Here is a 288,358-nt window from a genome sequence, read left to right on the forward strand (position 1 = left end):
TGCTATTATGATAAAATAAGACATCTCATTCATGTATCAAATGAAACATAAATAGCTCATAATAGAACATATGAAAAATCTCCCACCAAGACTATTTATATTCTCCCATTCATGCCTGAGTCACAGTGATTTCCATCTTTAAATTTAAGTCTAAACTAGTCAGATTTTTGAGTATTTCTGTTTAAGGATTTTCAACTTTTTAGTTGGATTTGTTCCTTAAGGATTTATTCTTTTTATTGTACCATCCTTTATTTGATAATTATCTTCTAAGCATACTTCAAGCCAGCTGGTTTCTGACTGGTGAAACAAGTCAGAAGCTCCTGGGGGAACTGAAAATGTATCTTCAACTGAGGGACAAGTCCTCACCAAAAAATTTCATCTGTCTTTTGTCTTTCTTCTCTCTCCATTCTGTTTGCTCACATTTTCTCCTCTCCTCCAATGCAGTAGTTCCCTCCTACCTGGGAGCCTTATAGGGAACATAATATTTATTCTAGCAGGCACAATGGTGGTGGGAATTGAGGATGGTTGAAGGCAGTGCCTTGGGCTAGACCATGCTGGGCATGTGAGGCAGTGGCTGGCTGCCTGCAAGCTCAATTTTTTTAATTCCCAGTAAAATGGTAAATTACACTGAGCTTGGGCAGGAGGAAAATATTACTGCATATCCCTTCCAGTAGGAGCCAAAACAAGCCAGGAACCAAGCTATGAGGAGCTGGGGTGAGGTGAAGGATAAAGAGATTTTTCTCTTTAGTATTTTGAGCAAAGCTGATGATGGTTGCAGAGGGAGTTCAAGGCTAATGTGGCAGCCAGCAAAGGCTAAACTGGAATGTAGGAATTGACAGTCTGGATGGGCTCACAGTTGGTTTTGTTAGAGCTTGAGTTGCAAAGGTTGTCTGCAAGGGGCTGTAACAGGCAGGATCTGGAGCAGAAAAAGCCATGGGGTATACACATATTTGATGAGAGGGAAGGGCTCAAGCACATCACACTCTCTAGAAAGAAGGGGAGTCAGAAGATACAGCTTTGAGAATTGCGGTTTTAAGTGTGTTTTGCCTGTTTACCATCTCCTAAAGATTGATGAAACAAATTCCTTCATTTAATTTCATCTTTTGGATTAATGTGTAATTACAAATGACACATTATTGCTGTATGTATGTTAAAAGGCAAAACAAAGGAAAAACACACAGAAAGGCAAGGTGACTTTTGTTGGTCCTTCATTCCTCACGAGAATTTGTTTGTCTGGCTTGAGACATGGGCCCAGAAAACTGAATAGGTATTTATATTGAAAGAAGAAAAGACTGAGATTTGTGGGCCTGAGCATTATGCTGAGCTGCACACATATTAATTAAAAAGGACTGACCTCAGACTTTGGGCACTTTATTTCCAGTGTATATTTCATGTTCTTTCACTTTTTAAGTGACTAGAAATAATTTGGGGCCCTTTATTTTTGAATGCCAGCTTGACAATTTTTAGGTGAGTCTTTGTGTTTGTTTTTCTCAGCAGAGAAGTGTGTCACTATGAAATAAAATCTAATTTTCTCATTCCTGAGAGAGTGTAAGCCAGAGACACAATCTTCAGCAAGTTCAACAAGGGACAGAACAACATAAAGAGACAGTGAGGGACCAGAAAAAGGTGCATCATTTAACATCCATAAAGTCATGACTGTGAGTGCTGGGTGACGAGGAATGAGCCAGGGAAAGCAGCCAAGCTAGGTGCCCTCTCTGAATTGCCTTCAACTGCTGTTGGCAGAGGTCAGCTATAGCAAACATAGGTTGAACCTACAGCGATTTCTGGGCTGAAGTTACAGAGACTTTAAACTCTTAAGCTGTACTGGGTCAAAGACTCAAAAACCCAAGAGCAGTGATTACCCTTGAAAACCATGATCAATGCAAAGCTGAGGTTGAATGCACAGGATCTGAAGTTGAGTTGTCCATCCACCTCTATGAGCTATCTAGAACAAAGCTAACATGTGTCCTCTTTTGCCCCCTTGCCTCCTCTCCTTGTGTTTAGAAAGAGGAGAGTGTGGTAACTGGAATCAGAGGCTGCAGTTGTGGGTGGTCAATATGCCTTTGAGTTTTGGTTTGTTGTTTTTTTTTTTTTTTTTTTTTTCTGGTAACGCTCTTTGAGAGTAGAGCAACATCTGAACTTAATTGTTCTTTGTTATCTGATAAACATTATTAGATAATTCAGTGGAATATTTTTAAATTGAGATAAGCCTGTTTCACTAGTAAAAATAGAGGGTACAGAAGAAATAATATTTTAATTCCTGGTTAGGTTTTTGTTGTTGTTTGATTTGGAGTTTGGGGGGAATTTTTTTGTTATTTAAAAAACTCCATCAAGAAGCACACACACAGGAAAAGATTAAGATCCACATGCAAATAAAAAACTTGGCAAGTAACATGTTAGTTTGCTTTTCAATGGGAAAAAAAAAAAATGGTTGATTCCGGTGTCTTACATTTTACACATCCTTTTATAAATAAATTAATTTCTCCCTCCTACAGATACAAGCCCTTGCAGAGTTCCTCCACTGGGATATTTACATCCTTTGCCTCTAGTTCAGCTGGATGAAGTCTTTGCTATTGTTTTTGTCACTTTGTTTATTTTGATTCCCCTTTGTTTATCTTCTCCTCTTCTTGGATACTTTTCATAAACACCCATTAGCAATGTGCAATCACAGCCAAACAGCCAATGCTTGTCACTGTTTAAATGTGCAAATGTCAAGGAGGGGAAATGGTATATGGTCCTAGTCCAGGCAGCCAGGAGCACATTTCTAATACTCTGATATTGTCTAGCAATGGAAGATTGCGCATGAAGCTGTAAGTGGAATAGAAAAGGGTTTTGTGGTAAGATCAGAGGATGGAAGAGGATTATGCCAGTGCTTCCTGCAATAAACATTATTGGAAACAGTCTTAAATACATGTCCTTCCTTTGATACCGTAGCTCACCAATATTATGTATTTATTTTTCTAATTGAAGATTAAGAGACCACATCTTGGCTAAAAGTCACCCACTAATTACTTTTGTGAAACCTATATTAATACTTAAATTCCTACAATTATTAGACCCTGAATGGTTCATTTTGGTGTTAATCAAAGCCAGTACTGACAAATGCACTTCTTAAATTGATAAAAATACCATTTCAGTCAACAGGTCTCAATTTTTATTATAGAATATACTTTAGAATATACTGAGTTACAGTAATGTCAATTACTGATGTGAAACCAGTTATGACAGGAGGTAATTAATGCTTGTAAGCTGGAAGGAGGTTGCAATGTCATATAAAGCTGTACAGGGATACCCAGTTGAACTGGTCATGAACAATAATTTCAGTCAAAAATTCAGAGCTTGCTAACTGTATCAGAGCATGACACTACTGTAAGTGCAAGTATTTTAGGATCTAGTCTGGCATTATATTGAGTCACTTGAACATAGAAAGATGCCTCATAGCTGTCCTAGCTGAGAATGTGCTATGAAGCCATAGCCACAGAGATGAAAACAATACCCTGCAAAAGCCTATCATCTTTACTTTGCTGCTATAAAACTCTACTGATGCTTTTTACTACATGAAAAGTAAAGAGCAAAACAAAGCAAATCAGCTCTTAACATTATGCAAGAAATTGAGAACATATCAGTGCATATTAAAAAAAAAAAGAGCATTTTAAGCAGATGTTGCTACTGTAGATATGAAAACATCAAGTAAAATTTAAATGAATTCTAATGTTATGTATGAAGAATCTTAAGCAAGACAAGCACAGGACAGGCCTTTCATTGAAGAGCATTTATCATATGAACGTGGAGGTACTAAATAGAAAAAGATTTATATAACTCAGGCATATTATTCTAAATGGGATTTTATTCCAGTTGAACATATGCTCAAGAGATGGTTTCTCTGTGACTGCTGTATTTCTAGATTCCCTTAGACAACTGCTATGCGCAACTAATAGCTCAGTTTTCTGTTTGCATTAGATAATTTCTTTGGCTTTCACCAGTCTCACTCTCACCAGCATTTGCTATTTGTTAGTTTGTCAGCCAGTCTCTTTATAGAAGATGGATTTGATTACAGCTCCAGCTGGGAGCTATACTGGTGCAAAATATTCTAGATACAGTTGTGCTGAAATCAGATATTAGGAACTGTTCTGTAAATATTGATACCTTCCCTTCCCTTCCCTTCCCTTCCCTTCCCTTCCCTTCCCTTCCCTTCCCTTCCCTTCCCTTCCCTTCCCTTCCCTTCCCTTCCCTTCCCTTCCCTTCCCTTCCCTTCCCTTCCCTTCCCTTCCCTTCCCTTCCCTTCCCTTCCTTCCCTTCCCTTCCCTTCCCTTCCCTTCCCTTCCCTTCCCTTCCCTTCCCTTCCCTTCCCTTCCCTTCCCTTCCCTTCCCACCCCTGCCTCTTCCATTTCTATTTCCATTTCCATTTCCATTTCCATTTCCATTTCCATTTCCATTTCCTGCCTTACCTTGCCTATTCCTATGCCTCTCCCTCAGAATGAGCAGATGTCATAGAGCAGGGAAAGAAGTATTTTTCTGTTTAACATGAGACACCTTTTTTCTAAAGGTATGTATGTTGAGCACAAAGAGACAAGCACACATGCTGTGCTGGTGTGTCACAGGTCTGCATATTAACAGGAAAATCCCACAGCATTCAAGACACAAGGGTGAAAACCCACCCTTGCATACACCATTGCTCTTCATTTGTTGTCATGAAGAGTTGTCACCAGGTGTTCATAGAAAGTCATGAGACAGCTTGCCAACCTGCAAATAGCAGTGTATTAAACTCACTTGTGTGCAGTTTCAATGCCCTAGATTTTTAAACAATATTACCAGAGGCAATTTTTGTTTCCAGTTTTAGGTTAGCACACAACTGAAACTCAGTGATGCTTAGCCAAAACCCGCAACTCTTGCCTGGTTTTGAATCAAAATTCTACAAAACCACAATGTTTATCATGGTTTCTACATGAAGTCATAATTAACCCCAGGTTTGCTCAAAACTTTATCCAAGTTAAAATATTTTGTAAACTGTGGGGAACCTTACTGAAGTATTGGGTAAGTATGAAAACATGAGCAGATATTTGAGTTCAATCTGACCCAACGTTTTGCTGAAAAAGTTTCAAATTACTGTAGCATCAATCTGATTATTTTTTCCCAGGAGGTAGATGTTAATAGAGATTCATTTAACTTCTGAACTCCAGAAATCTGTAAGGATTCAGTGTTATCCAGGACTCCAGATTTATATCAAATGCACTTCAATACACTTTCTCCAAATTATTTCTATTCAGAAAATACTCTTTTTACTCAACCTACTGATTTTCCTAACAAGAAAATCAAATGTGGAGGGGGTGTTGAATTTTTGGTTTTTGGGGTGAGGTTGGAGTGGGGTTGGTATTGCAAGAGATACATGTTCTTAGCCAGCTTAATGTAAATACAGTTATTTCTGTTCTCTGATTTGCTATCCAAAGAATTCTTCTGGGGCATCAGTAGGAAATGTTCACTCATGTATATTTTAAGCCATTCAAAAAGAGAGATGGAGAGACAGTGAAAAACAAAGAAAGTGAGAGAGCACGTCAGAGAGAGGAAAAAAGTCTGTTAGGCCCTTTGTTTGAAAATATGAATAAATTTCTATGGCTGAAGATACTACTGGAAACTGTGTTGCTTTGGCAAAAGATCATTCTAGGGTGAAATCCTGACCTCAGTGTGATCTCTGGAAGTTTTGTTTATCTATGCTATATATAAGCTTCATTGGAAGGAGGGTTTCATCAAGGGTCTCAATGCAGGGGATGTTTATTTTCAGATTATTTTTATTTTCTACAACAGGTTTGGATCTAATTACAGTTTCTGGACTTTGTTGGGATGTCCCACATTGGTAAATGCTTAGCACTGAAGAACATTACGTGAAAGGTCATATCCTCAACTCCCACATGTGAATGTGTAGCTTAATAAATTCAGAGACCAGTAATTTCAAGTAATTAAATGCAATTTGTCCAGGAAATTCTGCTTGGGGAAAAGGTTATAAACCTCAACATTTATGCACTTTTCATGAGTTGTTTCTGTTACAAATGTTTATGAAAATGATTCAAGGGCTATGAACAGCATCAAGCCTAAATCAACACTATTTTTTAGCACTGTATTGTTCTAGAAATGTATTGTCATTAAAGTATAGCAAATGCTAGAAGTGAAGTATTTTATTTCAGTTTGAATTTAAAACTGACAATTTTAGCAGCAAGTGTGCTATATAGTCACAACCTGTCACTTTAAAACTATTGTAGCATTAAGTGCAGACAGAGCATATATATACATGACTTTATTAATAACCATAAAAACCTATGCCTTAATTAATTAAAAATCAGCCGCTATGTAAGATATTGCACTAGCTTAACTCTAGTTTAGTAAAGCAAATTCTCTAAATAGGAACTACATGCCTGCCAGGAGTTCCACTATTTGCATCATTAATTCTGACCCTTTGCTTGCAAGACTCTCTCTCCCAAAAGTAATTCATCTCAGTTATCATATGACAGCAGAACTTCACACCCAGTGCCAGGCTTCCAATGATTTCTCCCCATATGGCAACTTCCTCAGCTCCATTATGCACAGTTACTGTGTGTCAGTCTCAGGCATCACATCTTTTGCATAACCAGCCTCACTAATAAGCTGATTGCTATTTCTGGAAGCAAAACAATCATTCTTTGTTTGTGATGGGAATATATTTAAGTCTAATGTAAGAAAACTATTGTAACTTTAGGAATTCCTTGTTTGATTCTTACAGCTAGCTCTTCTCAAGTTCCCACTTCATTTAGTGGAGAGAACGGCACTACACACATAAAATTCAAAGACTTCAAACAATTTGTGCATTCACAGATTTCTTTCTGCAGATATTAATTTCTCCATATGTTCCCATTCTTTCTAGTGTATGTTAGATCCATAAAAATTAACTCTAGATCCTTAAATAGTCCTGCAACTTATCTATATTTGTTTGCAGAACTGGGAAGTTAGTAGTTCAAAGAGGGAGTAATATTGAGAAAGCCTTCCTTTTTCATCCTAGCAGTCTATCTGTGCTCACAGACTATGGACTGGAAATCTCCACCTTAGGTATTATACACAGAATACGTTTGGCACTGCTCAGCAGAGGCGTCCCTGAGGGAGTGTCTGAAAAAACTTGTCCAGAGAAATTAAATTTCTCTTTTCTCTGTGACAAAGAAGATGGTACATATAAGTTATAGTTCAGATGATGGATTTACACCAAAGGAGCAGGAAAGCAATAATCCTTTGCACTGAGGCAAGTGGAAAATCCTTCACATGAAGAAGTAATCTAATGCACTCATGTAAAATACATTCACAAGATCAGAGACAGAAGATGACCAGACTGCACAAGAGGTAGTACTCACTGCAGCCAAAAATGCTTTACTCCATAGGATTGTTACACCAAGGAAGCCAGCTCTTAATCATTTGTGTTACTGGATATTCAAAATATGTAGATGGGTGCATTATAGAAGGTTTTCAACTAGTCTCTGTCTCACACCTCCTCATTTTCATAAAGCTTATGGACCTACAAGCATCCTTTTGTTAAAGCAAATACATAGAATCATAGAATCACAAAATTACAGAATGTTTTGGGTTGGAAAGAACCTTCAAGAACATTTCATTCCAACTCCCACTGCCATAGGCAGGCACATCTTTCACTAGGCCAGGTTTCTCAAAGTCACATCTAACTTGGTGTTGAAAATTTCAAGGCTGGGGCACCCACAGCTCCTTTGGCCAACCTATTCCAGTGCCCCACCAAACTCTCAGTAACGAATTTCTTCCTTGTAAGTTAAACCTACTCTCTCTGAGTTTAAAGACATTACCCTTTATCCTATCTCTACCTCACCTTGTAAAACACCACTCTCATGTTAAATAATGCTGGCCCCACTATGAATCCCTGAGGAGCACACTTGCTGCTGGTCTCTCCCTGGTCATCAGGCTGTGAACCACAACTCTATGAGTGTGACTATCCAGCCAACTCTTTATCCACTGAGTGATTGAAAAAGTAGGATGCAGGCATCAATACCCCAATCTCTTGTCTGCTGGGGGAGCACTCTACCATTTGAGCTAATTCCCTCTACCTCCAGTGGATGGAGTTACACAGATTGTAGGGCAATGTCTTGAAAACAAGTCAAGGACAATGCTGAGACAAGTGGTAATAATAATAGCATTTTTAATAAAAATTCAAAAAGATATATATATAAGAAAGGAAAAAAAATTATTATAAAGTGAGCAGGTAAATTAGTGGCTGCTCCTTGAATTAATGTCCTGTCAGGGAATGGATCTTATCTTTGGGCATCTTACAGCACAGATCTGGGCCCTGGAGAAAACGATTGGAAAGCCAAACAAGAGTTTCTACTGCATCAGATGACTGAAGCTGGAGCTAAGATTAATGGACATCCTTTCCCATATAACAATAAAATTTGGCATCAAACTTTCAGTTGTGTTCACCCTCTTCCCATAAATCATAGCTGTTGTAAATCATTACTACAACACCCTATCAAATAACAGTAGAAGAATGATTGGGTTTTTCATCATTTTTTTTCCTGTCTTAAATGCTTTTGTTTTGTTTCAACACTGATACAAAGATACCTCTTTCTTGAGCTCCATCTTTAAATTAAAGGTTATGTACCTTCTCTACCTTGTCTGCAGGAAAATGCCCTTAGTAATTCAAATGGCAAGCAAGAGTAACCATGAACAGGAAGAAGAAGGGAGAAGAGGTGCCTGCCTCACACAAACAGAGAGTTTTTTCACCTCTGACTATTCCTTGATTTAACTAATTTTTGGTGGTGCTTTTCCTCCAAGTCCTTCCAGTTACCTTATGTAAAACCTTTAAAAGATTTACTTCTAAAATATTACTTCAAAGAAGCAATTCAGACTCAAAGAGTCACATGGTGACTCAGGTTGGGAGGCACTCAGAGAATCGCTAGTCTACCCTTGTGTTCCATGTAAGGCCATCTGTAAGGGCAGGCCCAATATCTCAGGACTTTTTGCAGCTGGGTCTCCAGTGATGGGGATGACACCTTGCTGGCAGTGGGTTCCAATGCACATTTCTCCTCACAGTGAAACAAATTTTGTCTACATCCATTGCAAACTGCTCCTGTTCCAATGCATGCCCACCAAACTCTGCAAAACACTTAATGACACAAAACTGAAAGAACTGAGATCTTCAACCTTGGCAGCCTTGTAATAAGTATTTAAATCTGAAGGATGCTTTTCTGCATGTACCACAAGTCCTCTTCCATGTTCCCTGAAATATTTTCTGAGGCTGTCCATCAAACTGGAGTGAAAGATGAAAAATCATGGAAGTGCCCTATATCACATGATCCAGAGATATCAATTGTGTCATGTCTTGGTCTCATGCTCATGCAATGTTTTAAAATGTTTTTAGCAGCTCATGTCTTTTTTGAGTTGCAGTGTCATAATTTCCAGGAAAATTGTGTTCTTCCTCAAGATAGTGTTCTCCCAAATCTCTTATTAGTCTGTACATTCATGTGGTTGCCTTTTTCCTTTTGATCTGCCTGTTGGCTAGATGCAAACTAACAAGAAAATTTGCCAAGAAGCCAACACTAGGTAACATTGCCTCAGAATGGCCTGGCCATCTAATATGGGCTTCCTGTAAGCAGCTTAAAACAATATTTCCAGTTAGATGTGCTTTAATGTATTTATTTTGTTCAAAACATAAGAACACAAGTAAGTGTAAGCAGCCACAGTCAACTGTATGGTCACATATATGAGAGACAAAAGCAGAAGTGACAGTAAGAGAGTTTTGACACTCACTGAAGATAGATCTGGTGCTTGGAAGCAGTAAACAAGATTCTTTAACAAACCCACCAAAGTAGTAGCAACCAAACTGAGGAATGAGGGATGCAGACTGCTGGAGCTATACTGCCAAAGCCATACAAATAAAAGCAGTCATGTGCAGCTGGAATGCTCCCCAAGTATCACATCCTGGCTCTCAAATGGAAATGGCTGCCAAGTGTTTACTGAATGATGCTGTAGCCCTGCTTATAGCCTCCATTTATTTTGTGCTCCTAAGGCTGAGGATTATTGATCCTCAGCTGTACAATTTAATGTTTTGTGCCCACACACTTTATTTTATATTAAGATGATCCCAAGTACCTAGTTTCCAGGTTTTCAGCTGCTTTTAACTAGTATTATCCCTCCCTATTCCAGTCACTAGGTGGTCTTAAAGTTGCTGTGCCTGGCCTAAGGGAGATCCTCAGGGTGATTCATGGAAAAAGAAAGATGGACTAATAACATCTGTACCACTTCCCTCCCTATTTATGTTCAGTTCCCCCTTCATGATAAGTACAGTTTGTGAGAAGTGAGAATATTCCCCCTCCATACAGAAATGTAACAGTATCCTCTCGTTAGAGACAGAGATTATTTAAAGCTAATTTAAGGTTCAGTTAAGCCTTCAGAAGGAGATGTATAACTCAGCAGGGAGTGGTAATAAAACTAATGGTGCACAGTGAAGGGAAAGAGAACTCTTTTCCTGACCTGTGAGGTTCATTTCATACCAGGAATTCCTGAAATTCTGCAGAATATTTCACACATAGCTTAGTTTTTCTGAGTTTCAGTTCCGCTTCCAAATGGAAGTGGGAATAAACTTTGGGCAAATTTGTGCAAAACTGCTGTAAAAGGACAGCTGACTATGTGAAGTTGGGCCAAAACATTTAAAGTGCAATTTACAAGGGGAATGGCTAAGGTTTACCTATTTTACAATTTTTACACTTTCAAAATGTTTGTTTGAATACATGGTGGAAAATATGAATTGGTTTAAGTTATCTGAAGTGTTTACTGCCAGCTGATATGCTTCAAGGTGTGCAGTCTCATCTCTAGCTTCCACTTCAGAAAGACACATTTCCCCTATAGTATCCTGAGTGATACCTACCACTCTCACATGGATCTCTGGCTATTTCCAGAAGCTAAAATCCCATGCTGGCCACAGAATTGCCACACAGCAAATGAAGGAACATGTAGGTATTGCACGCAGAGGCATGATCTAGTCCTTTAGATTTCACTTCAGGAAAATTAATGGGCATTTTGTCTGAGGACAGAATCAGAACTTCAGTATATAGAAAACATACATTCAATTCTGCCACTTCAATATTCAGCATCTGAACATTGCTTAGAAATAGCTTGTGTGAACTCCTATATGAACTCCCCAGGTTTCTAATGAAAGATCACAGAATCAAAAAAATGGTTTGGGTTGGAAGTCACCTTCAAGATCATCTAGTTCAAACCCCACCACAGAGAGCGACAACTTCCACTAGACACGGTTGCTCAAAGTCCCATCCAACCTGGCCTTGAACACTTCCAGGGGTGTTCCATCCACAACCTTTCTTAACAACCTGTTCTACTTCCTCACCACCCTAATCTTAAAAAAAATTTCTGCCTTATATCTACTTTCTGCCTTAAACTTTACTGCCTTTACTGCCTTAAACCTACTTTCATTCAGTTTAAAGCTGTTGGCCCTTGTCTGATCAACACTTGTCAAAATTCCCTCTCCAGCTTTCTTGCAGGCCCGCATTAAGTACTGGGAGGTCTCTCCTGAGCCTTCTTTTTGCCAGGCTGAATAACCCCAGTTCTGTCAGTCTGTGGTCGCAGGAGAGGTGCTCCAACCCTCTGGTCATCTTCCTCACCCTCCTCTAGACCCACTCCAAAAGGTCCACATCCCCAGAGCTAGACTCCAGGTGGGGTCTCATGAGAGCAGAGAGGGGTGGAACTACCCTGCTTGCCTCACTTCTGATGCAGCCCAGGGCAGGGTTGGCTTTCTGGGCTGTGAGGGCACATTGCCGGGTCACGTTGAGCTTCTTGTCAACCAACAACTCGAAGTCCTTCTCAGAGCTGCTCTCAATCCATTCTTTGTCCAGACTGTATCTGTGTCTGGGACTGCTTTGCCTCAGGTTCTGGACCTTGCATTTGGTCTTGTTGAATTTCTTGAGGTTCACATGGGCCCACCTCTCAAGCCTGTCCAGGTCCCTCTGGATGGCATCCCTTTGTTCCAGGAAGTTGACTGCATCACAGCTTGGTGTTGTCAGTGAACTTGCTGAGGGTGCACTGGACCCCACTGTCCATGTCACCAGCAAAGATGTTGAACGTCACTGGTCCCAGTGCCAACCCCTGAGCCATGCCACTCATCACCAACCCTCACCTGGAATTATGAGCCATTGACTGCAACACTTTGAGTGCAACAATACAGCCAATTCCTTAGCCCCTGAGTGGTCTATCTGTCAAATTGGCACCTCTCCAGTGTAGAGATAAGGTTGCTGCGTGGGACAGTGTCAAGATATGAGTCTTCAGCATCTTTCCATATCAGAAACTGCCATCGTTTATTTTTACTCAACAAACAAAACTTTTTTTTCTGCAATTTATCACTAAATGATGATTGAATTACACACACAAGTGAAGGGAACCCCTGATTACCTATTAATCATGGATAAATACCAACTCTCAGAGGTTTTTTAAATATCTATAGGTGATTACTACTTTTAAAATTAAAATATTTTAAAAATACCCAGTAGGTCATGCAAAGCCTGATCTGCAGACAGTGAAACTCTGACTAGTTTCCTTGTCGAATCTAGCCCCTAATTCTAATTTAATAGGTCAGTCACATAATTAAATTGTGTTTAAATAATTTATTTAGGATTAAGAAGCATGTGTGTACTGAATATTAAATATATAAGCTTCTAATGACCAGCTGCTATTTAATTTTATTGTCTTTCTTAGCATGAAGTCAAGTGAATGATATCCCAAGCAGCAAATATCTCATACTGAAATTCTTGCAGAGAAACACCAAAATGATCACTAGTTTTTTAACTAGTGTTAAACTAATGTTAAGCTAACTAGCATATTTGGCAAGTGTTTAATTAGGAGATAGATAGATGATAGCTAGCTAGCTAGCTAGCTAGCTAGACATATAGATAGACAGATGGATAGGGAAATCTCAAATATATTCTACAAGCCAGAATTATTTATAAATATGCTATGGTGGAAGGTAATATAAAAGATGGACTGAGAGCATGATTTGAATAAATAATACAATGAAATATAAAATTATCATTGTAGTTCTTCTCTCTGGAAACCATTTATCAGAGTGTGTGTGTGTGTGCACTGAGCTGGAACTCCACTATGTTAGACCTGCCAATAAGTTGGCTTGAGTGGCAAATGACTGAAATAGCCTTATCCTATAGTTCTAATCTCACATATGGATCTAATTTCACATATGGCTACATATACAGCTTTTCTCACAGTCTTTCTTTTTTTTTTTTTTATTTGATACAAGCAAAAGCTTGTTACCCATAGAGGAGATGCTCAACCACATGAGCCAGGGAGGCCACCAGAGCTCTGCCCTCTTATCTAACACTGTTGAATCATCACCAGTTCAGAGAAATACCTGCTGTGGGTGTTTGCTTGAGGTAGCACATTTTTTGTATTAGTACTTCTTCAGTGCTAGTTTGAGGGTTTGTAGAACAGAGGGAAAAAGTGTGTATCCCCAAAATATCTGTCCCTGTGTGGAAAATCGTGTTTGGAACCTGAGTCAGTGGTCTATTTTCTTTTTTCTGTTATATGGAGAAAAAAAACTATTTGAAATCCTTTGAAATGATTCAGAGGAATCATGTTTCTTGTTATCTGAAAATATAATACAGATCTAGGTCTATCTTTCCTATTCTGCAGCTTATCTTTGGTGGAATCTGCTGGGCATACTGACAAATCGTAGTGGTACACACATTTGAAAAAATGCCATTTGTCATCCAAGTTATTGGAACAGACCCCAATAACTGAATGTCAGGAGACCACCGAGTGAATGCCATGAGAAGCACTGAGCATAACAATTTCTGTGTGACTCTGGTACACTTGGCTGCCCTTGTGGAAAAATGCCCATGTTGCTGCAAATATCCAGCTATTTCATTGCTACAAACAACATTTCTCTCTCTGAATATCTATTTATTATTTTACAAGTGAAAGTCACTGGATTTACAGATTAAATTATCACTTCTGATTGCACAATAAATAGGTAGAAATCTGTCTTCCTCACCTCTGAGTGCATCATGAGGCAGAGGCTGGAGATGCACCACAGGCCTCTAATCAACAGTGTTTGCACACCCAGGATTGCTGTCTTTGGGAGCCTGCTGAGAGCAAAAGAAAAATCAGTTAAATGTATTTTCCTTTAACAGAGACTGCAAATTAACTTGCTATGAGACCTACTCTTTGTTTTTCCTACGTAAGACGAATAATATTAGTAGAAGTTGACAGTTTATTTCAGGACAACATGCTAAAATTGCTGTTCCTACAAATGGTTAGTGGTAGCTGTCTATGCTGTTTTGTAACAGCCTGTATCAGGACAGAACAGATGATCCCCGATTCAAAAAAATTCAGTCAACTGTAGGTCATGACACAATAAATAGAACAATAAATTCACAAACAATGAAACTATATTGGCCCATGCCAGTAGCCCTACCATAGCAGAAGTTCTGCTTTACAGTGTATTTTCTCAAGGCTGCTTAGGAGAGGAATGCTTTAATATGGCTTTTAGAGAAAATTAATATCCTTTGCACATACTTGTGGATTGCCTATTGAGTGTAAGGGGCCGTGTAGAAGACAGCAAAGAAATGTTCATTTCAAATTTGAACAAGGAGATGATGAAAGGGCAAGTGCTCAGAGCTGATTAGAATCAAAAACAGGTAGGATGGCAGTAGGCTGAGAGAATCTGAAGAGGAAGACAGAGAAGGCAGCAAGGTAAGGGTTTGCAAAGGAAGGGTTCTGTACTTGGTAAATGGACATCTGATCTGCCTGGTCAATATTAAACATTTGCTAAAGAAAGTTTTATTGAACTGGCTGAGATATGATGATAAGTGATTGTACCGGATAGTTGGTAAGATGTAGGCTCTTAAAGGACAGAGGATGTATATTTTTAATATATCTTTTATAATAAATAGACCATATTTGTTCTGAAATGCTACATAGCGTGCAGCTCAGCTGGGAAGTAAGCTCTTAAGTTTAAATCTAGTTCTAAAAATACTCAGATTTTTAATTCCTAGCAAAATTAAATTGCAATGTGTGTAACCAATAATAAATGAATGCCACAGAGTGATATCAGGAACCAGCTGGAAGTGGGAGCTAACAGACATCGCACTGACTGAGAAAAAAAAGGGAAGTGCTACCTCATGATGAGATTTCAGAGGACAGAGTTAATGTTTGGGGCAGAGAAGAACTGACAAACAGGATTTAACAGCATTGCAGCTAATGAGACTTTGGTGCAACAATGATACTCAGCTAAGATTTTAAAGAACATGTCTTAGGCAGGGGAAGAGATTTGTAGGTCTTCTGTATTGAGAGGATAATTGAATTTATGCTCTGTTGATGAGTGAGAATGGAAGCAAGGACAGGTGCATTTGGGATCCCCACTGAGAGCTAAGGGAAGGCCAGGACATGCTTCTGACAGATATGCTGAAGAAAGTAAGAAGACCAGAGAACACCTGAGTAACAGCTGGTGAGAGGAAGTGCAATTTTAAGAAAAAGACTAGAACGCCCCAACAAAAATGAAGGGCATATCTAAGTATGGAGTATTTTCCTTCAAATTTTGATTAAAAGACATTGTACATTAAGTGTATCTGAAGATGAATGCAAGGAGAAGACATCTTCAATGGGACTGAAATGTGTGACCTGAGATTATTCAGTGAGCTTGGAGATGAAAGGAAGAAAGAAAATAGAACAGTAGCTGAAGGAGCAAGGGGGCATCAAGAGTACTTTTCATATGGGAAACCTTGTAGTAGGAGGGGGGAAAGCACTAAGAAAGTGAACATACTTGATGATAAAAAAAGGGGAAAAAACACTGAGGAGATTGTGACAATGCATGGAACAGAGCTCCTATGGTAGCACAGGTATGAGGAGAAAACAGTAGAAGAGAAACTTAGGATGGGAGGGTGGAAAGAGTTGTTAATAGGAATGGAGGTGAAATGTAAGATGATAATCAGGTTGTATTGCTATTTTTTCTCTTGGTGTTGAGATACTTTATGAAAAGAAGAGCAGTAGTTTTGAGAGACGAATCAAAGATGGCAAAAAAAGAAAGAGGACAAAGATAAGTGTAATTATAGATATGAAAGGAAGCAGAAAGGTATTGCTGACCTGGCAAACAGATTTATCCAAGTTAAAGGAAAGGGAGATCATGTAAAGAACTGAAGAGCTGGTGAAACTGGAGGTAACTGTAAAAGAGGAGAGGAGCTCAGAGGGGAAAGAGGAAAAATAGCAGGAAGACAAATACTTAGGTCAAAGGGCAGGAAAGCCGTGGGCAGAGGACAAGCAGGTTATAAACAGCCTGTGCTATGGACATGTCGTATTGTGCCCCTCATGACCCAGAAACCAAATCTGCCTCTGTGCACATTTCTGTCAGATAATTATAAGGAAGTTTTTGTGTTTCTATATCAAAGCTAACGCGTTGTTGTGATGTTGTCATCCAGATTCTTAAGAAATGTGCTGACACTATTTGTTCTTTTGGCAGGGGCTCAATTGTGCCCTTCTGGCACAACTGGTAAGGGCCACTTTATATCAATGAGAATGAGGTAGCAGTTTGTTTATACAGGATGGTTGTCCAGGGAATAAAGCAAAAAGGCAGGATCTTTTCTCCCATGTTAGGATTAGCTCCACAGCAACAGAGTGACAGAGATTGCAGCTAGAACAGCTTAATTCCTACCAACATAAGGGTCTTTGTTGTTTAAATATTTATGTGGATGGAAAAACTCTTTATTAAATGTAATGCTTCCCATAAAGGGAAAAGTCCTGGCCCTGTATTTTGCCTGTTGCACTTATCTCCCAGTTTGAATTGACAGTGATTTGGAGAGCAAAACAGCAGCAGGTTGCAGAAAGCAGACTTTGCTGTTTGTCCAAAGAACCCTGTTTCAGCAGGGCTTCCACCTACCAGGGATCCCTTACTGTGGCTGATCACATGTTTCTTCTACTCTTCTGTGTAGTTTCAGCCACCTTTATGACATCTCTTTATTCCTAAACTTCCTCAACTGGGACACCAATGATGAAAAGGGGATTGTTCAGGCAGATCCAAGGTAAACAAGGTATCACAGATGTTCAACACTTTCCTAAAGCAGGTAATTTATGTTGGTACTTTTATTCAAGGAGGTGAACTTTAGGAATTTAAAAAAAAATCTGTGTGAAAAAAAATCTGGGTCATGAATGATCACTTGAATAGGTGATACAGACAAGAGAGCAAATCAAGCCCTTCTGCTTACAGAAGAGCATTTAGAGGGTGTTTTGAGTGACAGCAGATATCTTCCATACTTAATGATGAACAGTCAAGGTGTTTTGAGTTGCAAGAAGTTCTCAGGAACATGTTTCTGGAAAAGTATTGCAGGTACTGTAGGAGAGATGTAGAGTTCAAGCACCTTTTAGTCTTTTCTAATGCAAGTAGATGAGCTAACACTGATTCAAAACATTGGCCTTGATCTCTTTGCTTCTCCTGGCTTTAAAAAGAGCATGGTAATGCCCAGTTTCTCTGTACAGGTGAGCCAAATGCTAACTCACTCTGTATTACTTTCTGATGCTAGTGTAGGCTGCTGTTAAGACACAAAATTAGTCTAGACAATTATTTATTTTAAAAAGTATACCTTTGTGTTTCTGTCAATGTGTAGTATAGTATCACTGTTAATGTTTGACCCAAGCAAATTCAGTAAAGGAGTTCTTAACAGCTCTGGATTTTTTTCTCAGAAATAACATATTGCCAAAAGTTATGTGCGCCAGGAGACTTTCAGTGGTGGTCTGAACGCTGGTATAACCTGCATGTTAGGTATTTTTAGGTATGGTGTAAACTCTGCCCCACTCACCTAACCTCTCAGATAGGGAAACTACAAGTATACAGGATGCAGCATGGCCATGCACCCTTAAAATAGTACTTTATGATGAACCAAAGCCATACACATTATTTATGACATTTGTGAAACCAGCTGATGGAAATGTCTAATGAAATATATAAGGTGAAAAGGTGTCATGAGAAGCTTCCTTGATGCCCAGAAAAATGATAATGTACTTTTCATGTTACATTCATGAATTATTTACGATAATAAATCATAATGAATTAGTTGGTAAAACAAACAAAGGTTTCTGATAGTGTGCTACCAAAGTACAGCACAAACCTACTATCATTACACAGATAGGGAGTGCCAAGGCCTTCCCTGGGAACATTTTTTTGATCAGAGGCCACTCTTTTACACTGAAGACCACTCGACAGCATATTAATAAATACTATACCAACAAAATGATCTTTTTTAATCAAGTTTTCTGTCTATATGTTAATTTAGTATATGTTTTATCTTCTGTTTAAAGTTGTTTTCCAAAATTTATAGATGGCAATATTTTAATGTGTTCTGACTTAGAGCAGATCTTCATATCTTTGGTACTGAGTGCATTAAAATACATGTTCCTGGGAGAAACAAATGGAGCTATGTGGATCATTCATATCTGACTTTATTTGCTCTTCCACTTTTTCTGTTCTTACCCTCACCCTTGAGTCTATCTCATACAATCACAGAATCATTCAGGTTGGAAAGGATCTTTAAGATCACTGAACCCAGCAGTTAAACTAGGATTGCCAAGGTCACCATTCAGCCATGTCCCTAAGCACCACGTATACATGATTTTTGAATACCTCCGGGGATAATGACTCAGCCACTTCCCTGGGCAGACTGTTCCAATGCTTGACCACCCTTTCAGTGAAGAATTTTATCCTAATATCCAATCTAAACCTTCCCTGGCAGAGCTACAGACCTGGGAGAAGAAACCAATCCCCACTTCAGTGCAACCTCCTTTCAGGTAGTTGCAGAGAGCAGTAAGATCCTACCTGATCTGAGTCTCCTTTTCTCCAGATAAAACAACCCCAGCTCACCCAGCCACTCCTCATATGACTTGCACTCCAGACTCCTCATCCACTTCACTGCTTTTCTTTGGATGCATTCACTGTGTCTGTGAGCTGTTTGTAGGCTGCCATCTAAAAGGCAGGTAGCACAACAGCCAGACTTCACTCTTGCCTTGAACTTAGTATCACAGAGTATCACCTGGGATTTACATCGGGCTGAATGACTCAGGGGCAGGTGTGCTCAGCTCCAGGACAGAGGCACTGCTGTGCAGCTTCTCCTGGTTTATAAACATCCCCTTTCCCTTGCCTTCAACTGGAGCTCAGACACTCGTTTGATTCTGTGTCATCCTACACTGTCTCCCCACTGGGCAGCTTTCCTCAGATGAAAGACTCATTACATCAATGCTTTCTTGTCCCTTGCTTCTGCAGTCTCTGTCTGATCTCAGAAAAAGTGTTCATCCTGTCCACTGCCTGACTGTGAGGGCAGGTCACTCAGGGTCTCCTTTTAAACAACAGCAGGTCCTGCCCTGCTGAACTTCTCATCAACAGCATGAGCAGCTGCAGCAAGGAAAATGGAAAAAAAAAAAACCCAACTTCTTATAGCCCAGAAGCACACAAGGAGAGCACAGGTGTAGCTCACACCAGGCCATTTGGTTCAGAGTCACTTGGGAAGGGGGGATATTTTTGAAACACTTGCACAGGACCACCAACGTCCTTTATAAGCAATTATGAAGACAAATGACCTCACATTTGTTCCCATTCAGTGTCCTGTGGCTTCTAGATGAAGAGATGTGGATGAACAGTTGGAGCGAGCCTGCGCTGCAGCCAACATCAACGTTTCCAAATAGCTCAATGGGCAAGTGGCAGCTTGAGTGCAAATCAGAACAGCCTGAGGGCAGCCCTAATTTATAGCAATGTAACCAAGCAATGGAAAGAGAAATCCAAGGAAAATGCTGGTAATAATCCCCAGGACTAAAAGATTTAGGTCAAATTCCAAACTACTTAACTAGGCAGAATCTAGTTCATTTTGGTTGCTATGGCAGACCTCTACCTCCTTCTGAATATCTTACTCATTTTTAGTAAACTAGGATAAATGACATAAGATGCAAAATTAAAACAGACACCTGTGAAGGATCCTTGAAAGATATGAAGGATGAATCATGTTGGAGTGGATTCTGAAAGCTAAGATGGATGATGGGAGAAAAATTAAGATGGAAGATGGGGAAGGATGCTTGCTTTCTGACTTGAATATCTTGTGTAAGAGGAAAAATTAAAAATCCAGAAGTAAGAGGAAGTAAGGTAGAATGGAGCCTTGAAATAACATCTTTCAGAGCGGGTATGAATCGGTATGAATAATGCATCACTAATTACAAGGATGTAAGTGCAGCCATGCATCCAGTCTAAGGCATGTCAATTGGAATTTAAAGGGAAATGAGAAATGTGATAATACGTCTATTTCTATCAGAAACCACGTCTATTGCTGCTGTTTTCAGGGAGAGCTTTCTTTCACAGAGATCAGTTCCTTCTCTTTATGTGGCAGTGAAGCCATAAACGCCTGTGGACTGGTAATCTGTTTCCATGGAAATGAATGGGATGTCACAAATGTAGTGCTATGACTCCATTTCAAGATAGAGTACAAGGAGAAGATAGACAGCAAAGGAGGAATATCAGGTTATTTCAGGCTCTTATGACTGCCCACTTTAAACCTCCTTTGTTTGAGCAGACAATGGAGAGGAGGTGGAGGGTTAAACTGGACTGAGTCATCCTTGAGGTTGCTTGGGTGGGAGATGAAGGTTGTGATTATGATTATTCCTTGTTGGAAGGCTATTGTGAAAGAAAAGCAATTGGTTTGTTATTATTTGTGTCTTAGCTACATGTTTTCAATTTGTTGCAAGGGTTACATCCTTGTGTACTAGAATAAAATAAATTGTATTCTTTTTATTCTTATTTATAAGAATAAAATAAGAATAAAATAACTAATTTTGATGAGAAAGTGAAGAAACTAAAAGTAAGAAAGATTTCTTTGTTAGACACTAAAATATTTTTATTTCTTTGTATATACCAGTTTTGCAGATACAAATCATGAAGTGAAAGATCATCCTTTTTCACTCTATTAACTAGCACAAATGTCTGAGCCTTCCTTAGAAAAGCAGTAAGTACTTTACCAGCAAGCCCAATTTCTTACAGGTCATTGTTGTTCAGTTGCACCTTTTCTGCTTTCTTATTAGACTCTCTTTTACCAGGCACTTACATTTGAAGCCTAGATGAGATTCTCAAATCTCTTTCTACTTCAGTGTCCTGTTAATCTGTTGTGTTTACACAGCACATTGGACCATGTTTGCCCTGGCCATTTTTCTTTGGAAAGTTAGAAGTAAGGGGCAGTCAATAACTAAAAAGCTTTTTAAAAGAGAAGGATATTTATTTTGGAAAAAAACTCCCTTTTAAAGTCTGCCAGATTTTTTTTTTTTAACTTTATTTTTAAGATCTTTGGATCCCCAGGCATTTTCCTGTCCTGGCATTGTCTTTTAACAACTGTTAAGTGTTTGTGGAGAAGTGGCTTACCTCAGTCCATTCTTTTCTTTCTGCTTGGTTTTTTTTTTTTTTTTTTTTTTTGTTGTTTTTTTTTTTTTTTCTTTTTCTTTCACGTATTCAGGTAAACTAAGCCACTGCAGTCTCACAGTGAGCAAGGCGAGAACTAGGTCAACACACTTTGTTTGTAAACCCTTACAGAACACTTCTAATTTTGTCACAGACATGGGAAAGGCTTGACATTTACATTCTTCCTCTGTAATTTGTTAAAAGACCAGCTGGAATATTAGAGTGTGACATTAAAATATAAGTTTGTTGAATGTTGTCCTGTTCCAGGTAGTCAGGGCAACAGAGCAAGGCAGGGAGCTTACCTGCCCAGCCACAGCCCTGTTTCAGTAGATAAGAATAAAACTGTGACCTCTTCCTTGATGACTTTGCCCCCCTCAGATCTTTGAGAATAACCAGATCTTTCAAAAAATCTGGCAATTGAGTAACTTGTGCATTGGCAAGGAGAAGCGGCTCTTGATAAGCCTTTTTTCAGTTCTGTGATTGAAAAAAAGCCATGGAGTTGATCAGATGTTCTGCTTTGCCAGTGTTACTGCACTGTGCAAATGTTTTGAAGTACAAATCAGTTGGGCATCAGATGTCAAGTTCTAGAAGTGCCATTGTTTACCTGGACTGAAATCTAGTTACTCTCTGATGCATTCAAGCTTCTTGATGAGAGTTATGTTTCAGAGGGACATTTTGACTGTGTGTTGTTGAAGGAGAACTTAGAACATTAATTATCTTCATTGAAAAGACATTATAATGCTATCAATCACTATATGTAAATGAATAATAGGGAAGATATTTCCCTTTTTTCCTGTGGTTGCCTGGATCATGAGTTTGCTCAACCCAGTAACAATTATTTGCATCATAATTGTCTCAAGAGTAAGTTTTTCTGCCTATGTATAAATATTTCAGATGTATGCAGGATGCTAACGAAAAGAAACAATGAAGCGAATAGATCATCTGGATAGAAATAGATGTTTCAGACTCCAAGGTAATTATTTATACTGCTGGTGAGCCATGTATTATTCACAAATAAGAAAGCAACTGAAAAGACCACAAGCATTACTGAGGAGATTCTAGAACTTCATGAAAACATTTTAAGAGACCCTTGAGGAGTAATTTGAGATAGAAGATTGAATTTCAGAGTATTATTCCCACACAGTCCTTCTGCCAGGCAAATGCTATATACACAATCCCAGCATGTCAGTATAGATGAGGCGCTGCCCTTCCCTTCTGGCACTCTGAGAGTTTGAAGCTCTTAGGTCTCTAAAAGCCTGTATCACCTGTAAGAGCAATTAGAAGGGATGTGGAGTGATGGATGGAGACCATTAGAAATGAGCACATCTGTATTACTCCCCAAACATCCATTTGGTCAACAAATTAAAACCAAAAGCATGGCACTGGCCAAGACATCTATTTTCTATGTGTTCATCTCACAAAGCAGCACCTCAGGCTTCCTGGTCACTGACTCCTACTTTTGTCATTTGTTTTTATTTACTGAATCACCAATTTGTTTGCAGGCCCCATTTTCCTTCCCCTTCAGTTACTTTGTTACTTTTTGACAGAGGGAAATGTCTGCTGTCACACTACATTTGCAATTGAAACCCCTGGTTTGAAAACTGATGAGCTGCTTTTCTTGCATAATTTCTCTCCTATGATCTGTGCTGTAAATAGAAGGAAAAAAAATAGCAATCTCTGTCCCATGGTCATGGGAGTAATTATTTTTCTTTATTTTTGCAGATAAACAGTGGGAAATCTTTTAGCATGTAATCATTTAAAATGACATCAATTTAAATGTGACAGCATTGCTATGTTTTGTTTAACTGCCAACTCCAATTAAACATTGTGCATCTTTTATTACTTGGATTTCTGGGGTTGCAACAATGTATGGAATCTGTCCAGGTTTAGAGAGAACTCTATATTACAAGATTATTATGAATCATCTTGCCCTGTCTGGGATCAATTCTAAATTTGAGTCCACCCCATAGTGAATTTTAATGCTGGCATTAGTCTTAGAACATTCTGATTGCAATTTGCTCCCTAATCAGTTCTTTCTTTTCAGTTTTTAATTCTCCTCAATCTGTGAAAGCATCTCACATCCCTTGATTTAGTGCTTAGCTTGATGTAATGCTTTTTACAGCCTATGAGTATCTTACCCAATTCTCCAGATATCATTTCCATAAACTCAGCTGTTGGGGTAGGTGGCAACTGAAACTTGTGCTAGTGTAAAAAGGGCTTAATCACTTGCCAAAGAACCACAAAAACAGAATAAAATATGAAAGAACTTACTAACAATTCATTGTTATGTAAATATGCCAAAACAACAACTTCCTAAGAGTGAAGACAAAAAAATAAAAAAACGTCTAGATCAGTTTTTGTTCTTTTACATTACTTAGAAAAATGACAATATCCTTAGGAATAACTTATTTGGTAAATTATTCTACAGCCTTTCCCTGATGTCTCTACTTGATGCAGTGATGACCCAGATGCTTTCATGTGTGCAAACTGTCATTTTTCCACTGAAAATAAAGGTAGATTACTGGGCAACAGGACAAGTTTGAATAGGCCATCCATTATCTGATTGAAAAAGTGGTTATAATATTACCCACCCATTACACAGGATACAATTAAAAAAAAAAAATTAATGGACATTGAGAAAGAGAAGAAGTGCATAATCTGAAAGTCCTCATGTTGGGCACATGACTTGCATGCAAAAATTAGGTTATTCTCTATTGGTGACCTTCCAATGCAGTGGAAAGAGAGAGGGTTCATAGAGTGAGTCAGAGTAAACTTGTGACTTTGAAGATTTGAATCCCTTTTAGGAGGAACCAGAAATAGACATATTGACCAAATTAGGTGCCAAATATTCATACTCCCCAGTGAGATTTAAATTGTGTTTGTGGAGCCTAGTCTGTATTCATTTGGCATCAACCTTCTTCAGCACTGAAAGATACAAATCTCTTCACAAGCTTAAAAAGACAACTTCTCGGCTTTTTTATTTAAATAATCCTACAAAACTGTCAGATCAACTCTCCTAGAAACTCTGCATTAATAAGATTTGAGATGCCAAAGAATCTCAGATCTCTCTGAGTTATTTATTCAAACCTTAAACAAAGAAACAATAGTCAACAGCTAGAAGATTCCAAAACTGTTTTTTCCACATATACAACCACATATGCAAAATCCTGATTGCCTGCAGATTTCAATCATTATACATTTCCTTCCTTCCTTCCTTCCTTCCTTCCTTCCTTCCTTCCTTCCTTCCTTCCTTCCTGCCTGCCTGCCTGCCTTCCATTCTCAGGGCATTGAACAATTGCCTTTCCCTACCTTGTGCAATGAAGAATCTCTGTTAAGCAGATATCTTCTACACTACAATGGAAAAAAAAAATCAGATAACTCTTTGTTTTTCTAGGTCTGACTCCATGTTAATAAATTACCTTTAATTTGCATTCTGGGTGAAAAGCTCAGCAGCTCTATCTGCTCCGTGATTTAGAAACCTGATCCAAAGGTAGCCAGGGTGACTGTTGTAGTTGCTCATGATTAAGTAGCTGCTTTTAGATATTAATCTCACTTTGACTTGAATGTGTTAGAGTCAGACTACAATGACAGCAGGATATCTTCCAGGGGAACTGCAGAGTTTTTATTTATTGATCTAGAAGCAGAAACAATCTAGCAGGTCATTTTCTGCTAGTGCTACTTTCTTTCTCAGAGATAGTGGTGACAGACAGGAGACAATCTCTGCAAGATCATTTTCCCTGATTATTGGTGGCTCCTTTGCTGGCATTACTTGCATTACCTCCCTTGTCCTTTTGACTTCTTGTAAGAAAGATGCCACTGGATTCCTCTTTAAAAACTGAAAGCGTGAAGAAGAATAATTTCCGCCCTTCTGGGGTTGGTAGGTTAAATAGGGAAATAGGCCAGAAAGCACATTTTGTGATGCAATAGCCACACTCCTATTACTGTTCAATCTATGCTTGGCCAAGAGCTTTTAGATACTGAAAGGAAACTGTAAGGGTCCTACTGGTTATTTTGAGGCAGTTACTATGTTTGCGTATCTCCTTCCTCATACTCTTAGAAGGAGGAGACTAGTGGCATTTATGTGAACATTCATGACTGCAGTAAAGGCTGTTGGGGGTTAAGACAATGTGGCAGGAGCAACTAGAAATGTAAATGAATCTCCAGGCTGAAGCTGAAGGCATTGAAATCAACACAACCAAAGGGGGACACATAGTTGTGCAAATCTAGTTCCAGAATCTTGAGGTGTTCAGTTATTTCTTTAGACGTCATTATTCTCAAAAGATTAGAAAAAAACTGTAAATGCTGCCAATTCCAAACACCTATAAGCATGAGGCAAATTCTTTGCAACTCTTTTTTTACTTGCTTTCCAGTTTTAAAACTTCAACAATTCAAGCAGCGTTGAGCTTTGAATTCATCTTTAGAAGACCAGACTAGAAATATTTGGTTTTCAAAGAAAGATGAAGGCCTCTTGAATACATGGTTGAATAATCTGGGATTTGATTGGCAGGACTTGCTGTGGAAAACCTGGCTGTGAACCCATGGTGGTTGGCCACAGGAGGTCACAGGAAGAAGCCAGCTCAGCTGTGTAAGTTGTGCTCCCCTTTCCCTTCTGCAAAAAGTGAACATCATTGTCAAGGGCAGCTCTGAAGATTCATCCCCTGGTCTAACAGCATGTATGGTAAATGCTTATATAAGATTTAGGTATAGTTTCTTGCTTTTTGCAGTGGTTGCATTCTATGATGTTCCTTGTGATACAGAAAGAGTATTTGTCCTGGATGCACACATTGGAAAGTAACTTCTAAGTTTGGATAGCAAACTAGACTAATCCAAACAATTGTTCACCCAAACTTTGTTTTCATCAAAGTGTTAACAAATAAAAAGATGCAAAACAAACAAAAAGAAAAAAAAATCAGTCTACTGTATTATTATTGGAAAGCCTATAAGATCATGGATATCCAACATGAACTGGAGTTCCAATGCACATTGAAACAGATGTTCTTTAATGCACTTAGCGTGGCATAAACTATTGGAGCTAAACAGGAATATTTTCATCACCTTTGCTGACCAAGTACATTCTGGTTTAGCGTGACCAAGTACATTCTGGTTTAGTGTGACCAAGTACATTCTGGTTTAGTGTGCATCTCCTCCAATGTGTTGGAGTAAATGAAAAATGACGCTTTCTGCAGCACAAATAACTTATTGTTTGTGATATGTCTTCTTTATATTCTCGGTATTTGCTTTGCATAAACATCTCTCACAGCTCAGCTACCATGAAACACAGAAGATATGGATTTGCTGAAGACATTTATGGCTATATGATGCTGATGAGCTTTTAAATCACATAATAAGAGTCATACAAGAAGCAAGAAACTGGAGCAAAAAAGAAAGAATCTTTGAACAAAAAAATACATATTTTTCATTTTACCAGCTTTATCAAATAGACCGATATAAATATATAGGGTCAAATCCTTTAAGAAATAGAGCTGCCCAGAACTAATATACAAGCCACAGTCATTCCAAACAGGCAAAGAGCCTGTCTCACTGGAGCTAAAGTTTTTGCAAACTGATGTCAACTCAGCAGATAATGATAGCCAAATTGTTTTAGAAGTCAAAGGGTTATGAGCTTTATTAGTAAGTACTGTTATTGGAATACTGCTCAAATATAATTTTTAAACCCAAAGCAAAAAAAAAAGTTGCAAATGTCCAAATGTTTCAGTACATGAGTAATTAGAAAAGATGCCCAGAATTCATGCAGCTCTATAAGCAAGATAAATAAACATGCATAAAGATCATGAACAAATTTTGGAAAAAAATAAACCAAAAACCCATGAGCTTGATATCCTGTAGTGCCACTTGGCCATGATGAAAGACATGTCCTGAACATTCAGTTTTGATAGAAGAGAAGGAAATTGCTCTCATCTTTCTATACCTAAGACTATGAATCTGTGGCTTCATTGTCATACTCACTCCTTTTGCCCTCTGTACTCTCCTGAGAAAAAGCAGCTAGATAGAGCAAAGGCAAGAAGCAGTGATCATGAGGCACATGGGATGTAAGAGCAATTTCGTGTGCTGCTCCTGGAGTTTAAGCTGTTTGTTATGCATCTCATTGACCAGCATAGAAGTTCTGTCCATAACCACTGTCTTGACCTTGGGGAGAACTCCTGAACATCTGAGATATTCCAGGGGCAAAGAAACCTCATCACACCATGCTAAAATTTGTTAGGAATAACTTGATCAAACAAGGTTATTATGGGCCTGCCTCTACTGTCTATGAAGTTAAAGCCCTATTGACATCAAGGGAAAGAGGATCAAATGTTTTATATTCTCTACGGAACGAAGAGCTCCCAACAAAGAGTTTGTGGTGCTGTAGCTAACCAGCAGGAAATTTGCATTTTGTCATAGTTGCCTGGGGGTTCAAGATTCTGCCTTTATCATGTTTAATTTAGCACTTGCAAAAGCAAAACAGATAAAGCTGTGTAGTACCTCTGCAAAAATAAATAACGTTTTCAGTGCCAAGCCTTGAGCTCACTTAATAATATTTCTTCAGAAATGGAGATGGTTATCAACAACAACAGTGTTTATCAGCTCATGGAATTATAACAATCATGCGGCGGTGTGAGCTCTATTGTGCTCTGCAGTTTCCCTTAGGCCTGTAGGACTAACCTTTTCTCAGCTTGGGACCCTGGAGTGAGGAAAATTACTGTTCTGATGGATAGCCTATTATTTTTGCAAATGCCAGTACAGAGCCTGCACTGTCTTCAAAGTCCAAAGTCTGCCTGCAAGGCAAATGTCACTCTGGAGCTTTAGAGGATGTGCAGCAAACACTCATTCCAGACTGAATGGACCCTATACTGTGATCAACTGAAATAAAGCTTTGGTGAATCTAAAATGCATTTTGTTGGGGCAGGGGAAGCAGGTGCGAATTCTATTCTACTTGTTTATAATGATCATAATTTATCTTCAGTTACAATGGCATCTTAGAGATTTTCTTCATCAGCATTAAGAACACAATAGAACTGTTGGCTGTTATTTTTATTAGCAAGACCAGACTGTGTGTGAGATGGAGTGCCAAATACTGTCAGACACATTAGAAAAAGGCAGTGTTATTGTACTACCACTTCAAAGTATCCTTTGGAGAACTCAGGCATGAACTGATTATGGAAAACTAGAACTGAATCAGGAACTGATTTGAAGTCTGCCATAATCCAAGCCAATATATCAAACGAGACCAAGTTGTGCTATCAGAGCTTCTGTGGAAAATGTGCTGGTATGTCAGGTGGAAACAAGACAAAGAAAATGCATGAAAACAACATTTTATTTAATCACATTGATAACAAAATCTGTTACCTGACCATTATTAAACTAGGGGGGCTTGTTTTGCTTTGTTTGTTTTGGGGTGGTTTTCTTACTTGTTTTGTTGGGTTTTTTTTAAATTTTGGATTGTTTATGTCATTTTAATTTGTGTATTTCAAAACAGCTTTTGTTCAAAACATAAGATTAATCTTTAAGCTGTACACCATTGGGTATTATATATCCCACTCAATATCCTTGTGTGCCCACTCTCCCTTGCCTACATTCAGTTTCCAGGTGCTTCCCTTTTCTCTTGTGTGACATTATGCTTCTTAAACCTCCTTTTGTGATCAAGTTGAGAAAAGACTCCTGAGAAACAAAAATCCATAATATGCACTTTCTAATGTGCCAATTGTGCTCTTGTAGATACAGGAGGAGCATCCTTGGACAGTAATGTAAGGGCAAAATATTGCCCAAAATGTCAATGGTTTGACACTGTTTCTTTTTGTCATTTATCTTGGTACAAGACAAATTATTTGTTTTTCAATGTATAAATTTTCAGTTCACTCCAGGTAAAAACCTGTAGGTTTCTGTTAAAAGCATCACACTTTAAAATTATTACCAAAGTCATGCACCACCTCATTGGAATCTATTCACAATTTCTTCATTTGTGAGAACTGCCAACATCCTCAGTCCTTCACACAGCACACTCTGTTCTTGGCCATAGGGTTTCATTCCACAGCATCCCACAACTGCAATCCCCACAGTGTAGGGAATCACACTTCTGCTGCTTCCAATTCAAATAAAGGCAAAATCCAGCAGACAGCTGGATGAAAAGAAAAATCTCATTTTTAAAGAACTTGGGAATCTTGTGTTTAAAAATTCAGCTTGCTCTTCCTCCTTGCTGTGATTATACAGTACTTACCAAACAATTTTCCTGAATATTCTGGCATTCCTTATGAAACCCATGAAGCAGGTACTGGCAGACAGAGATGCTGGCATCCACATAGTGGGGTTAGATGATCAGAGTGAACAGAAGTTTGGTTTCTTCTTTTTCCTGTAGAGTGCATCTCCAACCTTCATCCAGGCCCCTTTACCCAGGCCCCTGTCCCATCCTGGGTTTGGAATAATTGTCTTTTATATTGCTGCAGGAACACAGCACATGGAGACTGAGGAAGTCTTTGAAGTGCTCTCCTGCACAATAAACAAGTCTTAAAAAATAGGAGGAAAACTCGGTACAGTTTATGGGTTGTTTGGATGGTGTTTTCCCAGCAGAAGTGCAGAGAAGACTAGACCACAACAACCCTCAGACAACTTAAAGTATGTATGGCCTGTGTCTCTCTTTTACAGCCTGCCTAAAGGAATCAGTTCTTCTAAAGAAAATCCCACCATTTTCCCTTATCTATAGGGTTTCCACCTCCACTTACAGACTTTTATCATCTGCAGATTGAAAGAGTAAGTTAATGCAGTGAAACCAATGGTTATGGAAATGACACCCTTGAGAGCAGGAAGAATGGTTGAAGTGCTGTCCATGGGCAAGGCAGAGCTGGGATCCAGTGCCTAACAGGTCGGAATTTTTTTCAGGATACATCGCAAAATGGTAAGTGTTGACTTTGACATCTCCCTTGCAAATCCTTCACTATAAAAGCAACAATGATAGAAATTACTTACAAGACAAAATACTATGTTCCAGGGTGGAAAATTTCTCATCTGTATGAACTATCATTTCTACAAGTAGTACCATTCTCATCTGTCACATTACTCTTCAGCTTTGGGGAAAAAAATGTTCTACAGATTGGTCTTTACTAAACAATTTTGGTTCCAGTGAAGAAAAGGCTGGAAAAGATGTGCTTGACTTCCCTGGAAAACGAGCCTTGTATTTTTCGTAGCATTCCACTCATTCATTGAACCACCACTCTCTCTGCACTTCAGCTCCAATGAGCTGCAGGGCTATAATTCCCTTCACAGAACCACAGAAGGGTTCAGGCTGGATGGGACCTCTGGAAGCCATCTGCTCCAATCTCTCTGATCAAGCAGGGGCACCTACAGGCAGTTCCCAGGACCATGTTCATACAGGTTTCAACTATCTCCAAGGTGGAGGTTCCACAGTCTCTCCGGACAACCTATGCCGGTGTTCAGTCACACTCGGAGTGAAAAAGCATTTCCTGACATTCAGAGAGACTCTCCTGAACTTCCATTTGTGCCCATCACCTCTGGTCCTGTACTGGGCACCACTGAGAAGAGTCTGGCTCCATCCTCCTTTCACCCCTTTGTCAGGTATTTACAAACACTGATGAGATCCCCTGAGCTATCTCTTCTCGAGACTGAACACTCCCAAGTCTCCCGGCCTTTCCTCACAAGGGAGATGTTCCAGTCCCTTAAACACCTTTGCAGCCCTTCACTGGATTCTCTCCAGTGTATATCTCTTGTACTGGGGTGCCTAGAGCTGAACACACTTCCATCTGTACACCAAATAAAATATTATTACCTAATAATTAGAAATTTGAATTTTTCCTGTTATCTTTACTGTTTTATTATTATATCTGTACATGTTTTATACTCTCTGATTTATGGTCATATTTCATGGCATTTTCTTGTCAGGAAGAGTGAGGAATACAGCCATTAACTGCTCTTTTTTTAGTGATTATTATGCGAAAAAAATGTAGATATCTTATCTTCTGAGAGGCTGAATCTGTATACAGGCCAGATTGAATCTGGGTTACTTGTATCCTTGTCAACTTAAGTGAATATCTTAACTTCTATTAAACCCTACAGCCTCTTACTTTGTCACAGTTCTATGTTGTGTTTGCATCTAGAACACCATAGGAAACACCCACTGAATTATGTATCTCTAAGGCTTTCTGGGTCAAATATGAGAAAGGAAAGATGCAGAAAAACAGCATACACTGAAGAAATATCATAATTGCATAGAAGTTCCTTAATTTTGTCGAGTTCACTAAATCTTCGAAAATGCTTTCTTTTCTATTATTTTTTAAAAGCAGAAATATTTAATCTCATTTTTTTTCTGCAGAAGCAATTGTTTTCAATGCTGTTTGTTCCACAACATGGTGGAATCTACCCCAGGTTATAACCAAGATTTATGCTGGATAATGGTTGAATAAGGAGTTTTTGAAAACACAGTTCTTCTCTGTTTTAGCTGACTGTGATTCCCACCTTGTACTCCTTCTCTCATAGAGAGCTCCTATGCACAGATCCTCCCCATGGTTCCCAATAAGGAGAACATGGGACATGGCACTTAATTTCCTTCTCTTGCTCCCATTGAGGTCTTGGAGAACTAGAACCTGTTGAGTCAAACAGAGAGTCTGAGGGGAAAGCAGGAGCTCCTTTTGGCTCTTGTAGGCCTATTGACATTATACATATGGGAGATAATGAAATTTCAGTGCTTTTTTTCCCCCCAAGGACCACCCACAACTACAGCAACATAGAAAGAAAGAGACACAGGAAGTCCTTGCTATCTGTCCCCTTTTGAAGCTTTTCATAATGATGAGCCTGTACTTCTGCAGATCTTCATGGTAAATGTTAAAGACCCACCCAGGGTCTTCTTATGCCTGATGCAGAGTAGAAGGCATTGTCCTCAAGGCATTCTTCTGTTACACACTATCATTTGGGACATAGCTCATTTCCTATGGAAGCAGTCCCCGTTTTTCCATAGGAAGGGCAGAAAATGAAATCAGTAACTTTTCTGCAGACATGAATCCCTTAAAGCGCACCCCAAGGGACCAGATCATTTGGGGCCACATCATTAAATAAACACAATGGAGTAAAACCAACAGTTTATTATGTTATCCATTAACAAATGTTTATTATCTTGTTTTCCACTGATGGTAGAATGTTAGAAAAGCTTTCAAGGCAGTAATTGGAAAATAATCTGTAAGGGGAAGAACCAGAAAGAAAACAAAAGTAAGACAATTGTGTAAATATTTTATTCTCAGAATAATTGTGTACTTTACTCAGGTGCAAACTGAGCCCTGGTTGGTCCCTGGGAAGCAGCTCTCCTTTTCATCCCTGCTCCCATGCTTGCTGCAGTGGTGCTGGCCCAAGATCATTGCATGTGGCATCCTTGTAGCCCTAATGCCTTTGCCCTGCTCTCCCGAGGCTCTGCTGAGCTGCTACAACCTCTTTGATGTTGGCAGCCCAGAAAGCATGAAGACTCTTACTGAGCAAGGAAAATAGAGGGTGAATAACCCTCAAATAGCAGAGATGAAGGGAACAACCAGAAAAAGGGTAAAAGAGGGCAAGTAAGGACAAGAATGAAAGGGAAAAAAGGAAAAATTCATTGGTGTTCCTTGCCAGCAGAAGGGAAAAAAAAAACAGTTACCAGAGATGAGATTTTGGCTGTGTATCCTGGTGATTTTAGAACCTTTTGTTCAGTTAATTGGCAAAGTAAATCCAGGAACAAAAAGATTGAAAATCTTTTTCTTAGAAGGGTCACTTCTCGCAGAAAAAAAAAAAAAATAATTGCAAGCCAAAACTTGCAATTTTTTCAGGTTGCAGCCAGCCTTTAACTCTTTACAAAGCATGGGTATGTAAATAGGGAACATTGCAATCTCCATCTTGATAGCTTAGACTAAGAACTTAAAGTCTGTCCTTTTTAATATGAAGAAATTATCTATTTTCCTGAAGACTGTTACTTCTTTAGTCAAAAAAACCCGAACCCCACTGCTCCAGTAATGGACCATCATCTAATTCTACTCTGCAACCTTACCTCTTGTTCTGTTTCTCTTTTTGCTGGACTACAACAGTAGCACAATTCTCAGGTTATTTGAGCAGCCTTAGGAACAGAAATTATGACATTCCAGGGAATTTCTCAGCAAAACGGCAGCAATTCTGGGATTAGGTCACTTTTATAAGAGATACATGCTCACTTCTCTTAAAGATGAGAGAGAATTTAAATTGGTTTCTTTGCACCCTGGGTCAGCAGAAGGTAAAATCAGCTCAGTCTTAATAACTACAAAGATAGTTTGTTCCCTAATCCAATCTTTTCCTAACTAGAGCTACATGAGGAAGCAGAGGGTCTGCTCACAAACACAGAATTTTTCACTTGAAAACTTAATCTGGAATCAATGACATCATTTACCCACATACCCACAATACTAATTAATGCTTCTCTAAACATCTTCTCTTAGTTCATGTTTGTGACATTAATTAAATAAGCCCATACAGAGTTCATTTACTAATCTGAAGTCCTTTGCAAATTCTAGTAAACTGCATTTGGATGTGCAAACTTTCCCCAAGTGACCAAGAAATGTAGAAATGACAAATGACAATTATTTGAATAAAGACTGCAGTATATCACCATCAAGATCAGAGCAGAACAGTTGGTTTCAGCACCCCCCTCATCTCATCTGCCTTGTTCATCCCTCACTTTCCTCATGTGGATCTGGAGATCTGGACCTGGAGAGCAGCTGTGAAGGATGTTATCTGCTCTCCCTTCTCCAGGCAGCAATTCTGCAGCCCCTACCAGCCGGTACTAGGCAAGAGCTGCCTGAGTGTTCATCTGGAGAACCTCTGGACTAAAATTATTGCCATATGCTGGAAGAGCCCTCCCTGGAAGGTCAGAGAAAGGCCTGAGGTGTGTTTGAAGCACTTGAAACATCTCAAATGATATCTGAGACCAGTTTCATGGGGAGGGAGAGAAAAAGAATACTGTAAATATGGAGAAAGAATGTGTTCTGAGTGCTGCACAATACCCAGCTCTAGAGCAACAGCCCGAGGGTCATGGCAAGTATTCTTCAGAGCAGGAGCAGGGTAGCAGTCATCAGTAAGATATATTCCCCAAATCTATTCATTAATGCTGTAAAACATGTTCTCCTCCTGCAGTAGGTTTTTTCATTATCTGCTGGTTTCCTAACAAATTCATTGATTACAAGCAAATAAGCAACAAGTCTTTTAAAGGCTTTTGATAGAAATGGCTTGGAATTTGTTCATTCACTGAAGATCTTGATTAAATAACACAAACTTAGCAGCAATTTTCATAAGAAGCTGTTGCATAGAAATATCCTCCCTTCCCTCATTCGTTATGATGAATCCAGATTACTTCTATCAAAGTCAATAAAATTGATCTGGATTTGTGCCATTGTATCTGAGGAGACAATTTAGCTCACAGTATATATTAAATGATGATGAGTACACTAGATATGCCTTGTATGCAAATGCATTTGATCTCCTACCCATTCTCCCTCTCAATATGATGTTTATTTCCATATTATTATTTAAATCAAATAGACTATTAGCATCAAAGTCACAAAGTTGAGCTCCTCTAAAACAGAAAATGCCAGAAATAAGCTGCCACTTTGTTCGGCTTTTCATGATGCAGTTGAAGCTGGAACTCTATCCCATCCTGTTATCTGCTGGATGCTTTAACAGATTCAGTACTCAGCCTTTATTCACTGTTTAGCTTGTTCTCACAAATTCATTTAGTGGCTGAGTGGTAGAGCAAGAAACAGAAAAACAATCCTTGAGAGCAAAACAACTATGAAAAAGACAAAGTCCTAGGGGAATTACTGGAACAAATACTGTGCTTCTTTCTCTCTCTTCTTTACTGGTATAAAGATGTACAGTCAACTGCTTAATCCTTGTAAGTGCAGCATCTCATGACAAAGCTCTAACTCTTTTTTTTTTTTTTTTTAATTCCCAATTATTTGAAAAAATCCAGAGTCTGTCCCCAAATGCCTTTTACTCTCTGGGCTTTCTCAGTTTTCTTCTCTGTGCTTGTTTGTTGCTTTTTTTTTTCAGTAAGTGGACCAAAGTTTCTGAAAAGTCAGCCAAATAGAGGCTATCATAAGATATGCACACAAAGAGCACTACAGCAGGCTATTAAGATGGAGTGAGGGGACTTGGGGGTATTTCAAGGGCTTTTGGAGTGTACCCAAGAGACTTTAAGCAGTCTTTGCAGAATCCTTGCTAAACTCTGCATGGTTGCCATTTGATTTCACCTTATTTCTTTCTCTGGTTTTTTTTTTTTTTTCACAATACATTGGTCACCATCACAAGAAATTGGAATTTTTAAATATCCTTTATTATGATCGAAAAGGTCATTCAGACATGTGGGCCACAATGTTGTATACCCAATTGTGCTTTGGATTTCAGCGGCTTTTCAAGAGGACAAACTGCTAAATGAGATTGAAGTCCTTAAGCATTTCCATTCAAAGAACAATTCAGCCAGCAAAATATGGTATGAAAGCGGAAGTTGATACAACCCTTCACCACACAATGTATGCAGGCTCTTCTGTTGTTCTGGCTATTTTTCCTTTTAGGAAGCACCACATGATACAAAAAAAGCTCAAGCTAGCATTTTGCCCTCCAGCACACTGGCTGAATGCTGACACACTTACTGGCAGAGATATATAAAAAATAGGACAAATATTTCAAGGGAGGAATGCAGTATAAGGTCTTGTTACCCAGCAACCATGTGTTTAAAAGGACATCTATCAGTCACAGCCAATGAGAACTTGATGGCCTTTTAATTATCCACTGATGGAGAGGTCATCAAGATACCACAAGGTTATAAGGCTTGTAAAGAACTGTGAAAACAGCATTAAAAACATAGGGAAAATTGGATACTTCAAAAGGTTTTTTCTAAAATGTCAAAGTAATTTTGATTTCTGTCCTGAGTTCCATCTAAGACCTCATTGGAAATGAATAGGGTTTTTAAAGGACATTGGTAGAATAAATTCAAAGGAGAAATACCAGCATATGTTCTTATTTGTTCTTACCTTACTTTCAGCCATAGGAGAGAGGGATCCACAATATGCAGGCACATTAATATTTTTAAATGTTTTCATTCAACTTTCCAGCATTAAGGAATAACTTTATGATTGCTGTGCTGTGAAATATTCCAGCTGTAACTACTCATGGCTGCACAGTGTCAGATTCCAAGCTGACATTTGAAGTATAGTACCAGTAAGTCAGCTTTTTGCATTCAAATTCCCTAAAACATGCTGCCTCTTTAAGCAAGGGACAAGAGTCTCATGTCACACAGTCCAAAGGAAGAAGTTCAAATGGAGGCAAATTAAACTTAACATTTTTCACCTTATTCAAATATTTATTCTTTTCTTTATGGTGTGTATGGTAACCTGTTGATTGCTGGGATCACTTCTGGCTTTTAAAAACTGTTTGGTTTTGCATTACAATGATATTTAGATTGTTTCCCAAAGAGAAAAAAGGGTCTGGTAGAGTCTGTCTGGGCAAACACACTGTGAGAGACACATCTTGAGATTATACATCTCAAGAGGTGAAAAAAATGAGGCCAGAGCCTTGCTCCAGGTCATCAAAGTGAGCTTCAAATTTAAGCCTTGAGTCATAGTCTCTGTCAATATTTTATACTCTGGACTGCACCACTTACTCTCTAATTATAAAATAATCATGCTTGCCTCAAGAATTTTAAGACTTGAAAGTTTTCCCCAGGGTATCTGATGGTGGTAATAGCAATAGGTGCCATGCTCAGAACCACTGCAGAAATGCAGCAATAGGAAATGTCTGGGGAGGAGGTGACTTCAACCCCAACCCAATATGAAATTAAAACAAAAGATAATAAAAAACTACTACCCTTGGCCACAAAATGTATGCTGGGCATGAGGTTAAGGAAGAAAGAGGAGAATGGCCTGGAACTTTGGAAATAAACACCATTTCTCCCTGCCCTTCTGCCACCCCAGACTGGTGACCTTCCTGTCAGTAAACTCTTCAGCTGTTTTCAGAAGACCTAGAGACACAACCCAGAGAGTAATACGTGAAGTACTGGGAACACTGTGCATAATCCCATCCAGGTGAGGAGGATTGAGGGCCAGGAAGCTTGGAGTCCAGTGGCAGTGGCTGTCAAGTGCAGGGGCCAGCCAGCAACCACCCAGCTTCACGGCAGGTCAGTGCCCTGTTTGCAGACACTACTGGTGAGTGCCAGGCAAGCATGTGCTCTGATGCCCATGGAGCCTGCTGAAAAGCCAAGGAACAAGCAGTGAGGAAAATCAGCATGAAAACAGACAGTAGGAGCTGCTGAGTTCTCCAGCAAGCACTCTGTCACCAGCCTAGAGCTCCAATCCAGGAGGTGTGAACAGGCTGCTGTTCTGTAGCATCTCTAGGTGCTCTCACCTACTTGGGGAGGTGACAGCTGTTGCCACTGGTGTGAAACAGATTTCTTGCTTTCATTGAGAGACATGCTGTTTCCATCTCCTTCAGCACAAACAAAAAAGAGCCCTGTGATCTTACGGGGATCTTATTTTGTGAGGCATGCTTCTGAACCCATTCCAAACACTTGCTCCTTTTCCATTCAAGTCTACTATGGAAAGGAAAGTGTGGAACATGTAGTAGTGTCTCAGTGTTAGAGATGTGCTGACAGTTTATGCTTGTTCTTCCAAGGTTTGCTTCCTGTGATTTATTTAAGACAGAATTCTGATGAAATATATACTGGACACTTTTAGCTGAATCAGAAATATGTATCTATAAATGCCAAAAATGCAACATCCCATCCTGTGTGTCGAAAGAAACTTTCCTCCCTACAGATCTTCCTTTGGAATAAAAACGGCTCAGCTATTCCTGAAATACTGTTTTATACTACAACAGGACTCCATTGTTCCGCCTTCTGACTAAAGTAGAGGAAGGCTTGGATGTGGAGGAGGACCAGTTTCTCATCTGCTATTCCCATTTGTCCCTTTGGGGAATTCCAGCAGAAGGGAATCTCTGAGGGTGCTAGATCCCCTGCAACTCTTACCTGTGTCTGTCCATGGCCCTCAAGGCTGTGATGACCAGAGTTAGGCTCTGTGACATGGCAGAAGGTTTCTACTGCGGTACTAGAGACAAGGAGATTGCAGAACCAGGAGCTACAGCCCTGCTAAGCCTTCTCCATGGAATGTCAACAACACAAGATTTCCCATCTAGTTTTATATTATTAGCCACATTTCACAGGAGATGGAAGGTTTATACCATCTAGACCTATAATATATAGAATTCTTTGAAATTTTCAGCTGCTGAAACTCACGCCTTCAGCAAGACCCTCAGCAGACTGCTGGGGTCTCAGCAGTGCACAAAATTGTCGTCAAACCCACTCTGCTGGTGTTTTGTCTCTGTAAAAGACCCCAAAAGCCAACAACTTGGGCCACAACATTCAGCTTCCTGGATGGAAACAGAATGAGCTATGTAAATATTTATTGCATAGGATGTACCAAACCCCAGCTCAGCTCTTTTTACTCACAATTCAGATGACCTCTTTTCCACCAACTTATCCATAAATTGGAGAATCACTTTTGTGATTCTTGCAATCACAGGAGAATGGCTCTTGAATTGTCTTATGGGTTTTCACCAAGATGTGAATTTTCAAAGGTAAGGGCCAGTGCCTGCTTACGATCAGTTGGCTCCATAAACACAAAGGCAGGATTGGTGCAAAGCCTTCTCATGACTTTCTGTGCAAAGGCAAGTGCTACCATCTGACTTCTGAGACTAAGAAACAAAGCATTACTTGTTTAGCTTGATTCACAGTGTTAAGTAGCCAATCCAAACCTAATTTTGCTCTGTCAGGTTAAAGGATATGCATATCACTTAATAATCTTGGATTTGGCTTGACATTTGATGCTCAGAAAAGTTCGCAGGAAGACAGCTTGCTTAAAACAAGTGGAAAGAGCTAAGAAAACATTGTCTGGCTATGTTTAGTCCAGATGCAACTCAAAATCCAGTACCTGTAGCTTTTTAATTATATTTTCCTTTTTCTGCCATTCTGTCAGGTCAGAACTGGGGCAAGCAATCTGAATCAGCAGGGACTGCTTCTTACTTACATATTAACCTTTCCAGTATTCCATGCCCTCCCTTTCTACACTGCACAGTAACAGGCTTCTGCCAATACAAACTTGTCTGTTTTGGTAATTGGGCAAGATCTGAGTTCCAGGAGGATCTAGTAAGTGACATTATCTAATATGACCATTGAAAGTGTGCTCCTTAGGAAAGGAAGTGGTTTTAAATGATGGATAATCAAATAACTAATAAAGTCCACCTGGAAATCATATTATTCCAAATTGGCCAATTTCCATTTTGCTCATTTTCCTCAAGACTGGGCTATATATCCCTCTGGTTGCGCAGGAAAATGCTGTATAAACCCCTAAATTTTGGTCACCATCTCACAGTACCATGTGGATTAGTGATCATTAAGTTACTAGCCCACCTCTTTCCTTGGGCCCAGGAGCCCTATTTCAGCTCAGGCTTGGTCTTGCTTTTCACCCAGATTCATGGACAGGCCTTGGATCTGTATAGCAGCCTTGTTTCCAGTCCTTGTCTTCTTCTACTGCTCCTAGCTGGTGTTCCTGGATGGATCCTGAATTTTCACTTATTGGGTGGGGGGAGATGCTATTGATGGACCCTGCACCCAGCTCTGTCTGCTAGAGGACAGTCAGTGAGGACATAGTGTACTTTGGGGCTGGCCTCAGCTTCTGGCTGATCCCTCTGCTGATGGCAAACTGTTCCTTTCCTGCAGGCTAACACCTGTAGCATCTTGAGCCTGGGTCACACCACCAGTGCCACTGACTCCTCTATGTGTGGAGAGCATTTCTAATGCTCTCTGCCTTCCACCTGTACTGCTGCTAGCAATCTTGCTTTTAAAGAATCACTTGCTCCCTTGCTCCCTTTCTGTCTGTTCACATTCCTTACTTACTTTTATTTCTAATGATTTTTTTTTCTGCAAAATTTTTGACTGGAAAGTTGCAGGGGTAGCAGCCCAACCTCACATGCAATCTGTGGGCATGCTGAGGGAAAACAGTGGATGGGTATTGTAATTTATGTGTATAAGCCTCATCCCCTACTCTGCTTTATCTGGGGTTTTCAAAACATGACAGATGGTGGTGCTGAAAGGGTGAAATGCTATGCTAAAACAATGTACTGCTATTCAAAGTAGCATATTCTATGATTTCACTCCCTCCCCCAAAACTATGAACATAAATTATGTTGCTGGTTATATTATCACCACACACTGCAATCAGGCATTCATAAGATTCAAATCCACTGAAGTCATAAGCAGTCCTAGAGTTAATGCATCCAAGAAAGTCCAAAAAGTATTATGCAGTACTTGGTTTTCTGGTTTTGCAGGATAGTTTGGTCCTTTGGAAAATGGGGTCAGGAGAAAGCAAGCTGAATTGAAGATAAAAAAAAATTAGCATATATTAGTATGCTTGAACTGCTTCTACATCTATTTTAACATCATTTTCTACATATTCCCTTGCCATGATTCAAACTTCATCTCCTTTCTCTGATAAAGTCCTTGGTATTCATTCTTAATACAACAGAATGTTACTGTTATGTAATATTTATAGCAAGCCTTCCTAAATCCTCTAAATTAACTAAACTATGCAAAAATTCAAGCTATGCATCAAGGACCAAGCACAACAGCTTTCAGTTGTGGGAAAGAGTGAGAAGTTTAACTCTCAGTTTCCTGGATTTGTCAAACTTAATCCTAACCCAGAACATTTGTTTTAATGCATTTCTCTGTGCTTTGGGAAATAAAGGAGCATTTGCCTCCCTTGCATGTGCACACAAAGCCAATTTCAGTGTTTCCAACTATCATATCTAATATACCAAAAAGATTCATTCACAGTCTGTGTTCTCCTTGTCTGGGCATATCACACTTGTGTAGCAGATGCATGTTCTTCAGATGTTTTAGTCTTTCCCTAGCATATCCCAAGGGTCCCTGATACATACTGATTCAATTTTCTAGTCAGAAATCATTGGACCAGATAAAATAGCTTGAAAATTACCAAAAAGTCAGAAAATGAGCCTGGCAGGAGCCTTAAGAATTCCAGCCTTCTGCAGAAAACAGTAATCCAGGCCCCTCAACATAGTTTCTCTTCTGCTCTATTCTTGAAGACCTTAGTGCTGGCAGTCACATCTCCTCTGTGTGTACATATGTACTTGCTCCCTGCAGACACTTTTCATAGTCTCTGACCTAAATCTTCCTTGATACAATCTGATTTTATTCCCCCTTATCTGATTTATCATGGTTCTAGAGACAATTTACTCCTTTTGTCTTTTCATCTTTACTTGAAAGCTATTATTTTGTCTTCTCCTTAATCTTTTCTTCTTCAGCATATACAAGTTAAAGCCTTTTAATCTTTCCTCATAGGTCATGTTTCCTGGATCTCTGTTGGTCCACTCTGCCATTTCTCCAACTGTTCCACATATCAAATGCTGAACATCTTCACTTACCGTAGACAGGACAGCCCCACTAAAACCTTCTGGCTTTACCCACCCTATGTGCCTAAGTCATGTTAAAGGGGCAGATGGCATCGACCAGAATGTATTTGTTTTTTGCAGATACAGGCTGACAAGGCAATGCTTTTCCTACTGCCAGCGTGCTTGACCTAAAGAGAGATTACAGGAGCAGAAATGCATCAACTCACTTCCTGCCTTGCTGTTTTGATCAACTCTAAGTCATATTTTTGCAGGTCTAATTAAAAATTTTAGGCTTTTTTTTTTTTTTTGCCTATATGTACCTATAAGCATCTCTCTCTCTCTCTCTACATATATATATATATATAATGCATAAAATCACACACACATACACTTATGCCAGTATATGTATGTGCACGTATATGTAGTGTTATATATAAGCACACGCGTATACATCCGGCAAGCAATTCTTCCTTCACTTCCCCTAGTTAAATGTGGAAGGAAGCACAACTTGATTCAACCTAAAAGAGCCTGTGCAGCACAGGGCAGATGCCACTAGTCAGCAGATTGTTTCTGCCTGGAGGAAATTGGAGAAATTTTACACTAAAGGGCAGGGAACTTTACTGAACCTTTTGATGATCCCCTTCTGTAATGTCACAGAATCTTGTTAGCACAAAGACAATAAAGTAGGCTTGTTTAAATAACCCATTACTGTTCGTCTCTTATTCAGACCACATCACCAAATAAATGACTGCTGTGTCTGTTTTTTCATCAATCCCTCTTTGTTTCAGACTGCCACAGAGGTTTTCCGGATTAACTCACAAGTAAATTAACTAGTTCCTGCTGAATGGACCACACTGAACAGCGTACCCACACAGAAAATTGCATACCTGACAGGGACTGAGAATCTGTTTCTTGTTGAGGAGGGCTAAACCCAAGATGCAGACGTGATTATTATTGTTGAAATACATATTAAGTGATTGGAAATTCTGCATGCATAAACTGTTCTTCACTGATATGTGGAGGTGGTGGATGAGTAGGTCTTGAGTGTCAAACAATTTTTCTAAATTTATCTCAATATTTCATGTGAATTGAGCCAAAAGGTGATCAGCTGAGCTGGGCTGAGCTCAGTTGGAAGACTGCTGTTGCTGAGGGGGCCAGGCGCTTCCTCTTCTTCCTTCTCCTCTCCGTTCTCACCTTGCTCTGACCTCGCAGCAAGATGATTCAAATCCCTGAATCAGCAGAAGACTAAGGGAAAAAACAGGGTAGGGTTTTGCTGGCTTAGTGAGCTGCTCTGGGTCACCCTGGGGCCATCCCACTAGAATTGTTCCACTCAGTCCTGCAGGCATCAGCCAGGACTTTCTAGAGCTTTTGTGCACCAACTTATTACATTCCAGAAGCTGACCAAGACATCACCCTAAAGCACATGAATATTAAACAGCTCCCCATTTCCTTATCCATTTGGTAATATTCCTCTGGAAAGTACAGCTGAAATTATCTTGGAATCAGCAGAGGAGGATGGGCTTTTGGGAGAGAGATTCAGAGCAGAAGTCCAACTTTGCCTTCCTCCATCAGCTTTTGGAGAAACATATCTCCCAGGAGGCTCAGGGCTAAGTGCTCACACACAGCACTAAACAAACCCTAGTTATGAGCCCTTCTTCTGCCACCCAAGTGGTATTATCAAAGTCTGGGGAAGATTATTGGATCCAAAATCCTAAAGCAGAAACATTTTATCTAAAATAACCCACAAAAAAAACCCCAACAAAACCAACAACAAATAACCCAACCAAACCAAACACAAACCAAAATGAAGCAAAACATGCAAACAAAAAACAAAATAAGAGAAGACTTTTTTAAAAATTGAATTTTCCATTAGAAGTGCTAATTCATTGATGTGATATGGAAGTGCACTTCCTCAGTTTATGTAATAAATACATAGCAGCTCTAGACATTATACTTTGTTATGAGCTTTCAGTTGTACTATACTAATTCTAAATGGAAAATTTATCTTAAAACTATGATACGGATTAAACCCTGCTGTATACTTCAATAAACAGTGCTGGTAATATTTATTGTAGTTTGCTATTTATTGAAAAAAGTAGAAAATTTAGGACAAATGAAAATATGCATATATTTGCAGAAATAGCAACTGAAATGCACAGAAGATAATCTGGAATATTATTCATTTGTGAAAGCAAACAAATCTTTACTGTTATGTTTAGAGAGGAAGACTAAATCCCCAGTTTGCCACTGGAGGCAGAAAAGCATCTGGAAATTTATTTGTCTGGTTAAGTCACATGTATTTTTCCAGCCTATATGTGGTCTCCTTGGAAAAGTGAGGAACGTATCTCTTGAAATCAGTGAAATTTTTCTGTTAGAAAAGAGACAAAAATTAGACCTGAAACTCTGAAAAACAGGCTAGTAATCTCCTGCTGCCAAGGTCTGGCACTGTAACAGATAGTTTGGAAGTATTTGTGTGTGTCTGTGCATGTGTGTTATCATTTTTTTGCTATTCTGGAGCTTCTATTTCTATGTTTGGTTTTAATATTTGTATCAAAACAATTGAAACTCACATTTGGAAACAGTAGAATCTATTTATGTTAATTTTATATTTACTGTGCCTTTTTGTGGATCTCCAGTCCCTGCTGCAGTGATCCCTTTGAAGTTCAGCTGTATTTTACTCCATATTATTTCACCGTGGTTATTCTTCTGTTAAAAAGACCAAGGCAACAGCAAAAGAGAAAGATGATTCAGCAGACAGCTGCTGATATCAGCAGAATCATAGTTCAAAAATGTGAGGCTGGGCAGCAAAAGTATTTCTCATCTTGCATTCCAGAGAGCAAGTTAATTTTCCTCTTCTCCTCAGTGTATAATCAAACAGCAATGAGCAGAATTGATATTCTGAGCAGCCAGTCCAATATGGATGACCTATCTCGCCTTGCTGAGACACAGCTGCACTGAATCGTGGCTGAGGTTCTGGCAGTCAGATCAGTTCTTTCATTGCACATTTATATTCCGTAGTCCTTGAATTTCTGCATTCAAAACACTAGAACATCAAGTGGGAAAAAAAAAAAAGTAAATACCTTTTCCCCCCACTCTTCATTTTCCAGCATGGAAATGGAAGCAGGGGAGTTAAAAACTTTGCAGGCTTGTCAAAGTGTTCAGGAGATGCCAGATTTCTTTAATTTTTAATGATACACTTAGAAGAGGGATTTTTTCAAGTCTTGAGATTATACATCTGATAATGTCCAGCTAAGATAACATCCTCTTCATGAGGTGTCACGCAGGGCAAAGACAGTCCCTTAAGCACTGGCATCACAGAACTGTTGTAATTTCATCTCTCCAGGTAGATCTGGAATGAATAGAATGTACCCTTAGTGCTTTCCCTACTGCTAAAAACAAACTTTGGTTTATACTTCAGTGAAGTTCATAATGCCTGTTTTGCCACTGGCAGAATATGTTCTGTGTCCACATAGTTCCTCTTGCAGCCTTGCTTTCTGCACAATAGCTCTGCACAAGAAGTAAAATAAGAATGCTTCCTATAGATTTTAAACCAGAGGTATTTTGAGAAAGCATTTTGTATTGCATTGAGGTCTCAGGTCAGGAACTAATAGCATCTTTTTTTAGAAGTGTGCTATGGGAACACTCAGCTAACAGAAATGTGCTCTTAGGACCTGCTGACATGTCTGGAAAGAAGGGGCAGTGTGGCACTTCTGTAGAGTCAGTGAGAGATCACAGCCCTGCACAAAGCTGGCATCAACATACACAGTACTGTCAATCCCTGTGCTGATGTGAAACTTCTTTTCTAGGGATTGGCACTCAGTGCCACTACATTCATGCATAAGGCAAATGTCAAAAGCTTTTCTCCTGGAGCAGCAAGTGCTTACCTAAGGATTGCATTCTTTTCCCCTTTCATATAAACCAGCTTGAAAGCATCAAATTTAAAGAAGAAGAAGGAACAAAACATATTTTCTCAAATTGCCCTGCAGAGGAAAAAAGTGCCATTACGAAACCATACACAAAGTTCATTGTTCAGGGGCAAATGTAATTTTATTCCTAATTGTTACTGCTCTCTCTGGGGCATCTGCCCTTTAGTTTATACCTGTATCTGTCTTAAAGATATGATCCTAACAAATACTGTTCACTCCTACATGCTCTGGATGAAATTCTATTCTTTCTGAAATCAATGACAATACATCCTTCGGTGCAGCCAAATTCTTTTTTTTTTTCTGTAATTATAACTACAGCTTATTCCCTGTCTCAAGTGTAAGTTTCTCTCTGCATGACACTAGCATATCCCTTCCCTCTGGCTCCTATATTAAATTTCCTACTTGTTTTTACAAATGTATAGCCAATAGTTTCCAGAACTTCATTCCCAGATCACCAACTTACACACAATTTGTCAAAACTCAGTTAAAATATTCAGTGTCCCCACTGGCCTGAGGATGATAAATGGGATGTCTGTTCCTCATATTTCTTTCCTTAGGAAGCTCTAGAAACTCCATTTATGTGAACAGAAATCCACTATCAGAGACCAACCAAAGGAAACTTGTCTGGTAAGTGATACCTCTGTGCATTTGCTGATGCAGTCAATTAAAGTAATAACCTAATATCCATGTGTTGGCAATATTTCAAAATACTTCCTTTTCCCATGCACAACTGACTAAGGAATCTGTATGCAACACTGACATGAACATTACAGATGTTTTTTCTACATATCTGGCAGAGATGCATCTAATCATTGCTGATTAAAACTATAAGCCAGCTTATTATTATCTCTAACTGCACCCCAAACATAACAGGATATGTTTCTGACATGCCCCTGCTCCATGTCATGCAGGCACTGAATGGCCTTAGGATTTTGCTCAGTGAGAACAGTTACAAATGTGGACAGCACAATGACTCAACTGCAGCCCTGTGCCTGCTTATGAGCAGCATAGCATGCTTCTAAAAGAATGACATTTGAATGATACTAAAGCAGTAAATAACATTTGCTTTATCTCCATTACAGCCCTGCTATAAATACATTTTAAAAACAAAAAATCATTCTTACAATGCAATTTATTGGATTCAGCCTGGAATTTGGGCCACCGGCTCTCTAGCTTCATTCCTTCATGCTTCATCTGCCCAATTATCAAATCCCCTGTTGTACAAAGACACAATTCAGCTGTTCTGAGGGCTTAACTGTGCCCTCAGATACAGGGATGTGCAGTGCTCTGCATCTTGTAACACCGAAATGCACAGCAGCCAGTTTTCACTGGGTAAATCCCCATCTGAGAACTGAAGTAAACAAGTAAACATGATCTGAAAGATCATTTAGGGAGACAATCATGCATTTAGATGCAACGAACTGCTGACCCTGCCAAACCAGGAACATAAACCAAAACAATACTGAAACATGGATGCTGGGAGAACAGATGCTCTGATTTACTTTTACTCTCCTCTCAGAGTAGGTATTCTGGATGTACAAGTGCACTGTACCCTAGACTTCTATTCAACCTCCTGAATATTTGAAGTTCTATTTTTCATTTTCTTTGCCAGCTATTCCCTTTCCTTTGAAAGATTTATGTCAAGGCCTTACTTCTACATCTACTATCTCCCTGTCAGTTTATCTCTCTGATTATCAGTCACTTCTGAAAAAATCTCTATGGTCTAAGGTATTTTATGTGTGCTTGCAGCTTTATCACATGTTGCAAAGGAGGATTATTTTCTGCAATGGAATGACCAAGAGATTGATGCTGAGAAAATGTTTAAAGAGAAATGCTACAGAAACAGAGGCTACAGGCAAATCTCCATGGCAGAATGATGCACCAAAAGCTGTTTTTGATTATTATGGGACACAGGTTTGTTAATTCTTTCCAGCGGTCCATGGCATACTGCACATTTTTCCATGAAGAATATTAGAGGTATCATTATAATTCAAATCACTTATAGTAACGGGACTGGGACTAATCAAAGGATATTTTCTAGCCATCAGAAAGGAGGGTGCACTGTAAGTTCTACTTTCTGCCATCGCAGAGCCCAAAATAGCATAACCAGTTCTAGCTGGCACCCAAGGCAGTGACATGGATCACTTGACAGCCAAGGGTTGAGTGTCAGCTGAGAAAGTGCAATTGTCTGCCCACATTGGTACCTTTTCCAAGAGAGCCATGCCAGAAAGGAAGAGAAGAACTCATTGCCCTGACATTCTTTCTGTAGGCAGGCATGGGGTTTCCAAAGAAGTGCCCATTTCATGGTGCTGCGGAAAGTTTCTACCGCATCTCCTTTAGGAACTTCCAATTTCAATAAAATGGGAGATGAGCCCCCTCCCCAGGTTCTCATCAAAAGGAGGCAGGAATTGCCAAGGAGCCATCAGAGCACTTAGGTTAGAATTCTGCAATGGCCTGTAAAAGGCGGTCTGTCCCTCTGCCATGTGTGCATATTTCCCTTAATGGAATTGAAGATGGCTAAAACACTCATGAATGGTAAATGTGGGAATATTTGGCTATCAACAAGTAAGGAGAGGTCTTCATTCTTTGTTCAGTTTTTTGAACTACTTCACCCTACAAAGTATTATAATTAAGTCATGAAGTGGAAACCAGCAGGCTCAGGGCTTCCTCACCCTGATGAAACTGCTAGACTTTTGTAGCCTATTTAGCAGGGCATGTTTAGCAGTCTGCATGAGCAGACTGATTTTGTAAAAGCAGCCTTCATTTTTACTGATAAGCTGAGCTGTCAGAATTCATTTCACAAACAGATAAAATCAAAACGCAGATCTCTGCAGGAATAAATACCTATGCAGACAAGGTGTTGCTTTGCTGTGAATACTACTCAAAAATATGCCAGATACAAATTTGAGAAAAGATCCCATTAAAAAGCAAATGAAAAATTATGGACATTTGGCACTGGAACCTTCTTAAAAGATTGCATGAAAGATTGCATTTCAGAAGTGCTGAGTTTTCCCTTGAAGCACAGTGAGAGGTTGCTAGGCTCCTGAGAGAATAAATAAAAAGGAGATGTTCATTTTTCATTCTCAGTAAAATATTGATGAAGAACCTTTGTCAAAATCTATTTGGCAAACTGTTTGGTGTATCTTGAATTACTGCATTGTATGTTTCTGGACATGAAGAACATAATCTTTCAAGATGCTCCAAAATAATAGTTGTAGCGAAAAAAGAATATTGAATTTTGGTTTATTACAGTCCACTAGGTAATAAAACTGTCAGTGTTTCATTTGGACAATTTTACTGAGTGATATAAGCAGTCATAAAGGTCAGTGCTTTTCACAGTGTTTTAAAGGTTCTCACCGACCTTTTTCTGATTTTTCCTCAGTTTTTGCCTTTGTTATGACAAAAATCATCGCCTGGAGAGAACTCAGACTTATAATTACTAGCATGAATTTCTGTTGGGTTTAATAGGACTGACTGGTAGGTTAGTGTTCCAGAAAAAGACTAATTAAACTTTTTAAAAAGAGACTTTGTTGTCCTCAGAGTGGTGCAAGTATACTAATGATTGAACTGTGTCTGAATTTGATGAACACAAGGTGGGTGAGTAGGACAGAGAGGTGAGTCTCCAGGATGAAGGGGAGAAAGCAGAACCAGAACCAGAAAAAAAATCATTTAAGATTCCTGAGATGTGCAGATACAAGGGAATTCCGTTTGTATCCCCATGCAGCACTGCCGCAACATATGTTCATATAAGTATGCATATGAGTAAGGCTGTTTGAAAGGATTGTTGCCCTCATTGTATCTCACTGTTAAAAAGAAGAAAAAGAGCTTCCTACCTTCAGAGCAGCCTTTCCAGGCCCCTGGGGCTGCAGCCCAGCTTAGAGCTTAGGAAACTCTGCAGCTGGCCGAAAGGTTTAGTGAGCCATATTCCTGACAGTCTCAGTCATTTCTGCATTTGTTCTCTCTTTCACTCAAGGTTCAGGAATGGGGAGTCCTGGGGACTTTGGTACCAAAGCCCTTTGTGCAAGTCTCACCTCAGAACTGCTCCCAGGTCCTTGTGAGCAGCCGGCTGTCGACCAGCAGAGTCAGACAGTTTGATTTGGGTCTCTGACTGAGAGGCAAAAGCACTGTGAATAGAAGAATAGCAACGTGCTCCTTCGCAATTAGGTATTTGTATGAAGAAAAACCTCATTTGTGAGAATGATCATGAATAGAGAATAAAAGGAGGTATGAACACGATCACACTGAACAGCTGCTCAGAGCTGGAACAAATGTTGGTGAATACTCATTTGCAGTATTCTTCTAGATCTGGATTTTCTTTTCTCCCTTCAAATATGGTCTCTGCTTGAGTGGCTTAGCAAAATAAAGACAGATGGCAATGGATTATCTCTAACACTTCATTAATTGCAGTGCAGCCATTACAGTATTTCTAAAGCACTCACCAGAGCTTTGCCTGATGATTTCCTTTAACTGAGTCACATGCCACTTAGTGAGTAGGGACCTAATAAGAAATTGTGACTTATTAATTAAGGATGCCTGTGTTAGTCATAACAGCATATAAATACATTAGCAAATTCCATGGCTGAATATATTGTGTATTCAGGATAATTTTTTCAGTGCAAAATAAGAAACCACAAATTCTTGCAAAGGCACGGCTGCCTTGTAGTGCCTTGCAGTCATGGCACAGATAGTGAACGGAATCAAGCCAGATTTTAGAGCCTAATTCACTCTGATGCCATCCAGCTTTCAAAATTAGGAGCCTAATTTGCTTTTTCAAAATTGGCTTAGGAACATACAGCCAAACTGAGAGATGATTCAAAGCCTAAAGATTCAGATAACACACAGTGAAATTACTAATGCTACCAGGTACTTAGATCTAATGACCACAGAGACTATCTGGAAATCTTTTGGTTATGTTTCCTTCTGCTTATAAAAATGTGATTCATTCAGTCCTGGAATAGAAGTAATAGCAGGTTACTTAAGTAACCTGCAGATAAGTGACAGCACATATCTCACTTTTAAAATTCTCTTTTAGATAAGCATTAGCTTGAAATATGTATGAAGAAAATATCTGTTGGACAATTTTGAATACACTTGTTTAAAAATATAGCTGGCATAATGCACAGAAAGTGAAAGGACTATAACCATAAAGGATCTCTCAATTCTGATAGAAAACAGTTTTAGGTACAAACACAGAGGCACATACTTAAAGCACTTTACATATTTTACAACCCTGACATTCACAATTCAGTAGAATTATCAAAGTCCACAGACATTCATCCTATCCCATGCATATCAGGGATTACCCCCAATTATTATTCCTTATTCCAGAAAGAGCAGCAGGTCATTTTTCTGTACTGCTCTGAAGAAATTTACATCCCTTCCTTCCCTTTCCACAGTTGCACCAGTCCAACAAACTCAGCATAGGCTAAAGAGAAAATATTCATCCTGCCAAGTGGTACCTTTGGTTTGATAGGCAGCTAGAGCAGAGAGAGAGGTATTGCCTCTGTGTACAAGGCAATAAATTCTGACACAGGGACAGTTTGGTCCTGGTGTCAAAGAGAAAAGGGCAAACAAAAGGGGGATCAGAAAGAACAGAAATAATTGCTGCTATGGAAAGTCTAACTTAGATACTGAAATCTGAGGTGCTCAGCCTGAATTTGGCTAAGCAGTGATTCAGTTACAGTCTAATAGTGCCAACACAAGAAAAAGATTACTGGCTGTGGCTGTCTCTTTAATTTTGCAAAGAGATAATAAGACAAGAAAGGCAAAACAACAACAACAGCAACAAAAAGCTGAAGTAGGAGCAGAAGCTAAACAAAATCAAACCAGAAATAGCACATTCCCAGCAGCAAGGGTGGATAATTAGCCACTGGAATAGCGTGCCACTGTATGTGGTGAAGACATTAAATCTTCACAGCAAGGTCGGATCTGTCTCCTCTGTCCAAACACAAGTTTTGATCTCTATGCAGAAATGACTGAGGTTTTTCTGACGTGTGTTGTCCTGAACATTGGACCACATGGCTTTTATAATTCCTTCTGTTCTATCACACTATTTATGGACTACATGATCTTTGTATACCGGGTTGGTTAAAGCATGCAAGTGATGCCATGTTGACTCTTTGTTCTACTTTTGTTGCTATTTATTAAGAGGGTTCTCAAAAGTCTGAGTAAGTGCCAGAATGCCCTCAGGCTCTCCACAGCTGAGTTAGAGGGTGAAATGCAGCTGTGCATCTCAGGGGGTGTTGCAATGCCCAGTGCCCCCTGCCTCCTCAGGAGGAATCTGCTGCCCTGGTTTGGACACTGCAGCTCACCCTGCAGTGCACAAGAACTGCCAGCTCAGGTGAGATTCAGAACAGGCAGCACACCAAGTGGGCAGAGACCTACACTTGCTCTTAGAAATTAGTGAAAAACATGTTTATTTTTCCCTCTGTTCAGTCTAGTTTTGAGATGCAAGGGAGTAAGCAGTGCTACCTCTGGACTCACAGAACAAAACCTGCTCTTAATTTAGAAAGCTAGGGTCACCCTGGCTCTTAAACCCAAAGAAACTGTCAGTTCTGCTCACCTTCAGCAATTCCCTGTCAGAGGACTCTTGGCCAAACACAGGTATCCATACCCTGGAACGTGGGTTCAATCCCAGCCTGGTTTAGACAATAGGTAACACTGTGAATGTGAGCATTTTCCAACACTTGCACTGAATACAAGGTGTGAGTAGTCCAGTGGACCATGAAAAGGAAAATAAATTGGAAATATATGAAGTTTGGCTTTGGCTTACAATGGGAGTAGAATTAAAAGAGTAATTTCAAAAGTACATCTATAGAACAAATGCATCTGTCCTTCCTCTCTAATCATCTATCATTTCATGCCTTTTCTTCAGTCTAGGATTTTCACTCATCAGGTGCTCTCTATCACAGTGTGCAAATCACGTCTTTAAAGTCCTGTTTCAAATGGGTCTTTGTGGCTTGTTAACTACAGTTTATTCATATCCCATTAGTTTTAATTGTACATATGCAATTTTTGCAAAATCTTCTCAAGGCAAAGATTTCAAAACACATGTGTTTTGAAAACAATGAGTAACAATCATAAGTACCAATGATTATTTCTACTAATGCTAGGAAAAGGGTGAAGGTTAACAATTTATTCAGAGTAGAGACACAGAAGTGTGTTTTGTAGCAGCACAAGACTACTTTTCTGAGGTCAGCATTCAGGGGTTGGTCTCATGCTGATTTTTTGATGGAAAGATTCTTTTTGATTTATGTCTGAACAAGCACACGTTAAGACTAACTTTTCATAGAAATTCAAAGGAACTCTGAAAAATAAATTTTAGGTGCTTTAGGGGTAAAGTTATGAACAACTATGTTAATGACTCAGTATCATTATTTCCTCTTTAATGTTCAAGCAATATATGAGGAATTGTTACACTAAAAATGCCATCCTCAACCTGTACTCTCAACCTGTGCTCAGCAGATCTTTCAATGTAGGATTTAAGAACTTCTCAGTAAGTGCAAGTGGGTTAGTTGTCCCTCATCATTGTGTCTCCTCCTGATCCAGTAAAAATTAGCCTATGTATGAGATTTTCTAGCTATTTCCAAAAACTGTTGTCATTATTTATAATCACCTTAAAATTATTTTTAAATTCCTGATTCCATTGACATTCTGTTGTAGGGAGTTCCGCTTTGCAGGGCGATTTTTACACCATTCTTCCCTGAACTTGATGTTTTCCTCTCTCCGGTGTTATTTGTATTTGAGATGGGGAGGCACACTTGGTTACAGCATTATACCTTTTGCAGAGTTTATCATCCCATTCTTATCTGTGCAGCATATCCTGTTTTTTATTGACTGCTTTCAGCAGAGCCCTAATGGCGCTGTGGCGAGAACCTGTACTCTCTGCTGGCCTGATAAGGTTAATTGAGAATTCTCTGATGTTTGGGTAGTTCATACTTTTCTCATCCACAGGCACGAAATTCACATACCATCATTCATCTGGGTAACTGAGGTCTGAATTCCTCCTCAGCCCTCTGGTTCTTCTAAGTCACCTTGACTCATCTTTTCCACAGTGATCACCCCTCCTTCAAAATCATATATGAGTGCATATAATAAGCACTACATACCTAAACAAACTGATGTATCATATCCTAATCTTAACCATTCTCTTTATCACAGCTTCTCCACCTGCCTTTCTTGAAAACAGGTCACAGGAGGCTACAGAAGACAACAGCCAACTTTGCTGGGGACCACACCTAGTCACCAGAACTTCACAGACACCTCAACCTCAACACAAGTCAGCCTGAAAGGAGCCAACAATGAGCAACACAGACCAAAAGCAGTGTAAGGTGTTACCTGTTATCAGAATGAGCTACTTTACAGCATCATTATGTCTCCAGTTTACACCATAGGTATTGACAAATAAGCCAAAAAATCCCCAACCACTCCTAAAGATGTCTTCAGATGCTTTGGATAGTCTGAATGTGGGATTGATGTTGATAATATTATATGTTGTCTGCGTCCATCTGATTTGATAAAATGCCAGGAAGTAGTGTAATAGAAACTTTATTTAAATCTCTGCTATGAAAGCTATTTCAACTTTTATCAGGAATTTCATAACAATAAAAAATGCATCATTATTTTTCTCACAGCATTGAAACTTTACTGGTGTTTTGCAAGGCCTGTGGTTTCTGTTCTGTATAAAACAGCTCATATTTTCCGCTTAACTAATGCTGACCTTAAATTGCATCCTGCACTATTGAACAGTAGGAGTGTTTCCTATAAGACTTGGGAAACCTACCTTTAGCTTTTCACATGGAATAAAGCTCCTGGGAATCATAGCAGATAGTTTTACATGGAAATCTAATTGACTAAGGAACAGGCCTCATTTTCCAGAACAAACAGCATTCAGAAATATACCAGCTATGAATCTGATTGAGTTTGTCCAAGATGAAGATAAATCTTTATACAACAGTCAATAATAGAGTTATTGCCGTACTACTTTTATGAAGGATGGGGGGAAAAAGTTTAATAAAAATGTTCTAAGTCATTTGAATATTTAAACATTTTCAGTGTACATCAAAGTTCAGTAAATTCCCTGTTACTTTTAAGCTTTTTACATACATGGTCACTTTCTGCTTTCATCTTATTCTTTTTCCAGATGCATGAATTTTGGAGGATTGCTATGCACAAGAGCTGCAGATTCACAGGAGAAGGGAAATTCATTCTCCCAGGAGTTTCAATCCAATTTTTCACATTAAAGTTCTGATAAAGTACCATTGCATTTAAAAACTACTGGCACTGCATTAATTACAGTGCCTGGGCTGTTGGGTTTGTAATGGATGGTCTGTGCCAGAGATGCAGAAGCTGTTCCTAGTCTGGGTGGCGTTTTGTACTGAGATTTACATCAGAGCAATTGATCCACTCACACTGAGCTTACTCCTGCTTTCTTTGGCAGAGAAGCCCTAATTTTCATCTGAATAACAGCAGCTCAGTTTAGGCACCTTAAGGCAGTGAGTTGAGGAGGCTGGCATGGTCCCTGCTGCAAGGAAGTGAATTTGGGGCAGTCAACATGGGTTCTCACTCTTGCCTTCTCCCTCCTTTGCAGTCTGACACTTGGATCTTTCCAGCATGCCTGGATAGCTGTGCAGTGTCTGAGCTGTGAAATACCCAGTTGGTGTCATGCTGCCTACCCACACCAGCAAACAGTATGAACCTATCAGGGACATCTGAATGCAGAGCATTTTCAAAATACCAAATGACCCATATGAACAGATTGAGTTTATTACAAAATTTTGTTAATACACAAGAATGAAAATGGCCTCTGTGTTCCAGGAAACTGCTGAGGTTTATTTTAAAAGTAATTTTTCTCACCCAAACCAGGTCAAACAGTCAATCAGGAAAATTTTCTCAACTGGTTCACTGTTAAGAATAAGAAAAAAAATGGAAATTATTGAAACCTTTCAGCGCAAAAGTGTTTAATTTTTGTTTGAACATTGTAGAATTCTTTTCTACAAGTTAAATCAGTTTGCTGAAAGAATAGCCATCATAGAATGAACAGACTGCATTCTTTGGTTTGGAAACTGAACTCATTTTTTTGGATTCACAATATTTTTGTGAAACCAAATCCCAAATAAGAAATTCACTAAAATTGGTTCTTTTTCACAAATACACATGAATCTTCAGAGCAAAAGCTTCTGATATAGAACAAATTGAATTCCTCTCTACACTTTAATAAAGAGTAAATTTTACCATTTCTCACATCCTCCTTTTGCAAATATCAGAGAGCTCCAACTTCTATAATAACATGTTTAAATCTGTTATTTTTTATCTGCATAAATATTTCAGCAACTGCTATAGGCTGCAGTGTCAATATTTTCTTCTCAGTAGAGGAACAACTTTTCCTTAAGTAGCGGAACCTCTTTTCCTCATTTTTATAAGCTCGTATAGATGTGCTTAAACCAGACACATTAGGAAATGTGCAGTCAGTGCATTTCATGACCATAGCAGTTTTACTACTATTATATTTCATTAGGCTGCTTTGTTCATTCCAGTTATCTTCTTCAAGGTCAAAAAAAAAAAAAAAATCAGTCCAGCAACAGCTGTTTTCAGAGTGCTTTTCCTGTGTACTAACCCACATCCTCCCAATAACATGAGGTTGAATAAAGTAATTAACTATTCATAAACAAAATGGTGATATATTATAACTACAGCATGGAAAAAAAAAGTTGTTACTTCCTGTAAATGTAAAGAGAGGTGATTTTCAATAAATTGAAGGGGGAAAATGACACCATTCCCAGTTTTTCAAGGCTGTACTTGTAAGGATCCATTTATCACCTTAGTGACAAGTTCTGGAACTCCTGTCATTAATGCTGAAGCAAAACACATTTGAATGTCATGTCAATAAATCATTTGCCAACTAGAGGGTTGAAGGGTTTTACAGTTGTTAATCTGGCTGGTCTGGGAATAGAATTTGCATACAATTTCCTTTCATTACCAGGAACAAAATAAATCCAGATTATTACAATCATGGAATAAAAGAGGGAGCCTCCGTTTCAAAGATTATTAAAAATGCACAACATATACAAAATAACATGATGTGATGTGTTTGTTTTTCTTATTCTGACATACTATGTTACAAAGTGTGTAAAATCCAATTTCCTAATTACTTAACCAAAAACTGATCACATTTTTTTGTACTCAGACTGATTGTACTGCGTTTTGTCAGGAACGAGGCAAAACAAATGGGCACTGAAGCACAATCTGAAAATGAGCTAATCAAAACTATTTTGCACAAATGGCAGGGAAGCACTGCAGACGTGCAAGCCTGTAAGGTCAACATCTGTCAGCAGTTCACCCTGTCCTATGAAATGGAGGTCAAATATCAGCATCTCGCCTGACTGTAACCGTGTCAGTGACTCAAGAAGGGCATATGTGATGGGATCTCTCAAACATCCACATCCTGGCTCTTTAGACATTGCTATATTAGTTTATGCTCCATTTATGTCTTTCAGTGGATATAATACAACTTTGCACAGTGGAAGGTACTATGAGAGCAATGAGGCAGAAGGCAAAATGCTTTTTCAACAAACATTTTTATAACACTTGCATTCTAATAAAAAGTAACAATCACAAAAATCTTCAAAATGTAAGAGATGCAAAATCCTTTCTCACCACTACCTTAACCAAATTAATCTCTTGCATTCTTGGAGTCCGGAAAAGTTTGATCAAAACAGGAGTCGTCCACACAGAATTTTTTTTTTTTTTAATTGAATGTGTTTTTCATTGCCTAAATAAGCCAATAGGCCAACATGGAAGCATGGTGAATAAAGAAAGAAAAATGTGTAAATGCCTGTAGAGCAATGCTAGAGCTGTGTGGTGGTAGTGGTGGTGGTGAGCAACGTAAGCTCAGTTCTGGAGGTGTTACTTGTCATTTACAAATCTCTTGAGCAATCCTACTTTTTTTTCAACCTGTCAAAGCACAAATGGGCACATACTATCCAATGGAGAAAGAGTCAATCTCTGTAGCATAGACACCCCATAAATTCTGGTGTTTACAATCCAGGTGGTAGGGAGGTTCAACACTTTTGTGTCAACCCTCTTCTAAGGTAAAACTTCAACACAAGATATTGATCGTGAAATAAGGTGTGATATAGTAAATGTACAACACACCATGGAGCTGTAGGGTAATATAGAGGAGTGATATATGCCAGCCTTATGAAGAAAAAGATTTGGGAAAAGTGTGGATTCCCCAAAGTTAGCATACTAAACTTGATGATATAGCTCACTTAGTTGAAGAAGACTAAAAATTTGAGTGCATAAATGATTTCTGAATATTTATGAGTACCCTCAATGTTGTAGAAAGGAATAGATTGGGAACCAGAAAAATATCAGAGTACCAACCAAATTCTTATGAGCCCTTCAATTTCACCCAAGGCTGTCACAGAAGGAAAGTGTTCACTCCAGCCAGAGTGATGTGATGTTCAGCAGCTGAACAGGATTCAAGAATAAGCAAGGATTGCTCATCCCCATGAAAGATAGAGGCAGCTGGAAGACACAAAATATAATGTCTCCTAGAGCATCTGGATCTACCGAAGTGCATGGAGAGTTACCACCCCCCTTGGATTGTTCTCTTTGCTCTTCATGGATGTGTGTTCAGCTTTGCTGGCCAAGATGGGGAGCAGCCTTGACATCCCATTTGCCAGTGAAAGGAGAGAATTCTCCCCTTGAAGCAGGCAGCTTCTTAGATTTAGTTTCTCAAGTTCATGAGATGCTGGAAAATTATCAGTACATAATCATAGAATATACTGAGTTGGAAGGGACCCATCAGAATCATCAAATCCAACTCCTGGCTCTGTGTAAGACACACCAAGAATACTACATGTCTGAATTTGTTGTTCAAATTAAAAATTCCAAAAATAAGTCCTCCTTAATTACTAATTCATGAGACCTTCAGAGAGGGGAGTATGTCAGAATGCCTTACTGTAGAGAGAACACCTTATGAATAAACATTTTATTACATATGTTAATTACTTTATTGGTATATTATTTTTATAAAGAGACCATATGAAAGAACAATGACTCTCCAGGGAACAATTAAATGGGAAGTAAGTTGCTAACAGATTTAACAGACTATGTTTAACATACATTTGATAGCAAAAGATTCTTCAGAAATGTAGTGAGTAGTTCTTGCGCCAATTTCTTAGTATTTCTTTTGCCATGGAGATCATTGAAAAGTTCCTGTTGTGATGTAATCAGAGATTAGGCCATACATAATAACCCTAACTGAAACTTCAGTTACACAGATGTGAGATGAAAGGCTATTGTAGAGTTTCAAAAATATAGCAGGAAACAGGTCTGTTCTTCAGCACTAAGCAAAATTAACTTGCAGTACTTGGAAGTATTTAAGAAGCCTAATTCTGGAGAATTAACAGGTTTTTTTCCTAAATTGTACTCAATGAGTACATTCTTGAATAGATTGGCATAAGGTAGATTTCATTGATCTGCCTGAAATTACAGGCAGTTTCACTTTGAATTACATCTTATAGTAATGAAAATTGTGAGGAAAGCTGTCATTTTAAATGTTTACTGCAATTGGTATCCAAGGGGATTTTAATGATTTGAAAAGTGTAAATGCTCATTTTGAGAGAGTAGTTAAGTTCTAAGTTGCATATAAATGCAAGTTTGACTTTTGAGAGAAATTTCACTTCCACTTCTTCCAGATGAAAAGCTGGTGGAGGAGCCCCTGGCACAATTTTTACCTTCAAACCAAGGTCCAGATCCATTAGTTTGACAGTAGGCAAAATAGTCCTCCCAAGAAAAATTCCTTTTAATTTGGGGAAAAATAACAGCATCACCAGTGGTAGTTTAAAATGAACGTAGAATGTATTTCATCATTAGAAGGTACAGTCTTTGGTTTCCCTGTTTCAAGAGCAAAATCCAGTCTCATCACCTCATTTGACTTCTTACTGCATTCACTCTCCTTTAATGCCAGTGCCCAAGCAGTCAGTTCAAGATGCTGGTGGTAGCAGGGGTTGGAAGTGAACTGCTAGTTAAGCAATTAGATCTAGGGAGGGAAGACTTGCTGAGGAGACCTTGCAGAGGAACACAAGGTCTGGGTATATACCACAGAAGTCCGTGAGCCAGATGGTGGATGTGTAGGAAAACTGTGGAAGTGGAGTTAGCTCCTGCTGTTGGCCTTGGGCTTGCCCGAAGGTGCTCCTGCAAGTGGCAAGCAGATTGAAGGCAGGACAGATGCAATGGCAGGCAGCTCTGGAAAAGCACAGAGCATTTTAAAAGGACCCAGATTTAGCTAAAAGCTTTTTGAAAGATAGTGTGATGCCTCTCACCCAGCTGTAATGGCCCTTGGCAGGTCTGTGCTCACTGCTTAGGTTTTCATTTTAGGCTCTCTGTCAAAAAAGAGAGAGAAATATGCAGTCTTAAGCAGCAGCTCATCTGACCTATTTTAATGTGCTGCTGAGGAGGGGTTGAATTGCCCAGAAGTGCATATTTCTGGTCAGATAAATTTGTCAAATGGTCAAATGAAACCTGCTTTTATTCACAGCTTTGGGAAGAAGAGATTTCTGAGGCAGATCCCAGCATGGAAGGAGTGTGGATGGCTGTGGGTTGATTTCATTTTAGTTGCTCTGACCATTATTTAAGCCTGTGCTTTGTATTGCATGAATATCATGCTTAATGATGATAGAAAGTGTCAGGTTCCCCATGTGTGGTGCACAGATGGTCCACAGTGACCCCGATTGTGCATTTAATGTGCACAGAGACCACTTGTACCACACATATGCAGGAGATTTGAAAAACATCAGCCTTGTCACACACATGGTGAAAAGTTGATCCGCACATAGCAGGAACCTGTGATGGAGAAACTATTCCAGCTTGGTCCTTTGTTATCCACAAATCCCAGTCGAATGTATACATTCCTTACGAGCCAAGGGGAGATATGTGGGGGGAACCCAGACACTAGACAGCCTGTCACTAGGAGAAAAAACCTTCAGAGGGATCAGTGAGCTAAGCCACCATGAGGGCAGACACTTGAGCTGTGTCATTGCAGGGGAAGTATTTTGAGGGTCGATTTAATCCAGGCTCCCAACAAAGAACAAACTGAAAATTGTATAGGAATCCTACACACTGAAATTTCACCTCATATTTGTCCCAAAAGCAACTGTATCTTTAGAAAGGTCAGCCAGTATAAATGAGTTTAAATGTATTTTCTGTTAGCTAATCAATTTTTAGTATCTAAAACTGGCTGGTTTTCCTTGGTTCAGCTAATATTTTTCATCAGTTCCGAGAAAAATAAATCAAGGCATGGTATTTTATATACAGTGCTACTATTTTATTCATAGTTCAGAAGAAGGCCTATATTTTTTTGCAAAACGTTACTTTCAAGCAATGTTTCAACCAGCTGTCGTTGATACTGTGCTACCAGAAGATTTTCTGTTTTCTAGAGTTTTGTGCAGTTTGGGCAATGTATAAAGTGATAAATCAGTGTGAAACCCGCAGACACTCTAGACTTGTTCTTCTTTAAATTATACCCAAATCAAGTATTTTGGGCCCTCAGATGCTGTATGGCATGTTAATGCATGACTGTGAGGTATTAATTGGTTCTCCTCTGAAATCCTATGTGCTGTTTTGTCAAAACTCTAGAAGACTAGAGAGTTTTGAAAACAGTTTATTAAATTATAGCAGTGCAAACTTCTTCTTCCTGTAGACAGTTGTACACTTCATTGAATTGTACCCATGTGTATGACTAGATTTAGAAATGAGAAGTAAAGAAATCCTCACTGACCCGCTAATGGGTTGGGATGATTTCTGGACCTGAAAAGCCTGAATCTGATGTTTTCTCCCAGTATAAGGGCACTTCAGGAGGCTGCTTTAACTATTCCACTAGAGAATATGATATGATATGATGTGGGAAGAAAACTTAAAGCTAAGTTAGGTTTTGTGCAAAGTCCTTACAGACTTATTCAAATAAGGCAAAAAACTCTTGTTCAATGAGGGAGGTGGACCTTGGCTTGCCTGAAAAAGAGAGAACAGGAATTAAATTTCTCACTTTATTCTGTATATGGTTCTCAGAGCTATATCTATTTTTCTATTTTTTAGAGAGTGTTAAAATTGCTCTCATTGAAAATGAAGTGTTTTTATTTTGGCTTGCCTTGTTCTTCAGTGTGAAAACAGGGAATAAAATGTTCTGATTTTGGTTAAAACTGTTCATTTTACTCATCTGATTTGAGAATGCCAAATTCTCAAACCAAATTTATTCAAGGAAACCAGAAAAATGAGTTATCCACTCAATCCTCTAGCTGGAAAAGATGAGAGAAAAAAACCCTAGGAATTATTTCATGATGGATCCTGGCAGATTTATGTACAGGATTGTATGATGTGTTTGTGGCAGCAGTAGCCTTGAATGGAACAGTCACGATGAGTCTTTACACTCACGTGTTTCTTTAAGTTTTCTCTTTAGGATTTCTTGCTGCCAGTGTGAATAACAGGAGGAAGCTGCAATTCAACTTGCAGTGTCCAGAGATAAGGGAATGATTTTTTTTTTTTTTTTTTTTTTTTTTTTTTTTTTTTTTAATGAGAGTGGCTGAAAATTCTGTATTGAGTAGAGATTGAGGAGCTGTAGCCATGGGAACCAGGCTGAAGCTGGTATCTTTGTCTAAAGGAATCAAACATCTCAAAACTCCCAGAAGCATCTTTATAAGAGAAACAGTAGCAGAACTGACAACAGGAAGAAAAGCTATTGATGCTATGCCAGTAGAAACAGGGAATGTCAGGGTTAGGGAAGACTGTGACCATGATTTAACAAGAAATAGTACATACATAAGAAAGTTCCACCAAAACCCTCCCAGAACTCTAAAAGCTGCAAAAGACTCGGTGTACCAGCTGTTGGGAGCATGGGTTTGAATGTAGGAGGGAATGACTCAGTCCTCAATTAAGTGAGTTTTGTGGGTATGAGTGTCACCTGCACGTGTATAGATGGAACAGGGGCCCCAGTTCAGAAAACAGAGTCAGCAGCTTTTAACCCTTGCATTGAAAAACTAACTGCATGGTATTGTTTCCCCCTATGTGATAGGAACAGAGAAGAACTTTGGAACCATACACAGCTCTTCTTCAGAAATATGAGCTACTCAAAGCCTGAATACAGTAACATCACAGAAATGTCTACTTTGATGAGAACTGAGAAATTCCAAGCAGCACATTGTTCACCACCACAGCAAGAGGGGAAAATGGTTTCATAACTGTTTCGGAACAAGAGGATCTCTAGGCAGATGGCATTTGGCCAGGGAGCCTGCTCCCAGGAGGCTGATCTCAGAGCACTGTCCTCAGTGCTTTCCCCTGCACTGGGCAGAAAACACACACCAGCAACTCTCCCCACATTTGTGATAAGTCAACATGTTTCCTTAACACTCATCCTCCCAATGCCCAGAGATGCTCCAGAACTGGCAGCAAGCACAGACCAAGATATTTAAAAATGAGAACATAAATCCAAAGTTCCCTGCTAAAAGCTTCAGTGGTCTGACTGGCACAGAGGCTGAACCTCTGATCTCACAGATGAAAGGGACTTTCTCTGCTGCACAGAGCTGTGCTGACTCCCATCCAGCACACTCAGGGTATGCAGAGCTCAGCTCTTTGTGCTCTTCATCAACAGTGCACCACAAGAGAAAATCCCCTGGTTAGCTCCCAGCCCATACCTTATGTAATATTTAAATGTAGCAATAGGATACCTGGAAGAAAAAGATCCAAACTTATATGTGCTCTTCCATAAAACAGACTAAAACCTCAGAAGCTGCTAGCAGTAGCCTGACAGGCACTCACCCAGCCAGACATCTAATAGTTTTTAATGCTAATCAATAGAAAAGATTCTGGGAAGTGACCTTGAGAGCTACTGTCTCAGTGTGATATATATTTTGAAGCAGTGGGTGATTCTGATGCTTTAATGCAGTAATTTCTGGAAAAGGATATGTGGAAGGGCAGTGAAGATCTGAAAGGGTGGCATTTTTTGGAGGAAGGTATCCAAAAAGAGGTAACTTCCGGGAGAAAAAAAAAATTGTTAAAATCCAGAAGACTGAGCCAAGCTGTTTCAGCTGCATTCACAGCCTCTCTGTGAGTTTGTTGAACACTAATTTTATGATCAACTCATGAAACTTCCCTTCCCTGAGGAAGGGATAAGTACTTATCATCACAGAAAAATTTTGAAGGTTTATTCACTATTAGGAGAAATACTGACTTCCAAATGTTTAAAAGAGTAAAAAAGTTGCTTTTAACTCTAAAGAAAAGTTTCTTTCCTTTGTAAGCTTAAAATTTATTATGTGTTATGTAAATATTACTCAGTATTCCAAGTACTCCTCCTGTGCTGTCTGGTATTTTAAGGACATCTCAATTTTTTAGTACCAAACATATATTATGTCTTATTTTCTCTTCTGCATACAGTTGGACCTTTTGGTTTGGCACCAGACACAAAGCAATTAGACTTTGAAGGGTTTGAACCACTGTTAAAGCTATAATAGTTTGCAGCAGTTTCTGTGAAAGAACACAAAGCATTTTTTAATCAATAAATGCTCTGTGACATGTGTCTCTACATTTCAATATCCATTTATCCATATCTTTATTTCTGAGGAAATCAGTATTCCTTAAAAGGAACACACTGTTAAAATGTATCATTATGGTAAGTCATTTTTCATGTGAGGTAGAGAAGAAATTGCAAGAATTTTCATTCCCAGGTGTTAGTATAAGGACATTTCATTTTTTTAACATACTCTTTATTTTATCTGTGAACTTCCATAAAAGTCAGAAGACTAATGTCTCAATCTGTAGAATAAAGTTAATGCCTCAGCTAAAAATATTTTAAAACCTGAAAAATCTGCTTAAATACAGCATCTTGCAAGATATGCTTCTTTAAATTATTTCCTTTGTGTCCTGAAAGCAAAATGAATGTAATAAACCACTAAGCTATCTTAAAGCACAATTTGAGTAGAACAATTGTTTGTCTCCTTAATTGCAATATATGAGGTGTGCAATTCCAGTATCTACAGTGAGGTCACTCACAAGTCTGAACATAAACAAGTGTTTAAGTACTTTGTTGGATCAAGTCTTTAAGAAAATTACTGTTGCAACAGAAAAATTAAAGTCTCACTGTTGGGGTTTGACTGCAGGAAATTTAGGATAGGTAATACCACTTACAGAAACCCTTTGTGGTACCTCATACAACGACAGACAAACAGCAATGTATTTTCTTCTTGCTTTGAAATGCAACAAATGTCTTTCTTGCCCCCCTTTTGACTTGTAAATGTCAGAAGTCAAAAGCATGCTCTGACCAGTTTTGGTGTTGTTTTGGGGTTTTTTGTTCTTAATAGTTGATTCTAATATAAAGTATTTTTTATGTCTTTAGAGGATTGAGGTGAAAAAGGGAATACAACACGAAAGGAAGGAGCAGTAAACTTGCATATAGAGGGAAGAATACCATGAAAAAGAAGGATGAAGAGAAATCTTAAGTATTATCTAGAGAGAGGTGAGGGGAATAGAGGGAATGAGGTATTGTCAGATGAGATATTGTCAGATAGTAGCTGTAAACAATCTTAAAAATGAGGGTAAGGAAGTTTGAATTCTGTGAGCAAGATATGTGTGGGCTGTGGTGCATGAGCCTTAGGTTGGGTAAAGTTTATTTGAAATGGCATCTATTGTAAAGGTTAAAAAAGAAGGGTAATAAGAAGTAGTTAATGCTAACTATGAGAGGATCAGTGTTAGTTATTTTTTATCACATACCCACTAAAAAGGGCTGCTGTTATGAATATTCCAGATTAAGCAAAAAGAATTAGTGAAAGATCAAACCTAATACTGGTGATAGAGCAGTGAGGAAGGCATTTTAGGAAGAAGTAAGAGAAGTTCCATTTTAGAGCTGCTTGACCTTGAGAAACCATGGGAGATCCAAGAGAGAGTACTAGAGAAACAGAGACACAGCATGCTCTGAGAGAAAAAAGGCTTTGGATTTGAGGGTCAGAGGTACTGAGGTGAGAAAGAGAATGAAAATAAGTCATGATACAGGCAAGGCATGGTGAGCAGTACAGGGTGGGAATCTCGAGATGCCCAAGGAGTCACTGAAGACCCCAGAGAGGCTTCATCTTGGAAAATGCAGCCATTGAGTGATCACAGCTGAAAGCATAGGAAGTATATATTTTTATGGAGTGGGGAGGGAGGGGAATGCTGTCAAAATCTCAGTCTTTCTCTCCAGAATGAGACATGCACTGAAGAAAAAATAAAAGAAGCAGGATTTGGGAGAAGCGGGAGACAAGAGAAATAAAGACTGCAAATTATGTCAGGATCAGATGTTAACGAGGAAGAAAATGAGAGAAATGAAAATGAGAGAACTGTAATTTGAGGCCACTGCTATAAAATCTGAAAGGACCAGAAACACTTTCTGGGATGGGCTATTTTAAACTTTCCTCCAAATAATTATACCCTTGCAGAGTCATGGTGTGTTCCTCTAAAATGACGGCTTTTTGTTCCACGTCCGGCATGGTATTCGCGGGTATTCAATGGGATGCGTTGCAGTCCAGCTGCAGGTACAAAGCAAATGATGCATTTCTTTGCTCGAGGCCCTCATTATGCTCTGTAAACAATCAGAATGGAGATTTATTCTCCACTCACTGATTTCCTGCTCTTGGATAAAAGCACGAGGGGCACGTTAGAAAGAAAGCACTAAGACACTGATTATCTGTTTCTCCAAGCCAAATTGGTTTAGGTTTCTCCAGGCCTCCTAGCAACAGCTTTATTATTATAGAGTAATTTCCCCCCAAATACTTCTAAAACAAGTATCAGATTAATGTTTCAGATAAGAAGAAAGTATATTCATTAACTCACAGGGCTTGTCTATTGAAATAAAAACCTCAAATGAAACATGCAAGTATAGTTTCATTATGATATGTTGACTTTTTCTTGGGGCTTTTTTGTTTGTTTTGGGTGGTTTTGTTTTTGTTTTACATTATTTAAGAGTGAATGGTTAATGATGATCAATATACAATATATTCATTACATAGACAAGAAAAAAAATTCCTGTTAGCAAATATTTTCCTGCAGTATTAGCATATTTCATGTTTCGTTTAATATAGCTATAGATATGAATCACTGCATGCACATGCATCACTTTTGTTTACTTACAAACCAGCTATACTGCATATTATGATGGAAGTAAACACATATATGAAGAATTTATTAAGGTCTACAGTAATTGCAGTTTCTGTTGTTTACAACCTTATGGCATTCATATTTCTTATGATATTCCAGGACAACTAAGGTATGTTAAGAGAACTGAACTAATCTCATAAATATGTATTCTTTGTTTCATGGTAAATTTTTCAGAAATTTTTATGTTACTCAGATGCATATCTCCTAATAACCATTTTTTAATCTCCAAGTAAAAAATTTATTAAGTAGTCTTCTTTTCAAAAGTAGCTTAAGCACCAAGAAGCTGGTGAGACTTGGGTTCACATGGCAGCTTCTAAAAAAAAAAAAAATAAAAATTCTTATTTTGAAAGACAATAAATTCTGAGAAGAGTTTACAAAGATACAAAAGATACAAAATTGAGCACTTCTCTCATTCTCTGATTTTTCTGCCATGGTACAATTGTGATTTTTCAGAAGGAAAAATGTATTGTTTTGGTGGTTTCTCTTGCCTTGACCACAAGTGTCACCTTCCCAGTATCTCTGTGGAGGAATGGTGGATGAAAACTCTTTTTTTTCCCCTTTCATTGTTTTTCTTTGTTGTGGGGTGTCACAGCAATAAGATCTCTGGTGGGGTCAGCAGCTGGTTTTGTAGTGTCGCTTTGTTCAACCACACCATGGTTGAAAAGGACTGATGCAAGCAGATTCTTGAGGACACAGGTTTAGCCAGTGCAGATGTGCTCTTCTTCTGGGGGAATATGGGTGGGTTTTCTTAAGGGGCACACTCTTAAGAGAGAGGAAATAAAGAAGAGGAAATCAAAGTATCTACAGTGTTTCTATGGGACTTGACTAAAGAGGTAGAAACTGTTACATCCATATTGCAACACCAGGCTTCCTGGGTAAAATGCAAAATGACAACAATTTCAGCTGTAAAAGTCTTTTTAGCATTAGAAATATTGCTGGTAATTACAGAAGGTGACTCCCTTGAGGGCAGAGTCAGTTTATATCTGATCCACTGTATTTCTAGAGATGTTTGTTCTGTTCCTTTCCTCAAGAAAAACTCGGGTGATATGCCAAGGCAGACCTGGACTTGCGCAGGAAAATGTACTCTGTAGCCCATTTTGGCCAAGTGAGATTTAGCCCCTTCTTATGAGTGCACTTAATTCAGGTGGAGAGAGTTTCCATTACTCCTTCTACTAGTGGCACATGTAATGACAAAGACTTAATATTAGAAATATGGAATATTTAAAGTTAGTGAGCATACTTATACAGCCAATGTTGCAAATAACTTTGAAGTTTTAAAAAATGAAATCTTTCAAAATGTCAAGATTAACACCTGGCAAGGAATTTGAGGGAATACACAAAGGGAATACATGTTTTCATTAAAAGTCACCTGAGGCCTAGGAAGACTGTTGTTTATAATACAAGATTTCTTATTAACAGTAGCAATTTGTAGCATAATGTAGGATAGCCATTCAGACATGAGCAATTCTAAATTGAGACTGTATTTTGAACATCGGGTATTTTTAGCAAGGGTACACATTGAATTTAACATGCTCCATATGTACAATACAATAACAACAACAAAAAAAAAGAAATAATAAAAACTTTAAAAAGAAGAAGTATTAGCTTATTATCCATCTATTAAAATGTGTTTCACGCTTCTTATGAAGGGGATTAAGCACACTATACTCAACAGTTGTACAATCTTTCCTGCCTAGTATATTTAAATTACTTTCAGCGAAAGGAAGTAGATGTTGCTACAAGTCAAGCTCAAGTTTAACAAGTTTAACAAAAAGGCAAAGGACAGCATGTATTGCTCCCTCCATCCTTCACTCTGTGGGTACAAACCAAGTTACCAAGTTGTCCCTGCCTGGTTTAATGACCCTGCACAGCAATGCACAGAATATGAATGAAAGCAGCTTGGCACCTGCAAACCTCATACATGAAAGCCCCAAAAGTACGAGGGATTTTAGAGAGAGATTAGATTTTTTTTTCTTTCTTTCTTTTTTTTTTTTTTTGGTGAAAGAGCAGTTGCTTTACATGGAGATTTTTGTTACCTAAGGACCTAAGCTTGCTTCTGCATTATTGAAAATACATATTAGAGTACAGCAAACAAGCAATGATTTATTATAGAGTCAAGAGGATTAGCAACATGGCTTTGTCACTTTCTTTTATGAATAAAACACATTAATTACAGCTTTGCAAAACCAAGTAAGGGAGAGCATAATATACTGAGGCAGACAATAAATAAAAGTTGGAAACTTTAGTAGACAAGAATATTCATGTATGTTTCTCCTTGAAATCAACTGTATGCAGCCTTCTTAACTATTTTACATATCTCTGAAGAAACTTGTTTAATGTAGAACTGAATCTATTTGAAGCTGAATGTACATCTTGAATATATGTTTAAATTTAAATCTGCATTATTAACAACAAATAAATATTTCTCTAAAGGTTAATAGTGTTCTCTCCATGTTTCTTTAATAGAGTATGAATATTAAATACACCTGGTCAACAATCAGGAAAATGCTTGAGTGGTAGTTGAAGTCTATTACTGAAAATGTTAACTAAGCACAAATTAAGTTGGAGGCATGCCTGAAAAAGGATGGTTTATATTTTTGAACTCAGGTTGTGCTTTTTGTCTTTATTAAACATTGTAAAATCAGGAATTATGATTGCAAGTAACATTCCACCTATAGTTTGTGACAATATACCATTAAATATTGCACAGTGGTTCTCCTGCAGCTGTGAATTGTATTAGGCCTTTTTTAATGCGGTATAAAACACAAGAATCCAATCTTTCTTCACATGCACCAATAGTTCCCATCACTTCATTCACGTAAAATCTCCTTGTTGCTAGTGAAAAATAGCTGATGAGTAAAGTAGGATATATCCCAGTATATGGTACCTTTAATAAAACATCTGCCATTTGAACAACTGGGAATGACTTCAGGAGTAATTTCTGAAATTCTGTAAAAGAAAGACTAAGTAAAATTTTTTTTAATTAAATAAATTTATTTAAAGAATAAGTAACATTTTTATGGGCAAGTTTTTGTTGCAAATTATATTTTCAGATTCTGTAACATAACTATAATGCTATACCATATCTTTGTAGAGTGCAGTTTTCCTCACAAAATACCCCAATCTTTTATATTTATTTTACACACCCTTTTAAAGATAAATTTAGAAGGCATTGCCATTTTTACAAACATCTACAACAGATCTGTGTAGTGTGAAATAAATACCTGCATTGCTGCACTCAGCAATCAAGTAAGCAATATATAAATCTATTAGTTAATCTATTAAATAATAAGGTACTACATGCCTAGCTTTGTGTAGTGCCTTCCAGCCAAGATTTCCTGACAATTTACACACTTGACAATACCTTTTTGCAGAGGGCCTGTGAAATGAGGAAATAAGAAATATTCCTTCAGTTCCTGGAACAGAAGTACAGAAAAATTGTTTTCAAAAATGGCATCTCTGTTCCCAGCCGTGGAAAGGCAAATATTTGGAGGATGTTTAGCACCAGTGGCTGCTCTGGAAGTGGAGCTGAGTGCTGTCCCTACCCTGCTATACCCAGTCTTGGCTCCATCCCTTTTTAAAAGCTTAATGTATGGCTTTTCTGCTGCATCTAAGTCTTATAAACAGTCAAGCACAGAAAAGAGGCAGTTGAGGCTCCACCTCCATAATGCAACATTAAAATCCTGTTGTTATTTTTTTTTTATGTGGATATTCAATGTGTCTCTTCCATGATTTATGCTATTTAAACATGCTGATTTGCATACTTTTCCTGTCATTGTGCTTGGTAAATTGAAAAAGTGTGCTGACTGATGTGAAGTTTTATCTGACAACTCTTCTATGTTAAAATGCTGTTTGGAAGTGATAATGAGACCACCACTGCATGGGAGCTGATACTCTTCAATGGCTTCAGCCATTGACCCGTTCTGGAAGTTCTGCATATCTCTCGCTTCTGTTTTTCTGATGTAAAATATTTTCTTTTGGAAAATACTTCAATGACTTCAAAGATTTCTTCCCTGCTAGATTATACCTGCTCCTGCTTTAGAAGAAGATAATTGGCAGTGCTGAATAAAGAACGCAGGAAAAGTACATACCATCTTATAGCTTATTGGTCTCATTGCCATTTCCAGTCTACAGATAATTATCAAAGAAAAGCAAAAAGCTGAATGAAAAAACAGTAATGGGCTTCACTGGAGTCTATGAAAGAGCCCCACAAGTTCATTCAACTGTCTTCCCTGGAATAAGTAATTTCTTGCTGAAAAAATACATTATTCTTACAGGGGTTAATCATAATATTTGTTTTATGGTGACTTCATCACCCTCCAAATTGCTTCTACACTACACATACCCATGATCCCTCCTGATCCTGCAGTACATTTTAAATACCTTTACAGAATCTTTTTTTACTTGCAAACTAGTGTCTCACAATCAGTGGGACTTCATTACATATCTGTTTTACAAAAACCACATTTATTTAATAGGGTGCTGAAGTCATTATTGTCTGTGTATAGGAATTCAGAGTTTATAAAAACTTTCTTCTTTTTTTCTGACCTGTTACACTGTGATTCCTTTCATCTTCAATTTTTTCTCTTCCTTTTTCAGAAATTTTATATTACTTTTGATCCATTTGTATGTCTATATTCTCTCTTTTAATAATCCCACTCCTTTTTATCTTTATCAGCTTATTTCTGCTTGCTTTTTCTCCTTGTCATGGTTATTCATTTATCTCCTCTGTATATGCACTCATTCCCTTTCCTTCTTTTCAAGCTAACAAATGTAGACTGTATTTACAGACTGGATTTTTTAAAGAATAACATATCAAAGTCAGACTACAAATATTATTTATGCCTGATGTCAGTCATTCACTGCTTGTCACTTCCAATGTACACATCACCAAAGAGCCTCCACTGACACTCTGGCCCAAAGTATAAAACCTCTACCATTACATTTCAAAAAATAACAAATCTTTTCATGCCTGAGCTGTCAAAAGAAGCTCTTGGAATAGCCAGCATAGCCACAGTCATTATCCCCACACACAATATAAGTATGATCAAATACCTACTAGCAGCAAGAGCTGATAACTCTGGGGGCTGGCAGCCCTTTCTGAGCAGCTCCAATGCAGAAACATGGATTGATTTTTTTTTTCTTTTTTTTTTTCCCCAGTCTGCCCTTGCCAGGGTATTTCATGCATTCTTCAAAGCAGGGCCTGGGAGTAGCAGTGCTTGGGATGCAGCTGCAGCTCCACTGGAGGAACACTGCAGGTGAGTGCCAGAGTGGCGTTGCACATTTGAGGTTAGACAGTGTATAAGGCCATGTTGAGCTGCCTGTTGTGCTGCTTGCTGAAGCCACAAGAGAAAGAACAAGCAAAACTTGAAAAGTGGGGTAGTTTCATGTTCTGCAGAGCTGCTTTAAAAAACCTCTCTCTGACACTACACCATAGAGGGACATTGATGCAACTCCACCTGTGCCCTGGTAGGATCCAACACCAGCTGAGGTGCAGAGGTAGGGAGAGAACTTTGCTGCCAGCTCTAAGCCAAAGGAGAAGTGAAACCTCTCATGCAACTTAAAACCATCAGTCTTCTGGATGCCTCTTGATGAAGACTGGGAAAAAAGTGGGAAAGAGCTGGTTCAGGGAAGCAATTCTTGCAGCTTCAGCTCTTGCGGTTCTTCAGAAAGAGGCGTCTGTTCCTTCCAGCAAAGAGCTTTACTGAAGAGGAGAAAAAAAATGAACATAACAGTAAAGGCATACATGGTCCCATGTGCTAACCTTATATTTCAGACTTCAGCTAAGTTTTTTGTTTGTCACATTAGTGTGTTAATGTAATTGCAAAGCACTTCAGTACAAGCAGACTGCCCTCATACTTACAAAATTGTACAGATACAATAGATGCCATGAAATAAACATTTTCATTAACTTATCTTTATTTTGATTTATCATAGTTGTTTAAACAAAAAGTTATTAATTTCTACATATAACTCAGTTCATGCTCATCTTTTAATATTCCTTCTTTTTTTCCTTAACTGTTCTCAAGATCCTTGAGCTAACTCCCTTTTCTGAGGAAAACAACAAGTAACTACATCTTTAAAAAAGACTAAATCAAGCTTTCTTCCAAACACCATTTTCTGAATTAATGATTTACCAATCCAAACCCTGTTTAGTTCTTGAGAGCTTGGTGTGTTGTTTTGCCATTTTCCTCTGCTATTCTGAGCCAGTTCTGTACCTCACACAACACTTAAATGATGGAGAGACCCTGAAATCAGACTTCGCTGCTTTTTGGATTTATTCACACTCAAACATCCACACTGCAACTTATCTGGCTTGGATGATACACAGTCACGCTCAGCAATTTTGACCCCTCTCAAATTTTCTAGCTCCTGGGATTTAAGGGAGAAAGCCATGCAACAGGCAGTGGCTCCTGGAATCCCTCTCTGCTAGTGTTTGCTGTGTGCTGTAAGATCTGCTAGATCTTTCTCATCTCCTCTGCTGATCCAGACTTCCCTGATAGCATCACTTGGCTTGATGAGCTGAAGAGAAGAAACGCCTGCACCAGTGTTTGAGAGCTGTGCAACAGCCAGAGTGCTGCAGGCTGATGTGAGCACAGGAGTAGGGTGGGGGCTTTTTCCATGGATGAATTATGATCTGCAGTTTAGTGTCATCACATTTGCTATCTGTTACTGATTCTCTTGTTAGTGCCATTCCCTAATGTGGTCGTGAGTGTGTTCCTACATTCCTCTGGTACAATACTGAGAAATGTGATGCTCTGTGGTTTTAGTTCCTGTAATGAGAATAAGGCAGTTCTCCTCACACACAAAATTTGTAATTATACAAGACTATATCGTGTTACTAGCAACTAATTAAAATTCTCTGTTGAAATGACATTACTTTATTACACATCATTTACATAAAATGTCAAAACTAGCATGATAGTTGCTTTCATACAAAAAATAAGCCTACTTCTGTAAGTGAAAGCAACAAAATTACAGCAATTTTAGTATCAGTATTTTAATATATTATATATTATAGTTTATGTGGTGTGGTCAGAGGTTTTTCCACATAAAAATCACAAAAAGGGAATCCTCCCTTTAAAAAATGTAAGTGACTATCAATTTTGTCCTCTGCATTTATTATGCAGATTAAATAAAATTTAAAAAAACATTAAATGTCAAAGGGTGGGGGGAGGGGGGGTTGAACTTATACTATAAGTTCATATTTTGCTCTATATCTTTAGAGCACAGGGTACACATTATAACTAATTTACTCTCTTCCACCACTGAATAAGTGATGTTATTATCATATTGCATACAGTTAAACTGAGACAAGAAATTGAATTCCTTCTGGCCAGACAGTAAGTAAAAGGCTGGTGCTGGGATGAGGACACAAGACTCTTTGGAGCAGGCTGAATATTGGGATATCACATTTATTTCTCATTTACATGCTAGGTTTGAATATTTCTAAACTAGATAATAAGTAGCTTTTTCATCAGGGATCTGTAGAAGACATTGGTGAAATCAAGCCACATTTGGCAAGGTACCTACCTGTTTCTTGACAATATTATGATTTTGGTAACATAAAACTGATGAGAGGGTAGCATTCCCTTGGCAGCACACTGAATATGCCACAAGACACATAACCAATGAGTATAATTTGCAAATGTGTATGGAGAATCAGTCTTGACAGTTTTGTTTACAAAGGCAGGCAGCTATTTGCTGATAAGAGATATGACATGCTATTCATCTTGCTGCTACTAAGCCAAAGGGATTGTAACTATGATAACAAACTGTTAGATTTGATTGTTAGAATGCTTATGCAATGTGAGTAATAAAGGGTGTTTAAAAGCATATCTCATTTGTTCTTGGGCAATCGTATGGCATTTCTTATAATAATTTTCCTGGGACTCTTAAAAGGACAAGCTAATTAAAGAAAAGATATCTGTCTGGCTCAGCTTTAATGGGTCTGTGTTCTCTAAGTAGGTGTATGTAGGAAACAGGAGCAGACGTGCCTTTATTTCTCTGCTTGCATGGGTTGAGGCAGGATGTAAAGTGACACAGTCATGGCATCACATCTTTCAGGTCCTTCATTTTTTCTGGCATTACCTCCACACACCTTCAAAAACTGGAAAATAAACAGTCCTAAAGATAGGACAAGGGTAATGGCTTTAAACTGAAAGAGGGTAGGTTTAGATTAGATAAGGAAGAAATTCTTCACAGTGAGGGTGATGAAATACTGGAATAGGTTCCTATCCTTGAAAATTTTCAAGGCCAGGTTGGACTGGCTCTGAGCAACCTTGTCTACTAGAAGGTGTCCTTGCTTATGGCAGTGGGGCTGGAACTGGATGACCTTAAGGGTCTCTTTGAACATAAACCATTATATGATTCCAAGTAGTGCTGAGACCTTCAAGAAGCTGAGGAGGAGGTTTCTGGCTTGTTTCTTTCTCTTGCTGAGCACCAGAAGAATGGGTCAGCATGACTAACACCTCTCCTTTGTCATCAGCCCCCTGCTTCAAACAATACTGAAAAAACACTTTTCCCAGCTCTCCTAAATACCTGCACCGTTTATAGCCTGAGTAACATGGTGCTCACATGTTTTCTTACAAAGCTTATGATCAAAGTAAAAAAACCCAAAACTTATATAATATTATCCAGAGCAAATACAGGACTAGAGAACCCAGCCACATTTTTGTGAAATATTGCTCACTGAGCTTTGTTGAATGTGTACATACAACTCAGTAGTGTGCAGACACAGGCTGATCCAGCTGTGATCGCTAAAGTAGTGTTTTGTCTGGCCAGCTCACTCCCACCTCAGCAGGCACAGCTGAGGTGACAGCTGGATAGTCTGAGCAGGCAGACCAGGTTGACCATCAGAGATCATGCACATGCTTCACTAATGGATTTAACTAATGCTGAGTGTACTAAAATACTTGGTGCGGGGGGTGAGGGGTAGCTGCTGCAGGTTACAGCTTGTAACCCGTTGTAACAAGTTGAGCTTGTGGCTGACCCCAGCTCACACCTCCTGGTCAGTAAACTGGAGAGAATATTTACAAGGATAAATATTACACACCCTTACAGGGGTAGGGGCAGCTAGGAAGGCTGCACCACTCAGTACTTGAGTTGCTGTGGCTTATTCAGCCTGAGTGCTGCAGTAATTCAGGCAGCAGTCTGCATTTTTAAATGTATTTGAGCATTACACATAAGTCTACATAAGGAAGACATATCAAAACCCCAAACTTTCCACAGCAGGGATTTTAGAGCTAACAAGTGGAAAATGATTGGCTTTGTTCTCAGTCATTCTTACAGTTACAGGTGACTTTGTGAATAGCATATACTGTGCCAAACTAGAACTGAAATCCTCTTTGAATGCAAGCAGGCCTTAGGTTTAGCAGCAGCTGTGAGATGGAGACTTACTATTAATGGCAGATTCAAGTAGCGTGAACAATAACGAGGCTCTGTTTAAGGTGGACACAGCTTGTCTGCATTAGAACTGGACCTTGAGAACCTGCGTTAATTAACACGATTTTAAGTGGTGTCAGCTGTTTCTGAGTAAACCAGTTGATTAGAGCAAGAAATGTTTTATTCTTGGTCTTACAAGAATATGGATTTAGGAAGAGAATTATGATCAATAGGTGGGGTTTTAATTTTTTTTTATCTCAAAACATTTTGAAAGTTGTGAAATATTTTAATGGACTGAGAGGATTCATGCATTTTTTAATAATCTGTTATTTGGAAAGCACAAAGAAGAAATCAGTCTGGAATGTGATAATTTTATGTTCATTTCCAGGGGTTCTTAACTTAGTTCCAGACAACACAATTTCTTATGGACAATTTTTACTCCTATTTAGCAGCCTTATTGAACAAATTTAATTGGGTACGTGCATGTTTATAAAATTAGTTTATTGTCTTAGGTATGATTTATAAATCTGGGGTTATAGTGTTTTTAAATACAAACATTCGCGTACGAGGACAAAGAGGTGCATTTAATGTACCCTTAAATGTCATCTTAGGGCCAGGTGCTGGTTTCATTAAAAGGATCTGGCACTTTTTGATAAAGTCCATGGGTGTTCATGATGAGCTGCAGCTTGCCTTGCAGTGGGAGGACCTCTCACTACTGCTTCAATGGGTTGGTCATCTGTCTGAGGCTTCTGTCACTAGTCTTGACAGTGAGAAAAAAGATAATTTTTTAGTAGCTATATTAAAATGTGAAGCATTAATTGTATGATTCCATACTTTTTCCCAGATGCAGCAGCTGCACAGTGTGGCATAATTTAATAAAGTTATTCATCATCTGATGCCTGGGTGTGAAAAACTTACCAGGTAGTAGTGTAAGGTAGCGTAAGTAGTAGTGTAAGTAGCATAAGTACCAGGTAGTAGCGTAAGTAGTGTAACTCCATAGTTCTTGTTTTGTCAGAAAGGGCACAACAGAACTGCTATACGTGCACCTAGGCTTTAGCAAACGTCTGCATATTCATCTGAAGTTAAAATATTGATAAGCCTCTGTTTTAACTAGGAATTGGGAAATTTCCTGGCCAGAACAGGTCATCTAATTTCACATTACAGTTGCATTTACTTACTCCTCCCCTTACTACGTACATCCAGCCTAAAGAATGAAGGGCACAATGCACATCCTGTAAAAGTTGGCCGCAAGAGGTGGGATGCCTGTGGATTGGACATGTGACAAATGACTATGCCATTGTGTGGCAGAGGCTCCATTCAGCACACACTGCAGGGCTGATGGTTGGCTTCTGGCCCTAGTGCATAATGCAGCAAGCAGATCTCACCAGCACCTAGGATGTATCTTACACCTCTAGCACACTGGCTTTATTTAAGCCTGACTGATGTCTTAGGCAGGCTTCTTCATGCTTATTACACTGTTTTACATTTTCAGACTTTTTACCCCCAAGCACATAATTTTTTAAGATAAAACAACAAAAAAAAAAATTATTCCCCCCACAACACAGCGACAGGAATAAATGTTCAAATTCACATACCTTTCATTCCCTTTTTCTGATGCAGCTATGCTAACACGTGCAAGAAGCAGAAGGTCCACGTGGTAATGCGGAAGAGCTCACAATGCACAGGTTCCCCTCCTTCCTCACATACCTCATGGACCATGCAGAAAATTTCTAGCTAATTAGCTAGGGGAACTGATAAATCATCTGCTTCTTTAGAGCACAAAAATGCAACATGGCCTAGTACTAAACCTGAGGAGCTGGCTTAACATCTAAAGCCCTGTGCTATTCTGCCCCTCTCAGTCTGGGAAGCAGAACTCTGCATAGTGAGAGCTCCCAGGTGGGATCTTTTAACTGCTGGGGCTTAATGAACATTATGTGAAAAGACCTTTTAAAAAAGGCTGCTTAGAGTTTACTCCTGGTTATAACAACCCTAGGGTAGTCCACTTTTGTTGCTGCCTTCTTAAGAGTCCACTTGTGGATATACAGTGACTGCTTATTCCACCTCTATGCAAACGACTAAAGTCTAACTATCCTTCAGAGAAGGCCTCCTAGAAGGGTATTTTTGTCAGTTTCTTCTAAGTTAGATGCGAATGAGGGGAAATTCTCCCACTTCCATGTTTTGACTGGTGTGACAGGACTGCATGTGTTGACCTCAGGTACCTGACCTGAATGTCTAAATCGGTAAGCTTGGAGAAGATTTATAGGATGAGCACTAAAATACGGTGGAAAAAAAAAAAAAAAAAAAAAAAAAAAGCTTTGAGAAGAGTACTTTAATTGGACATGTAGATCAATATGATTAGCTACGTTTGAAAGATCTGTAACCTACCACAGACAATGGGGCAAAGGTATATCTGAAATTCGTTTTTCAATGCTTCTTGGTTGCTGCCAAGCACAGAATACTAAGATACCAATCTTCGCGATGCCATCTACCCTGAGCAATAAAAAACCCACCCTTAATTTAACAGGAGTCACCAGTCAACTCCTGAGGCATAAACAGGCAGCTGAAGCACCGCGCGTAGGCTGACTTTAGTGCTGGATGCCGAGCAGCGTTTGGCACAGGTGGAGGAGTTTTCATCACAGACTCCGGTGAAGTTGCTCCGCGTCTGCCAGTGCCGGAGGAACAATCTCTGTGTGGGAGAAGCGCCCAGCACGCCGCCCGCCCCTCCCGGCGCCGCTCGGCCGAACAAAGACGGCAGCAGCGAGTCTGCTTTGTGCGGCGCGGGTCGGGCAAGGGGCGAGCCCAGCGCCCGCCCCGGGCTCCCCGCCCCGCCGGCCCGGCACGGCACGGCACGGCACGGCTCGGCTCGGCAGCACTTCGGGAGGAAGCGCCGGCTGCGCGGCGGGCGGGCGGCTGCCAGCGGCCCGGGCTCTCCCCGCCCCCGTCTCCTCCCCTCCGCCGCCGATCCTCCGCCCCCTCCGCCTTCTCCTCGCGGCGGCGGCGGTGGCTTTCTCGGCCCCGGCTCCTGGCGCTTCTCCGCGGCTTCACCTCGCTCCTCTCCGGGGGCTCCCGCGCCGCGCTGGCCAGGACGGTAAGGGCGAAGCGCGGCGCCGGCTCGGGGCCGAACGCGGCTCCGTCCCGCGGCTCCCCCGCTGGCTGGGGGCGGCCCCGGGAGCGGGGGCGGGCGGGACCCCCGCGCTGCCAGCCCGGCGGCTGTCTGGCGAAGGGGCTGCAGCGGGGCTGGGGAGCTGCGCTGCCCCGGAGCCGGGAGGGGGGCTCGCCCCAGCCGGGGGCTGCAGCAGGAGCCGCCCAGCCCTGCCCAGCCCAGCCACGCTGCCGGGGGTCGGCGGGCGGGCGGCTCCCGGCGGGGACGGAGCGCAGCTCCGTGGGGTGGGTGCCGCGGGTGGTGCCCCACCGGCCGAGCCGGCTTCGGCCCCCGCCTCCGGGGCGGCGGCTCCGACCCTCAGCCCGCGAGCGGGTTCGCGGCGGAGCGGGTAGGGCGGTTTGGCTCGTCTGAAATGCCTCGCTAAATGGCAGGGGAAAGCATATGGCCCAGGAGAAAGCCGCTGGAAGCGATAGCTGTTGGACTCCTCCGAGTTATTTCCCCGAGTCGGTGCGTAGTGAGAACTTCCTCCCGGGATGCCCTTTCGGGGGGATGCGGGGCTGAGCACATGGCTGCCTCCCCTGGGTCTGCCCCGCGTCTGTCACAGCACCGCCAGCCAAGGGGCCTGCCGGCGCCTGCTCTCCTTTCGGAGTGCTAATCTGACCTCAAGACAAACTTTAGCTGGGCGAGGGAAGGAGACTGCTCCAGAAGGTAATTTACTTAAACGTGTTGGGTTTTTTCCCTGCTCGTCTTCCTTCCCTCGCTCAGGCCAGGCATCTGTGAAAAGGAGGGAACGCAATGGGATTATCTGTGTCTAAGGGTCCAATACGTATGGCTGCTGATAGTGCAGAGAAAAAGGTTAAAACCTGCAAAGACTTGGCACTGGCAAATTAACATCTCTAGTGAATCGTAGTGTTAACTTTTTAAGGTTGTATTTTATGGTCCTTTGCATGTTGATTGTTCCTTGTGTTTAAAGTCTCTAGATACTCAGATATTTAAGGATGAAACATATTCTTTGTGCTTGCAATGACAATGCTGTTGCATTTTGTAAACATCAGGACAACTTTTATCTTTAATGTAGACCCTTTTATCACCCAGCTGTACTGAGCTGTACTAAATACTTGTACTGTTTGTATATCTGGCCCTAGTTTGTTGGGTGGCTTTGCAAAGGTCACTTCAGTTCATCCAATAGAGGCATTTTTTGTAAAATGCCTGTATTGATTTCATGTGGTACAGGGTCAGACTTGACATTTATAAATTATTTCACATTTGTATTTGTGTGCTATAAGAGCCATGCTTATAAAGCAACTATTCCTTAGTTGTGCCTTAAAGCCCACTGGCAGATCTTGGTGTGTGGTGTACAGGAAGGAGGTATGCAGCTTTATGGGCGTCTGATGTTAAGTGTCCTACTTATTTAAAAATGTTGAGAGCTCTAAAAGGGTCAGTGTAATCCATACCACATGTGTGCTCAACTGACCTAGAATTAACAGGATAAAACACTTTTAAGCACTTCTGGAGTGAAAGGTAGGATGCTGTTTCCTCGTGCATGGCTAACTTGCTTTTTCAAGGTGTCCAGTGCCATGCTCCCCAGCTTGGAGCGTGGCAGAACACCCACCCTGCTGCTGGAAAGGCTTGGCTTAAACTGGTGAGACTGGTCATGAGAGCAGAAGGCACCAGCAGCCTGGGGGTGCTCCACGGGGAGATGAACATGATGGTGGTGGATGCAGAGACCACCATCAATCCTTCATGGATGGTGGGCAGCCCTTGCTGTGGGGCTGTTGGAGCTGACAGAGCTGCGTGCCCTCTCAGGGCCCCCATTTCATGTGGGTTGGTAACTTAGCATGTCAGTTGATATTTCATGCTGCAGTACTGAGTTTCCCCTCTGGCTTTCAGGAGGCAGCAGGCAGGTGCCGGTGTGCTGCTGTGTAGGTGCAGGCATACCAGGAATGTGGTGGTGAGTGTGATTTACTGCCTCGATGGGACTGATAGCCTGTGCCAGCAAATTCACTCTGCTTCACAGAAGGCCTAGGCTGCCTTCATGCCAGTGCATCCATGTTAAGCAAATTGTATTACAAACTAAAGTTAAGAGGGAAACCATGTTTTCCAGGTTCTTGTGGAGATCATTCAGTGTCACTTTGATAGAGAGGCTCTTCCTGTGTTGTGTTGTAGCAGTTGCCCACCTGCACCCTCCTTATCTGCCCCTCTTAGGCTTGTGGTGACCATACTGAAGATCCAGTTGTTGCTGCACTTAATGTAGGTACAGTCTTCCACTGGATGTGAGATGGTTTTCTGTTAAAGGTTCATGCTCCTGTTTCAAAATCTGGAGGTCTGAGGTTGATTTACTGAGGCAAAACTGAATCAAATGGTAGGACGCAACTTTGCAAACATGTTTTGATTGCTCAGAGCTACAGAGCTCATTTTGGATAGTGTGCTAGTGTGTAAAGGGAAGGTGTTTCTCAAAAGGGCTTTTGTAAGTATGTTTCCCAGTGCTGACTACTTAAGTTAGAAGTCAGTACACTGAATTTTCATAGGGTAGATTTTGGCCATTAATTGTAGTGGAATGCAGAGTAAATGAAGGCTTATGTTTACAGCCTGCCCAGAACTAGAGGGTGTATCTTTAAATTCTGGAACATCTCTGGTCTCTCACTGGCTGACAGTATGTCTTGTTTTCTGCTGCCAGATTATGGCTCCCTTCCATAAGGCCTTAAGCACATGTGTTAATCAGCCACAAGTTAATAATTTTGAATCAAACTGAAGGGTAAAGTACATGTCAACTACAAAGTGTTTTTCTTTCAAGGAAGCTTTATTTTAGTAGGACAAGTTCTGAGAAGTTAGAAGAACTAGTTTGTGTTGTCCATGGAGCTAAAGGCCTGTAGGAGTTGGAGGTTTAAATAAATAAATAAATAAAAAGCTTGGAGTGTCTTCAGTGTAAGATACAATAGCTGCTTGGAAACTGCATTTTAAGAAGAAGGAAAAGCTTGCCAAGTTGGGCTGTAGACCTTGCTATGAGAATAAGATACTGCAAGTTACCAGAAAACCTAAAAGGAATGAAGTAAAGGAGAGGATTGATTGTTGGAGGGCAGAAACTGCAGGGATAGCATATGAAGTGCCAAAAGCTAGGGGATGAAGAAATTTAAGATGAAGAGAGGGGAAAAAAAAGAAAAAGAGCAGAAGAGAAATTGGCTATGATGTTGTAAGGACCAGGCTGTATGAAAAATGCTTGATGCCTCTAAAATTAGCACTTCTTGTTTTAGTTGTTTAGTTTTAGATATGCATGAGGATTTGAATATGGGAGAAAGATAGGGTGGCAAATGGAAATGACTGGAATAAATGTCTTATGTCTGCTCCCAGTTAAACTAAGTCTAAGGGTCTCTGCTTTTGGGATCTGAAAGAGCTGATGCAGGGCACTCTAGCCAGGTTAAAAAATAGAATTGGGTGTTATCTGTGAGGCTGAAGGTAGCAGTTGTGATAGCAAAAGATGTATAGTTCCAGTTATTTTAAAAGGAGGAGAATATCTTCACACCTTTTATTCTAGTCACAATAGAATTCAAAGATTTGGAATAAATTTGGAATGGAAAAAGTAATTAAGTATACAAAGGTAAGTGGAAAACAGGATAAAGAGCATCATGTATTTGCCACAATTAGGTCATGGGAGACTAAAGTCATATTACTGGTTAAATATACTGAATGTCCTAGACAATAGGAGCAGAAGGCTTCAGTTCCATGTATATACACAAAAAATAACTAAATTGGAAGTGTGAGGCTTAGCTAAAGGTGTCTCCTGAAGGATAAATGATGAGCTTGCCTGCCTGAATAAAGGAATTATTCATGCCTTGCATCAGTATTAGGGAGGAGCTGGTCTTTTTACTTCACCATACTGGCTGAAATAACTATATGAGAAGGACGATTGCTGATGAGGCCAAGCTGGGAAATGTAGTCAGCACTGAGGTGGATTGGATTATTGGACAGGAAGAATTGAATGCCTGTGATGACTGAAACAATAGGAATGTCAGGAAGTTGAGTAGCTCTAAAAGCAAAGTTATCTACTGAGTGATTATTAAGAACACATCTGCTATCAGCTGGCAAGTCATCCCTTAAAACAGGTTTGGAGGAAAAGACCTGATCGCCATAGACAAACAGGGATGACTCTTATTTGATAGTGACCATGAAATGGGAGCAAACATGATGCTGAGGAAGAGCTCTTCAGTGAAGGTAGACAAGTTATTAGGCAAGGCATTAGAGTGACTTTGTATCAAATACTGTACATAGTTCTGGGCACTTATGTATAGAAAATATTAAATCCTAGTGGAACATGTAGATGGACGTCCAAGCTACAATGATCATGTAGTGTGAACAGTCTGGAGTTAGATGAGAGACCAAAACTTAAACTATTCTGGCTTTTGTATCTTACTAATGGCAGAGAAGGGAGATAGCAGCTGCTTAGACATTCCCTGGGGCTAATTCTTGGAGGAGAGGAAGGGTCATAAACTGAAGATTCATCTGTGATTTTGGGTTAAAAACTTGGTGTACAGGAGGGTAATTTGATGGATGAGTACAAGGATAATGCGCATGGGGAATTTGAAAGGAGTTTTCTTACTGTCAGATTTTGGATGCCTTCCTAGCTGTAAGTATCCTGAGTCCCAGCTAAGTATCGAAGCTTACATGTGACTGTTGAGGAATGGAGCAGTTCAGGTAACTGAAGCCACTATATTTTATGCTTTGGTGTTCACAGTTAATCAACAGAAATAGAAGTCACTTCAGTAAAGGAGGTGTGATAAGCAGAAGCACTTATTTTTGTGGAGCATGTGTTGTCTAGTCACATGATGGTGGATGGAATTTATAGCAAGTAAAGACACTTATCTATGACATTAGTAGCTATTTTGTTCTCTTTTTAGTGCATAATGGAGTGGAATGAAGCTTAACTCATAAAATATTTAGGATAACCACAAATTAATATGTGTGGGACAGAAAATGCATAAATGGACATGCAGGCTGGAGGTCAGGTTGACTGACTTGCGCCCATAAATAAATAAAAGGGTTCTCCTGTCAAATGAGTGCCTGTCTTTATCCTCTGCCTGATTTCATACTCTCTGGTCTTAGGAGTGTTTCATGGCTCTGCCTGCATCCTCTTGTTGGGGGCTGTGCTCCTGGGAGTAGGAGGCTGCCTGGGGAGAGATTTGGGCAGAGCCTTGTGGGGTAGATGAAGTACAGAGCTGTTGGGGGGACGCGTGCTTGTCTTTGGCTTCGTTTTGTAGTACCTGACCGAGGTGTTGGTGCTGAGCTATGCAAAGCCTAATGCAACATAACCACTTTTGAGGTGAGGAAATTGAGGTATGAGGTGTGCCAGTTGAGACACACTTTCTCTAGTGACAGTGTTGAAGATTTGACTGGTACACAGTGAAGAGACATGTGCCCCATTGAAAGTGTAAAGGTGGCATGTGTGGTTTGAAGGCTATGCCATGTTGAGCTTGTTTGAGCTTTGCCATAGCATCAGTCTCTCTCAGTTTATAAACTGTCCTGTGGCTGGTCTGTGTATGCCCACTGAAACTTCTGGAAGTTTTGAGATGACTTCAGAAAGCAAAAAAGAATATGTCACCTGTGTGAATGTATTCTGAGAAGACCCATTGAAAAAATAAGGTGCTTTGAGTGTGTTTGTACATCAAAGCAAGATGAATATTTTGATATTGCTTTATGACTATTTATTTTGAATTTATAAGGCAGGTGTCTTACTTCCTTAGAAATAATCCAGTTGCAAACTCCCTTACAGTGTAGTTTATTAATAATCTGAACTATTGAATTTTAGGTGTTTGCTCTAAATGCCTGTGTATTTTTTGCTTTAAAGAGGAGCTATGTAATGAACTCAATGTGTCAGCATGCCCCATAGGAAGTAATTGTGAAAAGATTGTGTTGAGCCATCAGAAGAATAATTAAACAATCCTAGGGAAAATTGAATATATTGTCCTGGTAGCTTTTAGCACGCATTATTAGGCTGTTTACTTACTGTTATTTTTCATTTACTGCTATTGCCCTATTATACAAGTGTTGGGTGTAAAGTTAAAAAAGATGAGACTAGGGCTGTGGTGGGCATTATAACATCTTTCACTTGACAGCCTTCAAGTCCCTTCAAGTCAAATATTAATGGATGTGGTGGAAAAGTTATTTCATGTTTACAAGGGAGAGATTCAACCTAAATTCAAACAGTCTTTAGCAAATCAAAGAGCAGAGAACTTGTCTCTTGATGCTTTGCTGTGTTCTTTAAAAACAAAAATCACTCAAATAATTTCCTGTTACAATTTGAGGTCTTGCAAAAGTCTGCATTAAGGAATGGGAGGAAATGTTTTAAGACTTCATTGGACAGGGAAGATAATGATAGAGTCGAGTATTGTCTGAATTGTTTTCTTCATCCAGTGCCTCTCCACAGAACTAGACAAGTCTGTTTTAAGTAGCTACCCAAATTCATGAGTGGACCCAGACCTTTGGATTTCTAATGACCTTTGTATGTTGTCTCTCTCTATTTGACAAGTTAATCTATGCATGCTACTACTTGGGAGGTCAGGCAACCACAAGGAAACTGTTTCTCATGTATGCATGTGTATATATAGACATATGCAGTTTAAATTAGGATGGAGAAGAATCATTTAAGTAATGCTTGAATAGAACATTTTTGGGATGATGGTGATAATATGCATTTTATTTGTACTTTATTTCATGTATATATAAAACTTAATGTTGCTGTGTTTGTCCATCTGCTGTTTGTCTTCCTGTTTAACTCCAGTGGGTTTAGACCATTTAAAAAATCTTACTTAAGAACCTTTTGTCACTTCTCATGCAGCCACGTACTTCAAGATTGTATTTTGAAAAATACATATTTATTACTAACATTTGTAAATTGCTTATGTAAGTACAAGTAAAGTGATGCATTCCATGTGCATGTTGTATTTAATTGCAAGATTCTTATTATCTCTGTTTTGCCTTTCTGAGCTGCAATATTACTGAATTTTATTACTGTTGGGTTGTCCCAGTGTGTTAGTTTGGGTGTTCAATGATAATTGCAGTGAGTGTCAATCCTGAATGAATTTAAATGGTAGGCAGTGTGAATGGAACTTCATGGTTTGCTTTTACTCCATTTGGATAGATGTTATTTTGTCACTGAAGATCACTTGTGATTGTCACTCTACATAGTAAAACTTGATACAATATATAGGGACTTACTGGTAATCAGTTAATTTTATTAATTAGTATCTGCTAATCAGAAACTAGAATCGCAGTTCCATAATGTGTGATATCTGCAGTGTGTTTGTACAAATGCTTGGGGAGCATTGCAGATGGGAAGGCCTGCATATTCAGATTTCCTCCATACATGCTTTACTGAAGGATTTCAGGTGTTCTAGTTAATTTTGTCTTTATTTATTGCTGCTGGCTCCATCTTGCACTGTTTTCTGTACAAGTCTGGGGTTTATTCCTGTTGTAATATTGGGTCCTATTTCCTGCAAATGAAATTAAGCTTCAGAACCTCTACCTGAAGTGAATCCCCAGAATCTTTGTGAATTTAAAACCTCAGATTTCAGGTCTTAGCCCGTTGTGCCCCTTTTTGTCTCTTTGATAGACTGTGAGGAAAAAGAGACACTGACTATGAAACACACCATATAGGAGTGCACAAAGTCCTCTTTATTTGAAGAGAAATGTTGTTTTCCTCTGATCTTTGCTGTAGTCATTTGAGGTATTCACTTGTGACTAAAATAAATTCATTTATTTAAAAAATAAATTTTGATTTTTTTTCTGATGGCCTGTTTATTATAGCAAGTTTTGCTATCACACAAATTTCTTTTAGGACTGAGAACTTTTTTTTCCGTGTTTAATTGAAAGATGATCAGTATCATTTCTCTCTTCCTTCCCTCTCAACCTCCCTTAAACCAAAACAAACCCTTCAGTCTTTAAACAAAAGTGTCTTTGTTTTTACATTTGTTTTATGAAATTGCTTGAATCCTTTGGGAAAAGCTTTCCTCTCACAGGAAGAGAGGGAAAAAAACCCCCACCCTTCTAAAGCCAAAAACAGCAAGCCTGCTACCAGACATTACTTTGTTTTGCTATCTGAATAGTAGCAGATTGCATTAAAAAAAGCAATTTCTCATCTTAATGAATGAAAAGTGCAATTGCCGAAATGCACACAAATAGACAAATGGTTTTCACTCAGCAAATGTAAAATTGGTAGTATCCAGGGCAATAATTTGCTGCACGCCCTTCTGGGAGCTTCTTTGCAATGGGAAGTGGAATTTTAAATGGGTATTTTGTAGTTCCGAGAGGTGGGACCACCAACTGTTCTTTGGCCTTTCTGATTTTATTTTGGTTTTTGATACTATTTATTCCTAAAAGTCTGTTGGTTGTACACCTTTGTGATGTTCTGATGCTGTGGCCCCAGCTGTGAAGCCATCCATCCTGGCATCCTAGGCAGTTGTGTGAAACACCATCTTCTGACCTAGGAACCTGGAAATTGGCAGCAAACATGAGTTAAATGAGAGATTGGATCAGGAAGACAAAGAATTATGTGAACAGAAGTGCTGATGAGCTAAAACAAGATTATTGCAGCAGACTTTCTCCCAAACACAATTGAGTCAGTGGCCTACTAGTCTTGATCACCTGCATTATTATGCAGGCCAGAGGGATCAAGGATGTTTCAAGAAAATTTTTCTGAATAAGTGCTGAATGTGAATGAAAAAAATAAGGAGGGGAGGCCTCCCTTAACTCCAGGCGGTAAGGGCTTATCTGCTGAAGAGTGAGAAATCAGATGCTGGGCTAAAAGAACTGATACAGGACTGTCCTAGAGGACCCCTTTGTAAACATAAGGAGAATTAAAAGTATGGTGGCCTCCCTGGGTTCCAGTGGCACTTCACATCTTAAGCAGCTCTTGAATTTTGCTTGATATTCCCTCTGTTGGTGCCTTGCATTGCTACTGCCCCACTTCTGTCCCCAAAGCCCATGCTCTGTCAATTTTATAGCTCATGCTTCCATGTGCAGCTGTGAAACAGCTGTGTGTCCTCATGACTGGCTTATCTGTAGTGTCCTGGTGAAACCTCCCTGCAGTTTCCTGGGTTTACTTTTTATATCCTAACCTTGCAGGTACACCTGGTTTTGCTTCCAGTGTCTGGGAAGAGAACTGTGTGCTCTGCAGTCCCTTCTGGAGTAGCATCCATACCTCTCATAAACAGGCATGTGCAGAGGTGATTATATGGATGTTCATCTTATATCTGGAACATTTTAAAGTGCTCTTCATGAAGACTAGACCAGAGAATTATAGGCTTTGGGGAGATAGAAGCTGAATTAACTTGTACTTTGCTGGCTAAGCTGCATTAATGTTTTCATTACTTGCCCTAAAACGCAGTAGGCAAAAGCTGTAGGGAGAGGCCCTGTCCCCCATCTATGCTGAATTTAATAAAATACAGGATTTCTCCTTCTAAACTTTCATTATCCAAAAACCTCTATGAACATATCAAAAGATGCTATTTAGATTGTTGCAATCAACTAATTTGATTTCCATATTACTTCTGGGTGACTGTTGCTGAAAAGTTTTTTTTTTTTTTTTTTTACAAGATGCCTTGCCCCAGTATGAAATCAGATCCTCACACTCTACCTCTTACGTATATATTACTAAATTGTGTGGGCTATGCTACTGAGCCAGAGAGCAGAGAGGAATATTTGCCTTCTGTGCTGTTGTTGTGGTCAAGGCTAATCAAATGCTACTAGTGAAGTCTTCCTTTACTGATGGTATTATATATTCTGCTCAGAGGGGACCAGCACAGATGCTGAGTAGAAGAGCTGCCCACCTGATATATCCATGCTCACTCTCACAATACGCTTTGTTCCAGTTTGCTGTGTGCCCAGAACACTTTCCCTGAAAACGCTGCTCCCTGTAGGTGCTACAGCTGAGCTGGGGCAACGAGGTGCAGACTGGAAGGACAAAGAGTGCTGTCCAAAAAGCTCTCGCCGTGGACGTGGTACTGCAGTACATAGTACTGCAGCTCTGCAGGCCAGAGGCTGTCAAGTGTTGCTGCAGGTTCAAGCCTGAAGGAATTGCTGGTTGAGTTGGACATGAAGGCAAGGAGGCAGCTTGTATTATGGTAGTTGGGATACAGACACTGTCTAATGTGAAACTGCCTGCTGTGAGGTTCCAGTCTTTCTCCTACGTTTTTCCCATGTCTCGAACTTTTACTAATTTAAAACTGAACTTCTAATGAGAAGCAAAAAAAACCTGTTCCTTAATCAGTGTGATTTGCTTTCATGGAATACTTCATTCAACTTAGTGCAAATTGTGAAAGCCATGTTTTTATATTTGAAAATTATATTTGCTGCTCTTGATGTTGAACCAGGCAGAAGAGTGCTAACAATCCCCATGAAGTCTGGCTTCAATGAAGTGTAATTTAGTACCATAACATACTGAGCTGAAAGAAGCAATAAAATAGTCCTCCATGTAGTCCTTTCTGCATTACAGTTCTGGTGTTGCAACTGTGGATTTCCCATAGTTTCCTTAATACCTTTCTCTTCTTGCTAGGTAATATGTAGAATACCAAACTCCTAAAATTCACTTTAAGTGTTATTAGAATAACTGATATGTTGGAGTGGAGATAATGGCCTCTTGTTCTTCTGTAGAACAGTCACATGGGCACAAATTCTTTTTTTCTTTCTTTCTTTGAAGTTGTTTTGCAGAGTTATGCAGAAATGCAGAGATTTTTCCTAGGCTGGGATTTTTCTCAAGTCAATGTCAGAACTCACTTTTTCATAATCGCAAAGATTGCGGTCTCTGACAAGAAGATAAACAGAAATGAGGTGAAGTATATCTTGTTCACCAAGTTGATCAGCTCTTACAATTTTTTTCCATGATCAACTAACTCTTTGACATGGCAATTAATAAAAGTGTAAATGAGAATGTCAGAAACTCTGTAGTCACTGCCATATAAGCTTCACTGGCACCTATAATGAGTGTTCTCCAAGGGTGAAGAAAAGGCAGAGTTTGGATATGGAGGAGGGAATTACAGTGCTAGAGTATGGCCAAGTTGATTGTGGCTTCTTTGCTTTGTACTTCTGAAGGCCTCTGACAGTGAAAGGAGTGGGCCATTGGGTTGTTGCCCAGTTTCTCTTTTTTTTTTTTTAAATATTGTGCTGTCTCTGATCACAAATTCACAGACTTTGAGACCTTAAAGTATAGGAGAACTTTCCTTGATGGGAAGTTACAGAACATACCTGTTTATGTGTTCTGAATTACATGATGGTTTTTGTTTTAACCAATTCTTTTCTGACTTGGGAAGAAAGGGGATATGTTCTTCATGAAAAGAGATGATCTCTACATGGAAACCATGTACAAAGTTTTCAGATGATTTAAAAGCACGTTTCTAGACAGATCAGAGTGATCTTGATTTATATATTTGGTCTTCAGCCTGACTATGTACAAAATGTAAAGTGAAATAAAATTAAGATGTCTGCTTTATTATGTTGTCTACTCATAAAATACATCTAAGTGTTCACAAGGGAAAATTTTCTTGGGAAAAAGATTCAAATGAATCCGCCTTGCTGTCTCTGTTACTTTTCTGTTAATTTTTTTTAGTTGGTTTTTGTTTTTCCTGTTTTAACAGTGCCTAGGATGTGTATTTGAGTTAATCATTAATGGTTCATTTTTGATGTGTGTAGTACTTTTACCTGTATGCTAATGTATGTAGATGAACAGGCCAGGACTTGACCTATATAATACAAGTGCCTTAATTTACTCCTATGTACATTCCAGGGTGTGGGTATTTAAATAAAAAGGGAAAAGAAGAAATGAGCTGGTGCCAGGTACAGTAATTCTAGCTGGTGACTGATACTTGTGATAGGAGGGCAGTTATCAAAATAGCCACCCTCTGATGCTGTTTTTTCCCATTCCTGCTGTAAAGGCAGCTCATGGAGACACATCTGCTTGGGCAGAGTAATTCCTCAATCCTCTGTTCCATCTTGATGGCAAGATGCACATGTTGGGCTTGTCCTGGCAGCAGGTGCACCTTGCAGCTGTGCTTCCTGGTGATCTTGGGAAGAGACAGCCCCTGGAAAGCACAGAGCCTCCTTGGTGTGCCCCAAGTTCAGGCTTCCTCCAGGAGCCCACAGGACATGTCCTGGCCTGCCTCTCCCCTAAGTTAGGGCATGGCTGGCCTCTGGCTTGGACCATAGGATCTACCTGGCCATCCCTCCTGAATCCTTTGGTGTCTCTAGTTCTGTGACCGGCACTTAAAAGAATGACAGATGATTCCTTGGATGCTGTGCCAGGAATTCAGCCATGTAGGGTGCTCACAGGTTATAGTTGAGATTTTGCATCTTAGATAGAGAGAAATAACAAATCCTTTGCATTAAACAGGATGAGAATACACAAAAGAGCATTTTCAGGAAAGCATGCATGCATGAGATGGGGAAAAGGAGTTGACCTGGTTTCTGATTTGCACCATTAACTGTGGAATCTGCAACATTCCTCAGCAGTCGAGAAACATTATGTAGATGTCTGCAGGTAATCTTGAGTCATCTTGGAGAGAGAAGACTGAATCTTCCTCTCCATCCCTTGGTATTCTTTCTGTAACATGATGGTGTCCACATGTGTCCACACACAAATAATATTCTTTGTTTAAAAGTCTGAAATGTTTCTGTAGGGACCTGATCTAATCTTCTAAATGAGCTTTCCCTTTCTGCAGCTGTTTTGGACTGAATCTGGGGAAACAGTTCCAGTACATGGTCTGCATCCAAAGGAGAAATGTTGCTCCTCTGAGGACTGTTAGCTATGGTAGGAACGTAGTCCTTAGCAGGAGGGCTAGGCTCAAACTCTTGCCCTGCCCTGTGCTTTGAGAGGTTGTCCATGAATGCTGAGCTACAGCATTGCTCCCCCACATCTTCTGAAGGATGCTGAACAGACTGGTGACAAGGCAGACTGAGGTGGGCACCCATTGAAATGTATTCCCCAGGTCCCTCTCCCAGGTTCTCTCCTAAAATATCTGAAATGCTCTTACTTTTATCTTCCTATCAGTCCTCTTAGTTGGATTGTCTGGAAATAGTTACTTTCTTGTAGAAGTTCTTGCTGCTGGTATAAGATAGCTTGGCAGCATCTATGAGAAAACAGTTATATGGGGAAGAGGTTGTTTTGAGATTTTTGTCTTAACTGGAAAAGTACCAAAAGCTGGGAAGTGCAAAATATATGTTTTTTTTTCCCTTGAAATTTCACACCACTTTTCAAAATAAATTCTGCCTTTAAGTGGGTGAGCCCTTGCTCAAAAGTAGTGATTCCCAAATGTTCATATTTGAGCCAAGAATAAAATCTCTTTTTATGCAATCTCTTCAGAGCCTGCCTTTGAAAAAGAAAGAAAGAATTTAGTCTTCTTTTAGAGACTTTATTCTCTTTATAGAACATAATAAGTTTGCTTTTCAAAGGAAAAACAGAATTGCAGTAAAGGGGCTCTGTAGTATCTTGGCTTGATTTTATGCAGGATAAAGCTGTTTAGTATTTAATACAGTAAACTGTTTAAAAGGATAAGTTATATAATTACCATGAACTTTTAAATAATGATTAGTATTAGTACTTGATTGTCAGTCAAGGCTGTGGCTTTGTAAGTAGGAAAATGGTTGCAGATATAGTCAGCTTTTAAAGATTTTTTCCCTTCCTTTTTGTTTATCCTTATTTGCGTATCTTAATTATGTAAACATAACTGTTTACAGTTTGAAGCTGAAATGTTATTTTATTTCTCCGAGTACTGGCTTTAGTGTCTGCTCAGTGACTTCCAGTTTTTAGGGGCTTGTTAACTTACCTCTGACAGTTTCTTCATAGTCAGATATGGCAGCTGATGTCTGAGAGCTTTAAAATAATAATGAATGCCATAAAATTCTTTGTTTACTTAGTGATGTGATCCTGTAGCTTGATTTCAAATGAGCAAGCATCCATATGGTGTACAGGAATAAGTAAGTTGTCCCTTGCTGTGTGATGCCTGTTGCTGGACTGCGGCTGACCCTTCAGGCAATAGAAGAACCTAGTGGTAGAGTATGAAGTGGTATGAAACCAATCTTGGTAGCAATCAGCTTGTCATGTATGCTTGAGGGAAAGGGTCAGAAAGTAGCCTCCAAGCATTTCCACTTCACAGTGTTGCATTGTGGTTTTATTATTGTCAGTATTTGGCTAATAATAGGGTAGGAATTGAACCCAGTTTATGGGTATAGTTCACCAAATTCAGCTCTACTCCAAGAGAAACAGCACCAAATGTAAGCAAAATGTCTCTTGCTCTGTCACTTTTTATTGTTCCCATGCTGAACTTATAATCACAGGATTTAGAAACTCCCCACCATGCACTTTTTAGTAGTGACTCAATCTTTTCCGTGATACAAAATGGATCTGTGGAATTGAGAATCTTCATTTAGCTCCCAGGTGCACCAGAAGAGCTCCCAGATAGACAGCAAGAATTCCTGAGGTGCCAAGCCCAGCCAGAAGTTTCCTCCTGCAGTACCTAATGTAGTAGTACAAAAGTATCAGAAAAAGTTGTGTGAGTAAAAAGGAAAGATTAACCTTGTTCTTTTTCTAGTTATTTTGCGGCACCGGATAAATGATAATATTATTAAATTGTTAGGGGAATTCCATTGTGTTTGAAGGATTCTTCCTCTGCTCCTCAGTTTGTTGAGACCTTTACCAAGTTGGTAGACTTCATCAGTTAATACAGGAATTTACATAAAGGTTCACAAAGTAGTAGTGTGGTATGGTTATTGATTTGAACTGTTTAATATATTCGCAGCAAGGGGGTTTTTGTTTTTGCAGTTTTTTTTTGCTTTTTCTTGAGCTTTTTCCTACTGTCAAGTCAATCCCCAGGAATGATGGGTTGTGCATGTGGCACATCCAGGGTATCATTCTGGCAAAATCACTGACAAGCTGACATGCATGGTTATTGTTTGTTTTTTTGGAGAAGGCAGATACTCCACTTCCTAGGCCAAAGAGAAACTTTTCTCAGAGAAAACTTGATCTCTTTGTAAGTACTTTTAAATCCTGCCTGTGTATTGCAGGTGCATGCCCAGACCACATGCTGCCTGGTGACCGCTACTTCTGTGAACAGAAGGATTAGAATAAAGTTTCAGCCTTAATCCTGGTTTTCCTGCACTGATTCACTTTACAGTCTTATTCCTGTTTAGTTGCCTGTGTGTTAAAAAGCATGTTTTTATTTATACTTGCTGTCACAAAAAAAAAGAAAAAAAACCCCAAAACGCTCTTACTGTGGTATTTTGGTTTTTATTGTTGATGAACTGTGTAAAGATTTATGCCTTCCCTCCCCTCAGACTCTTCACTAGGTTGTAATTAGCCATGTGCTATGCAAATTCATGCAGAAAACAAATTGGTTATGTGTTAATTAAAACTAAATGACAGCAATTTTATATTTAGGTTATTTTAAAGTGCCTAAATTATTTTAGATTTTAAGTCTTAAGTGTTTTTCAATGCATGTCTTAGTCCCCTCTTTGTTGCTTTCAAACTCTATAGTAAATATATATAGTTTCTTATGTACAGAATTATATGCTATAATTAAAAAAAAAAAAAAACCCAAAAACCAACAAATCAGTATTTGTCTTCTTCAGGGCTTGAACTGACCTGCAGAATTTTGTGAAATGTAAAAAATAATTATTCACTTTTTTAGTAGTCTTGCTTTTTGTATTTATATGATCTTTGTAGTTTTACATGTGGTGTGCAGAAATTGAACTGCATCTAAGATTTAATATTGGCCTGGACAAGATCTTGCAACTAAATTTGTTCAGCAATGTGTTTAATTGACAAGAAGTTGATAAAAGACTGTTTTCTCTTTAGGCAGTCTTTTGTTTATCCTTGAAAGTTTTGCATTTAGGGAGCTATTTAAATCCCCTGCCTTTCTAAGTTAAATCAATAGCAAGCATGCAAGATGGTTTAAGCAACAGGAAAATTCTAAGAGATTTAAAAGAAATATTCTTAATTGTGTAGTAATGGCATAGGATGGGTTTTTGATTAAAGAAAACATACTAGAAGCATATGTTTGTGGTGGGTCAATTTTTTTTTTTTCAGGTTTTCATGTCATTTCAGTTTCTTTACCAGTCTATTGCAAAACTGGGCTTCATGCCCTGGTGAGTCCTCTGAGGGTTGTGTGAAAATCTAAAGTCAAAATTTCAGGGGTTTCAAAACCAATAAGTCAGTAAGATGTTTGACATGGCGTTGGCGTTAATTTATATTTGGGTGCTACAAAAGTATAAATCCGTGGCTAAGGTGTACAGGAAAATGTATGGAGGTAAATGAAGTTGCAGGGGGCCACTGGGGAAAATTTCAGATGTTGACAGTTTCACTGATGTGTTTCTGTGAAATGATTGCCAGTGTTCCCTCATTCTCATGACTCAAAAAGGTGCTTAAGTGAAAATTAAGCCTGTTGGGAGGAAGTGCTGATTAGCTCTTGTGTCCTTTATGACGGAGTCAGGAGCTTGCTCCCCCTGCATGGGAAGGGAAGGGAGGACAGGGAATTGTTCCATCTCTGATCCATATATTTGTAATCTCCTGCTGTTATTTTTTCAGAGGCCTAAAAATATATTGGATTCTGCTTCAGAAAGAAGATTGAATACATGTTATTGTAGGAACAGTGTTTTAGGTAGTTTAGGCAAGAAAGCAGCTGTTGTGTAAAAATGTCTATATAAGTGTAGAGTCTTCCTTTGAGACAAATAAATTTGTTTTGTATACAATTGAGTGCTGTTGGTTTGGGTTTTTTTTTTTTAATTCTTAATAGAAGCTCAGCAGTAAGCCTTGACCACAGAATAAATTCTTTATCCCGTGTGATTTGTATGCATTTGTCTTTTAAATCTGTTTAACAAAGTAGTGCAACAAATTTGGGATTAACAACATGCTAGTTAGTTTTGCTGGAGGAAGCTGGGACAGAAAAATGGGGAAAATCATGCATTTTGCATTAGGTATGATGAGCTGACACAAAGATTAGCTGTATTGTGCATTTCTTTTCAAATAGTTCCTGACCTCATGGGTGCAAGGAAGTTGTGATTCAGCTGTAGCAGGATAAATTTGGCAAAGAAAATAAGCATGGGTTTTGTGCTGATTTGTATATTGGCAGAAAGATATTCTCAGCTCTTAGACTTTCCATTTACCTCTCACAAATTTAAAAATAAGGTTGATTTAGTGCCAAATGTCTTTTGTGACACATGCCCTTGTATTTTAGTACCTTTTACTGCTTGTAGTGCCTTTATTTTTTCTCTGGATCTGCTCTGACATGTAAGATATGGAGGGCTGTAAATGCAAGTAAATCAGGTACTGCTTGCAAAAGTTTCTGATATGTTATGAAATACACATTTTAAATTTCAGTAACATGAAATCTGGACTGTAAAATCCTACTTTTAATCTAGGCTTATTTGGTTAGGCTATGTTAAATCCACTCCTAAAAATACTCAAGCTTTTTAATATTATTATTATTATTTTCATTCGAGATCAAATCTCTTTGAACTGTGTAGACACGCACCTGTGCTCATTTTAATCCCTGTGTAGTTTTCATCAATTATCACAGCAGGCAAGAAGAAAATCAAATTGTAAAATGCTTTTGAAAAGTAAATACGTGCAACTTGGGGTTCAGGTTTCTGTTTTAATCAAACATCATCTGTATTCACGTTCTTAAGAAAAAGCTGGGTGAGGGAGGAGCACAAAAAGCCTTTTTTTTGGTTTCTCTGTGAAGTATCTGAAGTGCTCTGCTGTGTGATGAGTGTAATATGTTTGTGTTTGTAGAGAAAGGCTGTGTTGTGTGCATATATGCTTTTTTTTTTTAAGCTGAAGAAAATCTAGGTCAAGAGATTTCATTCTTATTAATAACTTAAAGCTTTATTCCTCAAAAATTATCCTCCATGGCTTGAAAGCTTCCTCTCTGGGGAAGCACTGTTGCTCTCAAACATGGATGGGAGCATTTTCCTTTACGACAGGGTGTTAAGATGTTCACCTGAGAATCATAGTCATGTAGTTTTGAAAAGACCTCCAAGGTCATTGAGTCCAACCATTAACCTAACACTGTCAGCCAAGTCCACCGCTAAACCATGTCTCTGAGCACCACATGTACACAGAGGTATGGTGACTCCATCACTTCCTTGGGCAATGCTCCAATGCTTGACAGCTCTTTTGGTGAAGTATTTTCTCTATTATTTAATCTGAACCTTCCTTTACACAGCTTGAGGCTATTTCCTCTTGTGCTGTCACTGGTTACTTGGTAGAAGAGACCGACCCCCACCTGGCTACAACCTCTTCTCAGTAATTGTAGACAGCAATAAGGTCCCCCATGAGCATTCTTTTCTCCAGACTAAACACCCCCAGCTCCCTCAGCAGCTCCTCATAAGATTTGTGCTCCAGACCCTTCACTAGCATTGTTGCCCTCCTCTGGATGTGCTCCAGCGCCCCAATATCATCCTTCCCCTGTGTAATTTTGAACCATCGCAGAACCTCACAGGAGCCTGTTCTTTGTGGGTTTATCAGTGTGGGGCCAAGCTTGGGGCTGAGGATCCTTGGCATTTCCCCTTGCCTGCTGTCCAACTCCATGCCAGGTCCCCAGCCTTCTGACCCAAGTGTGACCACACTCTACCCAAAAGAGGTATTGATATGGTATTGATATAACAGAATTGGCCACAGGACTGATTTTTTTTTTTTTTTTTTTTTTTTTTTACTTTCCTGAGAACATATATCCCCATCAGCAAATTAAAAAAATGAATATGGAAGCTTGCCAGTTTTTGTTGTAGTTCATTGGGAGATGCTAAAACATGAAATCTTTCACTTGGCCTTGTCTAGCTTTCCTGTTCCTCTTCCTCAGCAGCTACTGCCCTGTGTGTTTACCTGCACAGCACCAGTGACTTGGCCTGGTATTACATGTCTAAACTGGAAACACTGGGAAGAGTGCTGTTAAACTGAAAGAATAGAGAAATTCCTGGTGCTTACAGATAATCTACTGTATTGGAAGTTTAAACAAACTTGGGGGAAAATAGTTGTATGAAGCCTTTAATTTAATCTTTTGTGTCACCCTAGACCTGAAAGCAAGGGTAGTTAAATTAGGATAATTAATCATGGAATAACTTATATAGGGGGATGTAATGAATTTTCCATCAATTTGCAAGTTATGTAAATCAAGATAAGAGTCTTCTCATAAACATTCTGTTTGCAAGCTATGGACAAAAAAAAAATAGGTTAATTTAGATGTCCTTTGTGTTGGCATTTTGAAGTTGTTTCTGGTTTAGTTCCTTCAAATATTAGGATTTAGAACTTTAGTTTGTGTTTTGATGTTTGGCACTTTATGAAAGAGGGCAGACTTGAGGGAAAAAAGATAATTTTTAGTTAAAATGTTTGTGTTAAGGATTCTTGTATTGACTTTTCCTTTCTCTTGTTCCTGCCCAAGATCTTGTGGATATAGGAGAGATTGGGCAGAAAACTGTTCATGTGCTGGTACAGGACCAACAAAACTGGATTTGTGCAACAAGTCAAGAAATACATTTACTACTTTCAGGGGAAGTCTTTCAATATGTGGAGTTGCAGATCCTAACTTCCTAAAGGGAGATGTGCTGAAGCCTTAGACATTGTATTCAGCCCATGTGATTAATAAAATTGCATCTTCTTTGTGAATAACTTCTGTAGATGTGAAGCAGACTTTGAAGCAAGTCAGTTGACATCCACACAGAACCAAATTATAACATCCTGATTAAATTGCTATGCAGTGTAAATGCTCAAGTATTGCCAATACAAAGAAAGTTTGTTCCCAACAACTGTTAAAGTGTTCAAATTCACTTGAAATTTGCTGGATTAAAAAGTTAACTTGCATAGTTAGGTTATTTGCATGTAAAATGAGCAAAGATTATCAGGATCATTAAAAACATAAAACACATAAAAGAATAATGTCAAATGTATTTTAGGAATGCCTGTCAAACTCTGTTCACATCCCACATATTTTATTTTACCTTCTTTTAGGTAGTGATCAAATGGTGACTTTTGGTATGCTACCTTTTCTTGAAAGTATTATAAAATAATTCTCTAGTTTGTGTCAAGCAGACTGAAACATATTCTGCTTGAATTGCATCATATGAAACACTTTCTCAGCAGGGTCTGAGAAAGCGTGCTTCTGAAAATTTATCTGCTTTTTATGATCATAGAGCAGTGGTAGATGCCACATCTCTGGAAGCATTCAAGGTCAGGTTGAATGTCTGAGCAATCTGATCTAGTTGAAAATGTCTTTGCTTATTGCAGAGGGGTGGATCTGGATGGCCTTTGAAGGTCTCTTCCAGTGCAAAATCTTCTGATTCTCTGGTAATAACTGGTTATTTAAATGCAATGTTTGTACACTATGTGAATGTAGGAGTAGAAATTATAGTACTGCAATAAAAATTAAGATAGATACCTCTTTAGATGTTGGACTTATTTTTAAAGTTTGTTCCTTCTGTCTATAATACTTTTGATAATTTTGATTAATTTTGTTGTTGCACAAGCATCTCCTTATATGCCTCATACTGTCCTTCACAATGTTCAAATTGGATGTTTGGGATTTAGTACTTGTTTGGGTGCCTGTTTTCTTAAATAACTTGCACAGCATTTTCTGCAGGATCATCATGCTGTCAACTTTCACAAGGAAGAATGCCACATCAACACTTTATTAGCCTGTTGGAATCATCAAAATGCGCATCTTTAGGGATATGTGGGTGCCTCCAGTGCAAAATACCTGTTTTGATGTAGAAAAATGTTGCTTTTTTTGGATATTTTTTTTTGTTACCCTGATGACCAGCATAATTTTCTTAACTGTGGGTTCTTTTGAGACTCCAAAGGTTAACCAGTGTAAGTGTTAGCAGTCCATCTCATTATTTAAAAAGGATTGCTGGGTAGTTTCAGGATGAGTGACAGGATGGGACAGTGTCTTAGTTGCCCTTTGGCTTCAGGGTAGAACTGCATCCTAGCTTTATGGACTGATGGCACTAGCTACGAGCTTCCATGCACCTTTCCTTTTATGACTGGTGCTTTGAAGTACCTATCTGCTTTGTGAATTCTGTTTCCATTTTGTAAAGTTGGGGTTTATTTTTAAATACTCTGCTCTTTCCTTCTTCCCTGGACTCAGTGCTGTTAAATGAGAGTGAGAGTGGTCTAAAGACTATGCCTGTGGCTGTCCGTGGCTTTTTGTCCTGCATGATGTGACTGCTTGATATTTTTATTTATAAAGTATAAGAAGAGTGTCAGAGTTCTATGTTATCTTATGCTATGCTGAGTTATGTCAGAACAGTATGAGATTGTAGTCTCTTAAATTTTACTCCTGTTTTGATATTTGACAGTCAAGTGGCTCAAATCAAGCTTAAACCTGTGGAGGTACTCTGCAACTGTTGCCTCTTTCATGCTTTTCCTTAGTGACCTGATACAAGGTTGATAAATGTTTCTAATAGAAGCAATAAGTGGCCGAGTCCTTAGAAAGGAAACGTAAAGCCTTTGGATTCAAACTGTTGATTTATGGTGCTCTTAGCAGTAGTGGTTGGTTTGGCTGCTTGCCCCTTGCTTTTTTGCCAGCTTCCTGCGACTTGGAGATGAACAGGGTCCTGGATTTGCTTTCTCCAGGGTATGGAAATGCTCTGCCATTGCGCTGAAATTCTAATTAGCAATAATTTGCATAAACAAGAAACATTTTTTTATGACTAGCTTTAAACAAAGAAAAGTAATCAATTGTGGCATCTTATGTATTTTTTCCTTCTGTTTAGAATTATCTCAAAGGGCTTGTCTCTAAGCTGGAGTTGCATCAGTAACTACATTGCTGTTTGCTTCTCTGTTTCTCAAAATAGTGGTGTGCAGCACAAAAATGTTATTATTAAATACCTCTGATGAAGGTAGGCTTTTGCAGAGCTGGCACATTACACTTAATTCCTGCTTTCATGACCATCTGCTGAGTAATCCTACACGCTGAGTCCATGGCCTGGAGTGGGCTCCACTTCTTGTTGTCCAGAAAGGAAGGCTTTTGGTAAAACATCCCTTTTCCATAGTGTGCCAGGCATGATGCAAGGACTCTTCCCACAGCCTCATTGAAGTTAAATAATCAATATCCTATACCCAGCACTCTTTTTCCCTGCAAATGTGATACTGTTTTTACTGTTCCTATCAATGATGATAGTGTAGTATTGGAACAGGTCACAAAGGGAGGCTATAAACTCCTTGTACTTTGTTGTCGTCCAGTTTTAGGTATATTTGATAAACAACAGTAACGGTTTAATGTAGTTTCTAGGAAAAGTTTTTAATGTGTGTTCTCTGAGGTGTCTTGACTTGAGCTTCCCTGAATCCCCAGCTTGCTCAGTACTGTGGGTCCTGGGGTACTCCCCAGTTATATACTGTCCTGGGGAGCTCCCCTGCTTTAAAACCTGTATGTGAGAGCCAAGTCCCCCAGCTTGGCTGGGGACAGGGATTAGGTCTGACTGCTAGAGCAGGCAGGACATCTGTGACTGGCTGACATCTGCACGCCCTTGTACTTGCCTTTTTTTCAGTGTTGATATGTTTTCATAAATACTTCCGTACTCACTGTCTTGTCCCTTGGCAAGTATGTTTTAGAAATAATGTCTGATTTATATCCTCTTTGTATGTTTGACCCTGTGGCCTGACCCCAAGTCAAAGCTTTGTATATCTTCTTATTCCCAGCAAAGTGGACTGTAGGGTTTTGTTTTGAAGCTCAGCTGTAGATTTAGTATTTCCTATCATGGGTAATGTGTCTGTTTCATGTCTCTTATTATTAACATTTCATTTGTTGATTGATTTAAAGTCAAAACTGAGGTCACCTGTTTGTATCTTTTCCTCCTCCAGCTGTAAAACATCCAAAGAGAAACAATTACAGTTGAATAATCAGGAACCAAGTTATTCTTCCTGGTTGTACTGAGTTGTGAAGAGAGAACTGACAATCTGAGTATGAAGCAGGGTAAGCAAGTAGATGTCCTCAAGCAGAGATAGAATAGAGATTAAAGTGAATTCTTACTGCCTTGGGGTTTTAATAACTTGCTGATGAAAAGTCTTTACTTGGAAACTTGAATGTAGAAGTGTGGGTTGGAGAGTTTTTTTCATGCTAGAGGAAGATTCATCTTTACAAGCTGTAATATCCATCTGTGTTTCAGTAATGTGTAGTGAATTGATAAATCAATGACTGTTTACATCAGCTGATTCCTCCTGCTAGTTGTCTCTTACTTCTTATGAAGTATCTAACCTTTTTGGACCTAACACTTCTGAAGTGTTTTGTTTAGGATTTTTTTTTGGTGGGAATTTTTTTGGGGTGGCTAGGGGGTGGGATAGTGGGGTTTCCTCTGCATTTGCAGCTATCTCATTATTAATAATTGTGCTTGTTCTAGTTCTGAAGCTAATATTATAAATTCAACTCTTATTGTGTTGGCCAGTGAGGAAACAAAGGTGACCTAAAACTCTTCCAAAATATGTGCATGGCTTGGTGTCCTGTAGCCATTTGGCACTTTCTTGCTTCCTGATTTCCCATAGGTCTGATGAAAGTGTTGTACTGCCTCTAGTCATTCAGGTACTTTGGAGAACCACTCTTGCAGTTCCCTGGCATCATTCCCTGGCAAAATTGCTTGGGCAGGTTTTGCTTCAGCATCTAACTGTGAGTTGAAAACCTGAGAGCTGCCTTGATCTGATTATTTAATGGAATTGGAAGTCACTTTTATTGCTTTGAATTTTGGTCACTGTCGCTTGGTCACACCTAAGAGAGAAGTAACACATCTGATATGGGGGTTCACTACCTGGAAGTGTTAGGATTCTCATGTCTCTTGCACAGCTTATCTTATGCAGATCCGCCAAGACAATGGAAAGATTAGAGGCTACAGCAAATTGGTTTTATAATTTATATAAAAATCCTACTTCTCCTACAGTGGCTGGATTTGCAACAAAAACAATCACAAGTCCAAATCTGAAGTCATTAAGGAACATTTGTGTAACTTTGATGTTGAAAAGACTTTTGAAAACGTCTGTGTATTTCAGACTATCATTCTTAAGATGATAATGGCATCACTATTAAAAGCTAGAGGGAGATGTCACCCATGTTACATCTAAAGTCTGTCTCATGCATAGTTTTGTTTATATTTCTATGCTTTTCTTATGCTCAGTAGATTTCCATTTCTGCCCATTAAGTGCTGCTGACTTTTAGAAAATTTGTTGTTTGTTAGAATGCAGGCAGGCAGTGTAACATACGTGTTTCCCCTCTGAGCTGCAAATAATTAATTGCTCTCATGTATATTTGCATCAATGTCTTGTCTTCAGATTTTCCCAAATAGCAGGCAAAGATGGTGATAGCATATGGTTGCTTCTAATGTTTGTTCCAAAGTCAAACCAATTACTTAGCTTGCATCTTATGAACAACAAACTGGTTATGCTTTCATGGGGACTATGAAAAATGAATAAAGCTAAATGGCAAACTGAAAAGCAGGACAGTTCAGCATTTGGCTTACTTCTGGGGTTATACCCAGGCTGTCATTCAGAAACCATTATATTTGGGAAATAACTTCGAGACAGAGTATACTGACATCTTCCCTGGATCATCAATAACGTCTCCGAGAGTACATTATTTTTTGAAAATTTCAAAATTAATTTCTTTAATGATATCCTTTTTATGATATCGTTAAAGTAGGAACTTCAGTGACTTCAGGAGCTTCAGTGACTTTTTCACGAGCTTCAGTGACTTTTTTTTTTAAGTGATAGAGAAAACCAAAAACTCTTACAAAAGGTCTCTTATTTTAATTTCAATTTCTATTCCCTATTTTATGGTTCTCTGTAATATTTGCAATAAAAAGGCACTGTGGCATTTTCCTATTCCCTTTCACAGTGAAAACTTAAGAAACGCAGTTGTTTTGAATAAATTTCCTGGTCATATTTACTTAAAATTAATCATGGTACCCGGCTCCTTCTTAAGCCTATCTTCTGGTGTCACTTTATGCTGGTTTTGGCTGGGATAGAGTATATTTTCTTCATAGTAGCTGGTCTGGAGACATGTTTTGGATTTGTGCTGACATCAGTGTTGATAATACAGAGATGTTTTTCTTATTCCTGAGCAGAGCTTGCACAGTGTCAAGGCCTTTTCTGCTTCTCACACCACCCCACTCTTGAATCAGTATGCTTGCTTTTCATCATGTGCCTCGTTTTCCTTTCCTCGTTTTTCATTATGTGCCTCATTTTCCTCGTTTTTCAGCCTTTCTTTGAACTCTTAGTTGGCTGTTGTCACCAAACCCAGGAACAGTCACAAGTTTACAGGCTTTCTTCTTTCAAGTCCCTTGGCAAGAGGTGTATATTCACAAAGACTGAAGAGGGTAGGAAGTGGTACATTAGCATATAAACACAGCTCATAAATTCCCAGTTGCAGTTTTTAGTTGGTACCCCTTGAACTGTGCTTTCAGCTGGGGAGTGCTTTCCATCATCTGCTGCTTTTCTGAGGAGTTTCTTGAAGGAATGAAATTTCTAGAAGAATTGTGTTTATCTTGATAGCCACCTGTTTAGTAGACCTAATTCTGATTGCTCCTCAGCTGCACAAAGAAAGTGACAGCATGGAAACCCATCAGGTCCATCGATGCTGCTGCTTTGTTCAAGTACTGTAATTTCCCTGCCCTTCATTCCCCTCTACAACAATTCCTTCCTCAGAAAACACACCATCCCTTTTTGCTCATCTTTGGAGCCCTGTTCTGCTAGGCTGCCCACTGATGGATGCTTAAGCACTCTAATTACTCTGTCATGATGTCTATACTTTCACTCTATATTTTCATTTATTTTTTAACTTTAGAGAAACAAATCCTATCCTGTAGAACCAGGTAATGGGCTGGCCAGAAAACCTGTTTTTCTGTGTTCCTTTTTTTTTTTTTTTATTCCTATTATATTTTAATAACTCATGCAAACTGTAAATTAACCATTGGCATTGGAGAGTAGAAAATAGAGTAGCTGAGAATGTGGGCAGAAAACTAATAAAGGTAAAATGAAGATCTGCTTTTTGTCTCTTCTTGTAGATCTGTTTCTCAGACATGCATATGTACATATCAGCAAACAAAAGTATTAGTGTGTTGGACTTGGGGATCTGCTTCTAATTGGAGCTTTGTTTCAGAATAATTAATGTTTAGGAGATTAGTGCACTTTTGTAATTCTGCAAATGTACTGTAACTTTCCCTGGCAGTGGCTAGATAGCTGTGCTGAGCCAGAGTCTCTTAGTGAGATACTCACAGCTTCAAGAATGGCAGTAGTGAAACCTTGAAACTTTTAAAGTTGTTGTTACCTTCCAGTTGTCCAGTGGATGTAACTCTTGCTTGGAGAAATTAGCAGTATTTTCATCAAACATTACAGGGAGTAAGACTCCTCTTAGTATCTTATAGGTGTCTACTACACAATGAAATTTATTAGTGTTGATCTGAATTGGGATGAATACTTCTAACAACTGGGTATCACGTCAGAAAACATGAATGTTTTTCCATCTCAGAAGTAAAACCTTCAGTACTGGAAATACTTTTTACAACAAAAGAGTAATATAGAGTAATAATTAAAATAGTGGTGTGTGAAGTATGAATGTGTTAATGTTAATTGTGGGAATTGCCTGACTTGAGATTTTTCTGTATATCTTTAATTTGATTGCTCCATCTTTTCAGGGGCTTAATGCTAAATATGGGAACAGATTACAACTTAGTTTTATTGTTGATGTAGATAAAATAAGTCTGTCTGTAGGATCAGAAACTGCCAGAGTTAGAGGATATAGACCCTTTCTAACAAAACTCCACTAATGTTTCTGAAAATTGTGTTCTCTAAATTGACTGTATCTTTTAATTTAGGCATGATGTGAGATTTTTACCTGAAAATTATAAATATGTGAGAGTAGTGAGTCTGTACCTGCTGCCTGTGAAAATGTAGGGCCTGCATTACAAAGGTTGAATAATTTTTCACAATACACATTGCTAGATATTCCCTTGTTACTAGTTATGTATAAAGCTGAGGTCTTCTCCACCTCTTCTGCTTTGTTAAATAACTTTATTCTCTCACAGAGGTTTGGCTTCAGAGAGCATTCATATCTTTTTTTTCTGACACAGAAAGTATATCTTACTCATTTGAGTAGCTAGATTCCTCCAGCTGCCTAGTTTCAGTTTCCTGACTTACGCTTCTCCGTGACAGAGGTTAAGGTAACACCTTATCAAAGCAGCAAGTCAAGTCAAGCTTAATCATATGCTGCTGAGCTTCCATATCAGCTTATTTCTTTGTAAGGAAATCCTACATTTTTAAAGTCTTTAGTTTGGATTATGGAAACCTCATGGTAGACTTGAGTCAGGTTTGAAGGTTTAGATTGATAACTTTGGAATTATTAGAATAAGAAGGCCATTCATTCATTCATTCATTCACAAATCCTTCTAAATTACATTTGGCTTCTCTTCCATGAGATGTGTATTTTTGTAAGTATTAAAACTTTGATTTTATACTTAGCAAGAGAGGAAGAACATAGCAATTGAGGATGAAAAGTCCTTTCAGAAAAAAAAGCCCAGAAACTTGTTGATACTGGACAGCAAAGCAGGAAACTACATGTGTCATAAAAGGCTCCAGCTTGTTGGATAAAGGCTGAAACTCAGGATGTAGTCTATAAATACAAAACAGGTTCATAAAAATATTTATAAAGTGCAGTTCTGAGCACTTTAGAGAAGCTGACTGATAACTGTTCAGCTGTTTAATATGAATATGTTTGTACAGATGCATACACACACACAATACAGTACTTTCATCTTTAGACATGAATATATTCAACTCAGTTGAATATATTTATTAATATATTTATTTCCCATATGAGACTGGTAACATTACTAACACCATATTTTTTGCAGACTCTAAACCAGCAATTTAGTGGAGAAGCAGAAAGAAAGGGGCTGTAATTTCAACAGGCAGAAGGGAGGGAATTTGTGAAGCTGAATATTTACCTGCACACTAAGTCTCAACCTTTGTTCCCTACAGTATTTTGTCACAAGTTTTTGATTTTAAGCAGTACATCTAGCAGTCTTCTGGGGATTTTGGGGATGTCTTCTATCCTGACCAGTTGATAACTGTTAAAATTTGTCACTCAACTTGGAAATAAAAGTGTGTGTATTTGAACTTGCTCAGGCTGTTGGCCAAGCAACATGGCTGGAACAGATTTATTAGCTGCAGCTAATGACCATGTTCACTTTTTTCCCCTTGACTTGTCAAATATGAACTTACAGGGATCTTTTTGCCTACACAGTTGCTTTGGTTTTTAGACTGAAATGACCATAATTCAGAATTGCTGCTTAAAATACAGTAATTTGGATATCAGAATAAGTTGTAATAGTACAAGAGTGTGTTTCTGGATGATTGTCTGTTGTTGCATTTTGTTGTACTAAACAAGGCAAGGTTGAAAGACTTCTCTTTTTTTATTGCCAGGTTTTAAATTATTTTTTCTTTTACTGAATACCAGAATAACACTACTACAGCAGGCTCATACTAGCTGAGTAGCTGTAATGCTGTGTCACTCTGAATATGCTTATGCCTTCATCTTTCTCTTATTTTTTTCTAATTTTAAGTATTTGCGTGCAGATACCAATCTGTCTGAAATCCCCCCGTTGTTACTTGTTTCTGTTGTACAACTGTTTCAAAGGCAGTCTCCCAAGATGAGACTTCATCCACTCACCAACACAAACAAACTCTTATCTTCAGTGTACTGTTGTCAAGACCCAAACTCAGTCAGATTTGATGTCAAGACTCAAAGACTGTGAGTGAAGAAGTCTGAAGTAATTGGTGTGTGACTAATATTGCTGCCTGTTCGGCTTGTTAACAGTATGAGGCCAAAAATGGTTTCCTTGAACTTGTGCTTAAGCTGTTTCTGCATGTATTTTTGAGATTTTTTTTAAAGGAGCCCTGTGTTTCATCTCATGGTCTGTTACCTGACTGTAGTCCTGTTTCTAGAGTGAATAGCTGATTAGAAAATTAAAGTAATTTGAAACCACTCAGAATTGTTAGCTTAAAGAAAGCTGCTGTGCCATCTGCTTGTGCCATTAAGGGTGCTGGACCACATACTGTCAAATAAAACCAGACCACAGAAATCTCATGTACCCAAGTACTTTTCTGTGTGATTAGAGCTGGTCTTACATCAGGTGGCATTTTGAGGAAAAGAATATAAACAGGGATTTAGGTCACAGCTTGTAAACTACCAAATTCTGTATGGTTGTTTTGCATGTAAAAAGCAGTGGTGAAATGCATTCATTTCAGGAAGGCAATGTCATTTTCCTTCCTTTCTGATGGTGGAATTTAAGGATTTTTATTTTTTCTGAGCATAAGACAGTGTTTTGGAGTGGACTTTTAACAAGGACTGCTTTGTCACCTGGGTGGAGGTCATCTGCAGGGAGGCTGGGTGGTGTTTCTTGCCTGCAGGGGCACGCACAGGACTATATGAGTCCCTTAAGGAGATGATGATATGAGTCCCTTAAGATGATTTGTCACACTTGTACTCTTTGCCCTGAAGTATTTCCAATGCATGTCTCTGAGCAGTTTCAGTGTGGGGGAAATAAGAGAAATTCAGAATTGATACCTGTAGGTCACCTGTTAAATTTCAGAGCTTGGAGATTATGCTGTTGTGACTGGCAATATAAAGGCTAGAGACATCTATAGCTGACTGAATGCTTGTCCAGTATTGTTAAACACCTCTTTGCAGCCTTTTAAGTCTCCAAAATAAGATGTAGGATTCTAATATTGGAAATTTACATTATTTAAACCAAGATGTAGCCTTTAAGGACACTGTTCTCTTATCCATTCTAAAATTGTGGCTTTGATGATGAAGCTAAATGCCTTCCCTGTTGCTGTGTCTCCAGGCATTGCTGCAGGGAGCCTCTGGGAGTTCCGGGGTGAAGAGATCTGCCTTCATCTGGAGACCTCTGCTAAAGCTGAAGACATCCTAACGGGCCAGACAGCCTTAGCAGGAGTTCAGAAGTCTTACAGAAAGGTAAAGTGATTAATTTTTCAAGCAAATTTAATTGTCTGATACAATTCTCAAAATAAGTCTTTTTCTTCTTGTGAAATAAACACTCAAGAGCATCTCTCAGCTTTCTCCTTCTTTTCTGTGTATAGCTTCTTGCTACCTGATACAAATGTTGTAATAGCAAATTCTGGGGGAGGGGAGAGGAAAACAACACAATATGCATTGTAGGTTAGAGCCAGAAGTAATTCGTTAGATTATTAGTAGGAAGATACATCTACAGTTCTTTGTTGGCAAGGGAACAGGCTGTTTCTGAGCTCGACAGCATGCTCTGTTTTTAGAAACATATCCCACTTCAAGTTCCCCATTCAGAGCTCGCTTTGAGTGGCCACAGAAATATGGAAACACTCTCTGGTATCTTCAGCAATGGGAGAAGAATGAGGTTGGTATATGATGATTTTCCGTTTATCAGCACTGTGATAATTTCTTAGCATCCACAACCCATTCTTGCTTATACAGGATAAATACTGATAGAAGAAAAGGACATGTGACCCCAAAAACTTTGTCGAACTCATCAATGTTACAGTTGCACACATTTAGGGAGATTTGACTATTGCCATGGTTTTGTTTGCCAGAGTTTTGAATGTAGTGATAATATATTCAGGATCTTTCCTTCAAACCAACAAGATTAACTGAATGAAGTGTAGAGAGTTGGCTGAAAAAAGTGAGTAGTAGTGGAAATGTTTCCTACAGATTTATTTAGGATTGAATGTAGGTGCTTCTAAAGTTCTGTCAACTTCTCCATTTTAAAAAGCTACCTGTTACAAGGTGCTAACTTCATTGTTGGAAAGCTTCTTAAAGGAATATTTCTTGATTCATCTGAGAAGAATTGCAGATTTTTCTAGTTAATCCTTTATTGATCTTAATTTAGACTGAAATTGGAGCTCTGAACTAGACCTAAGTTCATTTTCCTTCCAACCATGGAGTAAAATCAAAATTGGTGTTAAGTTCTCCCATTAGCAGAGTCAGTGCTTCAACTCACAACCTTCCCTCACGATCTGCTGTACACATCTGGGGTGAGTGCAGTAAGCACAGTTAGGCCCCCTCATCCCTTTGCTGCACCGTGCCCTCTCTCTTTGCTTCACATTTCTTGGATTTCGGCTGCATGCATGTTTCTCCAGTCCACTAGCAAAGTCATCTTGGACAACTTGATATCTATTCAAACCCTGACAGAGCAGAAAAGCTGCTGCTGATGGTTGCAAAGTTATTTCAAACTGAAGACAAAAGACCCATCCAGAAATACTTATCTCTGTAATGATTCCCTTTGTCACATTTGCCTTAAGAGTACACAAAGCAATAGGAGTTGAGGTAACCATAAGTTACAAAGACACAGCATCTCTTCTGGGAGTTACTTAAAAATTTATTTCTTTCTGAAGTGCAGATTTTTATGCATCAAGAGAGTAAAGACTTCACAGAAGGTATCCTCATAATCCCATGGGATGCATGGATGTATCTAGGTGGGATGGTGGTTAGGTTTCAAACACAGCAATGTTATTGTAGTGGTGGGTTTTGGTGCTGCACAGCATCCATGAGTGAAATGCAGCCTTGAACACTCTCACTGCTTCCAACGAGGCAGTTTGTTCTGTGCCTCTCTGTCTCGTTTCCCTTTGTTGGAGGGGTTTGTTGCTAACTAGAAACACATGATATGAGACAGCCAAATGTTCTGGTGAAAATCAAGGACACTTCATAGCTGTGAAGATTTTATATTTGCCCTAGATTCTTTTTTTTTTTCCTTTTCCTCATTGATGCAGCTGTAAGTGTTGTAAATTATATGAATAATTGATCAAGGAGTTCTTGTTACCTCAAATCATGTTATGGTTATTGCTTTTTAGAACTGTGCTGCTCTTTGTTGTACTACAGCATTGCTCCTGTTCTGTGTGTGTGGTTTTTAGAGCCTTAAAGTTTTCTTCTGCTTCTGACCCTTTGCTCTTCCCATCTTTCCCCTTCTCTGCAAAATCGTGTTTTTTCTGCTTCAGTATATTCTGTGATCTAAGTGAAAAGCAGAGTACTTTTTAATCAACAGCAACACATTTTAAAAACCCTTCCCAGCCCTGGGAACTGTGCAGTGCTCACATCTGGTTTCACATAAGCATGAATTGCTGGCTTCAGAAACACGGAGCATGTAGTCCTTGCCACAGAGTTAGCTAAAGTGTTCTGTAACTTGAAACTCTATTTGAAATAAAAACAAAATTGTATAGCTTCTTTACCATGCTAATGGAAAACATTTAATTTGCTTTTTTCAAGCCAACCAAAAGTATGACGCAATGCTGCTCAGGCAGATTTTTACAGTGCCTTTTCTTCCCTAGAAATCAATACAGCTTGGAGAGGCTGCTGTGGGAGCTGGCTAGCTGACTGCAGTCCAGCTGCATTCAAATGTAAACTTCTGTACCACAAACTAAAACTGGTGATTTTGATTTATTCAGGCATCACTGTATCTCTAAGATTGTGGTGTTGGATTTTATTCTTTGCTTTATTGCTATTAATACTTGATTGGATTTCAAAATAGCAGGTTCAGTGGGCTTACGATTTTTTTTCACAAAATCATTCAGTGATTTTCTACGTTTCCTGAATTACAGTACTTAGGTCTGTGGTATCAGCAAAAGCAGATCTACATACATGGCCATGTGTGCCTTTCAGTGGAGTCTTCCCCCCCCCCACTTAAAAACAAACAAAAGAAAGTGCAACATAAAAAAGCAGTCCCTCATTAAGTGTGAGCATTAAGGGCTAGCATAACCATTTTCCACTTTGCACAGAATAAGCCCTGAATATTAAATGTTATTTGATTTCTCTCTTGCTAGAAGAGGTAAAATGCAAGAGTTCTTTGTGTGAGTCCAAAAAAAGTTTTTAGAGGACAACTGTGGGGTTTTTTCATAAGTGAAGCCAACAGTGCAGATTTTCATAGTACACCAACTCTTTTGCCTTTGTTTCCTTTCTGATTCCTCACTGTCTCCACTAATAGCTCTGACTTTATTTAAACTCTCCAATATAAGAAGCTGTTGATGTTTCTCTCCTTATTTTTTTTTCCTTAATGGCTCTTCAGTCTTGCTTAAGAGCTTTACTTCTGGCAGAAGGTCTTCTCTATAATGGCCCTTTGGGATCCTTGGCACTACTTTTCTCCCTGAATGCTGTATTTCTTTGGGAAGTCTGTCTCTGGTGGTCTGTGTCCCAGTCATGCTTAGTTCTACCAGAAGGAAAATCACAACTTTATTGCTAGTTTGCCAAAAGGACATTTCATCTCTTTTTAAGAAGAAAACTTCTACTTCCATTTCTCATGCAACTGTGATCCAGACTTTTTATCCTCCAGCCATTTTTCTCTCATATACTTCACAATCTCATGGTGAATAAACAGCTTGAGAAGACAGTATAGAGAAATTGAGGTCTTTTTTGCAGGGATAGCTTGGGATGTCACGAGTTAGCAGAGAGGCGCAGACATATTTTGGAAATACGTTTGGCCCATAGGTTTTCTGTTTGACTGTTCCAAAGTTGTTGTGAGCATGAAAGGTCTGTCATTACAGTTTTCCTTTTGCCATTTTCCCTGCACTAGCACTGGCAGTCCAGGCTGGAGTATGCCATAAAGACTTCTAAAGCTACACTTTGAATAAAGCTTACATTTACTACAGAATATTTGCTTTGCATGGTTACAGTACAAGCACTGTATTCCTGTGTAAACACTGTAATGAAGTTGTTAAGAAGAAAAGAAACACTTACAGCATTTGCACTAAAGTTCATGGAGCATGAGATAGCTGCACTTAGGATGCTGGTACTTTGAAGGGATTAAAAAAGGCTTCTCAGAAATAAACACAAATAACATTCTGAGACTAGCAAAACAGTATGCAAGTGATGAGAAGAATGGCACTAATTATTATGTAGAGAATAATCTGATTTGAAATGCCACAGTGAAATCCACTTTATGATCTGACCTTCCTACATATGAATTGAAAAGCAGGAAAAAGTACAGGGCATGACCTAAAAATGGTAGTCTGGAAGCTTCTTTATGTATGTTGGGTCTTATTTTTGTCTAGCCTGAAATGTAGTTTTTCCTCTTGAGTCAAACCTGAATAAACTGGTTTGAGTGTTGATGTTGTCCTCATGGTTCCAGCTCTGCCAGACATAGCTACTTTATTTTAAGAATTGTTCTTACTTGGAATTTGAAGTCTGCTGGAAACAGTATTGTCAGGAGGCTGCAGTCTTGCTGTTAAGAAACTTAAATAAGATAAGGCTAATCCTATTGTATGCTTCTACTTTCAGAGGTAGTATAGAAACTTGCCTTTCCCAGTTAGGGCACCATACCATTCACTACCTGCTTTATGGGATTTCTCTCCCTTTTTTTTCTGAATGGCTGGCTTGGCTAGACATTAATATTTAAAATGTTTCACACAGTTGTAGATGGCATTATACTGTGCCAACTTTCAGATTTACAAAAAAATAAACCAGCTCTTGTTTTCTACAAGTCAGAGAAGGTGAGAGAAAATAAATTCACATATGGTCTCTTTGATTGTGCCAAATTTAGGTTTCTTTTATACAGGATGTTTAAATTGTTTAATTTATGTATTAGTAGAGATAGAGTAAGGGTTAGATTACTGAATACCTGTGAGCTTTTGCTGAGATGATTTATAAGTTTCAAAACCAGAAACTCTTTGCACATAGTAAGAATTTTTGTATTGTCATTTTGGATTGGTGCTGAACCAAACTTCATTATCCTGCTTCAGGAAGAGATAGTATTGGCTATTAAAAAAAAACCCAACCAACAACAATCAAATTTAAGAATTCTCCTACAGGTATAGAAGGATATTCTACTTCCAATATTTGTTCCTATCTTGATCTTTTGCATTTAGAGAATAAACTGCAAAATTACTTCAGAATGAGGTTATCTTTTGAGTTGTCTAAATCAGCCTTCGGTTTCTTAAAACTTGCAGCATAACAGATGATTTGTAGAGAATTAGGCTGTCAGAGTACATGTTCTTGAAGTAGGTTGGTTTAGAGAAGGCACACTTTTAGGCTCTTCTAAAAATTAGTTAGTTTGTAAGTCATTTAATCTTGGGCAATGGTTGGATGTCTCTGTGTGGGTAATTAGCAGTTGTCTCTTCTCCTTTCTTTTAAAGGACCTGAAACTTTTATAAGACTGGATAGTTATCAGTAGGTTTTGACTCACTGGAAAGATCTAGATTAAGAGCAGAAACTTTTTGTTCTTAAAACAGCAGCTGACTTGCTGTGTGCCCTTGGGCATGTCCTCTTGACTTCCTTGCACCAGTTTACCATTGTACCTACTGCTATTGCCACCACCATAAAGTTCTTTGTAAGCCTGTAATCAAAATACAGTTGAAGCTGTTTGTTATTCTGAGTGTACTCAACTTCATTTGCTATGCAGTTCTACATATGGCAGTGTTAAGTGCAGAGGAATTATGCAGTTTATTCTGTAAAGAACTTACACAACATAAAACCACCTTGTGCAACCTGTATTATAGTAAAGTAGATTTGAAAAAAAAAAAAAACCCACATACAGTTTTATTTTGGATTTACCAGAGTATAGAAATACTGCTAGTGAGGGATAAAGCTCTTTGGTTAAAAATGGGAATGCTATAAGAGTTCAGAGGGGAAAAAAAATCTGTCCTAGAAGGCCTACGTGGCAGTCTTAATTTGCCTGAGTCTTTAGCAGAGGTTTTCCACTTCTGTTTCTGCCAAGTAAATTAAATTTATGAAGAGAAGCTAAACTCCAAGGGTTGGACTGTAAGTATCGTTTGACAAGGTTAATGTGGTGAAGCAGAATATTGGTAATAATGAGCTGACATTTAACACTGGACCAGCTGAGAGATCCTTGTGTTCCTACGTAACGTGAAGATTGAGTGTCCTGTAAGCTTATTGTTTTATGTTTTGTACTTTCTTTTGCATGCATGCCAGGACATGCTCTGGGAAGAGGCATAAACTTTTTTCCTTTTCTCTTTCACAAATACATTTCTTTCCTGTCTAGAGCTGGAAAAGAGGAGCACAAGAGGGGTTTTGTTAAATACAGCAAAATCTAATTACAGCTTGATTTAAAGCCACATTCACACAATGGCTGAGGGGTGAGTTCACTTCCACAAAAACAAACTTGTTGGCTTCCTACTGTGCATTGGGGAATGTGAAGATGCATGTCCTGGAGAGCAACTGCCTCCCTCTGCTGGCACCAGCTTTTCTTACGCTGTGCTACAGCCCTGCTACATGATATAAAAATACAACTGTACTCCTATGCAAAAGAACAGTGATGCATGAATTCACTGGTGTGTGCTCATCTCACTGGTTTTGCCGCAGGTAATACATGGGACAGTGCGTGTTCCATGTGATAGGGCTGTTGTCTGTTTTCTATCAGTAGAAACCTTGTTCCTCTAAAGGATGGATTGTTTCCTCCCATATGTATCGTGAACAGTTACGTCCCTGGTGGTTCAAAGGGAAATGTGGGTGAACAAACTACATTTTCTTGCCATTGTGGTTTTCACTCAGTGAGCACCTCTGGAAAATGCAAGATTACATTTTGTTTGCCTGCTGAAGTAGCTGAAAATGTGTTTTTCTTTCTTCAACTGGTTAAAAGTGTTCTGTTGTTCTTTTAACTCAATTTCTCAGATGACAAAGTTGCACATCTCCAGCTTACTGAAATTTCATAATTTGTAGTATGTTTTTCACTTCCAGGGATACCTTTTGCTCAAGAACCCCATCCATCACAGGTGGTTTCATAACAGCAGCTCATAGTTAAGACTATGGTCTTTTTTCTTCCCTCTTTTCTGGCTGATGACTGCATTTTTAGCAGTTTTTTATTATTGAATTTGCACTTTATGCTGCTACTACTCCTTCCATTTCTGCTGCTCTAGTTCATAAGAACTAGAATAGCAGAGTTTAGAGGTTAAGTGTATGCACTGCCACTATCTAGAAAAATGAGGCTCAGTAGAGGTAGAAGGTGGCTGCTGGTGAGACTGAAGTTGCTCTGTGCTCAGCAGCATTGCTGAGCCCCATGCTGGGAAGCTTCTGAGTGAAGAGATTTGTGGTAGCAAGAGGCTGGGGCAAGTGGGTTGGTGTACATGGGAAGTCTTGAGGAAAGAGGAACAGGTGTAGGGTAGGTGGGGGGAGGGAAGGCGTCACTGATATTCACAGAAATGAAGGAGGGACAACAAAGCTTGCCCAGAAGAAAGCACTGCAGACACACTGGTGGAGAGGCAAAAGTAGAGATGGAGGGCCTAGCATGGACAGCATGTGGAGGGAGATATGGTCCTCTGAGCTGTGTCTTTGAAGCAGGGTTAGTGTTGCAAAGTCCAGAAAAGAAGAGGGATACAGATCTGGAGAGTGCTTGTGAGAGAAGCAATGAAATGAGAGAGTCTGGCAGGGTATTTCTGGCTGTGAAAAAATCACCCAAAATTGTCTGTCCGCCCAAGAATTGGCATGCCAGCATGTGAAGAAGTGTAAAGTCGCAAGAGGCGGAGAGAAGACAGGACAAGATCTTGTAAGATGAATCGTTCTTTCACCACTAGAATGATCTCCTTCTTTCTTTTGTTTGGTGTCAGCTCATTTCACATTTCTCAGAGTATTTCAAACACAGCCATTTTATTGTGATTCTGGTAAACAATATCTGAAGTTGATGAAGGGGAAAAAGAGGACCACAAAGCTTGCTGTGATTCTGAGGGAGCTCGGTGAATGAGAATCACATCTCTATGTATAGTTCTATACAGTTGCACTCCAAAGACTATAAGAAAGTCTCTTTACCATGAAGTCATACCCAGGGAACTCTGTCCTTCTTAAGTCTTAGAATTTTATTCAGTTTGCACAAATGTTTGTAAACAGCAGATCACCATTTCTTGCTGCTTCTTGAGATATTTCTGGACTTTATTTGGGCCTTGCTGGAGTTCCATTATTCAGTGTTTTGCATTTTCCAGAGAATTAGTCATGTGAAGGTCACCAGCTGCAGAAAGAGAAATAAGTTGTCTTTTTCAGCACTGTTTGTCTGCTTTGTATGTGGCCTTCAAAGCTTAAGGTGTCCCAAACTGCAGCCTTTTCCATCATATAATGTTGAAGTTCTGACCTAGTAGTAGGAGGATGAGCATTCATCAAGATAAAAAAGCAGTCAGGTCTCACAGTAGTCTTCTCCGAGCCAATACGGTGAAGAAAATGCTTATGGGAAGGAGAATCTTTGAGCACATTTATGAGTGTCCAGGGGTCAGAGTCGGTGTTTGTTTGGCTGCCCACAGGAGAATAGTGGCATTCACACTGCAGTACAGTGTCCAGTGAAGTACTCATTGCCACAACCCGTGTGGTCCGTGTTCTTTGTCTCCCAGGTGGCTCTGGGCAGTCGCTGCTGGAAACCACACAGGTACCTAAAGGAGTTCTGTGGCTTTTGCATTGTCTCATGTCAACCAGAAATTCTGCAGCTGGTTTCTCAAGAGGAGATGACTTGAAGGGCAGAGGTATATGGATTGCCTCTACCTTTTCTTCTTTTTTTATTATTTTTTTATTGTTAAATGCTTACAAAAAACCAAAACAAACAATCAACAGTTTGATAAGATTCCAGCTGCTAGTCAGTGTTGATATGCAGAAGCGACTTGGTATGAGTTGCAAGCTTTGCTCTTTTCGAAGCTTTTCTTTCAGCTGTGACAATTGTAAAGTTATTCTCCTAGGAGTTGCTCAGATCTTCCACCGTCACCCCTAGTAACTGAATTGGCTAGGTGTTCCTGTGGTTTCTTTGGTGGATACATGTTCAGAGATAATGACATTTTCAGCTGTATTAATTATCAGAGGTACACCGTCAAAATACAAGGTATGTGATCTTATTACTTCTCTGAAACAGCCATAAAACCTAAAAACAACCAAATCCTGGCCCTTGTAAAATTTTTGTAAGGAAGATAAATTTATGAAGAAGGATATTCCAAAAACATGTAGTATATGAGAGAGGTTGTTTTCTTTGTTCTAATTACATTGGATCTTCTCTCTGTTTTAAAGAAATTTAACTCCTGCGGTGAATCTAATTTTTATTTAACAAAAAAGATTTTGGGGCCCTGTCCAAGTAAGAAAGTTTACAGAATTGAGGCATTGGGTGGCATACCCCTCCTATTGCATCCACTAGATATGGTTGCATAAGGGACTTAATGTACCAAATGTGGCCAGTAGATCAAATTAATCAATTGACTGCTGATCTTGAGTGTTAAGTGCCCACTGTGGATTATTCACTGAAGCCTGTTTAGCACTGACCAGTGGTGATATGGGGCACTGAGCTGTTCAGAAGGCTGCGTGTTTTCTGCACCAAGAACTCCTGCACCTCTCCTTTGTGGAGCAAGCAGCTCCCTTTATCTGCAAGGTTGTGAGCCATAAGTGAATTTCCATTGGAGGACCTCAGTCCTAGAATTGTACCACTGTCATTGCCAGTTCTGGAGTTGTCTGCCAACTTACCAGAAGTTGCATCATGGCACCAAGTATAGCTTTTAAAGATAGTCTATATCCTTTCATAAGGCCAGCTGATGTCATGGTGGTGATAGTGGGTGATCCAGAATTACCTGCTCTGCAGTAAAATTAAATGTTTCCACCTAGACCTGTTTCTTAGAAGGTGTGTTGAATGAAACAAATCTCTATTTATTTTTTTTCCAGAGGAACTGGTACTAGGCTCTGTGATCTCTTGAAGTCCGAAGAGTACAAAGAATAGAAAATAAATTCTCTGTCAACTCTTTTGTGGCTGATTCTATTTTCCACTGTTGTCCCTGAGTCCTCCTACAATGACATAGTGTAATGAGAAGAGCTTGTTACTCCCAACAATAAGCAAGTTTCTTATTAACAGACTTCTTAATAGACTTAAGTATAAATACTTGTGCTCGATAAATAGGCAATTTAGAAGCTAAGTCAGCTTTCCCTGATTTGTATGTGTCGACATCTTCAAAATAGTTTTCTGATCTGTAAAGTATTTTCCAGAAAGAAACATGTTTTTGCATAGATCTCTTTAATACTGTTTAACAAACAAAAAAAAGTTAAAAAAAATATAATTGTGTCTCTTTTATTGCTGCTGCCTGTTGCAGACACAATTTGTAATTTATACTAGGTTAGGTGCTCTAAGCTTTCAAAGAAGTGAAGTATTTTCTCCTGTGTCATATAAACAGTATTTGATCAGAAGCACCCAAGAGTGAGCCACTGAAATAAAGAAAGACCAAAATACATTACCTCAGCAAAAAATCAGTAATTTCAATGTGATTTAAATTGTCTTTATGTGGAACTGTTTGGCATTAAAGTGTAATCAGTCCGATTTCCAAGCTTGCTACATTCACATCAGTTGTAAATGAAGTCTGTTGCCTGTGGATTATTCCTGTAGGGTTTTGTCTTCTGTAGAGCTTTCTGTTTGTCATCCCTCTTCTCTGTGTTCTACTAACAAGAACAGGTTCAAAGAAATTAATAAATCTATATAAACAATGCTTACTTTGTGACTGTTTCAAGTTGCATCTTAATAAGTCATTTCTCCAACATCCTTGCAATGCTCATTCACTTTTTTCACTGCAATATGTTAAATGAATGTAATGTAATGAAAATGTTGACTCACCTGAATGATGTCTCTGTTTTCTTTATTGTCTAGATCAGATTGCAAGATAATTTTAAATTACAAGTTTTAGATCACATTTCCTTGGACAATTGCTTTTGATTATTCTAAGTTACTGCACTCACCTATTTAAGTCACAGTCAACATTTTAAATGTCAGTGTTAAGGAAAGCAGGAGACAGTGTCCTAAGTTATGTTTGCTCCGTATCTTATTAACTTAATATTTTGAGTCTCTTCAAATTAATGGTAATCCTTGTATTAAAAAACTTTGTATAAAGGAAATTGATTTATCTTGTAACAAAAAATACAGGTAATCTTGGCAAGGGGGGTGGGGCAGAAGGGTTCTGTGAGATGTAGCCTGGATATGCACATAGTGTAGTCTTCCATTCTTTCTAGATTTCATGACAGCAGCCTTTAATTTTTGAATGCTTTAATTCTAGTGCAAGTACTCAAATGACTCACCAGTTATCTAAAGCATCAGGTAACTATACCGATCTTTAGCTTTGTTCTATCTTCTTATCCTTGTTTCTATCTTCATTTTCTCAGTGGTAGGCTACAGTGAGTTTAATTAATGTTTAGAAAAACAAAACCCCAAAACAATGTGGGAAGTGTTCCCAAGTGTTCTCACGAATACAGCCTCTGCAGGCTTTCTCTTGGGAGGGTCAAGACATATGGAGGATAAGTTCTCCTTCTCCTTTCACAGTACCTTCAAACACAACATAACTTGACCCCAGCCTGCCAACAGACTGCACTTTTCAGGTGGAGGAGATACTATTTTTTAAGAAGAGATGTCTTCTCTCTGCTACCTGCAGTGGTGCCTTCATTTTGGTGGTTGGTCTTTGCCAAGGCATGACCCTGGCCTTAGCTACTTTCCTCCTCCACTGAGGAATTGCTGTGTGCCACAGAGTGAGGTATTTAACCATGGTAAGGGGGTCAGCCCTTCTAGCTAGTCCTATCAAAGTGCTGAATTGCAGGGGTTCAGACAAGAAATCAATACTCTTTTTCCATCTGATTGCCTCGAAGACTATATAAATTAAATCTGTCTGTCTGTAAAAATAGTTATGTCTACACTACAAGCAATACAGTTGGTAAGTATGAGCTGCTGCTTGTGTTGCTGCTGGGAAGGATCTTGCCTGGATAGTTTTGTTTTCAAAGTAGTTATTGGTAAGTTCCCCTGAGCTTTGTAATAATGAGATGCAAATAATCTATACAACAATGACAATTCTGCTGTTTTCCTCACAAGTTGTGTAGATCTGCCTGCAGCAGGCTTTGCAAGTTGATGAGGTGAGTGAAGATATATTGCCACCTGGGAGGCATCCTTTGTTTTCTGGAGTTCTCTGCCTATTAATACCTTTTATGTGTATTTTTGTTGCCTTTTTCTTCTTTGACACATGTTTTTTTGATTTCCTTTGGTTTTGTTGTGTTTAGGCTTTTTCTGACACAGTGTACTTCTCAAGTGCAGACATGCATCTCCTTCACCACCAGCAGCTTCTACAGATTTTAGAGTTTATTTTATAATATCCAGGCTAGATCACTTATCCCCAGTTAGTTAGTTTTGTATTTTTATTTACTTGAGGAAATTATCTGTAAGTTCTGCCAAACGTTAACTCAGCTGCAGTAAGGCTGGAGGAGTGTTATGGGTTGGGAGACACAAGATGTGGTAATATATAATTGGGAAGACTTTAATGAGTCTCTGGTTTTACTCCAAATTTTTTCTTCCACTAGTTTTGGGAATTGAAATAACCAGTATACAGAGGCACAGCAAAATGATGTGAATACTGCAAAACGTGCTAGATAATTTCTAAACTTTTCCTTTATGCACTCTTAGGTCTCTGAAAGTCAATTTAAGTCCCAAGTTCTGAATGTATACAGACTTCTGAAATAGTTTTTTGCTCTAACTTACAGTGTAGGATTTTAAAAAAGAAATAGTACATCTAATTTCGTTGGGTTTTAGTCTCATTTTATTGATGTGATGCAAAGCAATAGTAGAAGCTACTTTTACCTCATATAGTGTACTAGTTTACCACAATAATTTATTATATCTGGAGTACCCCAAGAGAAAATGAGCCTTCTAAATTCTTCCCAACATCAATATGTCAAAGCTGTTTTAGTTTGTTTTAAATGAAACAGATATGGAATTATATCAATGGGGAAGTTATATGTACTCTGAACAGCTTGAATACTGTAAGTGAGATAAATGATTAGATTTTTGCAAGCTAGCCGTGCAGATGTTGCAGCCTATGGGCTGAATGATCAGCATGAGAACTCAGTACGATGTGCGGGGTTATTCACATTGCTTCCACTCAGTCCTTCCAAATAGGAATATTCATGCTAGTGAGTGGGATGTGGTGGGATTGCCAGCAGCAGTCCAACTGAGTATAGAAATTACGGCATTTTTCAAGTTCTGCAATTTTTCATACTTACGCAGTTTCTGTTATAGAATACAAATAACAAGTACAGTGAAGTTGGTGTTAAACACTTAGGCAACTCTGAAACTTGCTAATGTTTCATTTTTCTAGCAGCCCTTTTACTGTGGTTATGCTGCTTATGTTTTGACTACAGACTACTGGAATTTGCTTTGAAAATATCAGTGTCTTTTTTTTTTTTTGAGGATTACTTTTGGAGCAGCTTCTTCTATAAATTCTCATTCAGGCAAGAAGAGACTTTCTTGGCTCATGTCAGTAAGACTGCATTGTTGTAGAACATGCAGGAGATAAATATTTGAGACTGATTGAAATGTCCAGTTCTGACTTCACTTAGTTTTGAGTGCTCACCTTTTGATATTATCTTCCCCTGTCTGTACCTACTTTCTGTAGGGACAAAAAGGGTTCCTGTTATGCTGTTAAGGTTATGTTGTATGGGATTACTGATTGCCCTTCCTACTTCTCATATGTTTAGGACTTTAAGACTCACTGCTGAGAGTCATCCACTTGATGTAGTGGAAAATCAATGATCTCAAAAATGCACTGAGCTTCACTGGATACATTATTAGAAAAACTGAGTTATACTTGCTGAGCTATACTTGTATACAAACTGTATGTGAGTTTACAGTGAAGACTAGGTTCAGGCCTGGAACCATTACTCTGATTTTTCCTAATCTTATGTTGATATAAATTCTTGACAAAACAATAAATGCCCACTAACATGATGTGTGTGTAAGCAGTGTTAAATTACAGTGCCTGTGAGATGAAGGCTGTTATGTATTTGCAATTTGCTTAATTTAAAGCTGAAAATTCTAATGATTGTGCTTTTAGAAACTTGTTCTGGAAGTGCAGTGGAGTTGCATCTGGGACAAAGGTCTGAAAGGTTCCGTCCGGTTTGGGCACTTCATAAGAATTGCCACCTGAAGAAATTCTGGTAATTGACACCAGTTGTATTACAAGTGGTGACTTATGTGAGACTACTATGCCATGCAGATGTGTGCTTCTGGGAGATTGGGCACCTTTTTTTTTCCTCCCAGGATTAGGAAAGGAAGAAAAGGCCTGCTGCTTTGCCCAAGAAAGATTTGAGAAGGCAGAACAGTAAGTAATTTGTCCCTGGAATGTGGCAGAATTCCCCTAGTGCCAATTTCCTGTCTTCTTCAGAGCACTTCTCAGCACTCATGCTAGTTTTGCTAGGATCATCACTCTTCCTTTCACCTTAGTTGGAGCACTATGCAGGGAGGGAAGTGTCTGTTCAAATGTTCAGAAAAGGATGGAAAGGAAGGGGTGGGAGCCACTCGGCTTGAGGAATGGCCACTCATTTGTCTCCATTTATGCTAAGTTTTTATAGCCCTTCTTATGTGACTTGTGTGCTCGTTTTGCATTAGAGGATTGGACAAAAGCATCAAGCAGTTCTTGGAAGAATGGTAAGGGGATCTTATCAGCTCAGCAAAATTTAACTTGCTAGGTGTAAGCTAGCAAGAACCCACAAGTAACTTGTAAGCTGCCCAAGATGGAAGCATGCTCTTCTTTAGGAGCATTATATGGATTAAGAGTCCTGATGACTCTTTCATAAAAGAGCTTTTGGCTTGCTCTATTAAATAATTAAATCTCTCTTCTTGGAGAGGCTTTTCATCTGTGCCAGCAAAATGCTTCTGGCTTCTTGTTAGAAGACTGTGAGACTGGGTTCTAGTATGGCGAGGCACGGTTGCTGATTTTATATGGACAATTTCTAGAAATTTAATTATAATCTTTCTAAGATTAGAAACTAAATTTATTTTACTTTTGGCTAAAAGGGCTTGACATTTAATAGGCTGTCTTCAAACTTGTTAGCCTTGATTTCTGAGGTAACCAAAGCCATTGCATAGTTTTCTTCTGGGACTCATTGTGCTAAATATCTTCAATTCTGGTGTAAAGTAATAAGATCTTAGAGTGCTCTGAAACCCTGAATTATGGGTGTGGACTGGAGACTTGAAGTCTCAAAGGTTTACAATCTCTGAGCTCCCAGAGAGCTGCCGGGCAGGAAGGAGGGTTTTGTGCAAGTGCCTGTATGCATTAGTGTCTGCAAAGAACCACTTCATGTTCCAACATTCGCACCTTGACTTGCTTTTTAGTTGCATCTGGCGGCTCAACATAAACACCTTCTCGCATAGAGAGATGTAAGAGAGTGAAAAACAGTCTTTGAAGAATAAAAAAACAATGGGTTTAGAGAGCCTGATGGGTCTTCATTGTCATCACAGAAGATCAAAGAAAACCTTGGAGCTGCTCTTTCTATTCAGAATTGGAAATAACATTCTTAATTACAGAAGTGAGCAGGTCTGACAGAGTTTTTTCTTCAAAGGGAGGAATGCTATACTTCATCTTTCAGCCTTTGCACTCTTTGCAGCATAGCATTTTTGAAAAATTACACCTGTCCTCTAATGGAAGACTTGTATTTAAAATTTTCCCAGGCCAGTCTTATATCAGCCGGATATACTCAGCATCAGGTTGTGTCACCCATTTCAGCAAGGTGATCATAGTGAACACACTACTAAATAGAGAAGAAGAAAATGCCACCAGGGTGATGAAGATTAGTAATGTAGGAGGTGCTGGAAGTTTACTTACTATATTGCAAGCTCTTTTTTTCTGCTTTTCCACTAGGGAAATCAGTATTTGTATATCAGCTTTCAGGACTAAGTGATGCTCTCAGGGTCCTTATTTTCCACCAACAACTACAAAAAATGTGTCTCCACCTATGAAGCCCTTTTGTGGCTTGTTCCAGTGTAGCTTTAACCTCCTGTGTCCTTGTTTTTAAACAGTTAACTTTTGCTACCGTTACACCTTGTGTTAGGACTTCAACATCTTACATCAGTCATGGGGGATGGCTTTGTTTTGGTTTGGGTTTTTTTTTTTGTTTGTTTGTTTTTTGTTTTTTTTTTTATTGCACTATTTTTTAAAAACCTGTTTATTCTGGTCTGCAAATGTGTCTCACTTTATCATTTAGAAGCAGAGGCTATTTTTTCTATATTTTCCAATCTTTGACTCACTAGGGTCATGATCATTGGTTCTGTGTGAATCAGTCATGCATTGTATGAGGTCAGTGTTCTGGATGCACTGTTTAAAGCTATTTCTGTGCTTATTGTAAACAGTGTGGTCCTTTTCTGTGGTTCACCAACTTTTGTGGCCATCTAGCTGGTCAGCCAAAGGCTGTGAAATGGTGGCTACAAGGCACACATATTTTGGTCTTGAGAAGGCCTTGGTTGTGCAGACAGGTGTTATGCTTTTTGAAATGGACAGTTCATACTGTGTCTCTCCTGGTAGCTGTGAGGGAAGGAATTGGAGGGAGGAATAAATAAGGTGGAAATAAAAGAGGGCACAAAGCATATTGGTGTAGTTTGAGGTGACTGTTGAAATATGGTATAGATTTGAAGAAAACCTTGCACTGAAGGAAAAATTGATGGAACTTGAGGAGGAATGAAAAGTTGACATTGGTATGGAGATGTGTTAGGTGGCATGTTCCAGGGTGATGTGAAGTCTTTTACATGACCTTCTATTTGGGACTTGTGTGTTCTTAAGAATAGAATAATACTGTATTATTATTCCCCTTTTGGTTTTGTGTCTGAAGTGCAAGTGCTCAGCATAGCAAACGTCTTGCAGTCTTCACTTCAGATCCTTTTATGCCACATGCATCAGCGATAGGATGAAACACATCTCACTGACAGCTGAACTCCCCTGGCTCTTTGAGGTGGCAGTGATGGACTGGTGTCATCATTTCAGTCAGTTAGGGCTGCAGTGAAGATACTGCTAGCATGTAGGTCTGTGGAGGAGAGGGATGGTTCTGTACCTTGGAATGTGGGTGTGGGGGATTGTTTTGTTTGGCTTTACTATGATTCTAAGATAAAATTGGGTAAGAATGCTGCAGTAAATAGTTTGTAGGGATCAATCTTCATGCCATCCTGCAGCGAGTCTCTGGCATTAATATAGAGACATCTCTGACTGATATTAAGCTTACAGAGGAGTTATATCTGGGGCATTTATGGATATAATGAGCGTATTTGAAAAAAAAAAAAAAACTTGAAGTTCCAGGTTATCTGTCCAACTTCAAAACATGATTGAGAGCATTGACAAATGCACACATGTGGACAGGTAACTGCTTGCTTGCCAATCACAATTGGGGCAATCCAAGAAATGTCCCTGTGCTACAGAAAATGAAATAAGTTTGTTCTCACTGAGTGCAAACCTCAAGGCATTTGTGATTTACAGAGAAAAGTTTATGCAGCAAACACTAGGACCATGTTTTATTTTCTTCCGGAAATGATGATGATGAGTGATGAGTTTGCCACCAATTAGTAGACTTTCCATATACTTGCTAGGAAAGGAAAGAGCTCAGCAAATAGCTACTGTGAAATCAAAGGTTGTTTTCAAAAGAAAAAGAAAATAATGCTAGATAAATTTATTTGGGAAGGAAAACTGGAATGTAGAAAAAATAGTGGGAGAAAAAAATGTCCCCTTATCTTTTAAATTGTGTGAATGTTAGAAGTACCATCCAAAAATCTTAAGATTTTGATGTTATGTAAACATAACCATGGGATGGTTTAACTTACTTCTAAAAGTCTAATGAATGCATCAAGCCAAGTAAAATATTCATTAGAGTAATTGGTTCAGTTCAACCTCTCAAGGCTACAGCTTGGAAATATACACACTATTGCCTTTAGAAATGCAGCATGTTGATTCACCAACCATTTTGCTCAACTCATTTTCATTCCATATGCTTACTATACTTTGCAAAATCTAATTAAGTAACTGAGGTAGCAGTTTGCAAGCAATATTTGATACATTTTTAAGCCAAAGTTTAAGTGGTATCCAGAGTAAAACCTGTTCAGTTGTAAGACACATCAGAAATTTTTAAGATATTCTTGTATTAAAACAATTGGATATGGAAGTACTTACACAAGTGGTAATATAGTAAAAAGTTGTTTCAAAATAGTAATCTGTTTGTTAATTCATTTAGATATGACTAAATGAAGTGAAAATTCATTCATATGCTAGCTAGACAGTTTTCACTGTAGGAAGCTAGTTTTAGTGTCATATGATGAATTCATCATACCCTCATAGGTTTTCCTCTCTCCTTCCCTCTGTGATGGGCATCTGCCTCGGACCATATGGTTTTGGAAAATTTTAATTGAAATTCTTCTGTCAAGGAGCTGAGCTAGAGAAAACCTAACTTGCTTATAATTGCTAAAAATGTTGTAGAGACCTTCTGTTTCCATGCGGAGGAGCAGGAGCTTGAAGCTTAGCACAGGCGGGTAACTTGTGCCAGGGACGAGCTTTTGCTTTCGATGAAAGTCTGCCGAATATTGGCCAACTCGTGTACCTTTCACAATTTCTTCATTTCCAACAGAGACTTGCTGCAGTCTCTTGTGACTGTGTCCTCATGAAACCTGTGTTCTCTGGGATCTGATAATTCTCTTGTGACTGTGTCCTTATGAAACCTCTCTTGGCTTCTCTTGCTGGCGCATCTATAGATGGCTCTATCCTGTCACAGGTCCAGTGCATGGTCCAGGTGCTTGTGTGCCATCACCACAGGTGGCAGGGCAGGCTGCTGGAGCTCTGCATTGTCCTCAGTTGGAGTTTTAGCCATCTGCCATTGCCAAATGTGGGTTCTTGTGAATGACCACTGACTCTAAATGTTAGCCCTGCTGTGCAGTTCCCCATACCTTCCTGACCCAGCACAGCGTCATGATGGTTAAAAGTGAGTGTAAAAATTGACGTAGACACTCTTGGCACTCTTGCCAAAAATTGGCAATCTTCTAGCTGATCTGCAAAGCAAAGCACAGATGTTTGGTGAGTATTGATTCTGTTGCAGAGACAATAGGTGTTTCTTGAAATGCACCTTTGCAACTGTTTGTGGGTCCTTCGACTACTGCTGCTATCATGATGTTTTAAAAAAGAAAGCAACTTCTGGAATAAACATCCTGGTGCAATGGTATGTTGAGAATGTGCTGCCAGGGCAGCCCTTGCTGGGGCTGTGGGTGAATGCCCTTGGAGCCAGCAGCTCTGTGGGAGGAGGCAGAGGCTGGCTGCCAGGGAGCCGCACTGGAACTGAACAGGGTGAAGCTGTGACGACTTGGGGAGCTGCTGGGCAGAGGGGGGACACACATGTAGGCTTAGCAGCTTGCATGGGAGGGAGCCGAAACTGAGAGTCCCATAGCAGCTGAAGCCTGGTTAATTCCTGTTTCAGTTTTTTTGGTCATTTTTTCAAGTGTCATACGTGCCTTGGTGATTTGTGAGTGGGGATTCGATTAAATTAATTATTTGAGTCTTTGAGACTTTTATGTTTTGTTTTTGTTTGTGCATCTTTTCTTTAGCTTAGCAAATCTGAGCATTCCCAATAATCAGAGGACTAGGGTAAAGACTTTTATTGGTCATATTCCCCTGTTGCTACCTTTGGCAAAATGTCATTAAAAAACCATTTTGGATCTGATCATCAAACCATTGTGCATCTTTTTTCACATGCCTCTTGAACTCTTCCAATTAAGTTTTTAACCCTTGTATGACAGCCTCTCTTGCCTTTCTTCATTAAATTCATAGTTTCCTGGTTTCAAGGAGTATGCCTGAGAAACTTGTAATATTCCACAGTATTTTAAAGAAGCATAATTTATAAAAATTGATGAGCTTCTTAGATGATGTAATCTAAAAAGAAAGACTTAATAAAACAGCCTTCTTTTATCAAAACACAAAACTTAATGTTGACTGAACATTGAATCAAAGAATGAAATGTCAGTATTCCTGCACTTCTTTTTAATTCCTAGCCATATATAGCTTTGAGAATATTATTCTTACAGCAATGAAGTTTGCTTCTAGCACAGAGCAAGTCTTCATGAGCAATTTTTACTGACAGATTAAAAAGGCTGTGACATAACTTTACATATTATCAGTAAATATGGTCTTGCACTGTTGCCACATTGAGATCTTGTTCCATTGGTAAAATTTTATATAGTATTGAATATAATTTTTGTACTGAAGTAAGTACAATAGCTAGAAAGTGTTTATAGACAGCCTTTAATATCTTGCTCTTGGGCTGTGCCTGATACTGTATGGTGCTGGTGATAAGAGTAAAGAATTAGGAAAAATGCCAGTGTGGGCATAGTGGAATTCATTATTGCAGTGGGGTTCAGGATCTTGCTAGTGTAATGTTTATGGCTATAGTTTGTGTGTAACTTAGTGAAACATCTTAAAAATGCATTGTAGTTTGTATGTGCATAATGCCGTAGCATTATATTTTTGTAATACCAGTCATGAAAAATATACTGTATCTCACAAGAGAGAGAGCTGGCACCACAGCTGGTTTTTCTGATAGTTGGGCTGTGTATTTCCATCTTGTCACTGATGTTTGAAAGTTTTTGGTCAGTGTAGAGCTTAGGTGATTATATGAACCATGTGGGAACAGGAAACATCTGAAGAGTGTTTTTTTCTGTTTGTGCTAAACAGAGTGAGGATTAATTGAAGTGTACTACCAAGGAAGACTAAACAAGCGTCTGTATCTTTTTTTTTTATGATTTACCTGATGTTGTAAAAGCTCCCAGCATCTTTCAAATACACGATGTTCCTTTGGATCATAACATTCCTTTGTTTTGTGGACTTATTTATAAAATAAGCATGTAGGACTTGGTTGTGTTAGTTCCCCATGCATCTAAGTAGTCTTTGCTCATGATAATTATTTTCCAAACGACTTGTTTTGCATAATGGCAAAAATTTCCTTGGCATTTGCACCCTAGCCTTGTGAAAGCTTAGTTAGGACTTGGTGTGCCAATGCACACAGAAGCCCTCTGATCATCTGGGTGCCCGCCCACGGGTAAATGTAAAGGACAGAGGGGGTCCTGTTGACTTCTGTAGGGCTGCTGTTCACTGAAAGCATGTGTGTGGTGCCTAGCTGATCTGAAGTCCACGTTGTAGCCTGTGCAGTAGTGCACAAAAGCTGAGATCTGCTCTGCGTGGTGCTGACAATGTGTACATTCAAAACAAGAATTCCTACTGGCAGAACAAACAGCTCCATCTTATTGTCTCCTTGAAACAGACCTAGCAAACTACAAAGTGGTCAGCTTCTCAAAGGGCACACCTAAACAGATCCTGCTTTTCAGAGATGGAGACAAACCCCCTCATAGGTGAATCACTCAGCAAAACAACAACACCACCACCAAAGCCCAGCCAGGGATGTTATGGTGACGCACCCAGACAAACAGCCGTCCCAGACGTTGATGCTGCGGGCTGCAAGGTGTGATCTGCCGGGCTGTGTTTCCGCGGGTGCCTCAGCAGCCCTGTGCTCGGCGAAGGGCTATAATTAGATTAGCAGCCTGCTCAGCAGCGGTGCCAGCCTGCGAGCCTCAGCGAGCATGTGCTGGATTCTGCATGTGCCTCCCGCTTATTGGCGGCCGGGGTTGCTGCCTGCCGGTTTGATAGGTTTCCCCAGTAATCTTTATGCTGCATTACAGACATAGATACAGAGGTACTGCGTGCATACGACGGGAGAGGTGCTCAGCTTGTAGCGTAAAAGAAAGCCCACAGATGAAAGGCACTGGTCTTTGTTGCAAAGCATCAATACTTAAGGACTGCTAGCTGGGAGCGGAGAGGTCAGTGAAGGAGTTTTACTTGGTGGTAATTACTTTCAGGTCTTTATCTCTCTGGTAAAACAGTCATGCATGAAATGAATACTGTTAATCATGTCATCTGTTTAATTTGATCTTGCTTTCGTTAATGTCATGTATACTCCGGTGGGAGAGCCATCAGATTACAAAACATAGCATTGGAGTGGGTTCAGTTCAAAAATAGAGCATATTTATATGAGAATATTGCTTTCATTTGAAATTTTGAGCCTGTGCATGAGAGTAATTTTACTGGTTGCCTTTTGTTATGCTAATAGAAATATTTCTTTTATTGGAATGTTTTCTGCCGAGCAATTGAATTAGAGCATTTATAACGATTAGCAAATGAAGATAAATCTGTAAATATTGATCAGTTTAAAGAATAATTTTGTGAAGTATTCTTTAATATGATCACAGCAATAACTATCTTGATGGTTCTCTTGCAACAAGGTAGAGGGATGAGGAATATTATGCTATTGTTCTTTCAACAAAGATGCTAGAGCCTTCATGTTTGGGTGGATTCTTTGTTTCATCTATTGGCTTTTATTTTAAGTGGCTTTCAAAATGAAACTGAAGCTATTCAGCTTGGTAGATTTCAATATATCCTTTGCTTGCACATACATGTATTTTGTACGTATTTATTGTTCTCAAAGGCTGAATTTTGGCCCAAAGCCTTGTTTATTGTGAGAACTGCCTTCAGCAGTAGAAAGAAACAAGATATATATATGCCAATCTTTTAATCTGCAATTCTGAGACTATTACAGTATTTATCATAGCGTCATACTCATTTAAGTTTTTTCATACTTGACCTACGCATCAATTGATCACAACTTTTCCTATAAAAAGCATGCATATTTAATGAAAACATTCTAAAGCTGTTCAGAACAAAAGAAAGCAAGCATAAAGTACTAAAAAAAAAGTCTCATAATGTAGTCATGACTCATTTGATGAGTTTTGAATATTAAGGCTGACTGGTGAGACTTCAGAGTTAATGCCCTTGTCTGTGTCAGACTCCAGAGCCCACATGAACTTGTATATTAAGTCACCAGTCATCTGGCTGGCTGGCTGCCACCATGCGTCCGAGGTACGAGTAGATTGTCTCAGCCAGGATCAGAAAGGTGTTAGGAACAGGAGCTATTTTGGTATTAGTCTTCATTCTTCCCTCTGCACTTATTCCTTGAAGAGGTTTTTTCTACTGTATAAACCAACGTATAATTTAGGTTGTTCCCTTTTAAAGAATGTGGTGTGAAACTGTGTTGCCCTCTGAGTAGATACCCTCAAATGTGAGCATTTATTCAGTTACCAACTTTATATGGCAGTGGGTACAGCAAAGACACATTCTTTATTATTTGTGATTGTATATTCAGACAGAAAAGTATTTGGGAGGTTTAATTACAGCTGGTACATAACAGTTGGTTTGAAGTTTTGCTGTTGACTAAAACAGGTAACTTGGTATCTATTTTAGTCAAGAGCAAGTTGTTTTTTCATATTCCAGGAGCTGTTTTTGAAGTTGTTTTCCTTCAGGCAGACTTGGAAAATGGCATTTTTGCATTGTGACAGTTAAGCCTGGACAGGGAGGACTCAGGATGTGAAGGCATGTTATTCTTGAGCTGTTCCATATTCCCTCATTGCCCCAAGTTACCAACCAAAAGTGTTTTAAAGATCCTCTAAGCAGATTTATGCCTTCTGCCTTTTTTTTTTAACAGAGTAATTTATCTGTGTTTTTATAACCTTTGCAACAGCATACCATGAAGGAGTAACTGAAATCATTGTTAGTAATAATGAAATGTAGACGGTAAATATCCTCAGCTGAATCACATGTTTACCATATCCAGATGAGTGGATTTCCAAGAGAGGAGAGGCTGATGTTTTCTACTTCATGTATTAGGCTATTCTTATTTGTAGGCAACATAAAGTTTGTCTGGAAAAATGCTGTAAAAGTTACCGTATTTTTGGTGGCGGATACAGGTAATACCACCACCCACTGGAACTGAAATGATGCACCAGCAGCTATTCAGCTATTTTGCCTCCGGAAAGAGCTGTGTTGATCTATGCAAGCATCACAAGAAAATGTGACAGTAGTGAAACTAGAACTGGTGACCCTGTAATTTGACTTTGCAATAGCTCAACAGCAAGGATTATGCTACTTTGTTTTTGCTTCGTTTTGTTACAACCTCATTTTTCTTTGTAAATTAAGAAAAATTGAAGCAACAGTTTGTGTGAATTACTCTCTAAAAAGTTGAAATCCTTGTTGCTATAAGAGTATTTTAACTGTAACTAGTGTATTGCTCTAGGAAATTTAACACACTTCAGATTATTATCAATGATATTTTGTATTCAAGCTTTGTCAGTGAGTTTCTTGATGTAGAAGTTCTTAATTACTGTTTTGTTAGGAGATGTATGCATAGCATGTTTGTTATGTGCCTCCGTGAACTGTTCTCATTTCTGATGTGTTGCCCTGTAGTTAAATCTCCAAGTCCTTTGTTATGTGAAAAGGAAACTTTTCCTTCCCAACAGGAATACAGTATGTATGTGTATGCACAGATGTATTGTAAAGACACAAATGTATGTTGTGAAAATCAAGATCTCAAGTGTTTAATTTATATATGCAGGTAAACATGTAAAAATACATACCTATTTTCTACCAGATAACTCTAGCATATGTTTGTGTAGAAAACACTTTCAATAAGAATCCCAGTATTCTCATAATAATCCAGTAGAAATACTCTTGGAAGAGTAATGTTAGAAATACCAGATTTGGCTGCTGGCTGGAGATGGGATATATTCAGTAAACTGAGTGACTGTAATAAACAGTGCTGCACTAGCTCTTCCCTTTTAAGATATTATGTCCTTTTACTGCTATGCATATAAGTGAATTACTTAAACCCTTACCAAGTCTAAAGGGGAAAGATGATACTTAAGGTTAGTGCATTTTTATTTTGCAGCCTGTTAGCAATGAAAGAGATACTCCAGAAAAAGTCGTAAAGATTTAAAGTATTACTACAGTGTTTATTTTGCAGGATTTGTACTTACGTGCCTTACAGTTTTTAAATCGAGTAGCAGCCAGTGATATATGCATAAAGGTTTATATTAGAATAAGAAAAGAGACATTGTGCCCTAAAGCCCCTTTTTGCTTTTCCTCTGTTTTTGGAGCCAACTCCAGTTATTACTTTGCTGATGAAATGACTGTCTGCTTAAATGGTCGAGACATTCAATAGCCCATCTATAAATGCTTATTATAACACTTTGAGAGTTCACAGGAAATCAATAGCCTGTTTTCTGTATTTTGTTGAGTGAAGATCATTTCATTCTTCAAATCTGAAGACTATTGGGCTGGGTGAAGATGCAGGATGAGTCCTCTCAGTGCATCAGCTTGGGAAGGCCTTATTGTTGTGACACTCTTCTTGCACTCACGCAGCAGCACTGTTTAATGGGATCCAAAATGTTCCTTGTATGCAGACAGCTGTTGTTCCAGTTCAGGGACATGTGTCCTCCCATGCCTTGCGACTGGGCACAGGCGAGCTGGTGGCAGGGAATGTCTTCCCTGCCCTGCCTTTCCCTCCTGCGGGGCTCTTTGCCTAGCACAAGTTACCCTGGGGACCAACTATGTGGATTTAGAAACTGGATGAATGAAATATGTCTAGCTTTGGGCAACTATGTGTCAGACATTTGCAATATTAAGAGTAGAATTGTATTTTATAGAGCTGGAAGTGAAAGTGGCTCTTCTTTGCAGTTCTCACAATGGTATGGTGAATTAAAAGCAAAATGGATATTAATTTTTTTTTACACTTAATCTCCTGTTGTGATTAATTTAAATTGTTCTTAAATGTATTACCTGCAGTATTAAGTGTGACTTGATAGATTAAATGCAGAATACAGCCAGCAAATAGTAATCCTGGATGCTATTGTCTGCATAATCCTGGTAATGAGATTCCTGTCTTAATTTCACGTTATCTTTCATGGATGTGCTTTGGCCACCTGTAGACACAAATATTTGCTGCATCTTTCCATGAAGCCCCTGGAGCTTCCAACCCCAATCCTCACTTTGTATATATGTAACTTTTAAACATTAATTGTCCGTTCCATAACAGATGTTATTTGGGTTTCTGTCCTGTTGTGTAGCTGTTGCATATTTCTGTAGTGTATTGGTTTATTAGTTGAAGCAATATTTATACATTGATGATGATCCTATGGCCATCTACTTATTTGGCTGCTTATCTGTTGGGTATTGTTGAATAATTTCATCCATACTTTCCTGAATGCGTGTAATAGAAAAATCCCAATTAATGGCAAGAGGGCCATAATTTTTTTTTTTTTTTTTTTTTTAAGAGAGCTTAAGAAATTGGGTAGACTAAAGCAAAGGTTATTCTACTTCCTGATTAGGAAATCTATAAAAACAATGCTATAAGAAAGTGATGCAATGTGTGAGAAGACTTGTACATGTTATTAGTGCTGTTTAACTGGAGAGAAATGTGAATACCTAGATTTGCAGTGGTATGCACATTTTCACAAGTTTGTGAACATTTGGGTCTTTCATCTATTTTGGGTCCTCTAGAGTCCATGGATATAAGTGGGTTTTCTTAAGGTCTGGTTTTGTATATAATGTTACTGAAGGAGAGATGTTAATACAATGTGGTGTGTTGGCCTATAATACAAAAGCACAATATGATACAGTGTCTATGCCAAAATGTTTCCTGCCTGGATAATCTAGGCAGAAAAAAGCTAGAGTGGAAGGGAGAAATGGAGACAATAAAGATGAATTATCTTTTATGTGACCACAAACTGTGGAGTTGCAAGGTAGACTGAATGGTCTGTGCTTTAGGATTATAAACCATCACTGCAAATGTCTTTACAAAGAGTGAAAAATACAAGATCAGTGTAACCATTCCTGTCTATACAGTACAAACTTCCCAGGGTAAGGATGGTATCCTTCTGTCTCAATGTCATAATTGTCATTGGATATTTTGGGCATTACAGTCATCTAGAAATGAGTGTGCAGCTTTGTATTTCTACTATGACATTACAACAGCAGTCTAGTCAGATGATGTATGAGGGATGTGGTAAACTATATCCCTTCCTCTTCCATTACTGTTACATCAGCTCTACTGTAATCCCTGGTTCTGTGCCATGTGGTGTCCCCTGTTTTCCTTTACCATATTGTGGAGTGCAGAGGTTACTATTTTGGCCTCTAGCTCTCCAGGGCCTGGGTAAAGTCTGGCAGGAGTTGTGCAATTGCTATAAACTTCCTGTGAAACACAGGTACCATGGAGGGTGCAGCAGAAGATGTCAATATCCCCCAGTGTTTTGGTGCTTCTTGTTTCTCTTCACCACAGTTCTCCTCTCCTTGCTGCCACCATCTTTCTAAATTTGTCTGCTCCATTTTCCCATTTAAATCTACTCTTCTTTTTTTCCCACTTTCTCCAATCCCTCTTTCTGCCCTTCAGTTTCTACCTGTCATTCAGTCTTGGGCTTTTTGACATCTTTGCAGCCATCTCCCCCTTTCTGGGAGGTGAATATCTGTGCTGCTTTCAGCTGGGGTAGTTGAATTTCTTCCCAGTGGGTGTATGGGGCTGTGTTTTGGATTTGTGCTGAACACAGGGCTGATAATACAGAGATGTTTTTGTTATCACTGAGCAGGGTTTACACAGAGCCAAGGCCTTTCCTGCTTTTTGTGCTGCCACGCTGGTGAGGGGCCTGGAGGTGCCTGGGAGGGTGGGAGGAGACACAGCTGGGACAGGTGACCCCAACTGACCAAAGGGATATTCCAGATCTTATGGCATCATGTTCAGTATAGAAAGTGGGGGAAGAAGGAGGAAGGGTGGATGTCTGGAGTGATGGTGTTTGCCTTCCCAAGTCACTGTTAGATGTGATGGGGCCCTGCTCTCCCAGGAGTTGGCTGAACACCTGCCTGCCCATGGGAAGCAGCAAAGTAATTCCTTGGTTTGTTTTCCCTATTTAGCTGTCCTTATCTCAACCCATGAGTTTTCTAGCTTTTACCCTTCCTATTCTCTCCCTGACCCTGCTGGTTGGGAGAGTGAGCAAGTGGCTGCTGACTGGAGTTAAACCACAACAATATCCAAAAATATCACTTATGCAGAGGTTCCCAAGGACAGCACACAGGTGAAGAATGTAAGTTCTCTTACCAAAGATCCTTGATTTTTAAAGTTATTCTGTATTTATTTGTTGGAGCAAGATGTACTTGACTCCTGCTTGGAAAGCTTGTTCTGACAAATACAAATTGTGCCCCTGACCTTTTCAAGTCTGACATATCTGCTTTTTTTTCTCTCAGCCAGTTACCTCTTTACTGAAAGCAAGCATCTCTGTTCATCTTCCTGTCATCTCTAGATCAGACCTTTCTAGAGTGATTTATGAGCCTTGCTGACCACTTTCTGCAAACAGGTCTCCTTTTTTGTCATGCCTTCATGCAGGTACCTCACGCCAGCTGTGTTTCTGTTAAGAGCTTGACCCAAGGAGCTGCTTCTGCTCCTCCTGCTCTTAAAAGGTGTCTCAGACAGTTGTGGCATGTTACTGACCTGAATTTTGACAGCTTCACTGGTGCCTGCAGAGCTCCTAGCTGTGTGGGTACTTAACTGCCTTAAAGTCACATTTATTTTGCTCTTCTTCCTTTGCTGGCACTTGGCACATTTGCCACACTGGATACCTAAAGGATCCTGCCACAGGCTGCCCACTGGGAGGAGGTTTTTCATACTGCCTTCATTAAATCCTCATGGAAAAACAGCCAAGTAGATTATGCTTTTATCCTGTGCTAAAGTATAGAGGATTTGGTTTTTCATCTGTAATGTGTGTGACTTGATGAGAACTATGATACATGTGGGAAAACTGGGATGCTTTTTTACTGTCAACTCTGATTTTGAGCTTCCTAAAAAGAGACAAAGTTTTTACAAGTATTTTCTCTTTCCTTATGCTACAAAACAACTTATACTTTCATATTTTATTTCAGCATGAAGTACTAAGCCTAAATTTGCAACTCTGAAGCCTAAATTTGCAACAAAAGCATGTCTGTAACTAACTTTTGAAACACATCCATTCTTAGAAAACATTACAGATACTAAATCCATCTGGTGTTGAATTACCATTGATTTTTTATAACTACTCTTACTTCTGGCTTTGTGGAAAGTAGTTTTGGAAGCATTAGGATCCTACATAGTGCTTGTTTTTTGACTTTCTGTGCTTTTCACTATAATTAATTATGGAATTTTCAATGTGTATCAATACCTGATTGGAGGGAGTAAAGAACATGGAGCCTTCTCAGTGGTTCCCCGTGACAGGAAAGAAAGTAACAGGCACAAACATTTGCCTGAAATACAGGCAATCCCATTTAAATGCAAGCAAATGCTTTTATACTCTTAGGATGGTCAAATGCTGGCGCAGGTTAGCCAAGAGGTGGTGAAGTCTTCACCCTTGGAGATTTTCAGAACCCACCTGAGATATGGTTCTGGGCAACCTGTTCTAGGTGGTCCTGTTGTCAACAAGGGCTTGAACTAGACAGGCTCCAGAGGTGCCTTCCAGCCTCAGCTGTTCTGTGATTCTGTTACTAGAAGTCTCCAAACAGCAGACCAAGCAGGCAAGCAACTCTAGGCAAGTTATTTTTTATATGTTAATTCTGCAATGCAAATAGTATAACATTTTATCGCTGGGTATACCCTAGGTATGAGTGTACACATATATAGGTATGTATATACCTACCTATTTCTGTCTCCAGTATAAGCATACTTGAAAACTAGGACAAACTGGAGAATATCAGAGATGGAAAAGGGAGGAGTAGAATGTTTATATATATATATTTTTTTTTTTTAATTTAAAAATCTAATGTCATTTCATACAGGCCACACATACTTTATGCAGTCATTAAGGTTTTTTTTTTTTCCCTTCCCCATATATATGCTACATCTGTATAGTAAAAAAAAAAAGCTGGATAAAATTGCTTTAAAGAAAGCTTTATTTTTATTAGAGGATTTCTCTTGGGCAACTTATACATAGTTGCATCTTTGTTCTGGTGCACATTGAGTGTAAGTGGGCACAAATCGTCCAGGAGGAGATCTGGAGGAGAGAAAACAGAGACCAAATGGCTCTGGGTCAGAAGAGGGAGGTTCACCCTCAACTGGACTGCTCTTTCTCAAAAAAGTAGCTCCAAATTAAGCAGCAAACACATAAAAATTGGCCTGAATTTGTGTCTATATAGAGTACTCAATACTTAGGATTTTTTCAAATACTTTTTGTAGTCCTACGTGTGCATAATTATTGCTTTGCTGGTATTCAGCCCTATTTCTGCAGCCCACAGCTGTGTCTGGGTTTCTTACGGTGTTCTTGAAAACTAGAAGGCTGGACAAGGCTGCTAAAATTACATGTAGTCTCTTGGCATATCCTGGGGGGTAGTGTTGGAGGAAGCTGTCTGTGAGCATCCTTTGTAGCATGAATTGGATACTTTGTGGGGAAAAGAAGACACTTGCACAGTTCTTCATCATGTCCCTTCAAAGCCGTGAATCTTGCCTTACAGTATTAACAGGTTTTCTTTCTCCTTTTCAATGCACATTAAAGTCAATCTTCCCCTTCTTTAAATGATGACCATTATGTTGTTTGTGGTGGAAGAGATTTTCTTTGTTTATATCTTGGCCAAGATAAGTGAGATAAGTGACAAAGCATTCAGACTTGAGGTTTTATATATAAAGTTGAAAAAAACATTATCTTTCTTCCCATAAGCATTTGGATTTTTGTTTAAGTAAATGACAATGCCAAGTTCTCTCTTCTGACTCTTTGTGTCAAATATGGTGTGGGGTTTAGTTTTTCCTGCTTGTTCATAGGTCTTGAAATAACTTCTTAGAAATGTACTTGCAAAAATAACAACAGTAATAATAAAATCTGTTTTGAAGATAAAAGAAAACCAAACTCTGGTTCTGAGAGCTTGCTTAGCTCCATGTTTAACACACCAGCTTCAATCACAGCTACTAGAAAGTTTGGAATCCTTTTTTGCTGTTGAATTTTCAAAAATTAATCTGAGAAATCCTTTAATCCTTATGAACTGTACCATTCATTTTAGTTTAGCAGTTATGCCTTTTACACTTGAATAGATTACTTTCTTGGGTCAATGCAATTGTCTTTTGAAAATCATTTAGAGGTATCCACTGGTAGTGAAGGTGTCTTGTCAGGTATCACAAACGTGCAGGAAGAATGAATGGGTTTGCACTGACAGCTCCAGTCTCCCCTCCCTGCTTTTCTTTACCTCCTTGCCTGTGTGTTTTTAATCATCCCTTCCTCTCTCTGTCCCCCAGCCCCTTTTCTTCTCAAATCTGTAATGCTCATGTTTGCTGTGATTTTCAATTTCAAGGACTGTTAGGCCACCTGAATCAAGAAAAAGTCCTGTTCATATTTTAAAGTGTGAAACTCGCTTTTTATTTCCTTTTCATGATATATATGGAAATGTTCATATGTATGATGTGTCATTCTTCAGTACAAGTGGGACCTGCTGTGATTGAAGCTGTCCTGCAAGTCAGAGGTTGGCTCGGCGCTGCCAGCAGTGTTACCGCTGCCTTCTTGCATGGTTCTGCCCTTCCCGACTCCACAGGGAAGAGACAATGGAGCTGTCTTAAGTTCCTGTTCAGCTACTTGGAGCATATACATGGTGTTCCATGGAAGAGTTTGCTTGGAGTTTACTGGATTTTCTTCAGGAGCTTGGTATCAGACCTTCAAAATGGGGTTAGCAATAGTGCCTTCAACATGTACCAGGGTGTGAATTGCCTGCTCTTCCTCACAGCTGGAAAGGAGTTTTCATTAAGTGTGAAAGTATTGGATGAGCTCTGTTTTTAGGTTGTTTCTTCCCAAAACCTGCCAGTTTGAGGATTTTGTCACACCAAGCCCAGTGGTGGTGAAACAACTGCAAGTTCCACCAAGCTAGACTTGCACCAGGGACTTTTATGTAGAGCACTGTGACAGAGGTGTGACTTCTTGACATTGTTGCAATGTTTGGTTTCTTTCAGCCAGAGGTATCAATCAAAACATGACTCTGTACCTTGCACTACTGCATCAGTGCCCTTGCTCTGCTATGGAAAAATCTGGAAGCTCTTGAGTGTTTTTGTAAAGAGGAGGGAAACCCAGCTATGGTGATGCCTTTGGGGACTCCATTTGAGTTTTGTCTTCAAAATGAAATGGTTAATTGCATTTAGAAAATAAGTAGCTAAGACTAAGAAGTAGGTGGATGTGGTTAATTTTTACTGGTTTATTTCAATTTTTTACACTTGTGGGAGAAGTCAGGTGGCCCAGTTACTAATGCAGAACTGATACAACCTCAAAAAAAGTAATTGCATATTTCCTTCTCAAAGAGAAAAACCATACTAAGTGTAATTTAGTTTCAGTCCCTATTGTATCTAGCATTATTTTAGCTTGGTTTTGGAATCCAGGGGGATTTCCTTATTTCACATACACTGTCACCTGAGGTGATTCGTACTTCTTTAATGTACTCTCCCTTGAAACTGAAGTCCTTAAATAGTTGACCTAAGTTTTGAATGCTTGTATTGCCTTTGATATAGTTAGATTAAAACTTTTATTTCTGTATAGATGTGGGGTTTGTCTGTATAATTTTTAAGTACATGAAAACAGGGTTAGCATTTATCTCCTTTCTAAGTTGTCCTCTGCTCAGCTGGAATCATTAATTTGCTTTCAGAGCCTTTTAAACCCCTGAAGTGTCCCAATATTTCTTGTCAATAAAGGTCACTTACCTTGTGTAAGAAATGCAATTTCTGTCAAGTTAGTCTACTAAGAGCCTTGCGCCTTAAGGAGCCTTTGTGATGATCTTTCCAGAGAAAGCAGCACTTAAACCACTTTCATAATTTCTCCATAAGGTAAAATTTCTGCAATCCTCTTGAATCAGAAATATCTTTTTCTTCCTGTCTTAAACATATAATAATAATAATAATAATAATAATAATAATAATAATAATAATAATAATAATAAATGGAGATGTAAACAAAAGCAGTCATCAGCACGTATCGTGGTGGTGGAATAAAAACTGACCAGTCCTTCCTACCCCTATTTTATTTCTTCCAAGGCCCTCACAAGCAGGGAAAGCCCATATCTTGAAGGTTTTCCCAGTGTAGCATGTCTGAGATGCAGGCTTCTCTATCTGCCCATGCTATGAAGTCTGCCATCGTGTGCCATATCCTACTACTGAAGTACTCTGTTGTCACTTTCCTTGCCTGGATGAAAACAGCCTTGGCCCACTTACATCAGTTCTGAATATTGCTTGAAAAAGTGTTTCCCAGAGCTTGTGGCTTTGATCATATCATCTGACTTTACATCTTTTGTTGGTTCCTTCTTCTTTTTTGTACCCAATATTGAAACTCTTGGTAAGATATCCTAACATCCGTCATCTTCCGTTTATTACCAGGATTTTTGATTTCTTGTCTCCATAATGCCATCCTAAGTCACCTCGTTGTTACACTTTCAAACAGTAATCTTTCTGCTTTGTTTTACATCCTTTCCACCTGCTGCAGGAGAGCGAATACTGTTTATATAAATTCAGTGTGCTCCACTGTTCTTTTAATTTACCTAGTATCAACAGGGAATCTTGCAAAGCGAGTATTAGTTACATTTCAATTAAGACCTAGAAAAAGATCTTTTCAGAAGGATCTGTGTTTGTGTTTGCATTGCACTTGCAGAATCATATCTGCTGGGAAGAGTTTTCTGTACAGATGATAGGCAAAGCCTTGTAATGCAACAAACTTGCTGTGGTGTCACTGATTGCAGAGAACAAGTCTAGTCTAGTGGCATTTCTAGGTGAATGGATTTGTTTGCAATGAGAAATACCATCAGTTACAAAAGCAAATTGTCCTGGGAAGGAAGATAAAATATGACGTTAATACAAGATAAAGGAAATCTTAAAGAATAGTGAAACAAAATACAATTTGCTATGGAGCTATTTGGTATTGAAGGTACTAAAGAAACTCAGTATGTGTTTTCTGGAGCTTCCCAAAATGATTTGTGTGTGTCTGATGGATGTGGGAGCAAAGGGAGACATGTCATTTTGGAAGACTTGAGGGTTGCATTGTGGACTGGCAGAGGGGATGCAACCTGCCTTCAGGAGCCAGGAATTGCAATAATTATTGCACTTCTCTTCCACTGACTGAGTGCTTTTCTTTGTGTACAAAACAAAAAGCAACATGGTCAAACCCATGTCATGGCTCCAAGCTTTAATTAACTCTCTTTAATGCTGTTCTGGAAAACCAGTGGGGGTTTTATTGTTGTCCTTTCAGGTTTGGTGGTGGAATTTTTTAAAAGATTCATCAAAGTCTTAATGTCAGTTTTGTTTGCTAGATTGTTCAAAACTGTGCTGCATGCACTGGCTCCCAGTGGAGGCAATTGGCAATGCTACTGTGAGGTCACTCTGTTAACAAAAAGAGAACAACCAAAGGGATAAAGAAAACCACTCACCACCAAAGAAGCCACAACCAAACCTGTTTATTGAGGCCTTTACCTCTGTTTCCAGTGTTCACATAAAAACACCTGGAAATGCAGAGCTATTCAAATCACTGAGGCACTGTTGAAAGAAATCAAAAGAACTTCTGAATATCTACTGCTACTAGATGTTTAGGAGATACTTGCAAACCTTGCCTTTCTTAAGAATTAAGAAAATATTATTTGGTTATACTGAGAATTACAAGCATAAAGAATATAACAGGTCCCCTGGAGGTGCCAAGTGAGTTGTTTGTAAAATACCATCACAGACGTCCACTTGGTAACACCACACTTTCATAAGTGAAAGTCACTGGTGATAAATTAGGGCAGATAAGTTTTCCAAAAGTACTGGGTACTGGTTTAAAGGAAGGAAGAACAGAGTAAAATTAGAGAAATTTCCTGGTTTAAGGTTTGAAGTAAGTACAGGAAACAAGATGCATATTGAAATTCAAATAGACTCTGAGCCTTTCTCTGTCTTAGAAATATGGTGGCCTATTTCTTCCAGGTTTACCACAGGGGCAACATTTTGTTGAAATTATTTTAGTGTAAAGGTAACATGTGAGAGAAGTTCACAGTTGCCACCAAAGATCACAGAAAATGACCAAAACCAATGGGGCTGGGCAATTCCCAGCTCTGGCCTGGACTGCAGTGGGGGAAGCTGGAACAATCAGGGGTCCCTGAATGGCCCCTGCAGCCCCTCACCCTAAGACAGCTCACCTCCAGGGTGGAAGCCCCTTGACTGGGCTAAGCCAATCCTGTTGCCACAGTGCCAGTGCCAGTGCCAGTGATGAGAAATGGGCAGGTGTGGGTATGGCTTCTCCAACCAGCTTGGGTGGTGGAGGTGGTCCTTCTCCCTGCTGCCAGCTGTGGAGGGACAGGATACATGGCTTTTATGTGGCTGCAGTTTGTTGGCTGCATTGCTGTACTTGGAAAACTGTTTGTGAACCTAACTCTTGTACTGGTTACAAATGGTTTCATTTACAGCATAAATTTTTACTTGTAGTTACCAGCGTTTCCTATACTAATAATGTCAAACTTGTTGCACTGCAGTGTGGTGTGGGATTTTTTTCCCTCCATATGTACTCTTCTGTGGAGTGAAGCATTTTTAAAAAATAAAATGTTTTTTCCAGCATAGTTTGTATAGGTTGTATGCATCTCTAAAGGCAGATAAACTGCATAGGTAGTTTACAGAAGAGTGGAATCTTTGTTCCTCATCAAAATCTGTGTATCCTCACATACATGTGTATCTGTCTACATATAAGGTTTTTAAATCTGAAAGCATTTGGCATGACAGTGGTGTGTGATCACAAAGGCCAAACATTTTGTGCAATTTGGCCAGTGCTTCCCACTGAAACTGATAACAGGTGTGGGAATTGCCTGTAATGGTCAACACCTATACATTTCATGGGTTGGGAAAAAACCTGGTCTCTACCACAGGAGGGCAAGTTCAGGGACAGGTTTTCAATCTCAATTGCTTTTTAAGGCAGTCACGGTTTATATATGTGTGGTAATTGAGGAAAGGGTGTAGCTGGCATCTTCACAATTTCAAATCATCCCATAACCAGCACATGGGCATTTTACTGTGCCTCTCTGTGGTTCTGGGGGTTTTGGAATGTGTTAGAAAGCAGCAGCTGGAAGTGGGTTTGAAAAATTAGCAGGGACATGCTACTGTTGGGGCTGGGGCCATCCTGGGGCTGAGCTGGTGTGTTCCTCATGTACCTGTCTGCATGCTGAGAGGTGGGTGTGCCAGTCCATTGACTGAAATCTCATAAGGTTTGGTACTAGTTGCTAAGCAACTGCAAAACACTTCAAAATGGGATTTTTTTTCCTTACCCACAGACTGTTTTTGTGGTGGAGAGAGGGAGTGAGGAGCACTGTGGGGTGGCAGCCCAGAAGCCCCTCTCCTTCTTTCCACATGTGACAGCCAAGGTGATGGAGAAGGACCTGGTCTTGCAGTGTGCTCCCCTTGCAAATTCACAGCTCTTCCACTCTGTTACAGCAGTTTTATTTTTTTGCCATGTACATAAATACTGCTCTCGACAAGAGAAGATGCTGTATTTTAAACATTCCTGTGACAAACAGCAAAATTTTCCAGTAAAACTTTGGTGTTTTAGGGAAGACAGTTGTGCACTGAAGGGACATAACATCAGAGGTCTGATGATGATGATCGAGAAGTGCTCTCCACCCTTAAAGGACAGGAATGCTCTCAGTGCTGTCATCATTGGAAATAACTTTAAGTTATTTTAAGTTTTACATGACCCCATCAGTTCACACACTATAAAAAACAACCAGATGTGTGAATTGTTTTAGCAGTTGGCATCCCATCTATTAAGTCGTAAGTTCTACAGTTGGTGTTTCAAATTATTTCCTATAAATGATGTCTTACGTGTAAGGATTATGTTCAAGTGATTGCAGCTTGAAATTGGCTGGTGTCTCATGCATTTTTATCACCAAAATACAATGTCCTCGTTGGCAGTAGCTTAGTTTTGGTATTTGATTTATTTTAAAGCACCTTACTTTTACAAGTCATGTATTGTTTTTTGGCAGAAAGGCAGCTGCTTGGCATTCAGAGCCACTAGTTTGCAGTAACAGTTGTTGGTTTTTGTCCTTATTGGTTTTTCTTTCCAATTAAGATGCAGCTGTTATGACTTCTGGAGTGAGGGAGTATTATTTTATCTAATGATGTAAATGGAAAAATCCTAAAGGAAGGATCTGTCCTCAAAACAGCTGAGAAAAGACCAGGTTGTGAGGCCTCAATGTTTAGTGAGAAGTACCCCAGGCTGTGATTTTTGTGACAAACTGCGTAAAAAGATCTGGTGTTTCTTTTCTCATGTAAATGGAAGGGAAATAATGATTCGGAGAAGATTATCCTAAAGGATTTTCCACACTGCATCTCTTACAACATAATATGGGAATGTACAATTGCTAATGCCTTTGAACTTGGTTTTTTTATGACATTTGGAGCACTTGCAGATATAGCGCTTTTGTACTTTTAGCTTTTTTCTCAGGTACGTGTTCAGTGCTGTATGTGAAAAATCCCTGAGCCACCTTTTGTTTTAGCTATAGCCTAAAAGCTGTAATCAGCAGAAGAGGAAGCCACACACACAAATCATTGCAGCATATTGCAGACTGGACAATTCTGTTAAACAAGCCATTTAAAGTTAGGAAGTCAAGCAGGCTGAAGGTGAACAATGATCTGAGCTTTATGTGTAATTTCACTTTGGTGGCTCTTTCATGCTTTTTTTTAAGATTGTGGTACACCTAAACTCCACCCATGCAGCAGAAAGTCACTCATACCTAAGTGCATCCACACTGGAAATCACACGAGTTGAACTGTTGCATTGTATATACATACATAGAGAGATTGTGTGTATGTACATATGTATATATGCCACTACACACATACATATAGTATATTTTGACTGTTGTTCTCCTTTATATCTGCCAGATATGATTTTTTTGGAAAGCTGGAGGTGGAGTGGGATGGGAATCCCATGGTACTTTCTCCTTTACTGTTGTTTCATGGGGCAAAGGAAGATGAGGAGCAATTGTGGGTCCTTATAAGTCTTGGAAGGATTTGCATAGTGTCTTTGTTCTTCCTTTTCCTCCAGCTTTCTGAAAGGAATATAAGTTATATCAAGTTGTTTCAGTAGATTAATCAAATATGCTTAGGCATTACCTCTCAACTGTAAATGGCAGTATCATCTAGGAGAATAAAAACTAGTCAGCCAGACCAAAAGTAGGGAAGTTGGATATTTGATATATTCTCGCACTAATAAGGGGAGTAAACATTCTTATTAATTTTCATAACAAAAGTGTATCTGACTTGATGAGTTATTGAACTGAGAGATCAATTTACAATGTCAGTGCTATTGGCAAGTGACATTGTAAACCAATACATCAAGCTCTTATTGACACAACCATAAATCAATGACTTTTATTTTCTTCTTTCATTTCAACACAAGAGTCAGAAATAAGTTCATATAATCTCAATATTTTTTTAATTTTTCTTTTTATAAACAGCAAGACCACAGGAATGCCCCAAGGAGGTTGTTACAGTAGTCTTATGATACAAAAAATATACAATTAGATACTATCTCTTAATAGAAAATATCCAAAAACAAGTCTTCAGGATTTTATGTCAAATACTTGATGCTGTTTGAATAAAGACCATTGCATGAAAACATGCTGGATGGATGTGGCTCCTTGTCCACATGGGATCCTGTAGTGGCCCTTGTTGGTGAGGGTTGGCTGTACAGAGAGAATTTATGGTGATGGTTTTCTTTTGGAGATACAAAGAAACTCATGTGTTTAACAAATTTGTGTGAATGTAGGACAGATACTCTGGTATGTGTGGATGTGATGACCGTGAAGATGATGACTTTTGAACACTGAACTTTACATGAGAACTTTACTTTAACTTGAGTATTCTCAGTTTGAAGATTGTCTGATCAAGGATGGCAGGTTGACTTTTAGGGCATCCAATGCCATTTAACATGCCCCAGGGTATCACAGACAGCATGTTGGGCAGGATCCTGGTGTGTAAGAAGCTCTGAGGGTGAGATGTTGCTGTGTTTTAAATAGTGTTGTGACAAGGAATGAATGTCTTCTGTTTGTGAGCAGTCTGGAAAAGTAAAACCAGAGGTGGGGTGCTAAAACTTTGCCTGGGAACTGAAACTACAGCTACCTGTAGCAAGTCCTAAGAGTTGATTTTTTTGCTGGTGGTGGTGATTCTATTTCTGTTATTTATTCCTGCATGATAAACAAAACAAATTCTTAACAGTATTTTAAAAAGGTGTGGGAATAGTAAAAATAATCATAAATAGTTAAAAGAACCAAATACAAACAAAGGAAAAAGCCCAATAAAACCCCAACACCCAAAGAAGCAAGAGTTTTTATAACTTGCTTGGTCACAAACTCGATTATAGTGGCTATATAAAAAGTGGTCCATTCTAGTAGTACATTATGTTACCATGGTAACATTGACATACTAATTTAGAAACCCTTCAGGCTAGCTCTGAGAGCTTGAACATTGCACTAGTATACCAAAACATGAAAAGACTTATTGTGAAAGTAACTGCTAAATGTTTAGGATGAGCCCTTTAGATACATGTGGACTTTTTTTCTCCCCCTGAATTTCTATTAGGATCCACACTTGCTTATACTGTTAAAAATATTTGAACCAGATTTATCTTAATGGTTTTACAGTGTTTCTTATTAAATCCTTTTGTTTTCTTCTTGGAATTGGACCTTGGGGTCCCATTGTGAAAGCCATGTTAGGTGCAGCTCCTTTATCCCCCAGCTGCAGGGGGCTGTTGTTAGGGGTACTTGCTTCATTCTCCTGGTACGTGGACTGTAAATTGCACTTCGAGTCCTTATGTGTAGTCACAGATTTTTTCCAGTGGCAGTGAATTGTGTCAGCTGGACCAGTGAGTTTACTGCCATTTAACTACATATTTGAAAAAGAATAGTTCTGTTGAAGTGCTATGTAACTCGTACTATGATACTCAATTTATAAACAACCAAAAAAGGTTGCCAGAAGTAGGGAGCGTGCCTGTTACACTTCCTGTTGTGGGTAACTTCCTATGTGGTAGAGAAATTTGTAGGTTCAGTTCCTTGAACCTGTTCTCATAACACCCTCAAAGGCTGCCATGAGCCCTTGTTTCTGGCTGAGGTTGGCAAAACCTGGAGTTATGTGGGATTAGCAAGGCCTGAACATGCTGCTAAGCTATGGTCTTTTTCATTACAGGGGATTTTTGGCAACAATTCTTCAGTCACAGTAGAAAGTACCATGTTTTTTCCGTTTCATATCAATGCACACAACTGGATTTGTCACTTCTTTACCTAACTCGGTTAAGTTAAGCAAAATGAATCTTAGCATGGGAAATAAACATTATTTATTAGATCTCGTTGAAGTGATTCTGCAGTCTAACTAAAGAAGACTTCTGCCTGAAAATAAGTGACAAAAAGATTGGAATATCAAGAAATAGAGTTAAAACAGAATTGGCTAAACAGTGATCTCCTTTACCGAGTCTGCTCTGTGGCAACTTGCTGTACTTCTTGTTTCATGATAATTTCTTAAATCCCTTTTTGGGAGTGGAGGTAGGTTTTAATCTTAATTTTTAAGTGATACTAAATTGACAGATCTGGAAATCAACAGGCCAGATTAGGTTGTAACACCACCTTGGGCATAGTGAGGGTGTTCTAGATTCTGAGCTTTTATTAAAAAAAAAAAAAAAAAAAAAAAAAGGAAAAAAAAGTAAAAAGCATTTTGAGTCCTTCTGGTCACAAGGATACTGTTAGATCTGTGAGCAGAGTGCAGCTGACAGATTCTCAGGTGTCTCTGTGCTATGGAGATGGTTCATGTACCACACCAGCCCAGGAAGGTGTTGACTCTGAAGCAGAGCAGCTTCAGCCTGTGTCTGAGAGCTGCTGTATCTTCTCATCTGGACATGCAGTGAGTGCTCCTGTGCTGCAGGGCTCCTCTGCAGCTCGAGGGGAGAAACACTCCAAACCAAAACAAGGTGGTGCTGCATTCATGCCAGGATTTCAGTCTTTCCCAACATGATCAATGCTGTGCAGGTATGAATTTATAAGGAGTAACCAGTGCTGTGAACAGGACATGTTGTATGTGTTTAATAAAGTAGTTAAAGTTAAGATTTTTAAAGGAAAATGGAACTAAGCTAACGGAAATCATGCATGTTTCTCACAGTTATAAATGTACTCGCAATTGAGCTTGGCTACAAATTATGCTTTTCCTCTCTGTCTTCCCTACCTCCTTTTGAGGAGATGACATTAGTTTTATCCTGGATCACTTCTTTATCTTGATTTTTCTGCCCCTCTACAAGCAGTTGCACCAGTGTAACCCAAGGGTTTTTCAGAGGAGAGAGAAAGGTCTTGCTGCCACACAAGAGGCAGGCAAAGCCATGTTCCCAGTGGAGTGCAGATCCCAGCAGCCTTATTCAATTTCAGAGAGTGCCTGCAGCCATCCTCATCACCAAGCCTCTTCTCTTGGTAGCCTTTCCCTGCCCAGACACACAGTCTTCAGCATCCTGGTGATGTGCTGCTGGGCCAAAATGGTCTCATTTTAGGTCAGAGAGGTAACTTAGCAGTGCTGGAATGGTACCTAAGGAAGCTGGTCTCAGACTGGGATGGGCTCCTGACCAGATCTCAGGGTGAGGTTGGGGCACACATCCATGGGACCCTTCCAGGGACACTGGTGCTGGATGTAGCACGGAGAGGAGCACTGGTGGGGATGGAGTGGGTGGGAGCCCAGCCTCTTCTCATCAGTATGGGTGAAAGGCAGGTCATGTCTGAAGGCTGAGTTTCCATGCTGGGTGGAGAGTGCAAGCTGGAGCTGCTGAGACCACAGCTGTGTGTTCCAGCCTGGCTCTGCTCCCCTTTCCCCTGCAGCCTCCTGGCCCAGCCAGAGGCCATGGCGTGGGGGAGCGCGTGGCAGCTCGTGCTGCTGAGTTATCCCAGCTGTGCTTCAGCTGCTCCCTTTCCCCTGCAAGAGTAAATAAATATTTAGAGTTTGAATTACATTATCAAGCAAGAACAATTTCCTTTTTTCATGTGTTTTTTTCATGTGCTTTGCTCCTTAGAGCTCACTAGCACCAGCAATGACATTAGGGAATTATCTAGAGACAAAAAAAAAAATGTAAGTCTGTCTGGATTTGCCTACTAAAAATACATTTTGACAACAGTCATTTAGTTTAAGAATGTATGTCCTCCCTGAACACCATGTTTAGTTTGTCCAGTTCCATATCCCTTTGCTACTAAATGTTTTTTCTGGACGTCTGAGAGGCTTTTCTCATCTCCAGTTGCTAGAGAATCAGTATCTATAGTTTTTCAAGCTTGAAATAGATTAGGGTGATTTTTTAATATCCATAATCTAATTGATTTCAGAGGGCTTTGTGAGGGGTGCAGTGGTGGTTTCCTTCTTTTTTTCTTTTATTATGTTGAGTCATTGGGTTTGGTTTGGGGATTTTTGTTTGGGCTGTGGTTTTGGTTTGAGAGGGTTTTGGAGGGTTAGTTATTTTATTTGTTTGTCTTATTATGTTTTCTCTAAGTGTACTATTTGCCTGCTTGCCAGATGAGGAAAAAACGCAGGGAGGCAAAACTGAATCCCTCCAACAGCAGCAGCCATCCGTTGCCACGCTGCGGTACAGAATGTGAAAGCAGAGGCTGTTTTGTTTCTTTCCATGCCCCAAATCCAAACACCTGCTTCCAGCATCCTGATGCAGGCTGTTTGTGGGCCAGTCTGTGGACTGGCAGTACAAGACAGCCCTGTCCTCTCCTCATTCCTTCACCTGAAAGGAAGATGTGGGTGCATCACCGCCCAGCTCTTGGGGCTGTCCCTTCCCACAAAGGTGGGGTGCTCTTACCCACAGTGCCTGTGCCAGGGTCCTGTTTGACACTTAAGTTTTGTGCTAGTGCAGTACAGACTGGTTGGATTTACAGGAGAGTATTCTAGACTTCCAAGCACATTGTATGGATTTTTATTTTGTTGTATGCTCTTTTTCAAAAGCTGCATGCTTCGTCCTCGCTCCAGGATTATTTTTGTTTGGTTTATCCTACCTTCCCTGAACACTTAAGAAGTTGTTACTTCTTTGTGCACTCAGCAATGCTTCCCATCGGGAAAGAGATGATTTGCAGGGCTGGCCATACAATTTTTGTTCATCTTTCCAAGCTTTTATTTACCTATACATTGATAATTGCCATGCCTGATGAGACTGGGCTTTGCTCCTGGTGTCAGTGACACAAGTTGCACGTTTTCTCACAGTCTAGCAAAGGGATAGACAACAGAGCTGTTGTCACAACTGGAATTAACACACCATATGGTCCCTATATCACCTCTTTTCTATATTTGTCTACTGCAGAAAAATTATTGAAAACAGTCGTCCATTTCCAAACTCAAGTCTTCAAACTGTTCCTTTTTCTTCCTCAGCTTCCTGCATTTTGTTTGCAAGAGGCACTGTTGTTCTTAGACTAGCAAATAAAAAAACTCCTCAGGTGCTAAAAATAACCTAGCTGTAACTCTATAAAGAATTATTTTCTGCAATTCCTTACTTTTTAAGCAGCAATGTTATCTAATATTCCCAGTACATGGGCATCTCTGTCATGTCTGTTTTTCTCTAATACAGCAATATAATCTCTGATCCATGGGTCTGTTACTGATGTCTTCTTCTCAGTTTGCAGCTTCCCATTGCTTTATTAAAGAAGTCAGTCTAAGCTTATATAACTTTAATTCTGGGTAGTCAGGGTTTTTTCCCTTCAAAATAGGTACTGTTTAATTTCTGCCAGTATTTTAGGACTTCCAGTCAAAATTACTTCAGCAAAATAATCTTATGGGGAGTGTAATAAAACAGGATTTATCTGTTTCTTCAGAAACTTTGTGCTGCTTTGTCTCTCCAAAAGGCTTCATTTTTGTCCTTTTTAAACTAAACTGATCATATGAAGAGGATTCGGATGCTGTTTGAATGACATTCGAATTATGAAGAGCTGAAAATACATGTCTGGACAAATATTCAAAGTTCAAAAGAACCTAAAGAGGTCAGAAACATACAACAAAATGCAAAACTGCAATTAACTTTACAGAAGTGAAACTATTGCATGTTGTGGAAAGACTTCAAAAAGGGTAATGCCATAAAATACTTGGGAATAATACCAGGAAGGGCCTGAAATACAGTGGGAGGGAGCCTCACAATGGTTGGCCATATAAAGATGCCCAGCTGCATTGGGGAGTAGTGGCTCTGAAGGTTTGATTCTCATCCCACTGAGGATGGATCCCTGTTGATGTTGGTTGGCATTGCATCAAACTGTTTCTCCTGTGTGGACACCTCATCTAGGCAGTCAGTTGTAGATGCTTTATACCTTGGGGGATGTTGTCAACAATATTTGAAGTATTTCAGGAAAGAAAAGCACAAATGTGAGAAATAAAATTGAAGTACAAAACTTTCAACATAGGTCATGTAGCAAGAATCAGGAATTAACAGAGAAAAATGTAAAAGTACTCATTTTGTAGATGGGTATATCCAGAGAATGGTCTGCTACAGAAACTGGGAGAAGGCTCTAGCACCTGTGGTTTCTAGTTCTAGATCTTACAAGCCATTAGCTAAGAGATGGTAGAGAATAATCTTCTGTAGGTAGGACTGGAGAAAAGATCAGTCCCTTTTCCTAAGGTCTATAATTCCTAATTGCTTATTAGTCTTTTAGATGTGTGAAAGTTATAAGAACAATGCCTGTCTCTGATTCTCCTGCAAATCTCCCACCAGTGAAAAAAAAATTAATTGTACCCTGTGAATGAACTTTGTTGTTTCTCTAAAAACCTATTAACTAAATTAGGCAATATGAACTTTACTTATTATGACAGATCTGCTTTCTGTTGTCATAATACAGAGATGATACTGACTTTTCTTCCCTTTATGATTTCATTCTCAGCTCTTTCATGTAACGTATCTCATCTACATAAAGTGTGGGGGTTTCTTTCCCCCAAGTTGGCTCTATTCTTGGCACATCTTCTTGTTCTGTGCTTTAAAACTGAGAATCAAATAATTGTTTTGGTTGGAAAGGAGATACAGTGTCTCCAAGTTCAACCCTTAATCCAGCATTGCCAAGGCCACCATTAAATCATGTTCCTAAGCACCACATCTCCACATGTTTTACATAACTCCTCTCAACCCTTTCCATGGGCAGCCTGTTGCAGTGCTTTCCGTGAAATTTTTTTTCCTAGTGTCCAGTCTCAACCTTCCATGGCACAACTTGAGGCCATTTACGCTTGTCCTATTGCTTGTTACCTGAGAGAAAAGACTGACCCAACCTCACTACAAGATCCTTTCAGGTGGTTTAGAGAGTGATAAGGTCTCCCCTGAGCCTCCTTTTCTCCAGGATGAACAGCCCCAGCTCCGTCAGCTGCTCCTCATAATACTTGTGCTCCACAACCTTCACCAGCTCATGCATTTATTCAAAACTCATTAAAACAATGTTTCTCCTCCTACTACACTCTGTCCAGATTGATTTTCCCCCTTGGGAGTCTTTTGCAGTGCCCAGCAACAAGCTTGGCTGCTTTATTTGCTAGTGAGTATTCAGTAGGTGTTGCTTCTCTGGTTGATCCCTCTGTTAATCTTTGTATAAGCCTATAGCCAGTGGACAAAGTTCCTTCCAGGTTACCCTCCTTTGGACTGCCCATGCTGATTCTGCTTGAGGATGTCCATGGGGTGGGGGTGTGTTGCAGTTTTGAATCAGTAGAATAAGAGTTAGGGGCAAGGTAAAATATCTCCTATTCCTGTCCATTAAGCTTTTCCCCTTTGGATTCATGTGTAGTTAAACACCACAGTTGTGCAGGAACCAATCTTCTGTATAAACAGTTGTTGTGTTGTGCCAAGTGTATAGTTGTTTGTTTGGTTTTTTTTTTAAGAATTGCAGGAGAATAAACACGAACATTAAGTCCAACAACTAGAAAGCAGTTTGAGTAGGTGTTGTTACAAAGGTGCAGTTGCAGCTTGCCCTGCCTCCTGCTCCAACCCTCCAGTGAATAGCAGAGCCCCAAGGGAAGACAGTTGGGGCTTTCTCCCTTTCACCTTCACTACCACAGGACCTGGCTACATTTCCCACCTTCCTGTAGCAAGCAGCTACTTCCTCAAGGAGTTTTATTTTCTTGAATGTGGCGGGTTGGCTCATTTGCAGCAAGGTGGGTACTCTGCTGGTTTGACAGCCTCAGTGCCCGAGGAGCCGCATTTATCATCAGTGGGCTCTGGCCTCGGCACCGGCTCCCCCCCAGCATTTGTCAGCGCTGAGTCGAGGTGCTGGCACGGCAGCCAGCAGCCTCCAGCAGAGATAATTCTTATCCTGTGTGCTGCTGGCTCAGCTCTGCTTTGCCTCACATGGTGACAATTTCTGCCTGCTATCGGTCCCCCCATTGGATCCCAGTCATGCAGGCGGCAAACACAGCCAAAGGATGTGTGTCCGTGCAGTTTTAGTGGTTGTGCCTTCAGTCTCCATCAGCAAACTCTGGGGAAGTGAATTCTTCTTCCCAGTCACTTTGCCCCTTTCCTAGCACATTTAGCATTCAGTATCTCCTTTGCTGACCTTGTTCTTTAAATTGCATTGGGACTTGTCTTGTTCGAGACGCAGGTCAGCAGGAGAACAGTCAAGTGTGGAAAAACACGCCATTGCTTTCACTGGGGTCAGAGCAGCACAAGTGACCTAAATTTGAAATGCTCCATACTCCGTGGCTGATCCAGCATCCTCAGGCTGCAGCCTGTCTGTCTGCTGCAGCTGCAGACCAAACAGTGATTTTTTTTTGTTCAAGAGCAAGATTTCCACCAATTTAATCTACTAACATTTGGAGTTTGGAAATCTGGGGCAAAATGGAAGGGAAAAGAGAAAGCAGGAGAAAGAAATGCAGAAAAAGTCAAGTTGTAATTGAGAAGCTTGAGTGAAACACAACCTTTTGGTCATACAGTGGAGTGTGTTTTGGCAGTTCAATTTCTCAATTTTCTAGAACAGGCATGAAATTGCTATATTTATGTATATAGGAATTAATAATATCTTACAAAAGCAACACATTAGCTTTTTTTGCGTGGGAGGAGAAACCAAGAGCTGCCTGAAGGCAAAACATTTCTAATTCCCTTTTTTAATTTCTTTTTGTTTTATTTTTTTTGAAAGAGCTCATTTTTCGTTGTGTGCACTGCTGTTGCCCACACGGGTGCTGGAGGAGAGCATCTGTGCAGTCTGCATAAATTGATTCAGAGGGTGGCCAGCCGTGCTTGGTGTTTCCTTCAGGTCACGGCTGCCACGGTTTGCCACAGTGTTTTATGCGTGCATGAGCATGGGCAAACACATCCAAGGTGTGGGAGTGCTTTGAGGAGCACTTGGCATCATCCCCCGCACATGCCGGCTGTGATGCTTGCTCACAGAAAAACACGGAATACAAAAAGCCAAGGCGGTTTTCCTTTGTGAGGTGAAGGTTGTAGGAGCATGCCTTGCATTGCTTTTGCTGTTAAAAGCAGATACATTTTTGTTGGTTTGCTTCTAGGCCACACTAAATGCTCCTGACTTCTTCCCTGACCCCCAGTGATGGCACCAGTATCACAGGAAGGGAATCCTGTCGTTCCCTCTTGGACAAGGGAGAAACCTTGGGTCAGTGGTGATAACCCCAGGAGTACTTTCTACAACTAATGTGAAAAATACGGGGGTTTTTGGTAGGGGTTTTGAACACAACAGGAGAGAGGGTTTGGGGTGGATCCCCTCCCAACCCTTCTTTTCTTTAATTATGAGAAGTTTCTGAGTGATTGTGCTGGTTGAACCATTCAGAGGAAAACAGCAGCATTCCTGCAGGGGCTTGCAAGAATTTATACTGGGGTTTTTGCTGACACCTATTTTTATATCAGAGATGGTAAAAACATACTGACATATCTAGTCTGTTTGTGAATATATTTCATTTCCATATGCATCCAGCCTTGCAGTGTGTTTGATAAGTCGGGTTACTTGTTTTAGCTCATCTGTGCTTGGAGCTAATCCAGAAAATGTCTTGAAAGAGGTTTTGTGGGGGGGAGAAGGAAATTTAGTTTGCATCATGAAGAAAATATGAAGAGTTTTTGCAAGATGTGATGACTACATTTGATATCCTATGATTTTTGTTAGTCTAGAAGTGATTTTTTTTCTTCTCTCTCTGAATCTGAGTGATCTGGGGGATGGTGATCATCTATTCTTCTTTTTCTTCTTCAGTATTTTAATCTAGGAACTAAATAACTTCTTTAGTGAATAAGTTCACTCTCTGACAATATTTCTTACAATTTCCACTCACTCTTATCTTCTTCATCCATGAGATAGATTCTGTTTACTCTTTGTAAAATATTTTGCATTATAAACAATAACATTTTGCTTAAGATCTTCATCCTTCTCTGCAGCAGATGGAGAAGTATGCTGGGCAGGAAAGCAGTGATTTTTCTGGCATTCAGAAGATAATATATAAATAAATACTGTAAGCACACACACACCTACATATATAGAAGCAATGTAAAAAAAGTATGTATTTCCAATTAGTGTGTCCAGAGAAGGGGAATGGAACTGATCACGGGTCTGGAGCCACAATACGATGAGGAGTGGCTGAGGGAGCTGGGGTTGTTTAGCCTGGAGAAAAGGAGGCTCAGGGGGAGACTTCATTGCTTTCTACAATTAACATGAAAGGAGCTTGTGATGAGCTGCAGGTCAGTCTCTTCTTCCAGGTAATAAGACAAGAAGAAACAGCCCCAAGTTGCCCCTCTGGGGGTTTAGATTGGATATTAGGAAAGTTTGTTCACTGAAAGGGTGGTCAAGCATTAGAATAGGCTGCCCAGGGCAGTGGTGGATCACCATTCCTGGTAGTGTGGATGTGGCACATGGAGATATGGCTTAGTGATAAACATGGTGGTGCCTGGGTTAAAGGTTGGCTCAATGATCTTAGAGGCCTTTTCTAACCTTAATGATTCTATAAGCCCAATTATCTCTTCAGGTTTTAAGCTTTCTCCTGCAACACTGGTATTAATGGTGACGGTTGACATTTCAGTTACTTGTTTTCTACTGATGATGAATGAAATAATATAACTGAATTTGAATTCAAGTGGGGGAAAAAAGCAGTTTTATAAGGATTAGTAAGGTAATGTAAAAAAAAATCATGATCTTGTATAGAAGTTTTCACTATCAGCATGGTATATATTTATCTTTTCAGTACATGCATGACATCACATGAAAAATGTGTAACATTGATAGAATATGGTGCTTCACTGTGAAAATGCAGCACTTTCAGATTTATTTAGCAATTTTGTGTGGTTTTTACTCCAAGTTATTATGCTTTTATGTACTCCAAGAGAAATGCACATATATATGCATGTAGGTCTTATGTATTTACTGACATAGATTTCTTCAGAGAAAGCAGTAGTTCACTTTGTGAAGTGTGGAAATTAGGTAAATGTTCATACTTGTTAAATATTATTTTTTGCTACTGAGAAGAAACCAAAAAAGATTTACCCAAAGATTGTGCCCAAAAATCAGAATACTCTATGTTTGTGCTGAAGTCCTGGAGCAATTACAAGAAACTAAGAGAATCTAAGAAGAATCAATACGCTGTTCTTTATTTTAAATACTGCCCAAATTGGTGGTTTTGACAGATATTTCTTGTTGACTATTGCCTCCCATACATTTTACAAGATAAAGCTTAGAAACCTGATTTTTTTGGTCTACCTACTCATTCCTGTTTTATTTTATCCTTTTGCTTTTATCCATGTATTTTAATCCAGAACTCATAATGAAATTCAATCTTTCAAAACAGTTCACAAAATCATCAATTTAATGCATGGTTTGTCAGTTTTGCTTTCATAACAGCTGTAAGATAAATAAAATAATGATATATTTACAGCACAAGGTCATGCAGTTTTTGTGATAGCAGGTTTTCATATAAGATTACAGCTAAAAAAGAGGGGAAGTGCTGAGTTACATAACTTGCTAAAGTTTGACACTTAGAATTTGTGTTATAACAGCACTTCATAGGCTATAGATGGGGCTGTTTCAAGTTCTGTTGTAAATCTGACTTTACAAGGCTTTAATGTTCTGTAGGCTAATAAAAATCTCTCTAGGACTGAATGTGTGAAATAAAAAAATTGGTGTTTTTAGTATATTTTATTGCTCAGGGTATTTTGTCATCTTTGATTGTTTTTCGTCAAGATTGCATTGCTCTCGGATTTTTGAATAAATCTTAAAGCTTACCTTCATGTCTGAGAGAGGATGGGCAAGAAAGAAAAGGAAAAAAAATAAAAAGGCATTCCAAAAATAGAAGTCTTGCATTTGCTCAGTAAAGTTTAAGGTATCAATGTGAGCTTTTGGCACTGGAGAAAAGGGCATAAATATTGAGCATAAAATATAGTGTAATAATAAGTGATAGCATTTTCACATGGTTGAAGTATAAGCCTTCCAGGAGCTACAGAGGATAAGCTGTAAGCCCCAGAAAGTCAGCTTTTCTGGAAGACTACCCCTGTGCACTGCACATCTCTCCTTGTTTGAAACATCTGGGGTGCTAAGCAGGAGAGGAAATTGTCTGACCTGAAATTTTGAGGGTTTATGTAGCTTTTACATGGTATTGTTCGAAGGATTCACCTGCTTGGCAACATGAAAATGCCAGCACCTGACAATGCCAACAGTTAAGAAGTGTGATTAAGAATATCTATCTTGATTTCACATAAGCAGAAGTGGCTCACAGGAGGAGTTAGCCCTCAGCCAAACGTGCTGCACTTTGCCATTTACACAGACTTGGTGCAAGGCAGTGCAGGGCTGCCATAACAACCTGCCCCAGAAACTTGACACCCTTCCTTTGGTGGTAGTGATGTGAGAACAGTGACAGCTTTAGGTCACGAATACTGTACTGGCATTTCCCTCAATCCCCATGCTACTTTGTCATTTATGCTAGTTGTATTCAGTACTGGAGTGGTTGTTTCTGGCTGCCTTGTCTAATCTGGAAGGAGAGGACTGTCACATGCAAGGGTGACACCAGCCCGACCATGACCTGCAAGGCTTTCAGTGGCCTCATCTAGGGGAAGGAAATCCATGCAAGAGCATAAACCTAAGGCCAGGAGAGGTCTGGGAGCAAATATCTACAAATTTCTCACATCCCTACTCCTTTTCCTGTGTCCATGGGCTTCAAGTCCTTAGTTTCCTCAGTGAGTATGATAAGCTTTCATCAGTGTTTGGTGACCTTTCTTCACCACGTTGTGGTGCCCCAAGTATCTCTGGCACTGCTGTTCCAGCTGGTTTCCATGCACAGGACATGTTGCATTTTGTTGCTGTTGGGTGAAGGAGAAAGAACTGGGGAAGCTGTTGAGTCTGCCCACCACATAAACCATGGGGACCCAAGCGAGCCCCAGCTGTCACAAAACCTGCAGCACACAGTGTTTGCTTTGGGCACAAACACTGTTGTTTTGTCTGTAATTCAGCCCCTGGGAGGGATCCCATGGGCTGGGCTGTGCTCTTTTGGGCTGGCAGAGATAACCAGGCTTGCATTGCACAGGTGAACAAGAGACCTGCCAGGGATAAAAGGGGAAATCAGTGTAGGATAAAAGCAGCTCCAAAAGATAGTGTGTCCTGTCACCTTGGTCCCTGGCGAGGTGGCCAGCTGCCAGTTCCTCCCAGACAGCTTCAATATGGGCTTGAATGAAGTTTAAGACTGCTGGCTGTTTATCTAATATTGTTCATTGTTCTGTACAGGCAATTGCAGAAATTAAGGATTCATGTATGGGGGTAAAAAAATTGTTTTTTCAGATTTTTATGTAGTGCCGCCTTTCTGCATATGTAAGAAGCTATGGTCCACAGCTTTCCTCACAGTTAGTCAAGAAAGTCGCTTTTCTTTATGTTAGACAGTGTTGCTTTGGGGTAGAGAGGGAGAGATTGAAAATTTAGGGGAGTTGTGAAACTGTCCCCCTCAGATATACACAGTGGTAAAAAAACAAAGGCTTTTTATTAGTATTATTTTTCCTATAGCTAGATATTCCCTTGAACACTTTTGTATGCTGTATTCTTTACTCGTGTTTTCTAACTTGGGCTTAAAACTGCCAGGCAGCTGGGGACTTCCTTTCCCTAGTTCTTGTCCACAAGGAATTACTGGACAGGAAGAGAAAGAAGCTCCTGCAAGAAGTAAGGCAAGGACAGGAGCTTCAGGTGAGCACATCAGAACTCCTCCTAGAGAAAGAGAATTAAGGTATCTTTGGTGGTATGAATGCTTTATTTGCCTCAATTTGCATCCTTTGAATTCATGTCATACTGAAGTCATGCTCTATCATGACAGTTGTTCATATGCCCAATATTTTGAGCACTCACAATAGCAAAATCCTTTTAAAATGATAATACCTGGTTGGAGTATATCTGGTTGTGTGTTAGAACTGTTAGACATAGGAAGTTTTGTTTTAGGAAGTGTAAAATAATGTTCCTGCAGTCAGCTGTGCAGTTTTGGTGTGAGAAGGACTGTGCTGGATGGTTTCAGAGGTGCAAAACAATTTTAAAAAGTGCGCTCATTTTAAACCTCGGTGCCTTCTGTAGTTTCATTTCAAAGTAGGTAATCTCTTACTTTATGCAGTTTCTATTCCTAGTGAGGGTTTAGTTAAGGGATAGAAGCCCAGACAAGTCTGAGCACAGAGCAGTTGTTTGCTTTGCTTTTATGTGCTTTGGTGTCAGCAGTGCATGGTGAATTGGCAGCACAGCAAGTCCTGTGATAAGAGTGAATGTCTGGGCCTTAGACTGTCCCTGTGCTCCACCTTGAAATCTTCTGGGTATCTCCTGCTCCCCTCTGAACATAACATGAGGGGTGTGTTCTTACAGGTAGCGAGAAAGCACCTGAGCAATTATTCTTGAGAGATGCTGATTTGAAGGGAAAGGAGGGTGGCAGAAGCTGCTTTGTGTTGGCATCGTGGTGCAATGGCTGCTTGTGGGGACCACCTCTGCTTGTGTTGTGGAGGTCCCAGGACAGATAAAGCCAGGTTTAGGCACATATATTTTTTAATTACATAACCCTTTGGGGGTGGCTCTGTATACTCACCTACTACCAGATCAGAAAATAGGAGTAGTCTTACTAAGCCTTTTGCCACATGTTTGTTGAGGTTGTGGAAGCACACAGCGAGGGTTCTTTTGCATTGTGAAGAAAGTGAGTTCTTCCTTAGAGATCTGCTTATTTTTACTTTTGAGTGTGTGTAGATTTAACTGAAGGGCATGTATTCACACAGTTGTTCTATTTAAGTTAATGTGGGGTGACTCAGTGTGTATTCACTACTGCAAGCCCACAGCGACTGCAACAGAACATTTTATTGTCTGAAGACAATGCTAATAATGGTAGCATTAAAACAGCATTGGAATTTCACAAGACAATATTCTGTTCCCAGAACTGCCGAGGGACAAAGAGATTTGCCATTGTCAGACAGGGGAACAGGAGCTGGCCTGCAGTGCAAACAGTGCCCTCCGCTTCCGCTGGGCTGGGCTGGGGTGTCCTGCCCCTCTCCGCTCCAGCTTCCCGGGACCTGCTCCAGAGTTTGTCCCAGCAGCGAGCACCTCTGCAAAGCAAGCACTGCAGTAGCTGGCTCTGCTGAGAGCTGTTGTAAGACAGCCCCTTCCCAGGATAATCCTACTCTAAGCTGCTTTCATCCAACAGGTGAGCTATCTTGGCCAGCTGAAAGGGCTGGAAAGGGCAGACACTTCTTTGGCTGCCCTCCACCTATCACTGCTCTGGTGCTTGGTCCCACCAGGTATGCAATTTGCTGAAGGAGAATTTGGGATAGGTGTAGTGTTTTGCAGTTAATACATTGTGGCTGCTATGGCATTCCCATAACTCACAAAGCAGTGATTCAGAAGGGATGCAGTTTACATTCGTTGTGCATTTCTTTACCATGAGCTTTGGTGGAGGGATTGTAGGATGAAACCAATGTGAGTGTGGTGACAAGTGGAGGGCAGCTGTGCTGTCTTTGTAGCTGAGGTATAAGTGCAAATAAGTTGTTCATTATGAAATTAATAAGTATTACATATATATTATTATTAATCCTTAGCACCACCTTTTATTGTGTAAAAACAATAACAGTTTCCTTATCAAAAGCGTTGTTAATACTGCTTGGATCCTGAAAGCAAAAATGCAGAGGTGGGAGCTGTATGTATTTATTCTTTCATAGGAAATACTTAAAGTAAAACATTTCTACCCTCATAAGTACTCCTCTGCAGCAGGTTCCTGGTATGCTGGTGTAATAGATTGGATAATGACAGCGTAGACAATAAGATGAGAAAATGAACTGAAGATGGGACTGTTGGCAGTGCAGAGACACTGGCTGGAAACCTCACCAACCATAAACCACATTTGTAGTATCATGGCTTACATCCAGTGTGGACAGCATCTGCAGTGCAAAGCCATTTGGAGGCTCACTTGTGGTGAGAACAAAGTTTGCTCTCTGCATTAGTAACTAGCAGATTAGATAGCTGTGAATCCAGGCTCTGTCTTGCACTGAACATCCTTGAGATGAGAATCCACTGAGCTTCTTTAATGACTCCCAGCAGCATTTCCCAGGAGCCATGTGACGAAGTACCAGAGGGTTGGGCTTTGATTTCAGTAGCTTCATTATGGAGTTGTGCTTATCTCTTAAAATGGATCCTTTCAAAATTTTTGTTTGGTGGGAATAGTGAAGAAAAAGAGCTGATTTAAGGAAAATTGAATGGGGGAAGTGTCATATGTTTTGGAGTGTTGAGATTCCAGGCATCCTTACTGTGAAAAATGGGAGTTTAATTACCCAGGTTTTGTGTGGGTTTGCTGAGTTGCTTTAGTTTGTTTGTCCTCTGTCTTTATTAATGCTATTATTTATTTTCACTAAACAGAAAAAAATAATTCAGTGATCTCTGTTGCTCAGTGTCTGCCGGGAATATTGGGACTGAGTTGTATCACTGCAAATATTGGTGTGTTCTTGCTTGTACTGTTGGCAGAAACACTGGGGAGTGTCAAACAGCCTAACTCAATATTGCTTATATCTTCTATTTTCTTTTGACAAAATCATTGTGTGGTTCTGCCTCAACATGGTCTTCTGTGAGCAGCAAGGAGCAGATCACATCATTATTGAACCTGCTAATTTAGTCCATGTGCTATCTACCATAGAAATTTATGGAGTACTTTCAGCAGTTTCCCTGCCTAATACACATTTTGGGGCATCAAAACATCTCCTTTGATTAGACAGTTTCTAAATAGCAACATTTGTTATACCTGTCACTTGATTTTTGTTCCAGTATATCACGTGTGTCCCCATGTGTCCCTGCCTATTTGTATCACCAATACAGGGAATCTGGGGTATGTTTTCAGCAGACAGCCAGGCTTGCACAGAATGGCACAGCCCATCAGCCCTCTGTTTAGCCTCTACTCGCAGTTAAACAAAACACTGGTATTAACAGCTTTTTATCCTTCTCACCCCCTTTCCTGAACTGATTCCTTAATGCTGTACACAGAGTCCTGCACAGCACTGCCTGTTAAGTCACTGCCTTGCTGAATAAATTACAGGTGCCTGCTGCTAAAAAGGAAGAGATGATACTTTTCTTTCTCTACATGGTTCTTGTTCTCTTCCTAATGTTTTCTTGATTTTCTCAAGTCATCCTGTTTTGTTTGCTGTTGGCAAATAAATCACTGAGAGATGCAAAAAGCAAAAGAGCAGAGGAAATGCCCGGTGCATACTGAGAAGCAAATATTCCAGTCTTTCAAGCATGGAGAAATGGAAAGAGGCGGATATAGATGGTGATGAATTTAAACATGTACTTATTTATTACTCTGTCATCCATGTCTGGATCATCTGCTGCTGAGGAGAGGATGAGACAAAGAAACACTTGATTTTGGCACCACTGAAATGAGGTGGCAAGATGAGATCAGAGAATCGTATAGGTTGGAGGGGACTTGCAGAAATCACTTAGTCCGTCCTGCTGACCAACTTGAATCCCATCTGATCAGGTTGCTCAGGGCCATGCTCAGGACACTTTTGAGTATCTCCAAGGATGAAAGTCCAGCAGACTCTGTGGACTTCTGTTTCAGTGTTTCTCTTCCCTGAAAATAAAAAGTTTTCTCCCCTGTGTAAGGCTGTAATATCCCAAGTTGCAGCTCTGATGCTCCCCTTCCTCCCTGTGTACTTGTGAGGACAGTCTGTGTCCCCTCCCATCAGGCAGTAGCATGTAGTGGGTAGGTCTCCCTGTATCTCTCTCTTTTCATGACTGAGCAAACATAGTGCCCTCACCCTCTCTTCCTATGCCCCAGCTCCTCAACTGGCTCTGGCAGTGGGCAGCCTGTGCTGCTCCTGGCAGCATGTCTACAGGAAAAACTTTTCTGTGCTGCATCCCATGAGTACCCTGAGACTGGTTTCTCTTCTACTGACCTTAATTTCTTTCCTTTTTCAGCCTTTTTGCATGACATCTCCAAAATAGTAGCATTTTCAAGCTATAGTTTTCACAATAGTGAATGGTGTTCACTGTAGGGTATGGTGTCACGCCAAAATCTATGTATGATAGTAGAAAAGAAAAAAAGCAACTGTTAATTCTTAGCTCAAATGCTTTTGTCTCTCATGATGTTAATTTTTACAACTATACCCCTTCAACAAGACTTGATCCTGACTATTTTTTCTTGAAGAACTTAAAATGTGTTGTCCAGTGTGAAATTAAATATTCTGTAGTCAAATGCAAGCATCCAACCCAAAAAGGCAGATGCTACTCTCGGTCCAGTATCTATGTGTAAGTCACATTCTGTTGGCAAATGAAGTGGAAAAAATGTCTCTAAAATAGTTTCTTCTGCTGCTTCCCTATTTTTTTATATTAGGTTGCCCCTGGTATTTCAAGAGTTTCTATCCAGGTACTGTATACTTTCCAGGTACTGTATACTTTCACAGCAAATCCAAACACATTTTAGCTGAGCAAAGAACATTTGGAGACTGGCTCAGTGCCCAGAGCCTGCTTTTAACCTCTGCTAAGGCCCTTGTCTTTCTCAGCAGCACTGAATGTGGTGTTGATATCCAACATTTTCTAGCTACGGGAGAAAAAAGAAAAATTCAATATAGAATTTCTGAATCTTAGTGAATCAGGTGTAACAAATACTGGCCTAAAAGAAGACATCAGATTGTAAAGATCCTGAGAAGCAGGATCAGGCATGCTTAACCACCCAGGTTAATGAGCAGAGAGCTATGGCACTTGATGAATTCTCATGTAACTTTTTAAGATATCCACTATCTCCCAGCTGAAAATTCACACATAGTTATTCTGTAAATGTATTCTAAAAATGTTATGACCATTAAATATTGTCTAATATATGTATAAATTCTGAATGGCTAATTTAGACTTTGGACGATTCATTTTCTTCTTACAAGTATATTTGAGAATTCCTCTAGAGTAATCCACCAACTCATCAAGGAACTACTGAGTATAAGTTAAAGCAAATAGTATGTCAAGAGATTGACAACTTGATTTTATGTTATTTCTCACTGACTGAAGAAATTGAATCTGTCTCTCTATCCCTAAAATAAAGTAATCCCAACACAATATTGAAGCACTCGTGAACAGCTGTTGCTCATAGCATGATGCTCCTCTTGGAACTTGAAATAATGTGCATCTGTTTACAAGGTGCATGAATAAAATATCAGACAGGTAGAATTTGTGACCTAGTTAGAAGTTATGTGCATGATCTCTTCTCCTTGGTTGAACTGAGGAAACATCTAGAGTGGCTAATCCTTACTACAACAAACCTTATCTGAGTTTTTTGGTTTTGTTTCTTTTAGTGAAAGGGTCATTTATGAATGTGTGCTCTTTTGATTTGGGGCTGAGCTTAAAATAGCTAGACATCCAAAAACTTAATATGCACAATGAAATTTAATTAGGTAACTGCATGAAAATCAAAGGGATTCTTTTGTAGACAGGATGCAAGAATCCCCTTTTGGTACTTTCAGCACATCTGCAGCTAAGTCCTGTTTTCATCTCCTCCTCTTCAGCAAGAGGTGTTAATAATAGATGTATGATCTGCTGCCGAGGGTGATGGGCCAGGGATGTGAGGAGGAATGGACTATATTCCTTCCACTTGCATGGTGCCTTCTTCATGTAGCAAAAGTGCACAACGTCTAATATTTCAAAAGGCAGTCTTCAACTTTGTACATTCCAATTTGATTTGCTAAATTTGGTTCCCACAGACACCAAGCACTTATTTCATGGTCACAGTTTGACTTTTGGATGCTAAGTACCTCTTGAAAGTATACACAGAATTTCTGAATTTAGGCTTAATTAAGCATTTCCATAAAAGATACAAGCCTAGCATATATCTGTTTATAAAAACCTTTTTATATCTATAATGTGGACTAACTCTTGGAAAAGATAGTAAGCTTCAAATGTGCTCCAGTTACATCTCTCCAACTTAAGTTATTTATTTCAAAAATTGGTTTTCTTTTTTGGTAGATTAGGCAATACTGAATAAAATTGGATTTGTTTAAAAATCTGTTCAATGTTAACTCTCAGCATGAGAGGCTACCTGCAATATTTATGAATCATAATTATGTGAGACTTATAAAAAAAATCCAACAAAACACAGAATTGCAGAATGAACTAGGTTAGTAAAGACCTTTGAGATAAACACAAAAAAACACCATGCAAGTGAAGAAATAGAGGATTCCATTGAGGGAAACACCAGATACACTTTTTGAGCAAGATCACTGACACATCCAAATATGAATATTTCATATAAACCATCACACTTTTTAAATCACCTTTTGCTGGCAGTTACCAGAGCCAGCAAAATTTCACAATGTTTCATTCAGGCAAAGGTCAGTGATGAATTGAATTTCATTCTCTTAAACATTTCCATTTCTTTTTTGTGGCTGTGTCATTGCCTTGATTGCTTGGGGCTTGTTTTGTTTTGTTTTTCCCTTCTATTACATTTTTTGGGTTTTTTTTTCAAAAAAAGTGGTGAGATTAAAATTTTTGCAAAGAAAGATATTTAGGCAGTGGTTTTTTTTTTTTTTTTTTTGGTTGGTTTTTTTTTTTTTTTTTTGTTTTGTTTTGTTTCTGTTTTGGTTTTTTTTTTTTTTTTTACTCATGGGAAACATATTGGAGGTAAGCTTTTTTGTGTCATGCAAGTTGTGGTTCCCACCTCCTGGTGTATTTAATGCACTGTGTGCTCCTCAGCAGAGCATGGGCAGCAGCTTCGAGCTCCCTCTCCACTCATTTACAGCTTCAGCAGCTTGGGTGCAGAGCATTCCTCTCTGTGTGTCTGCACATGTCAGTGTGTGGTGTCCTAATTAAGATTTGTTGTAATCCAGGTAGTTCAAATAAAGTTTCATGTGTGGTTTTCACTTTTCCTGTTCTGGTATTTTTGTGATTTTTATGTTCAAGGATGAGACTTCTCTGAACTTGTATGAAGGCAAAAAAGGAGAGCAGCTATAGAAAGTATATTTAGGTATAAGTTTTTTAGCTTTTCATAAGATGCATTTAGTTGGCATGATGTTGCCTATCTGAAAATTGTTTTATAATAATTTCATCCCATTTTTCTTTCATGTCAGTTTCCATCAACAAGGCAAAACAGTCTTTGCTTTAATTATTCTTTATTAAGATTCATATCTCTGAGATTAAACTGAGAAAAGCTTTGGCAATTCTCAGGTTGTGGTTGTCTAAAGAGGAGCCAGACTGAGGAATGGAACTCCTTGTTTTCCAGCAAGTAAAAATAGGAAAAATCAGCTACACTCCCTGAATCCTCACTACAGTGCCTGCATGCTTACCCCAGGCATGGGGCACACCATGTTTTTGAGTTAAGAGATGCTGAAGAAGATACATCCTTGACAATGCCTTTGAGAATTTGTTATGAGATGTGTCCCTCTGCTGATAATATCCAGGGACAGATGTCTCTTCCATTCTTCAGATGTATCTCAAGTAAGAAATCCAGATGTTAGGCTGGCCTCTTTCTCAATTTTAAAATAATCACTGGGCTCTGGCTTACGTGGCAAACACTTTGGTTATTCCTTCCTTTGAGGTTTTTAAATTTTGAATATGCAATGCCAGTCACAGGACTCTGAGATTCGTTTTTCTCATATAATGGGTGCTTTTTATTGTAAGAATATTCAACTGGCAAGGGACCAGCTAAAGGGATCACTGGTGGAACAAGGTGGAGTTTTCTATAGTTTTGTATGTTATGTTCACATTTCAATGACTCTTAGTTCTAAAGGTCTCAACTTAATTGTGAAGATATTATTTAATGAGTCTTCTAAATGTGTTGTATTACTGGAGTGGCCTGGCACCCCAAATGACAGGAGAGTTTCTGTCTTGCCAGTACCCAGCCTGGGTGTGGCTGTCCCCAAGTCAGTCTGTCTTGAAAAGGAGCATCACTCCTGCCTGAACAATTTGCATATTCTTTTGCTTACCAAATAGTCAAAAAAAATACATTTCTAAAAAAACGGTAAAAATGTTTTGAATTTTTCTAGTTACAAACTTAACTTTAGATGCACAGATCTCTTCATATTGGTTGTTAAAATTTTCCACTTGACCTTGATTTCAGCAGCAGAAAAGAGATTTCCTGTTGAAATTAGGATAATGAGCCATTGCAATATGCCAGCTGCCCAGCCATTGTGGACTCTTTTTCTAGGCATTCCAGGAGGATTTTTTTGGAAAGAAATTTGAATGAATGTGGGATTTTATAGAGAAAAAAGCTACAGAGAAATGTCAGTTCAGAGAAGAAAGTGGTAGCTCACACCCATATTATTAAAGAAGTTAATATTTTTTTACAGTGTGAGACTAGTCCACAGTTTCTTATCTTGGTTTGGGTGCTCCCTGTCTAGGTGAGGCATTTTCTGCCCTTACAGAGGAGATTAAATCTTAGCTGAAGCTCAGAAGGGAAAACCAGCTCTGTGTACACCACTCAGTGTAATGATTTTTTGTGATTTTGAAAGTCTGATATTAGCTGTCCTTATGTTGTTTTGGACCTCAGATGGTTTCGAGTATTTTTTTTTGCTTTTTCTTTTTTTCTTTCTCTTACTTTTCTCCCTCTCTCTTTTTTTTTTTTTTTCCTCCAAAGAGAACTGAAAAGATAAGGACAGTTGCTTTAAATATTCATGTTGAGGCCATTTGCACCTGTCTAGTAGGAGCCAGTGACCAATCAGTTCTTTGCACATATCTCAGCTACTGTGTGTTTGGCACTACATCAGCATATCTATTATTGATTTTTAAGAGAAGTACTGTGGGGGCACCTAGTGTTCCTAAGAGATAGTATGGCAGAGATCAATCTTGCCTGTTGGAGTGAACTGGTCTGGATGGGGCTTTGAGACATCTTGGTCTAGTGGAAGGTATCCCTGGCCATGGTGGGGATGTTGGAACCAAATGATCTTTAAGGTCCCTTCGAACCCAAACCCTTCTCTGATTCTGTGATACAAATCTGCTTGCACAAGCCTTGTTAAATTACTTAAAGGGAAAAAAAAGATCTAAGAAAGAGTGAGGAAGGAATGGAATGGTGACTGCACACCATGGCAACTGTGCCTGCCTGCAGGAAGCAAGTCTGTCCATCACCAGGAAGAAGCACTGTGCTCTCAATGGTAACAAACATTTTTGAACTCTACTGTGCATCCAGTGTAAAGCTGTACAACAACATATACTGCTGTATTTTCATCCAAGTCATACAACTGCAGGAGAAATGAAATCCTGGGCCTCCTGATCCAGGAAGAATGTAAAAAAAAAAAAAATTAAAAAGCACCTAAGAATCAACTATAGCAGTTGTCAGATATAAGTTGCCTTCTTGGAGGCCAAGCATTTGGTATTGGTTTATCACAAGTAGGTTGGTTCTTCCAATGCAGGGCTGGCTTGGTATTCTACTGCAAATTCCATGGAAGGAGTGGGACAAGCCAAGTCTGTTTATTTCTTGTCTATTTATCATCTTCCTTTCATATTTTCATGGAGAAAAACAAGTGCATATAACTTGTTGGTGGCCTTTTTGGGTTCTTCTGCATTGGAATTGGACCATACTGGGAGGTAGCTGGAGTAACCAAAATTTGGTGACAGGAGTCTGTCATGGTGCTTGCTAAACACATAAGAATTGCACTTGCGTGAGTAATTAGAACTTGTGACACCTCTTATGCTAAACAGTATATTAAATTGGGAAAGGAGAATCTAGTGCTTTTAGCTATCCTGATTAGTCCTTGCTCATAAATTCTACTGAAATTTATGCTATACTCTTCATTTTCTCTATTTTTTCTTGCAGTTCCATGTTAATATTTAAAAATACTCACTGTGGTGTATGTGGCCCTTCTCAGCTGTGTTAAGGGTGTTGTGTTGATTAAGAGATTTGTCTGAAATGTGTTGCTGAAGGGCATTATCTTGGAGTGATAAAGTGCTACTGGACATCTATTACTAGAACAGTTCATCTGATTAAACAGGGCAATTAGTACATGGTTCTGCCTTGAGCTGTTCATCCTGCATCTACCAGTGCTGCCTGTCTGAGGATTTGCTGTCCTGCTGGCAGAGACATGAGTCCTCACAGAGAGTTGTCCACATTGCTGCTTCACGGTCCCATGCATGAGAATATTTTGTGTTACACTGAAGAATTGATACAGTCTGTAACTTAATTCAGAACTTGGTCTGCCTCCCCATTACTCTTTAAGCTTTATCCATTGACAGTTTTGTCAGTGCACACTGCTGCTGCAGATGGTAAATAGCATCATTGGGGTTTTGTTCCATGGCATGAATGATGAAACCAGTCTTGCACTGAAAGCTCCACAGAATATTTATCTGTTTGAGTTTTGTATGTATATCTTCTTCAGTCATTTCTGTCCTGGGTCCAGAACCAAGCTCAGTGAAGCCCATGTGTGGTGTGTGCTTTCCTGGTGGTTTCACAATTTAATGGATACCTTCTTGGGAAATCCTTGAGACCTGGAGCAGCATGTTTATTGTGGCACCAGAGGATTCCAGCAATTCACTCTACAATAACTACTCCACTATTAATACTTCCACTTTTTGTTACTGTGACCTCTTTATAACACTTAGAAGATAAAATAGGCTATACATTCCTAACATAGTGTACACTGGTGTTCACTAAACAACATATTTCACTATATAGCTCACACTGAGATTCATATCATAAATGTGTCTGTTTGAATTACTACTATTGGAATAAAGCACATGTATGTTAGTCATTATGTCTATATACTTGTATCATTTGGAAACTAAAAGTGTATTCTTGTTGGTATGGGAAGATGAGAACTCTTGTGCATGCACTTATGTGGTGACTGCGTACTGGAGCTCTCTTAAAAGCCATTATGATAGTGGGTCTTCCTTAGCTTGGCATTTCTCTCCTTCTGCTGGCTGTCATCAGCCTCACAGCAGAGAAGAAAACTGTTTCTCCCCTTCTTCCACCATTGTCTTTTTTTCCACATAAAAAGATGTGTAGAAAGCTGCGTCCCACAGCAGAGGTGTCTTCCTCCCTAAGAAATACACTGACTTATTTTTCCCTTACCTATTGCATACGCAAATGCTTAATTGCAGGAAAATTATCTCAAAATTTTAAAATTATGTGCTTTTCTGTCAGCCAATTTATTGTGAAGATATTTGCAATCATTTTTAGCAGGTGACACAAAATATGTGTTTTTTTCTGCATGGACTTTAATAACTTTAAAACTCCAAAGAGTAGGTAATAATTTTGTGGAGAAAAAGGAGAAGGTGTGGCATATGAAATGAAATATGTATTGATTGACTAGATAGGAGTAGTGTTTTCTAAATACAATACTGCCATGTTTTAAAAAGCATTGTCTAAAATAAATATTTTAGAAAAGGAAAAAAGACTAAGGAAAAAAAAGGCAAATTTTTTACATATAGACGTATAAAAATTAAAGAGTAGGGTTCTCATGCTTTTTGTTGTTAGCTTGGAACATATCTTGTCATCCCTTCCAGCAAGGGAGGTGTGGAGGGTTTTTGAGCACACAAATATTTTGCTCTTTGGCCTTAACTTTGAGTAAGGGAAAATATATCATCACTGTAGATTCCATATTTTCATGTCAAAATCAACTAGCAGCTGCCCTAAAATAACACTAGCAGTTACATATTGATATCTTTCCCTCAGTTACTTGTAAAGTAGCTGACATTGATTCCATGCCCTACTAAATTTTTATCATAGAAACAGAGTTGTGTTTTTTTCTTTGCAGTATTTTCTCTCATCTTTATTTGGAAATAGCTAAAACCACAACAAGATGGATTGTTTATCTATAACAAGAACTTAAAATCACAATTTTTTTTGTCCTTCGTCAGTGAATTAAAAATTGCATTTTGACATTTTGGCCCTGGTTGCATTTATTCACTTATCCCCAGCACAGACGCATTTCATCTCACACATCAGATACTGTGTCATGTGCAAGCTTGTGTTCTGAGGCTTCCCTAATGACCTTTTAATTAGTTGTTATTATTACACAGCTGACAGGCTTCAGCCACATTGATGTCATAATTTATCTCGCCTTTCATGTGAAATAGTCCTGATTGCTGCTGTGGCTGCCTTGCACTTCTTCCCCTCCCTTCTCCTGGCATGGACTGGCCTTGCTGTCCTGTTTCCATGACCTTCAACACTGACGTACATGCACCTGCAGTGTTACTGCTATGTTGTGTTTTGGGGTTTTTTAATGCCTTTTTTTTGTCTTTTTTTTTGTTTTTTTCAGAATCCTCTGGAGCGTCACATTCCCCTGTTTGGAGTGTGGACAAGAGTTTGGCATTCATTCTGCTTTCACAGGTACGTTTTTGAATTAAAATGCACATTTTTTTCCTAGAGGTTGATAAAAGGAGAGCAATTCCAGATTGATTTTACTATGTCCTCCTCTGCTGTCTTGGGAGGTATGTTTTGATAATGAGTTTCTCTTTCTCCACCTTTACTAGTCCATTGGGTTGGCAGATTCATTAGTTGCAAGTATATAGTTGAATGCCATTTCAGAAAGATTGAGGCTTTCTCTTCTCTTGCTGGCCTCAGTCATGCAGCCATGTGTGTGTTGCAGAATAATTTTTGGAAGTTCTCCAGTAGTTCCAGGCTTTTTCTCACCCTTTATTCCCAATATGTACTTTGGTTGCAGTCGCTCCATTCAGTAAATTTGTTTCAGCTTTTTACAACGGAGACCTCCTGTGCAAGTGAACACTTCTTGCCTTGGTCCTCCAGAGCTTTCTATTTATTTCTGTTACTTACCTGACTCCTTTTTGGAAGTATTCCAGTAGTTCCAGGCTTTTTACCATCCTTTATTCCCAGCCTGTACTTTGGTTACTGTTTTTCCATTCAGTAGGTTGCGTTAGCTTTTTGTAACAGAGACCTTCAGTGCAAACAAGCAATGGTAGCCTCAATACTTCAGAGCTTTCTGTTACTTAATTGGTTAATACTACTACTTTCCAAATACTGAGTCACACAGAATCAGAGAATGGATGAGGTTGGAAGGGACCATAGTGGGTCATCTGGTCCAACCTCCCTGCTTAAGCAGTGTCATCGTAAAGTACATGGTATAGAATTTTGTCCAGACAGTTCTTGAATATCTCCAGTGAGGGAGACTCTACATCCTTTCTGGGCAATCTGTTCTAGTGCTTAGTACAGAAGTTTTGCTGGTAAAGAAGTTCTTCCTCATATTCAGGTGGAACTTTCTGTGGATCAGATTCTGCCTGTTGCCTCTTGTTCCATTGCTTGGCACCTCTGAGAAGAGCCTGGATCTGTCGTCTTGGCACCCTCCCTTCAGATACTTATAGACATTGATGAGGTCCCCTCTCAGTCATTTCTTCTCAAGGCTGAACAGGCCCAACTCTCTCAGTCTTTCCTCATAAAAGAGACGCTCCGATCCCTTAATCATCTTTATTGCCCTTTGCTGGACCTGCTCCAGGAGCTCCATGTCTCTCTTGTCCTGAGGAGCTCAGAACTGCACACAGCATTCCAGATGTGTGGCCTCACCAGGGCTAAGGAGAGGGGCAGGATCACCTCTCTCAACCTGCTGGCAATGTCCTTCCCAATGCAGCCCAGGACACACCTTTGGCCTCTTGGCCACCAGGGCACTGCTGGCTCATGGACAGATGTTGTCCACCAGGACTCCCAGGTCCTTCTCGGCAGAGCTGCTTTCCAGCAGGTCAGTGCCCAGCCTGTGTTGGTGTGTGCAGTTGTTCCTCCCCAAGTACAGGACCTTGCATTTACCCTTGTTAAACTTTGGAAGGTTCTTCTCTACCCATCTCTCCAGACTGCCAAGTCCCTCTGAAGGACCACACAGCCCTCTGCGGAATCAACCACTGCTCCCAGCTTGGTGTCATCCATGAACTTGCTGAGGAGGCATCTGCCCCTACGTCCAAATGACTGATGTACAAGTTAAGCAGTACTGGGCCCAGTATAGAACTCTGGGGGACACCACTGGTGACAGGCCTCCTACTAGACCCTGTGGCACTGATTATGACCCTTGGGATCTGCTGTTTAGCCTCTTCTCAATCCACCTCACTGTCCAGGTATCCAGCCCACACTTCCTGAGTTTGCCTGTGAGGATGTTGTGAGAGACAGGGTCAAAAGCCTTACTGAAATCAAAGTAAGCAATATCCACTGCTCTCCCCCCTTGCATCCAGGTAGTTGTTTCATCACAGAAGGCAATCAAGTTGGTCAAGGATGATTTACTTTTAGTGAGGTGTTAAACTGATACTAGTGAGGAAATAAACTGGTACTCCTGAGCACCGTGTCATCCATGTGGATAGAGATGGCCTCCAGAATGAGCCATTCTATCATCCTCCCACAGAAGAAGGTGAGGCTGTCTGGCTGGTAGTTCCCTGTATCCTCTTTCCTGCCCATTTTGAAAGCTGGGGTGCTTTTTTCCAGTCCTCAGGCACAAGTCCATCCACAACGCTCTGAGCTTGATCTCAAGGTCTGAGCAGAAGATGAGCATTAAAGCTTAAAATCTTTATTTTTGTCACTAAAGCTCCAAAACAAAAGGTGTCAGGAATAATGGAAAGAGTATAGCTTCATCCTTGGTGAGTACAAGTAAACTGAAACCCATGAAGGCAGGAGAGGACAGGAGCTGAACATGTGGCACTTGGTAACAACGGTTGTAAAATTCTTGAAAGATTAATAAGGCACTACTGGTATTTCATTGTAGCAAAGAAAAAAAAGTCAGTAATCAATGTCTGATGTGCCATGTGTCAAATTAGCAATACACTTCACTATTACTTAGTTTTAATTCTGCTCAGTAAAAGGCATTTCATGTTCATCTGTTTCCAATCAGCATATTTGGCTCCAGAACATAAATTTGCATTGTGTGGGGTCTTAAATTAACAATTATCACTGCTGTTTTATTTCAAGGCAAATTGCTAAGTCTGAGAGTACTCATGGCTAATTTAAGGGTAAAAATCTGTTCCCCGAATGTGAAAATCATCTCAGAAGCCATTTCTGTCAGCTGAGGAATTGGGAATTTGAAATTCCAAATATGTATTTGTCCTGGTTTAGGGCAAATTTGGGAGAGAATCTTTGAAGTGGTTTCATACATAGTATGCAATTAAGGCAGCAAAACCATTTTAGCTGTGCCGTGGACTGACACCAGGAACATTCAAAGATCTTTGTTAATTTTTGTGATCACAAGTTAACCTACACGAATTTTACAGTCACATTTCATATTTTTACCTTCCTCATGTTGTGCTGCATGGGATTTATTTCTGCCATCTTAGGAATGGGATTCAATGTTTTGTGTTCAGGTCTGTAGTTTTGTTGGAAATATATTGCTCATTTTGTCAACAGAAAAAATTGGATTTGTGATTTATGATGAAAGCAGCATTCTGTCCTGGCTGGGGTAACACAGCCAGCCCTCCCTTTTCATTAACTTTTACAGAATACCTTAAAACCAGTCCAGATCAGTGATGAGCTGGAACTGGGACTGAGGGACGTCTTCAGTGGAGGGGCCCCATTTCTCAGCAGTGGTGGGGATGGTGTGCTGACAGAGCAGCTGGGCAGGGGATGTTACCTTTATGAAACAGGCATGAGCAGATGAGAAAACAGACACCATGTGTCCTCATTTGAGGTTTGTCACCTTGGTTTCTGCATCCCATTATTTGTCTGCTTTAGGCATCTTAACCCTGCCATGCAGGGTTAAGTAGTTTCAATTAACTACTTTAAAACTTTACTGATACTCATCTCTTAATGAAGATCAAGCAGCAGATACAAGATTGGCATACCTCTATCTACTTTCTGGGTTTGGGATGAATTCTGTATGTTACTTTGGGCAGCTAGTATCAATCCTGTATTTAACTTTCAGTTTGGATATTTACTTTTGTTTACAGAAGAAGGGACATCTATAAGTGTGGCTGTGTATCACATATCTTAGAGGAGAATGGATATGTAGCAATCTTGGGGTAGTCTGATACTCTCAGGGAGGGCAGGAATGGAGTAGTTTAAGCAAACTTTCTAAGCAATAAATAGTCTATGACACTTGTGAAGACAGGGTAGAGAGCATTCCTAGTTCAGGATTCCCCAGGGACAAGCCTGGTCATGCAGTCAGCGTGTGAAAGGGGTCTGAAGCATTGCCAAAAAGAACAGAATTTACTGAGGAGTCTTCAGCAAACCTCCACACTCATTCAATTGACTGATCAGTATTTGTGGTTGCTGGATTTACTCCACTATGCATTTTCATCCTGTAAGTGTGTGGTGCTCTGAGCCTGGTATCCCTCTGTGATATGCTCCTGCCAACCACCCAGTGGCAGCTCCTTTGCCCCCAGCCTTCTACACTCAGCAGACAGTGTGCCCCAGGCACAGAGGCTGCGGGAGAGAGAAGATGTGGCTCTTCTGCAACCCAAAAATGGTCTGGGTAAGCAGAAGCTTTGCTTCACTGAGAGTTTCACCTTTCTCCACAATGCCCTTAATGCCAGCTCTGTTCCTTCTGCAGGACATAGGAGCTGTGAGAAAGGAGATGAGGAAAAGAACTTGAGCTGTCTCTTCCTTTTTCCTATAATCCTTCTCTATCCTTGTAATTTACTCCTGCTTCCTAACTCACTCTTCAGTCCCTCTTTCTCTATTCTCAACACCTTCTCCTCTCTGCTCTTTGCCTGGTTAATAGCATTGCTCTTCTTCCTCTCTGTGTCTTGTCATTTCTCACTTTTCTTTTGTCTGTCCCCACACTCACAATTCCAGATTTTGGGTTTGTTTATTTTGTTTTGTTTGTTTTCTTGGAGTCCCTGCACTGCCTTCCTCTCTTCATTTAATTAAATGCAGTGGTCACGACTCAATACAACTTGTGTTTTCTTTAAGATGGTGAGGATTTTATGGTTTCTTAAAATTGGTGGTCAGGAAGAATTTCCAGCATCATCATCATAACTTCACCAAAATCCTCAGATAGGCAAAAACCATTCAAAAGATTCTGGAGAGTCTGATTTCTAAAACGAGGCTTTTCAAGAATATTGTTTTAGTGAAGAGTCATTAAATTAAACAGTTATTTAAACAAAGCCCACTTTGAGTGTCAAATTTGCATATTAAGCAAAAGTTTGGATGCTCATTGACATCTGGATGTTCATCTCTAGTTAAATGGGTTGTGAACAGTTTGTGAAGATCTGTGGCACGTATTTATACAGCAACCAAGAAGAAAATATATTCAGTGTATTCTAACAGCAAACACCTCAACAGCTGTAGTCAATGCTCATATATGTCTGAGGGTTTACAAACACAGCCGTGTGACCATGTACAAGTGTAGCACTTGTGTTGAGTTATACAGATATAATCATTAATTGCAACATCATCATAGCAATGAAGACATAAATTGCATTGTATTCGAGTGCCAAAACTGGTATGTTCAACCATCTGTTTGAAGAACTCTGTAATATGCAGATACATCTTCAAGACATAATGTTATGCATGCCTGCAGTTTTCTTTCTTGACGTCTAACAACATGTTCCTTTAGACATGAGGTTGGAGAGAAGGGGAATGAACTATCCTGTAGTATGGGAAAATGTCTTCGTATCTAGAGAAAAACAATTTTACCATTCAAAAATGAAAGAAATGATTCATGGAGTTGCTCTGAAGGTTGCAGTGCCCTTAAACGCTGCTGTAAATCATGTATGGTTTGGTTTTGTTGTTTTTTTTTTCCAAATATGATTTTTAAAATAATTTATTTGTTTTTACATAGTCAAAACTTTTATAGTGTGTTTATTTTAGAAAAAAATATGCAATATTTAATGTGCATAGAGTTGTTAATGCTTAGAAATTGTTAACTCAGGGCAATTCATTTGTAGACATTATTTTTAAATAGCCATGCTGACCTTACTGCAGTAGTATCTCATGTTACAGAAAAGGCTGTTTAATGCAAAGAGTTTTGACAAACAAGACCCCACAACTAATCAGAAGAGCAGCTCAAAGTCCACAGTTCTCAGAATTAGGCCGCTCTATTGTATCCCCCTGGCTGAACATTATAATTTTTCTAATGGTACTGGTTTTACCATACTAATTTTTAATTGTGCCTACTGTATTGCCTTTTAAAGGTGGCTTTGTAAGTTTTTAATATCAGTAGCAGACATTAATTAGCTTTATTTTAATATTTATTTCTAAAGATTAAATGTTTGTGTCCATGTATAGAATTTATTAAAAAGAATTTTCCATGTAACAAGCTGTTAAAGTAAGAAAATATTTAAATATAAATAATTAGGTGGCTTTCTGGGTTCTTGCTTTTAAAATCTTGACAGGTATTATAAAAATACTCTGTATGCTTAGGCACTATTTCTTTCAAATATATTTTCACAACACGTAAGAAACTTCAGGAAGGTGCTATTAAGCTTTGTTTTGAAACTTTGAAAATAAGCATTTTCAAAAGATTCTTTTACTATATACATCTCTAAAGGAAAGGAAATCTTAAGTATGATGTCTTTTCCCATTTATAAGAGCTCTTTGTGGTTTCTGTTTTTTTCACTGCATAAATTGTTGGAATTGTTCTTTTCTGAACTGTATTTGTTTACTTTGGATCTTCATGTATTTGAACATTTGTGGAGTTTTGCAAGATGAGTAACTGCAGGAGAGTGTCTAACTGAAGCTGTTTTCATTGTGGGTTTATGGTTATTTCTCACATAAAATCTGTTCATACCTATGATACTATGTTCCTTTAATGTATTTCTCATTGTAAACAGTTTTAGAGAACTTTCATCAATAACCAAGAGTCTAAACATGGCAACTTGTTATTTCAGGGCCTCGTGGCTTTTATGACAGTCAGGTACATTTTTGCCATTCCCACATGAACAAGCTGGCATCAGTGCTTATGTACATAAAATCAGAGACTGCTGAACTCTTTTGAGAAATGAGAGATTGGATCAAATCCCCAGTCCCCAAACTGGAGCAAGTTTCTGACCTCCTGAGGAAGAGCTGAATTGGTCTTCCTATTTCAACTGAAATGTCCTACTTGCTAGAAATTATTTAATTGCAGTGTTAGCAGGGTTAGTAACCCAATTTCCTTGTCAAGTACCCTATGTGGTCTTTTCTCGCTCTTTTCTTTACTTAAAGAAAACTTGCAAGTACTTTTTTTTTGTTTGTTTTAAAGTGGAAGCCTTTGAAAGAAAGTGCTGGAAAAGGATTTGTCCCTACATATTGAATCACAAAATTATTAGGGTTGGAGGGCACCTCTAGAGATCATCTCATCTGACCCACCTGCTCAGGCAGGGTCACCTAGAGCAGGTGACACAGGAAGGTGTCCAGGTAGATTTTGAATGTCTCCAGAGAGGGAGACTTCACAACCTCCCTGGGCAGCCTGTTCCAGTGCTCTGCCCCCCTCAATGTAAGGAAGTTCTTCCTCATGTTGAGGTGGAACTTTCTCTGTTTTTGTTTCTGGCCATTGCTCCTTATCCTGGTCACTGGCACTACTGGAAATAGTCTGGCACCCTTGACACTCACATTTGAGACATTTGTATAATACAAGATACAGCCTGGTACTTCGAGTATCTGCCCTGGAAGGCTGCTTCCAGTCTGGACTCCAAATCTAGTGGAGGACGTGTTTGTCATTCTCCCCAGCTCTGACTGTGTTTTGAGGTTTGACAGGTACCTGCTGGATGAGACAGTGTGGATGACTAAAGAGAGGAGATCCCTGTTTTTTCTACAGTTTGGGAATTATCATTAGGCTTAGTTGCTTGCATGTCTTTTAGTAGAAATGAGAACTTCACTTATGCTAGGTGGCATGGGTGCTCAGACTGTGCCCACGGGGCCTCTTTCCCTGAACATGGCCTCTATCCCACATGCTCATGATCATTCCAGATTTTTCACAGTTCGCTTCCATAGAAGTGAAACAAGGGAGCTGGGCAGCCATAGAAGTCATATGGGAGATGAGGAAAATGTCCAGGTTTTGACTTGGTTTGATGTTCAGGACATAACTGAGGCCTTGTGGCAGACAGAAGAGCTCAGAAGTGATTCTCAATGTATTAGTTGAGGGGGGAAAGTGCTGGCAGAGGAACATGTGCTTTGTGGTGAGATCTAAGCTTAAATATCAGCTACCCAAGATTTTATGAGTACTGCTGCCAGTTAAATGGTGAGCAGAGACTCTGTTTCCCCACAGAATTTGTCATTTTAGATATGTATGTTTCAGTGCTGATGAATTTTGAAGGCTCAGCTTGATGTTGCCATGCAGCAGTAGCTATGAAGGAGATGAACCTACAGAAATCTTTTGGTCATGGGTCCTTAAGTCTTTGACTACAAGGCTGTGTTTCTAGGCACACTTCACATTTAATATCAACATTCATTTTGAAAATCTCTACTTGCACTTTATCCATTTAAATCTGGCTTGATTTCTTAGTATTTCCAAAATAAAAAGTTCTTCTAAGCCAAAGTGGTTTATGTTTTAGGGCTTACTCCATAGTGTAATTACGGCCAAGTCTAATCCCATAGTTGCACTGCTGTGCTGCAGTAGAGTACGTTAACATTCATACAAGTTTTCAAACATTTAAAGGATTTAGAACTATGTTTCATTTATCTCAGTTCTTATTCTCAGCCATGACAAATGGCTCAGAATTGGCATTTTGAAAATACTGCTATCAAGATGTATGTTTTGTAGGTGAGTTAATAACTATAATTTTTTTGGTGAGGGATGCTACAGAAGTCACTGAGCTATTTCCCAGCTGCATGATTACTGATGAGACTTGTGCTTCTATTGTTGAGGACCAGATAGGGCAGTGTTTTTGGGGGGACCACGTGGGTAATGGAGCCTAAAAGTACTGCTGGTGAGGTGATGTGTCTGTGGTAATACTTAGAAGGAGGGTGTTTTGCAGGTGTATCTCCACATTTTTGCAGATAGATTTTTATTTCCTTTTTTTGCAAGTGCATGATTTCTATGGAATCTATTGCCATAAAGATTTTGGTGGCTTAAAATATGTCTCACTCTGAAAGTGGGCTTGTTAAGAATTATCATGGACTTGAGATGGGAACTAAAATGAAAAGTTTTCCATTTAAAACATTTTTTGCTGAGCTTCATAATTGAAATTATTTTGTTGTTCTGCCTCCTTCTGTTTCCCCCCACTTTGCAGCAGTGAACCCCCAATTAACTTTTTTTTCTCCACACACTGGAAGTGCTACTACCAGGAAAAAAAGGTGGAAAAGGTGGTTTACCAGGATGCCAAATCCAAGCATGGCTGTGAAGGACCTCTACCAGGAGCAAGAAGATGAGATGCTAGCTTTTCCTATCAGTAGAAAAGAAAGGAAAAGTGTAGATAGCACTGCTCCTTCCATCAGAGCAGAGCAGGAGTTACTGCAGAAGTAGGAGAGAAGTAAAAGCCTCCCTTTTTTCCAGAGAAGAGGGACCAAGGAGGGGGGACTTGGTACAGCAGGGACCTATATCAGGGTTTGAAGAACCTCTGAAATGTAACTGAACACCAGAGACAAGTATCTTGTATTGAAGAAGGAGATTGTGTTGCTCTCTAAAAGTGCATAAAAGATCCTAGGAAAACTGCATAGGCTCAGGAGACCACAGGATAAACTGGGAATTGTGGCCTTGTTGTAAGGAGGAGGCTGTAAATGGTTAAAACATGATGGTTATGGAGAGATGTAGAATTAAAAGTATAAAAGCAATTTAGATTTGAGACCATTGACACTGGCTGATGAACAAGCAGTAAGGGTGTTTCCTAAAAATTGTGAAGTGTTTAGAGCATCATTCTCATAAAATGCACACTGAAATAGAAATACTTACTTAAGGCTACAAATCTAGTAAAATATTATATTCCGTATTATATTTTTTTAGGCCCTTCTCTGGTGTTTTGTTTTGTTTAAATGAGCAACTGAAATTATTGTAAAGGACACAATGCTGTCTAAGCAACACAGGAGTCCAAAGAAAACAGAGCTGATTTCCACTTTTTCCACTACAGCTTTACAAATACAGCCTGTAGTATTGCTCTAAGTAGTAAGACATTTTATTTTGGTTTGTACTGTCTCATTGGAAAAAAGGGGAATTTCATTTCTGGGCTTTCCTGTGCATTTATGCAGCTTGTTGAAAGAAATCAGAGTTTTCATCATTGTGAGGTATCTCTAGGTCAGTATTTAACCCAAAAGCATCACTGAGAGTGGATTACTGCTACTGGGTAGGAGATGACAGTGATGGATTTCAGAACTAAAAACAAGCAAAATACTTTCTAAAGTTTTTTCTTTCAAAGAGGTATCTCTATCCAGCTCCCAGTGAGATCTAGGCAGACATTACAGGGTTAGTATATAAGTATAGCTTCTAGGTTGCTTTCCTGCTTTCCAGATGTTCATACCTCCATGGATTTTCCAGCAGTTATTTTAGCTTAGATAGTTTAGCTTAGATATTAAACCAGTTTATTTTAGCTTAGTGGTAGCATTTCTGGTTATGGCAATGTCCTGCTTTAAGCCTCATAATTTTCACTGCACATTGAAATAGAAAGAGTGCTCAGTGGTGACACTGTTGTATTTATGGAGAGTTTTGTCTTAAAAGCTTTGATGTAAGAGCAAAGCAGAATTAACATAAATATATCAGCCCATATTATGCTCAGCTATGCAAGCTATTGCAAACAATGCTAGTTGTAGTTTGGGTTTTTTTGGTTGGAAGTAACACATCAGCAGTGAAAAGTGACTGCCTTTGCCAAAGCTACTACCTTCCCACTTGGTGGAAATTTCTCTTGCCTACATAATTCTGCCACTCTTAGTTTTAGGTCACTGTATTCACATTATTCATGACCTTTTGAATGTTTAAATGTATACTTGAAGAGATGCCTGTTGCTCTTACTGTTCCCTGTACCATGTTTTAGGGAGGAACAGAATTGAAAATAGGAACTTTCATTAGTATTTTGAGTCATGGTAGATCTGAAAGACTATTTTATCTCCTCATGCTTTATCTTGACAGTTAATATTATATGAGACCGAGACTACACAACATACACATCTTTATCTAAAATTGGTTTAAAAAATTAAATACTGCTGCCATTCTGGATATGGATGACCTTTTATCAATTTCAGCCAAGTTTACTTAGGCTTTCCCAGTTTTTTCTAACTTAGTAACATATATATGTGAGGTTTACAATGACAATTATCCACAAAATAACTTGTGTCAGTTTTAGGCATACATATTAGTATAATTCAGCACACAGACCTGTAGCCCGTCATTCTCAGTGAAGCTCTCATTTGTAGGCTTTGCAGGGACTGTTAAATAAACAGTACCAGTACCTTCATAATGGGGCCTGCAGCTCTGAAGTGAGCCCAGGTGTTAGAGGAACCTGACATTTTCCATCTGTGTCCTGTGTTCCTATGTAGGTTTTGTTTTGTGATATCTTTCAGTCCTGTTGCAGCCACTTCTTGATTACTTATACTGGAATTTATGTCATGTTTATGGTGCATCTTGAAGTAGTGGTAGTTATATTTTATCACCTGGAAAATAAAATTGACACAGGCCTTTAAATATCTAGGAAAGCAGAGTAAAGGCTGTCAGCCTTCATTATATTTATCTACTGTACATCATCCTCCCTTCTGTGCAATCCCTTCACCTCCTGTCCCAGAGGGATGAATAAGGAGAATGAGCTTCGTTGTAACTTTGCCAGGCGAAGCAATGTCCTCACCAAAGTCAAGGACAGAAATTTCACTCATTTCATTTGAACCACATTTTCACATGGCTTTTTGCTGCTTTTTCTGTAACTCGAATACTGCTAAAATATGTAATGCCTTCCTGTAGATACTTTTAGACAAAGACTGGGTGAAATGTGGCCAAATGTGTAGGAGGTACAGGACACCGCAGAACTGAGGAGGGAAGTGTGTTATTTACTGTCAGTTGACACCATTCAGTCTTTAGTGTTTAGAATGCAGTTTTAGGTATGAGAGGAAAAAATGAACTCTATTATTGTACAATGCTATTGTATTCATAATAGTACTAGAAATAAATACTTGCCATGATGGGGTCTGTTCATAAATTTCACATACATTTCAAGAAACTGCATATTTAGAATATATGGGCCTGGGATTCCAAAGTTTCTGCATAGTTTATCTTTTCCTACTGCCTTGGTTTTAAAGTCAAGACAGAATATTTATAGGAGATTTATTTGTAGTTAATGTTAGTTGTGTAGCTATTGCTGCTCTAGGCTGTGTTGTGTTCCCCTAAATCATGCAGATAGTGCATTTGTTATTTAAATATGAATATCTGACAAACATATTATGGACTGAAGAGTGATTAAATTGTCATGCCTAGAATGAATTAAGTGCTTTGAATCTCTGCCTCTGCCACAAAGGAATCCTGAATTGAAGTGTCTGGCTGAAAATGCAGCTTTAAAAACCCAAAACTTTGTGCATTTTGTATTCTACTCAGCAGGTCTGCAACAGTTGTGGGATATTAGATGAGCTCAGTAAGACCTTTCAGAAAGATTTTGTTAAAGTATGCATGGTATTAAATAGAACTATGTTTGAAGCATGGATAAGTTTTTTGACTTTGTTTTTCTTGAAATACTTTCTTAAGTCTAGTAGTTTTGTAAGGAAGAGCACTAATGGAAATCCAGAGTAAATCCTGAAAAACACAGTTCAGTCCATAGAAGGCTTGCACCTGTAGAGCAGACCTCTGGATGTAAACAGAGAGAGAGGAACGTTTCTTGGGTTCCTAGGTATATGTCACACATTTTCTGGGAGTGGGTAAAGAAAACCTATTTGCCTTTGAATTTCTGCAGGGTGTTACTGGTACCAGAGATATACCCAACAGGGAATTCAGATGCCTAAGCAGTGAGTTTCTTTGGAGTTTAAGTCAGAAAAGAAGCCATTTCTATGCCCTGGTTGCTGCAGTGATGATTTTCACAACTGGAATCTAAGTGTTCCTGAGACTACACTGTACTGCTGCTCTCAGCCGCTATCATTAACAATAAAATTAATAAGTAAGAAGGCTCTGTAGTGTTGCTGTGGTGTTTCAGGTGCCCATGGACAGAGGAGAGGCTGGTAGGAATTGAACTCATTTTCCCAGTTAGCAGTAGGATCAGGCTGCAGCCATCACGGGCACAGGCAGAAGTTTCATTAGATTTTACATTCATCTACCTCTCTTTCATCACACTTTCTTTTTTAATTGTATCTGGTTAAATCTGTAATTTTTATCTCCCTGAGATGAGAATACTGAATAAGCTTTCTGGTGATATTCAAATGCAGCACTTCAGTGAAATGGAGCAATTCAAACAATACACAAAAAGTTGATCCCTTTTCATAGCTGCATGTTCTTTAAACAATGGACAAAATGTTGATTCCTTTTCATATCAGTATGTTCCTTAATTTATAGCAGCAGCCCCACAGGTACAAAGCCTCCATGGCTGGCCACGTAACCACTTGGCTGTTACCCCCAGGCTCCCTGTGCTGCCTCAGGTGGACATTTCTGTCCTGGTTCCTCACCAGGTCCTTGCTTTTCTTTCTAGACGTGCCTGAAGCACATTGCCAGTTGCAGCATATTTCCATTGACTCCGGGGCACTTGGCTCCATACGTGCTTGCAAACAAGCACACTTGTTCTCTCAGATAAACACGCATGCATGGTGGGATTTATTTTTCTTCTTTTTTTTTTTCCTTTTGAGTGTGGTGTTGAAGCCAATGTGGATGCTCAGCCTACTGGGCAACGCTTGCTGAACATTGATGAAAGCTATCCAAAGTGAGAAAGTTGTTAAATGCTGAGAAAATACTTAAAACAGCAGCCTCAAGCTGGAGGCCTCTGTTCCCATAGCTCTGATCTCTAGTGGTGTGTGCAGCCACTCACCAGGAGAAGAATGGAGTTGGCAGCTGTCCTCAGGGACAGGACCATGGTCACCTTTAATGATTGTGGTCAAGCAGGAGAGTTGTCTTGCTTACTCAAGTAGTATTAACTTGGTTGGGTGAAAGTGTTAAGTACAAAGAGCTCGGTTGTTTGTGGGGTTTTCTTCCTCTTGACAAAGCCCCTGCTCTCACACAGACTTGATTTCTGCACACAAGTATTAAATATACGCATCAGTGGGGTATTTGTACAGGCACTTAGCCATCCAGCTCTGAGCTGGCAATGTGGAAAGATTTGCTTTGTGTGTATGCAAGAGAAGCGTGTGTGCAGATGCAAGTTGGAATTGCCTTCTGCGCATTTGGAAGTTTCATACTTAATTTCAAAACAGTAGCAATAAATATGTCAATTCAAATGAGGAAAGCTTTTTCTTTTTCAGAGAGGCTTAGTTTAAATTCAGGAAGTCAAACTGCTGAAGAGTTAGCACTAGGATTTATAAAACAACATTGAAAGAGAAGCTTAATTAACATGTCACTACCCTTTCAATTGCACTGAATCTGTGTCTGGTTTATCACCCACCTAAATATGTTAGTTTGTATTTGAAGAATGATTGTGACAGTGAGCCTTCAGGAGAAAGCTCAGCTTTTTCCTATAATCTCATTATAGCATTTGTATATTTTATTTGCTTGCTTTGACCTTGGATAATATGTATTATATAATAAGTATTTAATGTATATACATCACATGTTTCTGGTCATCAGTGATTGAGGTTGTTATGTTTTTACTGTTCAGCTGGATTTTTTTTTTTGGTGGGTTTTTCTTTTTCTCTTTTTTTTTTTTTTTTTTTTTTTTGCAAAACAATGTAAACCCTGTAATAGTAAGTTGGGTATTGATGGATGAGAACACATAGGATGACAGCAACATGAAAGCAACACATCACCAAGAAGGATGCTGCTCTGTGTTCTTTAGGATTGAGTGAAGAAGTAGCAGCTGCTTTTCTTTCTCTCCCTGAAGATCACAGTGACAGTAGAAATGGGATATTAAAAAGGGCAGCATAGATTAATGGGGCAGTAATAAAACAAATGAGACCCATTAGCGAAATCACTGCTTGAAAAGTAGATTCCATGGTAAGTGCCCTTCAGTGCCTCGTTTAGGGAAAATTATTTCAGCACTTGTAGTATCATCCATGGTGTTGGATTTTAGACTGTTGTGACAATCTCAGTGATAAAACCTTAAAATAATTTAGATGAAGATAAATTTCATTTGTACTTACTGCTTGATAGAAAACCTGAGTTACAATATCTACATGTTGAAGACAAGTTCTTCTTTTTCAAACCCAGTTACATGGTTTTGCATGTTCCCAAAATCTTACATAAAAAACCAAAGCCATTTTTTATTGTTCTGTTAAGCCTGTAAGGTGATCATGAGAGCTTGGAAGGCCTTCTTTTATTGCTGGAGCACCAGTGTTATGGATCCTAATGTTCAAACACACTAGGAACTGGAATTGGTGGATTTAGTGATATCTCCTGGTTTTATTTGTTGATTCTATATTAGATTAGCAATGAAAGATGTGCATTGCACTTAAAACTCTTCATGTCTCTGTTTGCTCTCTGCTTTTTAGACCAGATTGTTTTCTGGACAATTTAATGAGCAAGGAAAATACACTTGATTGCTGAGATTTATACAGTATGTTGCCTATAAGGAGAAAAGTGTTTGGAGGCTAGAGATAAAACATGTTCACAAATCTACTTAACTAAGACAAATATATTAATATAAAGTGCTTTTTTACTGGGAGATGTGTGGCTTCAAGTCCCTGAATTGTCTCATTCTGGTTCCCTTTCTCCCTCTAGAAATGTATGGCTGTATTGTGATGAGGCTTAATTTTTTTGGAATTTTTTTTTCCCCAATGTAATTTTGTTAAATCCAAGCTCAGAGTGTAAATATCAAACGATACATGTCTTGTGAGATGCAGAGGGGTGCTGGGCAGGAGCGGGGCAGGGGCACCGTGAGCGCTGCCTTCCTGTGCCAGCAGCGGCAGCCTCCGGGCGGCGGTGGGAGAGGAGGGCCGGGAGGCGGCTGTTGCTATCGCTCTGATGTCAGGCGCTCCCGCTAACGTGTGGTTGGTTATTCTGCCTTTCAGATCGCTGCCGCTCGCTCGTGGAGCGCGGAGAGGACGGCAAGACTCCCACATCTTTCAGCGAGAAGAAAGGAGCCAGCGGAGCAGACTAATACGGACTTGTGTCGGGTGCCCTTGCCCTACAAAGGCTGCCTTTAAAAGAGAAACGCAGTGCTATTTAATGAGCTGTGAGATGAGGCACTGCTGCTAACGCTCAGATCCCAGGATTCATCGGCTATTCATTGTGCTTAATGTACATGTTTCTGCACCGTGCATTTAGGAGATCCCAGAGAAGAATCCAAAACGGCTGCGGGGGAAAGACCACCAAACATGCCTACAGAAACATTACCGACAGGTAGCATGGTGAAGCCGGTCAGCCCTGCTGTGACTTTCACATCTGCCGTTCCTCTCCGCATCCTGAACAAAGGACCTGACTATTTTCGCAGGCAGGCGGAGCCTAATCCAAAAAGACTGAGTGCAGTGGAGAGGCTCGAAGCCGACAAGGCGAAATATGTCAAGAGCCAGGAGGTCATCAATGCCAAGCAGGAGCCTGTGAAGCCGGCGGTGCTGGCGAAGCCTCCGGTCTGTCCTGCAGCCAAGCGAGCGCTGGGGAGCCCCACCTTGAAAGTCTTCAGCAACAATGCAAAGACAGAGAGTGGAGTCCAGAGAGAAAATCTGAAACTTGAGATTTTGAAGAACATCATCAACAGCTCTGAAGGCTCCAGCTCAGGTTCAGGGCATAAGCACGGTCCCCGAAATTGGCCACCCCACAGGGCCGATTCAACAGAGCTGAACCGACACTCGTTCGCTGAATCCTTGAAGGTTTACCCCACACAGGGCCGGAGCAGCCCACAGGAGAGCAGCTCCAATGTCAGCAGAAGGCTCCTAGATCAGTCAGCAGAGACCTTCTTGCACGTCTCTCACAGCTCTTCAGACATTAGGAAAGTAACTAGTGCAAAGCCCTTAAAAGCAATACCCTGCAGTAGTTCAGCCCCACCTCTGCCTCCAAAGCCCAAAATCGCTGCCATCGCCACCCTGAAATCCCCAGAGATTGAGGCAGTCGAGTCTGGATGCGGAGTTAGTAGAAGACCCTCCCTACAGCGATCAAAATCAGACTTGAGCGACAGATACTTTCGCGTTGATGCAGATGTTGAACGATTCTTTAACTACTGTGGACTGGATCCTGAAGAGCTTGAAAACCTTGGGATGGAAAACTTTGCAAGGGCTAACTCTGATATTATATCCCTCAACTTTCGCAGTGCAAGCATGATTAGCTCAGACTGTGAACAGTCTCAGGACAGCAACAGTGACCTTAGAAATGATGACAGTGCCAATGACCGTGTGCCATACGGCATTTCTGCCATTGAAAGGAATGCCAGAATCATCAAGTGGTTATATAGCATCAAGCAAGCTAGAGAGTCACAGAAAGTGTCCCATGTGTGAGAAAGAAATACACCACAGAAAAAAAGCAAGGACTGTATCTTTGTCTGTGAATATTCAGTTTGTGAAGGGTTGTGAAGTCTACTTGAAGTCTTGTACCCTTCTCAAATCTCTTTGTGTTGCTTGTTGTGCAATGTTTCCAAGTTGCATGCCTGTCAACATGTGAGCTGACCTGGCTTCCACTTGAACAGTAACTAACTACAAAGCCTGGCTGAGCATATACATTATCTGCCAAAAGTTTAAGACAAGAATCTGATTAGGGCTTCAGTATAATCAAAGTGTTTACATGGAAAGGTTATATGACTTCTTTGGTATTTATGTGGTTCCTTGTGGATTTTATATATGTCACTTTTTGTCTTAATACAGATATTGTCAACTGATGTTACTTGTTTCTAAGATGAAACGGAATCCCTTTACTGGGAAGAAAAGTGGAATTGGCCAAAATATGAGGTTTAGGCATACAACAATAGGAAAGCAGCCTTATCTCTTGTAGAAAGTGCATTATTGGCACACGAAAGCTGTTTCTAAAAGAATGCTACATTCTTAAATTATGTATCATTGTTAAACTATATATCCCTACTTGTAGTAAGGCACTGTTCAGTAAAAGTTTCTTTTTCCTAGGTAAGCTCCCTCTGTTTTACAGCAGAAGTAGTCTAGTGAATCTGCTTGACCTCTCATAAACTAAATGAGTCTTGCATTTGGGTTGGTGTAAGCATTTTAATGATTTTGTATTATACCAGTTGGAAAAGCTTAAAGAAGGTTGGAGTCAACAGATGAAAATGGCGCAGGTGCAGGATTTTGTGCGTTTGATTTTTACTCAAAGATTCCTGGTCTTAAACTTTTGACAGGAATAATTAGATCCTATAGCTGATATTGAATGCCTTTATTAGTCAAAACACATCGTGACTACAAACTCCATGCTGTCTTAATTTTTTTGTAGACCTATTTGAAAAGTTGGTGAACAAAAATGGAAACACACAGCCATATCAATATAATGCCTCCTATTCAGAAGTAAATACACTCAGTAGCTGAACTATATCTGAAAAAATGTGATTATGTTGTCTTGCATATGTTATATCTAAGGCTGTGAAAGTTTGTTCCAGCTCTAGGAAAGTGTAGAAACATGACAGTATGTAGCTTTTATTTTCTTTTTTTTTCCTCCTTAAGATGGTTAGTGCTGCGAATCAACCTGTTACAAATCTTTCAACAGTCTGTCTTCCCAGTGGTTTAACTAACTGTCATTTCAACTGACAGTGGTGGTGTGGTAGTGGAGAAGTTGAAAGTACAGTGGTCTGCTTCATTATTATTGTATTCATGCTTTGAAGTAAATTGCAGCACTACCTTAATACTATATCAGCTAATAGGAAACTTTTTTATTGTGTAAATGCTGTAAGACTTTGTATATACTTCAGTTGTTACAAAATCTTTAAAAGGAAGAGTGTTATGCTAATAAATAGCTTCCGGTGCAGGTATGGTAGGGTTTTTTTGTTCTTATTTTCACCCCTTCCATTCTTAAAACTGTATCAGGAACTCAATTGCAGTGTGTTTTAGTGCTGTAGAAGGTCTTGGTTAAATAATAGTTCCAGTAAAAGGTTTCTTTTACTAAAGTGCTTTTCAGAATATAATTTTTTATAAAATAACTATAGCAGCATGATCTGTCTGAAGAACTAGAAGAGATTTTCAAGACTCCTAAAATAGCTTGCTTCTTCCTTACCTAGCAATGTTACTGTTCCCGTTTATAGCATCTGTTCGTAATGAATCACCGCAGTCTTCTGAATTATTCTTCAGTAGTGCTTATTTATATATTTGAATATTAAAGATGTTTTACAAAGTCGGGTTCTCTCTTTTCTCTGAGAAGCCTGTAGCCCAACTTACAACAGATAGCTACTGTTAATGCAGGCAAGACTGGAAGTGGAGCCATGCAGTCATTTGTTTCCTATGGAATTATCCTACATCTAGTTTTATATAATTGTTCTCTAAATGTTTGTTTATGGAGGGAGGGAAGCACACATTCAGTTTCAGCACACATTCAGCTTCAGGAGGCTACTCTGTCATTTTTACAGTTGACTTCACAACCTAAGACTTACAACATTTCTAGCTCAGACAAAAAAAAAATAAGAGGAGCTCTCTATTTCAGCTACAGGCCCATTTGTGACATTTTAAGCACCATGGGTTTCAGTTGGCATTGACATCACACTGATTTTTCAAGCATATTTTTCCAATAGTAAGTTCTACTCAGTTCAGTGACTGTTTTGCCAAGGAAAATAATGCTTGAGGGATTAAAGCCAAGTGTAATGCAGCTGTACAGCAATGAAATAAAGAAGTTAAAACCAAAATAAAAAATGCACCCACATTGCTCTCTCTCAAGTGTTTTAAGAATGATGATAAACATGCTATCTCAAGTGTTGTCAGCCAAAAACAGTCATAAAGAAGCCTTTATAACTAGAAAATGGATTAGAGCATATGCTAGTATTCTGAATTTGTTTCCCAAGGTTTGTTGAGAAATGAAATTCATTTCTTTTTATTCACAAAAAGGGGTTTTGAGCTATCTATAAGAGGGGGTTTCCTCACCCAAAATCTTAGGCAGCATCTTTGGAACAGCACAGGTGCTGATCTGCCTTCACTGCCCCTGCTTCCTGCAGTGTGCACATGAATGAGATTTTACAGGGCCTAGACCTTCACAGTCAGCTGAACTTGCAGCTCTGGTGAGATTGCAGTAATAGAAATGGGATTGCAGAATGTTCACAAGGCTTTGAACAAGCAGGTAACTATTGCCTTTATTTGTCACTTTATTGCCATTTATGCAGATATTGTTTAATTATTAGTCACCCCAGGACAATGGTCTTGTTATTACCTGTATGTTTGCATAAAATCCAAATCATTGGTATCTGATTGTTTTTGTATTCAAATGGGAATAACCATTCTATACAATATAATATTATACATTTTCTGCCTTTGCAGACAGGTCATCCTATCATGTCAAAAGTGCATGACTTGTCTCTGCCTTAGGAGATTCCTGAGTGCTGAATGCTGAATTCACAAAGAGTTGTAACCAGCTGAATTGCTTCATCAGGGATCTGTTCTGGTCATGTTCCTGCTGTGTCCAGCAGGCGTTCACCCAGGTACAAAGTGCACGAGCTACACAACAGCTCCTTTTGCAGCTCTGGAGGGAAATGCAAGCCTGTCCTGTGAAAGCCTGTACTGACAGTACTGGCCACAGCAGTGAAGAAAAATGCAGTGTGTCTTCAGTGATTGCTATGAACTCATACACACACACATACAGACAGATAAAAGAAACCACCACAGAGGTTTATGGTGATTCTCTTACTTTGACTTGCCAGAGAGGGAAGGGAGAAGGAAAACAGTGTGACCAATTACACTTTGAAAGCTACCTACAGCTTTGCTCAGAGGTAAACCATTTATCTGAGTGCAAGAGGTGGGCATCAAAGTAAAACTGGTCTTCTAATCACTTCATATTATATAGTAACAATGTCATGAAAGATAAGAGATAAAAGATCTGTGCCACAAATTTACATTCAACAAATACAAGTACTGAAATTGTCTTTTTTATGAATATTGTTTCTGCAAAAGAGAGCTCTGTGCTGGGAGTGTATGCACCATCTAAGTGACCGAGGGCTTTTGAAGGGGAAACACAGAATGATGATGCTTTTGGCAGTAATTCAAAAATCAAAAGGCACACTCAGACAACAGAGCCAATCAGTATTGCTGACTTATCTCTTTTTACAGCAGTTTATCCATCCGTGGAGGCCATACGCACTTGATTCCAGTCATTCAGTGAAAAACAAAGTGCTTAATGGAGCTCTGCAGTACAGAGCTGAATAATTGCAGTCTGCAGGAGAATGGAAAGGGAACTAAACCTTAAAAACAGTCTTCCTGATACCTGTTGATTATGGGGTGATAATGTTTAGTACATTATATTCAGAGCTCATTTGTTTATAGGAAACATTTTATTGAGCAAAGTAGTCTAACAAATCTGAGAAGTTCCATTTTTTCAAGGCCATAAAACTCTTGTTCTCTGTGATTAATGCTGCTACACCAGTAACTGAACACATCAAGCTTAAAATATAAGAGCATCTGGAGTTTTGTTCCCATGAACAGTAAGGGTCCATTGCCTATTTTAATATAAATGTGGATATAAATGTGCTATACAGGAGAATAAATTGGTCAATGTTTTTTTGTCCTGAATTATAAGATAGCTCTATATTAAAATCGTTGTTACCAAGGCTTAAATACTCACTGATATTTTGAATTTATTTGACATTCCTTGCTGTCAGCAGAAAGACCCCAATAATCTGCCCTTTGAAATATGTCACCCATAGCTTAATGGGAAAGGCCATTAAACTGTCTGTTCAGTGTAAGGACTTTTATCTCCTGATGATGGCCTCTATTAAGTGAACCTCTAAATAAGCACATTTCAGTCAGAAGTATTAACCCATAAATGCCTTTTATTTTTGCCCCTGAAAGCCCAAATTATGATCAATAGCTGAGTCCTACCATTTATACAGTTGCTACATCATTGCTAAATACTCAGTTGATGTCCCTTGGGCTGCAGTGTAATCTAAAGTGGAGACACCTACACTACACCATCTGTCTTGCCCTGCTAGGTATGAACAGCCTTCAAGCATATTCTACATTTGATTACTTAGGAATTTGGTTGTGGCTACCCATCAAAACTGATTAATAATAAGCAGTGACTTTAAAAAAAAATCATGAAAAAATAATCATTTATAGATGAAAAAGTAGTCTCTTGAATGTCATTCTTCTAAATTTAAAGTAATTTTCATGATGATCTTATGACAAGGCTAAGAGAGTGCTAGTATCTGTGCTATTATTGTTTCTTGATTTTGGCACAGCAAGTCGTCTCCACCTTCTTGGTGTCTCGCCCTTTCTGAGTTTTCCCAGCTTTCTTCTTCTTTTTTGTGTCTGTCTTCCCTTGTGGTGTCTGACTTTTACATCATCTCCTTTGAAACTTATGACCAAGGTCATCATATTCTCCTCGCTTAACCTCCTTTGAAAGCAACTTTCCCACAACTTGTTCTGTCTTTTATAACCACTGTATTCATGACAGCCTGTTCCCAGGAGAGTAACTCTGTGGCTACAGTTGAGCTGCCATGTCCTGAAAAGATAGTAATCTTTTTAATGCATTGTTTTTAATTTTATGAGGTATCATGTTACTTGCAGACAAGATGAAACAGCAAGAGGTGCTTCTTAGGAAGATGCAGGGGTTGAAAACACTCATGAAGAACAAGATGTCAAACATATCTCAGAAGTATCAACTCCTTGGTCCAAAATTGTCTGTATTTTTTTTTTTCTGTCATATCTTACTCAGTGCATAGTCCTGCTATTTCTTTGTCTCCAAATAAAGTGCTGGCTTGAGGACAGCAGTGAGCAGAATGCTATGGGCGCACTATCCAATAAGTATTTATTGTTTTGCCTTCTGCGGTTTGGTAACAGGGTACCTCTGTGGCTTGCACCTTTGGCCACCAGACCACTTGTGCTGCGTGTGCAGTTCCCAGGCAGCTGGTCAGAGAGCAGTGCCTAAAAGGACTTTTAAAACAAAAGGACAGTGGAAAATCCAGGAGGGGCAAAGTCTCTCCTCACCCTGACTATTGTGGAAAGCTTTCAGCTGTGGTGAGAGAAGGTTTAGAAGCTGAAGTCCCCAAACTGCCATCTCATGTAGCCCTGGGGCTAAAGGTCTGAGACTTCAATCCTGTGTATGAGAGAAGGGTATCTGAGTGTCTGGAAGACAGGATAAATCAGTGTGTGAAAGCAGAAGGCACTTGCTGAAGCATGCTACTGTTTCACTAAATGCCTGCTATTCATGTCTTAAAACATGAAGACGTAAAAGGAACATGGTTGAAATTTGGAGAACAGCTGTGTATGTAAATGCTTTCAGACAAGATGCGGAGGTGGGCAGATAGTTTTGCTTTTTAAGAAAGGAAGCTTTTAAAAGATCTTTTAATAAATGACCTGCTTTTCAAGTATATTAATTTTTATGGAGTGTCTTGCCATTCTGAACTGTAAAAGCTTTGCTACTCTCAGCACACAGCATTTAGAAATGTACCAACAGTGATTTGGAGTGACTTAAATAACAGGATGCTTAGCTGAATGTGAACCTTATTTTACTAACATTTTGGATGGTAGGGTTTTTTTTCTTAATTTTAAAATTATTTTAGAAGGCAATAGAAAATGAACACAGTCGTATTTATTAACCTCCTGTAAATAAGACTGGGAAGTACAGATTAATGTGTTTGCATGAAAATTACAGTATTAGGTTTTGGCAAAGACTTGATTTTTTTTCATTGTTTTGCATACCTCGCAGCATATCAGCTTACACAAAACTGGCACAAAACTCAATCATCCCATCTGAAAATGCTTTCTGCAAATTTATGGGTTTGTGTCTACCTGGTGTATTTTCTACAAGACAGACACTGAGGTGCTGGAGCATTTCTAGAGAAGGGCAATGGAGCTGGTGAAGGGTCTGGAGCACAAGTTTTGTGAGGAGCAGCTGAGGAAGCTGGGGTTGTTTAGCCTGGAGAAAAGGAAGCTTAGGGGGGAGACCTTATGGCTCTCTAAGACTACCTGAAAGGAGGCTGTAGCCAGGTGGGAATCAGTATCTTCTCCTGAATAACAAGTGACAGGATAAAGGGAAAAAGCATTGTATGGTAGAGTCACCATCCCTGGATGTATTTAAAAGATGTGAACATGTGTTGCTCCGGGACACAGTTTTTTGTTCTCATGTGGTGAACTTGGCAGTGCTGAGTTAATGGTTGCACTTGGTGATCCTAAAGGTCTTGTCCAACCTAATAGGTTCTGTGATTGTTTTGTGTTAAACGACTCTGAACAGAGCTGTCAAAGTGCTCTGAAACCCCCTAGTTTTGTTTCTAGCATGTTCATCCTTCTCTTCTCCTACAGACCAAGTGAAAATAGGAGCTTTTTATCAGTATATATATTCTCTAGTATTGAATTCAGGGAGTAGAGAACAGGTATGGAACCATAGCACAAAACAATTTTTTTGCTGTTTTGTTTTTTGTAATGAAATTACAGGTTTGGTGGGTTTTTTCCTCCAAGATGCTGCACAGTCGAACAGAGCTAAAGAAGCTAATAGAGTGTGTGTGTGTTTGCACTTATAAAGTGCAAAAATATATCACAGGGCCAGTAGCAAAAGGACAAGTTATAATGGGTTTAAGCTGAAAGAAAGTAGAGTCAGACTAGATATTTAGAAGAATTTTTTTGCTAGGAGTTGCTAAAATACTGGAACAAATTGCCAGAGAGGCAGTGGATGCCCCATCCCTGGAGGTATTCAAGGTCAGGTTGGATTGGGCTGTGAGCAATATGGTCTAGTTGAAGATGTCCCTGCTCATTGCTGGGGGGTTGGACTAGATGGCCTTTAAAGGTCTCTTCTAACCCAAGTCATTCAATGATTCTGGGTTTTCCCCACAGGAAACCTTAAAACTTTTTTGGCACAAGGAAACCTTGAAACATCTCTGGACACTTCATCTGGGAAGACCATGGAGAAATTAATACCCAAATTCTATCCCCATTGAAGTCAATGGGAACTTTATTACTGATCTTTAGTGGGGCAGACAGCATTTCACCCACTGTGAGAACTTTATATTTTGGCCTATTTGGGGACGGGGTTTCTTTCTCTGTATTGTGACTACCATGCACTAGTTTTCTACCACTTTCTTACCTATTGTTCTGTCATCTCAAAAAGTACAAGGGGAAAATCCCTCCAGACACTGCAGGTAGGAGCCATGGGAGGAGTGAAACCTTGCAGAGATGATACAAAGAGGTTTGGTGAAGCACAGAGCACTAGTACTGGTGTGAGGAGAAGGTCGGGACCTACCCACCCAGCACGGGGTGTGTCTCTACACATAAGTAGCACATATTTGTTTTCTGAATTTTTACTGAACAGCTAATGAGCAGATTATGGAAAACCTACAAACTAATGAGCCATCATGAATATTCTTATCAAGCCTCAGGGGTGCCACTGCTGCTCATCTCTAACCACCAATGAGGTCTTACAGGAGCAGTGTATGACCAGTGCTATTTGAAAACAAATTTACCCTACTCCAAACCACATTTATGTAGTCAGCTGTGATATCAAAAACCTTATAGGCCGTTATTTATTTGAGAGATCATTTATTAATTTTTTGGGATGGACACTGCTCCTTGGAGGTCACCATGGAAAAGCGTTTACTTCTGTCATTATCTTATTTCCAGCTCTGCTACACAAAAGCAAGCAAGCAGAGCTCTTCAGTACCCTGTTCTGGCTATCCTCCCACCATGTGTAGGACATCCATGTGCTGTCATTGCTCAGAGACATGGATGGTGTGATACTCAAAGGCAGCTGTGGTGTGAAATTGAAGATTTTTCTTGTGGGCTCATTCCCACACTGGTTCCACACAGACCTGATGCTCAGGGTCATGCTGTGTTCAGGGGGATGCTGAGTGAGCAGATGTGTAATGCCATGAAATTATGGAATTTGTTGAAAACTTATGGAAAGGGGTTTCCTGAGCATGTTTTGTTGAGTAAAAAATGGCATTTCCCATGGCTGAAATCTTGGCAGAGCACTCATTCAGTAGATACTGGGCAAAAGTCAGTGGTCTGATGGGCTAACTGAAGGGCAGAGCTCATGTGATTTCAGGAGCAATGAAGTCCTGCAGCTGCCATCACCCCCTTCTGTGATGCAGCACAATATCTTGGTATGGGGAAGACTCAGTGCACTGGAAGGAGGGATTAGCTCTACAAAGCCATGCCACCAGCCAGGCTTAGGCAATTAATTATGTTTTAATACAGTATTTTAAAGAATAATTTATAGGCTCACATTAACATGCAGTAAATCTAATCCATTGCCTAGATGTGTTTGTGAATAGTGGTGGGGTTTGTTTTTGTTTTTGTTTTTGTTTTGTTTTGTTTTTTAATATTAAGTTAAAGAAGTAGTTAAATATGAACCCCTGGCAGTTATTGACACACAGCACCTTTTTTTAACTGGGCCAGATGAGAGCAGGTCATGTAGATAATAATATGGGGTTGTTAGTAGGTTATGAATAGCTAAGTTATGAAGATGAACCTCTTCAGAAAAATATTATCAAAAATAAAACATAGAGACAATTTTCCTGACTGATGCTGACTATTGCATGTGTCTTTCCCAACAGCTACAAGTAAGTTGTAAGGCTTCAAAAATATTGATAGACTTGCTGCCTTTAAAACCATTAAATGAGAAAGCAAGAAAGAGAGCATGAATTTTTAGAGCAACCTTGATGTTAGTGTATCCTGATCATGTCGTGTTGAGTATGGGGGGACAGCAAGGGAAGAGTGGGCTGCTTTAGCATATGGACTGCAGGAGAGTAGAAGGGAGAGCAGAAATGTGACCTGAAAATAATATTAACTGTGACAATCTGACCATAAGATCTTCCTCATGAACAGTCTGCAGGAGCAGAGCTTGTCACCAGGTTTAAATGCCAGGCATTTCAGAGCAGGGATGTGGAACAGTTTCACTGCCCAGGACTCCCAAAGGATCTGACTGGCCACGGCCACCGGTGCTGGCTTTTTGGTTTTTATTACTGCTTTCATAATACATCCCTACAGATTCATTTGTAATGCTTCTCTCATTCCTCTAAGTGGAGAATGCCAAGATAAGAATACTGGAGGTCTTTGTACTCTCAGCAGTGAAGCACAGCAGAGATGAGAGCAATAGGAAAGGTCCAGGAGTCCAGGAAATTTTTCTCAGTTGGTTCCCTTGAGAAACCACCCCCTTTGGGGGAGGCACTGCAACAGTGAAGGCAGGAGCTGCAGCCCTTAAAGGTTTTGGAAAGGAATTGCCCACCTTGTTGAACAAGATGCTAAATCCAGGCGCCCTCAGAGCTTCTGCTGAAAACAAATTGCAACTGATTTCAGTCCTGCCCTGCATGCCACCACATTTTTGCTGCCGCAAATAAGCAGCATTTCTACAGTGATTTAGTAGGTGTGGGGAGAAATGACACACTCAGGCTCACATGAACCTTCCCACCATGGTGTAGGAAGTTATACTTCTGCAAAGCAATACTTCTTGTCTCTGTGTTTGCCCTGCATTTCACCACTGCTGTTTCTTTCCCAGCCCCATGTTTCCACATCAGCTGCTCAGGAGCTGAACATCCTTTCTCCTGGACCTTATTATTCTGATGTTGAGTGGTGAAGCCAGAAGCCAGAGTTGCAGCTGTTTGGCTTATCCTTGAAATTTTTCTGACAACAACCTGGGTCTCCACTTTATTTATGACCAGCCATATGAAACTTTCATGAAGCATATCACTAAAATTTTAGTTTTCTGTTGCTTTTTTTTACTGTGAGATAAGGCCATTTATCTTCCTTGCTGATGTTTTTAGTCCTTCAGCTTCCTCAGGTTGAAGCATTTATTTCTTTAGGCAACAGTTTCTACATTGTTTGAGAGGCAGTCTATTTTTTAACACTATGGTACATGTAACTGCTAAACTATTGCATGCATGTAGTTACTCCATTGCATAAATATGCATTTGTGACTAGGATGAAGGAACAGTAGGTTCATGGAAAATTTTAAAAATAAATTTTTGAGAAGCAGTTTGGAGCAGTTCCAGTCTATCTGAGCACTGCAGATGTAATGCAGGCTGCCTGCATTTGCAATGCACAGTAAAAATTATCAGAAGATTCTGATTAGTAAGTGGAATGTGTAATGTGTTCCCAACAGACCATTTTCCCATAAGAAATAACTCATTTTAAGCTCTGCTTATTTTTTGAAAGTGCATAATAGACCTGACATTGAGAAAATTTTGTGTGGAGCAGGGGAAATAAAAAAGCCACCTTCAAGTTATAGGAACTCCAAATCAAATAATTTGGTTGAAACAGTCCTGCATTATTTCTAGCAAAGAATTTAATTGACAAGTGAGGCATGAAAGAGCAGTAAACCTCTGATCCCAGGGATGTGTGGACTTTAAGCAGTGGAAGGGCCCTGCTGCTTGCCCTCAGCCCGCCCCACTGCTGTCCCAAACCACTGCTCAGAGGCTGCTGCTCACGGGTGGAGTTGGCTCCATCTTTAAAATGAGTTAGTTTATTGCCTGACTTGCTGCTCTAAGATGGCAGCTGCTTTACCAAGTTGTCTTTGCCCTGCTTCCCAAAGATAGGTCTTCTTCAAAAAAACATGAACAGCCCTTGCACCAGCATGAATTGTTTAATGTGCACTGTAAGAGCACACGCGTGGCACGGTGAGAAGGTATTTTCACAACAGGACATCACAACTGGTGATGGACAGCGAAGCAGCTGGTGTCCCACCATGTACCAGCTCACGTCTGGCAACTCATGTCTAAACTGCGTGGATCTTTGGGGCCTGGAGAATTCATAGACATCAAAATCAATATGTGCCGTGGTCAAGTCACCTCTGTTCTGAGACCCTGCACTTCTGCACCACAAAGGGTGATGTTTTCTGCTCTTTGTGAGCTTTTAAAATTATTTGAAAATTGAATTTTGAGATCTCAATCTTTTCTGGAGAGAATTCTTTCCTGAGACAGGGTTGCTTTTGTCAGCACGTCTGCCAGCTGTTGTTTCAGGATAATCTGTAAGGTGAAGCAGGCATTTATGGCAGTTGCAGCCCCTCCTTTTTCCAGTTCTTTCCAAAAAAATCTGAAAAATATAGAGATGTGTTCTCTGTAGGAAAATGTAGGAATAAAACCTCCTTTTCTTAGGTTTTCCAAGAGTGTTCACGAAAAGGGTCTGTGCTCATACCAAATATTCTAAAATATGTACATTTGTCACATGTAAACCACTGAAAACTAAATAAACAGAGGCTACAGATTTTTCTTTATGCAGTTTAGGTTACAGACTGCAAAGCAGCTGCAAGTTGGCATCCACTGAGAGGTGGGATTGGATTGGCTGCCTTCTCAAACAAAGTGCCACCTCAGAATGAAAACGTGAGAAACAAAATGCTGCATTTCAGCTTGGCAGTCAGCCCTGGTCAGAATTTGAACAGGAGGCTTCTTTGAGGTCCTTGGATGCTGAGTGAAATGTCTCTGACAATTCAGTATGTGCACAGAGATAACACATCAGTGTATCAAAATGCAACAGGCTTTGCACTGAGGAACCAATATTTTTCTGACCTCTCCTCTCCTGGTAACCTTGCTCTAAAGAGGATTCTTGTCTTTCCTTTGTTTTGGAAACTTCATCCATTATCTCTTTCACCTAATCTGTTTAAACCTATTGATTTCACCTAATCAATGTTTAAAATGCATCATATATATTTTCATTTGTAGTTAAATTTCTGGGCTGCTAGCAGTGATTCTTATCCTGTACTTTGCATTTTCACTTTGATTTTGAGACCTTCCTAACAATAAACTATGAAAGACACCAGATCATTATTTCTAAGGATGCCACACTGATATATATGCAACCCTCTGTAGCTGAAAAATACCAGTGACATTCCTCTGTTCGTCTAATCCTTGACTTCAAGACATCATCAGATCAAAGCCAACCACTCAGCCAGAGTATGCTGGGTTTTCTTAATTTCCAAAAGAAATACCACAACTTGCAGAGCAGAAAATCCCCTGTATCCTTCTATAAAATCCTTCAGAATGAGACACGCTTATGGCTGTGAAAGGAGGGAAAAAGCAGATAAAATTCTGACCTCCTGTAGAAATGAATCTCCTGTTATTTCTCTCACTGAGGCTCTGATTTCACCCAAGAATTACAACTGTGACTTCTTTTAAAAAGTAATTTGTCTCCTTAAACAATTTTTAAAATAAATGCAGCACTATCACCCAAGGTATGGATTTGTGCTAGTGAAAAGAGACACTCCGTTGTGAAATGCAGACTAGAAATTAATTCCCTCTGAGTCAGTTTTGTTACATTTGGTTTGTTTTTTTTTTTTTTTCCTTTTAAACAGAGTCATCAATTTTTAGGCCAGATGAGATCACTTTAATTGTTTTGCCTTTCTTTCTAATACCAATTATATCCAGGCATGAATTATTTCCCATTCGAATTACACAGTATTTCAGTTGAGAAATCCTATTTTGATTCGAACAAAGGCAATGATGGAGAACCCACAACAGCTTTTTCTAAATAATTTCAGTGGTTAATAACCCCCTGCTTAGATAAATTGTAATCTCCTTTGCAGTCTGATTTTGTCCTGCTTCAAAGAGCAGCCCCAAGGTAGTTCTGTACATTTGCTGCAAAGGCTGAAGAGCCCACTACCATGGTTTTGCTCACTGTACAGACATTGTGAGTGCGTCTGCCTTTAACTTTTTCTTAGGTACACTAAACAGCTGTCAGATGAAGAAATTTTCATCCTACCTGTTCCAAGGTTGCAGCGTTTGCTTTTGTTCTCTACCCCAGGATGCAACACAAGGTGTCCTAGCAGAAGTGACTAGCACAGCCAAGATAGCCTGCATGCACCAAGGTTAGTGATTATATATATATATAATCACTATAGTGATATAGTGTTAATGATATTCTCTTGTCTTTGTGCAGTCTTTGCACATGTTGGAGTGATGGCTTGAGCTTCACAGGCCATGTCTGAAGTTACCCCTTCCTGCCATCCACAAGGCAGAAAGTCACCAGACCTGCTAGCACAACACCCCCTGCCATTTCTCCCTAACCCACTTCAGCTGCAGTGATCCATGTTAAAGAAACAATTCACAAAACAACAGGAAAAAAGTAACACACTGCCCTAAGTGTTAAGGTAACCCAGATCCCAGTGACAGAATGGGGCTGGGGAGCGAATGCGTCAGCAGCTGCCCTGGGTCATCTGCACATTCCATTGAACAGCCCTTCTTAGGACCCCCTTTTTCTGGAATATTTACACCTAACTTAGGACCCAGCTGTGCACTGTCCCTTCAATACACATGGCCTTGTATTGGCTGATGGTTAAGCTCACCACACATCATTCTGAGCAGGCACCTCGCTGTGTTACAGCAGCATTTGTCAGGCTCTTTGCTTGCTCTAGCATAACCAAAAGAATTTTGCTTCATTTTCAGATTTCCTTAATTCTTTTATCTGTTAAAAAAAGCCAATGGTTCTTCAAAGTTCTTAAGCAATTGTGCTTCTCAAGATTGGTGATCTATTACTAATAATGTTTTATAGTTTTATCTTTCAGTGAGTTATTGTTGTAAGTCCTTGCCAAATTTTAATGAGGAGCCCTACTGACACACTTGTGGGAGCTTGTGAGGATTACAGATATGTAACCCTTAATGTTGTCTTCAGAGATCATGTAAGGACAGCTGCAGTGTTCATCAGTCTCCATTCACCACATGGAGCAGTTACTTTCTCCTGGTGACTCCCTCTTCCCTTCCCTCAGAAATAGAGCCCCAGGGTCATGGTGCCTGGAGCACAAGCTTTCAGAAGGATTTATGTCTCCTCTAGCAACTGATTCCTACAACAGGCACCATGAAGTATCACCACAGTGGAAATTTTAGTACGGCTGTGTCTTCATTATCCTTTTGCCATCACACTTTAAGCTTCCTCTCAAGTTCCTTAGAAATATGTTAATTAAAAAAAGATTTTCAGCAGAAGAGAGATGAAACACAGTGCTTACATGTGTGTAAGTGTCCAGTTGCTGAGGGTGGGGCTCCCATCATCTCTCAGACAGCCTGACCTCTGCATGTTGGTTTATTCCTGCTGAACTGTATTTGACTTGAAATAGTGAAAATAATGATTTTGCTTCTTACTTGTCTAGTTCATATATCACTCAACAATTGTTGGCTTTGCCAAGGGCGACTCTTGCTCTATTAATCCACAGGCTGGCTCTCCAGAGTCCTTCACTGTGGCCTCACCCCAGCCTGCCAACTTCTGGGTCTACTCAGGGCTTCTTACCCACACACAGCACAGAAATAATATTAACAGCATCCACTTAAATCAACAAGGCAGCTTTGGGACTATGCTTAAACTGTTAAGCCAAAGCATAAATATTTCTGGAAACCTCAAAAATGTGAGTTTAGAGTAGGAAATTGCTTGAAAATTCACCTGTTACAGGTGCTACTGCAGTTCCAGTGTAATATAAACATGAAGTAACTTTTATAAACATGAAGAACTTAGGATTCCTAAGGAAATATCCTGTGACTGCTTTTGTTTTTAAATTTACTATGCTTTAGTTCACTAATTGGTTTATTACTGTAATTACTAGTCTTTCAGGCAACACTTATTAAAAACAAATTAGGTTGCTGCAAACTCTGGTGATTTCATGATCATATAGATCCATATAAATCACAGTTAATTAAGCTCTTTATCACTTAGGTCTTCCATACACAATGTATTTACAGCATTGCAATAACAGGCAATATTCCTACCTTTCCACACCAATTTAGTTATATTAAAACAAAAATGGGTTTTAACAACAGAGGCTGAAAACCAGAATTTACTTAGGTAGCCTGCTGCACAGTAACAATGATATGATGGTGTAAGCTGATGGTGTTTATCTAGAGAGGGGAAAAAACCCTAGAAATATAAGCATAATCTGAAAAATGCTATTTTTAAAAAGGGAAAATAAAGCAAGCCAAGTTAAAACTCTTTGAATATATGTTTCCTTTCCAAGTCTTATCAGAGTTGTTACAGGGTATAATTCTGTCTGCACTAAAATGAAAAAACCCAAAACAAACCAAACACCTGAGCCAGTTAAGAGTACAAGTATTCCTTAAAATGTCCAAGCCGATATGTGCAAATAAATATAGTCTGGACTTGTTTTCTTCTTTACAAGATCCACTCTCTAATAAATTTCTCTTTAACAGCCATTACCACTTCCAGTAAAGATTTTTGTACTAAAACAGCTACAGAATGTCTCCCGACATGCAGGAGTCTCTGAGTGGTAAAGTTAGAAACCAAAATGTGCCATGGGTCTTCAGGAGTTTTGTCTTGAATTAGGATCCTTCAGGGGCAACTCCACTAAAACTTCCAGGCCAAGATTCAACAGTTGCAAGTTTTGATCTTCTAAAAGGCATAATTCAAAATAGAGATGTTTTTTATTGCTTACGGAAAAAAGAAAATCATCCCTCAATCAAACCACTTGTACTGACCTTCTCCATGTCTGCTTTCATATTTATGATGACTGGACAAATGCACTAGTTAACAATTATTAACTAGAACTTAATGCACTAGAAAATAGTTAGGAGCTGCTTCCTCCACTCCCTGCACACCTGAAGGCCACGCTAGGTGAGAGGTATCTGGCTGTGCTTTGGAGGCTGACCCATGGCACCATGAAGGAACTGGCAGGTGAGATGTCCATCTGCAGCCCAGCACTGGCTGACCAGCGCCTCCAGGGCCTGAGATAAAATAACATTAGTAATAAATACTGATTTCAGGCTGAACTGACTAACATTACTAGTAATTTATTAAAGCTGGCTGCTGGGGGATTAATATTTTCGAGCTGCTGGCATAACGTAATGACCTGATGTATCAACATTTCCTCATATAATCACTACACAGCTCCTACAGATACATGTGTATTATTGCTTTATGCAATACATCTTTGGAACTCTCTGTCCCATTAGTTTGGTGACTTTGATGGCTGCTTTTGTGAGATGCTTCAATCCTGACTGGCATAGAGCACCTCCAATGTGAGATGCAGCATGTTATCATCTCATGGTTTCTGTTTCTTCATCAATATTTTTTCAAGTGGGTGCCCTGCTCCCAAACACCCAGCAATCCATCTCTTGCTATGGTATATTGATAATCTGAGTATATTTATGAAGAGATTAGGAGCCATGCTTTTTTAATATGTATGAACTCATTTACATTTCTCTAGCCCTGAAAAACACAGTAAATAAAACAATAAGGTAGATGTTGGAGTCAGTTTGAAAGAGGAAAAGATTTTGTGAAATACTATATTTTAAATGTTATTTTAGCATGTTGGAGCAGCATACTTATAATGGCAAAAAGGAAATAAAGGAAAAGATCATTAAAAAGAAAAAAAAGTCCTACCTCAAATGTTACCAAAATGTCACATCACATAGAAACACTTTCAAAGAGGAAGATATGTTCTTTCCTGATGCACCAGTTCCATAATATTGTGACATTTACATTCTAATGATAACTAAACTTTGATCTTTGGGAAATTTTAAAGCAAAGAGCCTGATTTGCTGTGATTTTGCCACCTCCCTGAGGGAACTAGATGCAGCCTGCAAACCTCACAGGAGTTATACAAACAGAAAATAAGAAAGTAAAATATTGGGAAAGATGGCTGTTTGGATTATGTGTGCACAGAGACGTCATGAGGATTAACCAGGTTAACACTGAGGTTTGGTTAAGGATAGCTACACAAAACCCATGCAAACACTCCCCTGCACTTAGGAGGACAGGGAGCTAAAGACATAAACCTGAACCCATCTATCTTTTACTGACACTGGGCTGTTGCAACGTAGCAGTCAGAGGATTCCACACTGGGTCTTGAGAACTTGGGAGGTAATGGGCTAAAGGGATTGCAGAGCTTCAGCTTTACTCCTAATCCCTGTCACAGAATTAAAACAAACATGGGGAGGAAATCCTGTGAAAACCCTCCTTAGGAGGGAGTAAAGGACATCATTGTGCTTACAGCTAGGTGCTGCTCTCTGAGCAAGGTGGAGGCTGTGGAGCCTCCTTACTTTTGCAGGGCATGCTATCACGTGTCCTGATAGAAATATCTACTTTAACAATTAGGCTTGGGCTTGATTTAAGGTGCAGAAAAGGTTTGCACTTCTGACGAAATACTGGCATCTGAATTCTGCTGAAGGCAAATCCTCATTTTACGCTGCAGCCATTCTTTGGTCTCTCCCCTCTCAGAGCCTGGAAGGAAACTTTTCCTTCACAATGTTTTTCTTTCAAAAGCCCAGCAGCTACTGAGTTTTTAGGAACTGTTTTATTTGCTTTGGTGTGCTGGGAAACTGGCTACCTTTAGTAGCCAGTTTTACTCACTTTAGTGTGAGTAAAAGGGGAAAGAGCAATTTTACCTGGGTTTGTACCTTGCTGAATCCTGCAAGGCACATCATGCAACTCAGTGATATATTAGAGTGAGCAGGTTCCTTGCAACAGGGAGATAGAAAAAAAAAAAAAAAAAAGAAAATAGGTGGTACACAATGCCATGCAACCAAAGATACTTTGCTTCTGTTATAATCTGCTACCATACCCTATTCTGGGCAATGTTGTGCTTCTCCAAATTGAAGAAGCCTTTAGGTTCATTAAGGTCTCCAAAGACAAGCACCTTCTGCCCAAAAGTAATTTTCATCAACTGCCCTTCAAAGTAATATATGGGACACAATCAATTAACTCTTAAGGATTAGAATCTGAGCTACATGTAATAAATTCAACTACTTGCTCCTGGATGGAATTTTTGCTGTAAGTAGGAATTTTCTTAGTGTCAGAGTGTTCAAGATAATAGTCTGTGGTGTGGCTTTTCAGAGCCAAATTATCAAGCAATGTATATTCTGTGTATTCGAGTAATTCAATGATACCACCAATATTCAATATTCAATATTAATCTTTCTGCTGGAACTGATGCATAACAAAATATCTCCAATGAGAGAAATATGGGGCTTACTGCTAAAATTCTTGCCCAAGCTTTTCATACAATATTTCTGAACTTCAAACAATATATAATAATAATTTAAAAATGCAATTCTCCCATCTGAAAATGAAAAGTGTTTTTTGTGATTGACATAGAGTGTTTAAAGGTTAGCATACAGAGTTCTTATATGCAGGGAAATATCTGTGGAAGAAAATACAAACTTTGCAAATTGTTCTTGGTTTGCTTAGTTAATAACACTCAATGTTTTATATTTAATTACAGTAGATTGCAATTCATTATTTCAAACAGATTTAAAACCTAATAAGCATCAGACTCCAAATACTCCTCCTTTGTGCACATAACCACTTCCAACTTCTCAACCTTTTGTAATATAAATACAGGAAAAAGAATTTAAAGTATGTACATAAAGGGAGATACACTAGAACATTTTGTCTTTCATTGGAGCTGGATAGTCAACACAACAAGAAAAATTAAACTGGGATTTAGAGACACTTTTTTTACCTTGTAGAATGAAGAGCTTTCATGATTTTACTTTAATTACCTTTTTGTTCAGTTTTTCCTTTGTTGTCTAAAATATCAATGAGATTTCTGTCTTCTATTTTCCATTGTTATGAATCTCCTGAGCAAAATTGCTGCCTTCAACTAAGAGCAGAATAGAAATTGGAGACAAAGGCACAGAAATGTTTAGGCAACAGATTACATTAAGAAAAAAAAAAAAAAAGAGGGAGAGAAAGAGAAAGAAAGTACATCTTACTGAAGCAAAATTTATAAATATTTTCGTTTCTTCCTACTGCAGAAACTTTCTGACCTCCTCCAGGATAGTTTCCCAAAACTGCTGTGAAGGCAGCAAGGTGGAAGACGGATGGAGAGACTGCAGTGCTCTGCCTTTCTCCCCCTGCTGAGCTCTGCCGCAAGGCAATGCCAACTCAGCTCTGTCCTCTTCCAGTCCCTTTACCCACTTCTTACTCCTGCCTTGTCTGTAATTAGACTTCTAAGCTGTCTTGGGAAGGAAAAGAGCTAGAAGAAGCACATGGAGAAAACCTGCTGGCTAACCCTGGGAATTAGGTATATTCAGATCACTGCAACTCACACAATGTGGCAGCTGAAATGAAGCAGCATCATAAGACCCATAAAATCATACAATCATTCATATTGGAAAGACCTCTAAAATCCTTGAGTCCAACCATAAACCCAGCACTGCGAAGTCACCACTAAATCATGTCCCTAAGTGCCATAACTACACATCTTCTAAATACCTCCAGGGGTAGTGACTCATCGAAGGAAAACTTTTTTCTAAAGCAAAGAAGTCTGAATTAACCAAAGCTTGGTAGAATGAGGATAAGATTAATAGCAGTGTACCATTTCTAGAATTACAGTGTTGGCAGAAAGATATTTGTTTAAAAGAATTCTTTCTTTAAAGAAATACACTACATTATTATCATAACTGTAATAAACCCAAAAGATTTCAATCATAATTTTGTCTGGGAAACTAACTGTGAAATAACAAAATCCCCACAACTTTGTTTTTGGTATGTGAAAGAGAGCACATCTAAATTAATCCTCACATATTTTCACAGTTAGATTGATGAAAACTATGTCCTAGAAAACAAAAGTAGGATTTCCAAAGTCTGGAAAGCAGAGAAGCTGAACTACTGCTCCTTCAAGCACCTTTTAATCTACACTAGTGATTGTGAGGAAAGTGGGATGGAGTTCATTGAGGACTTAAGACAGCAGAGCTGAGGACAGGTAAGTTCTTCTTTCCAAAAGGTTGTTTGGGAAAGGCAGACAGCCTTATTTCCAAACAAAACACATAGTCCAAGTGGCTATGCACCCTCCATCCATGCCAGTTGAAGCCAGCATGTGTTCTAACTTAAACAGGGATAGGTCAGCCTTGGGCACAGGTACCAAACCTACCAGATTGCTGTCAAAGGAGCATAAAACTCTCAGAGCAGAAGTGCCATGGCACAGCTGTAAACCTGCTTGAGAAGTGAAAAAATGTGAGGTCTTTTTAATCTCTCAATTATATTTTTACATTGGGCTGCTAATAAGGAGGAGAGGAGAGTAAGATCTGCAACATTTCTTCAGCATGTATAAACCCCAGGAATTTGAGACACCTTCATGATATTTAGTATGAATGCAAATGACTCTTCCCAGGTCTTTGTTTTCCTTTTTCCAAATTTTTAATGGGTTTGGCCTTGGTGTCCCTTACTCTTGAACAACTCTAATGTAGAAAATAATAGGTGTTAGTCTGGTTATTCTGAGCCCCAGGAGAGTATTATGCTCTCTTGCAGCAGTCCTTGACATCCCTGTGAGCACTATTCCTATCCCTGTGGGCACTATTTCACCAGTGTCTTCTTCTGAGGAGAGGCTTTCACCTGGGACACCTTCAGTTTGGGTTCAAAGTTGAGGTGTGTGACAGAGATTATTTCTCCGTGGATGTGAAGCTACTCATTGTCTCTGTGCTTTATATCTGAAATGGGCAGGACCATGTTTCACCTGTGAGAGGCTGAGGTAGTACTAATTTGCTGATGTTTCAGAAGAGGAGAGAACTGCATCAGTGCTTAGAAGATTTAGCAGAGTCACATCTGTATAATGTCGAAGAGATTTTCATTGGGTAGATATTGTGTTGGGGTTTTAAATGGAGGTGGAGTATGGTGTGTCTCTGCAAGCTCAGAAGAATAGGTCTCACTCCCACTGCAAGGTCTGAGCAGAGCTCTCAGTTCAGGAGGAAATCCTTTGTCATGCTTTCTTCTCTGCCTGCAGATGGCTTAAAGATACTGCAGATTATTTTTCCTAAGGTAAAAAATGCCTCTGCAGAAGACTAGGCTTTAAAAGGTTGTTTCTTATCAGTTGAATTCTGAGTTGAAATTGAATAGTGGCTGCCTTAGACCAGTATATGGCTTGTAAAGTGAAAGCTTGGCAGACAAAATACACACCTTCTTCTACCTTGTATTTATTCTTTTTTATGGCCCAGTCAAGACAGGAAACATTAAATGCACTATTACATTATAAATTTACTTGTGAACTACTTTCCCAGGGAAGGTTAATGTATGTTGAATGTCCCCCTCCTCTCACTAAGCTCCCCATCTTTATAAATGACAATCTCCTCTCTTTCTGTAGATGTCTCCAAAAGTCATTGCTTGCAGCTCTCTGCTCTGCTGACAGCCTCAGGGAGCAGCATGTCTGGGTGAGCATGGATGTCTCTCCCCAGCTGTGTCACCTGTGCCCACATCCTTGCATGGCACTGACTGCTATGGCTCTCTTCTCCACCATGGGTGGGGGGGGGCAGACAGCATTTTAGGAATGAATGTTCAATACCAGACAAGAAAGAGGGAGAATGGCTAAAGCCAGGTCTTCCTCAGAGGTCTGTATTTCTTGTCAGCAGCTGAGTTGCATGGGAAGATGTAGATCTACAAGCTGCTCTCTGCAAACAACTTCTGTGACAAATTTAGACCCTCTGTGCCTCTTGCTTGCCAGAAATTCTTGTGAGAATACACCAGACATGAAGAAAGGCAGAGAAACAGCCACAGCTGGAGCCTGGCCAGCCCAGCTGGCATGGTGGTGTGTGTGAGGCCCCTGGAGCCTGTCCAGGGACAGGATGGTGGGGGAAGCTGCTGGCGGCACGACCTGCTTTCCTTCCCCCACACCTGACAATAGCCAGGTCACGGTAAAAGGGGGAGCCAGACCTGGAACAGAAACAGTGAGCTGCACTCATGAGCACTCGTTGAACAGCTGGAGACCACTGATGTTTATCTCTAGGGGAAACACGGCTGTCTCCATTTTGCCTTCATGCTGCTACACTGTTTGCAAGGAAGGGCAACCCCTTCTGAAGATAAACCACTGAGCAACTGAGCCAGAAGAGCTGTACCATGATTCAAAAGGCTTTGACGTGTTTGTGTAGTACACCACACCTTCCCTGTAAATGTGTGTTGTCATAATGGCGGCACTGGAACTTCTTTTTGTCAATGATCTACTGAGAAGTCCCTCGGTGTGATGTGTGCTCAGGTAAATTGTGCTGATTAGCTTTTCAAGAGGGGCTAATGAAAATCACATTAGCACTACTTAACAAAAAGGTAAATAAGGAAATCTTTTGGAACTGGGCAAATATTTGGCATCAGTCATGTGTTTCTGTGAACAAACCTTTTTAGAGTGGCTGCTGATGCCACTGTCTATAAAGAGCCATGCATGCAGATTAGGAGTAAAAACTGATGTTGCTAAAATATGTAAGGTAAATATTTTGTTTTACAACTGATGAACTTGCGGTAATCACACTTTCAGGATTATACAAAAGGAATTATATCATTTTCAGGGCTATGAGTACAGCATAGACACCTGATTTCTGACCTAAAGGCGTAATCAGGTAATGTCATTACTAAGACTAACTGTGATGCTTGGCTTAAAAAGAAAAAAAAAATTGGTGGGGTTAAGGGATTAAATGAGCCCAGAACCCCGTTTTCCGGAATGCATATATACAGCCAATCACCATAACAGCTTGTCCCAGATTCAGACATTTTTTGATCTGCTGGCTTTCACTAATATCATGATAAGAGCAAGATACACAAGATACACAAATGTTCCTTTGAAAATGTGAGCAGTTCTCTGTCTTTCTGTATAACTGAAGGCTAAGCCTGCAAGGATTTTTAGAATAACTCCAGGGAGGAAGTTTCTAGGAAAAGAACTCATTGTACCCAGAGATGGCTCTTGCTATGCTTGTAGGAGTACATCCTGCAGGCAGCTTCTCAGCAAGAAAGAATAATTCTAATTAGAAATGTGAGGAGGCATTGGGCTAGAATGAAGGTCAAGAAACTTTGAAAAATATTTGTAGTTTATAAGAAAAGCTTCTACAATATGTAAATGTCCAGATAGTTCATTAAACAAAATCTGTGGAATATCAATAATAGAATAGATTTTTACAATTAACTACTGTATTTGTTGGACCCCATAACAGTAACTTCTTTCCTTAAGTTACTCTTTTCCAAGGTCAGAAGGAAATTGCCTTCTCTCCGCCTACAGTATTGCACTGTTGTCATGGCATATCAGCCATGGGTAGGTTCTTTCATTTTCCTTACATGAATCCCGGTTGTTACCAAATGCAGCAGTCCTGGCTGGGGGGCAGAGGGGTGGGATAGGAAACCTGTTTGATCCAGCATAGAAAATACTCTGTTGAAATTGGGAATCCTCCAAATTCCCTTCATCTGTGTCTCAACACTATTCCTGCATATTCTCAGATGAAGGAAAACACACCACATCTTCATATGTCTAGATAATAAGAATTGTTTTCAATCATGAGTATCTACATTGCCAATGTAGATAGTAACTTCAACTGCAACGTAAATGCTGGACTCAAAAAAGAGAATTCAAATCGAGTCTTTTTATCTACTATCTTGAGATGCTGTAGGAGGGCAAGAGAAACCATACAGCTGGAGTATCTAGTTTTTCTCTGCACTAAAAAATCCTTTTATTGAAGAGGGAGGAAAAAAGTGGAATTTCAGAATCTCTGTATCTGATGAGAGAAATTTTTTTGTGCCTAAGCTGGAAAGAAAAACAATCCATTGCTGTGGTAAAGGGTTGCTTCTGTATTTCTGCCAAGGTCATTGAATGCATAAATCCAGAGAGAGTACAGACTTTGAAAGCAGCTCAGCTGTTTCCCCACAGCAGCTCTCTTAGGACTCAGAAGGGTGAGAGAGTTTTCTTGACATTGCAAAACTGTTAAATACAACTGAAAATATTTTTCCAATGTTTGGCAGTTTGAGATCTCAACAACATGTAATGGATCTAGTGATGCCCAAGAGATTTTTATGGACAACAAGTCAGTATGCCCACGTTTCTTTCCCAAGGTCTCCTTCCTTCAGAGATCCCATTGTGAGGTTTCTGTGTTGCAGTCTTTCAACAACCGGGCTTGTTTTCAGGCTCTTTGAATTCAGGTCAGTCTGTTCTCTGTTTTTTTCCATATCTGCTTTGCAAGGCAGTGCAATTGAGCAATTCAGAGCACATGCATGGGTTAAGCCTCTAAAAAGTCCCTTCCTCCAGCCAACACCCTTCTCCTGAAGTAACCCATATGATTTCAGAAGTTTTACTGGAATTGAAGAACATCAGGGTGTCAAAACATAAATGCTCAGTGAAAAAGAAAGTTCTGTTTCAATGTACCCAGGTTGCCTCCTGTGTTCAACTGCCTAAGTGCCTCATGGTACATCTGGCTACCTGCTACAGACTCCTGAATCCCAGGTAAACATTTGGAGATGAGAGATGTGGTGTCACAGCATGGGCTTCTGGAACTGTGGTGGGAAGCCTGAGTGTTTCAGCTCCATATCCTGAGAAAAGCAGAAGTCCTGGCCTTGCTCCATTGGTGGGGCTCTCAGGCTTTCCAAGTTGTTTGTTCTTGGAGAAACTGGAGAATATCCAGTGGAAAGTTAACAGGAGAGTGAAAGTCCAACAGGAGGAATCCTGTAATGAAAGGCTGGGCTTCTTTAGTCTGGTGAAGAGAAGGCTGAGGGGAGTCCATAGGAGCCTACAGATTTTCAGAATCTCAGCATCGTGCAATGGTTTGTGTTGCAAGGGACCTTAAAGATCATCCAGTTCCAACCACACATCTAACATCTAATCTAAACCTACTCTCAGTTTGAAGCCATTCCCCCTTGTCCTGTCACTACATGCTCTTGTAAATAGTCCCTCTCCATATTTCTTGTAAGTTCCATTCAGGTACTGGAAGGCTACAATGAGGTCACCCTGAAGCCTTTTCCAGGCTGAGCAATTCCAATTGTCTTAGCCCTTCCTCACATCAGAGAGGTGCTCCATCCCTCTAATCAGCTTGGTGGTCCTCTCTGGACTTGCTCCAACAGGTCCATGTCCTTCCTGTGCTGGGGACCCCAGAGCTGGCTGCAGCACTGCAGGTGGGATCCCACCAGAGTGGAGCAGAGGGGCAGAATGCCCTCCCTGTCCCTGCTGGCCAGCCCAGGACACGTTTGGCTCTCTGGGCTGAGTGCACACTGCCGGGTCATGTCCAGCCTCCCATCCACCAACGCCCCCACGTCCTTCTTGCAGAGCTGCTCTTGATCTGTTCATCCCCAGCCTGTGCTGAGACAGGGGGTTGCCCTGAGCCAGGAGCAGCACCAGCACTTGGTCTTGTTAAACCTCCTGAGGGTTCATTTCTTGAACTTGTCCACACTGCGCAGAGTGAACTGCACCACTCAGTGCACACGGTGTCATCTGCACATTTGCTGAGGGTACACTTGATCCCTTCATCTATGTCAATAATGAAGATAATAAATAACACAGGTTATTTAATATAGCCAGTGTTGCAAAGATTATACAAATCCTCTGTAGTGGCAGACCATGTGATGAAGGGCAATAGCCACAAACTCTGTGCTCAGTGATTCAAGACAGGCATTAGACAAGACTTCTTTACTGAGGTGACAGCACAGCACCAAAGCATGATATCCATTGAGGTTGTAGAATCTCCATCCTTCGAGCTTTTTGATATTTAGAAGTATTAGACAAAGCCATGAATTCATGCAATGTTGATGATAAACATAGTTTTAGCAGGAGTTTGAACTAGGCATCTCTATATGGTGCCTTCTGACCTACACTTCCATGAATCTATGGTGATTTGAAATCTTCTAGGAGTCCTGCTCTTCAGATAAGCAAGATCACAGGCAGGAACAGCTTATTTATCTTTCAGAAACAGATAAACAATCTGCACTTTTCCTCCCAAGACAGCTGTACTTTTTCCCTCTCCTTCCTCAGGTTGCACACTTGTTGAATTTCCTGTCTGTGAGAACTTCAGAGAGGTTTTAGTTTTGTTCTGTGTTGAGATGGCAAGCATTTCACATGTGTGGGTTTCCATGGGACCACATTAAGGATGTTGTCACCATGAATAAATCACTGTCATACCCAGGTTGGCAGATGAAGATAGAGAGCTGAGATCACTAGCACAAACCTTCATTGAATTGTTTCAGTAGCTGGGCCAGCATTTCCAAGCACCTCCTCTCCCAAATACCCCAGGTGAGATTGTTCTTAGCTTCAGTGTATCATGCTCCATCCAAGAGGGAAGTTGGAGTTTTGATATCTGTCTCCCCTTCTGGTGCTGTACATGGGCTCATCCCCCAGAATCAGGCTTGCCATTAAGAGTATTTGCAATAATATCTGCAAAGTTGCCAGAAAACCTTGCTGCTGCCTACACTTTACTTCAAACAAACTGAAAGTCTTTTCTGTGGTTTTTTTTTCACCACTCAGCTGCAGCAGCAGCACAGTCTGAACCTGTAAAACAGCTCCACTGAGCACGTCAGCTGAGTCACTGCTTTTTACCATAAACCCCTCACAGCAGAACCTGGAGAAATCAATAACACCAAGCAGCTTAGTAAAAGTGCTGAGGTTGTGCAAGGTTCTTATATAGAAAACACACCAAGTGTTCACAGCAGGAAAAGCACCTCAGCTCATTAACACTGGAAAAAAGCCTTTAATTCACCACACACACCAGGTGCCACCTCTGTGATGAGAGAAGGTGATGGCTGAAGAAATACAGGAAGGAAGTGGAATCAGTGACACCACCGGAGGGGGAAAAGATCAGTTTTATAATTGAGCTTTGGAATACTGTTAATTGCATTTTGTATTCATCTCTATTCTGAGCATAGAGCCTGCATAAATACATGGATTCTGAACAGAGGCAAAAGATGAGCTCTTCTTACACTGTAATGCTGAGCTGTCTGAGGGCAGGAACACCACAGGTGAGCTGAATGCCCTCTCCCTTAGCAAGTCACCCTGTAAATCTTGCTGTTTCTGGGAGACTGTGTTCCCATTATCCTCTGTGGAAGGGATAACAAGATGCCAAATCCCACAAGAGTAGGGGAGGCTGTGCTGCTCTCAACATCTATGCAGAGAGAGCTCTCAGCCTGCAGTGTGGCCAGTGGCAAGAGTCAAGACTCAGGATAACAGCCTGTTCTTAAACACACACATCCACATGTACATGTACACCCTAGCTTGCATTCTGCATTCTACAAATCTCTTTCTAAGAAACTTGCCTCTAACTATTGGCCAGGCATGCTGCTCCTTTGATACTCTGAAACTCTTTGCATATTGAAGTGATTTTTGTCTTGCCAGCTCTAAAATTTGGAAGACTTGCTGGACATTTCACCAGAGTAAACATATTGAAGCATAACACTAGCTATATGCTACACATTTCTGCACTCTAGAGGAAAATTTATATGAAAATGGCCAAATGTCTCTTTGTTTTGACAACTTTTTCCATCTTGCATCAACATAGCATTTGATTTCACTTTTCCCCTCTTCTCTGTTTTAACTTTAGTCTGTGAAAAGGTAAAGACTCTATCCAGAACAGTAAGACTTTCCACAGCCAGTAAGCAGATGTTCTTTGTTTGAAATCATATCCCAGCACACACTCATCTCTTATCTGCTAATGTCTTGTGATTATAATCACAGGGTTCTTCTAATTATTACAATATCTTCTTTATTCAGTTATGAAACTGGTCCCTAGGGACTTGAGTGCATTCCACTGATCATTTGAGCTCTCTGACAATTCAAAATCTGTGATTGCTGAAGCAGCAGCAGTGACCTCCCCTTGAAAACTTTTCGGGCCAAAGAAAGAAATGACAGCTGTGCAGGAAAACCAGGTACACCCAGTTTAAAGAAGTGCAACCAGACAGATTACAACCCAGGTGTCCCTAGGGTGAGCTAAGGCATCTTCTCCTTCAAAGAGGCCACTGGAACACTATCACAGCACCCCAGGGGCCACTGCTCTGTCTTTCTTCACTTTTCACCTCTTGGTTTAGCTGCTTAAGACCTGAGGAATATGAGCAGGGCACCTTATGCATACACAGGCCATGGTAGCATTGGTTTTGTTAGGGTTGAGCTGACCTTTTGTGTTTCACATTTTTGGTTTGAAAGAAAACAATAGTATTTGCCTTATATGACATGTTGACTTTCTAAAACCATTCAGCTTCCATACTGTCTGGTGAAATTGCATCCATGGTCTGCAAAATACAACACTTCTCAGCTGTTGAGAATGAACCTGTAAATGGGAAAGAAAAGCCTGATGGAAAGGAGGTACACACTGGAGGTAGTGTAAAGCAGAAACATCTCCAAGCCTTCTCTGGATCTGAATTACTTTCCTTACTAGCAAACACTGATATTTCATTTATTTGCTCTGTCATAATTACAAGGAGAAGTCAAAGAGCAGATGAAAGACTGGGATGTATACAGCAAAACAGGAAGAGTACATGCATCCTACCTTGTAAAAAATCTTCCTTTAAATAAAATGTTTATTTTAACATCTTTCTTTAGTGCAGCTAACATAACAAACACATAAAGCCAAAACACACCTGGAGTTATTCATCATATTCTCTTGTGTTCAAATTATTTATCTACAAAGAAACAGGTAAAAAACACCTCCTCCTGTAGAAAAAGCATTTGCACCCAGAAAGGTCTCTTGCCTCTCACCTCCAGTGTCCCCCAGCATGATGGAAACACCAAACCTGACACCTCCAGTTTCACGGCCTATGACTTCAAATTCTTTCCAAAGTAAGCAACCTTCTTAAAATTTTAAATTGCTTCCTATAACTAAGGGAGCCACTTCTTGGCATTAGCTGGGGTGATTCCAATGCTCCTGCTGCATAACTCATTGCTGCACAGGGGTAGCAGCTATGAGAGGATGCACTTTGTCCAGTTTCTTTGTACCAAGCTACTTTGCACCTCTACAAGTTATATTGGATTTAGAGTCCACACCAGGAGAACCCAGTCTGGTGAGGCACACAAGTAGCCAGACCAACCAACTGAGCCCTTCTTTTACTGCCCTACAAGAAACTGTGTGAAAAACTGCTTAACACAAGGTGAAAAAAGCACTGAAGGTATGACTCAAGATGATACTTCAGAGACTTAATACTGGGCCAAAAGAGGACATCTGTGTGGCAGCAGCTCTCTGGCCACAGAGAGCAACATACAACTTTCCCAGGCATTGTCCTGGGGAAGGCTGTGAGAAGATCAGAGAAAAGAATGATAAACAATTCTTAACTTCACTTGCTGCACATATTGTTGTAAACATGTGGAATGTATTATGGAGATTTTTTTACCAAAGGGTGATTTCTTAATTGGCCAGTGGTGATGGTGTTTGGATTCAAGGACCAATTGGGTCCACCTGTATCATGACTGTCTGTAAGGGCAATGGGTTTCTTAATAAGTATAATATAATAAAGTGATTGAGCAGCCTTCTGAGAAGCATGGAGTCAATGCTAATTATTACCCCTTCAGGGATGCCATGCAATGACACATCTGGAATGTAACCCAGTGATTTATCCTACTTAGGGATAAAGAGACAGCAGGGTGAGGCTCCTCCATCATTAGATATGTTAAATGTGAAGTTGTAATGGCTGACATCTTCAGAGCATGGGCACTACAGGGTAGAGAATCCTTAGAAATTCACTTTGTAAAGTCAGCTGTCCCAGGGTAATAATTTTTCACTGTATGTTCTTGCACTCATCTATTCTGCAGGGGGAAGAGTGTAGCTCTTATTCTCTGCAGTTATCCCCACTATTTCCTCATTTTTGCTTTAAAAGCACTCTCGTATTCTTCTTCCCATGCCCTCTACATATATTTTCTCCTTTGTTGTACTCCAAGAAAAGCAAAATTGCAGTACAAAGGAGGTCTGTTGCTTTGTGTTTTTGAATGGCAAACCTTTCCACAAGTAGGCGAGGCATCTGATGGTCTGTAGGCCTTCAAAGCTGCTCACAGGTAGCAAGCACTGTTAAGTTCCTGCCAATCCACGTTTGTGCTGACTGACTGAACAAAGTTTCTTCTCTATTATTGTATATTTGCCTTTGGAGAACTATCTCCAGGAGAGTTCTGCACTTGCCCTCTGAGCCCCTTTACCTTATGCCAGTGCATGATGTGCTCCTGTTAGAGACTCAGGGCTGTTTGCTGCTATCACAGAGGCACCACAGGGCTGCAGTGAGGCTCTAGGCACACACTGCAAGTCACTCTTCACTGGCAATACCAAGACTGGCTGCAGACCGAAGGGCGACAAGAGACTGAAACACAGCTCACACCCCAGGGTAACGGTGGAACTATTGTGACTATCTCCCAAGTGCCAATTCTGACATCATCAGCATTCCTACAAGAGGGAGTGAGGTTCCTGAGAATGCACTAATCTCTGTCTCCTTACTGCCAGTGCTGGGTATGTGTCTACAAAATCACAGAAGTGGAAGCACACATGCTTGCAGAACATCTTAGGCCTTGGGATGATGGTTTGAACTGGCTTTTTGAGCGAGGACCAGACTATAGTTATTTGCACTCTGAAGAATGTCTAGCTTTTAACCTACTGAGTGAACCATGGAGAATTCTCTGAAGGGAGGGATTACTGGTCTTACAGCACTCTTTGAGGACAAAAGCAGGGCAAATATGCTGTTTGGACAGTTGTCCTTGTTAGTTCTTTTTTCAAAGGAGGTTTTGAGCTATCAACCCACACAATTTTTTTTGGCGTATTCATGGAACATTGTGTACTGAAATTTTGTCTACAGTGAATCTATTCTTTTGGTGGGAAGGTTCTCCATCTGTCAAGCCTTTCCTTCCAAGTCAGGGTGAGTCCTTGGAAAGCTGGACGTCTGTCTTGGTTTAGGGCAAATTTGGGAGAAAATTTTTAAAGGGTTTTTTTTAGAAAGTAGATTTAAGTGGTTCTTTTCTTAACTCATTTATGAAAATATTTTTTTGGAGAAAAGTGGAAAAAATCTGTTTATTTAATAGGTAAAGTATTTACTAGTACAAAAGAAATGAACAATATTAAATGATAAAACTTCTCGCTGTTCTGAAGAGATGATAAACTCAGAAAGTCTACCAGTGGAAGAGGAGATGGCTCTGTCCATACAGGCAGTCCAGCACTATGCTGAACCTACCCAAAATGTGAAACCTCCCCATCTTTCCATGTATGTCCTGACACTGACAGACTAAACCATTTTCCATTGACTGAGTAATACTTCTCACAAAACAGCGATCTCAGTTGGTATTGAATTAATTTGATTCAGAAACTTGGTAGGACATTTCTCAGTGCAGTTACTAGACTCTAAACTTTTCTTTACTTAGTGACAATGGGATAATCACAGAGGTGTTTAGGAATTGTATTTTATTTTGTATTCGTATCTTGCATCAGTATTTTGTTTATTTGTATTTATGTATATGTGCCAAATACTTGAAAATAGATGGTGGATGCTAGGATCTCTAAATTGCATCTGTACAATTCATGCAAGATTGTGACTACTGTGCCCACACAAATTTTCTCTACCAACACTGGAGCACCACTTGTAAGTAAAACTGTAAAGGATGGAGCCATCAGTATAGCACTTAAATGAGGCTGGGTTGGGAAAAAAAGAATTTAAATGAAAAAAAAAAATGAGCTCTTTCTTTATTCCTGAGTGAAATAGATATTTATTTCAGATCCAATTAAATATTCTATTAAAAAGACTTAATTGTGGAGGGACAATATAAACAGGCTTTTTAGTAAATTAAATGTTCAGCAAACCAATCATCATTTTTCCAATAGTCACTTAAAAACAGAGAATACAGAAATGGTGATAGGAATACCTAAATTAAATGTACTTGTAACTTGGAGAGTATTTCTACAGGTCAATATCTCAGGTCAGTATTCCCTTCTCTCTAGGGAAGAAAACAACCAAACAATAATATTATAAAATGAAACTGACAAAGAGTAGAGATTTTCAGTTTCACCACCGTTTATTTTCCCAGAAAACTGCTTTAAAATAGAAAAATTCTGGAAACTAAAAGTGTATTCATTATAAAATGCTTTTGCATTAACTTGATAAACAACAAAATAATGGTAGGAAGACTTTTCTGCCCTTTGAGGAACACACTCTTTATTGAGTTTAAAATTATAATAAACCATTGAGAGCCTACTGAGCTAGGTAATAAATGTAGCACAGCAATTTAAGAGTTCATTTCTGTGGCTCTATAATAGTTTCCAGAGGTTTTCTTATCTTCGTAGGGCTTTTATGGTTGTGCAATTGTAGTAATTGAAAGTAGATTAAAAAATTATTCTCCTCCAGATCTTTCCAGGAGAAAAAAAATAGATGAAATCTGTATGATGTTTCATCTGGGAAAATATAGAATTATAATTTTCATATAACATAATGGTCAGTATGCCTGTACCTGCAATCTCATTATTACTGAGAATATGTATAAAATTTAAATTAAATTGGACATGCTCTCCTGGTTTGTACACTCATTCCCACTAGCATAGGCAGTGCAAAGTTACACCTGGCACCCATGTGAGCAGAGAGATGGGGTTTCACCAGCACAGCTTCACCAGTGGTGTGAAGTATTAATGCTCCCTGGAGCAGCACCTGCCCCACTCCGATGGCAGGAGAAGCTCTCCTGGTGCCAAGAACTCTCCCAAGCCATGGCAAGGTACAGCCCAGTCTTTGCAATGGGAACATGCAAGGGGAACCCTTGGGGCTCAGAGCTCACGTTCTGAATGGTGAAGAATGTACAGAAGATTCTCATACTGAATACAGGAGAAGAAATAATAATCATGTAGGGGGGCTTAAGAGTGTGAATAAAAATTTTTGCAAGGGAAGGTGATATCAGGAGGCAGGGCAGCTCTGGGAAGCTCATGTGCAACAGAGGTGTGTTTCTGGGTCCCAGATTTGGATGGGAGAAAGGTGGTAGCACCATAGGCAGAAGGTGCACCCCTCCTGTTTCCAGCTTTGACCAAAGACACTGGACTTTGACGAAAGTGTGAGTTCAGAGCCTGAATCTGTAAATCTGTCAAGATGAGAAGAAAAGTGAATTTTGGCAGAGGAAGTACAGATACTGTCTCAAGCAAGATATGTAGCAAGTGAGAGAAGGCAGACTTAGCATCCTCACAGACACAAGAGATCAGAATTATGTGAAAAAACTGTAACATGAGCCTTAGATAACACAAAAGCTTGAGAAAAAAAGGGAGACATCTGCCTGGATATAGGTAGCCACAGTACTTAAGTCAGAAAGGCTGAAAGGGAGAGAGCTTATACTGCTGTGATATTACACATCTGTGGTGGGAGAGCAGCTCATGAGCCAGGAAGGCAAGGATCCTGCAGGTGAAAGATCTGCAGAAGAATGGGATGGAAAGGTGGGAAATCTCACATTTCTTATGTGGAAATTTGATTAGATGTTCCAAGTCCTTCTGCCCTTCAGCTACGCTGGAGAAGGAATTATATGCTGCCATGTCTTAGAAATGCATAGTGGCATTAGTGAAAAATGATCTCTAGTGTCCTGCTATGAACGTGCAGGAGCCTCATACCAAGCCCAGTGTCTTGGCAATCTTTGTAAACAGCACAAAGAAAATACTTTAAACCAAATGACTTTGTAATGCTGTGCAAGGATTTGCCAAATTTCATTCATATTCTGTAAATAAAAATCCTGTTATCTGAGCCACAGTGACCACTGAAATCATGAGATGGGATATTGACACACTCGGAGGAAAAATTCTCTGATTCTTACATATGCATGAAGGGACTCCGGCTGTATCAGCATTGTGAGCCGGGATAATGGACTCTCGTGGCACAAGAGAGCAGGGGTCACTCGCTGAGAGCAGGGTGGGGATGGAGTTGCCATCTGCACATTCCTGATTCTCTTCATGATAATCGGCCCATTTTTCAAAACATACTTTCCATGCAAACGCAAGTGCTTAGCATTTATATTAGTAACATATGTGTCATTGTTTGAGCGGCAAGCTCATTAGCACCTCGATGTGACATGCCACCTGAACAGAATGAAGCTTGCAGAGATTAAAAGGTACTGGGAGATGGCTGAGGGCAAAGTAGACAGTGGCAAACAATAATATCTAAAAGCAGGGAGAGTCATACTTTTAATTAATTTACCACGCATTTTGATCGATGGCTCTAACAACTTCCCATTTAAAGGTGCACAAAGAACAGTCATGTCCTAAAGGCAATGGCCTTGTGTTGAGCACAAACAGAAAGAGTCTGGACTACACTTGGATCAAAAAATCAAACCAAGGAAAGAAGGAGAAGAAGACTGTTGAATCCCTGAAGCACTGACATTTACAGGTTACAAGTAGGTGGGAAAGGTACTATAAAAATGCAACTACTACTGTAAAAGATTATTATTAAAATATCCAAGGGGACAGATTGCATCTATAATAGTAGCACTTGTGACTGAAAATCATGAAGGATCAGTATGGATGTTGCTAACAGACTAAGACTGAAGTGAGGTAAACTGCATGGGCAGCATGCTTAAGACTTAATTGCAATAGAAAATCTGCCTTTGTAGAGAATCCTCGTCTGTTAAATAGAGAATGATTTATTGAAGTGACTTTCTTTCTCTGTGAGGGTCCTCAGAAGGGAGCTGAGGATGATTTAAGTACTTAGATGTATGCACATGCCACCAAGAAAGGACAAAAACAGTGCCAGGACTGATGCTGGTTTCTGGAGCAGAGGGCTGCTTTTGTGCTAAAAGCCTGAGTGGATTTTGTCTGCTCTGTTTAAGAAATGCATAATAGAGGGGCTTTGAATTAGGTATAAAAAGGTGAAAAAGGACTTCTACTCAAATTAATGTGACACGACCCAATGTGAGGCAGAGCCATAAGGTAGATCTCCTTACACCTTCTCCTTTGCTGAGAACATGAAAACAGTTTTAGTCTCTGCAGATCCATTTTGCTAAAAGACAGGCTAGAGTGTAGTCACTGTTGCAGCCAAGGAAACCTGAACCAGATGCATCTGAAACAGATTAAAAAATAACATCTTGTAAATAAATATTCTCCTCCCTACATCCCAAACCCCTATTCTTCAGAGTAGGTCCTTTCCTTCAGTCTTGCTCACAGACCAGAAACTTTTACTTACTTCCTAATTGCAAGAAACTTTACACAGTTGGGGAAACCTCTTTATTTCCATTACCTTTGAGGTCTGGCTCCATTTCTGTGCTTCCTGCACTGGTCAGGAGCCTCCAGCTCCTCTGCATGGCAGTCTCCCTGATGCAGCATCTGTCCTTGAGTAACCCAGTCCTGGATCCACAAACATTGCCTGCTGCTGCCTTCTCTGCCTCCCTGCCGGAGCTCTGACTGTCTCAAGTGCAGCAGCCCAGACTAATCTTGTAGCAAAATAGATACCTACAGCATAAATGGGGAGCACACAAGTAAAAGCCATTATGGCCTTGCCATGTTTCTGTTGATATGAGAAGTTAAACCAACATAAAAACTCAACTATCAGAAGGATAATCAAGATGAGCCCTTTTCTGCTTCATTATATGGGATAATATAGAACTATATATGGAATATAATATATCACATAAACCAGGGAGTCCACTGGATACTTCAAGCTGTGAACAAAATTAATTGAAGAACAAGTAAAATTATATACCAAACACATGGTCTTATTTCAATGGGGCTGAACCAGAGGAACAGCACTGCCACAGAGTGGGAATAGGAGTGTGGTGCTCGTCTTGTGGAGATACTAATCCTGACATTACTAATAAATGAGAGTATTGCAACATGTAATAATAAAGGAATATAATGAATATAATAAATGAATATAAACATGGAAAAACAACAGTGAGAACAGATGGCAATCAATACACAATGGGGGAATTAACACAAAATCAGTTTGGATACTGAACTGTGGCTACAACTGAGCTGATTGCTGCCTGGTACCTAAAGTACCTAAACACAACATCAAAACCAGCTTGGCATTGGCCTATTCATCCTCCTCCAGGCAAGCACAATGTTCATTCCTTCAGGCACACAGGCCTATGTATATAAACACAAACACAGAAGAAAGATGCTTTGATTAAGTCACCTCCTTTCATTTTCCCACATATCATTCTCCTGCATGACTGTAGCAATCCAACCAGCCTGTAATTCCAGCTAAGTGGCAATCACCACAGGTATTTGTTGACTTTTCTCCACCTTTTGTGTGCAGACAGGTTGCTTTGCAGTTGCATGGATAACTAAATCATCTCAAGCTGCCTTTGGAAAGGTTGGAACCTGGGAAATCTGATTGAGTTTGATATTGTTATAATCTTGTCTGTACAGTCAGTGTATCACAATACCACTGAATTTAGATGCAATATGGAAATGAAGATGCACCATAATAATCAAGCCATCTTATATCCCACTATGGCTTATTTATTTTTTTCTTTACTCATGAAATCTTTGTGGTTTATGCTTAGCTCCCTTTTATATAACATTTAATCAATTTTCGTTTTATTTTTCTTTTTGTAGGTCTCATATGGGTGTCACTTAAACTGAAACCAATTAAGAAACATCTGTAGACAATAGAACAGTGTCAAATGTGAACAATGAAATTTCTTCTAAGAGAAGAGACAGAGAGTAGAGTACACTCTCAGCAAGACTGAAAAAGCTCTGTCCAAACAAAAGCCATGTTTATGTCCTCACTGGAGCTCCAGTGTGTTGCAACCTGTCTCTCAAGAGCACTGTAGACCAAGACATAGTTGACCCAGACATTACAATCAGCAATACTAATTAAATTTCAAACACCATCATCAGCTAGTCTGGTTTAGGTACAGTGTTCTTATAAGACATAGGAACATAAAGCAATGATTACTTGTTTATGAAGATACTTTACTTTAAACTGATTTTTTTCCTATTTTTTTAATTCACAAGAACTCACTAGAGAGCCTCATAAAGGTTATATGGAGACATTTTGCCTGTCTCTAACCCAATTTCATTTCTTTTATGCTTCATCTGAAGTCACTGGAATTGTCATGTTTCTTTATGGGATAATTATAACATCCCTGTAAGGTTTTATTACCTTAACTCACTGGTATATATTCTCAACCCTAACTCTAGTTTAATATGTATTTTTAAATAATTAATATGTAGCCTAGATAAGCATGTGGTGCAGCAGAGAAATTAGAAATCAGGAGTGTCTCTGAGGGAAAGATGTACCCTGTCCACATTACTATCCTTCCCATAAGAATGGCCAAGTGGGGTTAGACTCAAAAAAAAAAAAAACCTGGAACCATCACGTTGCTAGTTCCTTCCTCCTGGTAAAACAGACTTTTCACAAAGAAGAAGAAGCAAAAAAAAATTGAGATGAGGCTTCCAGCTCAGGATCATGTGGTTGAAAATAAATATGGGGAAAAGGGCCAGAGGTTTTTGTGTTTGCAAGTGTGAGGATAAGAAAGTGGTTTTGCTTTTTTTTTTTTTTTTTTTTTTTTTTTTTTTTTTTTTATGCCGGATAAGCTTCTCACAGGTCTAAGGAAAAAAGAAAAAAAAATGGTAAGGGCTTGAAGGCTAACACTGATGGTATCTGAAAACACCATGGGGTCATCCAACCCAGCCCTGAAACATCCAGCCCTGTACCACTGATGTTCCAGGCATCACAGCCAAGGGGACAGCACAGATGTATTGCCAAATGTCTCGATGCAGTCTGGAGTGGTGCATTTTGCAATAGCACCTGCAAAAGCCATGCTATTGCCCATTACTTCATGTAGCTGGATGCATGCTGGGCTCAGGGCAGATGCAGGAGCTGCAGTGTTGACCTGCCTGGAGGGAGCTGACTGAGGCCATCATCTGTGGCTCACAGTGAACATGATCAGAGATGGGAAGCCTTTACAGTTTGTTTTGCACAAGTAATGTTTCCCTTTTCTTTATCCAAAGTAACAGACACTGGCTTGGCAGGCTTGTACTCCACAGGCTTATTTTTCCTCAGGCAATGGTACTTGTGCTCCTAGTCCCACTGGTATGGCCACAAAACAAATCCTTAATTATAATAGAAAGCAAAAACAATAGTAGTTATTATTTAAAGTAAGATGAAGGAAGACAAGTGCCACAGATGAAGGAAAAACCTGTCTTGAATATCTCAGAATTGCCTTGCAACACTTCCCAGGAGGGGGAACAGCCTTTATCACATCACCACTTAACAGGGGCATGATCAGTGACAGAAGTATCTGTCACATTTCACTGAATTCACCACCAAGACCTCTGATATTTTGTCAGAGAAAGAAAATTTGGACTGGTTTAATAAGAACTGATTGAACTGAGCAATTTTCACATGGGGCATCTGCAGACACCACAAAATCTGCACAATAACATCCAGAAACAAATGGAATGATGCTTTATGATCTAAGTAAATGCCAGTGAATAAAATTAATAGCTCACATAATTCTTTTTTTTTTTCCCTTTCTCTTTGCCTTGTAGCCATTGGAAATGCCCATCCATACAGACATTCATTTTAATCAAATCTTCTTCCTTTTCTGTCCTGACATATCTCCTTATGTCTCCTCTCTTGCAATCTTGTCATCTCTGCAGCAAGTTCTTTAAAGCAGTTTCTAATTTTATCTTGATCTGTGAAGTTTTTGAAGATTCTCTGTTTGAAAAAGACTGGAATAAAAAATAGGCTGAACTGAATAAATAGTTATTTTAACATTTTGATGTCTCATGGGTTCAGAACGCGGGGGTAGGAGGAGGTTCTGACAAACGGCGAATGTATTAAAGCTCCCTTGCTGTCTTCCTTCTGAAACACAGGGCTTTAGGTCATGCAACCTCCTTAACCTGGGTCAGCTCCACCACAGACGTCTGCTGCAGGCCTTGTGATGCACCACTCCAAGAAAGAGAAGAAAGAGGGCAGGAGGAGATGAGTAAGAGGGATTGGGTCATAAGCTCCTGCTCCATGCAGCTGGAGACACATGAATGATGGAAATGTCTGCAAAGGAATAAGCCATAATTGTAGCAACAAGGCATGTCCTGCTTTGCTGTGAGAGTGTTGAGGAAATAGTTTGAATGCTTTTTGCCAGTATGTATCTGCTTTTAGATTAAGAATGATGCTTACCTGTATTTACAAAAACACTCTGAAAGCCTCGGTTAGAAAACACTGCAAAAATAGGCATACTCCTAAAATTCTTAAGAATGTTCATTGGCTCAGTGGCTAATATTGGTGTTGTCTTATTAATAATAAATTTAAATAGGTAATTGGTCAGTTATTTTGCTAAAGCAGCTTGGTGGTGGGCTTGCTATGTGATTTTTTAAACTTAGGAAGTGCTCACTCAAAAGGTAAGTCTGCACTGATTGACACAGAATATTGTGCACAATGCAGCACATTTAACATGGGGAAAAAGCTTATAATGTAGTTTTTGTGCAACTTGGTAGGCATTGAGCTGAAACTCATATACTCCAAAGGATCCTCTCAAGTCCTGCAAAGCTATTGAACAAAATTGCTCCACTATTTCTCAAGAAAATCAGATACAGTTTTAGAATATTTGGGGGGTAAGTTATTTCCTTTTTTCATATCCGAATCATTTTTTCCCAAAGTTAGTAGTTGTCTTCCCTTCCAGTGTTTTCCCCAAACACCTTTCAATGTTGTCTGTGGGAGCAGTCACAAAGCAATAGAAACATGCCAAACATATTGATTACAGAGTAAAATGGTTACCCTGGCAACTAAAAATCCTAGGAAAGCTCTTTACATTTCCTTCCTTTCTCATGTGACTTCTTTTTATATACTTTTTTCCTCAGATGGTTTGAGAAATCATGGATATAAAAGTATCTGATCTGAATATACAGCAATGGAGAAAAGGTGATTCATGCCTAGATTATTTATTCCACCAGGAATATAACTACCCACATTACTGCCTTAGTAATCCATCACTTGCATAACAGGCAGGCAATTTTTGTAACTTGGGGGGCAGAATAAACCTCTCCCACTAATTTCTAAATCTATATTCAGATGTGACCTAAGGAAAGAAATTCAAGGACTAGAATTTTCCTTAAGTTCCAAGGCAAGCAAGAGGAACAGTGTGAAAGAATTAGAATTTATGTGGAGGTCAAAAGTTTGCTTTGCTCTGTACAGAGCAAAGGAAATTATTGTTCTCTCTCCAAGGGTGATCTTGAATGAATGGTGACTAGGTGTGGCAACAGTGACTTAACCAGAGGAGCAGCAGGGTCCAGAGCTGGTGGAAATGGGCTCATGTGGTTGCTCAGGCTCATTCTCGGCACAGCCTGATGCCAGAATCTTTAAAAGCAAGTGCAATTGAAAAAACACATGAAGCTTAGTTGGGAGGAAATTTACACTGCTCATTTCTCTTACTCCTCCTTGCTTTAACCCTAGACACACAGAAGATTCTCTCCTTACTGCTCAAGTAGCCCTCATGAACAGGCTCAGCTTCTCAGCCTTTCAATATTTCAGAAGGACTTGCCCTCTCAGGCATTAAGCAGATGCTTGTTGATCCAGTCATTTGTAAGCAGGAACAGTAATTGGACTATGAGGAAGGGGGAAAACATGGAACAATGATTACATTAAGGTTTGGGGGTTAGTTAGAAAAAGGGTGTCTAAGCCAGCAATTCAGAAAACAGGCCACTACTATTCAGGCTTTGATATGCTGATTTTTTCTTCTCTGAACAAATGGTGGTAGGTTTTTTTAGTTTGGTTTTTTTTTTTTTTTTTTGTCCTTTATACTGGCTTTCCAAATAAAAATGGTTTTGAAAAGCTGCAATTACAGAGGTTACAAATAACACACAGCAACACAGCTGGCACTGGAACATTTCCAGAACATAATCACCTGTCGTGCCATGATGAGGGCCCATTATATCCAGTGGGGTGCGACAGATCTGTTGTTAAAAATCTCATCTCTTAATGGAGCAGGTCTGGGATTGTCTGAGCCCTAGCTTGCTTTCCTAAGTCAGTTTGTGTTAAGGAGGCATGTTTTTCCTTTGATGGATGTCTTTTTATCTGTCCCAGACTTGTATTGTTAATAGAAGGCTAAAGAAAATGTGACTAAGTTACATGGAACCATAAATTAGCTTGCAGTGAAAAGAAATGACACAATCAAAACTTTTCAGTAAACCTATTCCTAAGAACTGAATATGGTATAAAGTGTGGTTTATATATGTGGTGTGAATATGGTATAGAGAGTGGTTAATTTTCATGGGTGTAATATTACTTCAGTGCAACAATAGGCAGCTCTCTAACTCCCTTTATTTGAACAGATGTTTGCCTTGTGTTGTCCTTTGTATTCTCAGGGGGTTTTTGTCAGTCTTGAGAGGGAAAAGTAATGCTAATGCCCTTTTAATACCCAGTTTCCTTTAATTATTTTTTCTTTTCTGATTGAAAAATGCAAACGTCTCTAGGAATACATCAGCATTTGTCTCACATACAGGAATCACTGTCACTTCTATAAGCAGCTTTCTGCTGAGACATACAAAGATACCAGTGAGCACTAGCATTTTGACCAATCACAGGACATTATGGTAACATTAAATTGACACACTTCTTAGCAAAAGGAGGGAATCCTCAAAGGAAATATGGTTCTACTTCTCTGTAACTATCATCACTTTCCTTTGCATGGCACTAAGTTGGGGAAGTTGGATCGAAGCAGTGTAGTCAACCTTAAGATTACATCCCAACCTGACTGATTTTGCTCTACAAGTAGGGCAGAGCATGTGTCTGATTGCACTCAGTCATCTGCAGCTATAACAGAGCCTAGACTGCTGTTGAGACCTCTATCTGTCTATCTGCCATGACTCCCAAGGGAGCATTGTCCAGTTAAAATGGGAAGATGAAGACTGTTCATCAATAAATACCAGAAGTTTATGAGATTTTTCCCATTTATGCTTGGCAGCAGCCAAACTTATTGCACTAAATTCTATGGATGTTTAATCCTGTCAGCTCTGAAGACTGGTGTGGCCTCAAAAGCCAGGTGAGCTTAGCTTCCCTGCAGCACGGGCAGGTCCCCTGATGCCACAGATATCCCATATTGCAGGAAACCATGCCAGAGGTCTCTGCCAAAGGCTGAGCTCCCTGAGCAGCTCTGCCCCGCTTGGCCTCTGCCCTGCTCTGCTGGCTCCCACCCCTGGGCAAGCTGTGCCAGCAGGCGGGGCTCAGCTGCAGGGACAAGCAGCAGTCACCATGGATAAAGGATTTGCTGCCAAAGTTCCTCCCCCACACATTTGGCACGGCACGATTTGTGGAACTACAGCAGCTCCCTCAGCCTCTGTGTGACTTCCCAAAGCTTGGGCCAGGAAGGATTTGCATGAAGGTACTGTGGTGCAGCGGGAACCCATAACCCCATGTATGCATTTAGGATGGGTTTTGTGCTTTATCACTCACTTCCCTTCATTTTCTCTTCTCTCTGTGGAGCACTAAGAGGCCTCTGTGTGACCAGGAGCTGACCCTTTAGGCACTGAATCCTATCGAGTGTTCACAGCAGCAGCTGGGACTGCCACATGTCCCATGGTGTAGTACCATAAAAAGAAGCACCTCCAGGGCGGTTATGGGGAAGAGATGCTCCTGCTGTTCAAGTGTGCCTGTGCAGGGGGTGTGCACGTGTAGGAGTTGTTCTTATTACTCACTCCCTGGAAATTAACAGCACGTCTTATGCAATGATAGATGAGGTGGTTTATTGGATAGGAAGGGTGTCACTGCTACTTGGATATCACTGACCTAAAAAACTCCTTCTATGCTCCCAGGTCTCCTCACCAAGATGCTAGACACAGACTATTATTTCATTTTTGGAGTGTTTGTATTTTAATTCTTTTCTGATCTTTCTCTTCTTTTCTTTGCATCTAGTAATTATCTGTACTTTTTATATGAACAGGACAAGTTTCCTTCATTACTTGATTTGAGGCCCTGAAATGGATACTGCTACTGAAACCCTGGGAAGAAGATAGGTTTGGGAAATGGTGCTTATTATTGAGGGCCACAGTTAATTACAGATGCCAAAATGAGAGCGTGGTGGGGAGCAAGAGGTGAAAGGAGAGACCACTCAAAACAGCATAATCAGCAGATGTGTCTTGTTATCAGCAGTGTTATAGCCAGCAGAGTTATTAGAAAAGCCCTGGAGTTTTCCAGTTGGATTAATTTATTACTTCCTAATAAAGTAATATAAAAAAAGTGTTAATTGTTTTCACATGATAAATTTAAAGGCTAGTGTATTCACTCCTTCCATGATTTTTCCTCTGATTTTAAAAGTGTCTGTTCCATGTGGACACATTTATGCACAAACAAGCTAAGCTCTTATACAACCAGAAAGAAACACAAAGACTACAGTTAGCATACAGACTATTTGTAAACTGGGGTTCTAGACTGACACAAATAATGCCTGGGATTAGCAGAAAGGCTCCTAATTTTTTATATTTTCAAGTATGTAATTTTTTCCCACTTTCATCAGCTGATCTAACAAAACATATTCATTCCTCCAAATAAATATTGCCTCAGTAATACCAGACTGAGCACCTGAACTTGCTTCCCATCCCCTAATGTGGCACTTACATTTGTTCTACAAGAAACAATGCCACTAATTTGCAAATAGACAGATGGGACAATAAGAGCAATTTTTACCAATAGCTAATGAAAGTAGTAAAGCAGAATTTGGAGTTCTTCTGGTGAAGAAAAGTTCAGGTACACATTGATCATTCCCTATACAGAAAGAGAACAATATTCAAGAAACCAGAAATGGAGAGCTCTAAACTGAACAAATGTCTCATTAAGTTCAGTCTAGAGAAGCCAAATAGCCAGATGAGCCCTGCAGAAACTGGTCCTGCATCTTTTCATTTGGCACAATGCCCATAAACATGGCTGGTAACGCAACAGGTTTATGCAGGGCTGGATTTGGCATCTCTCACAGCACAACATTGTGCCACAAATGATTGTGTCAAATTCTGGATCAATTGGTCCTCCTAGTGATTCTGACATATCCCAGAAAGCCTTCCTTCTCTTCATGCTTTTATAGGATAGAAAATTGTCCTCGATTGCAAGGCAAGATGTGTTGCAGTGTGCAGCTACGCAAACGGAGCAAAAGGGCTTTGTGAATTTGAGATGGGAGTTTCTATTTCCTAAACCTAAAGCTGGAGTTTCTATTCTGTATTTTTACGTGTATTCATCCTTCCCCCTGGAGTTATTCCCATTGGATTTTACCTATAATGTATTCACACTGGGCATTGTTCTATTGGTCTCACCTTATCTCTTATTTTTCCCTATAAAACCTTTGTCTGGACCCAAGATCGGGGTCACTTGTACGTGCGGCGATCGGGCAAATACAACCTACTTTGGACTGCACAACAAGTGTCCACTCTCTTAAGTGTCTCTATCCTGGTCTTGCTCGCACTCTCTAAACAACTGTGTCCGTATCAAACGAACCTGCAAAGGTGTTTGTCGCTTCTCTCTCTCTCCGGCAGCTCCTGGAATCGCCTGGCCAGCGCTCCGGGAAAGCGGACCGGGTGAAAACAAGGAAGTCGGAGAGAGAAGAAAAGAACGGAAAGCGACAGGATGTATACTATTTGCCATCTATTGGAGGTGTGGCAGTTATCTTCTGTTAATTGGGCAGTTTTCTTTATCTCTTCCACAAACCAATTCTCCCCCCCGACACTGGGGAGACATCTGCTGCTAATGGCCTATTGAATGTCACTACATGACTGTTAAAAGTTACAGCATCCCATTGTGAGATGCTCTGCCCAGAAGGAGGAGCCAAGCATTCCTAACTGGATATAATCTGAGTTTTTGGGACACCAGACTCAGCCTTTCCACTGGGTTCCCAGAGGAACAGCTGGGTCTTTCAAGTGGACCTTCAGAGGAAGACTACACCCTTCTACAGGATCACTGCTCCGACAGAGCCACATCTGCCACTCCAGGACTGCAGCCATTCCAATTTGGACTGCCAGCAACACCCTGACCTAAAGGGTGTCAGGTGTATTCTGACTCTGTCTGTGGTTTTTTTTTTCTTTTGTATTATTGCATGCATTTTGTTTTCTTTTTCCCTTTTCCTAATAAATTGTATTTTTGACTTGGAGTTTCTCATTGGTTTTGCTTTCAAACCAGAACAAAAATGTATATGCCTGTTGTATATACATATCTGCAGTGTTAGACACATACATGTAAATCTCTGCCTTACCAATCTGTACAAATATTGAAGAAGGCAGGGCTTGCTATGCAATATTTGCTTTTCACAAGGAAGTAGCTAGAAGCAGTTTTATTATTTTATTTATTTTATTTTTGATTGTAAATAAAAAGCCCACAAATTATATATATACCCTTAAGGTAAAAAACAAATGAAAGATTCTAATGAAATCAGTGCTTGATTCTTCTTCTAGTTTACTTAATTGAAAGCTCAGACATGTCTAATAGTTTGTATAAAACACTAATGCAGATGATTTCCTCTACTTTGATGAGTTACAAATCCTTCCTGCAGAAATTACTGGTTAACACAGAGTCTATTATCCATTTGGTTTTCCAGTCATGTTTCAGTCTTGTGAAGATTTAACATCCATGAATAGCTTTGTTTTGTAAGACTCAGACCTTTGACTTCAGCTCTACTGTCTGACTCACATACATATATAAGCTGCTGACTACGAGAGAGGTGGAAGACTTGTATGGCCTTGGATTTGAATAATTTAATCGTAAATTCTTTGATACATGAAAGGAACATCTGGGAAATACCAATTTTGCATATTACTGCCTCTCTGCAATAAGAGGCACCTCCATACAGTTATGTACTGCTTTTGTGATCTCACACAATCTCAGAATTTGTGTAATATCAGAGATTTGTAATCTCAGAGTTGCACCATACACGCCTCCTCCAGCTACGTGGATTGCTCATGACAGCAAACAGCAGCAGCAAAAGGGAGAGAGAAACATGCAGAAGTTGCTGAAAAAACTGTTTTCTTGCACATGAAATGAACTCCCTCAAGTCTGCTATTTATCTTTTTCTTTAATAAAAGAAGCTGAAAGAGCAGGAGATCAAGAAATTAGAAGAGGAACAATTGAACTGAAAAGCAACTGTTTAAAAAATAAACCCAGCTGAAGGTTTGAAAATTAGGAATGTTACCAAATCCAAGAATATCAGACAATATTTCTGTTGGGTGACTAACAGTTTTGAAGTCCTCACTTTTCAGATTCCAGATGCAGAATTCGTGAGCACTCAGCATCAGACATCTGGAAATATGACCGCTCTTTCATCAACTTGCTTGAGAACTCAGAATTGTTACTTGCTTTTCAGAAGCATTATTCTTTGTGAATGTACCCCACAGAAGGTAAATATTTGTCTTTTTATTCTCTTTCACCTTGTTTTTTATGCTTCCATGATTATTTACTCCTAGGCTGCCAATCCACTCTATCAAATGGACTCTTCAGTTGCAGTTTAGCATAGGAGAATGCTTTAGGATGAAATAAACTAAGGGATTACTCAAGTAAAGGTAACTATGAGTAACTTCATTTATGGAGGAAGTGTACTCCCATGAGTTTTCCTCTGTGTTACAGGTGGGTGGCCGATTAGACTCAAAAACTAGAGTTAGCCTTTGTTTCAGTTGTGGTTACCCAAGTACATCTGCTGTATGGGTAGTTCATGCTTTAGCTGAATACATTATTGGATTCCAAAATATGTACACTGCACAGAAACCAGCCCATCTCCTTCTGCCACTTCAGTCTGACAGATGTTCAAAACCCCTGAAGATTACGCTTGTGGAGACAGAATACATGTGAGTAAAACCGACAGTAAAAGCCTAGCTTCATAAAAATAAATAGAAAATGTCCCATTGCCATCCATGGAACTAAGACATTACACTAAGTGGCTTTGTACAGAGCATTTCTCTGTCTCAAAATAGCATTTATGCATGGAAGCTTCCACAGTGAAGCTAATTTATAATCTGGTCAGGATCTGTGTATGGGTGTGTACATTCACATGTCTGCCATGAAAATTTTCTACCAGCCAATAAACCCTCCAGAGCAGACTGGGAGCTGGCAGAGTAGATAATTACTCTCACTAAGGGAAATCTGCTGGCTTGATTAACGCCTGTTTACCAATTGTTGCTGTTATTTCAGCTGTAATCTCAGAAAAGAGTTTGCTGAGGATGACTCTCCCGGAACTTTGTTTTTCAGTTTTGCTGTGCTACAAGCCTTGTCTCATTCTTCATTCCCTGAGGCAGTTCCACAAATGGTAGACACAGTCATAAGTATATAGTAATTACTATAGTGTCTGTGCAGCGCCATCCTCTTTCATAACAGTATTCATCTGTAGATCTAAAACTGCATTTGGAAGGAGGCATCACTATCACTGTTTAACAAATTGGATCTGAGTATTGAGGTTAGCCCCAAAGCTTCCACCTTAGTTAAAATCTTCCACTGGAATGAATAAGGACTAGCTTAACTAACAACACTTTTGGTAAAGAATATCCATCCCATCCAGTTTGCTGTTCTGAGACCTATCAGCTTCTAAATGGTATCTTGTCTTTCTAAAATGAAAAAGGAAGAGCTATTACTGTCTTCTGAAGAATTTCAAGTGCACTTTAAGTGACGGAAGCGTTTGTTCACCTGCACCATCCCTCTTACTGCACTAATTCACATTGCTGAGGAGACTGAGGTTGTAGCCCCTTGGGAAAATCAGATTGTGTGAAAATGCATCCCATCTTAGTTTTTTGGGAGCAGTGCTCCTCAGTTCTCCCTGTGAGATCACTCTGGGGACAGAAGACAGTACCGAGCTAAGCCTGCCAAGCCTTTTTTGATTTATACTGGTTAGCCAGGGCTCCCACCAGGCCCTGGTGCAGTCAAAGATAACCAGCTCACTCTCAGTTCTCATTGAGAATTGGTGGGAAGGAGGCCATCAAAAAAGGCTAGCAGAAGAGCAACTTCTGAGACTCAGAATCCCCCAAGTCCCCATAAAAGCAGTGCAATAGGGTATTTCTCAGCCTGTGCAGTTGGCTCTGGCTTATCTTCTTCGTAATGCCAGTTCTGATCTTTAGCATTTATGTATTAAATGATGCCCTTGTGTTTCAGCATTTAAGACTGGCCATACCAAAGGAGACAAAAATCTTCACCTCACTCACTCTCTAATTTCCAGAAGCAACTCGTAGCAGATGGGTTGGGAGGGAACAGGACCAAAGCAAAGACAGCAATACTTCCATGGCACTCCTTCAGCATTGCCCCCAGCAATCTGTGGGTCAAGGGCTCCCCATCCTAAAAGTAGTATCCCTGCATTTGTGTATGTGTACAAATTAACAGGGCCCTGTGCATGAGGTGCCCCCACTGCTGCCACCTTCATTCTACCAGAACATGGCCCAGTGTGCTCAGCAGCAGCCTTGCTTATATCCTGCCTTCTCAGAATGAAACAAAGAACAGGGACTGGAGCATGTGCTCAAACAGGCTCTGAGCTATGATACTCAGGTCTAGATTTGTGGCTGATTTTTTTCCTGGAACTGGCCATGTTCTGACTCAGTGTTCTCATTTAGTCTAAAGCTATGGTTTTTGTCTGACCCTGAGCCCAGAGCCTGCCGGAATAGGATCTGTTGTTCTCTTTAGAGGTTATTTCAGATAGCAGTGCTCCCAAAGGAGTAACTTTGTGCCTTTTGAAGAAGCTCTCCCTCCCAGTGAACACTTTCATCCCAAATAACCACAGAAACAGTCATGTTTCTGTGGCTCTTTCTCACAGGAAACTCAACTCAGACTGAAGATGGAGCTCAATATTTGTGCATTTATGCTATATTTTGCACAAGTTTGCAATATACAGGTGTAGGACGTTCAAATACCCAAGAAGATGGCAAACTCTACCTTTCCTCCAAGCACAACAGGAGGAGAGGGGAAGGAGGAAAAGGCTGGGAGCAGCACAACTGGCCATGGGGTCTGATGCAGTGCCAGCCTCCTCAGCAGGCCAGTGGGGTAGCCCCTACACATCTCTTGGGAATCAAAATACATAACTTCTGTATCATTATTCCAGAGATGTTTCACAAATGTGTTATACTGTTGTATAGCAAAGCCTGGCAGACAGAGCTGAGGCAAGATCCAGCCTCACAGGCCAGTTCCTGTGCCTGTGGTGTTCGTGCTGCTGCCCACAAAGCACTGATTAAAAGAGCTGGGTGCCCATTTCAGCTTTGAGAAGTGCAAATAATTCTCTGTAGTGAATGAATTATGACTTTTTCAATGAGAAAATTACCAGGCTCTGTTACCTTCATTTCTGTCCCCTTCTTATCTGTTGACATGCAGGCGTTCTGGAAGCAGCTCCTCTCCCAATGACACAAGAGTAGTTAATTTGCTTAAGTTGATGTTTTAGTTTAAAAACCAGTTATTTCTATTGTAATTCCTTAGCAATCCAAACAAATAAGGAAAATAAAATTAGTGGTCTGAGGACCTAAACATTTCTTTGTCAACACAGCAGAAAAGAATGGTCGACAAAGCCTAAGGCAAATTACTAAATTCTTTATCTGTCACACCAAGGAAAGGCTGCTCCTCTTGGTAATAAGGTTATATTTGTTGTCCCTGAAGGAGAAGGTGAAAAATAAATTAATCACTAGAAGTCATAAAATTTTACTTGTTGCATAGTTTATTTCAAGACAAAAATAGCTCCTTTGGGTTTGGTAATATATATTCCTAAAGTGTCAACAGTCATATTTATCACAGAAATTTGAGAAAATTATGAATTCCTGCACTTAAACCAGTAGCATTTCCCTGGGAAACATGAATGCTGACAAAATCTACAAAAGCAAGTGCTGTTAACATAATTCTCCTTTTCATCTCTATATATTTATGTCTATCAAATCTATTATATTAGTTTCCTACATACGAGTTATTTTTAAAAGAATAATCTCTTTTTTAATTTTAAAATTAGCCCCCAACTTGAGATGTTAGAAACTCATCATGAAAATGTCCTCGGAGACCATGTTGGCATGAGCAGGAAGATGATTAATCACAAGTTGCCATGAAAAAATCAGATTGTCTATCAAAGGCACTGTCTTGGAGAAGAAAGTGTTATTGACAGAATTGAAGCAGTGCAATCCCAGTTGTGGAAAATCACAGATCTTCATAACTTTTATTGCCTTGGCATAGGTGAGTGTGCCACCATTGGCAGAGGTGAATGTGAATAATTTGGATTTCTTGTGGAGTGGGATAGGAAATATTAGGATTTAGAATTGTTATTGTATGTTAGAATAATTCATGGGCAGGGAACAAAAACATGGTGAAGCATATTTGTTTGTGATAATGGTAAATAAGAGAATGGAAAAATTTTGAAGATGGGCATCAGTGGTGGCAGAAGACTTAAGCCATGAGTGCTGAAGAAATGGTGTTACTGGAGAAGGGATCATTCCAAAAGCATCACTGACTGTGCTCAAAGCTGATACAGGGTTTAGAAATTAATCTTTATTTAAAGAGAGAAATATGTGACAATGAGCCAAACTGTGAGTTTTTCTCTTCATGTTCTGCCAGAGTGATGATTAAAGAAGTCAGAGTATTGTGTTTCTCTATTTTGGTTGTAGTATTAGCATTACACTTTTAATCATTAAAAAACAAAAACAAAAACAAAAACAAAAACAAACAAACAAACAAAACAAAACAAACCAGAATAAAAAGCTTTTAACTTCTCTGAGGCATTGTTTGGTTTCAGGAGACCCTGCTGTGGGCTTTATCCCAGCCACAGCACCGAGCTGCAGGCAGAGCAGTGCATGGAGCAGGTCTTGTCAGAGCCTGCCTCTGCAAGCCCACTCCTGCCTGCTGTGCCAGGAGGCACAGCTCTCTTTTGCACTCTCTTTGCCACAAAAATCAGTCTGCTGATTTTAATGTCATCCCCGGACAACACTTGTTACTATTTCAGAAACAAGAAAACAAATTCTAATAAACTTAGAGAGTATCTGGCAAGTAAAAATTCCAAAACAACAGAGAGGCAGGGGGAGCACGAGACATTGTTGCAGTTCAGAGGTGAGGTCAAGTGTGAGAGTGATGTGGAGGAAATTGTGGAGTATTTGTTGGCAGTAGCAAAAGCCCTTGGCTGCCTTTTTGCTGGATGAATTCCTAAATCCACTCATCTGTTTTGCAAAAGACAAGGCAACACTTCTAGAGTTAATCATAACCAATTTATGTTTCCAAAAGTGTCAAAATGTGATACAAAGAGAGTATTTTCTTGACTAGCTTGTCCTGTTGAATACAATGGCTTATTATTACTGTTTTCATCACAGTGTGATTATTGCCTTATGTGAATGGAATGAATAACACCTTCCCTATTGAATTAAGTTGTTCAAGATTGCATTTGTACTTGTTGACGTCATCACTTTTCTTTCTGGGGTTACCTCAGCTCTGAGGAAAAGGTGAATATATTCCTAAGAGATGGTTGCTTAATTGTGAATTAAATCCACCTGCTGGGCATTCTAAGTGCAGTGTCTGGCATCTTTGCTGTGACATCAAGCTTGCCATTGCCTCCACAGCTGCACCAGCTGGTAGGCTCAGTCCCAGAATTTTGATATTTGCTCAGATGGCATACAGTCTTTGAGATAGTGTATAATGTGAAGATATTATTTATGAGGACTTATGTTAAATGAATTTCTGAAAAAGTTATTTACATTGCCTTAAAGGGATTTATTAAAACTATCTGCATGGTAAGCTTGCATCATATAAATGAAGTACCATTTGTACATTGCCTGTAAGATTTCAAAGCAGGTGCACCCATTCTGCACCATTAACCTGGTCTCTTGTGACATATTTAGACGAGGAATTCTCAGGTAAAAATTCTCAGAATAAGATACTTTAACACATGCCAGTATTACACAGTATTGCTCCTTAGCTTCCTAGCAGACACGCCTGTGTTGTAGTTGCGCTCTGGGAAAGTTGGCTAGCAAACTTTCTGGTGGTCTGGACTGTAACAAGAACACCACTACTCAGTCTTTGGCAAATGGTTGTCTCTGACTCTTAATAAACCAACCATGCGCTGTGGAGCTGGAAACAATTGTTGTCTGTAGTATTTTTATGAGCAGGTTAAAAAAAATCATCACTTGGCAGTGTAGGAAAAGCTGCACTTTAGTGCAGGAAGACAAGCTGTCATGAATTGGATGCTTATAGCCAAACTCTTCCAGGGAGAAGTTGTGAAGCCTCTATCCTTGGAAATATCCAAAGGAAAAACCAAAACCACCTTGGGCACTTGCTCTAGCTGATTATGTTTAAGTAAATGGTTTGAATTTTACAGTCTCCAGAGGTCCCATCTGAGAAACCAAAGAGGTACTAAAAAAACAAGAGTGTATTGATCATCCTAAAATATATTATCATATCATAAGGTTAAAGAACGATAGCACAATTTTCTTGTACAGGAAAATACAGACAAGCTGATTGAGGAACAGTAAAGAGATTGAAAAGACACACATATTTTAAGTCCTTTAAAGTAGTACAGTCCTTTAAAGTGGACAGGGTCTTCCAAAGGCTTAGCAACACAGTGTTCAATAGTTCATGGTTCAACCTGACATAATTTCACTCCTTTGTATAGTTTACTTGCGCTCTTCCACACTGCAGCAGTGTGCACAGCACAGTCCACCTTCTGCTTCTTTCACCTGTAGCATATAGAAATGTACATATGCAAATTTGCTCATGTTCATGACAGATTCTCAGAGACTGCAGGAACTCACCAGACCCCTCTACAGGTAAAGACAGCTCAGCCAGACAATCTAACACCTTCCACAGCTATTTCTTCTATGGGATGGCTTGAAAGTGACCCACACTGCTCCGTGTGGTCCCTCAGGCTTTCCTTGCAGGGCTCTGGCACGTCAGCTTCCTCCACGCTGGCTGGATTTCATTCTTTGAAGTCCTGACAAAATCACCCCTCAAGTGGGGTAGCTCTGGACAACTTTTAAACTTCAAAGGTTATAATACAATTTACAGATTTTTGCACACTACCAGCTCCCAGGGCAGACCCTGGAAATCATGCTGAAAACCCTGGGAATCAGTGATGAGAGCATTTAAATTTAAACATAATATATTCTAAACCACATTATTCTGTGTCACTGGAGACATAATAGTTTTGTCCCTCCATTTTGTCTCTCAGTTTCTATCCTTCTTAATATATGTATATCCAAAAGCCTTGCATTAAAACAAAATAATTTGTTTGTCTTTTGAAAGGGAACCTTCCAATGCATGTCTGATAAAGCCATCAAAAGCCTCTGTTATTATGTCCTATAATGGTCCACAGGAGTGTTTGATTAGAGCATTTTCCTTGTCACACTGACAAGCTATGAGATATTATCTGCCTCCAGAGGCTAAACAGAAGACTTGAGGGATAAAAAGGTCTATTGCTATTACATACATAATCTTGTGACTGAAAATGCCACCTGGGATTAAAGAGAGCTCTTTGGATGCATGGAGTGAGATATTATATGTAAATTAGTTTTGTTTACCAACACTGCTGTGTTGTAATTATTTTATCGAGCTACACTTAAACTTTAGAATGAACTAGGGAATACTCCAACTGTGATTTGATTGCTTTCTCGTTTGTATCAAATGTTGTTTTCTTTATAATGGGAAGAAAGAACTGATGTTGATAACAAGGTAAAGATATTTTTAACACAGGAAGCTCAGTAGTGATATTAAACATCAATGTTACATCAAAGCTCCAGGCCTTGATATCCTCTAGGACTACTCACCTACCTCCAATGCCATGGTCAGTAGGACAGCTTCTCCAGGTAGGAAAATAGCCCAAGCAGTCCAGGTCCATTTGGAACAAAAGAAACTGATCCTGCTCTCTGCTAAACTTTGTCAGTGCCATGTAATATATTTTTGTAAGTTTTGCACTAGAAAAAATAGAACTATGTGGTGCCATGTAAAAATATTGCTGAATATACCTGGTTAAATGCATATAAGGAGAGGAAAATAGAAAGGGCAAAATATGGCCCTGTGGGTGCTAGGACACAGGATGTTGGTGTACTTCTTCATTTAATTGTGTCAACAGTGATGTAATTGCTGTCAATCTTAGACAATACACCCCAAATATATATTTATAGATCTATTTATATGATAGATGTACTGCTCTAAGAAAATGCTGCTTTTCTTGGTGTTAGAACAGTTGTTATGGAGACTCCTTCCCTCATTTAATACAGGAAGCAGAGCAGCAAAATAAAAATCATTCAAATTATGGAATTTTTAAGAAACCCACTCTGAAGCTGTAACTCTAAAGAGAAATCTTTTGGAATATTTAATCTTTATTTTATAGCATTTGACCTTTCATTCTGGAACTTGCAATTCTGTGAAAAGATTTAGTAATAGGAAATAAATGGAGGAAATGCATTTTTCTATGGTATATACTGTAACATTTGCTCATTTATAATATTCGTACAATATTGTGGTCTCTGAATGTACAAGTACCTTTTGCAGGTTAGGTACCTGCTGAGAAAAGGTTATGTAGGGTTCTATTTGGAAGACCTCATTAGGAAATAAGATGGATGATTTTTTTCTCCTTGATGATGCAATTTTTATCAACACTTTGATGTTTATCCTTTGGGTGTTAACTACAGTCATAGTGCTATTATGTTAGACAACATTTCTGTCATTTCTTGTTTGTACTTATATATTTCACAATATTTAAGCAGCAGAATTTCCAAGAGACCTCTTTTTTCAGTTTCTGCTTAGCTTGGAGTTCTTTCTAAAGCTAATTTGGAGATTAAATACTCCATGACCATATAAATTACTTAACATTTTATGCCAGCTCTTAATTTTGAGCACATTTACTCCAAGCTACCTGATAAGCATTGGATTTCTACTTTATAACTAAGAAGCTGAGGCAATCAGGTGCACAGGTTGAACCCAGATCAAGGTTATGTTCACAGCCAGTGCAGATGTGATTTTGCAAAAGCTCACTCCATCTACAAGACTGTCTTATGTTGGTCAAAGCTTCCAGGTGGACATCAAGGATAAGCAGCTCTGTAAAGTGCTTGATCCCTATCCAGGGGAGATAATGATCCTTTCAAGGTATCTTCTGCGATGCTAAAGAAGAATTTGCACTTCCACAGAGCAGATATACAGAATGCAGAACGTGGGCTGAAGCAGTCATTTTCAGGAAGGGACAGCAGAAGCTGATCAACAAGAGGGCTCTGGGAGGGAATCTGGGAAATTTTTAACTGCAATATCACAGTGAATGAGAATTGATAAAGTTTATTAGGACTAGACTACCAGTGTAACTTTTAAATTAGTAATTTATCACCCTTACGAGGTCTGATTTTTATTATCCTCACCTGCAGCTGAAGATGAGTTACTTTCCCAGTCTAGGAGCCAGCAGCCACAGAGCACCTCCCTATTAGCAAGAAGTCATTTGTCTAACAAGCAGGTCCCATGCCACAGCAAGTTTACACCTGAGAGCACAGTAGAGCTACCTGCAGGACTTGGACTGCAGAGGGTTACCAAGGTGCCCACAGTGCTGGTGATGCCAGCCCAATGCACCTGTTTTAATGCTGAAGGGGCCCATTTGAACTGAAGTCCCCACACCCTATAAACTTCTGTCACTACTTCCAGGTAGAGTTCCTGCTTCTCCCAGGTGCCTTCTCCTTTTTATTCCCAAAGCCTCACCAGCTTAATTAAACATGTTTGGAAACCTGGTTACACCCAGGAGTGACATTTTTGCATGGAACTCCTGAGCTCAGTTCTAGTGCTGCCCAGAGCAAGAGCAGAGCTTAAATAGGTTTGCAGAGCCCAAGCAGAAAAAGAGCTAAAGCCAAACAAACAAACTACAAGCCAATCTAAGAGGATCCACTTTAGATCAAACTGAGGACTGTTCAGTTTAGGTTCAAAATGCAACCAGAAAGCCTGCTGGGATTTTTTTTTTAAGACTAACAAAAATGTGTCCAGAGAGGGCAGCAAAGCTGGTGAAGGGTCTGTAGCATAAATCTTACGAGAAGCAGCTGAGGGAACTGGGGGTTGTTTAGCCTGGAGAAAAGGAGACTCAAGGGGTACATTATCACCCTCTACAGCTTCCTGAGAGGAGGTCGTAGCCAGGTGGGGGTCAGCCTCTTCTCCCAGGTAATGATGAAGCAACAGGAAATGGTCTCAAGTTCTGCAAGGGGAGGTTTAGATTGGATATTAATAAAAAACTTCTTTACCCAAAGGTCACACAATGGAACATGCTTCATAGGGAACTGATGGAGTTACCGTCCCTGGGGACATTTAAAATATGTGTTGATGTGGTACGCAGGACATGGTTAAGTGGTGGCCTTGTCAATAATATATTAATGGATGCACTAAATTATCTTAAAGGTCTTTTCCAACCTAAATAAATTTATGATTCTATTGTATTATAAATCATGCAACTGTGAATTTGGGAAGGCTGATTTTATTCTGCCTTTAATAACTTTCAACATACTTTTTGTAAAGTGCCTCAGCTGATACCTAAATAATCTATAGGGGGCAGGTTGAAATAGAGACATTCAGAAGAAAATATCTTAAAATTCTTCACATAAGGGCATGCAATTCAATTACTGTTTAATTTTCAAATCACACACTTGTAATTACTATTTTGCAAACATTTAACTTTCATTCACAAAATGTTTGATCTATTAGGAATGTTGGGAAGCAGGAAAACAAGATTATGTCCTTCTGATGTTTGCTTATAAAATGTTGATTTGATGAAAGAAAAAACAGATGCTTCTGAAACACAAGGAAATTAATCCTGCTATATGCCCATTCACTGCCACTCATTCTGGCAAGACATCCAATCTATGAGTTTGCAGGAGCAAAGCAACAAACCCATAACACACCATAAGATAAGGAATGCCCAAGTACATCCTTAATAAAAACCCCATGAAAAAAAAAATTTAGCTGCTCTCTGGGTTTAATGTGATTGTGTAGTCCCCAGGAAGATGCAGCAGAGACTACTCACAAAGCTGAAGAAAAGGAGGCTTTGAAAATCATCTGACTGATATAAGTAGTTTTATTTTAATAATTGCTGTTGGAACAGATGACTCAAAATGGCTGCTATGATTTCAAATAACTCAAACAGTAAAAGCCAAATAGGATAGCTTAGAAGGCAACTGGAGTAGACGGGTATCACAGTGGTATAAATAAAGGAATGAAAAAGTATTATTAATAAAGGAATTATAAGGTGTGAGAAGGCAAAGCAGAAAAAAAAAACACCAAGTGATGTTCTGGATGAGAAAATCAAAGTCTTCTAAGGATATAAAAGAATACAAAAAATTGCCTTCATTGTTTACTGCAGTGGCAAACTAGGTAAGAACTATTGCAGGATTTACCTGTGCCAAATGAAAATGAGCCCTCGAGAGTCTGCGTTCCACTTTGTGGAAGGAAAAAGACAAAATTTTAAAAGAGCACATCTAGCACTCACTGCATCATAAAAACATGTCCCAACACATGGCCATACTAGTTATACATCAAACCAGGGGAAAATGAAATTCAACCTTCCTTCCTTCCGTGTTGCTGCCAAGGGACAAAAATATACCATAGGATAAAGGTTCTCTGCCAGCCCCAGACAGTTACAGCATAACATACAATTAACTTTCACAGCTGGTCACAGGCTTTGTCAGAAGCCTGGGGAAAACAAAAAATCCTGTGTGTTGAACTTGATTGTGAATGTACTTATTAAACATATCTCATTAAATCTATCTGAGTTACACTTGCTGCTAGCTGGGTTAGCTGGCTGATGGTGTGCTTATAGGACCACATGGGGACAGTACAAGATGATCTACCTCATCAATAAAACCCCTTAACTTCCATGGTCTAAATTACTTTTGTTGTTACATTGTATGCAGACACAGCAAGATCACTGAAATTGTGTTTTTTTTCTCAACTTTGGCTTAAATCCTGCCCACAATTGCACACATGCTCACAATTTACCAATGAGTTTTATGCTACTGCAGTATTTGGACCCCACCTGTTAACTCTCTATGGCCAAAGCTATCACTGTATTACATGTACCTATATGCATAGGTACATGTAATATGTACTGTGACAGTTGTCCCTTTTTTGACCCAGGAAAACATGGAGGGATCAGGAAGTTCTCATTTACTGTTAGAAAGACTAGTGCAGAGGTTTTTCGACCATCAGACTGTAACCTAATGACTTTAAGTCATCTGACAAAGACTTTCTCCCCTTGCAGTACCTGCATTAATGCTTTCAATATTTGCCACATGCCTCAGAGGTTTGTGAACCACTCTTTTGTCTGATCTCAAAATAAAATGGCACTTTTTTGCACCATATTAAAATGATATTTGGCTACCAGCCTGGAACCAGTCTGGTATATATGTTGGACTTGGAGCATTTGTAGTTACCTGAATTCATCCTAATTGGTTTGATTTCCATAGAGAGGTCCAAAACCAAGTTTTTTTAATGGGATGATCACCTAACATTAATTGGGTTTCTGCTTACTGCAGTTATAAACCTAGTCTAGCAGAATTGGTAGGTCTTTAGAATTACAAATAATTCCTCTAGCTACATGGATCTGTTATTTTAATTAAAATGAACAGTCCTGATCTTTATCAAGTTCTACCATAAGATAAGGTGGCAGGTACTGGATGAGGTGAATCAAACCAAATATAATAATTTCAGTTGTAGTCTTGTTACTATTTCCAAATGTTTCCCTGGCTGGTATAATGGCCTTAATGAAATTCATGGAATGGTTCTTTTTCTAGGTGTGTCCAGAGACAGATTGATATTTTATATTCAACAGCCCTATGTGAGCCATGTATGTTTTTATTTGTAATTCACAGCATGATGTTGCTGCTAGCAAGGAATAACAGATCTCCTGAGACTACTTTAACATACGTACATTCCTATGGGAAGGCTGTGAATCTAATGGATAAAGTGTGTATTTCACTACAATGCATCTTTAGCTCTTCTCAAGGTTCACCTGTTTTCCCTATACCTATTACTAGGAAATGTTAGATCAGTTCATAATTGTACTTAATCCTAGTTCTTTTCCAAAGCAGGTCTTCATGGAAGCCAAAACAGTGTGGAAAAAAATACAATCATCTGAAAGTGATCCATGGATTAGGTTTGTTAGGAAAAAGAAGCTATCCCAGTGTATATACCCATCAATTTAATCATGAGCAGTATAAAATTCCTTTCGAAAACTGTCTGGCATTACAGAAGTGGTAGCCTGTTTGCTAACAAAAGCATTTACCTCTGTTTCTATGTCTGTTTATACTTTCAAAAAAGTTCACTCTAAGAGCTGGACATTGGAGACAGTATTAAACCATTTAAATAGCCAGCAAGGAAAAAAAAAAAAAAAAAAAAGCTGTTCTAAATTTCACTGTAGATGTTGTGTGTAACACCAGCCTCTCTTAAAATAATACATGTATAGATCATTAAAAATGAACTCATAAGAGACCTCTCCTCTAGAAAGTGAAATGACATTGAGGAGTGTTCACAGGCACAGGAACTGAAATCATATTTACTCTTAAACACTAGAAGAGTCTCTGGAATGTATTTGGCATTGACTGATTTGCACTTTTTCTAACAGCTCCCCAGCATTGTGTGGGAGATAGTATAAGGCAAGGACTACTCCCAACACACAACTCACCTATTTTACCAGATAGCTGAGTATTACATGGGATATTTGGTTCCAGCTGTCACCACTACCATGGAAGGGGTCCAGAGAATTTTAGTTTAGTACTGTAAGAATACATCCTTAAGGAACCCTTGTTCAGTGAATGGAGCAAAGTTAGCTTTGCTCTTAGGCTCTTTGCACATGAGAGAAGCCTTTAGTTTACACTTCAGTTTTTATGCAAAAAAACCCTATTTCACTGCAGTGTGTTTGACTCAGGTAGAGAGAGATAATCCTTCCATAGCCTTGGGACTTCAGTGAAAGCATCTGCTTATCTACTTTGTTGGCATGATTCATCTCTGTATAAACCCCTGGTAGAGGAGACAAGTTCTTCACTCTTTTAATTAGGAAGCTGTGTTAGATGTAAAAGCTAACTTGATGCATCATTGTTGCCATGACTTTGAAAACCAACCAAACAAAAAAGCCTGGCAGATTGTAATGTGCTGATTCATAGACAACAAGGCCGTATGAACCATAAGGTTCACCACAGTGTTCATGAACTACAGGCTTCTGTCAGGATCCCATTAGCCTGCAAAAGCCTCATCTTCAGTCTCCTGAAACTAGATATTCAGTCATGTAGAAAATCAGCTTTCCTTCATGCCCATTTGCAACTTATATAATTTGGGGAAAGCTCATTTCTGCATTTCAACAAATACATTTTATGGTTCAATTTCTAAGTTCCATTGTCAAAATGATGTTCCTGCATGTGGAAATGAATAAACTCAGGCACTTCTAGGATGCCTGGCTGTACCTGAAGTACCCAGCTCAGAGAGCTAGCTGTGCTGTACAGATGCATAACTGTTTTCTGCCTACACTGACATATAGCTCTGAACTTCTAGGTCCTAGACCTGAGGACTGCCCTAAGCTCACTCAGCATTTTGCTTGTAATTTTTTCTCCCTAGTGAAAGACAGTCAGAAAGGAAACTATTCATTGTTTTCAGTGGCTACTTCCTTCCCCAAAACTGCTTTTACTCCATGTGGCATCTTTTCTGACCTGTACAGCTTTATCTGTCCCAAATTAAGCTTCTCAATGCTTCATTCCTTCTTCTGTCATCAGAACGCTTATCTCTGCCTGGAACAGGAGACTTCAGATAAAAGTTGCCATGTGCTCCTAGATCATATTAATTATTCACCATGATAAGTGCTTTTAAAAAGAGAGGGAGAAAAAAATATTCTGTACACTTCTTAAAAAAAAAAATGAATTCTAGAGGCATAGATCTTTCCCCAGAACAGTTCTTTGCCAGATTTTTAATTATGAGAGCCTCTGCCTTCCAAAGAGCAGGACAAGCTCTGCAAAGATAAATTAGTTCCTAAGGAAGTCTGAGAGAATATAAAAGAGTGTCCCTATGAGATTACAGTGGAGGTAAAAAAGAGCTTGTAATAGCACCATGTCCTAATGGAGTGCTTCTGCCAGGCAGGAATAACTCCACAGGAAATATTATAGATCACACTCAGGAAAGGATTCATGTGGCCTGAAAGTGAACTTCCTCACATGATATCAGAATATGTTCCCATTGCCTTCACCACAGCACTACCTACTTTCAATGAATTTAAACACAGCCTAAGCAGTGAAAGTATCTTTTAAAAAAAGCTAACCCCTTTCCCCCGAATCTCCAAACAGACAGCCAAACATTTACCAAGCAGAAAACATGTTGAAGACCTTGGCAACAGAGAAACTCCAGAAGCTGTGTGGCAGGAAGGCTCTGTGACTTCATGTTGACCTGAGTTTTGTATTAGTTTTGCCTGCTGAATGCAATGCATCAGACAACTTCACTGAGAATGCTTGCTTTGAGTCATGGTTACTATGCAAGTCCTCTCTCCTTTCCAGAAGAGCAAGCAGTTGGGTAAACCTAGTTAAGTCTTGGAAAAGCTTTTTCTTTTTTGAATAATGCATGTCCATAGGTCCTCACACACAAAAGAATGCCAAAGTGTAATTTAATGATACACAATCTCTAACAGTGAGATAAAGCTACTGCAAGAGCGAAAGACTACTGGTAGTTCATGTGGTACTGCACAGCTGCAGTATTTGGAGACAGAGAATTCACGGCTGAGGACAGAAAGGTGAAGCTACTTCATAAATTAGCAAGGAGATTTTTTAATGTCAGGGCTGCTCTGACAGAAACACAGCATTTGGAGTCTGGTCTTGAATATTTAGCATATAGCAAGCTGAAGGGAGTTCAATTTATTCAATGCAGTAAGGAGAAGTGAAAACTTAGTTTATCACAGTAGTTTTAGTAACTGATGCTGGAAATTCTGCCAGCTGTGATATTTTTAGTTCATTGGAAAACTTGAAAATGCCACTGCCCAATCTAAGTTCTATCACCACTGCAACTAATGCTGAACACTTCCTTTGAGTGCTCTGCCATGATGCTGTGAACTGTCTGAGAAAGCACAAAAGAAATGTTATGCATCACCGCAGATGCATTGTGACATTTTGCCAATTACATGTTTTTTCAGCCACCAGAGCAACCTCGGCAATGCCTTGACACATCACCCTCTGTCCTCAACTTCCTTCCAAAAACCTCATCAAGGACCTTTGTGGAAGGGAACCTGTGAAATCTGCTAGGATTCTGAAGGCATGCCTGGACTCCATATTTTGTCTGCAGCCTCCAGGCTGCTGCAACCTCCCCTGATGAGTGGAGCCACAGCACTGCTACCAACACACTATCCTCCACAGTGAGACCGGTGGCCTCCTTCCTTGCCATCTGGGACAGGACACTCAGCTTTGGAGCTGGAGGTGGGATAATAACTCTAAAGTCAGAGAGATCTGCAATGAAGCAAGAGAAGTGACAAAAAGAGATGGTTACTTCTCAGAAATACCTATGGATCATGTAGAACACATGACTGGAAGTTTGGAGTGGGAGGAGGTGTGGAAGTCTTTGAAGCTGTATGGGGAGATTTCCTATTGGATGAGCTGTGTTGGGACTGGCCATCTGAGTTTGTGTCTGCTGTGGGGTGACACCCTTTAACTGTCTGATAGAAATGCCTCTCTGAGTGAACCTACCCCACTCTTCACTCAGTGTGACCAGTCCTTCCAAGGCACTTTTAGGACACCCTAAGAACACACATTACATCCCATAATTATTGATGGGATATCTGGTAGAAGAAAAGGTGATATAAAGTTGGGACTTCCTTTCCAGGCTGAAATGATTCTTGTGATTCAGTTCTCACATATTTTGTAGGTTTACAATAAGATTGCAATCCTTGGCCAACTCCAATGGGAGGTGGTGAAAGTAAAATAAAGAGGCAGAGAAAAAATAAAGAGCACTGCAAGCTGGTGTTATATGACTTATCAAAAATCACTAGATATGCAACTCTTGGTGTTTGTCAAAAAAAATTATTTGATTAATATTTAATGCATTCATAGAATACATAGTATCAACATAGTATCAACAACTATCAACAATAAAGCTGACAGCATGGAAGTACTAGGAAGTGAAAAGGCACCATAAATTAATGGAGGGAAAGCATATCCCTAAGAGCATATATACAGCTTGTAATATCTCTTGCATCAAGACACTCCCTTTCAGAGATCAAATGAAGAGTTACAGGATAATTTTAGATGGCTAAAGCAAGAATAAAGTCTTACAGAGAGTAAAGAGCCATAGAATACTATGGCCTTGTATCTAGTGAAACCATTAAGATAAAACCATTTTTTTTCCCTCTACAATGAAGACTGTATATCCACACGTGGACATGACTCAACCACAGTGACAGCTGCCTTGAAAGCATGGAATAAGAGTCTGGAAAAAGAAGGTCAACTAACTCTGGAAGATTCAAAGGATATGTTTTTTAAATGTTGTGTTGGAGAAGCTGAAGTCTATATTCAGGAGAAAGAAACCAGAGACTCGTGGCAAAGAGATTGTATTAGAAATACTTTACTTTGATGACCTGTATGTAACATGAAAGAAATTCACATCCCCTGAAACACAGCTGAGCTGTTGTCAGCTTCACCCTTTCAAAAGCAATACAGTAATATCAACAGCCTGGTGTTCTATGTCAAGCTCTTCTTAGAGGCTCTGAGACTGATGACTTCATGTGAATTTATCAAATTTTGGAGTCTGCTCCAAGCTGGTCTGGAAGACAGAGCACACAGGAAAAAAGGAAATTCAAGCAGATAATATTCATCTGATCATTTCCCTTAGGATATTTTGTGGCTCAGCTTTTCATGGGAAAGTTTTCTTTTCAAATTAAACTATATTATCTATACTTCATACCACAAAACCAGAACTGTTTCCCAAGTGTCTTAAAGGCTTAAAGGCCAATGTACTTTACGTATTTGCCATCCAATCCATTGCCCAAAAAGGAATTAAAGTACTGTCTTTCAGCCACACACAGACACATTATGGCAGAAATGAGAATCTAATGTAAATCTCTTAAATGCTGGATTTACTTTCAGCCATAGTAAGTATTTCAGAAAAACTATAGTCAAGATTCCTCATATTTATTGAGGTATGGAGTCCTTCCGGTTGACACTGAAATGTGCATTTAGTGGATGTTAAACATTGGGCAGCACTGCATATACTCAAGTTGTACTTAGATCACACACTGACACTGTGTATGATCCACCAGACTGCCATTGAATTCCTGCAGTGTGGAAGCAAAATACTCTTCCTGACCATCAACACTGCAGACCACCCATAGCATTTTAATTCTGTGTGACTGTCCTACTGCTTGGTGCAGCATCCACTCATCTATCTATCCTTTAGTCCCTTGCCCTATCCACCCCACTAGGAACAGATTCTTTCAGACTGTTAAATTTTTGAATATGTTTTCAAAACAGTAGCAATGTATGCTGTGCATACCTCATCTTTGTTCAGAATATTTTATGATCATTATTTCAAAAACCAGCTCTGCACATCCCACAACACAGTGCTCTAAGGTTCACAACTAAGTCACAAAAGTTATAGGCAAGAGTCTTGCAGGGAAGGGATTGGTTTTGTTTACTTCTTTCAAGTACAGTAATACAGAATTTTTAAATTTGTATGTACTTGTTTTACTGGAGAATATAATTTTTAAAAAATCTGAATTACAGATTTATATATTTTATCTACAAAGCACATACTTTTTTGCATTCAGGAATAACAAGTAAATTTTTCTTATATCTTGAGAATAAACTCTGTATGCTTTCAAGTCCTTTCATGTTGTCAGAACAGTGTTTGGGTATCAGTGTAAAGAAGAATCAGCTCCTACAGGAATCTGATTTTCAGAATCCCTGTTTGATTTTTCATAAGAAGTTTCAACAGAAGAATACAAAAATTAATCAGTACCTGAAAGATATTCATTTCCTAATAGCTATTAGGATAGGGAGAGAGCATAAATCCTTTCTTACCCATTTCCTCCAAGTACAAAATCTGAGAATTTGATTTAAACATTAAATATATTCATGTGAGCGAATGGTATGAGAACTGAAATCACTGTAGATGATATGCCAAGGTTCACCATTTCAAATGTCATGCCAGTTATATAATGCAAAGTTTTCCCATAGTATCCATCAGGAAATGCACACTGATGTTAAAATCATAAATATTTTTAATAGTGCCTGAAATCATAAAATTTACCATTCACTAATCAGCATGAAATCTATTCACTATGCATCTGTTTACATCAGTTGAAACGAGATAGTAGATATTTGATTCTTCTTGTTAGCCAATAAACATGAGAATTTAAAAATTCTCAGCAAGAAAGCAAGAGGAGAGAAATGGTGCTTTTCTGGCATCATTTTTTTATTGCTAGGGAAACCATTTCCTTTTGCAGCAGGTGACAATACTTATTATATTTCTGGTGTTTATTACATTTGCTCCAATACAGTTCATTTCATTGTGTGCAGCAGAAAGACTTTAAAGTCTATCACTACTAATGGATACATTTAAAAGCACTGCCTGGTAACTGATTTAGTTTCTCCAAATTTCATAACACAACCTGCATATATTTTTTTTCAATAGCTGATATTGTTCACAGGTTGAAGTTTTTGACACATCTGTTTACATAATTTTCACTGTCTGAGAACAAAATTATGTACCATTTTTTTTTATAATACATGCAGTGCAGTGAGAAATGAGTCCTTTTCTGTCATTGTTGCTTTCAAGCAACAATAACATACACATCTGCATGTGACATGCCAAGTAGGACACTGCAGTGGGATAAGGCAGCAGATATATGAGCTGGAACAATCTAACTGAATGTCTTTGCACTGCATTATAGTCAGGACTATAATGTTAAACAAAAGAGGGCATAGAAGTGAATTGAGAAACCAAAGCCCTGAGTGCCTGTATTACTTAATTGCTAGCCTGCTCTGTTCAGGCCTGTTTCAACAGGGTCTCTCTTGAAAAACCTGCTCTAGAGTGGTAGAATGCTAAGTACTGTGGATACAAGCAAGTCAGTGCCACTTGGCCTCTTTCATACTGCCATTTACATGCAACTGGCAGTACATCTACATCACAAAAAGGACAGTCTTGCAGAAGTACTCAGAGTCATGGGAACCCTGATGCCTGAGTGGGTCAATGCAGCACTGCTGCCCAGCATTGCATGGATTGTCCCAGCAGGTGGCCAGATGCAGCCCAGATGTGTAGGGTGGCAGGGCTGACTGCACAGTGAGATTAAATCTGGTCCGAATGTGACTCATTACAAATCACTGCCTGATACCTAGTAACCCACAGTGATTGTTGTTGAAGCATGGTAATTTGCCAGAGAAAAAGGATCATCTTCTATTGGTTAATTAGTATGGAAATCATGAGGAACCTTTTGCAAAAGCTAGACTTCCTAACAATATCTACTTGACGTTTTGATTCATTTCTACTGCTGATCTTTCTATTCAGTATCTTGAATGTTGCTTAGAAAATCCCATGATATCATTTCCTTCAATCAAGACTTTTTCTTTTTTAGCCTGGAAAAAAAGGAAGGGATAAGCCTGGTACTTTTTCTCCCCTCAAAGATTTGACACTTGCACTCTTTGTTAGTCCTACCTTCAATAATTGCATTGATATTTTTGGACATGACAGGCAACATGATTGTGACTAGCAAGTAGTGATTTAATCATATTGGCTTCCACAAGTGTTTTCTGTCTCCTAATGTTGTTTGCCTACAGAGCTAATGATAACATTTTCTTCAGTCAGCTCAGCTAAGTCTGCTCTGTTGCACACAGTCCTGTTCAGTATGTAACCACATGACATATTCTTGGAACTGAGTAGAATAGGCTGTTGTATGGGCTTTTAAGGCTCTGCTGCCTTTGATGAATCTCAGTATAAAAATCTCCATGAAAAGGCAAAAAAGTCATCCATTCTCTTCCTTCTAGTTTTGTAACATAATAAAATTCACCAAACATAGCCTTAAATTTATAAAATAAAATATTGCTAAAATGTCAAGGTTCAGTCCTACCTGGACTCTAACCTCAGTCTGGCAAGATAAATTTGCCTTGTACAATAAATAATCATAATATTTGAAAAATAAATCCAAGTAATCATATCTAAAAGGTCACTTACAGCAGCAGGGTTCATTTGGTGCTTCATGGGAGAAATCCCTCTGACTTACCACATTTCACAAAGGAAACACTGACAGTACTGTCTGATGAAGCACTTAAGAGCTGAAATATTTGTGCACTGTATGTACCTAGGGAAAAGTGGGACTGCAAGCATTTCTTCTCCACACATATTTGCATGACCCAACACTTATCTGTTACATCAACACAAAATATTGTACGGGGCCTCAAACCCTACTTCAACCCAGCCACAAGAGATGGCATGGCTGGACCACCTGAAAAATTTCATTGTACTGTTTTCAAAGCTATGCTATTTACAATGTAGGTAGGATGTTTTCTACTTCTTCAAAAGTAGCATGTATCTCCAGTGGCTGGGTTTTCAAGGACAGCCAGGAAATCACACCTGCTGCTGAGGGTTTGCAAAACATGAGATCAAAAATACCTTAATGCTTGAAAAATACCAGTCACTGTACTTTAACCAGATATATTTATATCTCAAATGTAGCACAGAAAATAGCATGGCCAGACCTCCAGATCTGGCATTTTAAAAAATTTTACCTCTATCACATGCCTATTTGCTTCAGCTCCACTAGCTCCCGCTGCCTTGGGGATGGCATTCAACACCTTGTAACTTAAGTGAGGAGATAAAAAATGTTCCTGTATTTCATTTCCATGCATGGGTATTTTCTCAAAGGAAGAACCCTACATCGCTATGCAATGTCCTGAGTCCTTCCCTCTTTAAAAAAAACTCCCCCATGCAAAAGAAACATAAAAATTCATTCCCTTCCCAAGGGCCATTTGCCAAAAGTCTCACCTTTGGAGCACAGCTGGCTGTAATGGCTTCAAGTGGCCCATTTTGACTGTGGTGGTGTGTGGATGTTGAAGTTTGCCCAGCACTTTCAGAGAACTCTTAACACTGCTGATGGAGCTGTTATAAAAGGAGGACATGGAGCTGTAAAACTGGTGGTTTTTTTCCATCAGGAAAGCAAATGAGTAAATCAACATTTGACTAGTACCAGCACCAGATGGAGGTGAGAGAGAAAATATTAAGGAGACCACCACACCAATACAGTCAGGAGAGTTTGATGAAGTGGCTTCTTGTTGCCTGTGATTTCCTGAAGGTGTAGCTGCTCAAGACTTATAAAATTCTCTTGTTAAATTTAAAGGGCCTTATGTCAAGCCCATTGCAGTGTAGAATGCATTTCCTGTGTTGCTGGCAAATAAATCATGTTGCTTTTTGACATTTTCCCTGCTCGATAAGCAGTTGTTGTGTCTTACACAATGTGTGATGTTTGTCAGATTGGTGCAGTCTGAATCAAAGAGCAATTTTAACTCAAATGCCAGTCTTCTGCAAAAGCCTTCCTTCAAGGGAGACTCATTCCTTTCACATTCTCCACCACTCTGAGGGGGCCTGTTTATGTACTGAAATATTTGTAGATTATAGAAAGGTCCTGTTATTTGGATTTTATTTTAATCCTTAATGTGTATTTATACACACAGGGTATCTTTTAACCACTTGGATTGGTCTTTTGAAGTCTGGTGGGAAGCATATTTGTCACTCCCTCAGAACAAAGGGAAGCAGATACACGGCACTTTTGCAGACTTGTTTTGTGTTCTACAGCCCACTTATGTTGTCTGGACAAAAGCATAAAGTCCAATAAATTTAACATTGCATAAAAAATCACACTGAGCTTCCATGATTTCTTCCTTTCTCATGTAAATTTGCCTAGGATTAATTCTTTTAATTAGAGTATAACCTCCTAAGTGACACATATTTTGCATAATCTTACTTGTTTCTCAGATAGTTTTCTTCTGCAGTAATATATTTCTTATCCAGTGAATTTTGTGGCTTCCTACCACCCATTCAAACTAAATTTTAAAATAAAATAGCAAAATCAACTAGGTGTATATTAAATATATTTCCCACCGAGTCAACTGCAAAAGTATCTGAGGTGTCCCTAAAGGGTTCCCTCCATTTTCCCACACCTACACTCCTTTATTGATCCATGCATTTTACCAAAGCTATTATCCTGGGATCTATATTATTTTTAATTATACTTGGGTTTTTCCTCTTTTCATATGGTACATTTATCCAGTCATAGCTTTTTCTTACTTGTTGTTGAATCTAAAGTGAATGAAGTAACACATTTAGCTTTACTGTTAATAAAGAGAAATTGGATTATAGATTCTCTAGATGCTCTGCCCAAATTTTCACTTGGTAAAACATGCTGTGAAACAGCCTTTTGGAACTTGGTAATTTCCTCTCATCCTCAAATTTATTACAGCTGTATATTTTCATCAGCAAAGCAAATTAAGACTAGGTTATGCTGGTTTAAACAGAAATATTAATGTGATGTATAAATTAATTCACTGCATTCCACAGTGCTAAATGCAAATAATTTCATCAGTCACTTCCTGTCTAATTAAAAAATTATAATCTCCTCAAAATTGTGCTATATGCCACTTTTAAATAGATTGTTATATATTATATTGCAACAGAGCCATAATTCAGCTTTCATTTTACGTCATTTTGTGTCTGTGACCAATGGCTTAGAAAATTCTACTTTCATTCAGCAGAAATATCTGCCTCCAAATTGTATCATAGTGCAACCTTGAAGATGCATACCAAGGGCAAGAAAACTGTCAATGTGCTCAGCTTCCTAACCTCTTTCAGAAACTCCTTTGACATCAAATATTCTATTTGCAGATATGAGCATGACTTTAACTGCTCTCAGACCAAATTCTTGAGTTTTGAGCCTCTCTTAGAGACATATTGGCCTGTTCTAAGTCACAAGAATGTTTCCCTTCTCTCCTCATCTCCCATTCACCACACTTACTGTCACTATATTTTTTTTACCATACTTACTGTCACTATTTTTTTTTTTACCTTTTTTTTTGACCTTTTGACCTTTTACCTATTTTCACACATCTCTAGGCCAGTCCATGGACATATCTGGAACTCTCACACTCAGCAACACCAGCTAAGGACTCTCCTAGTTAATATGTAACAGCCTGGACTGCCCATGCATCTAGGGACCCAAGTGACGGAAAATGGTTGTTGTGCCTTACTGTGAAGAAAAAAAAAATACAATGAAAACTGTTCAATCTTTCTGAATTGACATTTTTTCACCATTTCACTCTTGCTAGAACACTCATAGAGAATCATAGAATTATACAACATTAAGGGTTGGAAGACACCTTAAGAATTCTCTAGTTCCAATCCCTCACTGCCATGGGCTATGTATTGACCCCAAAGCAAATGTAGTAAGGTCATTCTTGCTCCAGCTGCAGAATCACCGTGTAGCTGCACAAGATGCTACAGTGCTAAGGCCAGAGCATGAGCATCACCTGCATATCCACATCACAGCTTGCATGTATGTTGTATTAGTGAGTTAATGCTAAGATTTTCTAAAGTAAAACTAGTTGGTGACAGCATAATGGAGGATGGGAGGCTACCTGTAGCCCTAGAGATAGTCACTAATTCCCAAAGTATCAGCTCTGCATTATATAGGATCTACATTACATAGCATAAAAGAACGGTCCAATATCCAGCAGTGCTTTGGTGTTTGTTCTGTCAAAGTCAATGCAATGCAGAGCAGACTAAAATGCTCATTAACTTTGTCTCATCTTTACCTAAAAACAAATTGCCTACTCTCAAATAATACCCCAGGTTTCAGGATGTCACTCAATACACAAAATAAAACTCTATCCTGGGGTAAATCAATAGGTTTTCCATAAATGATTTTAAAATAAATGTCTCTTTGGTGGAACTGAAAAGTTTGTTTACTGTGAAATCAAAACACCATCTAAGACACCCCAGAATACTAAAGCATAATGAAACAGAAAGTCACTTTTAAATGTAGTCTTTCCTTATATTTTGGGGACAATGTATTTTATGAAAGCTGCACTTCTGGATTCTAGTGAAGAATATGGTCCTTTGTGTCATTTTAACATCTTGCACAAATCTCAGTAGACAGACTCTATAATCCAACAATCACAATCAATGCCTTGTTACCCGTGGAACAGAAAAAGGGCTCTTTGACAGGATGATTTGGTGTTATACATGCTAATGTGAACCATAGCATCTGCGGAATAGCTCATGAATACCCCCAGTACTGCTCAGCACTCTAGTCAGAGATGTGCTTTACTTAGCTATAGTGCCAAGATGCTGTTTCATTAACCTTATTTCTCTTTCTTTTCTGTAAGGCATAATTCTGTTGTAGCATAGACTCGCCAGGATACGTCATGGATACCAAGTAGAGTAAATAGTATTAACATAATATGCACAGTCTGTGCTTCCAATTTCCATGCTTCACACAGGAAGATGTGTAATGACTAAAGTCTGACAGTTTAATTTATTCAGCCCTATGAGACTGGTTTGCTAAAAAAGCTTTCAATTTCAGATTCATTTTCCTTTTCTTAAACCATGAAGAAGGAAGTAATTTACTTCTATCCTGCCTTAATTTTTAACTGACCTATAATGCATACGGTTAATAGAAGAGCTCCGATTTTTCAAATGTCAACAGGAACTCTGTCTGTAGTCTATATTTAAAATTCTGACCACTTTTTAGTATTGACCTCATGCCATGGTCTCTCAAAGAACAAATGAGTTAAATGTATATTCAGAAAAAGAACAAAGTTAGAAACACTATATTAGAAGTGAGTTTCAGGATGCAAAGAGGTAGTTTGTTATAACAGGAAGGAAGCTGTTTCATCCCCAAATTCAGCAAAGCTAAACAAAAGAGAACCTGTACTGTGTCAGAAGTTGATGGGAATAAAGTCATTGCAAAAAAACTGGCAAATATTAGTACATGCTTCTAGAATGAAACTTTTTCAGAGAGACCTTTCTGAAAACCTCAATTCAAGTCTCCTTCACAGGTTTGCACTGTAATCCTAACCAAATCCTTTATGAACAGATTCTTTAAAGTATTTAAATGCCAAATCCTGTTAAACATTTTCTTCTGTGTCTGTAGCCACTTGGGTAACTTGGAAAAAATCAGCCTCTCTGTTACAAAATTATATTGTGGAGAGGATAGACATGCTGACTTTGCTCAGAGGTGTTGTGGAAGTACATAAAATACACATTCAACTAAGAACTTTGGAAAATTAAGATACAAAGAATGCTTTCTGGTAAATCTCAATTCCCAACATTCACAGAATTAAGATTTCGAATTTTGCTTTCTATAGTCTTCAGTGGTTGGTTTCTGGCAAACTTCACCTTCAGTTGCAATAGAAGGTACAATAATTGACTATGTCAGGACAGTTAACCTGCACAGATCACATTACAGCCTGAAGGCTCTCCAACTTCTTCCACATGTGAAAAAGTTTTGGACTCTGTTATCAGTATAATTGTTCTGATGACTGAACCGCTCCTGTTACATTACGTCTCTTTCAACACTCCTATTTTTAACCCTTTCCAAGGTATCATAACCTAAATAAAAACACCCAACTTTCTAACTTGAACTTTTTATAAGGTTACAATATTCACTCAAAGGTGGGTAATCTAAGTCACGTTTCTTCATTTTTGTCACTCACTAAGAAGACACGTGAACAGCTATCTCCGTGTGGTTGACAAGTAGCAATTCATCAAATCACAGATCAGTCGTGAATCCTGTAATCCACGTTTCACCTTAAACCAGCACTTTCCACACAATCAAACCTCCAGATTCCAATATAAATTCCACACACCGGTCTCCTTGGTTTAGCACTGAAAGCAGCTTCAGATGAGTGAAACGATCCAGAAGTTCTACTATGCAATCCAATACTCCACTTACATTCAGAAGCAGAGGGGTTTTGAAAATTCAGAGTATATTTAGACAAGCAATTTGAGCTAAATGTCATTGCCAATAAGAGAAATATAGAAAAGTCCATCAATGTCTTAAAATATGCTTATTTATATGCTTATTTATATATTTATATGCAACAATATTCTGTTGAGCAATTCACCATATTTTTTCCCTTTTCTTCCACAATGAAAATCGGTTCATTTGTTTCCTAATACAAATGCAGCATCTAATTGCCTCACAGATGTGCCATGCCAGAGATGTCACTACAAAAGAAATCTCTCTGTTGATCAAAGATCTTTATCTTGCTATTGTTTCTCTTCTGGAAGAAGTATGCTGATAGAGCTCACCCACAGCATTTGTTCTGGCTCTGCTAGACTAATGTCAGCACATCTGAAAGTGCTACACCTTGCTAGTATCTTTGACTCCTGTGCCAATGCCAGCTACTTGGTGAAGCTAGCAATACTGAAAGTAATTCTACAGTCACAAGGGTTAAGCAACATAAGAGCAACCCTTAACAAATCAACAGCTCCTAATAGTGACCAGATTTGAAAAGTTTTGATAGCAAATTGAATAAGAATCCAGTAGAGTAAGAAATTGATCCCACGTAATACCAAGAAATTTCAAACAAGAACTGAAATGCCCTACAGCCTACTTGTGCAGACACCGATGAGATTTGGACTAAGTAAAATATTCCATGTGGAAGAGTCTTTCCAGGGAGTTTGGCTCCATCATAACTGTGTGACCTTGAAATATCCATCTTGGGAAGATTCTGCCTTTACTAGTGTATCATCACGTAGAATTACACAGTAAAATGAAAATGAGGGGTGTTGAAGACCCTTTTGTTTTAAAGTGCTTTTCACCTAAATACAAAACAAGTCAGAGAGAGAAATCAAGGTTTACATAAACACACTAGAGGAAACTCCCAACAACCTGTTTTTTGAAGACAGGCAGACCCATGAACAGCTTGTGGTTCCTAAATAGCAAATCACAACAGAAATATGTATTAACTCCTCAGAAAATTCTTTTAATAGTGTAAGTCCTGCTAATGTTGCATTTCAGTGCTGTAGCAACCAACAGCTTTTTCCCTAATTTGTGGTGAATTGGAAGATATCCAGTATCACCAGGGTGCACACAAACGTCCCTCACTGTCAAATCTGGGACCATTCTTACCTTACTCTTTCAATAGCTCTACCACAATTTGTTAATATGACTTCACTTCAGACAGTTTGAAATGTAGTGCCACGGCAAGGCACATAACAAGAGAGTGCCCTGACTCAGGTGACAGACTTTACTAGGTGAAGAACTTGGAGAACCTCAAGAGTATTTTCTTAGATATCTGCAGAGAAAACCAAAGCAGCAGGACTGCAGAACTACCTAACCCTCCCCTCTTATAAACACAGTTGAGCAGAAATTTCTCACTACAGGGATTTTTTTGAGTACACAGTGCCAGATTGTCACAGCTGACATGTTAGTGTAGAAAGGGCTTTTGTTTCAACAAAAATTTGTCTCTAAAAGTATTTTGGGGAAAACGAGTACATTTTGAATCTGTCAAAATATCTATTAGCATACTATTAATTAGGATACTCCAAATCTACTAAGATACTTATTTTGAAATTCAAGATACTTCAAGCTATGTAAACTAAATAATGAAGAAATCCTTTTTTAAAAAAAGTGACCTATATAATTTTGTTCATGAATATATTTCAAGAATTCAGTTTTTCATCTCATTTTGAGCAAGGGCCAAACCTGATATTAAAAAAGTAAATTAATGGAAGAAAAACATTTTCCTTCCAAAAAAAAGTTGCAGTTGACTCACAGCTACTCTAGTTTACAGAACCCTGCAAGCATCAATCTACCAATTTATGCCACAAGAAGTGACCTTTCCTGAACTCCTCTGCTTTTGCTTTGTACAGAGCACTTCAAAGACTCAGTGGAGTTGTCTCTTTTTTCCAGGAGTCTTTCCTTATAGATATTTTTCAGGTGATGTCTTTTTCCAAAGTTCACATGCACTGAAATGGCACAGGTGGTGTCCATCACCTCTCAGCTTGCAAGGTGTGGCAGGTTTTAGGACTCCATCATGGGCTGCCCCCACTAATGCAGATTAATGGGAGGGTGATTTGTAGATTTAGATTTCTGTCATCTGTCTCTAAGAGCCTAGAAGATACTGTTGTTGCTGAGAAGTAGCAGCCAACAGCTGTCTCTTGTTATCCATCTCCTTTAATTCTTCTTTCCCTCCTCATTGCTTCCATTTACTCTTTCAGTAATGAGGGAAGATTAAAGAACTGCCAAAGATGAGAAATGTAAAATTCAGAAATGAAAGGAAAGGCTGCATGGACAGGATGCCTGTAGATTACTTTCTAGAGCTTGCATTGATTTAAAGGTCAGAAGCTTAAGTGAATGGGGATGAAGTATTGCCCATATTTCCATTGTACATTCTTAATTTCACTCTCAAAAAAAAAAAAAAAAAATCAAGTCAAACTGTGTTCTAAGATGCAACAAAGGATAAAAGAAACAAAGACCAAAAGGAATAAACACCCCTTAGAGTCAAGAACACAGTTGAATGTGGGGATTTTTTACTAGATGCATCTTCCTGAGCATTACTCTGCAACTAGGATAATTATTTAAATAGAAAAACAACAACAGACAGAATTGTAGTGGTTTCCAAAAGAACTGGAGACTTAATCAAATATTATAAAACTCAGTGCAAATAATGGGAAAGTAAGTATGAGAACTGTGTGTAATTCTACTTACAAGAAATAGAAATTTAACAAATCCATGCACTGCAATTACCACTAGCAAATTAAAGAATAAATTAGTATTTCCTGGGATTACATTCCTTGTAATGTGTTACTTGAACTTTAACTATTGTTTCCTAAAATTTCACCTTAACTTATGGTAAAGTTCTGCTCTGACAGACAAGAGTAAAAAAAAAAAATCAAGGACAACTCATGTTCTCCTCAACAGCACAACCATAGGACACTTGTATAAAGAGGACTTTCTGGGAAATACGCTTTTCTTTGAATAAGTTACAGGGTAAATTACCCCATTTCAGATAAGAAGTTGAAGTGGTAGGGACGTTACTCTATGCAGAGAGTATTTCTCTACAAATTCTTTTTCAAGTGCCTGCCACACAATGCAACATTTCAGGCATGTCTCTTAATGTTTGCAGGAACAGAAAGGTATTCATGCAGGTGAGAACTATACTGAAGATAAAGAAACCATCTCAACTTGACCTATATTCACCAGTAGCATTTTGTCAAAACTTCTGAGAATTTCCAGACTGCCATGTAACATGTTTTTAACCTATTTGCCTGAACCGGCGGAGGAACAGAATGCTGTATATTGTCTTTTTGTTCTCTGCGTATATAGAACTTAGACCTGTGTGACACTGGTACACAACTACAGCTCTTAGCCTTCACAGCAATAAGATGTCAATATTTAAAATTAGAAAGTGACGTGTAACGGTATCAGCTGTAAGGAAATGTTGGCTTTAAAGCTGAGCCCGCGGATCCTGCTTACTTGTTGTATCAGCACCACCTGCTGGTACCTCACATCTTTTCCACTGTAATGCTGGCAGAAAGTTTTTTCCCTTAACATTTCATTTAAGCTCTAAAAATATTTGGGGAGGCGTCAGAAAGATTGTTGTTTCCTAATCTCTTTGGAGACCCCACCGAACAATTTATACTGATGTTATTTCATCTAAGGAAAGATGTTATTTCATCTAAGAGAAAGAGGTTTATCCAAATCTCTTAAATCCTAACTTAGGCAAACCCTGCTCTGAAACCAATAGAAAGTATCCACGGAGTTGACTCCTGGTTTGCATAATTTTTTCACATGTTATCTAGCTCATCATATTTTGGAACTGAAACAAAATTAGATTCATCAGCACAGTGAATGATTCTGAGCAGATTTATACACACACTATGATTCACCTGTTGAGACATTTCTAAGGGAGGATTCCTCTCACCTAACACAGTCACATCCAGGAGTATGTTTCCAATCCAGCTGAGTGCATCTTTTATTTTTAGCTGACAAAATATATCACTATTTTTATGTTATTTTGAACTCAAATTCTACTTCCTTTTTGCTAGATAGTCAGATCTACCAAATAGGGAAGTGGAGATATCTTATTAATGCATTGGAAAAGGGAAACATAAGGATAATGAAGTCTGTTCATTCTTCTGGGAGGAAGTCAGCCATACATTCAGCTCTGGACAAGACTCAGCAGATGATGTCCATGATCCAAGTCAGGGGTCAAAATAGGTGTCTAAGACACATGGCAGGGGAGATGGGCCATTGCAGTGCAAGGATACTGGCGACACAAAAATGCTAATGGCACTTACAGGAGAGGCTGGAGGTTCTAAAATGGCCTTAGGGACGACACAAAGAAAGAAGCTGATATTGTGGTTTGGAACTGGAGAGAGATAAAATGGAAGGAGATATACAGGGAGAAATGGAAATAAGGAATGCAGGATATAGATTTGTAGGTATTTGGCTTCCTTAGTTCTGTTGAACTGTTCAGTATGTCTAATTTTGCAGATTCTCCCACAGCAGAAGCAGTGGAAGGTCTTTTGCAGAGCCACCGCCTATAGGCTTGCTTTCACATTAATGTAAATATATCCTTACTGCTTTTCCTCATCAAGATGCTTTCCTACTGCAGTCTCATAAATCTGGTTTGCAGCAGTTGCTGCACTACAGACCAATTGTCAAACCTCTGAAAGCTTCATCTTTGTCTGTACTATGTCTCTGCACCCATTAGTTCCCCTGAGGGAGGCAAGGGCATGGCTACTGGAGCATCAAAATGAAATAAACATACATTAGCACTGGCAGAATGAATTAAAATATCCTGATTTTCAGAGCATCTGCTGGAAAAGCAGAAAGGCTTGATCTCAAAATAGCCTTAAAAATGCAATAAAAATATCTGCCTCACTTTTTATTTCATATGTATTGTATACAGAAGGTTTGTCTGATATCCTTAAAGCCCTCTGTTGCCTCCTTTGTGTTTTTGAACCCTTTGCTCACAGAGTGTGAACTGCAAGGTTAAGGTTGTCAGGAATCCTAATGATTTGTACTTTCTTTTCAAAGGTATTGAAGTGACCAGTCTCATTTGTCCACTGTAACTGGAAGTAGTTCCGCTCTTGTATGCTACACCTGAAGCTATATTTTTGGACTAGTTTTGTTTGTTTGTTTTGGTTTTTTTGTTTGTTTGTTTATTTTTGTTTCATTTTCTTGTTTGTGTTTTTTTTTTTTTTCTCGTTTCTCTCCTCTCTTAATCTTTCATTTTATTCTACTGTTTAGGCTTTGAAAGAAAACTTTGCCATGTGCAATTCTTATCAAGTAAAAGCCAAATACTTTTGTCATTTATAAATCCCATAACTGAATGATATGTTATTAAATCTTTTCATCATCCTAAATAAATAGAACACGCAAAATTTTGTCCGTGATGAAACATTTGGAGACAACCAAAGTGAGCAGGGAAATGAAGACACTGTTGCTCTTTTGCAGTTATTGTAACACAAAATTTGTAACAAAATCCAATACAAATTGCAGAATTAGGCCAAAGTAATTCTAGGTTGAAATGATGAAATAGCAGAACATTAGACCTCAACAGCAACAAAAAGCCTATTTTAACATACTGAGTTCAAGAACTGTAATGCTTTAGAAATTAGAAATACGTGTAGATTTTTAACAGACTATGTTCTATTTATTTTGGTGTTTGGTGAGGATTTTATTTTTTTAATACAAATATGAATCTCTCAGCCCCTAAGAAATTTCCTTTAATTTATCATACAATGTTATCAGTTCCAAAACAGCTGGTACATTGTGACTATAGGCCATGACAACCCATTGTGTTCACCCCAGGCCTTTTCTTGTTCCTAAATTATTTTCTGTGGGAAATTTCCCTCTAACACAGTTTACTTCACAACCACAAAGCACAGATGCCCTCTTCCTTATTGCATTCCTCCCTTTCCAACACAAGCTTCATGGAACTGAAGCTCATGGAGAAGCAATATGATCAGGGAATTCCCTGTTTCTGGTTAGTCACAAAACCAGTTTTAAAGGACTATGCGTTTTTGGAAAATACAAGCAAATTAATTTAAATACAAATGCTATGTCAGCACTTACTCATTTGCTTCTTGGGTAAGAGAGATACAAGTTCTCTAATCTAGAAAATATTATAGGGGCTTCAGAAGTGCATTTAAAAGTTTTTGTCTTACTTATCTGCATTCTCCACACTCTAGCATGGAGATTTTTTTTTTCACTTTATGTATGTACTTTTTATTTATTATTTTATTTTTACTTGTGTTTTTATGTTTGTTTCTGGACAGCACCAACACTGTAGTGAAATTTTGGGGAAAAAAGACCCAACTGCCAAAAAGAAGATTGTAAATGCTGCTAGTTTTAGTCTCTAGGAGGAAAATATCTAGGACAGTTGAAGCGTATTTTAGACATAAAGACAAATACAGTATCAAATTTAATTAAAGAACTAGAGCTGCCAGGTAAACAGTAATTAACTGTTTTAAATCTATAGCTGTGTGAGAAAACATTGGTCACAAGAGTAATGTTATGCAAATTAAAATGGATGCTTGGGTTGCACAAATTTAAATTTCGAAATATCTGTGACAAGATAAATTTCACTGAGAAAATAATTATGTGCTGATCTATATTCAGATGATCTCTTGAAATGTTGTTGACAGCCTTAAGCAGAGGAGGCAATCAGAGAAAGACAGAAAGGAATAATGCCAATGTTTAGGGAAGATATGCCTGTCAAAATATGGAACACCGAATTATAAAAAAACTGATTTTATAATAAAGTTATTTGGCTTTTAAAGTGATTACAGTTTAGACATCCTCTCTGCTAATTTGGTCTGCATCACCACAGGACATTTTGACTTAGACAGAAGCTGCACACCACGTTATCAACCCAAGGAAGGCTGAATGAAATAACATGACTAAAGCTTTGTGCTTGGTATAGTCCTCATGCGAATGCTTCAAGTACAGGAGCCAGCTGAGGGAAGACCCTACTTCTATTCAGGTTCCATTTTTTCCTAAATCAAACAAAGAGTTCTTTGCAAGCATATATCATCAGCATATATAAAGATCCAAATGTGGGAGCTGCATGAAATGTATTATATATGCAATGTTATATAAATATGTATACATAGAATATATCTCCTCAGTGGTGTCATTCTTCTTTGTCAAGCACACAATATAGTTCTGTAGGACAAAAAACAATCATTCATATCTACATACTCCATAAGAACAATATTGTCACCAGTGTAGAGACCAGTGTCACCACTGTCACCATTGACCCTTGAGATGGATCTGGGTACCAGATATGTTTTTTCCCATGCTGTTTGTGTGCTGGGACAGACTGTTCTGTCTGCATTCTCACTGAGAGTTTGGCTGACTATGAAGGCATGACGTGCACAGTTTAACAGTCCAGCTTGAAGAGTTCTGTGAGATTCCAGCTCCATTTGCCATCATTACCAGTGTTTCTGGACTGTAATCCAGTGTCAAGAGGGTCTAGAGAGAATGATTAGAAAGCAGAAGGTGCTTGAGCTGAACAGCCCTAGAAAAAACTGAGGATGGTTAGCTGGCTACAGCTACAGCTTCATAGTACTGCAATTCAGCTTTCTGGTCACAGGCAAGAGTTCTTCATCCTGTCTAGGCTGGAGTTAATTTTCCATGAATGTTATGTTTTGGATTTGTGACTGAAAACCAGCGTTGGTAACACAATGGTGCTTTGACTATTGTTGAGCAGGGCTCCCACAGCACCAAGGCCTTTTCTGCTTCTCACCCTGCCCCAGCAGTGAGCAGGCTGGAGGTACACAAGGAGTTTGGAAGGCACACAGACAAATCATCTGAATCCAAACAACCGCAGGGACACCCCGTAAAATATGGCATCATGCTAAGTTTTAAGGAAAAGACAAGACACTCCCAAGATGAGAGGTCTGTCTGGACAAGAGCCACCGGGAGTGAAGTCAGCAGAAGTGAGCAGTAACTGGGAAAAGAGAAGGATCCAGAGGAGGGCAACAAAGCTGGTGAAGGGTCTGGAGCGCAAGTCCTGTGTGGAGAGAGCTGGAGTTGTTTAGACTGAAGAAAAGAACTCTCAGGGGTGACCTTATGACTTTCTACAACTCCCTGAAAGGAGTTTGTAGCCAGGTGGGAATTGGCCACTTCTCCCCAGCAACAGGATGAGACAACATATTCTTAAGCTGAGGCAGGGGAGGTTTAAGCTGTACATTAGGAAGAATTTCTTCACAGAAAGGGGGATAAGACATTGGAATGGGCTGCCCAGGGAGGTGGTGGAGGGCTGGATGTGACACTCAGTGCCATGGTCTAGTTGACAGGGTGGCGTTTGGTCACAGGTTGGAATAGATGATTTCAGAGGTCTGTTCCAGCCTATTTGATTCTGTGATAGGTAATGCCGGCAGTGGGCGACCGCAACCACCAACTCTGACCACCGACTCAAAATGGAGCCCAGACTCAAATGGAGGGAAGAACTGCACCTGCAGACTAAGTAGCATGAGAACCAAGACATACAACCAGCAAGCAGGGCTTTGACTACTGGTAGATAAGCTATGCAATTCGCCGCGAATGAATGCTAATGGCTTTGTCTGCTGAGGTGCATAAAGTTTACTCTGTAAAGTTCCGACGATCGGGGCGCCGGCCTCCAGCGGGCCCGGGGCCGGTGCGGCGGGCAGGGCACGGCCTCTCCCGTTGCCATGGCGGCCGCCCCGGCGGCGCTGGCCCCGCCCCGCCCGGCCCTCGCCACCGCCTCCACAAGATGGCGGACGGCGGGGCAGCGCCCGCGCAGCCGGACGGGGATGTGCCCGCAGCCCCGGCCGCCGGCGGCCGTAGGGATCGCCAGCCCCGGAGCAGCGGCCGCCCGCCCAGCGCCCGGGATTTGCAGGTGAGAGGGCGAAGGTGTCGCCTCCCTCCCGGAGCGGGGCGGGGTCGGGCCGGGCCGGGCGGAGCGCCGCGTCCCCTCGGGGCCGCCCCAGGCCTTCCCTCGGGCCGGCCCTGAGGGGAGAGGGCGGTGTGCGGGTCCTCCGCCGGGGCTGCCCCGACGTGTGCTCTGAGCCCACTCGGCTTTTCTTCCTTCAGCTCTCACGCCCCTTTGAGGCTGAGAAGGGGAGGACGCCTCTGGAAGAGCACTAGGCCCTTTAGGAAACAGTGTGTGCTCTGTTCTCCAGGGAACGGGAAGAACTCTCCCGACACTTCACTAGTTGGGTTTTAACTGTCCTTGAAGTTATTGAAGTGTCACTGCATTTCCTGATTATTTGATAGGAATGTCTTGTCTCATATGAAAATGCCAGTCTCTGCAGATGTGATGTAAGACTAAGGACAAGATCTTTTCCCAGGTGTATGTGGGAAAAGTAGAGTGTGATCACAAATGTAATTTAGCATTGGTACTTAAATGCTTAATTACAAACCCTTTTAGCAGTATTCCTTTTCCTTGCATGTGATTTGACACTTTATGAAGGTTCAAAATCTTTTAGCAAGAAATTGATTGGAAAACAGGTGCAACTTAGTAACTGAAACTGTCTCTGTTCTATTTAATTACACATAATTGAAAGAGAAAGATGGGTATAGTTTTTTTTTTTTTTCATTATTACTATTTGGAATTTTCATAGGTTCTTCTTAAGATTAATTTTGCCGCAATCATAGGATGGTTTGAGTTGGAAACTCATCTTAAAGATGATATAGTTCTAGCCCCTATGCCATGGGCACGGACACCTTTCACTAGACCGTGTTGCTCAGAGCTGCATCCAACTTGACCTTCAACACTCCCAGGGATAGGGCATCCACAGTTTCTCTGGGAAATCTTTTCTGATGCCTCACTACCCTCTGAGTAAAGAATTTCTTCCTAATATCTAACCTAAATCTCTCCTCTTGTAGTTTAGAACGATTCTGCCTTGTCCTATCACTATCTACTCATGTAAAAAGTCGTTCTCCCTCTTTTTTCTAAGCCCCCTTTAAGTACAGAAAGGCCCCAGCGAGATCTCTCTGGAGCCTTCCCTTCTCCAGTGTTACTGTTGTATTATTCTCCGGGATTGCTTTTTTATTGTTACAATATGTAACAGTAACAAAGTCTGTGTTAATATTTCTGGTTCATAAGGTTTTAGTCAGTTGAAGCAGACTGGCATTTTGGCTAGATACTTTTTGATAAAGTGTTAAACCCCAAGGAAGTACCCTCCTGGGTCTGTACTTGATTTGTGGTGCCACAATATGAGATGGGATGTGAGGAAAGCTCAGAAGCCTGGCCATGCCCTTCATGCTCTCTCAGCATCCCTCAATCCTTGGATTAGGGATGGTAATAGGGTATGTTGTCTATGACTTACCCATCATCTTTACATATCTGAAAGGTATTTTCTTCTATCCTCAGATGGAATAGAGGCCTTCAGCAGATTTTTTGGGCTCTCTTTCCTCAATTTAATTTTCTTAATGGATATAATTCTTCATATTTATTTTTCCTGCAGAAAATACCTCATAATATTATAAAAGCAAAAAATAATATGGGATTACTACCCTGTGTTCGTAGCAGTGTGTTTTCAAGGACAGATGATGTTTCATTTTATTTTAATATGTATCCTCTCTACATAAAACTGTAATGAAACTGTAGCCTAGTACCTTTTCTGGTGTGTATGATAAAATGCTAATGTCAGTCGCATAGTATAAGCAGAGTGGTTTGGGGACAAAACTAAGGATGATTTGACAAAGTAGAGTCCTATTCAGGACAAAAAAAAGATTGCTAAAATGACATTGCAGGTCCCTTGCATAAATTGCTAAGAATGAGCTTGCCAGTGATATGGCAGTATTTCAGGAATCTTTGTGAAAAAGTTATTGGGGTTTGTGTAAGTATTTGTGGAGTGTTGCCTTGAATTCAAGCCAGCAAGGCTGAATTTGTTATTCTTCCCAGTACATGCTTATTTGAATTATGTTTTTTACATTTCTATGTAAAATGTTTGTAAAATGTATCATTTGCTTCTATCAGAGGGTTAGGTTGCTGCTTTATTTCAATTTGTTACCATTAATGAGCTGATGCTTAATATCTCTGTATTTACTCTCGTGACTCTGAATCTAATACAGGGTTTATGTAGCTGGTGAAACAGTGGAAACAAAAGGATAGCAGAGTGCAAGTTCCAAGTCATAATGGCCTTTAAGCATTATGTAGTTTGGTTCTTTCTCATAAAGCACAAGGGAAGTTGAATTTTAGTTGGGGTTCCTCGTGTTGATATTTCTGCTTTTCTGGAGTGATGGATATTTCACATTAATTGTTGTCTGTCCTGGTTCAGGGCAAGTCTGGGGAAAGAATTCCCCTCCCCCCCACAAAAGGGTTCCTTTAGGAAAGCAGAGTCAATTGGCCCCTCCCCCCAGCCGGTTCAGGAGAAAATACCTCTGGAGGAAAAAAGTGGAAAAAACCTGTTTATTACACAAGAGAACTTAGACAATATTAAACAATAGGACTTCTTGCCACTCCAAGAGAGACAAATTCAGAGCAAATCCCCCCGGGCTGCAGCTCAGCTCACTCAGTCTCTGACCAGTCCTTCCAGCGCTGGCAATGCCGCGGCCCAGGCCCGGCCCGCTGGGCCACAGATGTGAGCTGCTGATGCTCTTCTGGTGTTCAGTCCAGAGCAGGTCCAGAGAAAGGGAAAAAAACCACAGTCCAGGGAACTTCTCTGCCTCAGCTAGCTAAAACTAACTAGAAAAAAACAAAGGAGAGCTCTGTCTCGCTGTCCGTCCGTCCGCAGATAACACCGTCCCGGAGCAGGAATGTGGAGGAGGGAGTGAGTTTTTGAAAACAAACCCTGAGCTTCTTCCCTCCTCCTTTCACTCTTGGAACAAGACTTCAACATAAACAGGGCAGACGATTGGGGATAAAGGCATCATACAGCCACCCTAGGACATTGTCTTAATTCTATTCCATATGTAGTTCTTGAGTTATAGACTTACAAAAAAGAGTTCTGTTTCCTACAGCTGGCTTTGGCAGAGTTATATGAAGATGAGGCTAAAAGACAGTCATTGTGTTCTGACAAGCCAACAGCTACAAAGATCAGTAACCCAAAGGTATCACAGAGGTAAGATGTGGGGCTTTTTTCAGAAATGCGTGGATAGGTGTTTTATTAGCTCACAAAACTTTGTCATTCCTGCTTGATCCCTCCTTGTACTAAAAGCAATCTATGGCAATACATAATCAAAAATTGTGAATCCCTGCAATAATTCATTGTCTGTCTTCTCAGAATGCTTTTAAAATTTATTTAGGAGCTGTTTTACCAATTGGTATTCCAGGTATTCCAAAACACTTTAAACCCATTTCATGTGAGATTCTATGACCAAAATGCTGTGTTGCTCTTTTTTTACACAGACATAATTTGGAAATTTGCTGTATCAGAAAATTACTGCAATTCTTTGTTTCTTCAAAATTCAATAAACTAGCAGCTTGTGTGAAGCTTGGCAAGTGAACTGCTTTCAGTGTTGTATTTATGGTAGTGCCTGATGAGACAAATAGTGATTCTAAAAATTATTAGTAGGTTCCTATGGCGTGACGGAAATAAGAAAGGCTTCTTAATGAATTTGTCTGGGTTGGGCAGGTGTAAGGAAAGACGCATATCTATATTTCAGTCCAGCTTTTCCTAAAACACTACTAAACTGCAGTGTTTGCAGTTCACATAACATTTGAAGATTTAGCATAGTCTTGGATGTTTTTATAAAAGTATCTTGCCAGTTTTTAATTAATTAAAAATAATTTAAAGAAGAGAAATATTTATAAAACTACTGACAGTGATGCCGTAACAAGTCCTGTATGTGGCTTGTTTTTGAGTCACTGCTGCCAGTATGGATCTCAGTGTTAAAGGAGGTCAAGCAACAGAAAAGGTCTTAGTCACCAGTTATGCTTCAAGTTCACTGCAAATGCAGAAATCTCTTCAGAAAGAGAGACTTTAGCAGAGTATGGAACAGTTGGAAGTATAGGGAGTTTTGAGGTTTTCTTTGTTACTTTCAGTGAACCCACCTAAGCTGACTAAGCAGCTGCGTAGAACTAAGTTTACAAGCAAATAAAGCAAACAGCTCCATTTACCAGTACATCTCATGAAGTTATAACTTCCCACTCCCAGCCAAAGGAGAAGCTGCAATACCATATCTCAAATACTTCAGTGTGATAGTTGGCAAATACTTGTTATTTGTTGGCATTCATACTGGAATCTGTGTGAGAAGGAAGAGATGAATTAGTAGACTTCAGCTTGCTCTCAGATGAGAGCAGTGCATTAATTGCATGGAAACAGTGCTGCTCTTCTATGCTAGAAAAAATAGTTCAGTTTGAGTATACCTGTTGTGACCATCCAGTCCAACTGTTAATGCAAAATGACTCTGCCATACGTGTGCCTTTTCCTCCTTGTTCACTAAGAAGCATTCATGGCTGTGTACTTTGGCAAAAAAAACCCAAACCAAAACAAACCCAAAAAACCAATCAACCAAACAAACCCCCCCCAAAACCAGAAAACACAAGTTGATATTCTTAGTTTTGAAAAAAGAAGTCATTTCAGAAGTTAGATATGAAGTTTATATGCCAGTCATCTTCAAATGTTTTCTTTTTTTCTCTTGGCAGTCTTAAACTGGATTCTCTTAAAAGGTTGAGAAAACCAGAGAGAAGCATGAGTGATGACAAAGAAAACCAAAGGTATTTCTAAAACAAAGCAAAACAAAAAAAATAACAATTATGAAAGTAACTGGGATTTGTGTCACATTCACACTTTGCTCCCTCATGTTCTTTCAAAATGCATGTGAGCTAGGTCTGTCCTGTAAAGAGCCAGGGCACATTATTAGACTGTTAGCTGTACGCTGCTGTTGTAAAATTATATTTAGCAGAATCTGGCTGGAGTGATGTAGGACCTGTAGATGCCTTAACCTGTATGGTCTTAAAGGTTGTAACTTGTACTCAAAACCTTTTTTGTCTTTCTGAATATCCTGAATTGTTCTCTGTATCTATTGCTCAAATATTTGAGTACTTCTTTTCTTTCTTGAATACAGATTCTGACAAGAATTCCTGTTTCATATCCTTACCACTATCATTCTTTTAAATCTAATAATTAAAGACTTCCCATATAAACTGTAGTTGGGGTAATAAACACAGGAGATGTACAAAGGAGATGTTACTCAGGGATTGACAATTATGTGACTTATAAAAACAGTATGATTGTACAGTACCCTCATACCCAATACTCTCTTCTGGTAATTGTAAAATATGATTAAATCAACACATTGTGAAGGCATTGGTCTGAGAAGCAGTTTCACATGGATTAATTGATTTGCCTTACCCCAAGTGGTTGTGTAAAAGTTGAGGAAAGTGGAAAGCAGTTATTAGTTATTAACACTTCCTGTAATCAAAGGAAAAACAATCAGGTTTGCCAGATTTTGATTTATTTACAGATATTTTTTTTACAGCATCTATTTCAATGGTATTTAGAGATTGTAGTGCCTTTCTCAAGGTAATTCTCAAGGAATATCTTGATCTTAATCATCAAACAGATACAGTTTTGAACAGAATTATTTGTAGTGTAGCATTTTGTCTTCAAGAGCTAGTAATGGTGCTGTGAAGGAAAAAAAAACCACAAATTAGCTTTCACAACAGTTTCTGCAGGTTTTAAAATGCCTTGAAAGTTAATTATATTTATTTAAAAATTTCCGTTTCTAATACTGTTGGGAATGGAAGTATGCTAGATCTTTGAATTTAAAAAACCAAATTGTGGCACTGTTCAGGTTTTCCAAGAACAGTTTTATACTTGTTCTGCTAAGGTGGTGTTAGCTGTGAATTTATATTCTATCCAGTCCAGGTACAGTCCCATGCACAGGATACCCCTGAGGAAATCAGTCTTTCTGGGAGTAGGTAACAGCCACGTAAGTTACCCAGCTCCATCAGGACTGTGTTCACTTAAAACTTATGGCCTTGCCCTCTGATCTTTGGGATCTGTTCCAGAAGGCACCTTGGTTCTTTGTTAGTCAAATGTCTTTAATATAGTGCTGCTTGGATTATTGAGAAGGTTGGAACCAAGTGAAGCATTTATCAGAATGAAGAGGTTTTGTGCCAAATTTGTCTCATTGTTCATTATTTTTTTTTTCTTTTGATGGGAAGAGAAAAAATGTGCTTGTTACTTAAAGCATTGTTGCTTATGTGCATTACTATTCTAAAGATTTTATTCAGGTGACTCAGAATATAGAGGATTACAGATCTCTGGGGCTTCTAATAATCCAAGTAAAATTGTTGCTGAACTCTTCAAGGAAGCAAAAGAACATGGTGCTGTCCCATTAGATGAAGCCTCAAGAGCATCTGGTGATTTCAGTAAAGCCAAGGTAAAAGTTAAGAAATGTGTTGATCTGTCTTTACCTTTGTGTCTCTGAAATTCGTCAAACCACAGGATAGCAAGTGTCTCTTTCTCTGATTTACAAATAGCAGATTTGCTCAAAACAGTTTTATATTGTCTGTTTTCAAACAGCTTGCTCTAGAAAATAAAGAGAAAAACCACACAACTTCAGAGGAAATCATTAGAAATCACCATGAACTGGAATTATATGGTTTGTTTTTAATTACAATTGAGTAAATAAGAAACCAGACTAAATTTGCATCCCAAATCTTACCTATAGAATTGCTCCTAAAGTGTTTTGGTCAACAGTTCAGTGTCTAGATGCAGGTTGGTGACAAGGTATCCATAGAGGGACCAGTGCTGTTCAATGTCTTTATCAGTAACACAGACAGGGGGGTCGAGCGCAGCCTCAGCAAGTCTGCAGGGGACACCAGGCTGAGTGTTGCAGTTGACGTGCCTGAGGTCTTTGATGCCATCCAGAGGGATCTGGACAAGCTTAAGAAGTGGGCTCATGGAAACTTCATCAGGTCAGCAACACCAGATGCAGGATTCTGCATCTGCATCAGGGCAACTCCCAGTATCAGCACCGGCTGGAGGATGAAAGGATTGAGAGCAATTCTGGGGAAGGATGGGGGTAGTGGTGAATGAAAAGCTGGACATGACTCAGCAATGTACACTCACAGCCCAGAAAGCTGTGGTGCTTGGGCTGCATCACAACAAGCATGGGCACCAGGGTGAGGAAGGGGATGCTGCCCCTCTACTCCACTATGAGCACCCCTGAGTGCTCATAGTGAGAGCACCCCTGGAGTGATTCATCCAGCTCTGGGGTCCACAGCACAAGAAGGGCATGGACCTGTTAGAGTGAGTCCAGAGGAAAGCCACAGAAATACTCAGAGGGATGGAGCATCTCTCTTATGAGGAAAGGCTGAGAGAGTTGGGATTGTTCAGCCTGGAAAAGACAAGGGTCTGGGAAGACCTTATTGCAGCCTTCTAGTTCTTAAAGGGGGCCTATAAGAAAGATGGGGATAGACTTTTTAGCAGGCCTGTTGTGGCAGGACAAGCGGTAAAGATTTTAAACTAAAAGAGGGTAGATTCACACTAGGCATAAGAGAGACATTTTTTACAATGAGTGTGGTAAGACACTGGAACAGGTTGCTCAGGGAGGTAGTGCATGCCCCATTCCTGGAAACATTCAAGTTTTTGACCTTTAAAGGTCTCTTCCAACCTGAAGTATTCTATGATTCTTATGTTTGAAAAAGTGTACAGAACAGAAGCTGAAATGTGTCACAAAGTTTTCTTATTCTGACTATGGCTGTTAGATAAAATTTTCCACTTAGAAATTACATTATAGAGCTTTTTATCACAAAGCTTGTGGATGGCTTTTTTTTTCTTTTTTTTCTCTTTTCTTTTCTTTTTTTTTTTTTTTTTTTTTGCACCTAGGTAAAAATTTTAATAAACTGTTTTAGATAATTATGTTATAAGCTTTTTTTGTATTTTTTTTCAGTCATTTTCTGGTGGTGGATACAGACTGGGTGACTCATCACAAAAGCACTCTGAATACATATATGGAGAAAATCAGGATGTAAGTAAAATTCATAGCAGAAAGCAGAGGCCTCCAGCAGAGGCTTGCTTAATCATGTTTACTGCTTGAAATGCTAGTAGTACTGAAACTATGTTTATGAGGAAAAAAAAACATCTAAATATTAGCTACATGTTCAGTAGAAATTGTTGAGGTTTCCGAAGAGATTTATTGGATACCCCTAAGACTTCCATTATGGAACTGTCAGATGTAAATTACTTTAAAATTCTTAGCACACCTCTTTTTCAGTTACTTTCCACCAGGTGTTGGCCTGGATTCTCTTAGCTATGCTAACATTTTAATCCTTTTAGGAATTGATTCTCGTTGTGACTTGCAAAGCAGCCCATCTCAAACTGGAGGGCATGGATGTGTTCTAGGGAAGGTGAAGCAGCAGGTTTGAGGCCTTTCTTTCCTATCACTTAAAAAGCAGGATGTGAAGGAGAGGGTGAGGAGAAACGAAGTTCTCTGCACTTCACTCTTTTTGTGAATGGCTAAAGCAAATTTTCAACTTCTCTAGAAACAAATACTAAGGCCAAAGGATGTTGTCCTGGCTAGGGGGTGCTGTCGTGCCACACAAGGAGCCTTCTACTCTTCAGCAATCCTTCTACTCCAAGTAACAGCCAGCTATACCCAGCCAGACTCTTGCTGGAGTGGGCTTTCCATAACTGGGAGCATAAATAGTTTTCTAAGGGAAGGCCTGTTATACTGGCTGGGGGAGCCTAGTTTTGCTGGATGGCAAAGCACTTAGAAGGAAGAGAGGATGCAGGTTTTGAAGCTGGAAGGCCCTGGCTGGAACTTTCATGTAGCAAAATAAGAAGGGAGCAAAGGAGGCTGGTTTCCAGGATTCTTAGCTTTTGAGCTGAATGGAGCTACTTTCAGCTTTGTTGGAGCTCACCATGTAATAATTTAAGGAAAGTGTAGGTTTTGCTGTAACTGATGTATCAGCAGTAATTTGAAATTTTATGGGTATATTTCTTAATTTCTCAATAAAAATGTTAACTGCTTTTGGAAATAATTGGAACACTGTGAAGATCACTACACCCTCACTGTATGATACTTTATCTCATGGATAGCAGATTAAGAGATTCTTTTTCCTGAGGTAGGAAAGTGGTCTAGAAGATAGTAGTCTATAACCATTGGGCTTTTTCAAAAATAATCTAACAATGACAGTTACAGTGCAAGGTATTGTTCTTATTTTGTCTTCTAGATTTGCCTTCTAGTTTGTGGTCTTGTACAAAATCTGTTTAGTATAGATCAAAATTTCTATAATTAGTCTGTACAAAATTGTGCTGCCTTATTTGTCTTTCTTCACTTTTTTTTTAACTTGTTTTACTTCATAGGTTCAAATTTTGCTGAAACTGTGGAGGAATGGATTCAGTTTAGATGATGGCGAGTTGCGATCCTATTCAGATCCAACAAATGCTCAATTTCTTGAGTCGGTTAAAAGAGGGTAAGTTAAAATAACAACTTTTTTGAGGTGTGTCTTTGAAGTGGAGAAAAATCCTTTCTCCACACATTTATCAAAAGCTCCAGATTTCTTCTTTGCCTGAACCCATAAAATATAGTCTGTATTTGTCACCAGATGCATGGGGCACTTAAAAATTTGCAATACTTTGGTTCTTTTGGTGGTTTAACTCTGAATGGTACTTGCTACAACAGCTTTTATATTCACAATTTTTTTCCTAGCTTCTATGATTCAGCTGTTGGTGTATTCTAGGTTTTGGCTGTTAGTTCACTGATTTTTTTTTTCTTCTTTTAGGATGAAATCAATTCATAAAACAATTGAATGTGACTTTCAAAGTATACTTAATATTAGTATTGACTCATACTGTGTGTGTACTTTTTGGATGATTTCTTTTTGCAGAATGTAATTGAAAATGTAATTATTGTAATGTATTATTTTTGTAATTAAGGGAAATTCCTTTGGAGCTGCAGCGACTTGTTCATGGTGGCCAGGTAAATTTGGATATGGAAGATCACCAAGAACAGGAATATGTGAAGCCCAGACTGCGATTCAAAGCCTTCAGTGGCGAAGGGCAAAAGCTTGGAAGGTGAAAAAAGCTAGATCTGTTCTGTGCTCTGTATTCATCCTGTGACTGAAAATTTCAGACTACTTTGTCATGGTTCCATTAGTAACATCTGGTTTGTTTTTTTTCCAATCCTATAGTCTTACACCTGAAATAGTCAGCACACCTTCTTCCCCAGAGGAGGAGGAGAAATCCATTCTTAATGCACCTGTTCTGATTGATGATTCCATGCCAGCAACTAAAATTCAAATCAGATTAGCAGATGGAAGCCGGTTAATACAAAGATTTAATCAAACACACAGGTAAATTGATTCTGCATCAATGCAGGAAACAGTAACTATTTCAATAATTTTTTGTTTTGTTGTTAAATGAGTCTCAGCAAGACATCAAAAAGGGGGAAATACCAGACTTGCTGAAATGTATTGTTCTGTGTCACTTTCACTACATGGATATATGATAAACTGTCAAAAATTCTGTACTTGGAAACACAATATATTTAATAACTGCAACTTCTGTGCAAACTTTTATAACCAATTATGTCCTTTGTTTTTTAAGGACGTAGTACAAGCTGTAACTGTTCCCAGGACAACTGAAATCTGTATAGCCCCACTATGTGCTCATCCCAGCCCTGGGCCCTCCTTGGGAGGACCAGATGGATGACTTGGGAAACACTGTGAAAACACTTCATTGCAAAGTGTGGAGTATAGTCTCAATGGGAATGTAGTTCACACTATGGGCAGAGAAATCCTGTGGCCCATAATCAAGAATTTCAGCTTCCTACCTTGTTATACTTAAGGCTGTGACAAAATATGACACAGGCTGTAAGTATGGACTGCAGCCCATATGCAGCAGGGTACATAGATACTTCATGCTCATTTGCAATTCCAGCATGTGAGCTGGACATAATACTGAGAACTAAAGTCTGTTTTGGATGGTCATCTCCTAAGAATTGGCAGTGTGTGAACTTGATGGAGGTTTTAGATTTGCTAGTAGCTTTGCTGATTAGAGCTTGGCACCAATTTTATTGATGTTGGGCTAGTGCCACAAACAGTGTTGGCCAACCCCATGAGGTTATGTTAGTGCAAGGTTCTGCAAAGCTCTGCTCTCCACTACTGAGAGATCTTTGGGCAGAGGACAGAGATTTGGGCACCAGTTCCACCCATGCTTTAGCACTGTTAAAGCCAGCCTTAATTTGAAATCTGCACAATTGTGTTACAACATGGCAGCAGCTTGAATCCTGACTTGGAGATGGTGTTAGAATGGACCCAATTCCATGTTAATATTGTTACATGGAGAGCTCATCTCTTTTCTTTTTTCCTCCTGGCTCAGAATAAGGACAAAGCATAGCTTTCTTTACCTGACAGTATAGACCAGAGTGAGGAAATTTCAGCTGAGATACCAGTAGAGAGGAAGTTACAGCAGTATTTTTTGATAGTTTAGACCTGATAATATATGCTGAGAGTGCAGGCCCAGATTCTTTCTTCACAGCATCTGCTGAGAAGTGACTGAGATAAACCATGGGGCTTTTGGGAGCCTCTGGTAGCTGAGTTGTGTTCTTCTGTTTGCATGGAAGGGTAGAAGTGGTAAACTTGCCAGTGACATCTGTAACAACTTAGATTGTGTTGACAGGAGCTTGTTTAATTAATATTAACTTTTTCTTTACTGTGAATCTCTATGGTGCTCTTTAGCAGCTGATTTTGATCATATGTATGGCAAAGTGCATTACTTATGTCAAAGGCCTTGAAGACTGATAGAAAGTGGAAATTGCTGCTTATTTGGCTGCAGTAAATTTGCCAACTTATTATCTTCACAGATTTATTCTCAGCTTAATATCTTAATAGAAAATCCTCAAATTTCAGAATTTTATCTCTAAAATACTATTTTTTAGCCATGTCTTTAAAAATTAAATTATTCTTGTTATACTGTTTATGTGACTGTTTTATTAACTATTGTTCAGAAGTTCACTGCCAAGTGAAAATAGAGGAAAGCTCTTGCTATTGAAGTGCATTAATAATTCCTGTCTGCTTCCTCTTCACTGTGACTATATATTTTAAGATTCTTTCTTCCATTAATAATTTCCCTTTTTTGAAACAGACTAATCAATAATTAAACTTTTGACAGTGATGTTGAGGTTACTTGACTTCCTGTGTTAGGTATCAGTTGGCAATATACTTCCATGTTAAAAATTTGTTTCTGTTATTTGAGAAAACAAGCAACGTTCACTATAATTTTTCATGGAATTTTTTTATGCAAGAACAAAAAATTGTAAGCTACAATCATTAGTCATCTGGATCAAAGAGAAATATGAAATCTAGAACTTAGTTAGTAGTTTAGTCTGCTTAATGGTTTTGTGTTCTCTGCTCATCTTAATGTTCAGAGAAGTATGTCAGATGGAATCATACAGAGTTTTCATGTCCATATCCTTTTCACAGGATTAAGCATATTCGAGATTTCATTATCCAGTCCCGTCCAGCTTTTGCAACAACGGATTTTGTTCTTGTGACTACCTTTCCAAATAAAGAGCTAACAGATGAAAGCCTGACACTACAAGAAGCAGATATACTTAACACTGTGATTCTTCAGCAATTAAAGTAATCTTGTGATTGTTATACAACATAGGGACTCTGCTGTACTGTCATACAATATGTTTCCAACAGATGAAAGAAAGGTGATATCAGTGTCTTTTTATTTCCTCTTTTCCAGGGATCATATTTTTGGATTTCATGTCTTCCAGCTATAACATATCTAACTCTTTTATTTTAATTTCTCAACATTGTTCAGGTTTTTTTCAGTGTTAAGGTTCTGTATGTTAATATGTTTCAAACCATATCTTATACTAAATGTGAAATGAGATAGGACTTTGTGACTCATTTTTTTGAAGGGGGTAGGGAAAGAAGCATTTTTCTGAAGGGGACAGTATCTTTCATAGAGTTGGTAAGATTTGCACTATGGAAATGTTCTATGCTGCATTGACAAACAGCCATTTGAAAACTTAGACTGTAGGTTATGTTTACCTTGCAAACTGTATAGTATTAAGGTGTTCTTTTTAATAGGTTTACAGATAATTAATGCCCTAATATAATTTTTGTATGTTCTATTTGTAGTGTTTCATGGTGTAATATAATATTTATATTCTAGTTTTTATGTCATTTTCCTTGTATTGTTGCTCGTATGAGTGAATCAGTTCAAGAGATGCAAACCTCAGCTGTTGCAGACTATAATAGAATGTTCTTATTTGTATTCTAGTTGTACTACTTGTAATGAAAATAATTTTTTTTTTTTCTTGAAAGAGAAATGTGAGAGACCACTGTCATCTGGGGAAATTATGTGATTTAGAGGAGGCCTCTGGTCATTATGAATCCGAGTATGCAGTTGGACCCTATGCAACAGCATGATTCCTTACACAAACAGTTACTTAACCCCAAACAAAAATACACTGAGGTGCACAGACACAGAACTGGTCTACTTTTGTGCATGCAAGTGACAGCATAAACGTGTTAATTGGTCACATATTTTTGACCTGAATTTCAGTTGTTTGTATTTGGAATTTTGGCCAAAGGCATTTTATAGTATTCGCTGGAAATTTGGTTGTGCAGCTTTCACAGTGCTTGTTTGGAAGCTGTATAATTAAACCCCTTCATCTTTGAAATTACATATTTTTAAAAAAAAACTTGCCCCAACATTGCAGTAAGCGGGTTGGAGTCTTATGTTGGGGAAAACTAGCTTTAGTGGTACACAGTTTTTTAGTATTTTTGGATTTATATCAGATGAGTGGATCACACTATGAAGGAGAGTAGGTAGGCTGTATCTCTTGTACCAATATGTGCTAAAAATTGCTGTTTTTCATGTTTATTTTGTTCTGAAAATATCGATACTTGTTTATTTATGTTAAGGTTATAATTGCTCAGTATATTCTTACAAATATAACAAATCTACTTTTTTCCTCAAAGTAGATATTTGACTGAGTAGATTTTAAACATGCAGTTGTATTTGAAGTATTTTGTTTTGCAATCTGAATATCTGCATGATTTTAATAATAATTCATTTCATGTGCTAAGTAATTAAAGCTTTATGTTTAAGATTGCAGACAAGACTTCTTGTGTTATTCCAAATTTATGTTGTGATAAAAGTGGAGATTGTGTTGTGTGCCAAATATTTAAGCCTAAACATAAGGGAATTGTCATGTACTACGCATGCATTTTATATCCAATATACTAACAATTCTCTATATAAATGTGAAGCCAAAGTTCGTGATATTGATTTTGGGCAGTCTGTGGTTTGGGCATATTTTGGTTCAGAATATTGGTAAAGATACATTGCTTATTACTTCTGAAGACCATTATTGATTAAGCAGTGATATATGAAGAAAAGGCGTTAACTAAATTGTTACTTTTTTTTTCCTCTTATGCCAAATCTTACAACTACAACTACAACTACAGTCTCTTTGTTTCAAATACCTGTTAAATTTTAGTGTTTACTGGTAGCTGAGATTAACTGGGTGTCCCAGAAGTTGACATAATTTTGTCAAGCACTAAGAAAATATATCAATACTTATGTTTAGATATTTCATGCTTCTCAGTACTTGAAAGCCTATGGAATCTTACATCTCATAATTTTATGTCATAGCTTTTATTACTATAAATTGTCACTTATAGCTAACATCTTGGCATTTTTGGCACAAAACTGTACTTTGAGTGCAGACCTATGTGGATATGCAGTTAAGACTGACTACAAGGGAGAAAGAGCTTGGTAGAGGATGATGGTCTTTGTCTCACAGTAAGGTGGCTAAGTTTGGGAGTTCCATTTAGTTTCCATTAAATACAGGTAATAATCCTATTGCTTGTTCTTCTAAGCAGACTATGAAAGGCTCAGACTTCACTTCTGCTTGACTTTCCTAGAAATCCTTTATTGCACAAGAGCTAAATAATCAAAACCTGAATGTTTTCCTTAAAGAAAACTCCTCAGTAATAGTTTATTCTGGATAAACACAGCCTTGTTAGTTTTGGGGTTTTGGTTTTTTCCTCAGCAGCCCACTGAGATGTTTGCAAACACTCTGTTTTAATTAAACTACTGGACACACTTGTATAATTAGCATATATTAGCAGTTATCGCATGCTGTTCTTGCTCTTTGGTGAAAATCTGTCCAATATTAAATGAAGGAAGGAAGAGCACACAAGTACTCTAAGGTGCTATTTTCTAGCTCCCTGCTTAGTTGCTTGCACTAAGTTACAGCTCCCATGATCTTTAAATTGTCTTACTCTGTGCAGAGAGAAGAGACAGAGATGCATCTCCCCCTTGCTCATGCTGCCTAAAGCTGGTAGGCCTCAGCATAGGCATGTGCTGCTCTCTGGGCAGGTGAGACAGCAGCAAGAGTCTGGGGTAAATGTTGAATCAATGGCATGCCAAAAGCAGTCAACTTCTGGTGTTTCTGTAGGGTGGGTATAATTGGGGTGGGGTCCTGAAAACAATAAAAATGATGCTGCTTCTATTTAGCCTGGAAAGCTCTGGCCGTGGAATGGGGTTAGATGAAAACAGTGCAGCAGAACCATCTACACCCATTTGAGGTTTA

General features: G+C 39.4%; 2 protein-coding genes and 4 long non-coding RNA genes across 15 annotated transcripts; 5 read left to right on the forward strand and 1 right to left on the reverse strand.

Moving 5' to 3' along the window:
• The first annotated feature begins 19,694 nt into the window (after nucleotides 1-19,694).
• On the forward strand, nucleotides 19,695-26,346 carry LOC128800360 (uncharacterized). 3 transcript variants are annotated; one of them, XR_008434963.1, is made up of 5 exons: nucleotides 19,695-19,830; nucleotides 20,940-21,026; nucleotides 22,367-22,445; nucleotides 25,980-26,057; nucleotides 26,197-26,346. It is a non-coding gene; the product is annotated as an uncharacterized LOC128800360 (long non-coding RNA). The 3 variants fall into 3 exon arrangements; XR_008434958.1 differs by lacking the exon at nucleotides 19,695-19,830 and adding an exon at nucleotides 20,491-20,545; XR_008434962.1 differs by lacking the exon at nucleotides 19,695-19,830 and adding an exon at nucleotides 20,574-20,667.
• A 53,067-nt stretch (nucleotides 26,347-79,413) lies between these two features.
• On the forward strand, nucleotides 79,414-196,807 carry FAM110B (family with sequence similarity 110 member B). 5 transcript variants are annotated; one of them, XM_053938559.1, is made up of 5 exons: nucleotides 79,895-80,023; nucleotides 102,345-102,456; nucleotides 109,370-109,500; nucleotides 173,756-173,826; nucleotides 189,385-196,807. In XM_053938559.1, the coding sequence occupies exon 5, from the start codon at nucleotides 189,691-189,693 to the stop codon at nucleotides 190,801-190,803; it is 1,113 nt and encodes a 370-aa protein (XP_053794534.1). In that variant the 5' UTR covers nucleotides 79,895-80,023; nucleotides 102,345-102,456; nucleotides 109,370-109,500; nucleotides 173,756-173,826; nucleotides 189,385-189,690; the 3' UTR covers nucleotides 190,804-196,807. The 5 variants fall into 5 exon arrangements, with proteins under 5 accessions (XP_053794540.1, XP_053794534.1, XP_053794528.1 ...); XM_053938565.1 differs by lacking the exons at nucleotides 79,895-80,023; nucleotides 102,345-102,456 and adding an exon at nucleotides 79,414-79,501; XM_053938553.1 differs by lacking the exon at nucleotides 102,345-102,456.
• A 5,185-nt stretch (nucleotides 196,808-201,992) lies between these two features.
• LOC128785792 (uncharacterized) lies at nucleotides 201,993-206,720 on the reverse strand. The gene is made up of 3 exons (XR_008430036.1): nucleotides 205,358-206,720; nucleotides 204,118-204,209; nucleotides 201,993-202,455 (listed from the first exon to the last, which is right to left on the reverse strand). It is a non-coding gene; the product is annotated as an uncharacterized LOC128785792 (long non-coding RNA).
• Nucleotides 206,721-214,753: 8,033 nt separating this feature from the next.
• On the forward strand, nucleotides 214,754-220,529 carry LOC128785786 (uncharacterized). 2 transcript variants are annotated; one of them, XR_008430032.1, is made up of 4 exons: nucleotides 214,754-215,238; nucleotides 215,466-215,539; nucleotides 217,945-218,037; nucleotides 219,267-220,529. It is a non-coding gene; the product is annotated as an uncharacterized LOC128785786 (long non-coding RNA). The 2 variants fall into 2 exon arrangements; XR_008430035.1 differs by lacking the exon at nucleotides 217,945-218,037.
• An 887-nt stretch (nucleotides 220,530-221,416) lies between these two features.
• Nucleotides 221,417-227,830, forward strand: LOC128785773 (uncharacterized). 3 transcript variants are annotated; one of them, XR_008430026.1, is made up of 4 exons: nucleotides 221,506-221,898; nucleotides 222,514-222,615; nucleotides 225,232-225,398; nucleotides 227,547-227,830. It is a non-coding gene; the product is annotated as an uncharacterized LOC128785773 (long non-coding RNA). The 3 variants fall into 3 exon arrangements; XR_008430027.1 differs by lacking the exons at nucleotides 221,506-221,898; nucleotides 222,514-222,615 and adding an exon at nucleotides 221,417-221,495; XR_008430028.1 differs by lacking the exon at nucleotides 222,514-222,615.
• Nucleotides 227,831-272,590: 44,760 nt separating this feature from the next.
• On the forward strand, nucleotides 272,591-287,353 carry UBXN2B (UBX domain protein 2B). Its single transcript, XM_053957262.1, has 9 exons — nucleotides 272,591-272,735; nucleotides 275,804-275,904; nucleotides 277,431-277,502; nucleotides 279,013-279,172; nucleotides 280,688-280,765; nucleotides 282,103-282,212; nucleotides 282,676-282,813; nucleotides 282,930-283,091; nucleotides 285,222-287,353. Exons 1-9 carry the CDS (start codon nucleotides 272,610-272,612, stop codon nucleotides 285,382-285,384), a joined length of 1,110 nt encoding a protein of 369 aa, XP_053813237.1. The 5' UTR covers nucleotides 272,591-272,609; the 3' UTR covers nucleotides 285,385-287,353.
• Nucleotides 287,354-288,358: the final 1,005 nt, after the last annotated feature.

The sequence above is a fragment of the Vidua chalybeata genome, chromosome 1, assembly GCF_026979565.1.
Source record: "Vidua chalybeata isolate OUT-0048 chromosome 1, bVidCha1 merged haplotype, whole genome shotgun sequence".
Classification (NCBI taxonomy): domain Eukaryota; kingdom Metazoa; phylum Chordata; class Aves; order Passeriformes; family Viduidae; genus Vidua; species Vidua chalybeata.

Excerpts from the sequence above, each read along its gene's own strand:
- FAM110B (XM_053938565.1), top strand. The coding sequence starts at position 189,691 with ATGCCTACAGAAACATTACCGACAGGTAGCATGGTGAAGCCGGTCAGC.
- UBXN2B (XM_053957262.1), top strand. The coding sequence starts at position 272,610 with ATGGCGGACGGCGGGGCAGCGCCCGCGCAGCCGGACGGGGATGTGCCC. Across the intron at positions 275,905-277,430 it reads AACCCAAAGGTATCACAGAG|TCTTAAACTGGATTCTCTTA; the intron begins GTAAGATGTGGG and ends TTCTCTTGGCAG. Across the intron at positions 279,173-280,687 it reads GTGATTTCAGTAAAGCCAAG|TCATTTTCTGGTGGTGGATA; the intron begins GTAAAAGTTAAG and ends ATTTTTTTTCAG.